Raw genomic sequence first — 288,358 nt, 5'->3', positions numbered from 1 at the left:
GTTGTTTATTGTATCATTGCCTAAAACTAACTTTCCTTTTTTTTGTATGAAATAAGCATGATAAAAATGAAAATAAAAAATGGATTAAAAAAAAAAGGTGGATAAGTCTGGCAGCAGCATTCATGATAGACTGAAGAGGGGATAGCCCATGGAGAGGCAGGCCAATGAGAAGGGAGTTGCAATAGTCAAGGCGACAGATATCAAGGGAGTGAACGAGTGGCTTGGTGGTTTCATTTGTTAAAAAAGGGCAAATTTTAGAGATGTTACGGAGGTGAAGTCTACAAACTTTTGACAATTGGACTTGGGGCTGAAATGACAAGTCAGAGTGTACGATTACACCTAGTACCCTGCAGGGCCGCTGATAAGCCAGTACAATTGGCCCTGTTGTACCGGGCCCAGCCAGCAGGGGGGGCCCGGGCAATCTGAGCAGAGAATGATAGAAAAAAATATATATATATTTCTCCAGCCAGCAGGAGATGGGTCTGACCACCGGAGAGGTGAGGAGCGGCAGGCACCACTCAGAGGCTGGAGAGGAGGAGGAGAACACTTTCCAGACAGTAAGTAAACTGAAAGCAGGGGTTGCCTTCAGTTTAACAGCACCGACGGCAGGTAGCCTGCATGTGTGACTTGCTCACATTCCACTCACATCTCTGCTCATGTCCCTTGTGTCAGTGAGGAGAACAGCACCATGGAAGCCTCTCCTACACTGCTATCTACAGATTTCTGCCTCCCAGCAGGATGTCAAACCAATTGGTCTGCTGCTCTGTCATTCAGAGCTGCACCGCCTCCTCCTGACCTCCAGACTGTGCAGGAAATACAATGTGCAGCCTGGAGATTTAAATGTCTGCTGAAGCAAGAGTGGTAAGAGCCAGTGGCCTCACTTGTTACAGCTGTACACTCAAACCTGTTTACCATCAATGGTGTACTGTGATGGAACATGTGGGCAGAGGGGTGCACTGAGGGAACACATGTGTAGCGATGACACATATGTACATGAGGGGAAAGCAATGGAACATGTGTACAGTGATAGAACATGTGTGCAGAGGTGTACAGTGATAGAACATGTGTGAAGAGGTGTACAGTGATAGAACATGTGTGCAGAGGTGTACAGTGATAGAACATGTGTGCAGAGGTGTACAGTGATAGAACATGTGTGAAGAGGTGTACAGTGACAAAACATGTGTGAAGAGGTGTACAGTGATAGAACATGTGTGCAGAGGTGTACAGTGATAGAACATGTATGAAGAGGTGTACAGTGATAGAACATGTGTGAAGAGGTGTACAGTGATAGAACATGTGTGCAGAGGTGTACAGTGATAGAACATGTGTGAAGAGGTGTACAGTGATAGAACATGTGTGAAGAGGTGTACAGTGATAGAACATGTGTGCAGAGGTGTACAGTGATAGAACATGTGTGCAGAGGTGTACAGTGATAGAACATGTGTGCAGAGGTGTACAGTGACAGAACATGTGTGAAGAGGTGTACAGTGATAGAACATGTGTGCAGAGGTGTACAGTGATAGAACATGTGTGAAGAGGTGTACAGTGATAGAACATGTGTGAAGAGGTGTACAGTGATAGAACATGTGTGCAGAGGTGTACAGTGATAGAACATGTGTGAAGAGGTGTACAGTGACAGAACATGTGTGAAGAGGTGTACAGTGATAGAACATGTGTGCAGAGGTGTACAGTGATAGAACATGTGTGCAGAGGTGTACAGTGATAGAACATGTGTGCAGAGGTGTACAGTGACAGCACATGTGTGAAGAGGTGTACAGTGACAGCACATGTATGAAGAGGTGTACAGTGACAGCACATGTATGAAGAGGTGTACAGTGACAGCACATGTGTGAAGAGGTGTACAGTGATAGAACATGTGTGCAGAGGTGTACAGTGACAGCACATGTGTGCAGAGGTGTACAGTGATAGAACATGTGTGAAGAGGTGTACAGTGATAGAACATGTGTGAAGAGGTGTACAGTGACAGCACATGTGTGAAGAGGTGTACAGTGACAGCACATGTGTGAAGAGGTGTACAGTGACAGCACATGTGTGAAGAGGTGTACAGTGACAGCACATGTGTGAAGAGGTGTACAGTGACAGCACATGTATGAAGAGGTGTACAGTGACAGCACATGTATGAAGAGGTGTACAGTGACAGCACATGTGTGAAGAGGTGTACTGTACTTCATATAATGGGGGCCCCCTGTGTGTCCTGAGAACAGTGTACTCATAATGGGCGACCCCCTGTCATGTCATGTGGATGGGGGAGATTTAAAGCGGGAGTCCGCCGGGACTCCGCATTTTTGTTTTTTTTTAAAAGCCAGCAGCTACAAATACTGCAGCTGCTGACTTTTAAAATAGTGACACTTACCTGTCCAGCGCGCCCGCGATGTCGGCAACCGAAGCCGATCTCTCGATCGTCTCTCGGGTGCTGCCGCCGCCATCTTGGGTATGGGAATCAGGAAGTGGAGCCTTTCGGCTTCACTTCCCGGTTCCCTATTGCGCATGCGCGAGTCGCTCTGCGCAATGAAGATGGACCCGCTGCCTCTGGGGTCTGTGTGTTTCCCAGCAGGCAACGGGGGACTTTCGGAAAGGGGCGTAATCTACGCCCCTTTCCGCAGAGAGCTATCCCGGAAGTGGGTGCAGATACCTGTACTGTACAGGTACCTGCACCCCCCTCCCCCCTGAAAGGTGCCAATTGTGGCGCCGGAGGGGGGGAGGGTTCCAATGAGCGGAAGGTCCACTTTAGGGTGGACCTCCGCTTTAACTCTTTATATTGAGAGACCCCTGTGTGTCTTAACTCACTGGGAAGCAGCCAGGGTTGGGGCTGAAGGAGGGACCAGGGGCAGGACCAGGGGTGGGGCTGAAGGAGGGACCAGGGGTGGGGCTGAAGGAGGGACCAGTGATGGGGCTGAAGGGGGCCCCGTCAGGTGGGCTGTAGGGGGCCCAATGATTTCTATCAGCGGCCCTGGTACCCTGGCACGAGGGGAGGGACTGATAGTTGCATTGTTGATTTTAAAGGAAAAGTCATAGAGGGGGTCACAGATGGGGGGGGGGGGGGAATATTAATAGCTCCGCTTTAGAGAGTTTTAGTTTAAGGAAGTGGTGCAACATCCATGCTGATATGTCAATTAGTAAGTTAGTAATGCGATATCATGACCTGAATAAATGAAAACTTCACAGACACTTTTACTTTGGTTTTTTATTGCTGAAATTCCTTCATGCCTCTCCATTAATGAAATGAAAATGAGTGCCTTGTGTGGGTCAAGGGACAGATTTGGAGTAGACATGTTTTCTGACCCCCATGGCTACAGGCTGGACCAACAATGCACATAAATGCTGAAGCACATCACTAGGAAGGGGGTTACTAACAAAGCGGACTCTGGGAGCAGAGTGGCAGTCAATGGGATTTTGTTAATTTATTTTTTGTACTACAATTTAAGTCTTCATGGAAAAGAAGGTCTTTCTGCAACTTTTAGCCAATGTTCTGATTACCGATATTGTTGTAAGATGATGGTCAGAGACCTTAGAATATCTAACAGGCATTAATGAAATCAAATATGGTTCCAAAAACAATTTGGGCCCTTCAGAAACCCACATGACCCTGGGACAAAAACCTTTTCATCATGCCTGGGTAACAATGGTCCTTCCCAGATTGTCTGAGCTTGTTAAATCAATCATTGTGGCTTCTAGTAGAGTACAACTGATGCGAACCAAGACCAACGATTTTTGTTTTTAAGATATAATCTGGGGAAATAATAAAGAGTGTTATAAACACCCTTTATATTTAAGCCAGAGTGAAATGTAGTGCCCTGCTCCTGATGAGCAGATGCTATTGTGTTTTTTCAATTTAATTGTCTGAGACTGTAGTTTGTCTCAGAATAATTTCTCTAAAAGTTCTGGTTTCTGTACCAGTCCAGTTGGGTTGCACTTATTCTCACCTGACCGTAGGTGTGGCTGTCACAGTCAGTAGTCAGTGGGTGTGGAACAGCAGAAGGCTGGATGCATTGAATACTGCCTCTTGCTCGGAAATGGTTTAGTGGGTGTGGTTTCCCTACTGTGTATTCTGGGAGAGGGTATTTAAGGTACTGACGCCATTTTTCTGGGTTCGTTTTTGCCTTCTGGGGTCCGTGATCCCAACCCCAGGGCCCTCCTGGCCTGGGGTCTGTGACACATGGTCCTGTACCTCGGGGCCTGCTGGCCCGAGGCTCTGTAACTGAGAGTGTAGGCCCAGAAATGTCTTGGGGGCCTACTGATCCAGGGGTGGTCATGCACTGTCTCGCCTGTGGGGAGAAGCAGAGGAGAGCTGAAGGATCCAGGGGACTCTGGACCGAATGCCTCAGCTAACCTATGCTGCATAGCCTCCCTGATCCTGCAAAGCCTGCTAAAGGATCCTCGTATTCAGCGGATCAAGGAGAGGGATCATTTTTGGCTGGCAACTCTCCTTGATCCATGGTACAAGGGTAAGGTTGCGGACCTTATCTTGCCATCGCAGAGGGAGCAGAGGATGAGACATCTCTGGGAAGCCTTGCAGAAATGTCTGTGCAACGTGTTCCCAGAGACTGGGAGGTTAAAAACTCCTGATGCTGGTCAAGCGTGTTGCTGAGGCTTTGGTCAGTCACAGAAGGAGCGGTGGAGAAGGTGGCTGTCTGACCGATGCGTTCAGACAAGTTTTTAGTCTGTAGCCCCAAGGTGTGATCAGTTCCAGCAACCATCATCAGCGTCTGATTTACATGGTGCAGGAATACCTAGGGGCAAGGTCAGACTTGGACACCTTTCCCATTGAAAATCCTCTGGCTTACTGGGTCTTGAGGATGGATCACTGGCCAGAGCTTACACAGTATGCAATTGAGCTACTGGCCTGTCCTGCATCCATCGTTTTTTCAGAACGCACATGCAGTGCTGCTGGAGGCTTTTTAACCAATCACAGGGTGCACCTGTCCACTGAGTCGGTTGATCGACTGACCTTCATAAAGATAAATTAGTCTTGGATCACCACCAGCTACCAAGCACCTGAAGCTGATGTAAGGGAATAATTTTTTTTTAAATGTCACATCCCTTCAAGACTGCCTATGCTGATGCTGAGTGACTATTCTGTTATGTTGACTGACTATCCTCTTCCTCCTTACAATTTTTGATGCAATATTTTGCAGGATGGTTCGTTCCTGCGCTCCAACTACAGTTTCTGTGAGGTGTTGCAGTGTTGTGGCACCAGTGCCTAAGGCCCAATTTTTCAGCCCCTGTTTAACAGGTGCATGTAATTACAATTCTTGATATAATATTTCACAGCAGGGCCTGTTCCAGCGCCCACCGTGAGTAACTTTGAGGTCTTACAGTGTTGTGGCACCAGCACCACCACCACCATCACCAAAGGCCCATTTTTTCTACCACTGTTCAACAATGGCATGTAATTACAATTCTTGATATAATAGTTCACAGCAGGGCGTTCCAGCGCCCACCAAGAGTCACTTTGAGGGCTTTCAGTTTTGTGGCAACACCAAAACCTTATGCCCAAATTTCTGCAGAGCATATAGGGCAGGCCCCTACTTTCAAACATCCAACTTACAAACAGAAGGAGACAACAGGAAGGGGGACGAAAAAAGTCGGATGGCAAAAAAAGAAAATTATACAGGGATGATAACCCTTCCCTATATTTTCCAAAAAGCTTAAAAATAGATTTAAGAGCAGTGCTCCCGAAAAACTAACGTTTTTTAAAGGTTTTTTTTTTGCATTGATACATGTCCCCTGGGGCAGGAGAAGGTTCCCCAAACCCTTTTTTTGGACAATAACTTGCATATTAGCCTTTAAAATTAGCACTTTTGATTTTAAACGATTGAGTCCCATAGACTTTAATGGGGTTCAAAAGTTCGTACGAATTTTTGGTCCGTTCGAAGGTTCTGGTGCGAACCGAACTGGGGGTGTTCGGCTCATCCCTACTACAGAGGCTTCTATCTTCACTTGGCATTCCTACTGGGTTCGCGGGCTGTGGACGCTTGAATGGATGAGCCTTGAGGCTGTCACTCCTCCGCATGCGAGCAGGCATCACAGCCATGGTACTAAGCTCTGATGGAGTGACAAGGGTATGATGCTCCTTTAGAGCACATGAGCCGGTGATGTTAGCCTCTGCCAAACAAGCGAAAATCTCCCTGATGGTGCACATTTAAGCAATATTCATTTTACCTACATGTAAGCTGTAGCTTTAGGTAAAAATCGCAAAGCGGATCTTACCATCTGCTTGGACTGTTTGTTAATGAAAAATACAAACAACACCAGGGGCAGTAAGTTGTAGCCCAAGTGGGAGCATAGCCCTTACTGAGTGGATAGACAATCTTTTCCAAAAACTCCAATGATGTGGTCTCTGAGGGGCCCTGCCTTGTGAAGAGGTGACTTCAACATAATCTACTGAAGTCCTATATATTACATGGTGACTTCTCAACCAAACCAGTGGGTGACCATGAGGTGCTCGACCCTGTGGATCTTCCACCTATGCAAGAGGCCCCCATTGAGTGGTTCCTTCCTCCTCCCTTGTTCGAGCTCCCAGCCTTCATTAATTCGTAGACAGGGAACTCCGGTATCGGGCTATGGAAGGTCAAGCAGAGCCTTCAAGCTCAACAGACTGTTCTGATGTATCCAAAGACACAGTCCTGTGTCTAGGTGAAGGGGGTATGGAGATCGCAGTCAACCTATGGCTCCAGAGTTACAGCTAGAAGATGTGCCATTGGTAGGATGGGGGGCATGGTCTGCCTTTGAGGAAGATGGCTGCTTAAATCTTGAGATCCGTCAGACAACAGCCAACACTCAGCTTTAATGGTGAACACTGCTACGGAACAACCACTCAATATGGGGACTTCATCCTGTGGAAATTCAGCGACCAGATCCTGCTCTCCACAAGACATTAGAGAGTGCATAAGCCAGAACATCCTGGAGATATTTCGGACACAGACAGCCAACATGGCAGCGTCATCTCCAGCCTCAGCTCCCACACTGAACCACAACATGATCAGCCTATAACCCCCTGGGCCGCCTCCCTCCTCTGATGAGAGAAATGTGCCATCGCTCCAACAGCCGAGTCTGAACGATCTCCACACTATAGCGGCTGACATCAAGGACAAGCTGTTTGCGGCCATTACTGACCTCCGCCATAAAATACAGTCAATAGCGGGCAGAGTACATGAGGTGGAGCGCACCATTGCACACCAACACACAGCAATACGGCGGATTCACCACACTGTAGACACGCACACCCTGCAGCTCCGAGACCTCCAATAGCATGTCGAGGTCTTGAATAACTGAGGGAGGCTCATAATTTGAGGGTCAGAGGCCTCCCTGAGACAGTTGAGCCTGAACAAATACTACCCACAGTAACAGGCCTATTCAACCACCTCCTTGATAGGCCCCCACAGACACCCATCAACATTGAGCGCACACTCAAGGTCCTCAGACCTCGAGGCAGAGACACAGACCCACCGTGTGACATCATATGCTGCCTAACCAACTTCAAACTCAAAGATGTGTCCTGTTGTGAGCCTTCCTGAGGATTTCAACTGTCCCATGAGGGGCACGATGTACATATCTACCAAGATCTCTCGACCATCACTCTCAAGCACCACAAAGGCCTGCGTCCCCACCTGGATGTCCTGCAAACCAGAGGAATCCACTACCGGTGAAAGTTACCTTTCTGCCTGTCAGCTACCCACCAGGGCCGAATGGCTATAATGAGGGTCCCGGAAGAATTAGACTCCTTCTGCGAAACACTCGACCTCCCAACTGTCAAAGTTCCAAATTGGTATGCTGATTTCTACACCCCCGGCTTGAAACACCACCCGGCCAGAGAAGAACCGATAAAAGCGCAGGATGCACGATACCGGAGACACCATTCACCATCTGACACAGGACCCATCCCAGCTATGATGGCTCAGCACTAGGGATGAGCCGAACACCCCCCGGTTCGGTTCGCACCAGAACTTGCGAACGACCCCGGCATTCGAAACGAACGTTAGAACCCCATTGAAGTCTATGGGACTCGAACGTTCGAAATGGAAAGTGCTAATTTTAACGGCTAATATGCAAGATACTGTCCTAAAAAAGGGTTTGGGGACCTGCCTCCTGCCTCAGGGGACATGGGTCACTGCAAAAAAAAGTTTTAAAAACTGCCGTTTTGGCGGGAGCACTGATTTTAATGACGATTAAAGTGAAAAAAAAAGGTGAAATATTCCTTTAAATATGGTGCCTGGGGGGTGTCTGTAGTATGCCTGTGAAGTGCCACGTGTTTCCCGTGTTTGGAACAGTCCCTGCACAAAATGACATTAAACGGAAATAACACCATTTAAAACTGCTTGCGGTTTTAATGTTATATCTGGTTCCTGCAATATGGTTGAAAATCATTCAGAAAAATGGCATGGGTAGCCCTCCCTGCCCATTACCAGCCTATTTGGGTCTTGTACGCATATTAAGGGGAACCCCGTACCCATATTAAAAAAAGGAAATACGTGTGGCCCCCAGGCCCTATATACTCAGAACAGCAGTATACAGGCGGTGCAAACAAGACAGGGACTGTGTAGGTTTGTTGTGTTAAGTTGAATCTGTTTGTAATTTTCAACCGGTACATTTTTAAAGTGTAGCTCCAGTCAAACAAACTATTTTTAAGCTTTTTGGAAAACATAGGGAAGGGTTATCACCCCTGTATAATTTGTTTTGTCGTCCATCTTTTTTCATCTCACTTGCTGCTGTCTCCTTGCGTTTGCAAGTAGGAGATGTTTGTAAGTTGGATGTTTGAAAGTAGGGGCCTGCCCTATATTATAGCGGTATGTACTGGGTACAGAGCACGCAGACAGCACGCACTATCTCCTAACACTACTGACTGCAAGCTCTATTATTAACCACTTGACCACTGGGCCCTTAAACACCCTTAATAACCAGACCAATTTTCAGCTTTCGGTGCCCTCACATTTTGAATGACAATTACTCAGTCATGCAACACTGGACCTATAGGAAATGTTTGTCCTTTTTTTCACACAAATAGAGCTTTCTTTTGGTGGTATTTAATCACCTCTCAGTTTTTTATTTTTTGTGCTATAAAAGAAAAAAGACCGAAAATTCTGCGAAAAAATGAATTTTTCTTCGTTTCTGTTATAAAATTTAGCAGATTAGTAATTTTTTCTTCATAAATTTTGGCCAAAATTCATACTACTACATATCTTTGGTAAAAATAAGTACAAATTGGTGGATATTATTTGGTCTTTGTGAAAGTTATAGAGTCCACAAGCTATGGTGCCAATATCTGAAAATTGATCACAGCTGAAGTACTGACGGCCTATTTCCTTTTTTTTTTTTTTTCCCCCACAAAATTGTCATATTATCAGGTTATTTCACACACACAGCATATGCATACCAAAAGACCCTGGAGAATACAATGGTGGTCGTTGCAAATTTTTATCTCACACGGTATTTGCACAGCAATTTTTCAAACGCGTTTTTTGGGGGGGAAAAAACTGTTTTGTGCTTAAAAAACAAACAAAAAAAACAGTAAAGTTAGCCCAATGTTTGCATAAAGTGAAAGATGAAGTTATGCTGAGTAAATAGATATCAAACATGTCACTCTTCAAAATTGCACATGCCCGTGGAATGGCGCCAAACGTTGCTACTTAAAAAATCCCCATAGGCGACGCTTAAATTTTTTTTTACTGGTTACATGTTTTGAGTTGCAGAGGAGGTCTAGGACTAGAATTATTGCTCTCGCTCTAACGTTCTCGGCGATACCTCACATGTGTGGTTTGAACACCGTTTTCATATGTGGGCGGGGCTTACGCATGCGTTCGCTTCTGCATGCGAGCACATGGGGACATGGGCGCTTTAAAAAAAAAAAAAAAATAAATTTTATTGTTCATTTTACTTTATTTATTTTAGTTTTTTTCCCCAAAAATATATTTTTGATCACTTTTATTCCTATTACAAGGAATGTAAACATCCCTTGTAATAGGAATATGGGGTGACAGGTCCTCTTTACAGTGAAATCTGGGGGTCAATATGACCCCACATCTCACCTCTAGGCTGGGAAGCCTGAAATAAAAAATAAAAAAAAGATTCTGGCTTTGATCGTACTGGCGAGTTGGTAGAAGCACCGGAGGGCGGTGAGGGGTGGGGGGCGTCTATGGCTGGGTATTTCAGGGTATCACCGAGTATGGCTGGGTATCTCCGAGTATGGCTGGGTATGGCAATTTATGGCAGGGTATTGCAGAGTATTGGCGGGGTATTGGCGGGGTACTACAGAGTAATAGCAGGGTACTGCAGAGTATTGGGGGGTACTCCAGGGTAATGGCAGGGTACTGCAGAGTAATGGGGGTTACTGCAGAGTAATGGGGGGTACTGCAGAGTAATGGCAGGGTACTCCAGAGTAATGGCAGGGTACTGCACTGCAGAGTAATGGCGGGGTACTGCAGAGTATTGGGGGGTACTGCAGAGTATTGGGGGGTACTGCAGAGTAATGGGGGGTACTGCAGAGTAATGGCAGGGTACTGCAGAGTAATGGCAGGGTACTGCACTGCAGAGTAATGGCGGGGTACTGCAGAGTAATGGCGGGGTACTGCAGAGTAATGGCAGGGTACTGCAGAGTATGCACTGGTATTGCAGAGTATTGGCAGGGAATTGAGGGGTTAAATTCGGTGAGCAGCGATGTGGGCCCTGCAGATGCAGCCCACATCGCTGCTGACACCGATCTCTTTCCCCTCCGCTGTACCGATCGGTACAGAGAGGGGAGGGAGGAACCGGCGTCATAACATGACGCCGGTTTGTTTACAAGTGACCACTCCGTCATTTGACGGAGCGATCACGTGGTAAACGGCCGCGACGAGCGGGCGTTTACCGTGATGGTCACGGATGCTCTCGAGTGCGCGCCCCAGGGGGCGCGCGAGAGCAGAATTCTGGGAGGCCGTTAATTAACGGCCTCTCAGAGTTAAACAACCGCCCTGAAGCCGTTAATCGGCAATGGGCAGTTGTTAAGTGGTTAAAGCTAGATCACTAGCTATATAGGTGAGGTGAATATAGTGGTGTATACTGCAGTCAGGGCACAGACAACAACCACTACACAGCAGCAAGATAGGAAATCAGCCAAAAACGATCGGTGTGTACTGTGTTGAAGGTACACAGAACACCCACTGCTTCAGATGCTAACACACTACACGAGGCCGCCTCAAAGGCGGCCTTATATAGTGTGGGGCGTGCACTACACAGCCTGAGCTATGATTGGCCACAGGCAGGATGCCTGTGGCCAATCATGGCTCTCCTCGCTGCTGGCGCTACGATTGGCCAAGCATGCGGGGTCACAGTGCATGCTTGGCCAATCATGAGCCAGCAATGCACTGCGCCACCGCAGTGCATTGTGGTCCGCGCGCGCCACTCGAATTTTGACGCGAACGGCCCAAACGTTCGGAATTCGCCGAACGGCCGAACAGCCAATGTTCGAGTCGAACGTACGTTCGACTCGAACACGAAGCTCATCCCTACTCAGCACCAGCACCTGAGCCCCATGAAAGTTCGCCACAGATAAGTACACAAACTTTTTCTTTTTTCCCTTTCCCTTGTTTGCTACCCTGAAGAGACTAAACGCTGCAAAGCTTATCACTGCAGTCTCACCAGCTTTGCTGTGACTGAATTCTAACCACAATCTCCCATAATGTGGCGCGTTGAACAGAGCTCTACCTGCAGCTAGCTGGTATCCATTCCCAACATGGCCCCCACTCTGTTCCCTCTGGCCCCATAATCACTATACCCTGGAGAGACCAGCTATTCCCTTCCCCAGCAGCTACTCACTAATGTGCATTCACAGGAGGACAGCACATGAACACCTGAACCAGGCTCCCTTCTACCTATTAGAATCTATATGCCTCAACCTGAAGGATATTAGACTCTTCATGAATCATAATACCACTTCTGCCAGCCCTGACATCCTGCCAGGACTGTTCGTGTCTAACATTGTTAGGACTTGCAGTATCCCCTGGATAGAACACCACTAAAATTCCCCACCTGAGCATACCACCGGCTTCACCTTCCAGGAATATGCCAATCACAGGGAAAGTAGCTTATAGGTTGGTGACTAGTACATTGGTCCGCAGATCTCTACTACCCGAGGCCCAGGTAACTTAAAGTTGACAGCGGACTTACTCCTTCCCGTGGGAGGATGAGCCCCCTAGTCCTATGCATTACCATCCATACTTCCTATTATGCATTACTCACTATGTTCTACAGTGGGGCTAAGGAATGTAACAGCCATTTTAAGATATGCCTCCCCCATATGACCTACTACTGTAGCCCTGTGAACCAGTCTGACAGACGTCACTGAATCTATTATATGTAAGGATGATTCCTATAACCTAACATATGCCATTTATATACCCGCTATAGGTGGGTGCTGTGGTTGTAAACATCCTTTATCTCTAAATGCATTCTGCTTTTACCATATATTGCTGGTAACTAGATATATTGCACTGCATTTTTGTTACCACAGTATATGAATTGCTTCCCATGTTACAATGGTTTGGATGTTTGAATGTTAGCTCAAACGTTGTCCTAGGGTGCCACCTACTGCCACTCTGTTTTTCACCAAAACTCTCTCTAGAAGATGCAATATTTGTTAACAACATCGTGAATGCCAACCAAATTTGAGCAATATACACTTGATTTACTATGCATTGCATTCTACACATGACATGCATCTCAAAGATGTAACTCTTAACTACACGAACTGTAGAGGCTCTTAGAATGTGAAATTGCACTTCTAAATATTGATGAATATACGATGACTAGATATTATCATCAGTAAATACTGACAACTTAACAAATGAAACAAAGACTCCTAGCCCTCCGCCTAGCTAACCTGGCATGTCTACAGACATTTCGTAAGTATCTTGCTATATGGCATTGCATAATCAGAACAACAGCCAGTTTCTACCTCCCTTCAGGGGTTTCAGTACGACAGGGCGAACTGCTATATGGGCTTACCAACAACACTATATATAGGTGCTCATGCCCTACTTCTAACAAATTACACTGCCTAATGTCATTAGAAGACCCAGTTGTGGTAGTCTACCCGTTAAACATTCCTTCCCGAAAATGATGGAACCTACTCTCTACCTTTTTCCCCATAATTACTACTATCTCACGATCATATACCAACCTGCTAGAAGCCAGAGTCATAAATTTTGAATTCTCACTCAGCTACGTTCTGACAATGCAAAACATAAAAGCAATAGGCCTCACCTTTTACTCTCCACCTTTTACATGTTATCCTGTTATGTTGCCCACAGGGTTTTTGTTTTAATTACTGTCTTATATTACTGGGTCACACAAAGATATTAGTTAACATGTGCATCTGTTTAACCTCCTGAGATCCGTGCTATAGCTGAATGATGGCTACAGCGTGGATCTTCATTGCCGGGACTACGTCTATTGACATCGTCCCCTTTCCTGTATCCCTGCGCGCATCGGGGAAAATCTGTGTTGGCCGTGTCCCCTGGACACAGCCAATCACAGATCGCTGTAAAGGCCAATCACAGCGGCCGTTTACAGCACGATCGCCGCCTCCAACGAGAGATGAGACAGCATGTGAGGAGACAGAATCTGTGAGTTAAAGTTGCTGCTGCTAAACACAAAGTGTGACCAAACAGTGCCCAATTAGTGCCCACAGTGACCCATCTAGTGCCATCTGTGCCCACCTGTGTGCATCAGTGCCCACTTGTGCCATCAGTGCACCATCTGTGTCCATCAGTGCATAGTCTGTGCCCATCAGTGTCCACCAGTGCCTGTCTGTGCAATCAGTGCCCATCGGTGCCAATCAGTGCTTATCTGTACCAATCCGTGCCCATCTGTACCAATCAGTGCCCATCTGTGCCCATCTGCCACCTCATCAGTGCACATTTGTGCAATCAGTCAGTGCACATCTGTGCCACCTCATCAGTGCCCACCTGTGCCGCCTCAACAGTGCCCATCTGTGCTGCCTCAACAGTGCCCATCTGTGCCGCCTCAACAGTGCACAACTGTGCAATCTGTGCACATCTGTGCCGACCCATCGCTGTCCATTTGTGCCGCCTCAACAGTGCCCATTTTTGCCACCTCAACAGTGCCCATTTGTGCCACCTCAACAGCGCCCATTTGTGCCACCTCAACAGTGCCCATCTGTGCCACCTCAACAGTGCACATCTGTACAGTCAGTACACATCTGTGCAATAAATCAGTGCACATCTGTTCCGCCTCATTAGTGCAATCAATCAGTGCACATGAGTGCAGGCTTAGCACACACCTGTGCAGTCTCATCACCACCAGCAACCAACCATGTCTAAAAGATGCTTTTCCGCCGAGGAGGCGTACCAAATTCTTTCCACGGCCGACGAGAGCAAAGGGAAGCTCTCTTTTTCAGATTCCCTTTCCCTCATCCACCAGCACCGCAGTGCCATCCACCAGCACTGAAGTGCCATCCACCAGCACCAAAGTGCCATCCACCAGTACCGCAGTGCCTCGGCAAGAAAGGCCAAGTACCAGTGAGGTGTCACCTCAGCCCCAAAGGGTTAGGACCCATGCCAGTCTTCCCTATGCCCTTCAGAACCCCTTGTGGCTTCCTCCTAATTCAGGAGAGGCCAACGTTCCTCCTTTCACTGCCCAGTCAGGACTTCAGGTGGACATGGAGAATTGTACCCCAATACATTTTTTTCATTTAATTTTTACAGAGCACATGTTGGCTTCAATTGTGGCCCAGTGCAACCTGTATACACAACAATTTATTTTGCAAAACCCAACATCCTAGTTCAAGGTTTTTTTAGGCCTCACATTTAATATGGGACTCAACAAAAAAAATCAATTGCGTACCTATTGGTCAACCCACCCCCTCCACCACACGCCGCTCTTCTCCGCGGTAATGCCCAGAACCAGGTATCTGATGATCATGAGGTTCCTACATTTCAGTGACAATACCCAGTGCCCTCCCCGAAATGACCCAAATTACGACAGGCTTTACAAAATTCATCCAATACTTAATTATTTTTCAGAAACATTTGCCAAATTGTTTACCCCGGACCAACACATATGTGTGGTTGAGTCCCTTATTAAATTTAGCGGCAGCCTTAAAATTAGGCAATTTATCCCCAGCTAAAGGGCCCGCTATGGGGTGAAGGTGTACAAATTATGTGACCAAGCCACAGGGTACACATATTCCTTCATAGTGTACAAAGGGAAAGACACCCAGCTGCAGCCCCCTAATTGTTCGGACTACTTGGGATCCAGCGGGAAAGTTGTTTGGGACCTCATATACCCCCTACTGGATAAAGGCTACCACCTGTATGTAGACAACTTCTACACATCTCTGCCCCTGTTCCACAACCTTCACCGGAAGAAGACGCCAGCATGTGTAAGGGCTTTCCTCAAAGTCTTGTCAATAAGAAGTTGAGAAAAGGAGAAACGGCAAGTCTGCGAAACCAGGAGAATCTGGCATTGAAGTGGAGGGACAGAATGGATGTATACATGCTGTCTTCTATCCACAATGATATGTTCGTGGAAATCCCCAGAAGGAATGGCCTCATAAAAAAAACAAAATGCATTTATGAATATAATTTGTTCGTGGGGGGAGTCGACTTCAATGACCAAATGATGGAACCATACCTTGCCACAAGACGGACATACCATTGGTATAAAAAAGTAGCAATTTATTTTTTTCAATTGGCCATATACAATTCATATGTCATTTACCGCAACTCCACCCAAAACCCCAAACGCTTCTTTGGCTACCAGGAGGAAGTTTTCACTGCCCTTGTTTTCCCGAACGGCCCACCAGAAATTATCTGATCAGATGCTATTAGTCGACTCTACGAGCGCCACTTTCCTGATAAAATTCCTCCAAAACCAACAGGTCAAAGACGTCAAAAAAGATGTAAGGTGTGTACCAGAGCAGGAGTCAGAATAGACACATATTATTGTGCACAATGTCCTTCCCAACCAGGCCTCTGCATAGGTGACTGTTTTTGCCGTTACCATACTTCAATAACTGTGATAGCACTGTGATATAGAGCACTGACACCAGCACTGTGATATAGAGCACTGACACCAGCACAGAGATAGAGAGCACTGACAGCAGCACTGATAACAGCAACTCGCTGCTAGGCCCCAAAAATATGACACCGCTCAACCTCTTCAAACAGGAGGGTATGGGCATATAGTACGGTGTGCTTTTTTTGTACAAGGAAGTGAGCCAAATGTAGAAAAAAGGTCTGTGTGCTTGATTAAATAAATCATTTATAGAGATATACATGGTCTACTGGTCACATGTGTTGTAGTCAACACTGTCGTGAGCTAGGCGAGTGCGCTTATCGGTCACGATCCCCCCTGCTGCACTGAACGTCCTTTCGGACAGAACACTGGACGAGGGGCAAGCCAACAGTTCTATTGCAAATTGAGCAAGCTCTGGCCAGAGGTCAAGCCTGCCCACCCAGTAGTCCAGGAGTTCATCACTCCTCAGAGCGTCCACATCGGCTGTTAACCCGATGTAGTCGGACACCCGTCGGTCTAGGCGTTCCCTGATGCTGGATCCGGATGACACCTGTAGATGGGTCGGCTAAAAGAATGACCCTATATCAGAAGTCACCAACACATCTTCAAACCGCCCACTTCTTGCAGGCGCTGTTGGATTGGTACCCGCAACTCTTTCTCTGGGAGTGGGAATTGCTCCTCTGCCAGCGCACGCAAAAGCAGAATGCAGCATTTCTCGAAGCAAGGCCTGGAAGTGCTCCATTCTGACAGCCCTTTGTGACGGTGGTAACATTTCTGCCATTTTGTGTTTGTACTGGGGGTCTAAGTACGTTGCCACCCAGTACTGGTCCTTGACCCTTATGCTTTTTATCATCCTCCTCTGACTCCTCTTCAGACTCCTGTTGTTGACTTGTCTCAGATAGAGTAGCCCCCCCCCTGTGAATTCATCCAGCATTGCAACTTCCTCATCTTCCCGCTCCTGCTCCTCCACGGCTTGAACAATGACACAACGCAATGCACGCTCCATAAAGAAGGCATAAGGTACCATGTCACTGATGGCGCCATGGCTGCGACTGACCAGTTTGGTGATCTCATCAAATGGCCGCAGAAGTCTGCATGCACCACGCATGAGCAGCCACTGGCGTGGTGAAAAAAAACCTAGCTCCCCAGAATCTGTTCTGCTGCAGAGTTCATACAGGTAGACGTTAACTGCACGTTTCTGCTGGAGTAGCCTATCAAGCATATAGAAGGTTGAGTTCCATCGCGTCGGGCAATCGCAAATAAGACGTCTGACTGGCAGATTGTGTCACCGCTGAATGTCAGCAAGGCGAGCCATGGCCGTGTAAGATCTTCTGAAATGGGCTGAGATTTTCCTTGCCTGCCGCAAGATGTCCTGGACCCCAGGGTATTTGACAACAAATCGCTGCATGACCAAGTTTAAGACGTGTGCCATGCATGGCACGTGCGTAATTTTGCCCTGTTTCAATGCGCTAAGCAGATTGGCACCGTTGTCACACACCACTTTACCAACTGTCAAATTGAGCGGTGTTAGCCACTGATCTACCTGTGAACGTAAAGCTGAAAGGAGTGCCGGGCCAGTGTGGCTCTTGGCTTCCAGGCACAACAGACGCAGCACAGCATGGCAAAGTCTCACCTGGCATGTCGAATAGGTTCTGGGGAGCTTGGGCGGTGCAGTGGAAGAGACGCTAGCAGCAGAAAAGAAGGAGTCAGCCGAGGAGGAGAGGAAGGAGGATGGAGTAGGAGGAGAAAAAGAGCCAGGCCTGCATGCAATCCGTGGCGGTAAAACCAAATCTACACAGGTGCCACGGGTTACATGCTTGACGGCCGTCAGAAGGTTCACCCAGTGGGCAGTAAAAGTGATATACCTTCCCTGCCCATGTTTGCTAGACCACGTGTCTGTGGTCAGATGTATCTTGGCACCGACACTGTGTGCCAGAGATACATTCATTTGCAGCTGAACATGGCCATATAGCTCCGGGATGCCCTTCTGTGAGAAATACTTCCTTCCTGGGACCTTCCATTGTGGTGTTCCAATGGCCACAAATTTTCAAAAAAGGCCTCCGAGTCCACCAGTTTATATGCCAGTAGTTGGTGGGCTATCAGTTCTGACAAGCCAGCCGTCAACCGTTGGGCAAGAGGGTTATCCGGCGTCATCATTTTTTTACGCTCGAACATTTGGCCCACGGAAGCCTGCCTTTTTGCTGAAAAACGTGAGCTTGGCATGATGGAAGGTGGAGTGGAGGACAATTGTGAGGAGAGAGGAGAAGTAGAAGACGAGGCTGGACGGTGAGAGCCTGGAGTGTGGCTTTGTGTATTCCGTTGCTCCCACTGGGCTCTGTGATGGCAGCTCATGTGCCTTCTTAAGGTGGTCGTCCCTAGGTGAGTGTTGGGCTTACTGTGACTTATGCGTTGACTGCAAAGATTGCAGATGGCAACACTATTGTCATTAGCGGACACGTTAAAAAAAGCCCACACTGCGGAGCCATGTGCTGGCATCCTGGGAGCACCAGATTTGACCTACATGGTTGATGCCTTGCTCCTGATACATTCGTATTCTGCTTTGTCCCTCCTGCGCAATCTAAGTTCTTCCTGCTTTTCCTCCCTATCTGCTGGTCTATATCTCCCTCTGAACTCCCCTCCTCTTCCTCTCTTGTGGGCACCCACGTGGCATCACTAGACACGTCATCATCGACGTCACCTTCCCCACCGCTATAATTTGAGATCTCAGAGTATGCAGCAACAGCGGGGACAAACCTCCTCCTTGGGCTAATCTGGGTACTGTCATCAGACTGCTGAGCGGCGGTTATTGCTACCTCCTCTTCCTGATCCAATGCCAAGAGTGGCTGCGCATCGGAAATGTCTTGATATGGATCAGAAAATAATTCCTGTGACTCAAGCGGAAGGTATATGGTGGTGGTGGAGGATGAGGAGGGTGCAGAAGAGTAAGGCTGAGTGAGCCACTCAACCAAGTCTGGTGCGTCCTTTGACGTAATCGCACGCACCTTTTGCAATTTGCCACTTTGGCTCAAGTCCGTTGCTCCTGCCCTACCCCTACCACCCCTGTGGAAGGGCCTGCCTCTTCCTCTGCCTGTCATTTTTTAAATGACCCTGTGACAAAAGTCTCTAGAGAAGTGCAGTATGTATGTGGAAGAAGGTATATAACACCCCGCTTCAATCTGTTGTTTTTGGGGGCCACTGGTCTATCACACCAGTTATAATACTTTTTTTTATTGTTTATCACTCTTTGTAGCATCACTGCAGAACCGCTCAGCAGTCACAATGCTGCACAGTGGAAATGCATCATACTATGCTTTCTATATGTGCAAGTATTTTATAAGTGTATTGCACACCTATACACTGCACACCAAATAGTACACCTATACCAGTCCTTACAAGGACTTTTGTGGACCTAGTAGCTAGTGATTTGCAGACTGTACCTCAGTCCCTACACTGATAAAGGACTGCTGCAGAATAGGGCAGTAATCTACAGCAGTGCACCAGCACCCTATATATTCTACACCTATACCAGTCCTTACAAGGACCTTTGTGGACCTAGTAGCTAGTGATTTGCAGACTGTACCTCAGTCCCTACACTGATAAAAGACTGCTGCAGAATAGGGCAGTAATCTGCAGCAGTGCACCACAACCCTATATATTGTACACCTATACCAGTCCTTACAAGGACCTTTGTGGACCTAGTAGCTAGTGATTTGCAGACTGTACCTCAGTCCCTACACTGATAAAGGACTGCTGCAGAATAGGGCAGTAATCTACAGCAGTGCACCAGCACCCTATATATTGTACACCTATACCAGTCCTTACAAGGACCTTTGTGGACCTAGTAGCTAGTGATTTGCAGACTGTACCTCAGTCTCTACACTGATAAAAGACTGCTGCAGAATAGGGCAGTAATCTGCAGCAGTGCACCACAACCCTATATATTGTACACCTATACCAGTCCTTACAACGGCCTTTGTGGACCTAGTAGCTAGTGATTAGCAGACTGTACCTCAGTCCCTACACTGATAAATGACTGCTGCAGAATAGGGCAGTAATCTGCAGCAGTGCACCACAAACCTATATATTCTACACCTATACCAGTCCTTACAATGACCTTTGTGGACCTAGTAGCTAGTGATTTGCAGACTGTACCTCAGTCCCTACACTGATAAAGGACTGCTGCAGAATAGGGCAGTAATCTACAGCAGTGCACCAGCACCCTATATATTGTACACCTATACCAGTCCTTACAAGGACCTTTGTGGACCTAGTAGCTAGTGATTTGCAGACTGTACCTCAGTCCCTACACTGATAAAGGACTTCTGCAGAATAGGACAGTAATCTGCAGCACAGCCCTGCACCAGCACCCTATATATTGTAACCTATACCAGTCCTTACAAGGGCCTTTGTGGACCTAGTAGCTAGTGATTAGCAGACTGTACCTCAGTCCCTACACTGATAAATGACTGCTGCAGAATAGGGCAGTAATCTGCAGCAGTGCACCACAAACCTATATATTCTACACCTATACCAGTCCTTACAAGGACATTTGTGGACCTAGTAGCTAGTGATTTGCAGACTGTACCTCAGTCCCTACACTGATAAAGGACTGCTGCAGAATAAGGCAGTAATCTACAGCAGTGCACCAGCACCCTATATATTGTACACCTATACCAGTCCTTACAAGGACCTTTGTGGACCTAGTAGCTAGTGATTTGCAGACTGTACCTCAGTCCCTACACTGATAAAGGACTGCTGCAGAATAGGGCAGTAATCTACAGCAGTGCACCACAACCCTATATATTGTACACCTATACCAGTCCTTACAAGGACCTTTGTGGACCTAGTAGCTAGTGATTTGCAGACTGTACCTCAGTCCCTACACTGATAAAGGACTGCTGCAGAATAAGGCAGTAATCTACAGCAGTGCACCAGCACCCTATATATTGTACACCTATACCAGTCCTTACAAGGACCTTTGTGGACCTATTAGCTAGTGATTTGCAGACTGTACCTCAGTCCCTACACTGATAAAGGACTGCTGCAGAATAGGGCAGTAATCTGCAGCAGTGCACCACAACCCTATATATTGTACACCTATATCAGTCCTTACAAGGACCTTTGTGTGACCTAGTAGCTAGTGATTTGCAGACTGTACCTCAGGCCCTACACTGATAAAGGATTGCTGCAGAATAGGGCAGCAGTCAAGTATAATATTCTTTCTATATTTGGAAGAAAGTATATTATAAGTGTACAACCCTATATACTGTACACCTATACCAGTCCTTAAAAGGACCTTTGTGGACCTAATAGTAATAGCTAGTGATTAAACTGACTGTCCCTGCTGCACAGAGCGTCCTGTCCCTCCCTGCACTGACAAAAGATAGGCTGCTGCAATCACCAGCACAGCAGTGCACTGAACCCTATATACTGTACTACACCTATACCATACCAGTCCTTAAAGGGACCTTTGTGGACCTAATAGCTAGCGATTTGTGTCACTACAGCCTCTCCCTGCTCCAAACAGCAACCTCTCCCTATAATGACATAAGACAGAATGTAAAATGGCCGCCAGATCAGGTCTATTTATAAGTTAGGGGGAATGTCCAATTGTCCATGTGCTGAAATGTCTCAATTGGCTGTCCTATACCCCATGATGGATGTGTCATCATGGGTCAAAGTTCTTTCACACTGTAAACACACATGTCCGCTGGGCGAACAGCGCCAATAGTCCGCCGATCGGGCGAATCGCAAACACGCAAAATTCGCCGCAAAATGACCGCCGGGCGAACAATTCGGCCATCCCTACTCCCCAGTACCACCATCTGTAGCAGACTGGCTTAGACGTGTAGAAAACTGCAGAAATGGGGGAAATAGTACATCAAGCAAAAGACACACCCTCTAAATTTAGCAAACTATGGTCTTGCTGGTTACACTTCGTCACAACGGATGAATACAAACAAGCTATAATCTGAAATGGCCTTGGGAGTTGTGGTAGGGAAATGAGGTAGGTGACTCTCTGGATTTCCCCCTCACCCCTTAGTCACCCACCTTGACAAAGCACCCCCCCCCGGGTATACCCCCACTCTTATCTCTCTATCCCCACATGAGAGTCTAGCCACAAGATCCATTATAAACACTAATATATTTAATACCACCTGTTCTCTGAAAGAACAAAAAATTCTTGATTCTTAATTGACCATTTGCCTATTGACAAGTGTTATAAGTTATGTTATGTCATATGTATTTTACCTTGAATGGATATATTTGGATATATTGTTCCATCCGTATGTTTATTACAGTGGCTGCTTCCACGATTCTGCGGACCATTGCAGTTTTACTCTAACAAAGACAATATAGTTCGCTGCCCTTTGCGGTACAACTGGGGCAGCTTCCTGTAAAAGTATTCTGGCTATGTTGTGTTGTTTTAACTTGTTTTTCCTGTTTTTCTTGCCTTAGCCATGTTTATTGTAGTTGTCATGTATTACTGTATTGTGATGCAGAGGACAGCATCTGTCAAAGTTGTGGGGGGGGGGGGGGGGTTGTGTAGGCAGGTGCAGTCTCCTTTCTCCACTGCAGGTTTTGCTGAAACTATAACAATGTTGCAGTAGGAGAGGACGTCAGGAGGAACTTACTCCTGTATGGTTTCCTGGGTCACTAGTAAGTGATCTGCTCAGATATCACTGTCCTATGTGGCTTTGGTGGCCATCTTGGGTCAGGTAGCATCTATTTAGGACCCTGGCTCCCACACATTTTGTGAGTGCTTAGTGTAAGGACAGGTTACTCGTCTGTCTGAGAAAGTGAATTGTGGTAGGGAAAGATTTTAGATGAGTAGGCATAGGACAGGGACACATTATTCTCTGAGGAATCCAGAGTCATACTATAAATGCATAAGCAAGAATAAATGCATATAAAAAGGACAATCTTTATTTTATTACCCATCAACAATTAATGACCATATAAGAACATAATTAGAAACAATTACTTGAAACAATAATTGCGACATGATGCAGTATACAAATAAAATTAGACATTGATAAATGTTGTAAAAGAGTCAATCGGATTGCAGGATGGAGGTGCTCTACGTGTTTTGTGACACAATCACTTCATCAGAAATAGGGATGAGCCAAACACCCCCCGGTTCAGTTCACACCAGAACATGCAAACAGGCAAAAATTTGTACGAAGAAGCGAACACCATTAAAGTCTATGGGACCTGAACATGAAAAATCTAAAATTCTTAATTTATAGGCTTATATGAAAGTTATTTGAAAAAAAGGGGGGAAAACACTGCGCTAAAGCAGAAGTGAGGAATACAAAATACAGCAGCTAACACTCAAGCTCAATATTGACCCAGTCTTTGTGCAACGCATGACAATGCCAGTCTACAATTCTTGAAAGTTGGGCTGCATAATAATATTTCTTAAAGTCGGGTAAACCAATCCTACCTGTTTGTTTGGGTTTTTGTAGATATTTGAGTTGGATACGTGGTTTCTTATTTACCCAAAGAAAATTCAGTTGAATTCGTGTTAAATGTGTAAAGAATGAATCAGGAATGTCTATAGGGAGAGTATGGAATAGATACAGCAGTCTTGGCAAAACCGCCATCTTCAAGATGGCAGCTCTGCCAAACCAGGAGAATCTCCCCTGCATCCATCTTTTGAGGTCTTTTTCAATATTTTTCAACAACGGAAGAAGATTAAGTGAAAATAAAGAATTGTTATTCTGAGAAAGGCGGATTCCTAAATAAGTCAGGGAATGTTGTTCCCATTTAAATGGGCAGTTGGATCTTGTCTGTTTTTCTGAGTTGTCATCCAAGTTCAATCCTAAGGCTTCACATTTTTTTTGATTTATTTTAAAATTAGAAAGGTGGTGGAAATATTGGAAGGCTTTTAGCAGTTTAGGAATTGAGATATGGGGTTGCGTGATATAAAATAGTAAGTCGTCTGCATAGGCAGCTATCTTAAATTCTCTTCCTTTGATGTCAAATCCGTGAATTGCTGTTTGATTATTAATTGTTCTGATCAGGGGTTCGATAGACAGGATAAATAAGAGTGGTGATAACGGGCACCCCTGTCGCGTACCGTTATTGATGGATACCTTTTTGGATAATGTCCCATTAATTTTGATATTAGCGCAGGGGTTAGCATAAATTGATCGTATCCATTTCATGAGATTACCTCCAAAACCGACATGTTCACAGACCCTGAACATATAATCCCACGCGACTCGGTCGAAGGCCTTCTCCGCATCGGTTGACAAGAGAAGGCCTCCGACCCCGTCTTGTACCATCTGGTGAATTAAATTTATAGATTTGGTGGTGTTGTCTTTTGCTTCCCGATTTGGCATGAAGCCGACTTGTTCGGGACCTATAAGTTTTTCTAATAGCGGTCTTAGCCTATTTGCAATGATTTTGGTTAGAATTTTTAGATCTAAATTGAGAAGAGATATAGGTCTGTAATTAGTACATTCTGTTGGGTCTTTGTTCGGCTTGGGTATTACAGTGATATGAGCTGAGAGGAATTCTTCTGAGGCTTTGTGACCTTGTGTGATAGCGTTAAGTGCTTTGGTAAGGGGTTCTGCTAGTAGGGAGTCAAAGGATTTGTAATATTGTGAGGTCAGGCCATCAGGACCAGGGCTTTTCCCATTAGGCATGTCTTGGATGGCATTAGAAATTTCTGCCTTGGAGATTGGGCATTCTAGAAGGTCAGTATCTTCTTTTGGTAGCGAGGGCATAGAACAATTGGCTAAATAGGATATTATTGCTTGGTCACGAGTACTTGTATCTTTTTGTTTTCTGGTTTGTGGGGGGATATTGAATATAATTCATGGAATACGTCCGCAATTTTTGAAGAGTCATGTGTCATACCACCGGTTTTAGTGCATATCCCTTGTATATTGTTTGAGACTAGTAAATCTCTAAGGGCTCTGGCCAGAATCCTACCTCCTTTGTCTCCATGCTCATAAAAGATAGATTTTCTGAAGAACAAAAGCCTCTTGGTTCTGTTATCCAATAAATCTCGGAACTCCTTTCTTACCTTTGTAAGTTTTGCAAGATTGGTTTGAGTAAGAGATCTTTTATGTGTCAATTCTAATTTTTCAATTTTTAATGATAGCTCAGTGAGGCGTTTTTCTTTCTCTCTCTTTAATCTGGCTCCCCATCTGATCAGCTCACCGCTGATGACACTTTTGTGTGCTTCCCATACCGTCAGTGGTGAGATATCTGAGGTGTCATTTTCAGTGAAGTAATCTGAAATAGTTTTATGAATATGGGTTCGAACAGAAGAGTCAGCCAGCAGAGAGGGATTGAGTCTCCAGCAAAAGGGACGTTTTTTTTTAGAGTTGCATTGAAGGTGAAGTGCAGTGGGTGCATGATCAGAAATCGTTATATTACCGATTTCAGCTTTAACTACATCTTGTATGTCCCTTTGGGAAATATATAAATGGTCTATTCTCGCATATCTATCGTGTATTGGAGAGAAAAAGGTGAAATCTCTATCCGTTGGGTGTAAAGTTCTCCAAGTGTCTATAAGCGTGAGGGATTTTAGTAATGTTTTGATTTTTTTTAGAATGCTATAAGCGATGCTGGATTTGCCTGTGGAGGTATCTAAGTGGGGTTCAAGAGGGACATTGAAATCACCACCAAGTATAATGCACCCTTCCGCAAAACTTTTGAGTTTGTCAACAATTAACTGGCAGAAAGAAACGTGAGCGTTGTTTGGGAAGTAAACGTTTGCTAGTGTGGTCGGTTTGCCCAATATGGAACCTTTTAAAAATAGATATCTCCCCTCGGGGTCTAACAATTGGTGTCTCACTTCAAAGTTTGAGTTTTTATTGAGTAGAATGGAAACTCCTTTTGTTTTAGCGTAAGGATTTGATGCGTGAAAGACTTGTGTGAAAATATTGTTCGTTAGCTTGGGGATTTGTGTACTTTTAAAGTGCGTTTCTTGTAAAAAAAACTATCTGTGCATCACTTTTCTTAAGTTCATTAAGTAGAATGTGTCATTTAGCTGGTATATTTAGACCGTTCACATTGTGAGAAATTAACGTAGGTGATCTGTCTAAGTTAGTGTAGGCCATGGCTTACTTTTCGTTTGTTGGGGTTGGGGGGGGGGACAACAAAAAAAAAAAAAAAAAAAAAGGAAGGGATGGGGAAGGAAGGGGTCGAAAAATTTGTAATATAAGGGGAAGATAAACAATGTAATAATTAACGCAGCGGATTGTGTGTTGTCCACTGTGTTAATCTTGTAGTTAGAGGAATAAATTGTGAGGAAGTAATTTTTTGTAAAATTTTTAAATGTGCTTAGTATATTCTGGGTGGGTGTGTAGCGTGGCTTTAGGGAGCGGTTTCACACAATAAGTTGTGGGGTAATCAGTATATAAAATGACACAATATAAAATGTAAAACCACTGGAATATCATAGAAGGAGGTAGCGGAAATTCTCCTAAAAACATGAACTCTTTTAACATAGTAACTTAGAAGCGAGCGGTTGTTGTCGTAAAGCTCGTGAAACTGTTTGTCATATGCGTCCATACAAAGTTTGGGGGACATATACTCCTGTCTGAACTGCAACCTCATATAGGCAAGTGATCTCTGTTGATTGGCTATATCAGGTAAGTTTACTTCTACTGTGTACATGTAAATCTCAGGCATCAGCTTTTGTCTTAACACTATCTGGTAAGGTCTTTAACTAGGTCTGTAGATGAGAATCTCTAGTTGTTGGGGGTAAGGTAAGCAAGGGAAGATAACTTTCATTAGGCTAAATCAAATATTTTAAGCCCTTATAATATATCGGAAGTGGTCTGTTATTCTCTTCTGCTGATGTGGAGGGATCTCTGTAACCTCATAATCATTTACATTCCTATGATTTAAACGTAAGAACAAAAGGGTAGGAGTAAAGGAATGTCGAAAAAAACAACCACATTTCTCATGTATAAAAGTTGTTAGTCTCTATGAGCGGCAAGAAGGAACTGTGTAACATAAGTCCATTGGCAAATGTAGAGCAAGTTGTAGTGGTTACAATATAAATGTCCGTGATATCCCCTTCTGCTTAGGTTAAACCATCCTTTATATTTAGAGAATGTAGTATAATCAGTGTTACCTTTTAGTCCATGTGTTGTGCCTAGAACTATAAAGGTGTCCATGTTTTCGGTTACCAGTTGTCTGCCCATCCATCTGTAGGTTGATAGAAGCTCCTCAGGGATATGGATTAGTAGGTATGAAGATAAAGCATAAGAAGGGTAATTATGCAAGACAGGAGAGGAAAAAAAAAAAAAAAAAGGAAAAAACAAGGCTGTATGTGATGTCCTTGATAATTATCTAGCATGGGGATTAAATGTAACAGAGGTGATCATTCCTTATCCTTTGTTGCTATCTAGTGGCATAAAAAAGGTAATGCTCTGAGATATATATATATAAAAAAAAAGATAAAGAAAAAACACAGTATACTTGTGGATATCCCATGTATAATATCTCTACAGAGATGTTGTAGTAGGAAGCATGTTAAGACTCACAGTTATGTAGACAGTCATGCGAAATTGTATTAACGACTATCCTTCATTCTGCTTGCTTTGTGTGGAGGAGTGGAGGGGTTGTAGTTATCATACAAATTTCTGCTTTTTCCCTGCCAGCCCTTTGACAAATGGCGATTTACATGGCGATATGCGTGGTGATGTGGAAGTTGCAGCAATCGGCGATGGGAGACGAAACTCCTGGTACCAATCGGGCAGCTCAACTTGATCAATTTGTATGCTATTGCAGAAATTAGGCAGTTCATCTGGTGTGCGTAGCAGGTATTGTTTCCCATTATAAGATGCCTGAACTGCAAAGGGGAACTTCCATCTATAAGAGATGCCTTTTTCTCTCATGATGTCTAGTAGAGGTTTAAGGGCTCTCCTATTTTTCAAAGTGATGGGTGAGAGGTCCTGGAATAGCTGGATAGCTGTCTCATTAAAGATGATTTGATCATTTAGTCTTGCCTTCTGAAGGATTTCTTCCTTCAATGTGAAGCTGGTAAGGCAGCATATGATGTCTCGTGGGGGGGCAGGTTCAGGGGCTCTGGGTCTAAGAGCTCTGTGGGCTCTATCAAACTCAATGGGTGATTCTTGTGGTCTTTCCAGGAGTTTGTTGAACACCGAGCATAACACAGGCCTAATCTGATCCGCAGTGATTGATTCTGGGATTCCTCTGACTCTGATGTTACATCTCCTGCCCCGATTGTCCAAATCCTCCAAATGTCTGTTGACTTGGATTAGATGCTGAGAGTGCTGGTAGGAGACCTCGTCTAATCTATTGATAGCTTTGTCTCTCTGTCTGCCCGCTCTCTCCCCCGCCGCCATTTGCTCGGTTAGCATTAAGATGTCCGCCTTAAGGTCAGTTATTGCTGTGGACAGGGAGGATTTAATATCTGCCGCTATATCCATCATTGCGGCGTGTGTGAGGGGCTGGTCGGGTGGTAGGGAATTCCTTACCAGATCCTTTGAAGTCGTCAGGGACTCTGAATCGAAATCCTACACCTCCTCTCTCGTGCTGGAGTGCGCCATGCTGTCCTCCGCTGGGCCTCTCTTCCCCTGTCCCTGTGACAGGAAGATCTCGGGTATCGCCTTATGTTTTGAGGCTCCCGGGGTCCTGGGATGGTTGTGATGTGAACCCCCTTTCGAGAGTCTGCCCATGATTTGGAAGAATGCTTGTTTTTGCTGGGAGAATCACCGCTCAGCCCCGGAGCTCTTTCTTTAGGCGTCCATTCCTCCTGCGCGCCAGGCCACGCCCCCCACATTTCTTATGGTATCGCCAGACCGGCTGCAAGATACTCATACCTTAAGAAAAGTTCCTACCTCTATTCTTCCGTTTGCAACTAAGTTTTTCAACCAAGTCTGAGAGAGAGACTTTGTAAAGTTGAAAAGGCTTGTTGACTGCTAGATCCAGGGTCAAGGATTTATCCAACACTTAGAGAATCCAGTTGCGGATCCTGGATTAGGTACAGAGAGACTTTCATTGAAGTCAGCAGTTCCAAGTTCCCGAGCTATACTTCGCCTTATACCCTCTATTCCCAACTGAGAGACTGAGACTGAGTTTTGTTCAACTGTTTTATGCAAATAAAAACCTTTAAAAAGGAGTTCAGGTGTCGGTCTCTGCAGTTACTGGGCCATCAACCCTGGGAACCCCTAGACAAGAACAACGAGGTACGAGCTGAAGGAGGTAATCCCAGAAAAAATCAGCCGCTCCTTCGGGGGTCAGTGCTACAGATGCCAACTGTGTAACAATAAACTTACACTTTGTTTTGAAGTCAGTCTGACTATCAATGCTATTCACCCAGAAATGCCCTTGAAATACAAGAATATTAGATATTAATATTATTCTTTAACTAGACAGTATATGAATATTAACTACACTGCCTGCACTACACTGAATATATAGTCTACACTAAATGCAGAATATATATATATATATATATATATATATATATATATATATTACACTGCCTGCCGTCCACTAACTAACCTGCCTGCCTAATCTAGCTAAATCGATCTCTGTCCACACATTATACAAGTCACACTGTATTTATGTTATTAATATCTAAATTATCCTTTGCAGTGGAGCTGCGCTCACAAGGGTTAACTGCGTGTTTAGTCCAGGGGAGAATAAATGCATTTTATTTTACTTGAACCTCCGGTTCCACAGTAGACAGTGCCAGTGCTGCGATGGACTGTCCTTTGGCATGTTCATGCCCTGTGCAAGGTTATGGACTCTGCATCTGTCTTGATGACATCAAAAATTTAGACTCCACTGGGCAGGAGCCAGGGACTTAACTAGTGCATAGGACATAGAACAGAAGACTTTGGATCGGCTGCACACCCACACAAAAGTGATGATAAGATTCCTTTATTGAGAATTCATAAAACCAATGGATGCATAGGACACCTGTTGTGCCTAGTATAAGGGGTTCCTACCATCTGTGTGCATAGCATCTGGATCTGCACACTTGCTGTGCCCATTATGAGGAGTTCCCACCATCTATGTGCAGAGTTCCTAGGTCTGCACACCTGCTGTGCTCATTATGAGGGGATCTCATCATGCCTGGACTAAGTTCCAGGGTCTATACACCTGTTGTGTCCATTATTAAGGTTTCCACCATCCCTGTGCTTAGTTTATGACTCTGCCCCTAGAGGAGGGCTGGAAAGGAGTCAAGGACTAGAGAGCTCACAACTGGGCTCCCCAATGACTATGAAGCCATCAGTGATTAAAAAATTTTTTAAATATCGTGCAAAAGTTAATTTATTTCACTAATGCAACTTAAAAGGTGAAACGAATCGTTCAAGGCGTGATTTGTCATATTTGTGATGATTATGGCTTACAGTCATGAAAACCCCAAATCCACAATCTCAGAAAATTAGAATATTGTGAAAAGGTGCAATATTCTAGATTCAAAGTGTCCCATTCTAATCAGCTAATTAAGCCATAACGCCTGCAAAAGGGGTCCTAATCCTTTAAATGGCCTCTCAGTCTGGTTCAGTAGGAATCACAATCATGGGAAAGGCTGTTGACCTGACAGTTGTGCAGAAAACCATCATTGACACCCTCCATAAGGAGGGAAAGCCTCAAAAGGTAATGGCAAAAGAAGTTGGATGTTCCCAAAGTACTGTATCAAAGCACATTAATAGAAAGTTATGTGGAAGGAAAACGTGTGGAAGAAAAAGGTGCACAAGCAGCAGGGATGACAGCAGCCTGGAGAGGATTTTTAGGAAAAAGTTATTCAAAAGTGTTGGGGACTTTCACAAGGAGTCGGCTGAGGCTGGAGTCAGTGCATCAAGAGCCACCATAAACAGATGGATCCTGGACATGGGCTTCAAATGTTGTATTCCTCTTGTCAAGCCATTCCTGAACAAATAATATCAGAAGAGTCTTACGTGGACTAAAGAAAAACAGACCTGGTCTGTTGCTCAGTGGTCCAAAGTCCTCTTTTCTGATGAGAGCAAATTTTGCCTCTCATTTGGAAACCAAGGACCCAGAGTATGCAGGAAGAATGGAGAGGCACACACTGCAAGATGATTGAAGTCCAGTGTGAAGTTTCCACAGTCTGTGTTGATTTGGGGAGCCATGTCATCTGCTGGTGTTGGTGCACTGTGTTTCAATAAGTCCAGGGTCAACGCAGCCGTCTACCAGGAGATTGTGGAGCACTTCATGCTTCCTTCTGCAGACAAGCTCTATGGGGATGCTGACTTAATTTTCCAGCAGGACTTGGCAACTGCTCACACTGCCATAAGCACCAAAATCTGGTTCAATGACTATGGGATTACTGTGCTTTATTGACCAGCAAACTCGCCTGACCTGAACCCCATAGAGAATCTATGGGGCATTGCCAAGAGAAAGATGAGACATGAGACCGAACAATGTAGAAGAGCTGAAGGCCGCTATTGAAGCATCCAGGTCTTCCATAACACCTCAGCAGTGCCACAAGCTGATAACTTCCATGCCATTTCACACTGAGGCAGAAATTGCTGCAAAAGGGTCCCAAACCAAGTACTGAGCAAATATGCATGCTTATACTTTTCAGAGGTCCGATATTGTTCTATGTACATTCCTTGTTTTATTGATTGCATGTAATATTCAAATTTTCTGAGATTGTGGAATTGGGGTTTTCATGAGCTGTAAACCATAATCATCACAATTATGACAAATCACGGCTTGAACTATCTTGCTTTGCATGTAATGAGTCCATCTCCTATATTAGTTTCACCTTTTAAGTTGCATTAGTGAATTAAATGAACTTTTGTACGATATTTACACTTTTCGAGTATCATCTGAATATTTTATTGTTATTTGAGATTTTTTTTTTCTCTCCGCAAAAGAAAAAAGAGTAAAATAAAAAATTTAATGCAACATGACACAAATAATATAATATTATTTTTTGTATGTGGAGGGTGTCCAACTTTATACTTAAAGTTATTTTATTATGGGTTATGGGTCTATAAATTTAACCTATTTGACTTAAATTACATCTTATATATTTTCCAGTGTTGGATCTATTTTTATAAAGTGTTTTGGTTGTATTAGTGTTTCCAACATCATGTTCCATTTTAATGAACAAGCATTTTTATTGCACGGGAACAGGCCCAGGATAGAAGAAAGGAGCTTCCATAACCATCAGGAGTCCAGTCTCTTCCAATCCCTTGACTGGCTTCCACTCAGTGTCCTCCAACCTCTCTGCCAATCATTCCACTGGGTTCCACTCAGTGTCCTCCAACCTCTCTGCCAATCATTCCACTGGCTTCCACTCAGTGTCCTTCAACCTCTCTGCCAATCATTCCACTGGCTTCCACTCAGTGTCCTCCAACCTCTCTGCCAATCAATTCCACTGGGTTCCACTCAGTGTCCTCCAACCTCTCTGCCAATCATTCCACTGGCTTTCACTCAGTGTCCTCCAACCTCTCTGCCAATCATTCCACTGGCTTCCACTCAGTGTCCTTCAACCTCTCTGCCAATCAATTCCACTGGGTTCCACTCAGTGCCCTCCACCCTTTCTGACAGTTCCCCCACTGGGTTCTGCTCAGTGTCTTCTATCCCTCTCTAACAATCCTTCCACTGGCTTCAGATAGTCTGACAAATAATATTAAAAAAAATAACAAGAACATACAAAGCCATAGAAAGGACACATGAACATGAATGATATAGATGCTGCCACCCCAAAAAGGGTTACAATATGGAAAAGTCTCCCTCAGTGGGGTTTTTCTGCAGCAAAATTATTTGTCAGTAGTTACACATTACATCCCTAACATTCTGGTTTATACAGAGGGTGTAACACATTTTTGGCACATTATTCATTTTTTGCTTCGATTTATTTTTGATTTCATCTTCACCTTTCAATTTATCTGAATTGCATCAGGCAGAACACCTAGTATTTCAAACACCCATTTTTCTACTGTAAACTTCACTACAGGCAGAGGGTATAACACAGCAGCATTTAAATTAGCACTTTACTTCTGTCACTTTAATCAGGAAGCGGGGAAAGGATTCTGCTGCAGGTGCAGGTCCTCATCACTCGGTCTCTATTCATTTAATACTTATTTTACCACATGGTCCTCATTTATTCATTATTAATTATATCAAACTAGAGGAGTAGCGCCACATCTACACCCTTCTATTCACTTTCTTGCTCCACCTCGGTGGTAGAAATACATAGAGGCAGCAATTCCTACTTTGACCATCAAATATATATATATATTATATTTTTACTTTTTCTGCATCATATATTCCGTGGCACAGTATCACACCATTTCTCTCAGACTTTTTAGAGGAACTCTGGTTAGGCGATTGTCAATTTACACCCTTCATTGGTAACCATACCTCATAAATTCTACTTCTATTTGTGAATACAAGGAATTTTATGCAAATACTGTATATTTTGTGTGTTAACAATGCATATATATTTTTTGACAGCAAATTAATCCCCTGAGGAAGACTTTGGCCACGCATGTCGAAACGCGTTGGTAATTTGCATACGGGATGTTTGACTAAATATCATGTATTGTTGTATGGATATATATTAGAAAAAACTCAAGATACACTATAAATGGCCTCCCCTCTAGTATATCATCACAGCGCTCAAATACCCCCCTCTCTCACTAGCTGCCACTTAAATAATTCAATATATCTCTCAGAAGGTGAAGAAACAAAGAAAAATGATCAAAATACTACAAAAATCACCTTGTGGCGCTATAAACACAACACTGCTAGATATCAGTGTACTACAATGTCCAAAACTGGACTCCGTGAGAATTATAAACACAAGTGCATAAATATAATAAACATTAAAGTAAATTGTGATAAAATAACAATCAAAAATCGCATGTAAGTGATAGCAATCAAAGAATCGCATAAACATAAAATAAATAAGTGACAAAACATAAATAGAGCAAATAAATAAAACAAACAAAATATTATCTGCTATAAATAGTGCTCTAATAGCGATGTCCTTCAATATGTGTGTTCTCCTTCCTCCGCCTTCTCTCTAACCTTTTACTGTGTATGCTGGTCGCCGTATAGCCACGCCCCCGACATGTTTCGTCCAATGGACTTCCTCATGGGGAGTGTTCTAAACGAGGGGGGCACGAACACCTAGGGTGCGGTGGAGGCTTTGCGTTTTATGGACACTTTGTTATAGAACTTTCACTGGAGAAGGAGTTTTTGAACTACTGCTATCATCATTTCATTATTAGACATTAAGTGTGTCTGAGTAAATATTGGATTTTTGAGACCAAATTTCTTTGGGACTGCACATCGCTATTAGAGCACTATTTATAGCAGATAATATTTTGTTTTGTTTTATTTATTTGCTCTATTTATGTTTTGTCACTTATTTATTTTATGTTTATGCGATTCTTTGATTGCTATCACTTACATGCGATTTTTGATTGTTATTTTATCACAATTTACTTTAATGTTTATTATATTTATGCACTTGTGTTTATAATTCTCACGGAGTCCAGTTTTGGACATTGTAGTACACTGATATCTAGCAGTGTTGTGTTTATAGCGCCACAAGGTGATTTTTGTAGTATTTTGATCATTTTTCTTTGTTTCTTCACCTTCTGAGAGATATATGGATATATATTATTGTAGAATTTTTAATGGTGTTATACATCTCCGACCAGAGCTCATATTTTAAATGTTTGTGTGTTTATGCTGTGTTGTTACTTTTTCAATAAAAAACAATTGTTTAACCATTTCTCAAATTAATGCAATTTTGCTGAGGAAAAAACCCCACTGGGGGAGACTTATTAGAACATAGAAAGCCATTTACAACTCTGCCCCAAGCTACATTATCAATACTTTCTCAAAATGTCACCCAAATCCTCCTCTCCTCTGCTCTCCTCTGGTCTCCTGCTCTCTAGATCTGTCATCGCCTCCTCCCATGGTCACCTCCATGGCTCTTCTAGAGACTCTCCCATCCTCTGGAACTCTCTCCACCAATCTGTCCGACTGTCTCCTACTCTGTCCACCTTTGGTAGATCCCTGAAAATTCATCTCTTTAGGGAAGCCTATCCCACCTCAACCTAACAACTGAACTTTTACTTTCTCCTATTTTTATAAGTTTATCCTTCACACAGTTATTATGTTTTTGTATCACATTCCTCTGTTCATTAGAATGTAATCTGTTATGTGTAGGGCCCTCCTAAACTTCTTGTCTTGTATTGCATTGTAACTGTACTGTCTCCTCTTATATTGTAAAGTGCTTAACAAACTACTGGCTTTATATGAATCCTGAATAATAATAACAATACATTTGACATTGTTGGTACCTGGCACAGGTTGAATGCATTTGTATCCACACATGTCACAGCACTTTTTAGCCATTACACAATCCTTGTCAATATTACATTCTTTCGAATAGGTATTGGAGGACATTCTGACTTTGTATTTGGGCAGCTTCCAGGTTTATCTGTGAAGAACAAAAATATTACATCTGTATGTAGCGCTGGTATCCTTGTCTTCTGATGTGTATTAGCATTATAATGAAAGTCTATGGACAGTTCTATAGCATAGTGTTTGGCGCTATCTAGCGGGCAAATACTGAAAGTGAACTTAAATGATATTTGATTTTCAAGCATTGAACTATTGACAGGAAGTGACTGGTATTTACATTGGAGAGTTGACCCCTTTACCCAGGATGCTGAGTGACCTGCCCATGGACACCCTCTCTTGCAGTGCATGCTGGGTAGGAGATAGAAGGACCCTGAGTGGCCATTTTAGGTCTCTTGGGAACGCATGGCCTGACTGTGAGGACTTGTGCCGAGGCCTCCCAGAGGAAGTGACCTATTGACTGTGCGGAGCGCAACCCTGCTCGATTGTGTGAGTGACCTGAAGTGCCAGCGACCCAGAGATTGGATTGAGAGGATTCAGAGGCACTCATTTGAGCATCGGAAGGCCAGGTCCACCTGTCAGAATGGGACAGAGTGATGAAGCCAGCTGACGCAGAAGCAAGCTGCAACTACCAGACCAAATTTACCATACCAAGGTTCTGATCCAGTTGGTGAGCGGGTTGCTAGCCACTGTTTTCTAAACAGGAGAAGGAGTTTAGCAACTGAAGCTAGGCAAGCATAAGGCCTACTTACTATCACACTTCAAGCACTGTATTATATTTGTGGAAGCAATACTAGGACCATCCTTAATTTAATTTTAACTGCTTTAACCTTGGACTACAAATTTATATGGAGTTACCTTTGCTAGTGAAGATCTGAAGATAAAGACTGAGTACTTTTTTTTTTTTTTTTTTTTTTTAAAGAGTATTTATTGAGAAATAAACAAAGAGAACAATACAAATGCAACAGAAAATACGTGCGAGAAATCGGAACCATCATCGCAGATGAGGTGCATAAGAAAATTGGAGCAGAATGCCACTTTATCGTAATAAACTAAGACCATAAACATAAATATATAAAACCAAGAGGATGGTAGTGAATTTAGTGTGATAGAGCGGCGTACTAACAGCGACTGGATGGATCTTGTATAAAGACAGTTGCAAAAGTAATATGTATGTAGAACAGCAGGAATACCATTTCCCAAGAATAACAATATAACAGATCGTAGGAACGGGAGTAATAGGTCGGAAGTATCAAAAGAAAAGAAAAGAACAGAAAGAGAAATAAAAAACAGAGAGAGGAGAGGGAGGTGAAGAGGGGAATGCAGGCAGATACATGAAGGAGAAATAATCAGGTAAAGAGAGGGGGGGAAGAGGAATACGGGGTTCACAGGTAGAGTCCCTAGGGTAGGAGGGTTTCAGAGAGATGGTCCAGGGGTTAGTAGGCTGCTGGGCGAGGCACAGGTGGTAGATTGGGGGGAAACCAACCCCGGGATTGGAAGATTAGTGCCAAAATAGGAGAAGGTGAAGTTGTCCAAGTTGAGGATGTCCACCGGAGGGAGAGTGTCAGATATGAAGGGAAGCCATCTCGCATAAAAACGAGATTTCGCTTTTTCGTCCCTGTAGTTTGTATTGTAGCGATCTTTGTAGAGGAGTGAAAGGAGTTCCTTCTGCGTCTGGGCGACGGAGGGTGGGAGAGAAGAAGTCCAGCTCTTTAGAATGGATTTCCTGGCAAGGAGAAGGCACAGCAGAGACCAGTCCACATGGGGGGGTTTGGAGGGCGCGCCGCTTAGGGGCACACGGTTGGTGATGGAAGACCATGGAAGCAGGAGAGGGTCCCAGTATCCAAAGATGAGAAGAAGGGGGTCCTTTGGCAATTTCAGCAGGGTGACTTTAAAGATGTAGGAGAGGATCTGATCCCAGAAGGAAGAGAGGAAGGAGCAGGACCAGAAGCGGTGGGCCAGCGAGGGCCTGTTCTGAAGACATAGGGGGCACCTGGTGCTGTCCTGGTCGGATTTGGAAGGCAGGAAGGGGAGGTAGGCCCTGTGGGCAATTTTTAGTTGCATTTCTCTCCAGAGCTCGTTCGGGGTTAGGCGGTAAACTTTGTTGAGTCCATGTAGGATTTTATCCACTATATCTGGGTCAGGGAAGTCTTTCTCCCAGTTGGCGACTGATGAAGATGTCAATTGAGGAGCGACCTGCTGGAGTAGCGGTGTGTAGATGTCAGAAATTTTATAAGTATCGTCCTTGAGCAGGCGGTCCAGGAAGGTTAGGGGGAAACGCTTACGTTCATCGTTGCAGATATCCTTTAAATAGCTGACACATTGCCTGTGGTGGAAGGCGTGAGCTGGTGGGAGGGAGAACCTTTCAGCTAGAAGGGAAAAGGGCAGAGGGTGCCCAGATTCAAGATCGCAGATTGTAGCAAAATTGATGATGCCCTTCTCTTTCCAGATGTGGAACGGTTTGTGGAGTAGGCCAGGGGAAAAAGTAGGGTTCCCCTGAATCGGAAGGTGTCTGGAGATGAAAGGGGGGAGCTTAAGGCATTTTCTGGTTTCCCTCCAGGCTATGGCAGTGTCCCTGAGTAGGAGGTTGTGTTGAAGCAGAGACGGCATTGACTTCCACCTGCAGTGGAGGAGTGCTGACAATGAGAGTGGAGAGACCATAGCAGCTTCCAAGGAGTAGTTGGAGTATCTGGAGGATTGAGAGATCCAGTCCAGACTAGTTCGTAGCAAGCATGACAGGTTATACAGTCTTACATTAGGTAGGCTGATACCCCCCTCGCGTCTGGGAAGATGCAATTTTTTTAGGGCTATGCGTGGGCGTTTTCCCTTCCATAAAAAGGAAGAAAAAGACGATTCTAGAATTTTTATGTCCTTGTGGAGAAGGAGCAAAGGAATAGTTTGAAGTGGGTACAATAGCCTGGCAAAGCTAACCATTTTTAGCAGGTGGCATCTTCCCAGAAGCGAGAGAGGCAGATCCATCCAGTTCACCATTTCTTGAGAGATTTTCGTGATCGGGGGGGGTAATTGAGATGGTAAAGGGAGGAAGGTAATTTTCCAATTTTAATGCCTAGATAGGTGATATGTGAGTTGGCGATTGAAAAGATAGAATGTTGTGTCCAGGGGGGTTTGCGAGAGGACCCTATCGGGAGGATTTCACTTTTACTATAATTTATACATAGCCCTGAGCATGATCTAAAAACGTCAAAGACCTCTTTAATAACGGGCATGTCAGAAGCGGGGTCTGATGAGAAGATGAGCACATCATCGGCAAAAAGAGAGGTGCGCAGGTCGTGTTGACCAATACGAATCCCGTGGAGAGGAGCCGATTGGGACAGGTATCTGGATAAAGGTTCTAAGGCGATGTTAAATAGGAGAGGGGAGAGTGGGCAGCCCTGACGAGTGCCTTTATGCAGGAGGAATTCATCGGAGAGAACTCCAGCCGCGACTAATTTAGCTGCTGGGGACGAGTACTAGGCTTTGATGAGATGGCAGAAATGCCCCGAGAAGCCCATTTCAGATAAAGTCATAGAGAGCCATTCAAAACTGACATTGTCGAAGGCTTTTTCCGCGTCTAAAGTTATAATAGCAAAATCCCCATCCGGATTGTTCTTAGTATGTTCCAGAGCAAGCATAACCTTACGTATATTCAAGGTGGCAGTTCTGCCTCTCACAAAGCCAGATTGGGCAGGATGTATGAGGGAGGGTACAATGGCAGCCAATCTCGTGGCTATGATTTTGGATAGGATTTTTACATCCAGATTGAGAAGGGAGATCGGCCTGTAAGAGCCTGGGTCAAGCGGGTCTTTCCCTTTTTTGGATAAGAGTTTGATAACGGCCTGGTTTCCAGAAGGGAGATATGGGCCACCAGACCAGATGCCATTGTACACCTTTAGGAGAGTGGGTTCTGTAATGGAGGAGAGGGTTTTATAAAATTCACTGGTAAACCCGTCGGGGCCTGGAGCTTTGGACGGGGTTAGTTTACGAATAGTGGAGGAAACTTCGACAAGGGAGATGGGGGCATTGAGCGCTTCTAGTTGTTCAGGGGTAACTTTAGATAACAATACATTATCGAGGAAAGAACGAGCCGCAGTACTATCTATGGGGTCTGGGGCGTAGAGGGACGTATAGTAGTTTAACATCGCCTTGTTGATTGCTTGTGGGGTAGATTGTACAACACCCTTAGCGTCTCTGAGGGAAGTGATGTGCGTCGGGTGGAATGGGCCCTTACACAGCCTCGCCAGTAGCTTGCCCGCCTTGTTACCAAACTTGTGGAGCGTCGCGTCTAGTTGGGATCTTTTAGTTTGTTCAAGTGTGTTTGCCCAAGTGTCGAAACTATTCTTGGCCGCCTGCCATTCGGTTCTATTAACAAGGGAGTCGTTAGTAGAGAGGGACCTTTGGGCTAAATGTAGTCGCGCACTGGCCCGTTTGTAATGGGATAGTGCGTTCCTTTTAAAGTAGGAGGCATAGGAGATGATCTGACCTCTGAGGAACGCCTTGCCGGCATCCCAGAAGAGGTTGGGGGAGTCCGCATGGGGGGAGTTTGCTTCCGAGTATTCGCGCCAGGAGTTTGCCATGAAATGTTGAAAGTCTGGGTTGTCATGGAGATACGAGGGGAAGCGCCACAGTCTTGGGTGAGGTGGGAGATCTAGGTTAGCAAGACTAACAGAGATTGGGGCATGGTCAGAGATAGCAATATCGAGCACTTCAGTTTCAGACAAATTTGGTATGAGATCGTCAGAGCCAAAGAAATAATCGATTCTCGAGAACATGTTATGGGGGTGTGAGTAAAAGGTAAATTCTCTGTCCGCTGGGTGAGATAGACGCCATAGGTCACGAAGACGGAGAGATTCCATGGTGGATGCAAAGTGGGAGGGAGTAGACGAAGCACTAGTCGCCCTGCGACGTGGGGGGGAGGACCTGTCGTCTGTATGGTGCAAGATGTCGTTAAAGTCACCGCCGACTAAATGGGGGGTCTGGGAGGTCTGGAGTAACCAAGAGGTCAGGTCACTATAAAAAGCCTTAGTAGGGTTATTGGGAGCATAAACGTTCGTGATCACTAGTTCCTTAGTCCCCAAGCGGGCGTGGAGCGAGAGGAGCCTGCCCTGGGAATCTGAGTGCGTGGACAGCACCTCGCACGGGAGGTTCTTGTGGATCAATAGGAGAACACCCGCTTTGCGACTAACGGCGTCGGAGCCTAGGACCTTGCCGACCCAGAGCTTCCGAATGCGATGAAAATCTGGGGCGGACAAGTAGGTTTCCTGTAATAGGGCGATATCTGTTTTCAACCTTTTTAGGTGTCGGAGTACTTTCATTCTCTTATTAGGTGATCTGAGGCCTTTCACGTTCCATGAGACTATCCTTATGTCAGGGGCGTCGAGAAGAAGAAATGGGCAGGCTTTAGAAAATTGTCGCCAGCCGGTGGGCAAGGCAGAAGAAATTGTTGCTGGGAGAAAATGGACCTGGAAGTAATGTGGGACAAGGGAAATAGGATGTTCAGGAAGGAGACACTGGCATTGAGGGAAGGTGGGGGAAGGGGGCAGTAAAGGAGTGGAGCAAACTGAAATATAAACAAAAACATAAACATATACACTGGAGAGAACTTCACTTTTTTCCGCATGGAGTCACTGTGTAGGCCAGACCCCAGTGCACGGCCCAGAGGTATAGGACGTGAGCGACCGGGCAGTGGGCCCAAAAATCGAACAAGGGTGCGGATACGCCCCAAGAGCCAAAAAGGGCGCGTGCCATGTTGCGGCAGTAGACATACGCAGTGATTCCAGGAGGATTGAGGCACAGTTCAATAAACATACGTATTAAAGCAACAAACCCACATTAGTGTAAAACAGTACATATATGAGGACCCAAGGGTGGAGAAAAAAAACTGAATAAAAAAAAAAGGCAGAGTACACTATCATAAAAAAGGAAAAAAAAAAAAAAATATGGTATTATATAGAAAAAAAAAGATAAGGCAGGTGGCCGCAAGATAAAAAAGAAAAAGAGCAACGAGATCAGGAGCGGCGGGAACTCCTGGTATACTTAGGCCAGGGCGTCAAATAGAACATAGGTAGCCATTGGATGGGGGCAGCGCTGAAGGCCGAGGTAGTCAAGTATCAACAGGCTGGACCGTGAGCTAGCTTGGACGATAACAGAAAAAGGAAAAATAACAACATAGTAACTCACAAAAATAAGTCAGGTTGACGGACCAGGCGAGAGGGTCACCTAAAAGGTGAGGAGAGAGGGATCCAGGAGGGCCGAAATGTCATCAACGAGGGACGTCCCGATGGCGGGTATCAGGGGCAGCAGACCTGAAGCGTTTGGGTGAGTCCTTCCGGGGGCTCCTCTGGTCCAGTGCGCGGTTGAGCGGTGAGGCTTTGGAAGGGGTGTGAGGGTGCGCACCCTGGTGTAGGGAGCGGAGAAAAGCTTCGGCTTCAGAGGGGTCCTGGAAAGATAGTTGGTCACCGTTTGGGGCCTTTAGGCGGAGAATAGCCGGAAAGGCTAGGGAGAATTGAAGTTGCATATTAAAGAGTTCCGAGCATACCTGTTGGAATGCCTTTCTTTTCTTGGAGACCTCGATGGAATAGTCGGCAAAGATTAGGACCTTGATTCCGTCAACTTGTAGAGAGCGTGTTTGCCTGAACTTCTGCAGGATCAGGGCCTTGTCTGAGTAGTTTAGGTACTTTGCGATGATAGGTCTAGGTGACTTGCGTTCTGGTGCAGGTTGACCCATACGATGTGCGCGTTCGACCGTACAAGGGCCGGGAAGGCCAAGGGCTTCTGGGATGCGCACCGCGCAGAAGTTAGACAGCTCCGAGGACTGTAGCGACTCGGGGATCCCTACGAATCGCAGATTGCTCCGTCTGGCCCTGTTTTCCAGGTCATCGAGCTTCTGTAGAACATATTGATTTGTTCTGTCCTGGGAGCGTTACGTGGCTTGGGCCTGGTAAAGTTCTTCCTCTATGTCCGACAAACGGTGTTCCAAATCATTTAATCTGGTGTGGTGTTCGCCTATTTGGGCCTTGAGCTGCTGCATGCCAGCATTTACAGCTTTTTCCACCGATGCCGTTATCATGGGGGATAATAGAGCGGCCACGGCCTGGGCAATGCGCTCTGTGGTGGAGTCCCCTGCAGGCTGCGTGGAGAGGCTACTCTGTGTTGGAGGGGCTGGAGAAGCTGGTAGTGCTTGTGGAGAGGGGGGAGGCACAGTATCAGAGCTCACCTCCATGTCTGCTGCGCGTTGTGGAGAGAAGGGGGCCGAGTAGGCCGAAGCCGGGGCCTCGATTTGCGGCTGCGCCGCGGTCGCGGACGGCGCCGCGTGTGCTCGCGTTCCGGTTTTCTCCAGGAACCGATCCATGGTCGTGTGGGATGCCTCCGGGGGGTGTTCCGTCGGGTGCCTCTCAGCGGGATTTAATAGCCGATTTGGGGGCCGTGATGCGGGAGCCGAGGAGGAGAGCAGTCACTCCATGCCGCGCCGGAACCGGAAGTGACTGAGTACTTTAAGTGAGATCTCACGCATAGCTACAAAAGTAGGGGGAGCTCATATATATATATATATATATATATATATATATATATATATATATATATATATATATATATATATAATGTTTGTAACGGTTTTAAAAACATTTAGATTCCTGTCAATCTATGTTGTATGACAGTACAATTGTTGTAATCACCTATTTACAAATATATATCTATATATAGTAAAATATACTTTGGTTAAGTATCTCCTTGTGTGGAGTATTGTTTTCTCTCAGAAGGTGGAGCCAGTGGATCATGAGAGGACAATACAGGCACATTGTGATATATTACATTGTACTGTATTGTATTGCAACACAGCTGTGTCAAGGGGACTGAGGCAAGTTAGTGGGGTTTTGTTACTAGAGTGCAGGCCCAAATCAAATGAACCGCTCCTTCGGGAGTCAGTGCTACATGTAATTGTGGAAAGGGGTGCCAATGCTGCCACCCTGCTCATACCCACCTATCCTTTAAATTAAGAGTTGGAAGCCCATATAACATCCAAAAACAGGACAAGGTTGTAGGAAGCAGGAAAACATTGAATTAAAGCAGTTTGCAGAGCCCACCTTAAGTAGAAAATACACAACCTTTCCATCATTTTTGATTAACTGGGAATCAAATATATGATCAGAAGAGCTTGTTTTAAACCAAGCACACTACCACCCATGTGTTTGTTCCATCAATATGAACAGCTTCAACATAATTTATAGAAACTTCCATTAAAAAAACAAAAAAATGATTCTTGCAGCAGGTTCAATTGTGGTAGCATCAATCTCTTGTGGGTATGCTCATCTCCTTCCAGGCCTTTCACGCTGCATGCCAAGGGTCTGATATATATATATATATATATATATATATATATATATATATATATATATATATATATATATATATATATATATATATATATTGGTGGCACCCATGCGTTTGTTAAAAAAAATGGATCCTGCTCCTTTAAAGCATGTTATATGTCACAGTGCTTGTCCTGGGTCACTTGGCCCCTTGTAACACCTAAAAAAACATGTCTGATCCTGCCAGTTTCTCCCCTCTGTAAACTGACCACGGTGTATCATGGCTGCTGAGACCAGACACCGTGGTCAGTTTATGTGCCTCTTTCATTGGCAGCCTGTTATCTGCTCTCCTTTCTGCTCCTGTGTCCTCCTTCCCCCTCCGCTCTGCCTGTGTCTAAACTGCCCCTCCCCCTCCTGCTGCTCTCATAATACTAACCTGTATACATCATCAGCACCTCCTCCTGTTGCAGTGTCCCCCTCTGTGAATGATTTAGAAATATAAATGCCCAAAGATAGGATCTGGTGTATGAATGATAAACATTTAACTAATCAATCATTTTGCTTTGACATCCAATTATCCCTAACAGACTACTTGCAACATAACGACACCCCAGAAATTTCTCCTATTCTCCTCTGGGAGGCGCATAAGCCTGTGATCAGAGGTAAGTGTATTTCCATAGCCACACATTTCAAAAAGGACTGATTGAATTTTTTTTTCAATGTAAAAACGAGTAACAAACTCGTGTCTCTATGCAGCAGCAGAGGGCGTCCTTCCGTCTGGGACAGGAAGGACGCCCTCTGCTGCTGCATAGAGACACGAGTTTGTTATTCGTTTTTACATTGAATTTTTATGAATGAAAAATTGTGAGTACCCTGTGTAAAGTTCTTTAATAAATTGGTTATATTTTAAAAAAAATTACTACACTATGGTACCCCTCTTGTATTGATTTATTGTGGCCCCCTGGGGTTCCAAAGACACTGGAAAGGAGAAGTGTTTACCTGGTGGGAAGAACCTTAAAGAGACCTCCAGTTTAAGGCATTTTTTTGCCTTACCATTAGGTAAGGGGCCACTGCCCACCTGAGTGTATGGTCACGAAAGAGAAATCCACTGGGAAGCGGTGTTTCTTCAATCGGATTGCACGTTTATAACAAAAGCACGAGCACTTTAAGGAACTATACATATATTTGTTGAAGTGCCCTCACTTGTTCCCTTTCACCGCCTGTGTTCTTGGACGGACTTGCCCAAGTGGATACGGCATTCCATTCATCCACTTGTAGTCTATTGCACATATGAACGTGGCTCTGTAGTGCGTTTACTAAATTTGTTTGTATGCACTTTTGTTTTCACATATGCTGCTCTAAGGGTTTTTGTTTTAGCGTACTGGTATCTAAGTTATATTGCACTTAGCACTTTTTGAATTGTGTGATTTTTTTAATGAGCTAAACCTTACATACCTGATTAATAGGCTCTGTAGGGTATTTACTTTCTTTTTTTACTTACTAATATTTTTTATAATTATACTCTTTCTCAAATCATAATTGTTTGTTCTACCTTACGAAATTCACGTCTATTCATTTTATTTCGGTCACTTGGTTTCACATTTATTTTAAATTCATTTTATACATTGCACTAATAGATATTTTGCTGCTATTTATACACTTCATTCTTATAAGCACATAGCACTTTTGTTTGCTTGGACTGTTGCAGGTGACGGTGCTAAGCCTGTGTTTTCATGGTTATACTGCAGGACACAGTTGGCTCTGCAGTGTGTTTACTTTTTTGATTTCTTTGACCACATTGATCTTATTTGTGTATCACGATTACACTAAGTTTACTTTTGGTTTAACAGGCACTATTATTCTTTGTGTGGTGTCCAGGTGAAGACACCACTGTAGTGTGGTTATTCATTTTTGATTTTCTGGGTTTATTCTATTGTGTGGTTGGCAATTTATATAATTATAACTATTATACGTATTCTAAGCTATAGGGGAAGAGTTCTATATTGTGTTAGTGGATAATATATCCCAAATACCTCTCATACTTTTCTTTAGATCTTTCTAACTCTACATGACCCCCCCCCCCCCCTTCTCTTTTGAGTGAGAAACATAGGGAACCATCCCTTTCCGATTAATACCCCAAACTAGAACAGCGCGACACCAATTTACCCTCATGTTACAATTAAGTGATTTTAATAATGATTAAAGTGAAACAATAAAAGTGTAATATTCCTTTAAATTTCGTACCTGGGGGGTATCTATAGTATGCCTGTGAAGGGGCGCATGTTTCCCGTGCTTAGAACTGTCCCTGCACAAAGTGTCATTTCGCAAGGAAAAAAAGTCTTTTAAAATCACTTTCAATTGTCGGCTCCCGTAATACAGAGAACAGTCAATGAGTATTCAATGTATTACAGAGCGGACAATTCGTTCATTGATAAAAAAAAAAGCGTGGGGTTCCCCTAAATTCAATTACCAGGCCCTTCAGGTCTGGTTTGGATATTAAGGGGAACCCCGTGTAAAATAAAAAAAAGAAATTTACGTGGGGCCCCCCCTAAAAATCCATACCAGACCCTTTATCCGAGCACGCAACCTGGCAGGCCGTAGGAAAAGAGGGGGGGACGAGAGAGCGCCCCCCCTCCTGAACCGTACCAGGCCACATGCCCTCAACATTGGGAGGATGCTTTGGGGGTCTGTGACCCCTCAAAGCACCATGTCCCCATGTTGATGGAGACAAGGACCTCATCCCCACAACCCTGGCCGGTGGTTTTGGGAGTCTGCGGGCAGGGGGCTCACAGAATCTGGAAGACCCCTTTAACAAGGGGACCCCCAGATCCCACCCCCCCTGTTTGAAATGGTAATGGGGTACAAAAGTACCCCTACCATTTCACAAAGAAAGTGTAAAAAATGGTTAAATAAGACAAACACACTTTTAAAAAAATCCTTTATTAAAAATAAAAAAAATATAAAAAAGATTCCAGCGGTGCTAATCCACTCTTGCTATCCAGCGACGGATGATCATCTCTCCGGGGTCCAGCGATGGCTGATCTGATTCAGCGACGGGTGATTTTCAGTCCAGCACAGTCCATGTATGCATCCGTCTTCTGTCTCCACTGCTGAGACACTGTGGGGATCCCAGCGCTGACGTTTCTTATATTAGGAGGACGGGGGCACCTGTCACCTGACCCCGCCCTCTCTGACACTGGTGAGGGAAGCCAGGGGTTCCCCCCAGTGATGTATAGGTGACCCCGCCCCCCTCAGATGTAACGGAAACCTGCACACACACACACACACCTGTCTGTGTGTATATATATATATATATATATATATATATATATATATATATATATACAGTATATATACATATTAACCACTTCGAGTAGTCAGCCAGGCTAGAGTTCAATAACCAGATTGGGTAATCAGCCAGACCAGAAGTCAGGGATCCAAGTAGAGCAACAGCAAGCAGGATAAGGAGCCAGAAGGGATGTCAGCAAGCCAGTCTTTAAACAGAACCGCAGGAGATGGTTTCTTGTGATGTGACCAAGGCAAAGGCAGAGGTGAAGTGAGCTGGAAGGCTTTAAGTAGGCAGGTCAGGCAAGCATGATCAGGAACAGCTGGTAACTGGAGAGAGATGAGAGCTGGCAATTAGCCGACAGCTGAGCAACCAGCCCAGAAAAGGAACGGCTAAGCCATCCCTGACAATCATCCCCTCCCTCTTCATCACTGGAGCCAACTTGGCAGTATGTTGTAGCTGGGGGAACATGACTGCCAGTTTCTTGACCTTCTCTGGCACCCCCTCTCTGACGTTACTCCCTTCCTCAACCTGGGTACCATCAATGGAGCCTTCAAATCGCTGCGCATCCTCCTGCAGAATGTACCTGACACTGTGGTCAAATAGTTCGAGGGACTTTTCCATGCATGATGGTGGGGCTAGGGAAGGAGTAACTGTTGACATGGAGCTGATGGAATAGGCCACTTTGGCAGCTGCATTGGCAGGCAAACTACTCTGAGCCTGGATGACAGAGGATGAGGAGGATATGGACGGCTTTGTTATCCATTACACCAACTCTTCTGCATGTTGTGGCTCAATAACATGGCCAGCTGCCGGAAAAAAGGACAAGCGTGCCCCACGGCCACGTGCTGAGGATGCACCATGTCCGTCACCAGCACTGTCAACTATAAACACAGAGCCTGCTTGCCCTCTTTTAGTGGCCTGTGAGCGTCTGCCTCTCCTTGGTGGCCTTTCCGGACATGCTGTAAATTTTGTTTAGTAAAAAAGACTACACTGTATTGTGTACACCGCCAGGAAAGTAGTAGCAACTGTACTAGTGGTGCACGGTACTATGTACACCAACAGAAGTGTAATAACAACTATGGGTGCCCTGTATGTATTGTGTACTGTGTACACCACCAGAAAAGTAGTAGCACTAGCAACTGCCCTAGGGGTGCACGGTTCTGTGTACACCAACCAAAATTTAACAACAACTATGGGTGCGCTGTATCTATTTTGTACACCACCAGGAAAGTAGTAGCAACTGCACTAGGGGTGCACGGTACTGTGTACACCAACAGAATTTTAATAACAACTATGGGTGCCCTGTATGCATTTTGTACTGCATACACCACCAGAAAAGTAGTACACCAACAGAAGTATAATAACAACTATGGGTGTACTGTATTAAACACCAGAAAAGTATGAGCAACTGCACTATGGGTGCACAACACTGTATACTGTGTACAGCGCCTCAAGTATATTAGAAACAGTACACCAGGAATGGCCTGCAGTCAGATATAGCTAATTTAGATACAGTGGAGAATATATATATATATATATATATATATATATATATATATACACACCTGTCTGTCTATAGTAACCACTTGACCATATATATATATATATATATATATATATATATATATATATATATATATATATATATATATATATATATATATACAGACACACACACACCTGACTGTATAGCATAGCATACTAGCTCATTATGAATAACTTACCTGAGAATGAAGCCCCTTGAAGTGATCCTCCTCCTTTATCTCCACCGCTGCCATGTATCCCAGACTGACTTCCGGGTCTCGCTGCTCCAGCATGGTGATTCGCAGGAGCCGCGATGACGTCACTCCCGCCCATGCGCACTAGTAAAAAAAAAAAATTATTAATAAAAATGCCATAAAACTCTCCCTTATTTTGTAACGCTATAACTTTTGCGCAAACCAATCAATAATCGCTTATTGTGTTTTTTTTTTTTACCAAAAATATGTAGAAGAATACGTATCGGCCTAAACTGAGGGAAAAAAATGTTGAGGGATATTTATTATAACAAAAAGTAAAAAATGATGTGTTTTTTTCAAAATCGTCGCTCTATTTTTGTTTTTAGCGCAAAAAATAAAAGCCGCAGAGGTGTTCAAATACCACCAAAAGAAAGCTCTATTTGTGGGGAAAAAAAGGACATCAATTTTGTTTGGGAGCCACGTCGCACGACCACGCAGTTGTCAGTTAATCATTGGCCTGCAAAATGGTCCGGTCTGAAAGTGGTTAACCTAATTTCACTATCTATTTAAATGACCGATTACTTCTATTACTCATTTATTGTTCAAATATTTATTTTTACGGATCAATTTTTATTATTTTATTATTTATTGTTTCATAATCTAATTCCATTATTTTTCCTTGTTCATCAATCTAAATCCAAACCAACTATTATTTGTTTATCACTGCAATTGCCACAGTGGTACACCATTTATTCTTTGTTTTCTCTACTAATTGACTGTGTCACTTTAAACAGGAAGCAGGGAAAGGATTCTGCTGCAGGTGCAGGTACTCATCACTCTGTCTTTATTCATTTAATACTTATTTTACCACATGGTCCTCATTCATTCATTGTTAATTATATCAAACTTGAGGAGTAGCTCCACATCTACACCCTTCTATTCACTTCCTTGCTCCACCTCGGTGGTAATAATATTTAGAGGCAGCAATTCCTACTTTGACCATCAAATATATATATATATTATATTTTTACTTTTTCTGCATCATATACTCCATGGCACAGTATCACACCATTTCTCTCAGACTTTTTAGAGGAACTCTGGTTAGGCGATTGTCCATTTACACCCTTCATTGGTAACCATACCTCATAAATTCTACTTCTACTTGTGAATACAAGGAACTGTATGCAAATACTGTATATTTTGTGTGTTAACAATGCATATATATTTTTTGACAGCAAATTAATCCCCTGAGGAAGACTTTGGCCACACACGTCGAAACGCGTTGGTAATTTGCATACGGGATGTTTGACTAAATATCATGTATTGTTGTATGGATATATATTATTGTAGAATTTTGAATGGTGTTATACATCTCCGACCAGAGCTCATATTTTAAACTTTTGTGTGTTTATGCTGTGTTGTTACTTTTTCAATTAAAAAAATTGTTGAACCTTTTCTCAAATAATGCAATTTTGCTGCGGAAAAACCACACTGGGGTCATTTACAACTCTGCCCCAAGCTACATTATCAATGCTTTCTCAAAATGTCACCCAAATCGTCCTCTCCTCTGCTCTCCTCTGGTCTCCTGCTCTCTAGATCTGTCATCGCCTCCTCCCATGGTCACCTCCATGGCTCTTCTAGAGACTCTCCCATCCTCTGGAACTCTCTCCACCAATCTGTCCGACTGTCTCCTACTCTGTCCACCTTTGGTAGATCCCTGAAAATGAATCTCTTTAGGGAAGCCTATCCCACCTCAACCTAACAACTGAACTTTTACTTTCTCCTTTTTCTCCTCATTTTTATAAGTTTATCCTTCACATAGTTATTATGTTTTTGTATCACATTCCTCTGTTCATTAGAATGTAATCTGTTATGTGTAGGGCCCTCCTAAACTTCTTGTCTTGTATTGCATTGTAACTGTACTGTCCCCTCTTATATTGTAAAGTGCTTAACAAACTACTGGCTTTATATGAATCCTGAATAATAATAAAAATACATTTGACATTGTTGGTACCTGGCACAGGTTGAATGCATTTGTATCCACACATGTCACAGCACTTTTTAGCCATATCACAATCCTGGTCAATATTACATTCATTTGGAATAGTTATTGGAGGACATTCTGACTTTGTATTTGGGCAGCTCCCAGGTTTATCTGTGAAGAAGACAGAGACTGGCAGTCAGTAACATTCTCCAGATGCACACATTACGATCCAAATGCAATAGGAATTGTATGAGAAAAATATTACATCTGTATGTAGCTCTGGTATCCTTGTCTTCTGATGTGTATTAGCATTATAACGAAAGTCTATGGATGGTTCTATAGCTTAGTGTTTGGCGCCATCTAGTGGCCAAATCTTGAGAGTGAACTTAAATGATATTTTATTTTCAAGCATAGACTATTTACAGGAAGTGACTGGTATTTACATTGGTGTCAGGAACCATGAAACAGACAGAGACAGAAGTACAATCTAATTACACTTGTTTATTAATAAAAATAAAAAGGTAAATAAGAAAAAGCGTAGTCAAGCAAGCCAGAGTCCAGTAGCCAGATCGGGTAGTCAGCCAGTCCAAAGTTCATAAACCAGATCGGGTAATCAGCCAGTCCAGACGTCAGGGATCCACGGAGAGCAACTGCCAGCAGGATGGAAGCCAGGAGGGATGTTAGCAAGCCAGTCTTGAAACAACAGCAGGAGATGGTTCCTAGTGATGTGACCAAACCTGAAGGCAAAGGAGAAATGAGCTGGAAGACTTATATATAGGCAGGTCAGACGAGCATCATCGGAAACAGCTGGTAACTGAAGAGAGAGAAGAGAGCTGGCAATTAGCCAACAGCTGAGCGGCCAGCCCAAAGGAGGAAGGGCTAAGCCAGCCCTGACAGTACCCCCCCCCCCCCTCAATGACCCCTCTCCCTCGGAGGGCCACCGGGCTTGAGGGGAAACCGTCTATGGAACTCGCGGAGGAGGACAGGGGCATGTACATCAGAGGAAGAAACCCAGGAGCGTTCCTCCGGACCGTACCCTTTCCAATGCACCAGGTACTGTATGCGCCCACGGAACCTACGGGAGTCAACAATGGATTGTATCTCATACTCCTCATGGTTTTCAAACTGAATAGGGTGAGGACGTGGCACCGAGGTGATAAATCGGTTACAGACCAACGGTTACAATAAGGAGACATGAAACACATTTGAGATGCGCATACTAGGAGGAAGTTCCAAAGTGTAAGCTACTGGGTTAATCCTGCGAAGGATACAGAAAGGTCTAATAAACCGAGGTGCAAACTTCAGTGAGGGAACATGGAGCCGGAGGTTGCAAGATGACAGCCAGACCCTGTCCCCAACCTGGTAGGAAGGCACTGGCAAGCGTCTGCGGTCAGCATGGAGTCTGTACCTATCATTAGCATGACGCAAAGCCTCCTGGACTTGTACCCAAGTGTAACGAAGACCACAGAGATGCTCCTCTAATGCAGGAATACTCTGCGGAACAAACGAGTCAGGCAACATGGAAGGTTGGAAACCATATTTCGCCATAAATGGAGACAATCGGGAGGCAGAATTCAAGGCACTGTTGTGAGCAAACTCTGCCCAAGGTAATAGGTCAGTCCAGTTGTTATGATGGTCAGAAATATAGCAACGTAGGAATTGCACCAAGGACTGATTGGCTCGTTCTGCGGCCCCATTAGACTGCAGGTGATACGCAGAAGAGAACGCAAGCTGGATTCCCAACTGTGCACAAAAGGCTCACCAGAACCGGGAGACAAACTGACTGCCCCTGTCTGAGACAATCACCTTGGGTAGCCCATGTAAGCAAAAGATCTCCCGAGCAAAAATGGAAGCCAGTTCCTTAGAGGTGGGCAACTTCTTAAGTGGAATACAATGATACATCTTTGAGAACCGGTCCACCACCATAAGGATAACAGTGTTGCCTTGGGAGTTGGGCAATTCCACAATGAAATCCATAGACAGGTGAGTTCAGGGCCTCTCTCCATTGGGTATGGGTTGTAGGAGGCCCACTGGAAGGTGTCGTGGAGTCTTACTCTGAGCACACACGGGACAGGCAGCTACGAAAGCAGCAACATCAGCCCGTAGACTAGACCAACAGAATTGTTGGGAGATGGCCCAAATGAGTTGATTCTTCCCAGGATGGCCAGCTGCCTTGAGAGAATGCTAAGTCTGGAGCACTGCAGTACGGAGACTCTCTGGGACAAAGCAGCGGTCACAAGGTTTATCAGGAGGAGCATGGACCTGAGCAGCAAGAATTTTGTCACCCAAAGGAGAAGTAAGACTGGTGCGAACCGTAGCTAAGATACGATCAGGAGGAATCATAGGAACCGGAACCGACTCCGACTTGGAAGTGGAGGAAAATTGTCGTGACAAGGCATCCGCCCTTACATTCTTAGTACCCGGTAAGAATGAAACAATGTAATTAAAGCTTGACAAGAAAAGAGCCCATCGCGCCCTTCTGGGTGACAATTTCTTGGAAAAGTAGCCACACGAATGCATAGCGCTCTCGGAGTTAGGACGTTGAGACAGAAGGGCGCCAACTCTAGTCTCAGAAGCATCAACTTCTAGGATAAAAGGCAAGGTAGGATCAGGATGTGCCAACACAGGAGCAGAAACAAAGGCAGCCTTGAGAGTCTCAAAGGCCTTAATGGACTCCGGAGACCAACTCTGTGGGTTACCATTCTTTCTGGTCATATCAGTTAGAGGCTTCACCAGAGACGAGAAGTTACGAATAAACTTCCGATAGTAATTGGCAAAGCCCAGGAAACGCTGCAGAGGACGTAAGCCCACGGGTCGAGGCAACTGTAGGACTGCCAAAAGTTTCTCTGGGGCCATCGAAAAACCAGTAGTGGAAATGACATAGCCCAGGAATGTCATCTGTTCATGATGGAACTCGCACTTCTCCAGTTTACAATAGAGATTGTTCACTCTTAGTTTCTGAAATACACGACAGAAATCTGTGTGGTGGCTCTCCAGGGACTTGGAAAATATGAGGATATCATCAAGATACACCACCACACACAACTGCAACAAATCTCGGAGGACATCGTTAATAAATTCCTAAAAAAACTGCCAGGTCATTACAAAGGCCAAAAGGTATTACCAGGTATTCATAATGGCCTGTTCTGGTATTAAATGCAGTCTTCCACTCGTCGCCCTCCTTAATGCGTACGAGATTGTATGCCCCTCTCAGGTCAAGCTTTGTGAAAGCTGTTGCTCCCTTGAGGCGGTCAAATAACTCAGTAATCAATGGAATCGGGTAGGCATTCTTAATCGTGACACGATTGAGACCCCTATAATCTATACAAGGTCTCAGTTCACCGCTCTTCTTTTTCACAAAGAAGAAACCAGCACCAGCAGGAGATGAGGATTTGCGGATGAAACCTTGAGAAAGCAACATACTCCATCATAGCTTTATCCTCCAAGACCGACAAAGGGTAAACCTGGCCATGAGGAGGTATGACACCAGATTGAAGGTCAATTGCGCAATCGTAAGGGCGTTGTGGAGGCAAACTACAGGCTTGACCTTTATCAAAGACATCGCCAAAATCACGGTACTCCTCCGGCAGGGAGGAGAGTGAAGCGGTGCACAGGACCTTGGATACCTTCAGGAAGCATGTCTCACTGCATTGTGGTGACCAGGAGAGAACCTCAGCACGAAGCTAATCAAAAGAGGGGTTGTGCCTCTGTAACCAAGGATAACCAATAACCAGCGGAAATCTGGGTGAGGAAATAACTTGGAATTGGATTATCTCATGGTGAAGAGCCCCTACGGCCATGGACAATGGAACCGTCTCATGAGTCACATGGGCAGGCTGTAAAGGTCTTCCGTCAAGAGCCTCAATGGCAAGTGGAGTGTCACGCAGTTACAGCAGAATCGAGTGCTGCGAAACAAATGCAGCATCAATGAACAGGCCTGCAGCCTCAGAGTCAATTAGAGCCTGTATCTCGATGGACGACTCAGCCCAAGAAAGAGTGACCAAAACCGGGGGCTTATCCTTCTGGATAACTGGGGACGATACAACGCCACCTAAGGTCTGTCCATGACAGGACCTCAAGGTTCGGGCATTCCCTGAACGGGTAGGACAAGACTTCAAAAAGTGACCTGCCTGGCCACAATAAAGGCACAATCTCTCCCTCCTCCTAATGGCTCTCTCATCCGCAGAGAGACGTGTAAAGTCCAGGTGCATGGGTTCATCTTCACTGATCAACTCGGTACCAGGAGGCATTGGAGGTGAGGGAGGCATGGGTGGGACTACAAAGCTTGGAGGCAAACGTACAGGAGGCTTCCGCAAGCGCTCCTTAAGAGAGAGTCTTTCTCTGAGTCTGGAGTCAATGAGGATGGCAAACGAGATCAAGCTCTCCAGCTCAGTGGATATATCTCGGGCTGCTATCTCATCCTTGATGGAATCCGAGGGACCATGAGAAATAGCAGCCACAAGGGCCTCATTGTTCCAAGCAACCTCTGCTGCCAGAGTACGGAATTCAATGGCGTAGTCGGCAACAGTTCTCGTACTCTGTTTGATGGACATGAGGCACTTGGCAGCAGAAGCGGAGCGTGCGGGAACGTCAAAAAAACCTTTTAAAGGATGCCACAAACTGAGGATAACTCAAGACAACAGGTTTTTGCGTCTCCCATAGAGGGTTAGCCCAGGCCAAGGCTCTTTCAGAAAGCAAAGATATCACGAAATCTACTTTGCTTCTGTCCGTGGGAAACGCCTGGGGCAGCATTTCAAAGTATATCTCAACCTGATTGAGAAACCCTCTGCATTGAACTGGATCGCCCCCAAATCACGGGGGAAGCGGAGTAGAACCAGACATACCTCTTATAGAGGTAATACTCGAGGCCGGTGCCTGCACAGAGACTGGCGCAGCAGTAGGGACGGCCTGCGACTCAGGTTGTACCGGAGCAGCCACCGTGGGGGATTACAGGTGAGCCGTGCAATTCAGGAGCATTTGTAACGCCAAGGCAAACTGATCCATGCAGTGATCTTGCTCATCCAATCTGGAAAAAATATTACCAAAAAGGCTATTGACTGTATCTTCTGAATTCATGGCCTTCACGTACTGTCAGAAACCATGAAACAGACTGACACAGAAGTACAATCTAATCACACTTGTTTATTAATAAAAATAAAAAGATAAATAGGAAAAAGCGTAGTCAAACATAACCAGAGTCCAGTAACCAGATCGGGTAGTCAGCCAGTCCAAAGTTCATAAACCAGATCGGGTAATCAGCCAGTCCAGATGTCAGGGATCCACGGAGAGCAACTGCCAGCAGGATGGAAGCCATTTTCTTTTCTTTCTTTTTATTAGGCTGCTTCTCTCACAATATCAGTATGCCTCAATATTAATAACATCTATGCTATTATGGACACGGACATGATGAGTTGGTCCGTCGGTCTATATGTCATGCTTTCGAATATATGCATACATGAAAAAAATTTCTTAGATGGTCACAGGATATTTAGTACATATACATGCTTTAATGGCATCTAGAATGTACAGCCTAGTAACATTGTATTCGATTCAGAATTGTTTTAATGATTAATGATCTTATTCATATTGTGTGTTTTTATAAATCATCATGGAGTGTTTATTTTAAGGAGTCGCATTTCCTCATTAATTTGTCTGTTTTTCATCATCATGCATTTATAATTATGATACGATAAAAAATGTTGTTCATTATTCATAATAACTCAAGACCGATCAAGATTGATCTATGTATGAGGATGATCCCCTGATGAAGTCACGTGGTGTGATGTCACGCGTAGGGATGGGAAGGAAGCTGACTGTGGATGCACTTTCTGCTGATTACTAGAAAAAGGCTTTTTTACATCTATTAATGTGTGAGTACCCTGTGTATGAAAATTTTTAATAAATGCTATTTGTGAAATACTACACTATGGTATTCCCTCTCTATTAATCTATTGGGTCCTATGGAGCAATAAGAATAAAATTTAAAGGAGAAGGTGACCGAATTTACCAGGAGAGAAGACATATAAAGAAATCTATATACCTCTATGCGAATCCCTCCTTGCTATAGGTAAGGGGCCACTGCCCACTAAAGTGTGATCACAGCGGGATTAAGCACTGGGAGATCCACACAATTTGCACAAGTTTGCACAAAGCACTTGCATTTAACCACTTAACAACCGCCCATTGCCGATTACCGGCTTCAGGGCGGTTGTTTAACTCTGAGAGGCCGTTAATTAACGGCCTCCCAGAATTCTGCTCACGCGCGCCCCTTGGGGTGCACACACGAGATCATCCGTGACCGCCGTGTCTCGTCGCGGCCGTTTACCACGTGATCGCTCCGTCAAATGACGGAGTGATCACTTGTAAACAAACTGGTGTCATGTTATGACACCGGTTCCTCCCTCCCCCTCTTTGTACAGATCGGTACAGCGGAGGGGGAAGAGATCGGTGTCAGCAGCAATGTGGGCTGCATCTGCAGTGCCCACATTGCTGCTCACCGAATTTAACCCCTCAATTCCCTGCCATTACTCTGCAATATCCTGCCATTACTCTGCAGTACCCTGCCATTACTCTGCAGTACCCCCCATTACTCTGCAATAACCTTCCATTACTCTGCAGTACCCCCCATTACTCTGCAGTACCCTGCCATTACTCTGCAGTACCCCCCAATACTCTGCAATACCCCCCAATACTCGGCAATACCCGGCAATACTCCCCAATACTCTGCAATACCCCCAATACCCGACAATACCCCCAATACTCTGCAATACCTCAATACTCTGCAATACCCCCCAATACTCTTCAATACCCCGCCAATACCCACCAATACCTGCCAATACCCCGCCAATACTCTGCAATACCCTGCCATAAATTGCCATACCCAGCCATACTTGGAGATACTCTGCAATACCCAGCCATACTCGGAGATACCCAGCCATACTCGGTGATACCCTGCAATACCCAGCCAAAGACGCCCCCCTACCCCTCACCGCCCTCTGGTGCTTCTACCAACTCGCCAATACGATCAAAGCCAGAATCTTTTTTTTTTATTTTTTTTATATCAGGCTTCCCAGCCTAGAGGTGAGATGTGGGCTCATATTGACCCCCAGATTTCACTGTAAAGAGGACCTGTCATGCCATATTCCTATTACAAGGGATGTTTACATTCCTTGTAATAGGAATAAAAGTGATCAAAAATGTAGTTTTGGGGAAAAAAATGTCAAACCAAAATAAATAAAGTAAAATGAACAATAAAAAAAAAAAAAAATTTAAAGCGCCCCTGTCCCCATGTGCTCGCATGCAGAAGCGAATGCATACGTAAGCCACGCCCACATATGAAAACGGTCTTCAAACCACACATGTGAGGTATCGCCGTGAACGTTAGAGCGAGAGCAATAATTCTCGCCCTAGATCTCCTCTGTAACTCAAAACATGTAACCAGTAAAAAAAATTTAAAGCTTCGCCTATGGGGATTTTTAAGTAGTGACGCTTGCCGCCATTCCACGGGCATGTGCAATTTTGAAGAGTGACATGTTTGATATCTATTTACTCAGCATAACTTCATCTTTCACTTTATGCAAAAAATTGAGCTAACTTTACTGTTTTTTTTTTTAAGCACAAAACTGTTTTTTCCCCTTAAAAAATGCGTTAGAAAAATTGCTGCGCAAATACCATGTGAGATAAAAATTTGCAACGACCACCATTGTATTCTCCAGGGTCTTTGCTAAAAAAAAAAAATATAATGTTTTGGGGTTCTATGTAATTTTCTAGCAAATAAATCATGATTTTTACATGTAGGAGAGAATGTCAGAATTGTCCTGGGTGCTCCAGAACGCCTGATGGTGCTCCCTGCATGTTGGGCCTCTGTATGTGGCCACGCTGTGTAAAAGTCTCACACATGTGGTATCGCCATACTCGGGAGTAACAGCAGAATGTGTTTTGGGGTGTAATTTGTGGTATGCATATGCTGTGTGTGAGAAATAACCTGACAATATGACAATTTTGTGGAAAAAAAAAGTAAAAAAAATCTTGATTTTGCAAAGAATTGTGGGAAAAAATGACAACTTCAAAAAACACATCATGCCTCTTACTAAATACCTTGGAATGTCTTCTTTCCAAAAAGGGGTCATTTGGGGGGTATTTGTACTTTTCTGGCATGTTAGGGTCTCAAGAATTGAAATAGGCCGTCAGTACTTCAGGTGTGATCAATTTTCAGATATTGGCACCATAGCTTGTGGACTCTATAACTTTCACAAAGACCAAATAATATACACCAATTTGTACTTATTTTTACCAAAGATATGTACTAGTATACATTTTGGCCAAAATTTATGAAGAAAAAATTACTAATCTGCAAAATTTTATAAGAGAAACTAAGAAAAATTCATTTTTTCACAGAATTTTCGGTCTTTTTTCTTTTATAGCACAAAAAATAAAAAACTGAGAGGTGATTAAATACCACCAAAAGAAAGCTCTATTTATGTGAAAAAAAGGACAAAAATTTCATATAGGTCCAGTGTTGCATGACTGAGTAATTGTCATTCAAAATGTGAGAGCCCGAAAGCTGAAAATTGGTCTGATTATTAAGGGTGTTTAAGTGCCCAGTGGACAAGTGGTTAAAGGAGACCATTGTTTATTTATGGACTTGAATATTTATATCTTTTTATTTTTTATTTTTGATGGATTTCAATATGAATATTTATTCTATAGAGACTCATTCTGATATAACGTATGTTACAGCCGGCTCTGTAGTGCGTTTACTACTATATATATATTTTTTGTTTAATTCTAAAGTTTATTCCCATGTGATCAGGAGAGGGCATCTTCTTTTTGGTCTAGGTATACTCTTTCTTATTTTCTTGTATATCATTTGTTTATTATTAGGGTGGTTCACTTATATCACCTCTGGAGAGTGTTTATTTATTTGCACATTTATAAGACGCACTTGGCACTTTATGATTAATTCACTGTTTTTTGGCTTTGCACTCAATTGAAGCAGTTGTGTTTCCGTGGAGGTTTTCAATTGACTCTGTAGTGCGTTTACTTTTTTTCCTGCATTTTCTCTGCACTTTATCAAAATAGTAATTTTTTAAGAAGACAGTTTTTAGTTGCTTACCTTTGTTCACTTGATTTTCATTTATTTGGATTCGATCCCCCCTGTGGTGTGTTTATTTTATTTAATGTAGCACTTTGCACTTTTTTGATATTATTTAGTAGACATTTATATATATATATATTTTTATATTACACTATTGATTTGTGTAACTAGGCATTATACTTATCACCCTCAGAGAGATATTTAATATAGGGGCAGCGCAATACCAACATATCTTTAGTTATTGTTATTGATTACTGCTGGCCTCCCATTGGGTAAGCTAGACATCTCTTTGTACAGCGCACCACTATTCCTTTATCTCTACGTTTTTGATATTGCACTTGATATAATTTATAATTTATGGAAGAGCCCTGGGGCCATCAAAAAAAAAAAATCTGAATTCTGAGTTTGAAAGTCAGAATTCTGACTTTGAATCTCAGAATTCTGACTTTAAAACTCAGAATTCTGACTTTGAATCTCAGAATTCTGAGATTCAAAGTCAGAATTCTGAGTTTGAAAGTCAGAATTCTGAGATTCAAAGTCAGAATTCTGAGTTTCAAAGTCAGAATTCTGAGATTCAAAGACAGAATTCTGAGTTTATAAATATAGTAGTCTCTATTAAGAAGATTTTAGGACCAATGAGCAATAATGTAGTAACACCCACAGACCATCATTCTGCAGACATACATGTCTGCTCTGTACATGGATATGTAAACCTATCTTAGTTATAGCACACAGTATAGGGAAGCAGGCAGTGCTGGGTTCTCTGGTTCCTCTACTGTATTAATAGTTCCTCGGTTTGCTGTCTTATCATTCCTCTCTGTCATCTGCTCCAACAAGAAGAGCCATGCTGAAAACGTGTGTATTATGTGTGTGTGTGGGGGGGGGGGACACAACTTCCATACATAACAGAAAACAATGGCCAGCACAGCTCTGCACCCCAACCTGTAGGAAACATTGCTCTATTGTTCCTAAATTGAGGGAATTGTGAATGGCTAGAAGGCAGCAGGACAATGTGTTTTATGGCCCTAACGGATTGATCATGGCAATTACTTATCTGAACTAACAGTTGTTTCACAAACAATTAACCTCCTATTAAACAAAAAAGACATCAAAAATAAGTAATGAGAGTTAGTATAGTGTTAGAGCAGCAGGCTAAAGCAGGCGACGTCAAGGGCCCTAATACAGGTGACAATGTATTTTTTATATCTATATATATATATATATATATATATATATATATAGTTACATAGTTACATAGTTAGTCAGGTTGAAAAAAGACACAAGTCCATCCAGTTCAACCAAAAAAAAAAAAAAAAAAAAAAAAAATAATAAAAAAAAATGAAAATAAAATAAAATATACTATACATACATATACACATATACATATATACATATATATATATATATATACACACATACATACACATACATACATATACCAGCCCATATACCCAATTCTATACCCACAGTTGATCCAGAGGAAGGCAAAAAACCCCAGCAGAGCATGATCCAATTTGCTAAAGCAGGGGAAAAAATTCCTTCCTGATCCCCCGAGAGGCAATCGGATTTTCCCCGGATCAACTTTACCTATAAATTTTAGTACCCAGTTATATTACGTACACTTAGGAAATAATCCAGGCCTTTCTTAAAGCAATCCACTGAGCTGGCCATAACCACCTCTGCAGGGAGTCTATTCCACATTTTCACAGCTCTTACTGTGAAGAAACCTTTCCGTATTTGGAGATGAAATCTCTTCTCCTCTAGACGTAAAGAGTGCCCCCTTGTCCTCTTTGTTGACTTTAAAGTGAATAACTCGACACCAAGTTCCCTATATGGACCCCTTATATATTTGTACATGTTGATCAAATCCCCCCTTAATCTCCTCTTATCAAGAGTGAATAAATTCAGTTCCTCTAATCTTTCCTCATAGCTGAGTTGCTCCATGCCTCTTATCAGTTTGGTTGCCCTTCTCTGCACTTTCTCCAGTTCCCCGATATCCTTTTTGAGAACTGGTGCCCAAAACTGAACGGCATATTCCAGATGAGGTCTTACTAATGATTTGAACAGGGGCAAAATGATATCTCTCTCTCTGGAGTACATAGCTCTCTTAATACAGGAAAGGACTTTGCTCGCTTTGGAAACCGCAGCTTGGCATTGCATGCTATTATTGAGCTTATGATCTACCAAAACCCCCAGATCCTTCTCCACTATGGATTCCCCCAGTTGTACTCCCCCTAGCGTGTATGATGCATGCATATTCTTAGCCCCCAAGTGCATAACCTTACATTTCTCAACATTAAACCTCATCTGCCACATAGTCGCCCAATTAGACAGAGCATTGAGGTCTGCTTGTAAATTGGTGACATCCTGTAAGGACGTTATTGCACCACATAGCTTGGTGTCATCTGCAAAGACGGAAATGTTACTCTTGATCCCAGACCCAATATCATTTATAAAGATATTAAAAAGTAAGGGTCCCAGCACTGAACCTTGGGGTACACCACTCATAACCTTAGACCATTCAGAGTAAGAATCATTAACCACGACTCTCTGAATTCTGTCTTTTAGCCAGTTTTCTATCCATCTACAAACTGATGTTTCCAAACCTGTAGACTTTACCTTACACATGAGCCGTGTGTGCGGAACAGTATCGAATGCTTTTGCAAAATCCAAATATATCACGTCCACCGCCACCCCTCTGTCCAAGGTTTTACTTACCACCTCATAAAAAGAAATCAGGTTTGTCTGACAACTTCTGTCTTTCATGAATCCATGCTGTCTGTTGCTCAAAATATTTTTTTCCTGCAAGAACTCATCTATGTGGTCTTTTATTAATCCCTCCAGTATCTTCCCAACTATAGAAGTTAAACTAACGGGTCTATAATTACTTGGTAAAGACTTTGTTCCCTTTTTAAATATAGGCACCACATTGGCCCTGCGCCAATCCAGTGGTACTATTCCTGTCATTAATGAGTCCCTAAAAATTAGATACAATGGCTTTGAAATTACAGAGCTCAATTCTTTTAGGATCTGTGGGTGGATGCCATCAGGTCCAGGTGCTTTCTCCACCTTTATTCTGTCCAAATATTTCTGGACCATATCACTTATGAGCCATTGTGGATTAGGGGCTGCGTCAGTACCACCCCCATTGTGGACATGAGCTCCCCCATGCTCCTTTGTATACACAGAGCTGAAGAAAGTATTTAATAAGTTAGCCTTCTCTTTGTCCCCAGTCACCCACTCCAGATTATTTTGCAAAGGGCCTACATGCTCAGACTTAACCTTTTTACTATTAATATATTTGAAGAATTTTTTGGGGTTTGCCCTACTGTCTTTTGCAATTTGTCTTTCATTTTGAATTTTTGCATCCTTGATTTCCTTTTTACATATTCTGTTAAATTCCTTGTAACATTTAAATGACACTAGTGTTCCTTCATTTTTATATTTTTTGAAAGCTCTTTTTTTATAGTTTATAGCTTTTTTAACTTTGGCCGTGAGCCACATCGGCTTTATTTTTAACCTTTTAAACTTATTGCCCACGGGAATATACTTTGCAGTGAGGTCCCAAACAGTCTTTTTGAAGAATTCCCATTTCTGTTCTGTGCCCATTGGTGCCAATATTCTCTCCCAGTCTAAGTCCTGGAGAGCAGCCCTCATCCTTGGAAAATTTGCTCTCTTGAAATTAAGTGTTTTTATCTTTCCCGTATGTGATTTTTGCTTACAGCTAACATCAAATGAAATCATGTTATGGTCACTGCTACCCAGATGTTCCTTTATCTGAACATTAGTAATACGTTCTGCATGGTTTGAGATTACCAGGTCCAACAGAGCATCATTCCTAGTTGGGGCCTCAATAAACTGTACCATAAAATTGTCCTGTAATAGGTTTACAAATTTTTGCCCTTTAACTGTCCCAGCAGTGCCATTACCCCAGTCTATTTCTGGGTAGTTAAAATCCCCCATTATTATCACTGTCCCAGCCCTTGCAGCCCTTTCTATCTGTGCAAGGAGCTGAGTCTCCACCTCCTCATTAACATTGGGTGGTCTATAACAAACTCCAATGATTAACTTTGAACTACGCGCATCTGTATGCAGTTCTACCCATAATGCCTCAGACTCATCACACTCTCCGCCCACCAGGTCCTCTTTCTCACTTGCTTTGAGATTATTTCTCACATACAGACAGACCCCTCCACCTTTCCTTTTTACTCTGTCTTTCCGAAAGAGTGCATAGCCAGGAATATTAATAGCCCAGTCATGTGAGGAATGAAGCCAAGTTTCAGCAATACCGATTACATCATAGCTCTCCTGATGCACCAGAGCTTCCAACTCGCCTATTTTGCTTGGCAGACTTCTGGCATTGGCAAACAAACATTTTAATGTATTAATATATTTTGACCGGTCACACACTATCCTCTTGGGTGTTCCAAGATTACATATATATTTTTTTTTTAAATATGAGATAGTGAGGGCTTAAATTGTATTTTATCAATATATCCAAATTGATTTCAAGGTATATTAACAAAGACACACTGATGTATTGAGCACACAAAGTTGTAGTATATGCTGGCTACTATAAATTAGAGAGTAGAGATTTACAAGAAAGAAATATGTATATATTCAGGTGATCAGATGGGAGCATTAAGGTGTCATCTTCAGTTTCCCCGGGGCGGTTCACAATTGCAGGAGACTGGTCATAACAGATCGATCATAGCAATTACTTGTCTGGACTAGTACAGTGATTTCACTGAGAATTAATCTCATATTAAACTTAAAAAGTTCTAATTAAAAGTCTTTAAGTGATAGTGAAATGGTTAGAGTGACAGGCTTATATTGTTGAAGTTGTTGGTTCTAGTCCAGTTCAGAACTTGTTTTATATATATTTTCAATATATTGATTTTATATTAAACTTATTTTAAAGTATGAGTTAGTGAGGGCTTAAATTGTATTTTATTGATATATCTAAATTGATTTCAAGGTATATTAATAACAAAGACATATTGATAAAATTGTTCTATATGCTGACTACTATAAGACCCCTTTCACACTGGGGGCGCTTTGCAGGCGATACAGCGCTAAAAATAGTGCCTGCAAAGCGCCCTGAAAGAGCCGCTGCTGTGTCTCCAATGTGAAAGCCCTCGGGGCTTTCACATTGGAGACACTGGAGTGGTGCGCTGGCAGGACACTACAAAAAGTCCTGCTAGCAGCATCTTTGGAACGGTGAAGGAGCGGTGAAGCTTTGTGGTGGTTTTAACCCTTTCTCAGCCTCTAGTGGGGGCAAAAGCTCCACGCTAGTGACCGAATAGCGCCACAAAATTGGCAGTAAAGCACCGCTAAAAATAGCGGTGTTTTACCGCCAACACACTCACCGCGCCAGTGTGAAGGGGGCTTAAATTAGAGAGTAGGGATTTTTTTTTTTACAAATCTGTGTATATATTAGGATGATTTTGGTAACATGGGGCCAGTTCTCGATTTCAGAAGACTGTCCCTGGAAGCTTCATGATAACCACCATGTCTCACGACTCAGCCCCGGGCTCTGCACTATAAGGTAATCTGTGTGTGTGTACTACAATGTACATGCACCCGCCGATATCTCCCCTTCACTGATTGGCTGTAGTTTATCCCCACTGACACTGAGGCAGCGCCATTTTCCTCTTAGCTACACCGTTGACACTGGGAATTTTTTTCCCAGCTAATGACACCACCGATGCAGGGTAATTTTTTCCATCCAGTGACACCACCGATGCAGGGTTATTTTTTCCATCCAGTGACACCACCGATGCAGGGTCATTTTTTCCATCCAGTGACACCACCAATGCAGGGTTATTTTTCTTCTTTACTACTGTTAGCCCCTTATGTGTGCGCCAGTTTTAAACTCTAAGGCCGCGGCCTTACATATTGCAAATATACAGTATATGCATATACAGGTACAGTATTTTGCTATGTATGCTAGTGATGGATGAACTTCCGATGGGACGTTTCGCGAACGCGGACCGCGAACGCGGTCGATCGTTCGCGAAACCGAACGTACGCGGCGGGCCCCATTGACTTCAATGGGAGGCGAACCCTTGCAAACCTTTAGGTCAAATTTGCAGCCACAAAATAATTATTAGCTGGGCAAACATAGTCCCACCACATGGCCAATGACATAACACATGTATGAGGTGAATTTGGGATCGATAACTACAAGCATTCTTTTTTATATGGGAAATTGTTCTGACAATTCAGGACTGTGGAGCGCATGAAGGCAATGGAGGAGACGGAAGGTCAGGGACCAGGGTAGGCAAAGAAGAGGGTGCAGGAGATGATCACCAGCAGCGTGACATACAGCAATGACACCTGCACCGTGATAGAGTCATCTGACGACAGCACCGTGATAGAGAGCACTGACATCAGCAGCGTGACATAAAGCATTAACACCAGCACCGTGACATACAGCATTGACAGAAACACCATGATAGAGAGCACTGACATCAGCAGCGTGACATAAATCACTCACACCAGCACCATGATATACAGCACTGACAGCAGCACCATGATAGAGAGCACTGACATCAGAAGCGTGACATACAGCACTGACATCAGCACCGTGATAGAGAGCACTGACATCAGAAGCGTGACATACAGCACTGACATCAGCACCGTGATATACAGCACTGACAGCAGCACCGTGATAGAGAGCACTGACATCAGAAGCGTGACATACAGTACTGACATCAGCACCGTGATATACAGCACTGACAGCAGCACCGTGATAGAGAGCACTGACATCAGAAGCGTGACATACAGCACTGCCATCAGCACCGTGATATACAGCACTGACAGCAGCACCGTGACAGAGAGCACTGACATCAGCAGCGTGACATTAAGCACTCACACCAGCACCGTGATATACAGCACTGACAGCAGCACCGTAAGCAGCCCCAGGAGGAAGTCAGCACAGCACAGGGATGGTGTGATCCCCTCATAATAAGAACCCCCAGGAGGAAGTCAGCACAGCACAGGGATGGTGTGATCCCCTCATAATAAGCAGGCCCAGGAGAAACTCAGCACAGCACAGGGATGGTGTGATCCCCTCATAATAAGAACCCCAAGGAGGAAGTCAGCACAGCACAGGGATGGTGTGATCCTCCCATAATAAGAACCCCCAGGAGGAAGTCAGCACAGCACATGGATGGTGTGATCCCCTCATAATAAGAACCCCCAGGAGTAAGTCAGCACAGGGATGGTGTGATCCCCACATAATAAGAACCCCAAGGAGGAAGTCAGCACAGCACAGGGATGGTGTGATCCCCTCATAATAAGAACCCCCAGGAGGAAGTCAGCACAGCACATGGATGGTGTGATCCCCTCATAATAAGAACCCCCAGGAGTAAGTCAGCACAGGACAGGGATGGTGTGATCCCCTTATAATAAGAACCCCCAGGAGGAAGTCAGCACAGCACAGGGATGGTGTGATCCCCTCATAATAAGCAGGCCCAGGAGAAACTCAGCACAGCACAGGGATGGTGTGATCCCCTCATAATAAGAACCCCCAGGAGGAAGTCAGCACAGCACAGGGATGGTATGATCCCCTCATAATAAGAACCCCCAGGAGGAAGTCAGCACAGCACAGGGATGGTGTGATCCCCTCGTAATAAGCAGGCCCAGGAGAAACTCAGCACAGCACAGGGATGGTGTGATCCCCTCATAATAAGCAGGCCCAGGAGAAACTCAGCACAGCACAGGGATGGTGTGATCCCCTCATAATAAGAACCCCCAGGAGGAAGTCAGCACAGCACAGGGATGGTGTGATCCCCTCATAATAAGAACCCCCAGGAGTAAGTCAGCACAGCACAGGGATGGTGCGATCCCCTCATAAGCAGCCCCAGTAGAAATATGACACCGCTCAACCTCTTCAAAGAGGAGGGTACGGGCATATAGTACGGTGTGCTTTTTTGGGACAAGGAAGTGAGCAAAATGAAGAAAGAAGGTCTGTGTGCTTGATTAAAAAAATTGTTTATAGACATACATGGTCTACTGGTCACGTGTTGAATTCCTCCGAGATCCATGCCTCATTCATTTTTAGAAATGTGAGGTAGTTAACACTGTCGTGAGCTAGGTGAGTACGCTTATCGGTCACGATCCCCCCTGCTGCGCTGAACGTCCTTTCGGACAGGACACTGGATGAGGGGCAAGCCAACAGTTCAATTGCAAATTGGGCAAGCTCTGGCCAGAGGTCAAGCCTGCCCACCCAGTAGTCCAGGGGTTCATCACTCCTCAGAGCGTCCACATCGGCCGTTAACCCAATGTAGTCGGACACCTGATGGTCTAGGCGTTCCCTGATGCAGGATCCGGATGACACCTGTTGATGGGTCGGCTGAAAGAATGACCTCATATCCGAAGTCACCAACACATCTTCAAACCGGCCTCTTGTTGCAGGCGCTGTTGGATTGGTACCCGCAACTCCTTCTCTGGGAGTGGGAATTGCTCCTCTGCCAGCGCACGCAAAAGCAGAATGCAGCATTTCTCGAAGCAAGGCCTGGAAGTGCTGCATTCTGACAGCCCTCTGCGACGGCGGTAACATTTCCGCCATTTTGTGTTTGTACCGGGGGTCTAAGTACGTTGCCACCCAGTACTGGTCCTTGACCCTTATGCTTTTTATACGGGGGTCCCTATTAAAACACTGGAGCATGAAGGCCCCCATTTGCACTAAAGTGGAAGCGGTGTGGTGGCCTGGCTCCTACTCATCATCCAGGATAATGTCGTCCTCTTCATTCTCCTCTCCCCATCGACGCACAACAACAGGGATCCCAGAAAGGTTTAAAGCATGCTCTTCTTGCTCCTCCTCATCCGCCCCGGCACCATCCTCCTCTGACTCCTCTTCAGACTCCTGTTGTTGACTTGTCTCAGATAGAGTAGCCCCCCTGGGAATTCATCCAGCATTGCGACTTCCTCATCTTCCCGCTCCTGCTCCTCCACAGCCTGATCAATGACACGACGCAATGCACGCTCCATGAAGAAGGCATAAGGTACCATGTCACTGATGGCGCCAAGGCTGCGACTGACCAGTTTGGTGATCTCCTCAAATGGCCGCAGAAGTCTGCATGCGTCGCGCATGAGCAGCCACTGGCGCGGTGAAAAAAAACCCAGCTCCCCAGAACCGTTTCTGCCGCAGAGTTCATACAGGTAGACGTTAACTGCATGTTTCTGCTGGAGCAGCCTATCAAGCATATAGAAGGTTGAGTTCCATCGCGTCGGGCAATCGCAAATAAGACATCTGACCGGCAGATTGTGTCGCCGCTGAATGTCAGCAAGGCGAGCCATGGCCGTGTAAGAACTTCTGAAATGGGCCGAGATTTTCCTTGCCTGCCGTAAGATGTCCTGGACCCCAGGGTATTTGACAAGGAATCGCTGCACGACCAAGTTAAAGACTTGTGCCATGCATAGCACGTGCGTGATTTTGCCCTGTTTCAATGCGCTAAGCAGATTGGCACCGTTGTCACACACCACTTTACCAACTGTCAAGTTGAGCGGTGTTAGCCACTGATCTGCCTTTGAACGCAAAGCTGAAAGGAGTGCCGGGCCAGTGTGCCTCTTGGCTTCCAGGCACAACAGACGCAGAACGGCATGGCAACGTCTCACCTGGCATGTGGAATAGGTTCTGGGGAGCTTGGGCGGTGCAGCGGAAGAGACGCTAGCAGCAGAAAAGGAGGAGGCAGCTGAGGAGGAGAGGGAGGAGGATGGAGTAGGAGGAGGAGGAGAAGAAGAGTCAGGCCTGCATGCAATCCGTGGCGGTAAAACCAAATCTACACGGGTGCCACGGGTTACATGCTTGACGGCCGTCAGAAGGTTCACCCAGTGGGCAGTAAAAGTGATATACCTTCCCTGCCCGTGTTTGCTAGACCACGTGTCTGTGGTCAGATGTATCTTGGCACCGACACTGTCTAGTGATGTCACGTGGGTGCCCACAAGAGAGGAAGAGGAGGGGAGTTCAGAGGGAGATATGGACTAGCAGATAGGGAGGAGGAGCAGGAATAACTTACATTGCACAGGAGGGACAAAGCAGACTGCAAATGTATCAGGAGCGAGTCATCGACCATGTACGGTCACATCTGGCGCTCCCAGGACACCGGCACATGGCTCCGCAGTATGGGCTTTTTTTAACGTGTCCGCTGCTGACAATAGCGTTGCCATCTGCAATCTTTGCAGTCAACGCATTAGTCATGGTAAGCCCAACACTCACCTAGGGACGACCGTCCAGCCTCGTCTTCTACTTCTCCTTCTCCTCTCTCCTCACAATTGTCCTCCACTCCACCTTCCATCACGCCAAGCTCACATTTTTCTGCAAAAAGGCAGGCTTCCGTGGGCCTAATGTTCCAGCGTAAATAAATGATGACACCAGATAACCCTCTTGCCCAACGATTGACGGCTGGCTTGTCAGAACTCATAGCCCGCCAACTACTGCCATATAAACTGGTGGACTCAGGGGCCTTTCGCAAATTTGTGGCCATTGGAACACCACAATGGAAGGTCCCAGGAAGGAAGTATTTCAACCCTGCACATAGAGAACCCCTCAACCCTGCACTCTTCACATAGCGCACCCCTTAAACCTGCACTCTGTACTAAAGGAATCCTCAACCCTGCACTTTGCATATAGCGCACCCCTCAACTGTGCATATAGTGCACTGCTCAAATCTGCACTCTGTACGTAGCGCACTCCTCAACCCTGCAGTCTGTATATATTGCACTCCTAAAATCTTGGTATGTAACAATGCCTCACTGTTTAGTGCAGTTTAGCCACACCCACAAGTTGATGCAGAGATAATGATGTGCAGTAACCTCTAGCAAGCAATCAGTGAACAGCCATATGACAAGTATAACCATGCCAGAAGTCTTAGGAAGGCAGTCGGATCCTCCGTCGGCTATAGTAGCAGTGAGCGGTAGGAGACGCTGTATCTATCTGGTTCTCCTGACATATTGTGAACAACGCTATGACATTATCCTTTGTTTGTGAGTGTACACTGTGAAGTTATATAAATAGCATTAAAGATGTTTTAAATTAGATTACGCTATGTCCTCTGTTCTTCTCTTTCACTGAATTTTGAGGGGGATGAGTGCAGAGGTGGATAAGAAAACGAAGATTACTGCCACTTTTTGATTGTAAAAGTATACGCCAGATTGAACCTTTTTTATGGTAAGGGTTGTATCAAGGGGGGTCTCTTCCACACGCCCCCTGTTTCAACCTGTGCACGTGTGAAGGTGGTGTTTGTCGGCGTCAGCATTCTGCATTCATTCCGCTTTATGAATCTGCAATAGAATTTTTTATACAGCGTCTGATAGTGATTTCCATGATCTCATATATGGACTATATGTTTAGCTACACAGAGCATGGATTACAAAAAAGGGACTGATGTTAAAATAATTGCTTTATTGTGGCAGTTATTTGTAATTAGCGCTGCTTGAATCTGTTTTTTATAGATTTGTGTTAATTTAGTACTGATCTGCTGTAATCACTGGCAACCAATCTGTGAGCAATAATGATATGCAGTAACCTCTAGCAACCAATCACATGAGTGTTAAGGATGTGCAGTAACCTCTAGCAACCACTCAGCAAGCAGAAATGATGTGCAGTAACTTCTAGCAACCATTTAGTCAGTGGCAATGATGTGCTGCAACCTCTGGCAACCAATCACAATCGCTACCTGATCTGCTGCAGTAAACTGATTCTTGAGTCTAGCTGCTATCTGTTGTATTTCTTAGGTGGGGAGGGGGGGGCCCAAGAAAATGTTTGCCTAGAGTCCAATGAATAGTAGAGACAGCCCTGGTAGTGGCAGTGCAGAGCAGGCCATGAGCTGTATGTACTGGCAGTGTCAGGGCAGTCATTAAACACAATGTAGTGACACGGTAGTGAGCAGTGTGCAATAGCATTTCTGTTCAATCAGCATTATATGATGGCAATGCAGACATCCCAAGTCTCCCGCAATTGACGGCGGGCTGACGGACGCCCGCGAGCGTGGCATGATCTCCAGGCTGTCAACTGCAGCAGCCCGAGCCACCCCCTCCTCCAGGCCAGGGGTGCCAGCGGCATCGCTATGGGGATTGATTGTACGAAAGCAAGTGCAGCACGGTGATTTCCCATGTGTCCCAGACTGTTACTCTGCCCTCCTCTCGTAACCCCCCAGCTCCCTCAATGACGGAGCGCCCGCCCTCTGCCAGTCCAGCTCAGAGAAAGTTAGGAAGCCAGGGCAGCCAATGGAAGGTGAGCAGCAGCTGTCTGAAAATGACCCTGCATCGGTGGTGTCACTGGATAGAAAAAATAACCCTGCAACGTTGGTGTCACTGGATGGAAAAAATTACCCTGCATCAGTGGTGTCATTGTATGGAAAACAATTACCCTGCATCAGTGGTATCATTGGATGGAAAAAAATTACCCTGCATCAGTGGTGTCATTGGATGGAAAACAAAATTACCCTGCATCGGTGGTGTCACTGGATGGAAAAAAATACCCTGTATCGGTGGTGTCACTGGATGGAAAAAATTACCCTGCATTGGTGGTGTCACTGGATGGAAAAAATTGCCCTGTATCGGTGGTGTCATTAGCTGGGAAAAAATTTCCCTGTGTCAACGGTGTAGCTAAGAGGAAAATGGTTGCCTCAGTGTCAGTGGGGATAAACTACAGCCAATCAGTGAAGGGGAGATATCGGCGGGTGCATGTACATTGTAGTACACACACACAGATTACCTTATAGTACAGAGCCCAGGGCTGAGTCGTGACACATGGTGGTTATCATGAAGCTTCCAGGGACAGTCTTCTGAAATTGAGAACTGGCCCCATGTTACCAAAATCATCCTAATATATACACAGATTTGTAAAAAAATCCCTACTCTAATTTAAGCCCCCTTCACACTGGCGCAGTGGGTATGTTGGAGGTAAAACACCGCTATTTTTAGCGGTGCTTTACTGCCAATTTTGTGGCGCTATTCGGTCACTAGCGTGGAGCTTTTGCCCCCACTAGAGGCTGAGAAAGGGTTAAAACCACCACAAAGCTTCACCGCTCCTTCACCGTTCCAAAGATGCTGCTAGCAGGACTTTTTGTAGTGGCCTGCCAGCGCACCACTCCAGTGTGAAAGCCCTCGGGGCTTTCACATTGGAGACACAGCAGCGGCTCTTTCAGGGCGCTTTGCATACACTATTTTTAGCGCTGTATCGCCTGCAAAGCCCCCCAGTGTGAAAGGGGTCTTATAGTAGTCAGCATATAGAGCAATTTTATCAATATGTCTTTGTTAATATACATTGAAATCAATTTAGATATATCAATAAAATACAATTTAAGCCCTCACTAACTCATACTTTAAAATAAGTTTAATATAAAATCAATATATTGAAAATATATATATAACCAGTTCTGAACTGGACTGGAACCAACGTTTAATATGAGATTAATTCTCAGTGGAACTACTGCACTAGTCCAGACAAGTAATTGCTATAATCGATCTGTTATGACCAGTCTCCTGCAATTGTGAACCGCCCCGGGGAAACTGAAGATGACACCTTAATGCTCCCATCTGATCACCCGAATATATACACATTTTTTTCTTCTAAATCTCTACTCTCTAATTTATAGTAGCCAGCATATACTACAACTTTGTGTGCTCAATATATCAGTGTGTCTTTGTTAATATACCTTGAAATCAATTTGGATATATTGATAAAATACAATTTAAGCCCTCACTATGTCATATTTAAAAAATATATATATATATGAAAAACATATTGTCACCTGGATTAGAACCCTTGACTACACCCACTTAAGGCTACTGCTGCTCTAACCACTATACTAACTCTCATTACTTAATTACTTTTGTTGTCTTTTTTTGTTTAATAGGAGGTTAATTGTTTGTGAAAGAATTGTTAGTTCAGATAAGTAATTGCCATGATCAATCCGTAATCCATAAAACACATTGTCCTGCTGCCTTCTAGCCATTCACAATTCCCTCAATTTAGGGACAATAGAGCAATGTTTCCTACAAGTTGGGGTGCAGAGCTGTGCTGGCCATTGTTTTCTGTTATGTACGGAAGCTGTGTCCCCCCCCCCCCCCACACACACACAATACACACGTTTTCAGCATGGCTCTTCTTGTTGGAGCAGATGACAGAGAGGAATGATAAGACAGCAAACCGAGGAACTATTAATACAGTAGAGGAACCAGAGAACCCAGCACTGCCTGCTTCCCTATACTGTGTGCTATAACTAAGATAGGTTTACATATCCATGTACAGAGCAGACATGTATGTCTGCAGAATGATGGTCTGTGGGTGTTACTACATTATTGCTCATTGGTCCTAAAATCTTCTTAATAGAGACTACTATATTTATAAACTCAGAATTCTGACTTTGAATCTCAGAATTCTGAGATTAAAAGTCAGAATTCTGTCTTTGAATCTCAGAATTCTGACTTTGAATCTCAGAATTCTGTAAAAAAAAAATAAAAAAATTTAAATTTACAATTCTGAGTTTGAAAGTCAGAATTCTGAGATTCAAAGTCAGAATTCTGAGTTTTAAAGTCAGAATTCTGAGATTCAAAGTCAGAATTCTGACTTTCAAAGTCAGAATTCTGAATTTTTTTTTTGATGGCCCCAGGGCTCTTCCATAGAACGGGGCATAAGACTTTTGCTGTTTTAGATAAACATGCTAAGTTTGCTAAGGTCTTAAATCATAATTTATTATACATTTCTAATAATTAAACACACACTTATAAATAGAAGGAGAGAGGAATAAAAGAAGAGGCTTAGAAAAGGAATAGTAGTCATGGAACAGATTCACTTACCTGTGGTCACTACTTGGAGCAGGACTGTCCTCACGATAAGGGAGAGAGATGCCACCATCACCTTTGTCTGCTGGGAATACACCTTTGATTATCAGCTCTGGATCAGAGTGGATTTTATAACCAGATAATTAGGACAGGTCAGTATCTGAAACACAATTGTATTTTTTAATAAAGCTCTCGGTTTCTCAATAGGTTAGTAACCCAACAATGAGTGATCATTTAAATGGTCATTAGGTTATTGGTCTAGGAAAGTTGACAAACAAGTTAAAAAACGTTGCCAAATCCACCAAACTTAAAGTGATGTGGAATTCCTGGTTCATTCTTGTAGTAGAATTTCATATTAACCAATATATTTTATGTTATTCATATTAATTTTCATATGTTTTATTGATAATTTAATTATTATTCATAGTATTATTAATATTATTATTATATAGTAGTGATCTTATAAATATTATTATTCCATAGTAAAGCAATAGTTATTAATCTTTATTAATATATACTATGTTATTCCATTAATATAGAGAAAGTCTTCATTTTTAAATGTTGAACTTTTAAATGTTGAAAACGATGACCTCTGTTTCATGCTGGTGTTTTTACTGGGTGAAAGTGTATTAGGATAGTTCATAGTTTTTAAATTCACTAATTAGAAAATAAACACTTTGACAGTAGTTGAACTATAGTCTGATAAGATAACATTACTTAACCACTTCCCACCCGGCCAATGCATATATACGGCCGGGTGGGAGCCGTCTACTTCTGATAGGACATTCAGGGACGTCCTTCAGAAGGAGTGGGATCGCGCGCGCGTGCCCGCACAGCGGCGCGATCCCGATGTGCTCGTGTCACCTGGACACGGCACATCTCAGATCGGCAGGAGGGCTCTGTGATTGGCCCTCCTGATCACATGACAGCCGTGTCCAATCGATTGCTAGGCAATCGGCTCCTTCTCTCCTCACACAGAAGTCATCGCTGAGGAGAGGAGAGCAGATCGCTGCAGCCGGCTGATGATCAGTGAGTATGAGCTGTTTTTACAGCTTTTTACTCACTGATCATCAGTCTAATGTAAACACACAACACACCACACAGTGTAAACACAGTCCCCACATATGTCCCCATAACACACAAGTCCCCAAAACATACATGTCCCCAAATAATAAAAACACATGTCCCTAATAATAAAAACATGTCCCCCACATATGTCCCACTAAAATCACATGTCCCAATGATTATGTGCACACATATGTACGTGATCACCTGCACCCATATGTACATGATCATTTGCGTACATATGTCTGTGATCACACAAACCAATTATTATACACTTAACGGAATTTTTTTTACCAAAAACATGTAGCAGAATACATTTTGGCTTAAATTTATGACAAAATTAGATTTTATTGGATTTCTTTTAAAATAGAAACAAGAAAATACTGTTTTTTTTTCAAAATTTCCTCTTTTTTTGCGCTTATATCGCAAAAAATAAAAAACGGAGTCGTGAATAAATAACACCAAAATAAAGCTCTATTTGTGCGAACAAAATGATAAAAATTTCATTTGGGTACAGTGTAGCATGACCGCGCAATTGACACTGAAAGCGCTAGAGTAATGAAAGCTGAAAATTGGGCTGGGAAGGAAGGGGGTGAAAGTGCCCTGTATTGAAGTGGTTAAAGAGGAGTTTCCCTTAAAAAAAATGTTTTAAGTCAGCAGCTACAACTACTGCAGCTGCTGACTTTTAATAATCGGACACTTAACTGTCCCAGAGTCCAGCGATGCGGGGGTATGAAGCCCGGATCGTCCCCCCTCCTCTCGGCGGTGCCGGCATTGCAACTGTGGGAACTCAGCTGTGGCTTCACAGCCGGGCATCCACTGCGCATGTGCGAATGGCGTAGCACACTGTGATTGACCACGCAGTCATCTGGGATCTGTCACGTGTCCCAGATGACTAACAGGAGGGAGGGGGTGGAGCTGAGCCCTTCCTGTGCCGAGGGGAAGTGACGTCAGGAGCCCAGGCACTGAAGGAGGCAGACTACAAGGGAACTCCTAGCAACAGGTATTTAGAGGTAGAAAAAATAAATCCAAATTTATTTATTTTTTTTTAGGAATTTTAAGCATTTTTTTTGTGTGTGGAACACCACTAAAGGTAATAAATAAACATTGTCAAGTATAAGAACTTTTATGTGGACTATGGGAAATTTATGTACATTAATTTAGTTTGACAGGGTCAAAAGGGTCACATATTCAGTCCCAGAATTGCTACCTGTTTATTAAAATGATTTATACTCTATGGCTTTACCCATTAAAATACTTGTATAGAGATAATATGTCACCCAGTCATGTTAAATCAAACCCTCCTTGTCCTGATAAGACTTTATCAACTCAGTGATAACAGATTTATGACTTTGGGAAAATAAACTTGCAATAACCCCACCTTATGTGTTATATGTCTTGTTGTTTTTCACTACACAATCCTATGTGTATGTATTCATGTATTGGTTTCACAAAAAAGCACTGTATTATTTACAATATATATATATATATATATATATATATATGTATATGTGTGTGTGTGTGTGTGTGTATATATTGTAAATAATACAGTGCTTTTTGTGAAACCAATACATGAATACATACACATAGGATTGTATAGTGTATTGTATTTATTACTATATATAACAAACCCTATTATAACAATCCCTAATATAATAAAAGAACTTGATAGATTCAGGGAATTAATTAACTTCAAAGTAAATTACGATAAATTAGAAATGATGAATATTACTTTAGAAGAAGAAATACAACTACTTTTACAAAAAGATTTCCCATTTAAATGGCAGAAAGAGATGATTAAATATTTGGGCATTATGATCCCGAAGGACTTGAAGCAGATACAGGAATTCAATCATAATGTGACTATACGTAAAGTAATAAAACAATTGTAAAAATACGAAAAAATAACACACTTATGGTTAGGGAGAATAAATATAGTAAAAATTGAAGTATTGCCAAAGATTTTATATGTATTCCAAACGTTACCTATTGCTCCATCTAAGAGGATAATGATAGATCTAAGGAAGGCTATAAGTAGTTTTATATCGGCAAAAAAAAACTCCCAAACAAAAAGAGAAACACTAACCAGAACAAAAGAAAATGGAGGTTTGGCACTACCTGATTTTTTAAAATATATGCAAGCGGCATCATTGGTTAGAATTATAAATTGGCAACATGATAGTAAAAATAAACAATGGGTAATGCTGGAAGAGGATATTGCGGGTGCACAGCTAAAATTCTTGCCATGGATAAGACCTGAATTAAGGGGGAAAAAAAGGAACTACCAATCTTCGCGAGAGCTACTTTAAAAATATGGGATGCGGTGCTGAAAAAAGGAAAGCTATCCTCCAGGACTGGACCCTTGTCCCCATTGATGTCCAACCCAGAATTTAAGCCAGCAGTGGAAAGCGTTAGCTTTTTGAAATGGAACAAGATGGAGAATATAAGATTGGTCCAGATACTGGTGGATGGAAATATGCCTAGTTTAAGTGATCTTGGACTAGAAATAAAAAAACATTGGTTACAATATCATCAATTAGAAACATTTATTGAAACAAACAAAAGTTTAATAAATAGACCATTAACTAAATTTGAGCAGATAATATTAAAGGAGCAGAATCATAAGAATAAACTATCTAAAATATATGTATCGCTGTTACCCACAGGAGATATTAGAGACTTAACAGGAATAAGAAAGTGGGAAGAAGAACTAGGAGAGATAATTGCAGAAGAAGAATGGACATTTTTTTTAGGAATAATACACAAAACCTCAACGGCGTTAAAACATCAAGAACGAAACTATAAAGTAACAATGAGGTGGTACTGGAGTCCAGTGGCATTAAAAATAATTAAGGAAACACATATAAATGTTGGAGGTGTGGGATAGAAAAAGGGACAATGGAGCATATTTGGTTCAGTTGTAAGAAAGTAAAAAACTTTTGGTTAAGTGTTTTCGAGATATACCAAAAAGTGACTGGAAAAAAACTTGCTCTAGATGTGAAGGTAGCATTATTCTCTCTTACGTCAGATACAGTGGATAGTATGAAAAAGGGGATAATACAACATATGACAACAGCAGCTAGAACAATAATAGCACGTAAATGGAAAGAAATAGTGATCCCAACAATATGGGAATGGATATGTGAAATGAGCGAAATATGCTTCGTGGAAAAACAAATAAGAGAAGAAGGATATATAAATAATCAACTACCAATTGTATGGAAACAATGGGAAGAATTTAGGTTCTCTAATGGATTGAAGAAATATTTATAATTTAAAGGAGGGGGGAGGGAAGAAGAGAGAGAGGACTAGAGAGGTGTAATAGGGATATTAGGGGGGAGGGGAGATAGGTGAGGAAGGGGGAATGGTAAGAAAGATAATAAGAAGCGAGGGTTTTTTTTTTCTCTTCTCTGTGTGTATGGCGGTAGGTCAAATGTTAATAAATGTGGTATATATTGAGAGGGTTTTATGTATGATGATGTAAATGAACCAGTATGTATTATGGTTAATTTTTTAAAAATAATAAAAAGAAGATTTGAAAACAGAAATCCCTGTTGCTAGGCAGTCTTCCTAATCTGCCTTCTTCCTGCTCCTTGGTGATCTTCAGTCGTCTGGGTAATGGGGCGCATTGTGTTCTGGGAACTCTGTGTTCCCTAACACAACGCGTCCCATTCACAAAGCGCCGTGCGACTGCACAGTAGGAAACTGGCAGTGAAGCTGCAAGAAAAAAAAAAAATTACAGCTGAAACACCGCTTTAATACCACCAAAAGAAAGCACTATTTGGATGAAAAAAAATGATAAAAAGGTATTTTGGGTACAGTGTTGCATGACCGTGCAATTATCATTCAAAGTGTGACAACACTAAAAGCTGAAAATTGGCCTGGACAGGAAGGGGGTATAGGTGCCCAGTAGACAAGTAGGTAATATGATGTGCCTATAATCATACATTTACATGTGAGTGCAATTTTTTCTTTTAACCCTTTGTGCAATAACAATTCTGTATTCTTCTTTTACTACAGTTTTATTTCTGGAGGATTTACTCTGGCCATAAGTGAAACAGCAAGAAAGCTATTTAAGCCCTTGTACACACGGTCGGACATTCCGACAACCAAATCCGTCGGATTTTGTCGGTCGGATTTTGTCAGATGGATTTTGTCCAAAACTGTTGCATACACACGGTCGGACAAAGTTGTTGGAAACAGAACGTGATGACATTATTTTGTTATGACGGGACTACGTTTACGCTAGTAGCCAATAGCTTTGGTGTAGGAATTTGATGTGAGCATGCGTGGCACTTTGTTCGATCGGAATTGTCTACACATGATCGGAGTATGTCCGATCAGAGCATTTTGTCGGAAAATTTTACCAAGTTGGAAAACTTGGTCCGTCGGATACTCCGACGGAAACAGTCCGATGGAGACCACACACAGTCGGAATATCCGACAAAACGGTCCGATCAGACATATTCCGTCGGAATCTCCGACTGCGTGTACAAGAAACTGTGATTTAAATTGTAGGGGGCTATGCAAATGTTTATTCAGAAGACCTAGGGTTTGCACTATAAACCATTGCTTACTTATCAACAACATCAGCAAAGAAAGCTCACAAAAAAAGCAAAACGAAATATAAATAATAAATAAGAATCATGTTAATTATACTAAAACTTAAAAAAACTGAGGATTATGGTGCAGCTCAGTAATTAAAGAATATAACAAATATCTATAACGTTGGCAAATTTTGACCCTGTTTATGCCAATCTTACTATGGGCTACTGGGAGGAAGGACACTCAGTGCCAACAACTCCTTCGCTGAGCATATGGTCTTTTATTTTAGGTTTTATTTATCTTGATTTTTTTTAAATGAGAATTTTGCATTTTTATTGAATTTTTATTGATTTTATACTGTAACATTGTTATTGCCATGTCATATATAGTTTCTTTATATCACATGGTCAATTTTGTCTTTTCATAGACAGATATTTGTTATCTAAGTGGGGAATGAGGGGTTAAAAACAATCCCCATGCTCTAGATATCTGTCTATTTTCCTGCCACCACATTGGGTATGAATACTTCCTGTTGCCGTTCCTTCCGTGACTTTGACAAAGCACATACGCACAAAACATCTAGTCACGGCAACAAAACAAACCTGTGTTCCACGGTTGACCACAGACTTCCTCCTCCTTCTCTGTCTCCGGCTCTGCTTAGTGCTGAAGTCATCCAAGAGCGCCAATTTTTTTGGCTCTGCCTGGCTCCTCAGAGTCCATCTTGATGTCATCTTCCAGTGTGTTCCATCGGCTCAGCCTAGCTGTAAGCTTCACTGCACTCTTTCCAGTTTGGATAAGATTGGCTTCCCATCTCCCTGCCATCCACAGTACCATTCATCATGGATGCAGCCTTACTTCTGCCATCAGCCAGCAGCCTTTGAGGTCCCTCTTCCTGAACCAGATTTCCATCCTCCCCAGTATGGTCATTGGTGCCCTCCATCTTATACCAACCAGCCCTCTGGCCTCCCACCATTGTTTTATGCATCGGATTTTACTCTTGTTACAATTTGACCCATTTCAATTTGATCATTCATATGATCTGAACTGCCTGCTGCCACAACCATAGCCTGGATTTACCTTATTTTTTTCCTTTCTCTTTCATTCAAAGAATAAAGTGGCTTTAATTTGTGTTTATATGATAAATATTGTGTATAATTAACAGACACAATGGTATCAATTTACATATGTGAAAAGCACAGCAGGCCACTAAGAAGACTGTGCCTGTAGGTTATAAAGGAAAGCACTTGAATCCACTCAAAGATCTAATTCAATTTAAAGAATAATTCCGTCAATATGATGGGCTTCCTTCCCAGGAGCAAAAACGTATTATAGAAGCAAACAATGAAGGAGGATATGAGACCATAGCAGACTCACTAATGCTCACATTGGGACAATTAAGCTCAAAATATAATAAATGAAAAAATAGTAAACTTTATTAGAAAATTCACGCAAACGTCTTAAACAATAAAGAGAGACTCCACAGGTGAATCGCCCATCAAAACCTGAGGGGTCCTTTCTATGACAATACCAATAGCCTACACCCAATGTGCATGAGAATATTAAGGCCAAATTTCTCCCCTAGTGATTGCAATACGAAAAAGTTGCAACCGTCCCTTCCAGCAGGTTCGTCTAATGTCGCGTACACACGACCGGACTTTCCGGTAGACTAGGTCCAAGGTCTTCCTGACGGACTTTCGGGGAAGTTCCAATGGACTTTCCGAACGGACTAAGTCCGATTGAAAGTCCGTTCATTTTGAATGTGATGACGTAAGACAGGACTAAAAAAGGAAATTCAATAGCCAGTAGCCAATAGCTTCCCTTGCATCATATTTGGTCCGTCAGACCAGCATACAGATGAACAGTTTTTCCGATAGGAATTGAGTCTATCGGACAGATTTGAAACGTTCTATTTCTAGGTCTGTCTGATTTTTTTTTTAATGAAAAATGATCGGATTAGCCAACACAATGGGATTGTCAGACGGACTGAATCCGTTGGACCTAGTCTGTCAGAAAGTCCGGTCGTGTGTCTCAGAATCCTGCCAGGGCTTTCTAGAAAGTTCAGATATTGGCTATATCTACGGCTTACCATTACACACTTCAACATCACAAGGGAAACTCCTTGACTTGTCTATTCCTAGTATCTCCAGGCATTGTACAAGGGGCTGATGCTCCCTTATGCTAACATCCCACTAGCTAGCCGTAGTGTCTCACTATGGCCATGAGTGGTTGTCTACTTGAACTAGGGGTAGACCCAAGTGTTCACTCCATTAAATTCCTTGTAAAGATTTATTTTGACAGGCTAATAACATTTTCAGCAAGTACAGAAATGTCCTAGTAATCTTGTCAAGAAGGCAGTGCCCTTGCCAATACTAATCCCATTAACTCCCATGTAATGGAAATGAACAAAGGCTTTGTAGTCCCATCTAGGGACAGTTGTGGAATGAGCATACAGTGCCTTGAAAAAGTATTCATACTCGTTGACATTTTTCACATTTTGCCATGTTACAACCAAAAACGTAAATGTATTTTATTTTTTATTGGGATTTTATGTGATAGACCAACACAAAATGATAAATAATTGTGAAGTGGAAGGAAAATGATAATTTGTTTTCCAAATTTTTTACAAATAAATATGTGAAAAGTGTGGCATGCATTTGTAATCAGCCCCCCCCCCCCCCCCCCGAGTCAATACTTTGTAGACTGCAATTACAGCTGCAAGTCTTTTTGGGGATGTCTCTACCAGCTTAGCACATCTAGAGTGACACTTTTGCCCAATCCTCTTTGTTAAATATCTCAAGCTCTGTCAGATTGGATGGAGAGTGTCTGTGAACAGCAATTTCCAAGTCTTGCCACAGATTCTCAATTGGATTTAGGCCTGGACTTTGACTGGGCCATTCTAACACATGAATATGCTTTGACCTAAACCATTCCATTGTAGCTCTGGCTGTATATTCAGGGTCGTTCTCCTGCTGGAAGGTGAACTTCTGCCCCAGTCTCAAGTCTTTTGCAGACTCCAACAGGTTTTCTTCTGAAATTTATTAAAAGTAAACAATCAACGCACACAAATCTTAACAGAAAAAATGCAAGCTGAACACCAGATAGAGGCAAAATACAAACACCCCATAAAAGAAGCAAAAAAAAAAAAATATATATATATATATATATATATATATATATATATATATATATATATATATATATATATATATATATATATATATACAGTGGTGTGAAAAAGTGTTTGCCCCCTTCCTCATTTCCTGTTCCTTTGCATGTTTGTCACACTTAAGTGTTTTGGAACATCAAACCAATTTAAACAATAGTCAAGGACAACACAAGTAAACACAAAATGCAATTTGTAAATGAAGGTGTTTATTATTAAAGGTGAAAAAAAAATCCAAACCATCATGGCCCTGTGTGAAAAAGTGATTGCCCCCCTTGTTAAAACATACTATAACTGTGGTTGTCCACACCTGAGTTCAATTTCTCTAGCCACACCCAGGCCTGATTATTGCCACACCTGTTCACAATCAAGGCATCACTTAAATAGGAGCTGCTTGACACAGTAAGGTCCACCAGAAGATCCTTAAAAGCTACACATCATGCCAAGACCCAAAGAAATTCAGGAACAATTAAGAAAGAAAGTAATTGAGATCTATCAGTCTGGAAAGGGTTATAAAGCCATTTCCAAATCTTTGGGAATCCAGCGAACCACAGTGAGAGCCATTATCCACAAATGGCGAAGACATGGAACAGTGGTGAACCTTCCCAGGAGTGGCCGGCCGCCCAAAATTACCCCAAGAGCGCAGCGACGACTCATCCAAGAGGTCACAAAAGACCCCACAACAACGTCCAAGGAACTGCAGGCCTCACTTGCCTCAGTTAAGGTCAGCGTTCATGCCTCCACCATCAGGAAAAGACTGGGCAAAAATGGCCTGCATGGCAGAGTTCCAAGGAGAAAACCACTGCTGAGCAAAAAGAACATCAAAGCTCGTCTCAATTTCTCCACAACACATCTTGATGATCCCCAAGACTTTTGGGACAACATTCTGTGGACCGATGAGACAAAAGTGGAACTCTTTGGAAGGTGTGTGTCCAAGTATATCTGGCGTAGAAGGAACACTGCATTTCATAAAAAGAACATTATACCAACAGTAAAATATGGTGGTGCTAGTGTGATGGTCTGGGGCTGTTTTTCTGCTTCAGGACCTGGAAGACTTGCCGTGATAAAAGGAACTATGAATTCTGCTGTCTACCAAGAGATCCTGAAGGAGAATGTCTGACCATCTGTTCGTGTACTCAAGCTGAAACCAACTTGGGTTCTGCAGCAGGACAATGATCCTAAACACACCAGCAAGTCCACCACCGAATGGCTGAAGAAAAACAAAATGAAGACTTTGGAGTGGCCTAGCCAAAGTCCTGACCTGAATCCTATTGAGATGTTGTGGTATGACCTTAAAAAGGCTGTTCATGCTCGAAAACCCTCTAATGTAACTGAATTAGGACAATTCTGCAAAGATGAGTGGGCCAAAATTCCTCCAGGACGCTGTAAAAGCCTCATTGCACGTTATCGCAAACGCTTGGTTGCAGTTGTTGCTGCTAAGGGTGGCCCAACCAGTTATTAGGTTTAGGGGGCAATCACTTTTTCACACAGGGCCATGATGGTTTGGATTTTTTTTCACCTTTAATAATAAACACCTTCATTTACAAATTGCATTTTGTGTTTACTTGTGTTGTCCTTGACTATTGTTTAAATTGGTTTGATGTTCCGAAACACTTAAGTGTGACAAACATGCAAAGGAACAGGAAATGAGGAAGGGGGCAAACACTTTTTCACACCACTGTATATAAAACGGTGCAGTGCAATATAAATCAAATGAGATATAGTTCATGTAAAATGATGAATGACAGTATAGAATGAGGCCACCATGTGATGATGAGACGATCTTCAAAGTGGCAAATTCTTCACCAACATTATAATATACTCTTACCAGATCAAAAGATCAAATTCTCTTATATCCACCATAAGCAAGTGCAGACCATCAATCCAGCAGCAATGGCCCAAACGGCTCAGACATAAGCACCGTGGATGTATGAGACAATCCTGCCCACCATTCCCCAGATGAGAGTAAAATGTAGGTCCCAGATTGACAGTCCAATAGCACAGGTAAGACGTGTAAAACACGTGGATACCACCAGCAGCATAGGCAGAGTAGGTTCACATAAGCGATATATGCCAGAAGTAAAAGATAATAAAAACGATCTAAGTGTACTCTGAGAAGATTGTTTTATAGGTTAAAAAAGTAAACTGGTTACACAGCGAGGGTACATAAAGTAAAACTTAGATGACCCGACTGATAAAAGTAAATAGTACAATAAAAATTAAAAATCCAAGGAGGGAGAGGGGGAGGAGCTTATTTGCGGACGTCACCCGCCTTGCATCTGTGATTCTTATAAGTGATTTTTATTGTACTATTTATTTTTATCAGTCGGGTCATCTAAGTTTTACTTTATGTACCCTCGCTGTGTAACCAGTTTACTTTTTTAACCTATAAAACGATCTTCTCAAAGTACACTTAGATCGTTTTTATTATCTTTTACTTCTGGCATATATCGCTTATGTGAACATACTCTGCTTATGCTGCTGGAGGTATCTACGTGTATTACACATGTTACCTGTCTCACTTCTTATGGCTTTCTTTCAACAATGGCTTTCTTCTTGCCACTCTTCTATAAAGGCCAGATTTGGAGAGTGCATGGCTAATAGTTGTCCTGTGGCCCAGCCTGTCAGTTTAGTCATGTCTTGGTAGGCTTGTAGTTGTGCCATACTCTCCATTTTTGGATGATGGATTGAACAGTGTTCTGTGAGATGTAACAAGTTCTTTCCCAAAGCAGTGCAAAGGCAGCCATGTACACAGCTACAGTCCATTCACTCCAGCTCACAAGGGTTGTCTTTTAAGGTTTATTTGCTACCAGAAACTTGTTAGCCCTTGTACACATGGTCGGACATTCCAAAAACAAAATCCGTCTGATTTTTTCTGACGGATTTTGTCCGATTGGATTATGTTGTCGGAAAGTTTTATAGCCAAGCTCTCAAACTTAGTCAGTCGGATATTCTGACGGAAACAGTCTGATGGCGCCCACACATTGTTGGATTATCTGACAACACAGTTCGATCGGACATTTTCCATCGGAATGTCCAACCGTGTGTACAAGGGCTAACAGTAGAGGATTTGGGTAACTTTAACACAAGTAAAGGCATACTGGACCAGTCTACTATCAGGGCTGGGCTGGGCCCTTCCTTCTCAGAGCTCTGTGTTGAGCTGTCAGTTAATTTCCAAAGACTCTCTTTCTTCCACAGTGACTCCCCTGGTCTTTGCCTTGGTCAACATATCTGCACTCTCTCTGCTGTGTTTTCCTCTGAAAGACTTTTGCTTGGTTGACTTCCCTGCTGGTTCCTGATCCTGTTTGCCGAACCTGACTTTGCTGATCTCTGGACTCTTGTTTCTCTGGCTTGTTCTGACTACCCATCCTGGTTACCAAACTCTGGCTATGTTTTGCCGATGTTTGCTCTGTTTATACCATTTTATTAAATTGTGTGATTTTTACTGCACTTCTGTCTCAGTCTGATTCATTGATCCTGACATTCACAGGTTCACGATTGGGGACTATGAAGTAGGTTTAGCACAAGTAAAGGAAGACTGAGAGAGTCCACAGGTTCATAGCTGGGGGCCATGATGTAGGTTTAGGACAGGTAATAGTGATAACTTATAGAATCCTGGAACAGGATCAGTCTATAGGTGCAGCTTTTTGAAAAGTAATCCAGCATCCAGTCCAAAGGGGCAAGCAGCCTCCTCCTTCTCTCTGATCATAGATCCATGCCCTCAGAGGGGAAAAATGCAATCTCCCCAGGGCTTCAGACATTATCCCAGCCACCATCTGCCCTGCTCAATATTCCGGCTGGTCATTTTATTCCTCCCTGCCTGAGCTCGAAAAAACTTCTAGAGGTAGCGGTAAGAAATCAAAGTATCAGCCTGTGAAGCTCTGAGCAGACAAAACTAAACAATCACTGCCCCCCCTGATTACAGAAGGTGCCAAGAACTAAATTTACCTAGCAGCCTAACTAGGAGGGTGCTACACCTGACTGAACAAAATTGAATGGAGCCACCACATCTAAGGACTGGTAATCTGCAATAGATTATATATTTAAAATTTGGGTTGGAGGAATTTTTCAAAAGTGTGTTTGTCTTATTTAACCATTTTTACACTTTATTTGTGAAATGGTAGGGGTACTTTTGTACCCCCTTACCATTTCAAACAGGGGGTGGGCGGGATCTGGGGGTCCCCTTGCTAAAGGGGGCTTCCAGATTCTGATAAGCCCCCCCACCCGCAGACCCCCACAACCAACACTCAGGGTTGTGGGGATGAGGCCCTTCTCCACATCAACATGGGGACATGGTGTTTTGAGGGGTCACAGATCCCCAAAGCATCCTCCCAATGTTGAGGGCATGTGGCCTGGTATGGTTCAGGAGGGGGGGCGCTCTCTCGTCCCCCCCTCTTTTCCTGTGGCCTGCCAGGTTGCGTGCTCGGATAAAGGGTCTGGTATGGATTTTTAGGGGGACCCCCACGTCAAATTTTTTAAAAAATTTGATGCAGGGTTCCCCTTAAAATCCATACCAGACCTGAAGGGTCTGGTATGGATATTTAGGGGGACCCCCACGTCATTTTTTTTTTTTTTTTTTGACACGGGGTTCCCCTTAATATCCATACCAGACCTGAAGGGCCTGGTAATTGAATTTAGGGGAACCCCCACACTTTTTTTATTTTTATTTTTTTATTTTTTTTATCAATGAATGAATTGTCGGCTAATTCTCTGTATTACGGGAGCCGACAATATAGCCGCAAGTGATTTTAAAAAACTTTTTTTCCTGCACAAATGACACTTTGTGCAGGGACAGTTCTAAGCACGGGAAACATGCGCCCCTTCACAGGCATACTTTAGACACCCCCCCAGTTACGAAATTTAAAGGAATATTACACTTTTATTGTTTCACTTTAATCATTATTAAAATCACTGCTCCTGAAAAAACTGCCATTTTTAAAACTTTTTTTGCATTGATCCATGTCCCCTGGGGCAGGACCCAGGTCCCCAAACACTTTTTAGGACAGTAACTTGTATATTAGCCTTTAAAATTAGCACACAAAGTTTATGTCTGTTCGCAGGTTCTGGTGCGAACCGAACAGGGGGGTGTTTGGCTCATCCTTAATCACAACATATAGTCAGTGTACTTCACAGGTAATCATCCTTTGGTGGACCTAATGGGGAGGTGAACCTTGCTACCATCCACCATATCATCAATAGGCTTCTCAAAAAAAGAAGGTTGTTTACAGGCATCAGGTGTTTGGGTTTTTTCCCCCATTTGGGCCTGCAGCAGTGTCCTCAGAAATGTGCACAGGTTCAGGGAGACAGTCAGAGTCCAGGGGACAACTTTCAATGAGAGGCAAGTAGCATTCAACAGGAGCTTCTCGAATCAGAGGAATGGTACTTCTTTCCCCCCAGTCAGCAGTGGGTCTAGCAGGACAGTCTCAACCCAGGACACAAGCCCTCAAAAAGTTCCAGTGGAGGTGGTTCTGAATGTTTCCCTGACCCTCAGCCACAATATCATACACTGGAGAGGGAAGGAAAGGCTTCTTCACAACCAGATACAGACAAGCCTCCCAGCATTGTACCTTGCTGCCCCGTTAACACTTTTGGTTTTTGACCAGCACCCTGTCCCGCAGGCTGTAAGGATCCCCTCAATATAACCTCTAATCCCAATATAACCCTAAAATGTAAACCTTAACCTCAACACAGCCCCTAAATGTAAACCCCAACTTCAGGTCAATAGTGTAATAGTGGTCCTCCTCAACAAATTTCATTGCTCCTATACCCCAGCCTTTAGTGTGCAAGGAGGAACTGACTCCAGAGTTTCCAGCAACCAGTCCATGGGCAACCATCCACTATGCTCAATCATCAAGAAAAATCATGTGTGGACGGGCTTAAGGCACCCTAGCTGGGACACAGCGGATCTGCTCTTGCTAATAATGTTGCAAAAAAGGGGTCCACTACCCCCCCACCTATGACTGGCCATAACAGTAAGCAGCATTGGAAGGCAAATAGATATAAAAAAGGCCAAGGATAAATCCAAGGAAAAATTCCAAGCTTACTTGCCAACCAGCCCGCAGACAACCAAATCAACCTGGCTAGCAGTATGCGTTAAAAACAGAGGTTTAGTCTGCACACATTTGCAAATACATGCGTCAGATACAGGCCTTGCCAAGGCACCCTGGCATCTGTAGTTCCTATCATTGACTGATGAGTGATTCCACAGTGGAAGCACATGCATTGTGATGAGTAGGTGGAGGGCAGATGGACTGAAGGGAGCGCAACCCTTCTTAAAGGTACAAGTGCACACTGACTACCCAGCAAATCGCATAATGGCTGCGTAGGTGTCAGTGCGCAGCCTAAACAATATAACATTGTTGCAAAAAAGGGCTCCTTTCAGTCCACCTGCCTTCCACCTCCTCATCAGAATGCATGTGCTTCCACTGTGGAGTCACTCATCAGTCAGTGATAGGAGCTACAGATACCAGGGTGCCTTGATGTGGCCTGTAGCCTACTCAAGTAATGGAGATGTGTGCATAATGCAGATGTATGCGTTAAAAACCCGTTTTTAATGCATACGGTTAGACAGGTTGATCCGTGTTCTGGTTGGTAAGTAAGCTTGGAATTTTTCCTTGGATTTATCCTTGGCCTTTTTTACTGCCCTTGCTAATGCCTGAATCACAGGCAGGAGCCGCAGTCATGTGAAATCAACATTGAGGTGCTGCTCCAGACTTAGAAAAGGGCGGAGCACTTTGTAATCCTTGGCCAAACTTCTCACACTGTTGACATTAATGCCCTTCAGACACAGCTACTGTTAGAGAACACCTCCAGTTGTGCAACATTTATGATCCAGTACTGTGGGGTGTGTACCGGTCTCCACCAACTCAGCAGTCACATGACCTCACTCCCAGTGATAATGTCAGGATGCTGCTATTGGACATAGGAAATTCACTTCTCAATAATTCCATGCTTGTTCTTCTCCTACGGCCAAACCACATCACTCATGACTCTGAGACTTGTTCCCTAGATATTCTGTGCCATATGTTCGGTCTCAGTATGTGGGGAGCAAGGTGCTGGTAATGAAAAGACAGGTAAAACCAATCCAGCGGCATTAACCCTTCCTTCTCAGAAACCACCAGTATGTAGGTGTAGTGTAGCGCGTTCATGCAGAATAACACACTCAGTCCCAGGGCAGTAAAATAATTTGTATTGAAATAATGCAGAGACAGTTTACAAACAACCTGATGGGAAGGCAGGCCAATCGGGAACACTGGCATTTCCAACAGTGTGTAGAGAGTAGAATGCAGCTGAACTTTCAGTCCCTAAAGAGAGGAGAGGAACACATTTCTGGTTGCCCTAAGCCTTTCCTCCTCACCAGGAACCTCTCCCTGCAGCTAATTCTGTCCCTACCAGGTGGGGTACTTGTCCCTACTCTACCAGCTCACCAATGCACAACAAACCTGGAAGCCAGGGCCTTAAAGAAGCTCTGTCTGACCCAGAATGGCTGTCAGAGTCACATGAGGCTACAACACCCAATTGGATGATTCCCCAATAACCCCGTGAACAAAGGCAGACATATTTGTAGTCCCATCTAGGGACAGTTGAGGAGTGAGCATAGCCATCAAGACACAGGAATTTTTAGAATAACTAGAATTTTCAGGATAACCCAAAGGGGCCACTGTGGATTAACAGGTTATTCCCCAAATTAGTGCAGAGGCAGCCAGGTACACAGCAACAGTCCATTCACTCCAGTTTATTTAACAATCGAATGCCGCGTACACACAACCAGACTTTCTGGAAGACTAGGTCCGATGGAATTAGTCTGTCGGACAATACAATCATGTGTGGGCTAATTGAACATTTTTTGTTTAACAAATTAGATGGACCTAGAAATAGAACATGTTTCAAATCTGTCCGACGGACTCAATCCCTATCGGGAAAACCGTTCATCTGTATGCTGGTCCGACGGACCAAATAAGACGCAAGGGAAGCTATTGGCTACTGGCTATTACTTCCTTTTTTCTTACGTCATCACGTTCAAAACTAACGGACTTAGTCCGTTCTTGTGCGGCCAAATCTATTTGTTCAGAAAGTCTGTCGGAAGTCTGCTGAAAATCAGTCGGGAAGACCATTGGACCTAGTCTGCTGGAAAGTCCGGTCGTGTGTACGCGGCATTAGAGTTGTCTTTTAAGGTTTATTTGCTAGCAGAAACTTGTAACTTGTAACAGGAGAGGATTTGCTTTCAGGTTCATGTTTGGGGACTATGAAGTAGGCTTAGCACAAGTAAAGGCAGGCTGGAAGAGTCCACAGGTTCACAGCTGGGGTCCATGAAGTAGGTTTAGGACAGTTAATAGTGATAATTCACAGAATCCTGGAACAGGATAAGTCCATAGGAACAGCTTCTTGTAAAGTAGTCCAGCATCCAGTCCAAAGGACCAAGCAGCCTCCTCCTTCTCTCGGTTAATAAATGCATCCCCTCAGAGGGGAAAAATACAATCTCCTCAGGACTTCAGACATTATAACAGCCACCATCTGGGCACACCTCACCAGGAATTGACTGGGTGCTGCTTAATATTTAGGCTGGTCATTTGATTTCTCCCTCCCTGAGCTATAGAAACTTCTAGAGGCAGCGGGAAGCAATCTAAAGCCCTACACATGATAGGATTTTACAACAACAAAATCGTGGATTTTTTTTCCAAAGGATGTTGGCTCAAACTTGTCTTTCATACACACGGTCGCACAAATGTTGTCGGAAATTCTGAACTTCAAGAATGCGGTGATGTACAACACGTACAACGAGGCGAGAAAAATTAGACCAGTGCGGCTCTTCTGCTTGATTCCGAGCATGCGTGGACTTTTGTGCGTCGGAATTGTGTACACACGCTCGGAATTTCCCAAAACAAGTTTTGTATTGAGAATCTGCTCTCAAACATTTGTTGGCGGAAATTCTGACAACTAAAGTTCTATGGCGCATATACACAGTCGGACTTTCCGACAACAAGCTCACATCCAACATTTGCTGTCGGAAAATCCAATCTTGTTTAAATTTGGGTTGTAGATATGTTTTAAGGGTGAAGGGATCCTACACCTACATTTGCAGATTGTAGGCGTTTTAAGAGCTTGAAATCTGCAGTTGAAATTAATTACCATGAATAGCAGAACAGGATATAATGCAAGCCAAACTAAGCAGCTGGTATAGAGTAAACAAGGGCAGTTCTATTCCTCATAAATCACAAATAGCAGCAAGGCAAAGGCAACAGGAAAGGGTTACAAATGACAGCAAAAAACAGATCATATTAGAGTTATCTTGAAAATCTTAAGTTTTTATTTGTATTATAAAAAAGTTGGCACAATCTCAGGCCCAAATGTAGAAAAGGTACAGCTTTACCAAGGCTGGCCTATAAGAAGTCAATACGATGAAGTAATCACCACATAAAAAGACACCGACACAAGACACTTACAACAATTAAAAAGAACATGTCCGGACACCGTGTGACAACACACGAACAAGCTGTCAGATGAAAAATATCTTCATAAAGGTAATTCCTAAAGGAGGGAAACAAAGCCACAATGGCTGTAACATTGACTGACAGCCCAGTCGCGTGTGGCCCCAGGAAAGATCTCAATAGAGGGGAAAGGGCTAATGGGTATTACTATAGTATTTCAAGTTTAAACTGCTTAAACTGCTCAAATTATCATGATAGTTGGAGATTTTGATCCTGATTAGTCCATCTAGATTGTAGTCATGACCACCTTATAATGAGCTGAAAAAGAAAAAAGGAAGGAGTTCGTTTTTTCAAAAGGAAGTCCTGGTTGTATGAAAAAATTGGCTCAGATAAGTCCTGATATCGTTATCAGATTAATTATGGGTGGTTATCTGGAGTAGCTTTTTAAGTTGAAAACTGCTCTGGTAGTAAATGAGCTTGATCTACCTTTAGTCTTAAATTCACCTTACTGGCGCAGTTGTATTCATTACAGTACGGCAAGGTAACATACAGTTGCAAAAAAAAAAAGTATGTGAACCCTTTTGGAATGATATGGATTTCTGCACAAATTGGTCATAAAATGTGATCTGATCTTCATCTAAGTCACAACAATCGACAAACACAGTCTGCTTAAACTAATAACATTCAAAAAATTAAATGTTACCGTGTTTTTATTGAACACACCATGTAAACATTCACAGTGCAGGTGGAAAAGTATGTGAACCCACAGACTCATGAGATCTCCAAGAGATAATTGGAGTGAGGTGTCCGCCAACTGGAGTCCAATCAATGAGATGAGATTGGAGGTGTTGGTTACAGCTGCCCTCCCTTATAAAAACACACACCAGTTCTGGGTTTGCTTTTCACAAGAAGCATTGCCTGTTGTGAATGATGCCTCGCACAAAAGAGCTCTCAGAAGACCTATGATTAAGAATTGTTGACTTGCATAAAGCTAGAAAGGGTTATAAAACTATCTCCAAAAGCCTTGCTGTTCATCAGTCCACAGTAAGACAAATTGTCTATAAATGGAGAAAGGTCAGCACTGCTGCTACTCTCGCTAGGAGTGGGCATCCTGTAAAGATGACTGCCAGGGCACAGGGCAGACTGCTCAATGCTGTGAAGAAGAATCCTAAAGTGTCAGCTAAAGACTTAAAAAAGTCTCTGGCATATGCTAACATCCCTGTTAGCGAATGTACGATACGTAAAACACTAAACAAGAACAGATTTCATTGGAGGATACCACAGAGGAAGCCACTGCTGTCCAAAAAAAACATTGCTGCACGTTTACAGTTTGCACGAGAGCATCTGGATCTTCCACAGCATACTGGAAAAATGTTCTGTGGACAGATCAAACCAAATTTGAGTTGTTTGGAAGAAACACTCAACACTATGTGTGGAGAAAAAGAGGCACAGCACACCAACATCAAAACCTCATCCCAACCGTGAAGTATGGAGGTGGGGGCATCATGGTTTGGGGTTGCTTTGCTGCATCAGGGCCTGGACGGATTGCTATCATTGAAGGAAAAATGAATTCCCAAGTTTATCAAGACATTTTACAGGAGAACTTAAGGCCATCTGTTCATCAGCTGAAGCTCAACAGAAGATTGGTGTTGCAACAGGACAACGACCCAAAGCATAGAAGTAAATCAACAACAGAATAGCTTAAACAGAAGAAAATACGCCTTTTGGAGTGGCCCAGTTAGAGTCCTGACCTCAACCCAATTGAGATGCTGTGACACGACCTCAAGAAAGCGATTCACACCAGACATCCCAAGAATATTGCTGAACTGAGGGAGTGTGTCCGGACGAGGAAGAAGACAGATGCACTTTGGATGAGCTCCAGTGGCCCGGACAGAATCTATAGCCATCCAGCACCATCGATCTTGTTTTTTTACCACTAACCCTCCACACTGACTCCTGGGCTCCCCCTAAGCCGAACCTTCACCAGTTTGGCTGTCCGCCCACTTCGTAATCCGGCCTGCAGCCAGCTCCATCCCCCGGTCTCCGGCCGCCATCTTGCGGCCTATGAGGTCTCCACATCCACCAGGATCAATTGCCGAGATCGGCCAGGCCAGTGGCATCCTCTTCTGCATTCACCGGCAGTGACGCCCACAGCCCACAGCCTAACATCAGACTCTAAGTTTTGGGTCCCACGGCCGTCTGCTGGCCCTGCAATCCAACCTGCGGCCGTCTCCATCTTGCGGCCTACTCCTAGTTCTACTCCACCAGGCTCGATTGCCGCGTTCTGCGGGACTAGCAGTGACCCCTTCTGCACTCTCCGGTGCCCGCGGACCAGTGGATCATCATCTGTGTGACCCAGGGGCAGCTGGAGATACCCTGCTCTGATAGATGCACCGGAGATAGAGGTTAGAGGCGGCCATCTTGGTACACCCAAAGCCCTCCTGCAGCTTCTCTGTCCCCCCATACCCAGACCCTTACCCCACCACATCATAGTCACACCCCGCCCGTTGGGGGCTTACCCAGGCCGTGGCTCCAGGAGATTTACCCTCTGAATCAACCCTGTCACCGTAACCAGGTGCAGTCACCATCTTACTACACCCATACAGGCCTGATTTGCTCTCAGAGGGGTTTCTAAAGCTGCTCAACTATCCTCTCTCCCCCCGGGGATCCTTATTTGAGTTTTCCCATTCTTGGGAGTACTGCACCTTGCGGTCAGAGACCGCAATCCTCCTATACCTCAGGGACTGTTTCACTACAAATCTTGGTTGTTGGTTCTATACTATGCCTCATCAGGCAACATGTAGCCACACAACGGTCTTGAAACAGGCTATAACCCTGGGACAAGGGTGATAGGATGAACTAAACTTATAATCAAAACTAATTGGGGGCGCATGCGAAACGCAATGCAGTTCACCATCTGTAACTAAGAACTCTTTCGATTCGGCGAGGATTTAGCACAAACTGTAAGGAACCATTACCTTAAATAGCCATGTTTTCTATAAACATCCCTACAGTTCATACTAGTACATGCCGTCGGGTAAGAAGGTTTACAATCGCCATGCGCAACAGCACTCTTTAATCACATACCCACTACGTAATAAGGAGCAGAAGAATATGGCTACAAAAGGCGCCAGTTCATCGCCGGTACATTCTCCCACAGCCGTCAGTGGCCCTCCGTTTAAGTCTTCTTCAACACAAAATAACAGTGATCTCCCCTCTCAGATCACAAAAGCAGACTTGGATTACAGCTTAACCAAGATCTATGAAAAACTTGTAGACAAAATACAGTGTAAACTCCAAAAAACAACAAACACACTCACTCAAGAAATAGCAACCTTGGGAGGACGCACAGATATTCTAGAAACCAAACACAATGAGCTATCACTTGCACACAACATTCTTAAAAGGGACTTTGAGCTTTTAGCTGAAAACCACTCATACTTACAATCACAAGTGGAAGATTTGGACAATCAAAATCGTAGGAACAACCTGTGGATTTGTGGTATTCTAGAGTCTGTTACGGAACTGATGCTAGCAGTATCCAAACTGTTCCACAATTTTCTCCTGGGTTTACTTCCTCTTTGTCTCCCTGCAAAGATAAAGCATAATGGACTACTATGCATCACATAGTAACCCATTATGTGTCACTTACCTGACACAGGAGCCAGCGAAGTCACCGCTGTCCCCTGTAGTTCCGAGCGTCCATCTTCTTGGTGGGTCTCGCTGCTCTGCCGCTGTGATTCGCTGTCTTCAGGTAAATATCTCCTAAACCGTATAGGTTTAGGAGATATTTCTTGGACCTACAGGTAAGCCTTAATCTAGCCTTACCTGTAGGTCAAAGTGGTTTGTAAGGGTTTACAACCACTTTAAGTGCTTTTAAGTTCCACTTGACTGCCTGTAGGTTACGCTCCCTAGGCCCTAGCATGCTGCAGCATGACCAGGCCATAGCGTGCTGCAGCTTTAACTGACAATTGCACGCTCCTGCGATGTACTACCCAAATTAAATGTATGCCCTTTTCCTGCCACATATAGAGCTTTTATTGGTGGCATTAGATCACCGCTGGGTTTTACATTTTTTGTTATTGAAAAAAAGAGTTAAATATTAAAAAAATAAAATAAATTGTTATTACGGTGGCTGGACATAACCAGCTTGCGAACCCGCCACCATATGTGGAGGGGTCCAAAACCACAAGTGGTTAATGCTTTGCAAAAGAAACAAGAAAGGACATTTACACCATACACAGTTCACACAAGCGCCTAATTAAAAAGGTGGACTGGACATCTATATTATTCACTTGGCACAATCCCAATCCTGTCTTTTATATTTTATTATGCACCAAAAAAACATAAATTTTTCTTAAAATAAATTAGGTTAATAAAAAAATGTGCAAAATCTTGTGCTACATGAAAAAAAATGTGCCCAATCCAAAAATTCCATTTGCATTGTTTCATTCTACGGGTTCATTCTACAATTGTTTCATGTGTTTATGTCATTTTCAGATTACAATTGTAGTTTAATTATAGAACCTGTTTCTCTTCTCTTTTTGTTTTGCAGTTCTATAGCGCGCAAACGCAGGCAGGTGGGGCGCAGAGGGAAGCAGGTGCCTCTCCTCCCCCATGAAGCGGAGCTGTTAGAGGGCGTAGGGGAGGAGGAGATCACCCAGCTCCTGTCTCATCAAGGTTTGTGTCAGCATTGTATTGTGCAGGACATTTTTTTTTGTCAAACATCCGGCATTTACCATGTTGTGTTTGATTTTATTTAACCACTACAATACAGGGCACTTTTGCCCCCTTCCTTCCCAGCCCAATTTTCAGCTTTCAGCACTCTCGCACTTTCAATGACAATTGCACGGTCATGCTACACTGTACCCAAATTAAATTTTTATCAGTTTGTTCGCACAAATAGAGATTTAGTTTGGTGGTATTTATTCATAACTCAATTTTTCATTTTTTGCTATATGAGCGCAAAAAGAGTGAAAATTTGAAAAAAAAAACAATATTTTCTCCTTTCTATTTTCAAAGAAATCCAATAAAATCTAATTTTGTCGTAAAATTTAAGCCAAAATGTATTCTGCTACATGTTTTTGGTAAAAAAAAATTCTGTGTGATCACAGACATATGTACGCAAATGATCATGTAAAGATGTGTGCAGGTGATCACGTACATATGTGTGCAGATAATCATTGGGACATGTGATTTTAGTGGGACATATGTGGGGGACATGTGTTTTTATTATTTGGGAACATGTCTTTTTATTATTTGGGGACATGTGTGTTTTGGGGACATGTGTGGGGACATGTGTGTTTTGGGGACATGTGTGGGGACATGTGTGTTTTATACTAGACTGGTGATCAGTGAGTAAAAAGCTGTAAAAACAGCTCATACTCACTGATCATCAGCCGGCTGCAGCGATCCGCTCTCCTCTTCTCAGCGACAACTTCCGCGTGAGCAGAGCAGAGCCGATTGCCTAGCAACCGGCTGTTTGTTTACATCACATGATGGCTGTGATTGGACATGGCCGTCATGTGATCAGGAGGGCCAATCACAGAGCCCTCTTGCCGATCCGAGATGCACCGTGTTCGGGTGACACAAGCGCATCTGGATCGTGCCGCTGAACGGGCACGCGCGTGCTCAATCCCCCTCCTTCTGAAGGATGTTCCTGAACGTCCAGTCAGAAGGAGGAGGCTCCTACCCGGCTGTTTATATAAATTGGCCGGGTGGGAAGTAGTTAAAGATTGTATCCAGGACCAGTGCCAGAAGCGGAGGGCGGAGGAGCAGGAGTCCTCCACGTCATCAATGTGCAGTAAGTACTGTAGTAGTGACACTAATACAGTGGGTTCTTTTCCATTTGTCCAGCCTGCCATTGTTGATTCCAGTGTCATTGCTTTTCGCTCAAGCAGTGACAAGTAGAGCCTCTGCGACGTTCTGTCAGGTAACGCAAGCGCTTGCGTAACTTAATCTGACAGAGCGTCGCTGCTCTAAACTGAGGCGCCTGATCGATCAGTGGCGGTGCACCTAGCACTTGCCGCTGGAACCAGGACAGGTAAGTTCCTCTTTTTTTTATTTATTTTTTACATATTTTTTTAATTTTATTTTTAGATTGCCATGCTAATGAATAATTCATTTTATCTATACATCTATATGCAGTATTTATTTGTAGCAATACTTTCTTTGAAGCTTAAACATTGTAACGTTCATCATTTCTCCTTTATTATTAAATAGGTCGCATCATCCAGTCAGAGGTGATCATACATGTTTCAATGTTTTTGTACTAATGTGTGTGAGATTGTTGTACACTGCAGATTGTAATCGTCTTTTCTATATTAAATTGATCAACAGCTGCTGAGGCTGAGCAGGAGGTGGAGGAGACCTGCCCTGGAGAGGCTGATGCAGGGAGCAAGTACAACTTTTTTAGTATTTTCCAGGCAAATAGTATTTTAAATATGAAATGCTGGTGGCATACCTTGTCTAGAAATGGTTATGCTTTATTCTGCAAGGTTTCGGTTTAGCTGGAGTTATTAATTATTTTAGTCCTCCTTTGCAGCTGATTCCAGTTGTCCTGTTAGCGTGATCTGTGAGTGTTACTTCCTCATTGTCACTTCCCTGATCACGCCACCTTCTTGCTGCAGTTCAGATTCCCAGTCTGAGCCAATCACTGTTAATCAATCATAATCATCGCAAATAACACAGCAGGCTGGAGGGAGTGTGTCAGACAAGAATCTTCAGCTATTGTCCCTGGACATGTTCAATCTCTGGCATGCCCCTAATGCATGCTTTAACACTTTCCTCATGATGTCTGGTGCCTCCTCTTTGGAATCATCTAAAGCAAAATATTGTAAATGACCTTGTGACCTCGTAGATCTTTGTGCAGGCAAATGTCTATAAAAATTGAGTCTTTAGGCTATAGTTCAGACTCCAGAGTGTATTGTGTTGCACATTGGCAACAGGCTGTTTGTTTTGTTTACCAGTATATTTCACATGTACCCTGGAGTTTTTCTTTAACTGCTTATTTTTGTCTAGTGTTTTTTGTTTTAGAAGTTTTAGACATATGTTGCGTACACACGTAGCAGACTATACGGCGGACTTAGTCTGGCGGACTGTCCGCCGGACTGTCTGCCTGATTTTCCGAACGAGCTACCTGCCCACACACGGTACTTTTGCGGCGGACTAAGTACGGCATACTTTTGAAATGAACGGACACGCCCACACACACGGAGGAAAGTCTGCTCATTTTGAGCGTTGCTCCAGGTAGCCAGGGCCAGCGAAGGAGGCGTTGCAGGCCCCATCACCTGGTATGGACTTAAAGGGAAACCCCTACACTGAAAAATCGGCGTGGGGGTCCCCCCTAGGTCCATATCAGGCCCTTATCTGAGTACGCTACCCAGCCGGCCAGGAAAGGAGGTGGGGACGAGCGAGTGCTCCCCTCCTGAGCCATACCAAGCCACGTGCCCTCAACATGGGGGTGCCTTGGGGAAGAGGGGCTGCGTGGCCCCCCCACCCCAAAGCACCTTGCCCCCATGTTGATGAGGACAAGGGCCTCTTCCCGACAACCCTGGCTGTTGGTTGTTGTGATCTGTGGGCAGGGGGCTTATCGGAATCCGTGAGCCCCCTTTAATAAGGGGGCCCCCGGATACCGGCCCCCCACCCTATGTGTATGAGTATGGGATACAATGTATCCCTACCCATTCACCTGTGAAAAAAAGTAAAAAAAAAAACACAACACACAAGGGTTAAAATAGTTTATTGCACAGCTCCGGGGGTCTTCTTCCATCTTCGGGGATCTTCTCGCCAAACTCCTCCACTATCTTCTGCTCTTTTGCTAGCTCTTTCACTAGCGGAGGAGCCCAGCTTTCTTCTTCGCCGCCGCCCTCTTCTTCCGACTTCGGGGGTCTTGTCCCCCTCTTCGGTTTTTCTTGCTGGGCCACTGCGCCTTCTTCTAGCTCTTTTGCAAGCGGTGGCCCGCTTTTCTGTCGTGGCTGTCGCTGTCGCCGTCTTCTGTTGTTCTCTTCTGGGGATGTTGCCTCGTCACTGTCTCCGGTCACTATGACAGGACACGTGGCGTGCGACGACTTATATAGGGACATCACTGGATGATGTCCCCGCCCATTATGATGTCACAGTCCCAGAGACTTTCTTAGTCCGCCGGACTTTTGGGTAAAAAAAGTCCGCCGGAGCCTACACACGGCCGGATTGATTTTTCCACCGGATTGTTTGTTCGTGTGTACGCGGCATTACTGATCCTTAAATCCCCAGTGGTCTGACACATTTCCATGCAGCCTCAGTTATTAAGACCTGCATAGGTCTTGAAGGCTCAGGGAGAGACCAGACCAATGCAGTAGCAGATGGGAGTAGATGAAGCACCGGCTGCTGGGATATCGAAGGTTCGGTAATTGGAAATTCTCTGTTATACATCCTAGCCTAGACCAGGAGTAATAATTTACCTAGCCTAGAACAGAAGTGGGGCTTATTCAATCAGTGGTCACACAAATTTATAACCTTTAAAAAGTAGCCTGCTATATTTTAATAAACAACTTTTTTATTAGGTCATCCTTAATGCAATGGCTTCTCTTTGAGTGTAATGTAACTTAATATTAATAGCTGGAATAGCTGATATGTTTTTCTGCAAGTGCAACTGATCTTCCATATTTGCGACAGTCAGTCAGTCAGTCTGGATGAGGTAGATTAGTTACGTGGTAGTCACTGGTCAGCACTTAGGCCTCCATTACACTTTAAGATTTTTTCCAGCCGGCCGTGCAACCAAGTGGATAAAATTTTTGGGAGATTCCCCTTTACAGTTACACTGCTTGGTGTATAGAGGGAAATCCCTTTGTACTATGGCTGGGGAGGACACACAACTCCACCCTGGTCAGAGTACAGTAAAGTACTACATCTTCCTGCACAGCTCTGCAAATTTGGGATGACGCAGCAAATTGACACAGACACCACTCTTCTACACACAAATTGATTAGGTGCAGGGCCGGGACAAGGGGTGGGCAGAAGGGACGGCTGCCCTGGGCACTGTGGTATCATGTGAGGAGAGTGGGGGCACCACAAGGAGATTGGGGGAGGGGATTTTTGTTGGAAGGGGGAACTTGGAGGGTGGCAGAGGGTAAGTATTGTCCTAGGAGGGGAAATTTGTGTGGGTATGTTAGAAGTATTAATTTAGGGGGCTTTGTTGTGTTGGGAGGGGGAATGAGAGAAGAAGATTTGTGCTTAGAGGGAGGATTGGGGGGGGGGGGATTTGTGCTGGGGGGGGGGGGTTTCCAGTGGGGGGGAAGATGTGTACTGGGAGGAAAAATTGTGAATTTTTAGGGGTAGAGAATTTGTGCTAGGAGGGGTGATTTTTTTGTTGGGGGGGGCATTTGTGCTGGGGGGTTTGGCAGATGGGGGGGGTAAAGATTTGGGCTGGGAGGGGAGATTTCAGCAGGGGGAATGATTTGTACTGGGAGGAGAGAAAATTATGCTTAGGGGGAGTGAAAAGTATTAGTGCTCAGTTTTTTTTGTTGAGGAGGCTTTTTGTTGCCACATAATACTCATAAAGCTTGTGGGGGGGAGGGGGGGGGGGCGCAGTTTGGCATGTTCATCCTGGGCTCTAGAAGACCTTGTCCCATCATTGATTAGGTGCATCTCACTGAAGTGAATATCAAAAATGGAAAACTGGTATGTAGAAGTGAAAACATCTGAAGATGTTACATTATTGTCTACAAGGGCTGGGAGATAATTGGCTTTGTATAAGGTTAGGGTGAAGAAGCCATGTGTATTGTATTATCTATCTAATGTATTTTCGTTTCTTCACAGGTGAAGTCTTCGTTCTTCACCTCCACCCAGTGGACGAAGCTTTAGAAGAGTGCCACACCTACCTAAACAAAACTATTGTAGCCGCCACATCTAAGGAATTGTAGACTGCAATAGATTCAATTTTTTTTAAATTTGGGTTGTAGATATGTTTTAACAGTGAAGGGATTTTACACCTACATTTGCAGATTGTAGGCATTTTAAGAGCTTGAAATCTGCAGTTGAAATTATATTACCATGAATAGCAGAACAGAATACAATGCAAGCCAAACTAAGCAGCTGGTATAGAGTAAACAAGGACAGTTCTATTCCTCATTAGGGATGAGCTTCGAGTTCAAGTCAAACTCATGCTCGACTCGAATATTGCCTGTTCGCCAGTTCGCCGAACAGCAAACAATTTGGGGTGTTCGCGGCAAATTTGAAAAGCCATGGAACACCCTGTAAAAGTCTATGGGAGAAATCTAAAGTGCTAATTTTAAAGGCTTATATGCAAGTTATTGTCATAAAAAGTGTTTGGGGACCTGGGTCCTGCCCCAGGGGACATGTATCAATGCAAAAAAAGTTTTAAAAACGTCAATTTTTTCGGGAGCAGTGATTTTAATAATGCTTAAAGTGAAAAATAAAATTTGGCATGGAGTTCCCCTTAAAATCCATACCAGACCTGAAGGACCTGGTAATTGAATTTTGGGGAAACCCCACGCATTTTTTTATTTTTATCAATGACTTTCAATGACAATGACTGTTCTCTGTATTACGGGGAGCCGACAATTCATCATAGCTGCGAGTGCTTTTAAATGATTTTTTTGCCTGCAGAAATGACACTTTGTGCAGGGACAGTTCTAAGCACAGGAAACATGCGCCCCTTTACAGGCATACTATATACACCCCCCAGGTACGAAATTTAAAGGAATATTACACTTTTATATAAGGTAGGTAAGTATATCTCAGGTCATTCGTGGGATAAAAATTAGTAAGTATTGATCAATCCACCTGGATTTTCAAGCAGTGTCAGCACCTCAGAACAAAGTCTGGCGAGATTAAATCTCCAATAGGGATGAGCCAGACACCCCCCCCCCCCCATTTGGTTTGCACCTGAACATGCGAATAGGCAAAAAATTTGTTCAGACACGCCAACACCATTAAAGTCTATGGGACATGAACATGAATAATCAAAAGTGCTAATTTTAAAGGCCTATATGCATGGTATTGTCATTAAAAGTGTTGGGGACCCAACTCCTGCCCCAAGGGACATGTATCAATGCAAAAAAAACTTTTAAAAACTGATATTTTTTCAGGAGCAGTGATTTTAATAATGCTTAACGTGAAGCAATAAAAGTGTAATATTCCTTTAAATTTCGTAACTGGGGGGTGACTTTAGTATGCCTGTAAAGGGGTGCATGTTTCCCGTGTTTAGAACAGTCTGACAGAAAAATGAAGTAGAAGATGGAGAAGAACAACACCAAAGAAAGACCAGAAGACAGAAGAAAGAAGAAGCGCAAAGAAGAAGAATTAAATAAACGACTTGTCAAAAACTGTCTTTTGTCCTTTTTAACCTTTTTGACACTTTTTTTTCGAAATGGTAGGGGCACATTTGTACCCCATTACCAATTCACACAGGGGGGCCGGGATCTGGGGTTCTCCTTGTTAAAGGGGGCTTCCAGATTCCGATAAGCCCCCTGCCTGCAGACCCCCACAACCACCGGACAAGAGTTGTGGGGATGGGGCCCTTCTCCCAATGTTGAGGGCATGTGGCCTGGTATGGTTCAGGAGGGGGGGCGCTCTCTCCTCCCCTCCTCTTTTCCTGTAGCCTGGCAGGTTGCATGCTTGGATAAAGGTCTGGTGTGGATGTTTGGGGGAACCCCATGCCATTTTTAAGAAAAAAATTGGTGCGGGGTTCCCCTTAAAATCCATACCAGACCTAAAGGGTCTGATATGGATTGTGAGATGGACCCCCATGGCATTTTTATTCTTTAACCACTTGAGACCCGCGCTATAGCCGAATGACGGCTACAGCGCGGATCTCCTTTGCCGGGACTACGTCTATTGACGTCGTCCGGTGCATGAGCGGCCTGCGCGCCCCCTGAGGGGCGCGCGCAGCGCGCTCTGTGATCGGCGAGTCTATGAGACTCGCCTTATCACTGATCCGAGCAAGGGGTCGATCCCGACCCCTTATCACGTGATCAGCTGTCAGCCAATGACAGCTGATCATGTGATACAACGGAGTCGGTAATCGGCTATTATTCCTCCTCGCGCTGACAACGCGAGGAGAAAAAAAAGAGCCGATCACCGGCGGCCGTGATCGGGACATCAGTCCCGATCACGGCCAGCCCTGCCAGTGCCCATCTGCCCCCTGCCAGTGCCCACCTGCCCCCTGCCAGTGCCACATCAATAAAAAAATGTGTCCCCCCGTCAGTGCCACCCAGCAGTGCCCACAGTGCCACCCAGCAGTGCCCACAGTGCCACCCAGCAGTGTCACCCAGCAGTGCCCACAGTGCCACCCAGCAGTGCCCACAATCTGCCTCAACAAAGGTGCTGCACCCCAGTGCCACATATCTGTGCCCATCAGTGTCATCTACCAGTGCCCATCAGTGTCCATCAGTGCCGCCCATCAGTGCCCAACAGTGCCACCTATCAGAGCCACCTATCAGTGCCACCTATCAGTGCCCATCAGTCCCATCTATCAGTGGTACCTATTAGTGCCCCTTAGTGCCACCCATCCGTGCCACCCATCTGTGCCACCCATCCGTGCCATCTTATCTGTGCCCATATTTGCCCATCGGTGCCGCCTTATCTGTGCCTATTAGTGCCGCCTTAACTATGCCTATCAGTGCCCACCAGTGCAGCCTATCAGTGCCCACCAATGCAGCCTATCAGTGCCCACAAGTGCAGCCTATCAGTGCCGCCTCATCAGCGCACTTCAATGAAGGAGAAAAATGACCTGTTTGCAAAATTTTATAACAAACTATTAAACATGATTTTTTTTTTTTTTGCATCTTTTTTTGTTTGTTTAGCAAAAAATAAAACTCCCAGCTGTAATTAAATACCACCAAAAGAAAGCTCTATTTGTGGGAAAAAAATGATAAAAATTTCATTTGGGTACAGTGTTGTATGGCCGCGCAATTGTCATTCAAAGTGCATCAGCGCTGAAAGCTTAAAATTGGTCTGAGCATGAGGGGGGTTTAAGTGCCCAGTAAGCAAGTGGTTAATTTTGGCACAGGGTTCCCCTTAATATCCATACCAGACCCGAAGGGCCTGGTATGGAATTTAGGGGGACCCCCACGCATTTTATTTTAAATTTTGGTTCAGGGTTCCCCTGTGTGGAAATCCCCATGCTGTTTTTATCAATTAACTTTAATGTGTATTGCAGATCGACAATTCATTGTAGCCGTGAGTAGTTTTAAATTACTTTTTTTTTTCCTTTAGAAATGTCTTTTTTTTTTTTGTTTACACACGTTTTTATTGAGCAAGTAAAAAAGGTACAAAAGGTAGTTGTATAAACAGTCATCATACAGTATTCATCACAATTTTGATATTAAATACACATTAAAAACAGTCAAGGTTCAGCTTGTTTCTGGAGCACACAAAGTTCCTATTATGTAGAGAATACATTTAAAGCTTACATGTACAGGCATGGTCTGTTCAACATATTGACATTTCAACATTAAGTAGCATTCAGTCTTATTAACCTAAGGCGTTTCTATGGGTCTTCCAGGGGTCCCACCTACGCTCATATAAATGCAGTTTATCCTGTAGCGTATACAAGATTCTCTCCATTATTATAATCATGTCTACCCTATCTCGGATGGAAGACAAGGGCACCACGGGGGTTTTCCAGTAAAGAGCTATAGCCCACAAGGTTGATATACATATTGTATGTATAAGACATTCCTCTCTACGGGGGGGTCCCTGGAATCGTTGCCCCAAGCAAACAAATAGAGATTGTAAGCTGCAAAGGAGTGCCGACAATAGCAAAGGCCACAGTTGTCACCCCCTTCCACACTGGGGATAGCCGTCCACAGTCCCAAAAGATGTGTCTAAAAGTGCCTTGGAGTTGACATCCCCTAAAGCAGAGTCCAGAGGTGTCTGGGAACATTACTCGGAGCCTAGAGGGGGTGTAGTACCATCTGGTTAACACCTTATATGCAGTTTCTCTAACCGCTAGAGACTTGGTGGCTCCACGCGGATTTTGAATCATGGTATCCCAAATCTCTGGGGTGAAGTGTTCATCACAATCTGTTTCCCATTTACTCTGATAGGGGAGCACATCTGAGAAATATGCGGCCAGAGTGATTTTATAAATTGTCGATGTTAGGTGCTCGTCTTCCGTGTATATACCCTGGTAGCCTAGGCTAGGACGGAGGAGCGGAGGTCCCGGTCACCGGTGGACAATCACCACACATACACACAATTGTACGTGAACAATGATTGTAAGTTTATTGGAGCATACACAGTAGTTTTTTTTTTTTTTTTTTTTCCATAAAACAGTAGTTTTATGCAGTTTGAGCTAAAGCGCAGCCCTGTGGTTGAGCCAATCAGGGATCGCCACATAAAATATACAAGATTGTATATTTTACTACGTCATCATGGCTCTTTGCACAAGCAATATCTCTGCCTAGCAGCAAAAGTTAAATATATATATATATATATATATATATATATATATATATATATATATATATATATATATATATAGTTTAGAATGTTCTAGGCGTGATGCAAGATAGGCCTGTGGTCTAACGCCATAAAGTTACTTCTGCTCTTGGAAAGGGAAGTAGCTTAACCGCATCCATCTGTTCTGTACAAACAACTGACCTTGTGATCATTCTAATATCTTGTACAAGCAAAAACACATATGACCTTAAGCAATAGGTTTCCACGGGGTCACGCTATCAGTAATTTTCCATTACCCAAAATGGATGTCTCTAACAAAATGGTTCCTTTATTACCTTATAATCCTCCCTTTGATCATCCTGTTGAAAACAGGAAGATCACATATCATCTATCCCATTTGTCACGCATTCTTCCTGGTACCATACCTTAGGATCATGGGAAAATGCGTCTAATTTAATAGTTTCAGGTATGTGATGCTTTAACAATTATACACATTATAAACCTATAACAGGCATATAGGAACAAAATAAAAAGGAGTATCATTATTATAGTCATGGCGGTGTTTTTTAACCATGCAAGTATTCCCCGGCCAAAGCTTAGGCTGGCAAAGGGGTCCCATGTTTTGGCAACGTTTCTAGCCTCATCCTGTAGTTTACTTACTTCTTCCCGGTGCTGTGCAATTATGTCATAGTAATCGGGTACCTCAATACTTGTATTATGAAACCAGGTACAACACTCATAATCTTCTGTAATTTCACATAGCCCGGTTAAGGCTGCACTCATACTTTCTATGGCCAACTCATGCAGCTCCAGTTGTTTCCTGATTGCCCTAGTTTCTAGATTTAATTTAGTGATGTCATCAGAATTCTTTTCTAATATTTCGTCAATGATCCCAGTGTAATTGTTTAGTCTTTTCATTAAATCTATTCCCCATCCGGTCCATGAGGGGAACCAGGCCCATGCCATATCTCTTTCAAGAAATAACTCCCTTTTATTACGGTGTCTGAGGGGGTATCTGGGATGTACACTAGCCTCAAGAAGGTGACTTCCCTTGCTATCCCCCAACACACCCATGATGGGAGCTAGGGCTGCAAGGTAACACCACCCCTGGGGTCTAGTGGGGATCCAAGGGTGGCAGAGTTTGCCACAGCAGATATAAGTAGTATTTCCTAGAGCTAAAGGCCGTTGGTTGAATACTCTCCTCATGTTATCAGAAAGACCAGAGAGGGCTAGACTTGATAATAATTGTCCTACTGTGGAACTGGAACTGGAGCTAAGAAAGTTTAAAAGAGTGGTGTTTAGGGCGGGATCTGAAGTGTGAAAGAAAGAAGGATTGGCAATCGATGTCATTGAGATGTTGAGTTTTGCTTGTTGGCAAACTTCAGCTCCGTCTGTGGAGTTTCCCAGCCTAAAACACCAGTCTGGGAAGTGACTTCTACCGATAATTTGGAAAGTAAGGGTTTTATTTGAAAGTGCTCTTGTGACATTTGTTAGGACGATAGGAGGGGTGCCATTGAGGAGAGGGGTGAAGTTTAAGGGTATGGCCATTAAGGGGATCCTAGCAGTGCTGGGGTGAAGTTTACTACATATCCAACACTTTTCAAATCCAGATTTCTGGGCATAGCTATATTTAAATTGCAATAACAACATTTTAGCGGAAAAGGTTTTTGGAGCCTTGCTCCTTTTATGTCTAACATGTGTATTATTTGGTTGTGGGATATCGGGGGTCCCACAAATACCCTGTATGGGTCCCAAATCTTCAGGGTGATAGATACAGTTAGATATCAACCAGGTGGGTAAGAACACAATTAAAGCTGTACAAGATAAGAGGCACAAGGCCTTCATGGGCATTGACAGGGGAATCATTGTGTCCGGCTATCTAAGGTCTTGTCCTTCTTCGTCGTTTCCTGTCGGGGTGTCCAGCTCCGTTTTGTCTTTTTGAAAGGGATCAGAGTCTGTCAGAGATATTTGTTCTATCCCTTTTTGGGCTTCTCGCAACTTCTGTTCCAAGGTAAGTTGGAGCTGTTCTTGGGTTTGAGGGAGTAAGGATGCACTTTCTTCGAACAAGCTGTCTTCCTCCCGGGCTGATGAGATAGGGACAAGGCGGTTGGATGTTGACGTCTCGGTTGGAGGGTCCGGAGTCGAGGGGGGCTGCGGGCACCTTTTAAGACGACTGGCATGGATCCAGGTGTTCCCCATATCCGTCAGTACTGCTGTTCTCGATACCTTTTCCACCTTCCATGGTCCTGAGAAAGCCGGTCCGATACTCTTTGTTTGTGCTAATTGTTTGATCAGCACTTCATCCCCAGGGATGAAGGGATGCGTTGGTTCTGTGGGAAGAGGAGAAAAGGTGACAGAAACTTGTTCGTTTATTTCGTGGAGCATACTTACCAGATTTTTCACGTACATTTCCTGTTGGGAATAAATGTTAATGTCAGAGTTAGGGTCTAATGGGGGTAATTCTATATTTGCGGGGATACCCATTAGGATTTCGAAGGGTGAAAGTTTTGTCCGGGCATGAGGCGTAGTCCTGATTTGGAAAAGGACTGAAGGGAGATGTTCGAGCCATCCCTTCAAAGTCCCTCCTGTGGCTTTCTTTAGCTTGTCTTTAATGTTCCTATTCATTCTTTCCACTACTCCAGCACTTTGTGGGTGATATGGGATATGCAATTTCCATTGCATTCCCAGGAACTTGGCCACGGCTTGAGTTACTGAGGAACTGAATGCTGGTCCTCTGTCCGACCAGATAGTCGTGGGGATTCCAAACCTACAAATCCAATGATTCAACAGGCATTTTGCTGCTATGTTAGCAGTTTCACCTACGCAGGGGATCGCCTCGACCCATCCTGACCATTTATCTACTATAACACAGAGACACTTCAAGTTGCCCTTTTGTTTGGGCATGTGGGTGAAGTCTATTTGTAAGTCTGTTAAGGGTCCTAAGGGTGGAGGTAGGTGACCGTGTAGGCCGTGTCTTTTTCCTTGGACATTGTTCTGTGCACAGGTCAGGCAGCTTTTAGTCAGAAGTTGGATTTGTTTATTCAAATTGTTTGTACAAAAAGATTTGTTATACAGGTTGGTTAAAGGGGCAGCTCCTATGTGTCCTGGGCCATGGAGGTATGAGAGTATGAGAATGCAACTTGCTTCAGGTATTCCCAGTACCTTCCCCTCTTTTGTCCAAAGACCCTCGGGGTCTTTGGTCAATCCTGCAGCGGCCCAGCAATGAACGTCCTGGTCTGTGGCCATTGTTTGTATTTGTGCTACAATTGTTTTGAAGTTGGATGAAGTGAAATGTTCTTTAAAGAAAACTGTTGTGGGGGCAGGGGGGTTAGGGGAGGAGGCGGCAGCTTGCTTTGCAGTTCTATCGGCTAGGGCGTTACCCTTGGATATTTTGCTGTCGTCCGAGGAATGGGCTTTTACCTTGATAATAGCCACTTCCTTTGGAAGGAGGATGGCCTGGAGAAGAGTCATAATATGTGTGGAATTGGCAATTAGTCTATTGTCTGCGGTTTTGAAACCTCTATTAGCCCATATCACACCAAAGTCATGCACCACTCCGAAAGCATATCTACTGTCGGTGTAAATGTTCACCTTTTTATCAGTGAATAGAATGCAGGCTCTAGTGAGAGCTTCCAATTCTGCTACTTGGGCCGAAGAGGGAGGCAGCGGCTTGGCTTCTAGCACCTTGTCTGGTAATTGGACTATCGCGTAACCTGTTAGGAAAGTGGAATCAGAGGGGCGGGAGCAACTACCGTCAACGAAAACATCTTCCGCATCTGTAATAGGTGTATCCGTGAGATCAGGTCTAGGGGATGTGATGGATTCCACTTTTTCCACACAGTCATGAAGCTGGTCTGGGTCTTGTGGTAGATGCAGCATGGAGTGCAGGAGGCGGACAGCAGGGTTGCTAGCGGGAACATATTTAAGAGATAGATTGTCAGTGTTCATAAGGGTAATCTCATAACCGCTGAGCCTTTGTGAGGTCATGTGTTGGGTGTTCATGTTCTGTATGAGGTGGGTGACAGAATGGGTGGTGAAAAGTGTCATTGGGTGGCCCAAGACCATTTTGTTAGCGTCCTGTACTGCCATAGCACAGGCTGCTAAATTCTGGAGACATGACGGCATGCCTTGAACCTGGACAGGGAGTTTCTTGGATAGGTAAGAAACCGGGCGGTATCCTGTTCCATGTTGTTGTGTGAGAACCGCGGCAAAAGAGTTCCCTGAAACTACACAGTACAGCTGAAAAGCTTTACCATAGTCTACCAATCCCAGGGCGGGTGCACATGACAGACTGTTTAATAGAGCTTGAAAAGCTTGTAGTCTGTCTTCAGTAATTTAGGGGCTGTCGAGCCAGTAGCCTCTCTTAGGATACTATCATAATGAGAACAGTCAGGAATCCATTGGCGGCAATATACCATTGCACCCAAGAACGAGAGTAGGGCAGCTTTGTCTTTTGGGGGACTGAGAGCTCGAAGGGCTGTGGCACGTTTGGGGGACACTAGCCTTGTCCCTTCCTTTAGAATGCACCCTAGGTATTCTACCTGTGGCTGGCACCATTGTATTTTCTTCCTTGATGCTAGATGCCCGGCGTGAGCTAGGTGTTGTAACAGTGATGTTGAATCGACCGCACAATCTTCAGCAGTTCGACTGCACAGGAGCAAGTCATCCACATACTGTATTAGTACCGACCCACGCTCAGAAGTCCAAGACTTGACAGTCTCGTTGAGTACCATAGAGAAGGCGGCTGGACTGTCTACATACCCTTGCGGTAGGCGTGTCCAGGTTAGTTGGCCCCCGGCCCAGGAGAAAGCAAACATAGGTTGGGCTTCCTCTGCAATGGGAGTGCTAAAGAAAGCATTCGCTAAATCAATTACTGTGTAGCATAGAGAGTCTGCCGGTATGCATGAGAAAATAAAAGTGATGTCTGAGACTAGGGGTGGGAGGGGAATCACTTGTTTATTTACTGCTCTGAGGTCTTGGATGAGTCTCCACTCGCCACTGGCCTTCTTTACAGGGTAAATGGGTGTGTTCCAGGGGCTAATGATTGGTTTTAGGATACCTTTAGATATGTAGTCATTGATCTGGGGGGCAATGCCTTGGGTCTTTTCGGGGGGCAGGGGGTATTGTTTGTGATATTGTGCTTCTGCGTCAGGGCGCATCTGAGGCGAGTAAGGCGTACAGTTAATGAAACCTACGCTACCTTTGTTTTCCGCCCAGATAGCATGTGTTTCGAGAGAGGCGGGGAGTAGCATAAAGAAGCCTCTGTGTGCATGTCGCTTAGGGCCATGTAAGTCACATAATGGTGAACTAGCTGTAAGGGAACCTTCTCTATTAAACTTAATGGTAATACACAGTTGTGCCAAGAGGTCCCGTCCCATAAGGGGCACAGGGCATGAGGACAAGACGGCAAAAGTTTGGGTACATAATTTCTGTCCTTCTGGAGTGGCTACAGTCAGTGGTGGAGTGATGGGATGGGTGACAGGTGTCCCATTAATACCAATAGAGTTTCCCTCGGTGCATTGTGGTGTGTTAAAAATCTCATCGTTCACTGAACTAGAGGTGGCGCCAGTGTCTATCAAAAAGCAGACACGTTGTCCATCTACATGTAATACAACTTGGGGAAGACTTCTCCCTGAGGGATTGTAACACACTAGGCTGAGGGAAGGGACATACTCTAGGCATCCCTATTGGGGTGGTGGCTGCCGATTGGATGGCCACTGCATAGGAATTCTGGGTGGTGGTCTATTGGGGGCCTGAGGGTGCATTATTTGTGGCTGTGTAGGATATTGGGGTTGTGGTTGACGACGGTTCTGGTATGGCGGATAACGGGGATACTGTGGGCGGGTCTGGGGGTTAAATCCCCTGCCTCTGCCTCTTGCTCTAATCTGTCCAGTCCTATAAGGGCACTGGGATTTCCAGTGTCCTTGCTGTCCACAATTGAAACAACCTTGGTCCGGGGGATAAACAACAGCTGGACCAGGATATGTTTGCATGGCCATTAGAGGAACGGACGTTTCTGCCGATACTAAAGTAAGGGAGGGAAATATTCCTCCTTTCTGCTCAAAGACTCCAGAGCTTTCCCTGGACCTTGCGTCTTTCATAAAATCATCAGGTGCTTGATCTGTCCATTTGGGGGTGGTAAATTTGAGAAGTTGAGTGACTTTGGGATCGCCACCTGACATAATGGTGGTTGTGAATAACTGTGGGGCTGCCTTATCTACGGCTTTCCAAAGACTGTAGACCCTGGTGCAAAAATCAAAGAATTTCTCCTTGGGTCCTTGTTTGGCTAAAATTAACTCTTGTAAGGCAGAGGACCCTTTATATACAGTGGACCAGTGGTTACCTATGCCTTTCCAAAATGTCACCCAATCATGCATGCCTAGGATATGGTTGGTCCATAGAGTGTCTATAGGGACATCTTCTGGGCTGTCAGGATCCACTATACTTAATATTCCTTTTACGTCCTCCTTATCTAAGCTTGCCCCGACGCTATATTTAGCTAGAAAGGCACCTGCCTCCCTGGGGCTCTTCCTTGGACTTGGGCAAAGTTCTTTTATTTTAGAAAGTGTCCCTAGGGGTAAGGGAATGTGGACCCGGGTATTGCCTATGTGCATTAAACAAGCTTTAAACGAGGCGGTGTCTTTTTCCCCGTTCTCGCTCTCCTCATCTTCAGAGGAGGCCCCCGGACTTGCCACATTGCTATTAGCCTGGGCGTTGTTATCTGAGTCTTCCTCCTTAGGGGGGGGGGTGTGTAATGGCTTTTGTTTTGCTACGAGTGGCAGTGGGGGGTTGTGTAATTATGGATGACTCGATGTCTTTCAACTCTGCTACTCTCTTGTCCAAGGCCCTTCGGTATTTATCCAATTCTTTTCTACGTATTTCTAGTTGTTCTTCTACCTCACCTTTTTTAATCTCAAAATCCTTCCTTTCTTTTTCGTACTGCTGTTTTGCAGGGATTAACCTACTTAATCTTTCTCGTTCTCTGACTTGTTCCTCCTCATCCTTTTCCTTTTCTATTCTAGTCCTATTCACTTGTTCCCACTCACTTATCTGGTCTTCACTTGCTGTACCATATATCATACTGGCAAGAACACTCGGGTCTAATGACGGGTATAAATGGAGTCGGGGACCTGGTGGTCCAGTCTCGGTCTTTACAGTGACATAGGACGGGGGTGGCTCAAACGCAGATGTTGGAGCACTAGGAGGTGAGATTTTTTTTCTTGGTCACTGGGATGTTTTTGGCATATTTCTTCCTATATTTTCCAAGGCATTTGTTCCATGCACAGAAACAATCCTTCATGTATTGTGGGTCAGCCCCTTTGCAGGGAGGATAAGAATGCTTATGTACCTGACAAATTTTACTGACTTCTTGCCAGTCTTCCTCTGAACAAGGACCTTGGGGTCCTGGGTCATGGATTCCCAATTGGTGACACCTTTCCCGGACTTGTGCCCAGAAAGGTTCCACCTTGGGACCCGGCAAGTTATGTTGAACATACTCATACGGGGTGGGAGTTCCCGGACTCTGGGGCTGGGTGCCTGCAGAATTCCCCATCTAGTAATTTGGGTAAAGTATGCCTGGTATGTGTGCGGATGTGACAACAGCCTGTTTGGTCAATAATTTGTTCCCTAATGCGGGGGTAAGTTCCCTGATCTTCCAGGTCAGATGGACTAATAAAACTGTGAAGATTTACCCTTAATATACGATGAAGGATACCTTTCCTGGTGGCGGGATATACCCCTCTTACACCAAGTCTGCAAGAGAAGCCTGTAGGTCTAGTGGTCAAAAGAATCCACCTTTCGTCAATGCTAAGAAAAAGTAAACCTAGCGTGCAGCGTGAACAGGCGGGTGCTACCTCACTACAATCCGGTTCTTCATACTCTGTATTCATTTAACAACAGTTGGGTTTATTCAAACAGATATCCACTCTATATAATTATATCTTATACAACGTTAATACTCTATATACTTACGCTTGCACCTAAAGAGAAACAGACATATTTTTATGGTTTAGGATTTCAGCTTTAAAACTTTACATGTACATTATCAAGTAATCACATCATGATGCATTTCATTATTTATAGTGCACTTTAAAAGTTCTCAAGTGGGCGTCCGCTCGACCGATCCCTTTGTCACGGGCGTATTCTTTTACTTCCCGTGTTAATAAAACTATCACCAATAGTTTATAGTCAGACCCACCTAGTCGGACTTTTTCCTAAACCTATAAATTCCTTGCGAGCCCTTTTAACCTTCCGAGGGACCAGCCTAGTCCGCCGCGAAGGCACAGTAGCTTTTTAAACTAATCTATTTGTATGGTGGTCATCTGGACAGAGTAAGCATCTACACCATTCACCATTAAGGTAAGAAGGAGCAAAATGACTTACCTATCACAAGATGACCCCACTTCTGGTACCAGCTCTGTTAGGTGCTCGTCTTCCATGCATATACCCTGGTAGCCTAGGCTAGGACGGAGGAGCGGAGGTCCCGGTCACCGGTGGAAATTCACCACACATACACACAATTGTACGTGAACAATGATTGTAAGTTTATTGGAGCATACACAGTAGTTTTATGCAGTTTGAGCTAAAGCGCAGCCCTGTGGTTGAGCCAATCAGGGATCGCCACATAAAATATACAAGATTGTATATTTTACTACGTCATCATGGCTCTTTGCACAAGCAATATCTCTGCCTAGCAGCAAAAGTTAAATATATATATATATATATATATATATATAGTTTAGAATGTTCTAGGCGTGATGCAAGATAGGCCTGTGGTCTAACGCCATAAAGTTACTTCTGCTCTTGGAAAGGGAAGTAGCTTAACCGCATCCATCTGTTCTGTACAAACAACTGACCTTGTGATCATTCTAATATCTTGTACAAGCAAAAACACATATGACCTTAAGCAATAGGTTTCCACGGGGTCACGCTATCAGTAATTTTCCATTACCCAAAATGGATGTCTCTAACAAAATGGTTCCTTTATTACCTTATAGTCGAAATGATGACCTTCCCCCTGGGAGAGTCCCGACAAATCAGTTCATAGGTGGGGGGGGTGTAAGGCTATGGTGAGTAATATAAAAGTGTCTTATCTGTATAAAATGGTAATGTTCTCCTAGTGGGATTTGGTGTTGCGTGCGAAAGAGTTCAAATGTAGCAAATGTATCCCACATTTGAAGGGCCGCTAAAGTAACCAGCGACCTGGATTTCCACCAGGCAAAACTGTTAAGGTGATTAAATGCAGAGGTGAATATTGGTTCTCCCAAGAAGGACGATCCTGGGGATGAAGGAGAAATCAGTCTGAGTTTGCTCTTATACCTGTGCCAGAGAGTGAGTGACTGAGAAACTATCAAATTGAGGGGTATAAGGTTGTATGTAATGTTGGAGGGGGACCATAGTATATATGAAAGGCAGTATGGGCTAACTGAAGTAGCTTCAAGTTGGACCCAAGACACTCTTGAATCGGCAATTTTCCATTGCGCTATTTGGGAAAACCTGGCCGCCAAAAACTAAAATCACAGGTTAGGTAAACCCAGGCCGCCAGAGGACTGAGGTTTATAGAAGACATGCTTGGAGAACCTGGGGTGTCGATTTATTGATATCCTGCTGTAGCTTATTGATAAAAGGTTTTGGAATCGTGATGGGGAGGGATCTGAAAAAAGGTATAAGAGTTTTGGCAAAAGGGTCATCTTGACTGCCATGACTCTCCCTAGGAATGATATACGGTTTGTACTCCAATATTTAAGTAGTTTATGGAGGCGAGAGACACAGGCCGCAAAAATGGATGAAAATTGCGGGGTGATATAGATGCCAAGGTACGGGATTTTATCTGTTGACCATTGAAATGGGAAGGATCTCCGGAGTGCCTCACACTGGGCATAGGGCAGATTGATAGGAAGGGCCGTTGATTTTGTTATATTTACCATAAGTCCAGAGATGGATGCAAATTTGGTTAACACCGTGAATAGGTTGGGAGGTGATATTTGAGGTTGGGTCAAAAAAAGCATGATGTCATCTACATACATACAGAGCTTAATATTGGAGGGTTCTAGGGGATATCCAGAAATATTTGGGTGTTGTCTAATGACGATTGAAAGGGGTTCTAATGCTAGGGCAAATAATAGGGGAGACAGAGGGCAACCTTGGCGGGTGCCCCTGCCTAGTTTAAAAAAATCTGAATTACATCCGGGCAGTTTAATTCTTGTTTTAGGGGAATTGTATAAGGCCTGAACTCCCTGTAAAAAATTGTTTCTAAAGCCCATCTGTTTGAGGACCGAAAACAGATAAGGCCATAGCACACTATCAAAGGCTTTATTGATGTCAAGGCTCAGAAAGAGGGCCTTATTCTGGTGTAACGTAGCATCCCGAAGCACGTTTAGGGTTAAGCGAATATTATCTGTAATGAGTCTATGGGGAATAAATCCTGATTGGTCAGGAGAGGTTAAGGTCTCTATAATATTGGCTAGTCTATCCACTAAAATGCGGTTAAAAATTTTAAGGTAATTGTTAATGACCGATATCGGTCTATAGTTTTGTGGAAGTGTGTGGTCCTTAAGGGGTTTGGGTAACAGGGACATGTTAGCTAGAGTCAGTTCATTAGGAAATTTGTTTCCCTTAAGTATGTAACTGAACATCTTGGACAGACTCTGGGCCAGGGCTGGGGCAAAGTGTTTGTAATAACCGGCGGTGAGCCCATCTGCGCCTGGGGAGACTGAGCGTTTCAAGGCTTTAATTACAGTAAGTATTTCATCGTCAGTAATGGGTGCATTCAAGGAATCTATCTGGGAAGATGTCAACAAAGGTAAAGGAAGGGAGGAAAGCCAGTCATGTGGGGCTTGGGATGGATAGGGGGGGGCGGGTGGGAGAGTAAATTGGAATAGAAGTTTTCAAAAATCCTCAGGACTTCTTTCGGGTGCGAGACCACCTGACCAGAGGCATTACGTAGCTTATACAGATGAGTGGGGTGTATGGTCTGATTCAGTTTGCGTGTGAACATAGAGGACGCTGAGCTACTATGGAGAAGGAATTTGGCTTTGGACCAACGGAGGGCTTTTTTCCATTTTTGTAGATAAGAGGGTTTCTAGCTCAAATCTCTTCTGATCTACCAATTGGGCATTGGCTAGTGTCGGATTCCTTTTTGCGCTTTCTGTAACTCGCCTAATTCTACAGTCAGAGTATATATTTGTTGCCAGCGCTCCTTATTTTTCCTTGAGGCAATTCTAATGAAACGGCCTCTTAAGACCGCCTTATGGGCAGCCCGTAGAGTGCTAGGGGATGTTTCTGGCATGGAATTTAAGGTGAAGAATTCCTGAATGGCAGATAAAATTTCTTGTTGTGTGATCCCTGCAAGCAGGGAGTCATTGAAACGCCATGTGTAGTGAGTGTCTGACAGCCCAATGAGGGTAATAGTTAGAGTTACTATATTATGGTCCGACCATGGGCATACATGGATAACCGAGGTGGGGGAATTGGAAGAAAATTATAGGGGTACAGAAAATGTAGTCTTAAGCCCCGTACACACTATCAGATTGTCTGCTGAGTTTTTCCTTCAGATTTACCAAAACCATATAATATGAGGTCAAACCTTAGGAGTTTCAATGTGTATGCAATCAGGTAGGCCCTTTTACTACATGGTTTTGGTAAATCTGAAGGAAAAACTCAGCAGACAATCTGATAGTGTGTACGGGGCTTTTCCGAGCAAAAGAATTATGGGGTTGGGAGTAAAAGGTGTAATCTTTTGCTCTGGTGTTATGCGAGCGACATGCATCTGCCAATTGGAAGGCTTGTAATGATTTAGATAGAGTTTTAGGAAAGGCAGAAGAGGAGAGGGAGGAAGTGCTCCTATCAAGTTGGGGATGTGCTACAAGGTTAAAGTCGCCTCCAACATACATATGTGTAGAAGAATATCGATCTAAAATGTTAAAGAAGGAGGCGAAAAAAGAGGCCGGTGCTACATTAGATGCATACACATTTGCGATGGTTATCTCCCGCCCTGCTAGTGACCCCTTGATTATAAGGAATCTACTATCCGAGTCTTTGTAAATGTGTTGGACATCTAAGGGGAACGTGTTGTGTAGGAATATGGCCCTCTACACTTAGAATTATATTTGGTAAAAAAAAATCTTGTCTGAAGGATCTATGAAAAAAGGTGGGATGGTTATTTTCAGCAAAGTGTGTTCCTTGTACCAGGACAATCTAGGCTCCTAATTTCTTATAGGAGGTAAAGGCTTTTTTCTGTTCATGGAGAGAATTAAAGCCCTACACATTATGTGTTATACATGTAATCAACGTTTGTGAGATAAGGTACAAGCAGGCTCACCTGACAGGGATAGAGGTGATATCAATGTAACGCTCAAATTCTCCCTCTCCGGGGAAGCACCAGAGGAGGAATACCTAAACAGGAACATCCTAAACCGACCATTACCATATATGCCACAATTACTATGCCTAGCTGACTGTGAGTACAAAAAACACATTTGTGAGAAAACCAACAAAATTACAACTAAAATAAGAACCAGTGTAATGATTTTGAACTGGTAAAAACTAGGGTCAGGTTGCAAGTAGCAAAATCCTGAAACTGAAACATTAACAAAGTAAGGGGCAAAAAAGCCCCTAACTCCACAAGTCGCATCCGGATCTCTAGGAGAGGTCCAGATGTGAGAGGAGTGGGGAAGCATGGCATCGGTGTCCGCCGAACTAGCATACAGCCTATGAATAAAAGGTATATAGCATGCATGTCACCTTTTCCAAACCTAGGAACAGAGAACAGAACATTGTAAACTGAGTCCATGTTAGAGGCCCAAAGGCCCATTACCAGAGTGGATACGACGGAAGTCTCTGGATATCCACCAGCACAATTTCAATCTGAGGGTATATCCACCTAAAGGAGAAAAAAAAAAGGGGGGGAAGCTATCAAGTGATCGGACCGAATATGTCCAAAACCTGTGGGGCAATCCAGGGGAACATGTAGGCAGCACGGGTGTAGTCAAATTCACCTAAATTCTTTCCACGCGCACCCCATCTGGTATTGGAAATGCCTGAGTAGTCATCAGTTACGGGTAAGGTATATGGTAGGTGCAGTGAAAAGGATGGTGTGGATAGATCACCAAAGACCTTCAGTAGGTGGAGTTCTAGGCCAAAAGGTCAACAGACCATGATCCACAAGGACAACAAAAAATTTACAATAAAGTTGATATGAGTGTAATCCAGCATAATCAGCGAGAGTTATTGCCAGGGTCTTGTCTGGGTTGCCTGCGATCTCGTCTTGGAGAGGGTGTACGCCAGATGGGTGTTGTTCTAGGAGTAGAGGGCTGTCGAGGGAGGGATTCTGCATCCATCAGTCCCAACTTCACCAAAATTTCCTGCCCTTCCAAGAGTGAGGTTGCAGTGTATGTAGTACCATTATGGGGAACCAAGAGTTTAAAGGAGAAGCCCCATTTGTAACGGATATGTGCTTTAGCAAGCACCGTCGTTACCTCCTTCATCTTACAGCGTCTATCCAAAGTGGCCGGGGAAAGATCAGTATAGATTTGCACAGGGGAACCGTCCAACATAATAGATTGGGAGTTACGAGCCGCCCTAAGGATCTCCTCTTTGATAAGGAAGTATTTTAGGCAGAGAACAATATCTCTAGGAGTCTTATCCGGGGGTGGTTTTGGGCACAAAGCACGGTGAATTCTGTCACGAGTAAAAGACCCTGGTTCATGGTCCAGCAGTAGGGATTGGAATAGCTTATTTATGGCAGGGATCAGGTCTGTGTTAATTTCAGGGATTCCTCTGATCCTAAGATTATTTCTGCGATTTCGGTTGTCGAGATCTTCGATCTGCGACTGTAGTTGTGTAACTGTCGCAGTTTCAGACTGCAGCTCAGTCTGAAATTTAGCCGCTATTTTACTGTATATGGATTCCAAGCTTTTATCTAAGTCCTCCTTTGTGAGGGGAGCAGAGTACTCACTGTCCTGGAGTGGAGCTGAGGCATCTTGTGTGAGCTATAGAGGAGAGGCAGGGCTGCCGGCACCATCTTGTGACATGCTGTATCGCTCTTGTGATTGCAGCAAGTACAATGTTAAAGACCTCTGCGCCATCCTCCGCTTCTTCGGTTTCTTCGGCGGCATGCACAACACTATCCTGGGGGTGTTAGGCAGGTTCGCTGTGGATATTAGCTGGGAATGGCCCCAGGAAGCAGGCTAGTCGGAGTGAGTAGAACGGAGCTACTCAGACATGCGGCTGGTTCCGCGGAAGTCGTGCATGCGCCCCGAGGCTAGAAATGTCATTTTACTGTCAGACTGTTCTAAACACGGGAAACATGCTCCACTTTATAGGTATACTATAGACACCCCCCAGGTACAAAATTTAAAGGAATATTACACTTTTATTAAAGTTTTACATTTGAAAACTTTTTTTTGCATTGATACATTTCCCCTGGGGCAGGACCCAGGTCCCCAAACACTTTTTATGACAATACCATGCATATAAGCCTTTAAAATTAGCACTTTTGATTTCTCCCATAGACTTTTAAAGGGTGTTTCGTGGCTTTCGAATTTGCCGCGAACACCCAAAATTGTTCGCTGTTCGGTGAACTGGCGAACAGCCAATGTTCGAGTCGAACATGAGTTTGATTAGAACATAGAGCTTATCCCTGCTCTCCAAGAACACCTGCAGATTTAGTTCTGTGTTGAGGCCCACCGGCATAAGAGACTTTAGCCTATATATCCACCATTTTTCTTTTTGAAGGAGTATACGGTCAAAGTCTCCTCCTCTGGCGGGTAGCTTAAGGACATAAATACCCTTTACCTTCATACCCATGGGGCACCCTCCGTGGAAAAATCGCTAAAGGTTTCTCTGGATTTTTTCCCCTAATTTCTCTTAAATGCTCAACTATCCTCACTTTTAGTGTCCTCTTTGTTTTTTCAACATACATTTTTTGGACATGGACAGGTGATCATATAGATCAACTTTTCTGTTGAGCAGTTAATTAGGTCCCTGATCTCATACTTCTCATGTTCTAAGGCATCCATGAAGGTCTGTGTTAGATCTATAAAGGGACAAATCTGACACTTATTTCATAGAAACGTCCTCTTTGTCCTGGGATAAGTTGATAGCGAAGTGGGGTTTGGTTCCTTAATGAACTCAGACTGCATTAGCATGTTGCCAAGATTTTTGGCACAGCGTGCTACCATCTTGGGTGATATACCGACTACAGTTTGTCAGTATCCCCCAGTGTCTTTCCAGAATGTTACATATCGAGTTCCATTGGGCTCCAAAGACCATTATGATTGTAACTGGGCCACTACTTTTCAGGGGGCCTTTCTCATCACTACTAGTATCAATGTGTTGGCTTTTCCTGCTTCTGCTTCTTTCCTGCTTCTCCCAGCTACTTTCTTTTTGCCTTTCCTAATTTGTCCTTGAGAATATCCACATTCTCCGAATCTTTTATACATCTCAGTACCCTCTTGGATGTAATCATTTGTTTTTGTACAATTTCTTTTAATCCTTAGGAATTGCCCTGCTGGAATTCCTTTTTTCAGCCAGTGTGGATGGTGTCGGCACGTAAGAGTGTATTCGTAGATGTTTCCTTACGGAAGGTACGGGTGTATAGCTGTCCATCCTCAGCTGTTATCCAAATGTCCAGAAAGGAGTCCGGTCATAGGTATATGGGAAATGTATATTGCGCTCATTTCAGTTAAGTTGGTCAATGAACACATATAGATCTTCTAGGGTACCTTTCCACACATCGTCTATCTACCTTAACCTTAACCTAAACCTTAACCAGTAACTCTATCAAGAACTCTGTGGGCCATACTGGGGGCTAATGGAGGTCAAGGAAATGTTTGACTGCCTGGATACCACATGAGTGGGGGATCAAGGTGTAAAGTAATTCCACATCAATGCCTACCAGCAACACCTCCTCCCCCACCTATAGCTCCGTGATTTTGGCTAACACATGGCGGGTATCCTGGACAAAAGATTTCAGATCTCTCACCATGTCCTTTTTGTTTTTTTCTTTCTCTATTCCTCATAAGGTTGAGCATTGCACCATAATAAATATTGCATATAACAAATAGAACTGTTCCAGATACATATAAGTAGAGAGTGTATTAATGCCGATGTTCCCTGCCCCAGGGCATTGACTTATTTTTGATTTCATGCAATATCCTGAATACACAATGAAGGGAGTTTAAACAGCTAAGTAAACTGACACTTGGCCATAGAGATGTGATGATTGTCAGTAACAATAAGTACTAACTTCTCTTCTTAAAGGCAAACCACAGGACACATTAACTTATCATATGTAAAATTGACAGAAAAATCATTGTTTATTCAATTATCTCATTGTCACAAACTTGAAATTTTGATATAATAATTGTAGTTTTAATATGCTGATCTTTAACCACTTCAATACAGGGCACTTTCGCCCCCTTCCTTCCCAGCCCAATTTTCAGCTTTCATCGCTCTAGAGCTTTCAGTGACAATTGCGCGGTCATGCTACACTGTACCCAAATGACATTTTTATCATTTTGTTCGCACAAATAGAGCTTTATTTTGGTGGTATTTATTCACGACTCCGTTTTTTATTTTTTGCGATCTAAGCGCAAAAAAAGCGGAAATTTGGAAAAAAAACAATATTTTCTTTTTTCTATTTTAAAAGAAATCCAATAAAATCGAATTTTGTCATAAATTTAAGCCAAAATGTATTCTGCTACATGTTTTTGGTAAAAAAAAATCTGTTAATTTTATAATAATTGGTTTGTGTGATCACGGACATATGTACGCAAATGATCATGTACATATGTGTGCAGGTGATCACGTACATATGTGTGCAGATAATCATTGGGACATGTGATTTTAGTGGGAGATATGTAGGGGACATGTTTTTATTATTAGGGACATGTGTTTTTATTATTTGGGGACATGTATGTTTTGGGGACATGTGTGTTGTGGGGACATATGTGGGGACATTGTGTTTATACTGTGTGGTGTGTTGTGTGTTTACACTATGCTGGTGATCAGTGAGTAAAAAGCTGTAAAAAACAGCTCATACTCACTGATCATCATCCGGCTGCAGCGATCTGCTCTCGTCTCCTCAGCAATGACTTCTGTGTGAGGAGAGGAGGAGCCGATTGCCTAGCAATCGGCTGTTTGTTTACATCACATGACGGCCGTGATTGGACACGGCCGTCATGTGATCAGGAGGGCCAATCACAGAGCCCTCCTGCCGATCTGAGATGCGCCTTGTCCGGGTGACACGAGCACATCGGGATCGCGCCACTGCGCAGGCACGCGCACGCGTGATCCCGCTCCTTCTGAAGGACGTTCCTGAACGTTCTATCAGAAGTAGACGGCTCCCACCCGGCTGTATATGTGCATTGGCTGGGTGGGAAGTGGTTAAGGGGTGTCAGTATAAAAAAATTTGCATAGCTGTTTATCCATCGAAACTGCATCTAAATGTTGTTCTGCACAAATGGAGCCAAATCAAATGTTCTCAGGCTATATTCTCTGTCTTTTAAATGTGTGAATGTGAAAAATACCTCCTTATGACCGCTAAATTGTGGGTGAGGCCAGAAGCTATGGTACCGAGTAGAATAAGCACACTCACGCAAAGATGGTAGAAGTTCTTCTATTTGGGAAAGTAGCAAGGCAAAAGATACAGAAGTGTTTTGTAGAAAATATCAATATTGTCTCAATATTGTGGCAACAAATCACATATCATTAACACAGACATACAGGTAAACAGTACAGTGGAGAGCTCACAGCAAGTCACTCTTTGCCAGCGCCTATTTTTCCCAGGTCGGCAACTGCTGTAGGGGTAGTTGACTGGTGAATTAATTGAAAGACTCAGCTAGCAGGTCTCAGAGATTTATTCAGGAGGTTGCGTTGGCAGCTCTGGTGACTCTGGTTTACGTAAATCGGTGTCCCGCCCCCCTCTGATGCCCACGGAAAGCCATGAGGAAGTCATGCATCAGGGGAGGGAGGGGTCACCCAGGTACGTCACTGTGTGGCCCGCCCTTAGTTATAAAAGAACTGTCACATGTGAGGACACTTCATACGGTGGTTGCCTCCCATGGAGGTGGATTGTGGTGGCCTGTGGGGGTTTTTTGAGGGGTTTTTTCGGTCCGCCGGTGGAGCGAGAGAAGAAGATGAATACACTTTGTGGGAGATCTTTAATTTTTTATTTTTTAATAAAGGACTTGTCCCAAGTTGTGTCTTGTCTTTTGTACCATTTTGACACTTTTTTTGTGAAATGGCAGGGGTACATTTGTACCCCGCTACCATTTCACATGGGGGGAGACAAGGATCTGGGGGTCCCCTTGTTAAAGGGGGCTTCCAGATTCTGATAAGCCCCCTCCCTGCAGATCCCCACAACCACCGGGCAAGGGTTGTGGGGATGAGGCCCTTGTCCCCATCAACATGGCCCTTGTCCCCATCAACCCTCCCTATGTTGAGGGCATGTGGCCTGGTTCAGGAGGGGGGCACCCTCTAGTCCCCCCTCTTTTCCTGTGGCCAGGTTGCGTGCTCAGATAAGGGTCTAGTATGGATTTTTGGGGGGACCCCATGCCATTTTTTTATTTTGGCACGGGGTTCCCCTTAATATCCATATCAGAACTGAAGGGACTGGAATAAAATTTGGGGGGACCCCCACACATTTGTTTTCAAATTTTGGTTTGGGGTTCCCCTTAATATTCATAACAGACTCAAAGGGCCTGGTAATGGACTGTGGGGGATCCCATGCCGTTTTTTTCAATTACTTTTATCTGTATTTCCGGGACCCGACAATTCATTATAGCCATTAGTACTTTTAAATTACTTTTTTTCCTTTAGAAATGTCATTTTGTGCAGGGACTGTTCTAAACACAGGAAACATGCGCCAATTTACAGGCATATTATAGACACACCCAGGTAAAAATGTAAAGCAATATTTCACTTTTATTGTTTCTCATTAAGTATTAAAATCACTGCTCCTGAAAAAACTTTTTTTTACATTGATACCCCCCCCCCCCAGGTCCCAAAACACTTTTTATGACAATAACTTGCACATAAGCCTTTAAAATGAGCACTTTTGATTATCGACTTTCGGGGGTTATTCTGTTTTTTAGAGCGGGCGATCGGCTATCCGTTGGCTAAAAGTCACTTGATTGTTAACTTGGAGGAGCTGGAGGGGACATCCCCCCTCCCGCCGCCTTCCTCCGCTCTGACTGGGCCTCCTGTCCCACCGGGAGACCCGATCCTCGATCCGCCACTTCTGGTGGCTAGAGACAGACTGGCATGAAGCCGTAAATGGCTTAGTTCCAGTCTTCTGAATGTAAATACGGAAGCGACGTCACAGCGTCACTTCCTCTTTACTTGGCTGCCAATGGCGCCGGATTTAAAAAAAAATATACAGTATTCAGAATCACCGTTTTTGGCAATTTGAATACACTGAAGTGCAAAGGAGGGATTAGAGGTCTTTTAGACCCCCGATGCCTCCATAAAGAGTACCCGTCACCACCTATTACTGTCAACAAGTGATGTTTACATTCCTTGTGACAGCAATAAAAGTGATCACAATATAAAAATAAATAAGGGAAAAAAAAATAATTTTTACATTTTTACCTGGGGGTGTCTATAGTATGCCTGTAAAGTGGCGCATGTTTCCTGTGTTTAGAACAGTCCCTGCACAAAATGACATTTCTAAAGGAAAAAAAGTAATTTAAAAGTACTAATGACTAGGGATGAGCTTCGTGTTCGAGTCGAACGTACGTTCGACTCGAACATTGGCTGTTCGGGCGTTCGGCGAATTCCGTACGTTTTGGCCGTTCGCGTCAAAATTCGAGTGGCGCGCGCGCGGACCACAATGCACTGCGGTGGCGCAGTGCATTGCTGCCTCATGATTGGCCAAGCATACACTGTGACCCCGCATGCTTGGCCAATCACAGCGCCAGCAGCGAGGAGAGCCATGATTGGCCACAGGCATCCTGCCTGTGGCCAATCATAGCTCAGGCTGTGTAGTGCACGCCCCACACTATATAAGGCCGCCTTTGAGGCGGCCTCGTGTAGTGTGTTAGTTAGCATCTGAAGCAGTGGGTGTTCTGTGTACCTTCAACACAGTTACACACCAATCGTTTTTGGCTGATTTCCTATCTTGCTGCTGTGTAGTGGTTGTTGTCTGTGCCCTGACCGCAGTATACACCACTATATTCACCTCACCTATATAGCTAGTGATCTAGCTTTAACCACTTAACAACTGCCCATTGCCGATTAACGGCTTCAGGGTGGTTGTTTAACTCTGATAGGCCGTTAATTAACGGCCTCCCAGAATTCTGCTCTCGCGCGCCCCCTGGGGCGCGCACTCGAGAGCATCTGTGATCATCGAGAGCATCACGGATCACGGTAAACGGCTGCTCATAGCGGCCGTTTACCACGTGATGGCTCCGTCAAATGACGGAGTGATCACTTGTAAACAAACCGGCGTCATGTTATGACGCCGGTTCCTCCCTCCCCTCTCTGTAACGATCGGTACAGCGGAGGGGAAAGAGATCGGTGTCAGCAGCGATGTGGGCTGCATCTGCAGTGCCCACATCGCTGCTCACCGAATTTAACCCCTCAATTCCCTGCCAATACTCTGCAATACCAGTGCATACTCTGCAGTACCCTGCCATTACTCTGCAGTACCCCGCCATTACTCTGCAGTACCCCGCCATTACTCTGCAGTGCAGTACCCTGCCATTACTCTGCAGTACCCGCCATTACTCTGCAGTACCCCCCATTACTCTGCAGTACCCTGCCATTACTCTGCAGTACCCGCCATTACTCTGCAGTACCTCCCATTACTCTGCAGTACCCCGCCATTACTCTGCAGTGCAGTACCCTGCCATTACTCTGCAGTACCCTGCCATTACTCTGCAGTACCCCCCATTACTCTGCAGTAACCCCCATTACTCTGCAGTACCCTGCCATTACTCTGGAGTACCCCCCCAATACTCTGCAGTACCCTGCTATTACTCTGTAGTACCCCGCCAATACCCCGCCAATACTCTGCAATACCCTGCCATAAATTGCCATACCCAGCCATACTCGGAGATACCCAGCCATACTTGGTGATACCCTGAAATACCCAGCCATAGACGCCCCCCACCCCTCACCGCCCTCCGGTGCTTCTACCAACTCGCCAGTACGATCAAAGCCAGAATCTTTTTTTTATTTTTTATTTCAGGCTTCCCAGCCTAGAGGTGAGATGTGGGGTCATATTGACCCCCAGATTTCACTGTAAAGAGGACCTGTCACCCCATATTCCTATTACAAGGGATGTTTACATTCCTTGTAATAGGAATAAAAGTGCTCAAAAATATATTTTTGGGGAAAAAAATGTCAAACTAAAATAAATAAAGTAAAATGAACAATAAAAAAAAAAAAAAAAAAAATGTAAAGCGCCCATGTCCCCATGTGCTCGCATGCAGAAGCTAACGCATGCGTAAGCCCCGCCCACATATGAAAACGGTGTTCAAACCACACATGTGAGGTATCGCCGAGAACGTTAGAGCGAGAGCAATAATTCTAGTCCTAGACCTCCTCTGCAACTCAAAACATGTAACCAGTAAAAAAAAAATTAAAGCGTCGCCTATGGGGATTTTTTAAGTAGCGACGTTTGGCGCCATTCCACGGGCATGTGCAATTTTGAAGAGTGACATGTTTGATATCTATTTACTCAGCATAACTTCATCTTTCACTTTATGCAAACATTGGGCTAACTTTACTGTTTTTTTTGTTTGTTTTTTAAGCACAAAACTGTTTTTTCCCCCAAAAAAACACGTTTGAAAAATTGCTGTGCAAATACCGTGTGAGATAAAAATTTGCAACGACCACCATTGTATTCTCCAGGGTCTTTGCTAAAAAAAAAAAAAATACATATAATGTTTTGGGGTTCTCTGTAATTTTCTAGCAAATAAATGATGATTTATACATGTAGGAGAGAAATGTCAGAATTGGCCTGGGTGCTCCAGAACGCCTGATGGCGCTCCCTGCATGTTGGGCCTCTGTATGTGGCCACACTGTGTAAAAGTCTCACACATGTGGTATCGCCGTACTCGGGAGTAATAGCAGAATGTGTTTTGGGGTGTAATTTGTGGTATGCATATGCTGTGTGTGTGAAATAACCTGATAATATGACAATTTTGTGGAAAAAATAAAAAAAAGGAAATAGGCCGTCAGTACTTCAGGTGTGATCAATTTTCAGATATTGGCACCATAGCTTGTGGACTCTGATATGTATCAGGAATATAATGTTCCAACTCAAAACAGATTTCAAGGTATGAATAATCAAGATACATACTTTCAAAATAGGACCGATTTGCAAGGGGAATATAGGGGACCGAGAGGTGGGGGCAGAGAGAGAAACCCTTGGTACCAACCCCCATACCCTCAAAGAAGAGAGTCAGAGTGGGGACCTCCTCAATATCCCCGATGGGAGGAACGCCCATCGGAACAGTGGGGTTTTCCCAGGGAGGGACAGAATGTAGAAAGACCTATAGAACCCAGAGAGGAAAGAGAGGTGGACGGAGATCAAAAAGCAAAACGAAAAAGGGAATAAATGGAGAGGGAATTTTCAATCTCAGTAGTGTCACTCTTACTGAGGCTGAGATTTCCGTCTTGGATAAGGGGCTAAAATATGCCCCCCCTAAGGCTCTCAATAAGTTTGAAACGTATATGGACATACAAAAATACACCAGGAGATTGAACATTAAAAGGTATATGCTGTCTAATGCAAAAGAAAGGAATGTGATTAACCAGACCAGTATTAAACATTCTGGCTTGAGCAACGCATCCCTCTTTAACCCCCCAGGCGGTCTATCTGCATCCATAAAGGTCTTTAGAGACGTTGTCCTCAGAGACCTCGAATGTCTGAAAATCAAAGAGATAAAAAGAGCAAGGGAATTACAAATGGGCCTCAACCAGCTTTGTAACCGGAACAACCTAGTTATTAGACCCGCGGATAAGGGAGGGGGGATTGTGGTATTAAATAAAGAGGACTATTTAGGTGAACTTAATAGAATCGTCGGAGATACTGACACGTATATTCCACTTCCTGGAGATCCAAGATTCAAATATAAAAGGGAATTGGAAGATATTGTTAAGCGAGGCTTTGAGACGGGTATTTTAAATAAAAAAGAGAAGTCTTTTTTAGTCCCTGTCTCTTCTAGGATACCCGTCATGTATTATCTGCCGAAAATACATAAAGACCCGATCCGCCCACCGGGAAGACCCATTATTAGCGGCATCGACTCATTAACGTCAAGGGCCGGGAAATACATAGACGGGTTTCTACAACCTCTGGTTAAACTTTTGCCTGCTTATATTAAAGACACACGTCATGCTATTAACATTCTAAAGAACTGTCAATACCAAGAGGGTATTTGGATGGTCACAGCGGACGTGACGTCCTTATACACAGTGATTCCACACGATTGGGGTCTTTGGTCAGTAAAGTATTTTTTAGATAAAAATTCAGGTTTGTTGGACAAACAGAAGGATTTCATCATGGAACTCCTAGAATATGCCACTTTGCATAATTTTTTCTGGCATGCAGGAGATTTCTTTCTCCAAAAAAGAGGAGTAGCCATGGGGGCTAAATTTGCCCCCAGTTTGGCGAATCTCTTCATGGGGAAATGGGAGGAGGACGTCATCTATTCGGATAAAAGACCTGAACTGGCCCTTTGGGCTAGATATATAGATGACGTCCTCCTCCTATGGAATGGCTCTTTGGAGTCACTTGAGGGGTTCATGACGGAACTTAATAGGAATAATAGAGGGATAGAATTTAAATATGAAGCAAGCCAACATACCATTAATTTTCTGGACTTAAAAATCTGGAATGAAGGAAATGATTTACTGACAGCTACGTTCTTTAAGGACACCGACCGTAACGCATTCATCCCACGTGACAGTTGCCACCACAAAGCGTGGCTACAGTCCGTTCCGAAAAGTCAATTCATTAGAATGAGGCGTAATTGTTCCCGAGAGGAAGATTTCGATATGCAGGCTGGAGTCCTTGTAGAGAGATTATTATACCAAAGGGTATGAGGAACAGGTTCTAAAAGAGAAACTGAGGGAGGTACGAGAGATGGACCGTAGCCTTCTGCTTAGGGAAAGAACGGAGGCGGAGGGGATTAGTACTAACAGTAATTTCCAGTGCCCATTTGTCACTGGATTCTCTCAGCAACATTTTTCAGTCAAGAAAATTATACGTAAGCACTGGCACATCGTCAAAAATGACCAAATTTTGGGTCCATCACTCCCTGATAAACCACAGGTGGTCTTTAAGGGTGTGCCATCGATTAGACATAGAATCGCACCTAATGTATGCGACCCCCCGACAATCAAGCCCATGTTCTTTCAGAACCTGACAGGATTTTTCAAATGCAACAAATGCTGTGTGTGTTCTATTAATAAGATAAAAGTAAAGAAAACAACAGAATTTTGTTCAGAAAATAATAAACAAATCTTCCCTATTAAAACATTTATAACATGCTCCACAGAGGGTGTGGTATACCTTCTAACTTGTTCCTGTGGACTTCACTATGTGGGTCGCACACTACGCCCCCTCCAGGTGAGATTGGGGGAACATTTGGGTAACATTCGAAGGGGTTTTAAAGGACACCCGGTCTCTAAACATTATTTGGAGGTACATGATCGTGACCCTAGAGGGACATCCCTCTTGGGGATCGATAAATTACAGCTACCTTGGAGAGGGGGCCCTAAAAAGCGGGCGATCTCGAAGCTCGAAATGAGCTGGATATACAAAATTAAGAGCCTCAAGCCCTTTGGGTTAAATGTAGACATAGAAATTAATGCTTTTATAGATAACGCATGAGGGATACGCACTACAATAGATATATAACATGGATAGGTTGTACCCTATAGGCACCTCTGTTCATCTTATATTTATATTTTATTTTGCTTTTTCATTATTCTATATTATTACTTACTTATATATTTTTTGGGTCTTCTTTATGTTTTTGGGAGGATGAATTATGGTACATCTTCTTTCCTCCCTCTTTATCATGCATTTTTTACTTTTGTTTTCATTTAACATAATTTTATATGTATGAACTGTACATTGTGGGATATCTAACAGAAGTGGTTACATATTCTTTTCATATGAACTCTGCAATTGGAGGTGTGCTGAGTATGCACAGATTTCATTACAAGAAGGTGGGACTGGTATTCATTGATCGTTTGAGATCTGGATCGCGTTCGGTCTTCACAAAAATGAGGACCGGGCGAGACCAACGATTCGATCAATGAAACAGACGGTACATTTTTTATATTTATATATTTTTTTCTTTGAGGAACAATCGGTCGTTCGGGGGCGTTGCCGGTTCAGCCGGAATGCTGACCTCCACCTCCCTCGAATAAGATTAAGGTTCTATTTTTTATTTCATTTTTATTTTATTTTCAACACTTGGCTCACGACTTAGATTGTAGTTGTGGTCTCCATGAAAATGGCGACCCGAGCGAGATCAATGAGGTGTTGAGTTCTGTATGGTCTCTCAGAAAATGGTTACCGTCCGAAAGTGAGGCTTGGTTCGACCAGAAGGTTGACCCTCCTCCCTTCGAACGAAACGGAGGCTTGGTTTAATTGTAATGCTATTTAGACGTGATGGATCAGCATATCACCTGTGCCCCAGGAGGATGTAAGTTTTTACGAAACATGTCGGGCTGTTTGTGCTGATACCACCACGCTTTGAATATTCCCTAGCACGGGTGTATACTTGTTTTTATTTTATATTTTCTAACCGGTTTTTTACATATGTATTTTTTCATGTAGTATAGTTAGACCGATTCGATCGTGTCTCACGGTCTATTGTATACTACCTAGTTTTTATTAGTATTGGACCTGTTCGGTCACTGGTCTGCTGTATGTTTAAACAAACTTTTTAATAAATGGTCATTTGCCAAATGGTACTTTCACGATTGGAGTCCTCCCTTGTTTTTTCCTCCCCTCTGCTCGTGGCCATGAGGCCCGAGTAGTTTTCTGTTTTGCCACAGGTTTTGCTCGTTATAAAACCCTGATATTGGAAGACCTACCGGGGAGCTACAAACAAACTCCAGACGTATAGGGTGATCGGATTGCCATTACCTACGATATTCGTGAGAGGAAAAATGTACGCATTGGTTATAATCCACATCGATCACCTTCATAAGATCTGCATTTATCCATACGCCTGACATCGTAACGGAACGGATCGCATGCTAAAGAACCCCGCAGAGGGCTGTCTGCTCGCATTAACGACTCCATTGACTGGGAGTCCACCCATTGTGGTAAGGGTCAAACTTTTCTTAAATACTGGAAGTTTGAGAAGAATTCAGTGAATCCATGAGAAGGATTGGTCTCTCCATTTTCTGGCCCTTTACGAAAACAAAGAGTCCATTATCATTATAAAGGGATTGCCTTTTTTCTATATTTGAACTTTATCTGAATTTTATGTGAGATTGTTTAATTAATCACATTTTTTTTGGACTTTCAATTATTTTTTATTTTTAATTATTTGCACTGGACTCTTTATTTTCTTCATGTAATCCTAGCGCAACTTTATATATAATTTGTGGACTCTATAACTTTCACAAAGACCAAATAATATCCACCAATTTGTACTTATTTTTACCAAAGATATGTAGTAGTATGAATTTTGGCCAAAATTTATGAAGAAAAAATTACTAATCTGCTAAATTTTATAACAGAAACGAAGAAAAATTCATTTTTTTGCAGAATTTTCGGTCTTTTTTCTTTTATAGCACAAAAAATAAAAAACTGAGAGGTGATTAAATACCACCAAAAGAAAGCTCTATTTGTGTGAAAAAAAGGACAAACATTTCCTATAGGTCCAGTGTTGCATGACTGAGTAATTGTCATTCAAAATGTGAGGGCACCGAAAGCTGAAAATTGGTCTGGTTATTAAGGGTGTTTAAGGGCCCAGTGGTCAAGTGGTTAATAATAGAGCTTGCAGTCAGTAGTGTTAGGAGATAGTGCGTGCTGTCTGCGTGCTCTGTACCCAGTACATACCGCTATAATATAGGGCAGGCCCCTACTTTCAAACATCCAACTTACAAACATCTCCTACTTGCAAACGCAAGGAGACAGCAGCAAGTGAGATGAAAAAAGATGGACGACAAAACAAATTATACAGGGGTGATAACCCTTCCCTATGTTTTCCAAAAAGCTTAAAAATAGTTTTTTTGACTAGAACTACACTTTAAAAATGTACCAGTTGAAAATGACAAACAGATTCAACTTAACACAACAAACCTACACAGTCCCTGTCTTGTTTGCACCGCCTGTATACTGCTGTTCTGAGTATATAGGGCCTGGGGGCCACACGCATTTCCTTTTTTTAATATGGGTACGGGGTTCCCCTTAATATGCGTACAAGACCTAAAGGGACTGGTAATGGGCAGGGAGGGCTACCCATGCCATGTTTCTCAATGATTTTCAACCATATTGCAGGAACCAGATATAACATTAAAACCGCAAGCAGTTTTAAATGGTGTTATTTCCGTTTAATGTCATTTTGTGCAGGGACTGTTCTAAACACGGGAAACACGTGGCACTTCACAGGCATACTACAGACACCTCCCAGGCACCATATTTAAAGGAATAGTTCACTTTTTTTTCACTTTAATCGTCATTAAAATCAGTGCTCCCGCCAAAACGGCAGTTTTTAAAACTTTTTTTTGCAGTGACCCATGTCCCCTGAGGCAGGAGCCAGGTCCCCAAACCCTTTTTAGGACACTATCTTGCATATTAGCCGTTAAAATTAGCACTTTCCATTTCGAACGTTCGAGTCCCATGGACTTCAATGGGGTTCTAACGTTCGTACCGAACGCGGGGTTCGTTCGCAAGTTCTGGTGCGAACCGAACCGGGGGGTGTTCGGCTCATCCCTACTAATGACTATAATGAATTGTCGGGTCCCAGCAATACAGATAAAAGTAATTGAAAAAAACGGCATGGGATCCCCCGCAGTCCATTACCAGGCCCTTTGAGTCTGTTATAAATATTAAGGGGAACCCCAAACCAAAATTTGAAAAAAAATGCGTGGGGGTCCCCCGTCCCCGCGAGCAACGAAAACGCATACAGAAGTCGCGCCCACACATGTAAACGGTTTTCAAATCACACATGTGAGATATCGCCGCAATTGCCAGTGTGAGAGCAATAATTCTAGCACTAGATCTCCTCTGTAACTCTAACTTGGTAACCATAAACATTTTTTTAAAGCGTTGCCTATGCAGATATTTAGGTACTGTAGTTTGTCGCCATTCCACAAGTGCATGCAATTAGAAAGCGTGACATGTTAGGTATCTATTTACTGGGCGTAACATCATATTTCACATTATACAAAAAAATTGGGCAAGAAGGAAGAAGGAAGAAGGAAGGAAGGGAGGCACCAGGAACAGGGTTGAGCCAGCCACCACTAGGAATGGGCTGAACACTCCCCAGTTCTGTTCGCATCAGAACATACCGAACAGGCAAAAAAATTGTAGAACATACGAACATACGAACACCGTTAACTTTACTGTTTACTTTTTTTAAAATTCATGAAAGTGTCCATTTTCCTATAAAGTCGTGTTTAAAACACTGCTGCACAAATACCGTATGGCATAAAATATTGCAACGGTTGCCATTTTATTCTCTAGATTCCCTGCTAATATATATATATATATATATATATATATATATATATATATATATAGATATATATATATATATATATATATATATAATGTTTGGGGGTTCTAAGTAATTTTCTAGCAAAAAATATGGATTTTAACTAGTAAACACCAAATGTCAGAAATAGGTTTAGGCGTGAAAGGGTTATTCATGTTTGTGTCCCATAGACTTTAACGGTGTTCGTATGTTCTACAAATTTTTTGCCTGTTCGGTATGTTCTGATGCGAACAGAACTGGGGAGTGTTCAGCCCATTCCTAGTGGTGTCTGGCTCAACCCTATTCCTGGTGCCTCCCTTCCTTCTTCCTCATATGATCTATATAAAAGCCTCATCATCGATATGACTTCTCAGAAAGATTTGTACGAACTCAACATGTCTGCAGAGACCGGATCCCTCCTGCTACTCCTCCTGTTCTGTGCGGGAGCCACTGTTGTCAATCTAACTACTGCAGACCCCATCAAGGACAAAGAAGATTCAGGTAAGAATTCAAAATGATATCAAATACAGGTAATAACCAGGGCCGTCTTTAATATTGATTGGACCCTGGGAAAAAAAAATTCTTGGGGGCCCCCCGCCATGTAATTTCACTCTCCATCTGCTCTGAGACATACAATAAATAGCGACTGGACTCAAAATCAGTTTACTGTATCAGATCAGGGAGCAATTGCGATTGGTTGCCAGAGGTTACAGTATATCATTGCCGCTTACTGACTGGTTGCTAGAGGTTACAGCACACATATAGCTCACTGATTAGTTGCTAGAGGTTACAACACATGATTTCTGCTTGTTGATTGGTTGCTAGAGATTACTGTACAGTAATACTGCTCACTGATTGGTTGCTAGAGGTTACAACACATGATTTCTGCTTGTTGATTGGTTGCTAGAGATTACTGTACAGTAATACTGCTCACTGATTGGTTGCTAGAGGTTACAGCACACCATCTCCTCACTACCGGTGTAGTGTCACATTATGCTGCCTATCACAGGATGCTGCGGAAGTGACGTTTCCGCCAGAAATTGCGTACTGCGCATGCGCCGTGCGTTCCAAACGCTAGCGCCGTGCGTTCCAACATATGTTCGGCAATACAGTTAAGCAAAAGCATCACAGAATGTTACGGAAGTGACGTTTAACTTTTGAACCAGCGAAACCATCACATAATGTTACGGAAGTGACTGTGCAGACAACACAAACACTGGGCGTTACAACACCAATACTTCCCTTGTTACCTCGTATCAGTTTTTAAATAACCATGCTGAGCTACGTGTGCTGTTAGGTTATGGAGTGCTGGGACTTGTAGTGCCTATGCTAAGCTACGTGCGGTCTTCGGTTATGGAGTGCTGGGACTTGTAGTGCCTATGCTGAGCTACGTGCGGTCTTCGGTTATGGAGTGCTGGGACTTGTAGTGCCTATGCTGAGCTACATGTGGTGTTAGGTTCTGGATTGCTGGGACTTGTAGTGCCTATGCTGAGCTACGTGCAGTTTTAGGTTCTGGATTGCTGGGACTTGTAGTGCCTATGCTGAGCTACTTGCGGTCTTAGGTTATGGAGTGCTGGGACTTGTAGTGCCTATGCTGAGCTACGTGTGGTGTTAGGTTCTGGATTGCTGGGACTTGTAGTGCCTATGCTGAGCTACGTGTGCTGTTAGGTTCTGGATTGCTGGGACTTGTAGTGCCTATGCTGAGCTACGTGCCGTCTTAGGTTATGGAGTGCTGGGACTTGTAGTGCCTATGCTGAGCTACGTGCAGTTTTAGGTTCTGGATTGCTGGGACTTGTAGTGCCTATGCTGAGCTACTTGCGGTCTTAGGTTATGGAGTGCTGGGACTTGTAGTGCCTATGCTGAGCTACGTGCGGTGTAGTGTCACATTTTGCTGCCTATCACAGGATGCTGCGGAAGTGACGTTGCCGCCAGAAATTGCGTACTGCGCATGCGCGATGCGTTCCAAACACTCGCGCCGTGCGTTCCATCATAGTTTCGGCAATACAGTTCAGCGGAACCATCACATAATGTTACGGAAGTGATGTTACACACAACACAAACACTGGGCCGTTCGTTACAACACTAATACTTCCCTTGTTACCTAGTAGGTTTTGCATTGCTGGGACTTGTAGTGCCTATCCTGAGCTACATGCTTCAATGTTCAGTGTCCTCATCCCTATCCCCGAGCTTCAATGTTCAGTGTCCTCATCCTTATCCCCGAGCTTCAATGTTCAGTGTCCTCATCCCTATCCCCGAGCTTCAATGTTCAGTGTCCTCATCCCTATCCGCGAGCTTCAATGTTCAGTGTCCTCATCCTTATCCCTGAGCTTCAATGTTCAGTGTCCTCATCCCTATCCCCCTGCTTCAATGTTCAGTGTCCTCATCCTTATCCCCGAGCTTCAATGTTCAGTGTCCTCATCCTTATCCCTGTGCTTCAATGTTCAGTGTCCTCATCCCTATCCCATGCTTCAATGTTCAGTGTCCTCATCCTTATCCCCGAGCTTCAATGTTCAGTGTCCTCATCCTTATCCCCGAGCTTCAATGTTCAGTGTCCTCATCCCTATCCCCCTGCTTCAATGTTCAGTGTCCTCATCCTTATCCCCCTGCTTCGATGAGGACACTGAACATTGAAGCATGGGGATAAGGATGAGGACACTGAACATTGAAGCAGGGGGATAGGGATGAGGACACTGAACATTGAAGCTCGGGGATAGGGATGAGGACACTGAACATTAAAGCTCGGGGATAGGGATGAGGACACTGAACATTGAAGCTCGGGGATAAGGATGAGGACACTGAACATTGAAGCTGGTGGATAAGGATGAGGACACTGAACATTGAAGCTCGGGGATAGGGATGAGGACACTGAACATTGAAGCTCGGGGATAAGGATGAGGACACTGAACATTGAAGCTCGGGGATAAGGATGAGGTCACTGAACATTGAAGCTCGGGGATAGGGATGAGGACACTGAACATTGAAGCTCAGGGATAGGGATGAGGACACTGAACATTGAAGCATGGGGATAAGAATGAGGACACTGAACATTGAAGCAGGGGGATAGGGATGAGGACACTGAACATTGAAGCTTGCGGATAGGGATGAGGACACTGAACATTGAAGCTCGGGGATAAGGATGAGGACACTGAAAATTGAAGCATGGGGATAGGGATGAGGACACTGAACATTGAAGCTGGGGGATAGGGATGAGGACACTGAACATTGAAGCTTGCAGATAGGGATGAGGACACTGAAAATTGAAGCTCGGGGATAAGGATGAGGACACTGAACATTGAAGCTCGGGGATAGGGATGAGGACACTGAACATTGAAGCTCAGGGATAAGGATGAGGACACTGAACATTGAAGCTCGGGGATAGGGATGAGGACACTGAACATTGAAGCTCGGGGATAGGGATGAGGACACTGAACATTGAAGCATGTAGCTCAGGATAGGCACTACAAGTCCCAGCAATGCAAAACCTACTAGGTAACAAGGGAAGTATTAGTGTTGTAACGAACGGCCCAGTGTTTGTGTTGTGTGTAACATCACTTCCGTAACATTATGTGATGGTTCCGCTGAACTGTATTGCCGAAACTATGTTGGAACGCACGGCGCGAGTGTTTGGAACGCATCGCGCATGCGCAGTACGCAATTTCTGGCGGCAACGTCACTTCCGCAGCATCCTGTGATAGGCAGCAAAATGTGACACTACACCGCACGTAGCTCAGCATAGGCACTACAAGTCCCAGCACTCCATAACCTAAGACCGCACGTAGCTCAGGATAGGCACTACAAGTCCCAGCAATGCAGAACCTAAGACTGCACGTAGCTCAGCATAGGCACTACAAGTCCCAGCAATCCATAACCTAAGACGGCACGTAGCTCAGCATAGGCACTACAAGTCCCAGCAATCCAGAACCTAACAGCACACGTAGCTCAGGATAGGCACTACAAGTCCCAGCACTTTATAACCGAAGACCGCACGTAGCTCAGCATAGGCACTACAAGTCCCAGCAATCCAGAACCTAACACCACACGTAGCTCAGGATAGGCACTACAAGTCCCAACACTCCATAACCGAAGACCGCACGTAGCTCAGCATAGGCACTACAAGTCCCAGCAATGCAGAACCTAACAGCACACGTAGCTCAGGATAGGCACTACAAGTCCCAGCACTTTATAACCGAAGACCGCACGTAGCTCAGCATAGGCACTACAAGTCCCAGCAATCCAGAACCTAACACCACACGTAGCTCAGGATAGGCACTACAAGTCCCAGCACTCCATAACCGAAGACCGCACGTAGCTCAGCATAGGCACTACAAGTCCCAGCACTCCATAACCTAAGACCGCACGTAGCTCAGGATAGGCACTACAAGTCCCAGCACTCCATAACCTAAGACTGCACGTAGCTCAGGATAGGCACTACAAGTCCCAGCAATGCAGAACCTAACAGCACACGTAGCTAAGGATAGGCACTACAAGTCCCAGCACTTTATAACCGAAGACCGCACGTAGCTCAGCATAGGCACTACAAGTCCCAGCAATCCAGAACCTAACACCACACGTAGCTCAGGATAGGCACTACAAGTCCCAACACTCCATAACCGAAGACCGCACGTAGCTCAGCATAGGCACTACAAGTCCCAGCAATGCAGAACCTAACAGCACACGTAGCTCAGGATAGGCACTACAAGTCCCAGCACTTTATAACCGAAGACCGCACGTAGCTCAGCATAGGCACTACAAGTCCCAGCAATCCAGAACCTAACACCACACGTAGCTCAGGATAGGCACTACAAGTCCCAGCACTCCATAACCGAAGACCGCACGTAGCTCAGCATAGGCACTACAAGTCCCAGCACTCCATAACCTAAGACCGCACGTAGCTCAGGATAGGCACTACAAGTCCCAGCACTCCATAACCTAAGACTGCACGTAGCTCAGGATAGGCACTACAAGTCCCAGCAATGCAGAACCTAACAGCACACGTAGCTAAGGATAGGCACTACAAGTCCCAGCACTTTATAACCGAAGACCGCACGTAGCTCAGCATAGGCACTACAAGTCCCAGCAATCCAGAACCTAACAGCACACGTAGCTCAGGATAGGCACTACAAGTCCCAGCACTCCATAACCTAACACCACACGTAGCTCAGGATAGGCACTACAAGTCCCAGCACTCCATAACCTAACACCACACGTAGCTCAGGATAGGCACTACAAGTCCCAGCACTCCATAACTGAAGATCGCACGTAGCTCAGGATAGGCACTACAAGTCCCAGCACTCCATAACCGAAGACCGCACGTAGCTCAGCATAGGCACTACAAGTCCCAGCACTCCATAACCTAACACCACACGTAGCTCAGGATAGGCACTACAAGTCCCAGCACTCCATAACTGAAGATCGCACGTAGCTCAGCATAGGCACTACAAGTCCCAGCACTCCATAACCTAAGACCGCACGTAGCTCAGGATAGGCACTACAAGTCCCAGCACTCCATAACCGAAGACCGCACGTAGCTCAGCATAGGCACTACAAGTCCCAGCACTCCATAACCTAACAGCACACGTAGCTCAGCATGGTTATTTAAAAACTGATACGAGGTAACAAGGGAAGTATTGACCAATGGCAATGCTGATTTTTTATTTTTTACTGACTACCAATATAAAGAGGAGTTTCAACACTGGCCACCAATGTAATAGGGGCGTACACTGACCATTAATGTAATAGAAGCATTCACAGTAGTCACCAATGTAAGGAGGGATTTACACTGACCACTAATGTAAGGGGAGCATTTCCACTGGCCAAGAGTGTGAATGAAAGGATTCTACACCAAACCCCAATGTAATGAGAAGATTTAGCCTATGTTCACATGTGTGTGTGGGGAACACATGCAAAATCGCTTTCCTGATACCACAGAGATGTGCTGCCCTTTAGCAGATACATAGCAGTGCCTCTGCACCCCCAAACCTCCCCCATCCTCTCCACTCCAACCCCCCCCCCCTTTACCTCTACCTGCCTCCCTTTCTCATCTTTTCACCCACCTTCCTTACCTCCATAAATCCCCTCCTTGCTTCCCAGTGCACCCCAAGCTGTAATTCCTTCTCTGCCTACCTCTGCACACCCCACACTACCTCCCCCCCAACACCAATTTGCTTACATTTGCAGAACAGGCTGATGGTAGGGTTAATGACCACAGTTGCAGGCAGGACTTTCAAGCATGCCCCTCCCCAGTGGGCAGCATTCAGTATAGGTGATGGTGGATATGACCTCAGGGGAGCATGATATGCATAAGAATGCCACCTTTATTTACATATAAATACTGCAGGACGCTGCTATTTACATGTACATTTTGGTTATTTACATGTAAACACACTGCAGTCATCCATACACAACAATAGGGCAGAGTTGGGCAGCATTAGTAGCAGCACTTTGCACTGAGATATCAGGACACAGCACAGGACTAAAGCTTCAAGAGAGAAGGGAATTTAAACCAGGATAGTTGGCAAGTATGAGGAAACTGCTTTGGGCCCCCCAACAATGCAGGGCCCAGGGCAGCTGCCCCTTTTGCCCTGCCTTAAAGACGGCCCTGGTAATAACTCAACCAACTTATAAATGTCTATGTTTTGGATATATTAACCACTTGCCACCCAGGCCAATTCCCGACATTTATCTCCTACATGTAGAAATCATCATTTGATTTGCTAGAAACTTACATAGAACCCCCAAACATTATATATATTTTTTTAGCAAAGACCCTAGAGAATACAATGGCGGTTGTTGCAACTTTTTAACTCGGACGGTATTTGCTCAGCAATTTTTGGAATGTGTTCTTTTGGGGAAAAAAATAGTTTTGTGCTTTAAAAAAAAAAAGAAAAGAAAAACATTGTGAAAGATGAAGTTATGCAGAGTAAATAGATACCTAACATGTCACGCTTTAAAATTGCACACGCTCGTGGAAGGGCACCAAAGTTCGCTACTTAAAAATCCCCATAGGGATTTTTTTACTGGTTACATGTTTTGAGTTACAGAGGAGGTCTAGGGACAAAATTATTGCTCTCTCTCCAATGTTCACGTCAATACCTCACATGTATGGTTTGAACACCGTGTTCATATGTGGGCGGGACTTACATATGTGCTCGCTTCAGCGTGCGAGCACAAGGGGACAGGGGCGCTTTTAAAAAAAAAAAATATTTTTTTTATTATTAATTATACTTTCTTTTTTTTTGTTTGACACTTTAACCACTTGCAGACCGGACCATTTTGCTGGTCAAAGACCAGACCACTTTTTGCGATTCGGCACTGCGTTGATTTAACTGACAATTGCGCGGTCGTGCGACGTGTCTCCCAAACTAAATTGATGTCCTTTTTTTCCCACAAATAGAGCTCTCTTTTGGTGGTATTTGATCACCTCTGCGGTTTTTATTTTTTGCGCTATAAACAAAAATAGAGCGACAATTTTGAAAAAAACGCATTATTATAAAAAAAAATATTATACTTTTTGTTATAATAAATATCCCCCAAAAATATATAAAAAAAACATTTTTTTCCCTCAGTTTAGGCCGATACGTATTCTTCTACATATTTTTTGTAAAAAAAATCGCAATAAGCGATTATTGATTGGTTTGCGCAAAAGTTATAGCGTTTACAAAATAGGGATAGTTTTATAGCATTTTTATTAATAATTTTTTATTATTATTTTTTTTACTAGTAATGGCGGCGATCAGCGATTTTTATTGTGACTGCGACATTGTGGGGGACCCATCGGACATTTTTGACACATTTTTGGGACCATTGTCATTTATACAGTAATCACTACTATATAAATGCAGTGATTCCTGTGTAAATGACACTGGCAGTGAAGGGGTTAACCAGTGGAAAGGAATATGACATGACAGATCCTCTTTCCAGTGAGATATGTGATCATTAGGACCCCACATCTCACCACTAGCCTGGGAAGCCTTAAATAAAAAATGAAAAAATAAACCGATCATGGCTTCCCAGCTGAGGCGGCACCATTTTTTAGAATGCAGAAGCCGGGCGTGACGTCATAACATAGTGCCTGGCCTCCGGCGATCATAGAGTCTACGGCAACCATTTGGTCCACCAGAAATCTCTATGATCAACATCCGGGGCCGGGGGATCCTGTATATTGTATTGTGAGTCCGTAGAAGCACCGGAGGGAGGCAGGAGGGCGGGGCATCCACTTTGCCTCCCATAAGACCCATCAAGTGGCGGAACAGCCACTATGATATTCTTATGGTGTAGGGAATCGCCGGCTGAAAACGGCAATATCTTAATGATGTCTGTAGTTACAGGCATCGTTCAGATATCCCCGCTCAAAGTCCATCACATCATATGACGGTGGGCGGGTGGCAACAGGTTATATATGCAAATGGCTTATGTGTTTGACCTAGCAAAAATTGGGGAAGAAACTGCGCTACGGTATGCAAATATACTAAACACACATATGCAAGTGTATAAAATTGGTCTATATGAGGACCTCTTGGAAGCGCAGCTTAGCTGTATCACAATTACAGAAAAGAACAAGGGAAAAATATATAAGCTACGCTAAACCAATATCACACAAAATAAATAAATAAGTGTTATAAACTCGCCTGTGTACTAAGTCGCACCGGCCACATCAAATTGGCCAGAGCAACTCAAATACACAAAGGAGCACTCTGTGATAGACTAGGTATATATGTTAGACAATAAATCTAAACTTAAATACACACAATAAATGAAATATACAGTGATATCTTGTGAATAATAAATTACAAATGAACACAAAAATGCATGCAAAAATGAAAAGTGATGGCATTTAAAATAAAGTCCAAATGCAGATGATTTTAAATATATGGCCTACACCCGTGCACAACTAACAATAGATAAAATAAACATAAAAGTCCATCCATAAAAAAACAGCAAATTCTTCAAATTGTGATCCGTGTACGATCCACCACCAATATATGAAGATTCACTTCTTACCAGAAGTCTATGACCCCCCATTACAGAAGTTCACAGAGACGATGTGTTAATAGTGTGTTTCCTGGGACCGATACCTACCCTAGATGTGGCAGGTCAGGGGAGACCTTATCCATATGTTTTGGAGATGTCCAAAACTTTATCGATATTGGAGGGAAGTGGTCGATTTTATTGCCCAGGTGAAGTGTACATTAATATGGAGCCTACTTTTTGTGTCCTGGGATGGATAGAGGGAGAAGGTAGACCGAATAATGTCCAATTAGCAATCCTGAGATGCCTCTTTCAGGCAAGGAAACTTATTGCCCAGAGGTGGCAGTCCCCTACCCCTCCTTCTAGTAAGGTTTGGGTACACTTTTATTGTTTCACTTTAAGCATTATTAAAATCCCTGCTCCCAAAAAAACTGCCATTTTTAAAACTTTGTTTTTGCATTGACCCATGTCCCCTGGGACAGGACACAGGTCCCCAGACACTTTTTAGGACAATAACTTGCATATTAGCTTTTAAAATTAGCACATTAGATTTCTCCCATAGACTTGTACAGGGTGTTCCGTGGCTTTTTAAATTTGCCGCGAACACCCCAAATTGTTCGCTGTTTGGCGAACAGGCATTGTTCGAGTCAAACATGAGTTTGACTCAAACTCGAAGCTCATCCCTAGTTGCGACTATGAAAGGTGACAAGTGCAGGCAGGGAGGATGAAAGGTAATAAGTTGGGACTATGGTTGGGACTATGAAAGGTGATGAGTGCGGGCTGGGACTATAAAAGGGTGATGAGTGCAGGCTGGGACTATGAAGGGTAATGAATGCAAGCCAGGACTATGAAAGGTTTAGGTTTAGGTTGGGACTATGAGGGGTGAGGATCGCTGACCGGGACCATAAGAGGTCGATGAGTGAAGGCCAGGCACTATATTTATGTTTATCTATTTAAACTGATGTTCTATATCTGTGTGAACTACATTTACATAGTTACATAGTTAGTAAGGTTGAATAAAGACATCAGTCCATCCAGTTCAACCTGAGTGAGTGTGGATGCATGTCTACAATTGTCCCTATCCCTGTAGATTGGGTCTCATTAAGATGATCATCTATTATATTATAATTTTTTTTAAGGTACCCGTATAGTGCTGTCACATTACACAGAGCTCCACACATACATCACACACCCACAGGGGCGGACTGACCATTGGGCCACTCGGGCACTGCCCGAGGGCCCCATGCCACTAGGGGGCCCCATCAGGGTTGCCAGCCTCAGTAAACCCAGAGACAGTATGTAAAAATGTGTGTTTTTTTTACATCTGTCCCTGAAATGTCCCTTACAGACATCCTTTTGGTCTAAAAATCCTGAGATTATAGCTGCCCCACCTCTCCAGTACCTTCTCAGCCAATAGAAACATGTCTGTGTATACTGTGTGATTGTATACTGTGTGTGTGTTTGTGTCTACTGTGTGGCCCCATAATCTCTGATTGCCAGGGGGCCCCATAATCTCCTATTGCTCCTATCTGCCCCTGCACACCCACATCAGTCCCTACCCCCAAGGATCTCACGATCCAAGGTCCCCAACTCATATACTAGGGCCAATTCTGGACAGAAGCCAATTAAGCTACCAGCATGTCTTTGGAGTAACCAGGAGGAAACCCACGCAGGCACAGGGGAGAACATGCAAGCTCCAGGCAGGTAGTGTTGTGGTTGAGATTTGAACCAGCGACCCTTTTTACTGCTAGGTGAAAGTGCCACCCACTACACCACTGTGCTGCCCCCTATAATTTATTAATCAATTTTTTTATGTCTTTTTATTAATTTTCTTAACAAACAAACAACACAAATTACAACAAAACAGCATACACATTGAACCAGGAATATGGATAAAAACTATTTCAAAATCCAATATAGCAATAATTAATCTATAGGAGAAAGAAAAAGGGGGGAGGGGAGAGAAAAAAAAGGCAAGCATTAGTTCCTTCTCTCCCCAATGGCTCCAAACCTATACTCATATAGAAATGCTCTTATTATGGATAATGGCGCCTGTGGAAGTTCGATGCTGCAAAACAGTTTATCCAGCCAGTTAGCCCATACTTTATCATACTTACTAGGGCAACCCCTGTTCATGTAAGTATCTCTATATAATGGAAGATTATTGTTTACCAATTGTTTCCAATATGAGAGCGTAGGAGGCCGAGGTTTCTTCCAATGCAACGCAATAGCGTTTCTTGCATAAATTAATGTTACAGTATATTAGCGAACACTTGCTCAGACACTGTAGGAACTAGGAAGTGTCTCTACCAAACCCAATAAACAAACAGACATTAAGATCGGTAAATGATCAGAGGTAATAGAATTCAATAACTCCACCACTTTCATCCAAAAAATAACTACAGTACCTGACCGTGAGAATGTGTTTCCAGCGCGATCCCATCGCACTGGTTCTCGGCGACAGGGTGCTGTACATCTCATGCTGACTTCAATAGGAAAATGTCACATTTTCCTATTGCAGTGAACGTGACAAAGAAGTAACAATGTCGCCTCTCTAATAATAAAACCGGCATGGGTTCCCCTCCAGGGGCTTACCAGTTCCTTATGTTATAAAAACAGCCTGGGGGTCCCCCCAAAATCCATACCAGACCCTTATCCGAGCATGCAGCCCAGCCGGTCAGGAAAGGGGGTGGGGATGAGCCAGCGCCCCCCCCCCCCTCCTGAACCGTACCAGGCCACATTCCCTCAACATGGGGGGGTGCTTTGGGGAAGGATGACACCCTGTGGCCCCCCCACCCCAAAGCACCTTGGCCCCATGTTGATGAGGACAAGGGCCTCTTCCCAACAACCCTGGCCATTGGTTGTCGTGGTCTGCGGGCGGGGGGCTTATTGGAATCTGGGAGCCCCCTTTAATAAGGGGGTCCCCAGATCCCGGCCCCCCACCCTATGTGAATGAGTATGGGGTACATCATACCCCTACCCATTCACCTGGGGAAAAAAGTGTCAACAAAAAAACACACTAGACAGGTTTTCAAAGTAATTTATTAGGCAGCTCTGGGGGTCTTCTTCCAATGATTTTTCCTTTCCCCATAAGCAAGCCACATACAATGGGACTATAAAGAGGCCAGTAGCCAATAGCTTTTGTCTCGTAATTTATTCTAAGCATGCCTGGCACTTTATGCATCGGAATTGTCTACACACAATCGGAATTTAAACAATCGGATTTTGTTGTCGGAAAATTTTAGATCCAGATATTAAACTTTGTATGTCGGAAATTCCGACAGAAAAAGTTTGATCGAGCCCACACACAGTCCGATCGCACATTTTCCGTCGGAAAGTCCGACCGTGTGTACAGGGCATTACAGTAAAGAACCCTCTACGTAGTTTAAGGTTAAACCTGTTTTCTTCTCATTTTAATGAGTGGCCATGAGTCTTGTTAAACTCCCTTTTGCGAAAAAGTTTCATCCCTATTGTGGGGTCACCAGTATGGTATTTGTATATTGAAATCATATCCCCTCTCAAGCGTCTCTTCTACAGAGAGAATAAGTTCAGTGCTCGCAACCTTTATTCATAACTAATATAGTCCAGACCCTTTATTAGCTTTGTTGCCCTACTTTGTACTCGCTCCATTTCCAGAACATCCTTCCTGAGGACTGGTGTCCAGAACTGGACAGCATACTCCAGGTGCGGCCGAACCAGAGTCTTGTAGAGCGGGAGAATTATCGCTTTATCTCTGGAGTTGATCCCCTTTTTAATGCATGCCAATATTCTGTTTGCTTTGTTAGCAGAAGCTTGGCATTGCATGGCATTGGTGAGCCTATCATCTACTAGGACCCACAGGTCCTTTTCCATCCTAGATTCCCCCAGAGGTTCTCCCCCCAGTGTATAGATTGCATTCATATTTTTGCCACCCAAATGCATTATTTTACATTTTTCTACATTGAACCTCATTTGCCATGTAGTTGCCCACCCTATTAATTTATTCTGATCTTTTTTCAAGTTATTGCCCTGCTTAGCTTAGTATTGTCTGCAAATACAGAGATTGAACTGTTTACCCCATCCTCCAGGTCACTTATGAAAAAATTAAGTAGGATTGGTCCCAGCACAGAACCCTGGGGGACCCCACTACCCACCCCTGACCATTCCGAGTACTCCCCATTTATCACCACCCTCTGAACTTGCCCTTGTAGGCAGTTTTCAATCCATGTACTCACCCTATGGTCCATGCCAATGGATCTTATTTTGTACAGTAAACATTTATGGGGAACTGTGTCAAATGCTTTTGCAAAATCCAGACACACCATGTCTACGGGACTTCCTTTATCTAGCTGGCAACTCACCTCCCCATAGAAGCTTAGTAGATTGGTTTGGCAAGAACCATTCTTCATGAATTTGTGCTGATTACTGCTAATGATACCGTTCTCATTACTAAAATCTTGTATATAGTCCCTTATCATCCCCTCCAAGAGTTTACATACTATTGATGTTACGCTAACTGGTCTGTAATTCCCAGGGATGTATGTTGGGCCCTTTTTAAATATTGGTGCTACATTGGCTTTCTCCAATCAGCGGGTACCATTCTAGTCAGTAGATTGTCATTAAAAATTAGTAACAATGGTCTGGCAATTACTTGACTGAGTTCCCTAAGAACCCTCGGGTGCAAGCCATCTGGTCCCGGTGATTTATTAATGTTAAGTTTCCCAAGTCTAATTTTAATTCTGTTCTCTGTTAAACCATGGAGGTGCGTCCTGTGATGTGTGATGAGGATAAACACTGCAGTTTTGGTTACTGAATCCCCCCGATTCGCTTGTGAAGACTGAGGAGAAGAATAAATTCAACACCTTTGCCATCTTCCCATCCTTTGTAACCAGCTGTCCTTCTTCATTCTTTATGGGGCCAATATGGTCTGTCCTCCCTTTTTTAATGTTTACATACTTAAAAAAAATGTGGGATTTTTTTTTGCTCTCCTCCGCTATGTGTCATGTTCTATCTTAGCCATCCTTATTGCACCCTTACATTTCTTGTTGCATTCTTTATAAAGCCTGAATGCTGATGATGATCCCTCAACCTTGTATTTTTTGAAGACTTTCTCCTTTGCTTTTATATGCATTTTTACATTGTAGTTGACCCATTCAGGACTTTTGTTAGCTCTTTTAAATGTATTACCCAATGGGATGCATTGGCTAATGCCCTTATTTAATATGCTTTTAAAGCAAACTAATTTCTCCTCCGCCTTATTTGTTCCTAAGATTTTATCCCAATTTATGCCTTCTAGTAAGGTTCGTAGTTTAGGGAAGTTGGCTCTTTTGAAATTCAGTTTCTTTGTATTCCTCTTATGTTTTCTATTTGTGTTATTTATACGGAAGCCAATTGACCTGTGATCACTGTTCCCTAAATTGCCCCGTATTTCCACATCCGTGATCAGATCTGTATTGTTGGTAATCAGTAGATCCACAATATTCTCTCTATGACAAATGCAAAGTGCTGATATAAAAAATCATCCAATAGCTTTTATCATTAGCGGCGCTCCTGTCAAATTAAAATGACCGAACTAAAGGATATTTTTCAAATTATAAAACAACCAAAATAATCATCCCTTAATAACGACATCAGATGGTATTTTTAAGAGAGAAAGGAGAGTCCAGACACAAATTGGGATATCAATAATTGTCTGTCGAATGTGCACCCTTCCACCAGATTACTCCACCCATGGATCACACACCCCTCTGGGGTTCAAACTCACCACAATTCCAGATTAAATGAGCCTTGAGTAATCCCACCAGTGCTTTACTCCTTTATGCCTCCTCTGCTTCCTCGACCATTACATCCAGATTCTCCTCAGCACTGGGCGGGCAGTGTTGCTCTGGTGTCCCCGCTGGCCAGGAGGTCAGCTAACAGAATCAGTAGATCCAGTAACGCTTTATTTTTAGTTGGTGCATCTACCATCTGACCCATGAAATTGTCCTGCAAGACATTTAGGAACTGGTGAGCCGTAGATGAACATGCGGTTCCCTCCGCCCAGTCTATGTCTGGCTAGTTAAAATCCCCCATTATGATAGCACTTCCCATCCTTGCTGCTAATCTAAATTGTGATAGGAGATCTCTCCCCTTCCTCCTTCAGGTTAAGGGGCCTATAGCATACTCCCAGTATTATTTTACACTTAGCTTAATCCCTTTGGAGCTCTACCCATAAGGATTCCACCTCGCCCCTAGCTCCCTTAGTGATGTCAGCTCTCACATTCATTTGTACATTCATTTGTACATTATTCTTGATATACAGTGGTGTGAAAAAGTGTTTGCCCCCTTCCTCATTTCCTGTTCCTTTGCATGTTTGTCACACTTAAGTGTTTCGGAACATCAAACCAATTTAAACAATAGTCAATGACAACACAAGTAAACACAAAATGCAATTTGTAAATGAAGGTGTTTATTATTAAAGGTGAAAAAAAATCCAAACCATCATGGCCCTGTGTGAAAAAGTGATTGCCCCCTAAACCTAATAACTGGTTGGGCCACCCTTAGCAGCAACAACTGCAACCAAGCGTTTGCGATAACGTGCAATGAGGCTTTTACAGTGTCCTGGAGGAATTTTGGCCCACTCATCTTTGCAGAATTGTCCTAATTCAGTTACATTAGAGGGTTTTCGAGCATGAACGGCCTTTTTAAGGTCATACCACAACATCTCAATAGGATTCAGGTCAGGACTTTGGCTAGGCCACTCCAAAGTCTTCATTTTGTTTTTCTTCAGCCATTCGGTGGTGGACTTGCTGGTGTGTTTAGGATCATTGTCCTGCTGCAGAACCCAAGTTTGTTTCAGCTTGAGTACACGAACAGATGGTCGGACATTCTCCTTCAGGATCTCTTGGTAGACAGCAGAATTCATAGTTCCTTTTATCACGGCAAGTCTTCCAGGTCCTGAAGCAGCAAAACAGCCCCAGACCATCACACTACCACCACCATATTTTACTGTTGGTATAATGTTCTTTTTCTGAAATGCAGTGTTCCTTCTACGCCAGATATACTTGGACACACACCTTCCAAAGAGTTCCACTTTTATCTCATCGGTCCACAGAATGTTGTCCCAAAAGTCTTGGGGATCATCAAGATGTGTTGTGGAGAAATTGAGACGAGCTTTGATGTTCTTTTTGCTCAGCAGTGGTTTTCTCCTTGGAACTCTGCCATGCAGGCCATTTTTGCCCAGTCTTTTCCTGATGGTGGAGGCATGAACGCTGACCTTAACTGAGGCAAGTGAGGCCTGCAGTTCCTTGGACGTTGTTGTGGGGTCTTTTGTGACCTCTTGGATGAGTCGTCGCTGCGCTCTTGGGGTAATTTTGGGCGGCCAGCCACTCCTGGGAAGGTTCACCACTGTTCCATGTCTTCACCATTTGTGGATAATGGCTCTCACTGTGGTTCGCTGGATTCCCAAAGCTTTGGAAATGGCTTTATAACCCTTTCCAGACTGATAGATCTCAATTACTTTCTTTCTCAATTGTTCCTGAATTTCTTTGGGTCTCGGCATGATGTGTAGCTTTTAAGGATCTCCTGGTGGACCTTACTGTGTCAAGCAGCTCCTGTTTAAGTGATGCCTTGATTGTGAACAGGTGTGGCAATAATCAGGCCTGGGTGTGGCTAGAGAAATTGAACTCAGGTGTGGACAATCACAGTTATAGTATGTTTTAACAAGGGGGGCAATCATTTTTTCACACAGGGCCATGATGGTTTGGATTTTTTTTCACCTTTAATAATAAACACCTTCATTTACAAATTGCATTTTGTGTTTACTTGTGTTGTCCTTGACTATTGTTTAAATTGGTTTGATGTTCCGAAACACTTAAGTGTGACAAACATGCAAAGGAACAGAAAATGAGGAAGGGGGCAAACACTTTTTCACACCACTGTATAGGCATACCCCTCTTTTTTACCCTCTCTATCCTTGTTATAAAATGTATACCCTTGAATGTTTGTCAGCCAGTCATGAGAGCTGTTGTTGAACCAGGTCTCTGAAATTCCCACAAAATCCAAATCCTCCTCGTACAATAGTACCTCTAGCTCACCCATCTTGTCTGCCAGGCTCCTGGCATTGGTGAACATGCCACGTAGTTGAGTGACATAAACAGAGAAAACAAATAAAAAAGTCCATAGAGAGAGCACCATCAAGTGTCCATACAAGATGATCCTATCAGTAGCAGGCAAGGTGAATGTTCAAACAGGTGCTAGCCTCCACCGGTTGTAAATACTAGCAGCTCACCTCATTGAATGGACCCCTGAGAAATCAGCTGGGTCAAACAAGCAACCCCTTTAAATAGGTACATGTGCTGGTCCGCTCGGTGTCTGCATCACTGGAGAAAGGTATGCTCGGTAACAACGTAGGTCTCATGCATCCAAATAATAGACTCCAAAATGATCCATCATGAAATAATAATAATGGTACAAATAGTGCATGTTTATTAAAAAGTATTGCACTTACAGAAGTATGCACTGTCCCTCAGTGCTAAGGATAAGCAGCGTAGTAACAGTAACCACGAGGATGAATGAATGAATGAAGGACGCGGGTGACGTCACGTAGGTCACGTGGTTCCGTACATGTTATGTCCCAGGGGGTGGGACGAAGTTATTGGGTGCACTAGCATCTCCCTCTCATTATCTGTTAACCATACCAATGCAACTGAATCCAGCCAAATCGCCAATTCGGTTGGCTGAAAATCAGGACACAACTGAGATGCATACAGTGTCTGATAAAATTGACGAAAAGTCTCCAGAATCTTGGGCTGTGTAGAGACCATATCCTCAGAAGCGGTGCGTATTTCTGATATCTGAATACTAGGTTGTTCATGTTTGGCCATCGTGGCCATAAAACTACCGTATATACTCGAGTATAGGCCGACCCGAATATAAGCCGAGGCCCCCAATTTACCCCCAAAAAACTGGAAAACTTATTGACTCGTGTATAAGCCGAGGGTGAGACATGGCTGTCCATCCCTGTGTGTCCGTCCATCCCTGTGTGTGTGTCCGTCCATCCATCCCTGTGTGTGTGTCCATCCATCCATCCATCCATCCCTGTGTGTGTGTCCGTCCATCCATCCCTGTGTGTGTATCCATCCATCCATCCATCCCTGTGTGTGTGTGTGTGTGTGTGTGTATTCATCCATCCATCCATCCCTGTGTGTGTGTGTGTGTGTGTGTGTATCCATCCATCCATCCCTGTGTGTGTGTGTGTGTGTGTGTGTGTGTGTGTATCCATCCATCCATCCATCCATCCGTGTGTGTGTGTGTGTGTGTGTGTGTGTGTGTGTGTGTGTGTGTGTGTGTGTGTGTGTGTCCGTGCAGCCTTGTGTGTGTGTCCAGCCTACCTGTGTCCCAAGCCTCCGTCCCGAGCCGCCGTCGTCCCGAGCCTCCTCCGTCCCGTGCCTCCTCCGTCCCGTGCCTCCTCCGTCCCGTACCTCCTCCGTCCCGTGTCGTGCCGATGGATCGCCGCTCCAGGATCGCCGCTCTTCTCGGCGGCCATTCTACAATTCAAAAGCCGCGCCTCCGCCTCCGCCTGTGATAGGCAGAACACTCAATTTCCCAGCAGCCTGTGTTCCGCCTATCACGGACATCCTCTCATACTCGTCCGTAGTATGAGAATGAGCGGATGTCCGTGATAGGCGGAACACTGACTGCTGGGAAATTCAGTGTTCCGCCTATCACAGGCGGAGGCGGAGAAGGAGGCGCGGCTTTTGAATTTTAATGTCCGCCGTCTGTCTGCTCGATACGCTGATCGAGCAGTCAGACAGCGGTGACTCGAGTATAAGCCGAGGGGGCACTTTCAGCCTCAAAAAAGAGGCTGAAAATCTCGGCTTATACTCGAGTATATACGGTACCATTACGATCTCCCTGTTCAAAAAATGTCTGTTTATTTTGGTATTAATCCATCCTTGTAACCTCCACCATATGCAAATGTATTACATTTAATTTAATACATTACAAACGATTCCCAGAAAGAGACAACAGAGTATTAGTTGTCTCCTTTCTCCTCCCTACCATGGAGGAGGAGGAGTCTTTGCTCTGACTCTCTTATATGTGTACATTTCAGCTTCAGCTACCTATCTCTGTAAACAGCATTTTAACAACTGGAAGCATTGAGAAATTTGAAATACATCTGAAGATTAGCCTAAATCTCTCTCTCTGTTTATGTTTCGGACACAAAGCAGGACAAAGCAGAACAGGTCATGTTTTTATGATCTCATCGTATTCTCAGACAGATTGTAAAAAGATACCGTCAAAAGGCAGCAGACATCGTCTTTTACCCCCCGAGAAGCAGCACTTATTCATCCCTTTGCAGTCCTAGATCCCTTCTCCAACATGGAGCCATCAACTGGGAAATTCACATCTGTAGGACACGTACCAGGTTTCTCCTGTGGGAAGAGTATACCTGAGGGGGTTATTAGGTGAACCACAAATAAACCACAGATATATGCTTAGATATGCACACACATACTGTGCACGGGAGCGGAGAAATGACCCCCCCCCCCAAGAAGTTAGTGACCGGTGGATAAGCTGGCGGATCAGTTAGCGGGCTGGTAGGAGAGTGGCTGAACAGGCCAGTCAGCAGATGAGCGGGTGGGCAGGGGGAGCAGAGAGATGACATCATCTCTCACCACCCACATTGCATCACCGCTCTCCTGCCCTCACTGGTCAGCCGCGGGCAGCAGAGAGATTACATCTTGAAGCTGGGACACAGCAAGTGAGAATCTGCATCTGGTGGCAAGTGACACAGTAAGTGGCAATCGGAATCTGGTGGGAAGGTAACGTGGCAAGTGACACGGCAAGTGACAATCTGCAACTTATGGCAAGCGACAATCTGCACCTTGTAGCAGGCAAGTGACACAGCAAGTGACAATCCGCAGTGTGTAGCAGATGACGTGGCAAGTGACAATCCTCAACTTGTGGCAGGTGACTTGGCAAGTGACAATCTGCATCTGGTGGCAAGGTGACGTGGCAAGTGACACAGCAAGTGACAATCTGAATCTGGTGGCAAGGTGACGCGGCAAGTGACAATCTACAACGTATGGCAGGTGACGTGGCAAGTGACAATCCACACCTTGTAGCAGGCAAGTGACACAGCAAGTGACAATCTGCAATGTGTGGCAGGTGACATGGCAAGTGATAATTCGCAAAACATGTGGCAGGTGACATGGCAAGCAACAATCTTCAGCGTGTGGCAGGTGATGGGGCAAGTGACAATCCGCAACTTGTGGCAGGTGACATGGAAAGTGACAACTTGCATCTGGTGGCAAGGTGACAATGCGCAATGTGTAGCAGGTGACATGGCACGTGACAATCTGTATCTGGTGGCAAGGTGACAATTTGCAACGTGTGGCAGGTGACATGGCATATGACAATCAGCATCTGGTGGCAGATGACGGTGGCAAGTGACACACTCAGGGCTCCCACTGATTCTGCATTAGGGTGAGTTGAACTATTTTATTTTATATTCCAATGTAATAATAGAAATAGTGCACTTCAATCATTTTGACACCATATCAACCATGGTGCCATGATGATTGAAGCGCCAACCCCAGCCATTTCCACGATAAATTGCCTGCAAAAAAACATTTTGTGGCAGTGCTTCTCCCAAGACTAGACTCTGGATCCGCCCCTACTCTACATACACTAAGTTGTCCAAAGTATTGGGATGCCCACCTTTACACGTACATGAACTTTAATGACATCCCAGTCTTAGTCCGTAGGGTTCAATATTGAGTTGGCCCACCCTTTGCAGCTCAACTCTTCTGGGAAGGCTGTTCACAAGGTTTAGGAGTGTATCTATGGAATGTTTGACCATTCTTCCAGAAGCACATTTGTGAGGTCAAGCACTGATGTTGGATGAGAAGGCCTAGCTCTAATTCATCCCAAAGATGTTCTATCAGGTTGGGGTCAGGTCTCTGGGCAGGCCAGTCAGTTTCCTCCACTCATAACTCGATCATCCATGTCTTTATGGAATTTGCTTTGTGCACTGGTGCGCAGTCATGTTGGAACAGGAAGTGGCCATCCCCAAACTGTTCCCACAAAGTTGGGAGCATGAAATTGTCCAAAATATCTTGGTATGCTGACACCTTAAGAGTTCCTTTCACTGGAACTAAGAGGCCAAGCCCAAGCCCTGAAAAACAACCCCGCACCATAATCCTCCCTCCACCAAATGATTAGGACCAGTCCAAGGTATTTAGTTAGAGGCATGACAGGTTTTTTTGAAGATGTAATTTTTTGTCATAATTTTTTTAAAAAATTAAGAAATTACCCGAGTCATCAGCAGTGGCGGAGTCAATCCGGTCCTCTCACTTGCTGTGCATGGAGACGAGTGAGGGGAAGATGGCCCCCACCTGTCTCCATGACATTGCAGGGCGGAAGTGATGTCAAAGCGTCACTTCTGCCCAAAGCTCTTAAAGGGCCATTTTTTTTAAATGAAAATTTTTGACCCAGATCTCATATTTAAGAGGTCCTGTCATGCTTTTTTTTTTATATTACAAGAGATGTTGACATTCCTTGTAATAGGAATAAAAGTGACACATTTTTTTTTTTTTAACCAGGTAAAAATAAAAAATAAAAGGTAAAATAAATAAGAATTTTTTTTTTTAAATGCACCCCGTCCCACCGAGCTTGCGTGCAGAAGCGAACGCATATGTGAGTAGCGCCCGCATATGAAAACTGTGTTCAAACCACACATGTGAGGTATAGCCACGATCGGTAGAGCGAGAGCCCTAGACCTCCTCTGTAACTCAAAACATGCAACCTGTAAAAAATTTTAAACGTCACCTATGGAGATTTTTAAGGGTAAAAGTTTGTTGCCATTCCACTAGCGCAATTTTGAAGCGTGACATATTGGATATCAATTTACTTGGCATAACAGTATCTTTCACAATATAAAACTTTACTATTGTCTTATTTTTTAATTCAAAAAAGTATATTTTTTCCAAAAAAGTGAGCTTGTAAGACCTCTGTGCAAATACGGTGTAACAGAAAGTATTGCAATGACCGCCATTTTATTCTCTAGGGTGTTCGAAAAAAAAGTATAATGTTTGGAGGTTCTAAGTAATTTTCTAGCAAAAAAAAACTGTTTTTAACTGGTGAACAACACATATAAAAAAGAGGCCCACTTCTTAAGTGGTTAACCACTTACGGACCGCCCGCCCAGCTGTTTGAAGAGGAATACTGTTGTTATGGCAGCAGATAGCTGCTATAACCCCAGTATCCTCTTCTTTATTGGGTGGTCCACTTTACCAGGCTTGAGGGGAAAACATCTATGGAAATCACGGAGGAGGACAGCGGCATGTATGTCCGAGGATGTGACCCGAAAGTGTTCCTCCAGACCGTACCCTTTCCAATGGACCAGGTACTGTATGCATTCACGGTGCCTAAGGGAGTCAACAATGGACTGTACTTCATACTCCTCATGGTTCTCAACCTGTACAGGGTGAGGATGAGACACCAAGGTGGCTGCAGTCTAAAAGGTTTTAATAAGGAGACATGAGACTGTGAAGAATACAGAAAGGCCCAATAAACCAAGAGGCGAACTTAAGGGAACATGAAGTTGGAGGTTGCGAGATGACAGCCAGACCCTGTCCCCAACCTGGTAGGAAGACACAGGCAGGTATCTGCGGTCAGGATGAAATCTGTACCTATCACTAGCATGTCGCAAAGCTTCCTGGACTTGTACTCAAGTGGAACGAAGACCATGGAGATGCTCCTCTAACGAAGGAATACTCTGCGAAACAAACGAGTCAGGCAACATGGAAGGTTGGGAAAACATCGTTTTCCATAAACGGGGACAATTGGAAGCAGAATTTAAGGCACTATTGTGACCAAACTCTGCCCGCTGTAAGAGGACTGACCAGTTGTTATGATGGTTAGAAATATAGCAACATAGGAATTACTCCAAGGGGGGCGTGGCTTGCCGGCTTGTGCTGATGGCTGACTGATTCCTCTGCTCCGCAGGAACCCAGCCATAGCGACAGTCTAAACGAATATTGAGAGAGGGAAAAACACTCACGGACCATCCGAAGGCTCCTCACAGTAAGCGGACATGCTTAAACGACGAAAGAGATCCTCTCTGCCTAAAAAACTCACGGACTATTTCCCCTCACCTGAAGCGCTGAGCAGCCAAAATGGCGGCGGCGGTGGCGGCCGAGATTCCTCAGCGCGGTCCTCCTCCTCACAGACGCCTCAGAGCTCACTGCTGCCTTCGGGACCTCAGAGTCTCCACACCGCACAGGGTGAGTGTTCCCCACCTAACTCTCCCACAACCTCCAGCCCTGCTAAATCCAGGCTCAGGACGGAAGAGCCATTACAACCCCCCTCAGCTCCCAGCCTGTCCTCCCTCCCCTCACCGCAACAGGCCTCAGTGTTGGAGACTTTCCCTGCCTCAGATCAACCTCTGTCTGAAAGCACCATGAAGAACATGCTGCTATCTCTGAGGCAGACACTATACTCTGATATATCCTCAGCAGTCTCATCCCTCTCTATTGTAGTGCAGCAACATGACAATGCTATCACACATATAGAGAATAAATTGGGAGACATGCTTACTGCACATAATGATTTGGTTGACGGATTTGCAGACCATGAAGATGAACTACAAGCAATCAACCTTAAAATCGCAGATTTGGAAGATCGTTCCAGAAGGAACAATATTAAATTCCGCAATGTCCCAGAATCGATCCAACAATCCGAGCTCATACAATTTATACAATCTTTGATGCAGGCTCTTCTACCTGACCTGACTGCTCGTGATCTAGAAATTGACAGAGCGCACAGACTCCCCAAGCCATCACATCTTCCTGACTCCACTCCTAGGGATGTATTGGCGCGCATCCACTTTTTTTCTGTCAAAGACAGAATCCTAAACGCAGCCAAACGAGCAACGAATCTTCCTGACCCCTTCACTAACATTGCATTGTATGCGGATCTCTCTAAAGCAACGATGGATAATCGCAGACAGCTGGCGACCATCACAAAAGCACTTCGAAATCATAATATACCCTATAAATGGGGCTTCCCTACTAAGCTTCTTATCACGCACCAAAACAAAACCCATGCAGTGCGTACCCTCCCTATGGGGCTTTCTCTCCTGAAACAATGGCGTATCATCCCAGAAGACTCGCCGATCCCCTATGCCCAAATGCCGACTCTTATGGAAACCGGAGGAGACCCTTCTGATGGACATCCAGCGTAAATTTACCCTTCTCTACTAAACAATTATGGCTGGCTAACTGCAGCATTCCTATCCAGCACTTGCCTGCCTGTTCAGAGATCCCTGTCCCACGTTGTGGACGTAAGATCTCTCTACCCCACTTTCCTTTTTGCAGTAGTGTCTGCACATTGAGCTCAGACCCTTTTTTTGTTACTGGGCTCTCATTTTTTAACCCCTATCCCTCATTCATACCTAGCACCAGTTACCCTTCTTCCACTTCCCCTAACAAGTTACATCAGGCACCTAGCACTATAACATACAGCGTATTCCTCACATAGCCGGATTGGCAATAACAGCCCAACATATTTTACTACTCTACTGTTTCTACGGACATCCACACTTCTCTAAAATCCTAAGAATGGCTTTCAAACTAGTCTCTATCAACGCTAGGGGCTTAAACTCCCCACAAAAAAGATCTGCACTCATTAAAGAGGCTACCAACCAAAAGGCTGACATCCTCTTAGTACAAGAGACTCATTTTGCTGCTGCAAAATCGCCTACACTCAAGATGAAAAACTATGACCATATTATCTTAGCCTCAGGACCGAAGAAGAGAAATGGTGTCCTCACTGCTATACGAAACACTGTACAGTTTACGCTACATCAATCAATTGTCGATCCACAAGGCAGATTCCTAATTATCATCTGTGACATTAACCAAATTACCTACACCCTGGTAAATGTATACGGTCCAAATACACATCAACTACGATTCCATAACCGATTATATAAAAAAGTCACGCAAATTCGGAAGGGGAGGCTCCTCATAGGCGGAGACTTTAACATTATTGGGGATTCCTCTCTGGACACTACCTCCACGCCTAAAACCCAACGCTCCACCCTAAATCCCTTTCTTCATGCAAACGACCTTTATGATCCTTGGAGGTGCCAACACAGCAATGAACGGGACTTCTCCTACTTCTCCTCATCCCAACTTTCCTATTCCAGAATTGACTTCTTTGTTGTTGATAGACTCACTTTGCAAGATATAACGAAATCTGAGATTGGCAGTATCACGTGGTCGGACCACGCACCTGTCTCCCTCTTTGTGGGAAACTGCAGACTTAACACTGCTCGATTGTGGAGACTTGATTCTTCTCTCCTCTCGGATCCCAAGGTTATTCAACTTCTCACTACTGAACACCAACTGTATTTCCAAACCAATGATCAACCGCATACTGATAAGTTTGTACTGTGGTCAGCCTATAAAGCTTACATGCGTGGCATTCTAATTAAGCTACATAGTAATGTTAAATACCAGAGGTCAAAGCAAGTTGACGAGGTCCTCCGTCACATTGCTCTCCTAGAACATCAAAACAAACAGAAACCCTCCCAAAAATTGACTGATGAGCTCCTAGAACAGAGGCAGAAACTCCGATCTCTTTTACTTTCCAAATTTGAGCACAACCTCAAATTGACCAAAGCCAAATACTACGCCTTAGGCAATAAAGCTGGTGCTCTACTAGCCAGACAGGTCAAAGCCCAACGCCTTAAAAATAAGATAAGTTCCCTCAGGCACCCTTCCTCCGACACACTCTTGACAAATCCTCAGGATATAGCTAATGCCTTTAGCGACTATTACTCTTCGCTTTACAACTTGTCTGACGATGCAGATACCCCTCAACCAAATGACCAAATTATCCAAAATTTTCTATCCTCACTGGATCTTCCGACTATATATAGCCACCAACTAGAGGAGCTCTCCCGTCCATTCTCCTTAGATGAAACCCTAAAGGCCATCAACTCTCTTCCGCTTCACAAATCTCCGGGTGAAGACGGATACACTAATGAATTCTATAAATCATTTGCCTCCATTATTGCTCCCCATCTTACGGACCTCTTCAACTTTGCTGCCACCTCTGGTTCTCTACCGGTAGATATGCTGCGTTCCACCATCACCACTATCCCCAAACCGGAAAAAGACCACACCTCCACAAAAAATTACAGACCTATCTCTCTCCTCAACACCGATATAAAATTATTTGCTAAAATTATTGCTTCCAGACTTGTAGATTATCTTCCCGACCTTGTACACCCTGATCAAGTTGGCTTTATGCCAGACAGACAAGCCCCGGACGCCACTAGACGGGTCCTTAACCTGATTCACCAAGTCACCCAAACTCGAACACCTTCTCTGCTGTTGTCACTAGACGCAGAGAAGGCATTCGACAGGGTACATTGGGGCTTCCTCAGAGAAGTACTAGCCAAATTTGGCATCACAGGATGGTTCCAAGCGGCCATACTCTCATTATACTCAAACCCTTCAGCCAGAGTACTGACTAATGGTACTCTTTCTAATCCCTTTAAGATTTCTAATAGTACTCGCCAAGGATGCCCGCTCTCCCCTCTCATCTTTGCCCTAATAATGGAACCCCTTGCGGCAAAGATTAGAGCAGACAAACGCTTCTCAGGAATTATACATAACGACACTGAACATAAAATCAGCCTCTTTGCTGATGATGTCATTTTAATGGTCACGAACCCTACTATCTCCATGCCTGCAATCCAATACATCATTAGCCAATTTAGCTCGGCCTCCTTTTACAAACTTAATACTTCTAAATCCTTAATCCTTCCACTTAATCTCTCACATGGACAACAATCTCTTTTAGAGAGTAATCTCCCCTACTCCTGGACTAAAAGCTCCCTCCCATATCTCGGAATAAATTTAGCCCCTACTCTGTCCCAACTCTATGACCTTAATTATCGTGCCTTCCAAAAACGGCTACCCCAAATATTGAATCAACTGCGCACAACTGGTCTCTCCAAACTTGGTCGTATAGCATCCTTTAAAATGCTTATTCTTCCTAAACTACTTTATCTTTTTAGGACTGTAATATCACCAATACCCCAATCCTTCTTCACCTCCATTCAAAAACAAATCTCCAGATTTGTATGGGACAATAAACCACCTAGATGTGCCCAATATATCCTAACTAGACATCACAGAAAAGGAGGGACCAGCCTTCCTAATATTCAGAACTATTATTACGCCTCCATTTTAGACCAACTATACTATTGGTGGCATCCAAATCCTAATAAGGCTTGGTCTGTTTTAGAATCCTTGTCATTCCATCCTAATACTTTGCATGAATCTCTGATCGCTATTTCGGCAGGCTTCCCTCTTCCTTCAACTCATAAATCCCCAGCCATAATGGCCTCTTTAACAGTCTGGAAAAAAGTCACCCAGATGAAAATTTTAGATCAACCATTGTCACCTACTACAAATTCCACTTAGATCGATACTGTCACAAATACCTAACATAAATTTAAGCAACTGGTTGAAACGTAAAATATCTACTTTATCAGATCTATACCACACTAACCACAACTTGAAAACCTTCACTACTCTCCAAAATGAATTTGGCCTTCCCGACGATGAAACCTTCACATATATTAGGATCACACACCTCCTTCGCCAAGCCAACCTTTCTACAGTACTGACTTTCCCTGAGAAATTCCACAACTTTTACACCAATTCAACATACCCTAAACGCGGTATTTCATTGATGTACTCTACTTTGAATGATAATCGGCCTTACTCGCAAATACCGTCTCTATCCAGATGGATGGACGAACTAAATACTAAGGTCACACCTGACATGTGGACACGTGCCTTTAGATACACTTACACAGCCTCCCGCTGCTCTAATCATTGGGAATCATATCAAAAAACACTCCATAGATGGTATCTCACACCTTATCGTCTCTCTAAATTTTTCCCAGATCATCCTTCTACCTGTTGGAGATCATGTGGAAGTACCGGTACCATAGCGCACATTCTATGGTTCTGCAAATCTTTGAGCTACTTCTGGAAACAAATTTTTGCCTTGATATCCAACCTGTCACAAATCCCTACACTCCCCGACCCATCATTGGCTCTTCTACACCTCGGCGTTGACAAATTTCCAACACATACACGAGTTGTGATTATCCACCTACTCCTTGCAGCGAAATTGAACATAACTAAACTTTGGAAAGCCTCTTCTTCTCCTTCTCTCACACACACAATTGCAGACCTAAACTTTCAATGTGAGATGGAAAAGATAATAGCTCGAAAACAATTAAGTATGAAAAAGTTTTTCTCTGACTGGCGTATTTGGCTTTCACACCCGAAATGTACGGTAACTGCATAATTTTAGTTCTTACTTGCTATTCCTTATCAATATTATTGTCCGACTGATGTACTTTCCTTTGTAACCATTCCTCCCTGATGTATCCATTATATTTCCTAACTGGTGCTCTCCTACCTGTACTCTTTCCCCCTTTCCCCCCGACTGGAGATATTATATTTCTACTCTCTTGTTCTAATGTCTATACCCAATTCTATTTTAACTAGTTTGCATAATTGACTAGCTATGTGTTACTTTACTCTACTGTATATGATCTGTATTTGTTTTCTCTAGTCGGAACATCTGTTAAGCTGTTATAATTGTTTATCTTGTTTCAAATACTGAAAATCAATAAAGAAATATTGAAATAAAGGAATTACTCCAAGGACTGAATGACTCGTTCTGTAGCCCCATTAGACTGTGGGTGATACGCAGAGGAGAAAACAAGCTGAATTCCCAACTGTGGACAAAAGGCTTTGCCAGAACCAGGACACAAACTGACTACCCCTGTCCGAGACAATCACCTTGGGTAGCCCATGTAAGCAAAAAATGGAAGCCAGTTCCTTAGAAATGGGCAACTTCTTAAGTGCAATATAATGACATATCTTTGAGAAACAGTCAACCACCATAAGGATAACTGTGTTGCCCTGGGAGTTGGGTAACTCCACAATGAAATCCATAGACAGGTGAGTCCAGGGCCTCTCTCCATTGGGTATGGGTTGTAGGAGGCCCACTGGAAGGTGTCGTGGAGTCTTACTCTGAGCACACATGGAATAGGCAGCTACGAAGGTGGTTACATCAGCATGTAGACTAGGCTACCAGAATTGTTGGGAAATGGCTCAAAAGAGTTGATTCTTGGAAGCTGCCTTGGAAGAATGGTAAGTCTGGAGCATGGCAGTAGGGAGACTCTCTGGGACAAAGCAGTAGACATGTGCATTCATTTTCGTCCAAATGCATTTTCGTCCGAATTTCAGCTATTTTCGTTTTCGTTTTGACAAACGATAACGAAAGCACAGAATCCGAAAAATGAAAGATCCGACATAAATAAATGCTTTATTTTCGTTTTCATTGTTACAACAGTTCGATATAGAATAGGAGATTCGATGTGACTCTGACAATAACAATCTGTGTCTATAGAACTTGTGGTCGAATGTGTCTAACCTTACCTCTATTAGTCCAAGATTATATAGAGAAAATATTCGACAGAGAAAAAAGATTTGACAGAGAGAAACGATTCTGCAAGTTACTGTCCTAAAAAGTGTTTGGGGACCCGGGTTCTGCCCCAGGGGACATGTATCAATGCAAAAAAAAGTTTTAAAAACGGACGTTTTTTCGGGAGCAGGGATTTTAATAATGATTAAAGTGAAACAATAAAAGTGTAATATTCCTTTAAATTTCATAGGGGGCGGGGGTGTCTATAGTATGCCTGTGAAGGGGCTCATGTTTCTGGTGCTTAGAACTGTCCCTGCACAAAGTGTCATTTATGCAGGACAAAAAGTCCTTTAAAATCACTCGCAGCTATTATGAATTGTCGGCTCCGTAATACAGAGAACACTCATTGAAAGTCATTGATAAAAAAATAAAAAAATAAAAAGCGTGGGGGTCCCCCAAATTCAATTACCAGGCCCTTCAGGTCTGGTATGGATATTAAGGGGAACCTGCCTCAAATTTAAGAAAAAATTTGACGTGGGGTTCCCCTTAAATATCCATAACCAGACCCTTCAGGTCTGGTATGGATATTAAGGGGAACTTTTGTACCCCCTTACCATTTCAAACAGGGGGGGCCGGGATCTGGGGGTCCCCTTGTTAAAGGGGGCTTCCAGATTCTGATAAGCCCCCTGCCCGCAGACCCCCACAACCACCGGCCAGGGTTGTGGGGATGAGGCCCTTGTCCTCATCAACATGGGGACAAGGTGCTTTGAGGGGTCACAGACCCCCAAAGCATCCTCCCAATGTTGAGGGCATGTGGCCTGGTACGGTTTAGGAGGGAGGGGGGGCGCTCTCTCGTCCCCCCTCTTTTCCTGCGGCCTGCCAGGTTGCGTGCTCGGATAAAGGGTCTGGTATGGAATTTTAGGGGGACCCACACGTCAATTTTTTTTTTAATTTGATGCGGGGTTACCCTTAATATCCATACCAGACCTGAAGGGTGCACAGATTTAGCACACAGTTCATCGTCACCACTTCCAAAGCACAGTCTTCACCCATCAGACATATGCAGCCATTAAAACATCTAAGGCAACCCCTCTAAGCCCTTGTACACACGGTCAGACAATCCTTTGGAATGTGTCCTATCGGACCGTGTTGTCAGATAATCCGACTGTGTGTGGTATGCATTGGACTGATTCCATCGGAATATCCGTCAGATCCAATTTTCCAACTTGTAGGAAATATTTTCCGACAAACTGGTCCGATCGGACATACTCCGATCATGTGTAGAGAATTCCGATTGGACAAAGTGCCACACATGCTCAGATCAAATTCCTACACCAAAGCTATTGGCTACTAGCCTGAACGTAGTCCCGTTGTAACTAAATAACGTCATCAAGTTCTGAGTGATCGGATTTTCCGACAACTTGGTGCGACCGTGTGTATGCAACAGTTTCGGACACAATCCGTCGGACAAAATCCGTCGGACAAATAGAGAAAGGTTGCACAAAAGGGGGAGAGACAGGTGGAGAGAGGAAAGAAGGGAGGAGAGGAGAGAGAGAGAGGGAGGGAGGGGAGGGGGAGAGAGAGAGGAAAGAGAGAGAGGGGGTAGAGAAAAGGTGTGCAAAAAGGGAGAGAGAGGTGGAGAGAGAAGAGAAGAAGGAAAGAGAGAGGGGGGAGGGAGGGAAGGTAGAGAGGGAGGGGAGAAAGTAAGAGAGAGGGGGAGGGAGAGAGACAGAGGGAAGAGAGGGAGGGAGTGGTGGGCAGGGGTAAGAGAGAGGGGTGTGTGAGAGAGTGAGTGAAAGAGAGGGAGAGAGGGGGAGAGTAGGAGGAAGTGAGAGAGAGAGAGGGGAGAGGGGGTGAGAGAGGGGGAGGGAGAGAGAGAGAAAGAGAGAGGGGAGAGTGGGAGTGAGGGGGGAGAGAGAGGGGTGATAGAAAGAGAGGGGAGGTGAAAAAGAGGGGAATGAGGGAAAAGGGGCAAGAGAGATCTAGAGATCTGTCCCTATCTACAGTCCATCCTGTGCCCATGTCCCAGTCTGTAAAGGCACTGGGGGGCAAAGAGCAGGGAGGAGCTGGAGCATGCTGGGGGGTGGGGGCTGGAGAGTGCTGGGGGGGTGAGGACCGGAGAGTGCTGGGGGCCAGAGAGTGCTGGGGAGTGGGGGCGGTGAGTGCTGGGGCCAGAGAATGCTGGGGGGTGGGGGCGGAGAGTGATGGGGTGGGGGCTGGAGAGTGCTGGGGGCCATAGAGTGCTGAGGGTGGGGGCCGGAGAGTGCTGGGGAGTGGGGGCTAGAGAGTGCTGGGGGCCATAGAGTGCTGGAGGGTGGGGGCCAGAGAGTGCTGGCACCAGAGAGTGCTGGGGTGGAGCGTGGAGAGTGCTGGGGCGGGGGCTGGAGAATGCTGGGGGCCAGAGAGTGCTGGGGGACAGAGAGTGCTGAGAATGGAGAGCGCTGGGGGTGGGGGGTGGAGAGTGCTTAGGGTGGTGAGGGTTGGGCGGCGGTGAGTGCTGGGGCCAGAGAGTGCTGGGGGGTGGGGGTTGACAGTGCTGGGGGGGCTGGAGAGTGCTGGGGGCCATAGAGTTCTGAGGGTGCGGGCCGGAGAGTGCTGGGGGGTGGGGGCTAGAGAGTTATGGGGGCCATAGAGTGCGGGGGGGCAGAGAGTGCTGGTGCCAGAGAGTGCTGGGGGTGGAGGGTGGAGAGTGCTGGGGGGGTGGGGGCTGGAGAGTGTTGGTGGCCAGATAGTTCTGGGGGGCAGAGAGTGCTGAGAGTGGAGAGTGCTGGGGGCGGGGGGTGGAGAGTGCTTAGGGTGTGAGTGCTGGGGGGTGTGGGCTGGAGAGTGCTGGGGGCCAGAGATTGCTAAGGGTGGGGGGTGTAGAGTACTGGGGGGAGCTTGAGAGGGGAAGCAAAAAGAATTGGAGAGCAGGGGGTGCTGGCGAAATGGGGGCAGAGCCAGGGAGGACAAGGATGGGCTGGAGAGCAGGAGGGGCAGAGCCAGGGAGCAAAAGGAGGGGCTGAAGAGCAGGAGGGGCGGAGCAAGGGAGAACAAGGAGGTTCGGAGCCAGGGAGCACAAGGAGGGGCTGGAGAGCAGGAGGGGGAGCCAGTGAGCACACGGAGGGGCTGGAGAGCAGGAGGGGCAAGCCAGGGAGCGCACGGAGGGGCGGAGCCAAGGAGCACAAGGAGGGGCCAGAGAGCATGGGGATGCAGAAAAAGTTAGATAGGAGGAGCGGTGGGGAGACTGCACATAGTGGAATTGATTTTCCCATATTACTCCATGCACCCGCTGAATGATCACTTCCCCTCCTCTCCTCCCTGCAGACATTCAGTGGCTGAATGGAGTAATATGGAAAAATCAATTCCACTATGTACAGTCTCCCCACCGCTCCTCTTATTCAGGCACACAGGGAGGCTGCAGGACACGGGCACTCACCTCCTCTCCAGTAGGCCAGGCAGCATAAGAGTTCCTCCCTCTTCACACTCATGGAGCAGCTCAGCTGGATAGCTTCAGCGATGTCCCCACCGGCCCCGACTGCAGAACCAAATTGGAGGGAGGTGCAGAGGAGAGGTCTGGTGAGTGGCACAGGCTAAAGGAGAAGCTCAGCTGTGGGTCCAACATGGACATGCCGCCCTCATGCCTTGGAGCCAGGTCTGTCATGCAGCCACTGCCCACCTTGAGGCCTCTACTGTCCCGCTTCCCACACTTGCTGCCACCGTACTGGGATGAGACCTTGACAACAACTGTGATTGATCACAGGCAAATTAGTCGGTCGCGAGGCCCCTGTGACTGCGGGGCCTTAGGCAATCGCCTAATTTGCCTAATAAGAGAGCCGCCTCTGGAGATGAGGGAGGCAAGAGTGAGTGAAAACTGCAATGTTTGGAGACAAATGTACAGGAGGCTTCTGCAAGCGCTCCTTAAAAAGGAAGTCTTTCTCTGAGTCTGGCAAACTTGATCAACTTCTCCAGCACAGTGGGTATATCTCAGGCTGCTAAATAATCTACAAAATCCATGCTAAAGGAAGTGAACTGCAGCCTCCCTGAAAAAAACCTAACAAAGTGGAGCCAGTAAAAAATGAAGATCGACAAAGGGATGATGGCGCTGTTCTCTATACTATATACAAATGCATACGTGAAGTGCAATCAAATTACTTTAAAAAAAAAAACACCAATAAAAGATATCTATGTGCATCCAACTGTAAACAGCTTCTACAGAAAAGTTCAATGTGCAAAAAATCAGAAATATGAAAGTGAATAGTGAAATGTAAATTAAGAAATAAATCTACAAATATAATTATCCAAAAACAACAGCATCAATAAGAAAAATTGGTGTATCATATGACGTAATTAATTCAAAAAATAATTAAATAGTTCATCACATATCAGTTCTCCATGTGCAACCAAAAAATATCTCAATTAAAAATGAAAATGAAAATAAAAACTCTTTAAAATAAAAATTAATTCGTTTCCATATAGTGCAAGAAATCACTTCCGTGCAAAACAAGATGACTCTTCTCTCAAAAATATATAAGTGACTTCCTTCATCCAGTGGCCCCTTTATGTGAATGCACTCACCAGAGTGCCTCACCCCTGCTGGCGTATAATCTTCCTGTTAGGGTACCCTGGACTCCCGGTAGTTCCTGACCGTCAATATGGGATGGAGCTCATAGCTTAAATCTGTCAAAAAATGATTTTTATTAAAAGTAATATATATGTATTGTATATATATGTTTTATATATATATATATATATATATATATATATATATATATATATATATATATATATATATATATATATAAATATCTCAGGCTGCTATCTCATCCTTGATGGTACCTGAGAGACAATGAGAATGAGAAAAAGCAGCCACGAGGGCCTCATTGTTCCAAGCAACCTCTGCTGCCAGAATACGGAATTCAATGGCGCAACAGTTCTCATACTATGATGGACATAAGTCACTTGGCAACAGAAGCGGAGTATGCAGGAACGTCAAATACCCTTTTAAAAGAAGCCACAATCTTTGGGTAACTCAAGACAACAAGTTTTTGCATCTCCCATAGAGGGTTTGCCCAGGACAAGGCTCTTTCAGAAAGCAAAGATATCTCGAAACCTACTTTTCTTCTGTCTGTGGGAAACGCCTGGGGCAGCATCACAAAGTATATCTCAACCTGGTTGAGAAACCCTCTGCATTGGACTGGATCCCCCTCAAATCGATGGGGAAGCAGCACAGAACCAGACATACTTCTTATAGAGGTAATACTCAAGGCACAGAGACAGCAGCAGAGATGGCCTGCAACAGTGGTTGTACCAAAACAGCCACAGTGGGAGATTCCAGGTGAGCCGTGCGTCTCAGGAGCGTTTATAACACCATGGCAAACTGATCCATGCGATGATCCAGTTCATCCAATCTGGCAAAAATATTACCAACAAGTGAATTGACTCCATCTTCTGAATTCATGGCCTTCGCCTACTGTCAGAAACCAGAAACCAGAAACCAGTACAGTTAAATCACACTTTTTAATAATAATAATAAAAAGGTGAACAGAGTAAATATGGTCAAAACATAGCCAGAGTTCAGGAACCAGAATGGATAGTCAGACAAGCCAAAACGTCAGGGAGCCAGAGAGGAGCGTAGTAGAACAGCATGCAGGATCTTAAGCCAGAAGGAATGTCAGCCAAGCGAGTTTTTACCCGGAACACAGAAGCGCGTCTCTAGAGATGTGACCAGGGCAAAGGCAATGTCGGGGCAGGGCTCAGCCCTTCCATCTCTGAGTTATCAGCTAATTGCCAGCTCCTATCTATCCACAGTTACTCAGCTGTTGATGATATCCAGCTCATCATTCCTGTCTACTTAAGCCGTCCAGTCCAGAGGAGCTCTGCATTCGCCTTGGTCACATCACAAGAAACTATCGCCTGCATTCCTGTTTAAAGACTGGCTTTGCTGACATCCTTTCTGGCTCCCGATACTTATTGCTGTTCCACTACATTGATCCTTGACTTCTGGCTTAGCTGACTAGCCATTCTGGATGCTGAAATATGGCTATGTTTTGACTATGTTTGTTTATTTTATTTTTATTATTAAACAATTGTGATTTAACTGTATTTCTGTCTCGGCATTTCATGGTTTCTGACAGTAGGGGAAGGCCATGAATTCAGAAGATAAAGTCAATCCACTTGTTAGTAATACTTTTTCCAGACTGAATGAACTGGATCACTGCATGACTTGGGTTGCCATAGCGTTACAAACGCTCCTAAGTCGCACGGCTTACCTGGAATCCCCCACTGTGGCCGCCCCGGTACAACCTATGTTGCAGACCAACCCTGCTGCTGTCTCTGTGCAGGCACCCGCCTTGATTATTACCTCTATTAAAAGGTATGTCTGGTTCCGCTCTGCTTCCCCATCGATTTGGAGGCGAACCAGTCCAATGCAGAGGGTTTCTCAACCACTTTGAGATGCTGCCCTAGGCATTTCCCAAAAGCAAAGTAGGTTTCTTGATATCTTTGCTTTCTGAGAGAACCTTGGCCTGGGTAAACCCTCTATGGGAGACAAAAAAATACGTTGTCTTGAGCTTCCCTGAGTTTGTGGCTTTGTTTAAAAGGGTATTTGAGGTTAATGCATGCTCTGCCAAGTGCCTCACATCCACCAGAGTACAAGAACTGTTGCCGACTATGCCATTGAATTCCGTACTCTGGCAGCAGAGGTTGCATGGAACAATGAGGCCCTCGTGGCTGCCTTTTCTGATGGTCTCTTGGATACCATCAAGGATGAGATAGCAGCACAAGATATACCCACTGAGCTGGAGATGTTGATCATGTTTACCATCCTCATTGACTGCAGACTCAGAGAAAGACTCTCTTTTAAGGAGCACTTGTGGAAGCCTTCTGTATGTTTGTCTCCGAGCTTTGCAGTCCCACCCGTGCCTCCTGGTACCGAGTCGGTCAGTGAAGGTGAACACTTGCATTTGGGTTTCACGTGTCTCTCTGTGGATGAGAGAGCCTTTAGGAGGAGGTAGAGGTTGTGCCTTTATTGTGGCCAGGCAGGTCACTTTTTGAAGTCTTTTCCTACCCACCCAGGGAACGCCTGAACCTTGAGGTCCTGTCATGGACAGACCTTAGGTGGCGTTGTTTCTTCCCCAGTTATCCAGAAGGATAAGCCCCTGATTTTGGTTACCCTTTCTTGGGCTGAGTCATCCGTTAAGATACAGGCTCTAAATGACTCTGGGGCTGCAGGCCTGTTCATTGATGCTGCTTTATATCAAAGTACTCGATTCCACTGCATCTGCTTGACACTCCACTTGCCATTGAGACTCTTGATGGGAGACCTCTACAGCCTGCCCATGAGACTCATGAGACAGTTCCATTGTCTATGGCCGTAGGGGCTCTTCACCATGAGATAATACAACTCCAAGTTATTTCATCACCTAGATTTCCACTGGTTATTGGTTATCCTTGGTTACAGAGGCACAACCCTTCTTTTGATTGGCTCCATGCTGAGGTTCTCTTCTGGTCACCACAATGCAGTGAGACATGCTTCCAGAAGGTAGCCAAGGTCCTGTGCACTTCTTCAGTCTCCTCCCTGCCGGAGGAGTACCATGATTTTAGCTATGTCTTTGACAAAGGTCAAACCGGTAGTTTGCCTCCACACCGGCCTTATGATTGTGCAATTAACCTTCAACCTGGTGTCATACTCCCTCGCGGCTGGGTTTACCCTTTGTCAGTCTTGGAGGATAAGGCCATGGAGGAGTATGTTGCAGACGCACTTTCTCGAGGTTTCATCCGCAAATCCTCATCTCCTGCTGGTGCTGGTTTCTTCTTTGTGAAGAAGAGTGGTGAACTGAGACCTTGTATTGATTATAGGGTGTAAAGGCTTACCTGGGTTGGAGTCCATAGTGCAGAGAAGGGTTGAGCCGAACACCCCCGGTTCAGTTCGCACCAGAACCTGTAAACAGACCGAAAATTTGCGCAAATTTCAGAACCCCATTAAAGTCTATGGGACTCGAACGTTTGACATCAAAAGTGCTAATTTTAAAGGTAAATATGCAAGTTATTGTCCTAAAAAGGGTTTGGGGACCCGGCTCCTGCCACAGGGGACATGTATCCATGCAAATTTTTTTTTTAAAACTGACGTTTTTTCGGGAACACTGATTTTAATGACTCATAAAGTGAAAAAAAAAGTGAAATATTCCTTTAACCACTTGAGACCCGCGCTATAGCCGAATGACGGCTACAGCGCGGATCTCCTTTTCCGGGACTACGTCTATTGACGTAGTCCCGTGCATGAGCGGCCTGCACACCCCCTGAGGGGCGCGCGCGGCGCGCTCTGTTATCGGCGAGTCTACGAGACTCGCCTGATCACCGATCCGTGCAAGGGGTCGATCCCGACCCCTTATCACGTGATCAGCTGTCAGCCAATGACAGCTGATCATGTGATATAACGGAGCCGGTAATCGGCTATTATTCCTCCTCGCGCTGTCAGCGTGAGGAGAAAAAAAAAAGCCGATCACCGGCGGCCGTGATCGGGACATCAGTCCCGATCACGGCCAGCACTGCTAGTGCCCACCTGCCCCCTGCCAGTGCCCACCTGCCCCCTGCCAGTGCCACATTAATAAAATGTAAGTGCCCCCCGTCAGTGCCACCCAGCAGTGCCCACAGTGCCACCCAGCAGTGCCCACAGTGCCACCCAGCAGTGCCCACAATCTGCCTTAACAAATGTGCTGCACCCCAGTGCCACATATCCGTGCCCATCAGTGTCATCTACCAGTGCCCAGCAGTGCCGCCCATCAGTGCCCAGCAGTGCCACCTATCAGAGCCACCTATCAGTGCCACCTATCAGTGCCCATCAGTCCCATCTATCAGTGGTACCTATCAGTGCCCATCCGTGCCACCCATCCGTGGCACCCATCTGTGCCACCCATCCGTGCCATCTTATCTGTGCCCATCTTTGCCCATCAGTGCCGCCTTATCTGTGCCCATCGGTGCCGCCTTATCTGTGCCTATTAGTGCCGCCTTAACTATGCCTATCAGTGCCCACCAGTGCAGCCTATCAGTGCCCACCAATGCAGCCTATCAGTGCCCACCAATGCAGCCCATCAGTGCCCACCAGTGCAGCCTATCAGTGCCGCCTCATCAGCGCACTTCAATGAAGGAGAAAAATGACCTGTTTGCAAAATTTTATAAAAAACTATTAAACATGTTGTTTTTTTTTGCATCTTTTTTTGTTTGTTAAGCAAAAAATAAAACTCCGAGCTGTAATTAAATACCACCAAAAGAAAGCTCTATTTGTGGGAAAAAAATGATAAAAATTTCATTTGGGTACAGTGTTGTATGCCCGCGCAATTGTCATTCAAAGTGCATCAGCGCTGAAAGCTGAAAATTGGTCTGGGACTGAGGGGGGTTTAAGTGCTCAGTAAGCAAGTGGTTAAATACCGTGCCTGAGGGGTGTCTATAGTATGCCTGTGAAGTGGCACGTGTTTCCTGTGTTTAGAACAGTACCTGCACAAAATTACATTTCTAACGGAAAAAAAGTCATTTAAAACTGCTTGCAGTTTTAATGTGTATAATGTCTGGTTCCGGCAATATGGATGAAAATCATTGAGAAAAATGGCATGGGTAGCCCCCCTGCCCATTACCAGCCCCTTTGGGTCTTGTATGGATATTAAGGGGAACCCTGTACCCAAATAAAAAAAAAGGAAAGGTGTGGGGCCTCCAGGCCCTATATACTCTGAACAGCAATATACAGGCAGTGCAAACAAGACAGGGACTGTGTAGGTTTGTTAAGTAGAATCTGTTTGTAATTTTGAACTGGTACATTTTTAAAGTGTAGCTCCAGTCAAAAAATCGATTTTAAAGCTTTTTTGAAAACATAGGGAAGGGTTATCACCCCGTAACATTTTTTTTTCCCATCTGTACACCTCTTCAGAAGATTTCACCTCGCTTTCTGTCCCAATGACCAATGTTTTTTTGAAAATTTGGTGTTTTTAGTAAAACAAGGATTAGGATAAAGCATCAGTGGAGATGAGACACGTTTTTTCCATGTCAACACTTACAGGAGAGAATTTCCCTTCCTAGGGGTAGATTTCATCTCACTTCCTGTTGTCTCCTTCTGTTTGCAAGTAGGAGACATTTGGAAGTTGGATGTTTGAAAGTAGGGGCCTGCTCTATATGCTCTGCAGAAATTTGGGCCTAAGGTGTTGGTGTTGCCACAAGTTAACACTGTAAGCCCTCAAATTGACTCTTGGTGGGCGCTGGAGCACCCTGCTGTGAACTATTATATCAAGAATTGTAATTACATGCCATTGTTGAACAGTGGTAGAATAATTGGGCCTTTAGTGGTGGTGGTGTTGGTGCTGGTGCCACATCACTGTAAGTCCTCACAGTTACTCTTGGTGGGCCCTGGAACGGGCCCTGCTGTGAAATATTATATCAAAAATTGTAATTACACGCCCCAGTTAAACAGGGGCTGAAAAATTGGCCCTTAGGCACTGGTGCCACAACACTGCAACACCTCACAGAAACTTTAGTTGGAGAGCAGGAATGAGTCCTGCTGCAAAGTATTGCATCACAAATTGTAATTAAACGCCCCTGTTAAACAGTGGCTGAAAAATTGGGTCTTAGGCACGGGTGATGGTGTCACAACACTGCAACCCCTCACAGATACTCTAGTTTGAGTGCAGGAATGAGCCCTGCTGCAAATTATTGCATCAAAAATTGAAATGACATGCCCCTGTTAAACAGGGGCTGAAAAATTGGGCCTTAGCCACTGGTGGAAGAGCCCAGTACCAAAAATGTTCTTCCAAGCTATCAGCGGGATCATTGAGGAAGAGAATAGTCAGTCAGCATAACAGGATAGTCATTCAGCATCAGCATAGGCAGTCCTGAAGGGATGTGACATTTCAAAAAAAATTATTCGGTTACATCAGCTTAAGGTGCTTGGTAGCTGGTGGTGATCCAAGACTGATTCATCTTTATGAAGGTCAGTCGATCAACCGAATTGGTGGACAGGCGCACCCTGTGATCAAAGCCTCCAGCAGCACTGAATGTGCATTCCAAAAGAACGCTAGATGCAGGACAGGCCAGTGTCTCAATTGCATACTGTGCAAGCTCTGGCCAGTGATCCATCCTCAAGACTCAGTAACCCATAGGATTTTGGTGGGAAAAGGTGTCCAAGTCTGATCTTGCCCCCAGGTATTCCCGCACCATGTAAATCAGACGCTGGCGATGGTTGCTGGAACCGATCATACCTTGGGGCTGCGGACTAAAAAATTGTCTGAAAGTATCGGTCAGACGGCTACCTTCTCCACCGCTCCTTCTGTGACTGACGAAGCCTCAGCAACATGTTGTCCAGGACCAGGAATTTGTAACCTCCCAGTCTCTGGGAACGCGTTGCACAGACCTTTCTGCAAGGCCTCCAGGAGATGTCTCATCCTCTGCTCCCTATGCAACAGCAAGATAAGGTCCGCAACATTACCCTTGTACCGTGGATCAAGAAGAGTTGCCAGCCACTAATGATCCCTCTCCTTGATCCACTGAATACGCGGATCTTCCCGCAGGCTTTGCAGGATCAGGGAGGTCATGCAGTGTAGGTTAGCTGAAGCATTCGGTCCGGAGTCCTCTGGGTCACTAAGGACGACATGATCCATAGCCACCTCCTCCTAGCCACGTACAAGTCCATTGGTTTCTTGGGACTGTAAATCATCCCTAAAAGACTGCTGCTGCTGATGCTGAGTGCCAGGCTCCACCTCCATGCTGACACAATCCTCCTCCTTCTTCTCGTCCTCTTCCTGTGTGATTGGTGGGACAACAGGAACACTGTCTGGATAAAGGGGGCCTTGAGAGGCAAGGAAGTCCTCCTCTTCCTGCCTCTGTTCTGCCTCAAGTGCCATTTCCATTATTCCATGCAGTGTGTGCTCCAACAGGTGGACAACAGGTACAGTGTCACTGATGCATGCACTGTCACTGCTCACCATCCTTGTGGCCTCCTCAAATGGTGACAGGACAGTGCATGCATCCCTGATCATGGCTCACTGGTGTGGGGAAAAAACAAGCTCCCCTGACCCTGTCCTGGTGCAGTAGTCACACAGGTACTCATTGATGGCCCCCTGCTGCATGTGCAGCTGCTGCAGCATGGCCAAGGTTGAGTTCCACCTGGTGTCACAGATAAGGCGGTTCTTGGGCAAGTTCAATTCCTTTTGGAGCTCTGTCAGCCGAGCACTGGCATGATATGATCGGCAGAAATGCACACAGACTTTCCTGGTCTGCCTCAGGACATCCTGTAAGACCGGGTACCTGCCCAAGAACTGCTGCACCACCAAGTTAAGGACGTGAGCCACACAGGGCACATGGGTCAGTTGTCCTGTCGGAGGGCTTAAGCTGGCATGGCGTCAACTACCTCTCAGCCTGCCCCTGCAGAGCTGACAGAATGTCTGCCCCAGTGTGGCTCCTGTCCCCCAAGCACACCAGCGCAAGCACGGCATGCCATATTTTTGCCTGAATACTTGCATAGCACCCTGAATGCCTACAGAGCACCACAGGTTCCGAGGACAAAGCACAGGAAGAGGCCATGGAAGAAAAAGAAGAGGAGGGGGTGGAGGAGAGAAGTATGTCACAACCAGTAGTAGCATTTTGGAGGCGTGGTGGCGGAACAACCTCCAACACTACTGCACCTTGTCCTGCATCCTTCCCAGCTGCCATAAGAGTCATGCTGTGAAAGATAGGTAATGTCCCTGTCCATGCTTGCTGGACCAAGAGTCAGTGGTAATATGCACCTTACTGCGGACTGCCCTATCCAGTGAAGCATAGACATTGCCTTCCACATGCCGGTAGAGAGCCGGAATCGCTTTCCGTGAGAAAAAGTGGCGTTTGGGAATCTGCCACTGAGGAACCGCATATTGCACAAACTCACAGAAGGGGGTCGAGTCTACCAACTGAAAAGGCAGCAGTTGAAGTGCTAGCAATTTAGCCAAGCTAGCATTCAACCGCTGGGCATGTGGATGGCTGGGAGTGAACTTCTTTCGATGGTCCAGCAGATGGGGCAGGGAAATTTCCCTGCTACAATCGGACGTCAGTGTACCACTAGCAGATTGCCCGCAAGTACTTGGCTGGGACACACTTAATTCTACAACTTCATTCCTCTCAGTGCAAGTTTCAGAGAGGACTGAAGGTATAGTGGGGTTGGAGATGCCAGCTGATGAGGAGCAAGGAGAGGTCCGCTTTGTTCTTTGGTGTTGGTCTTTAAGGTACGCTTGCCAACGAACTGCATGGCAGGTCAACGTATGTCTGGTCAAGCATGTAGTGCCCAAGTGGCTGATACGCTTGAGACATATATTGCAAATAGCAGTGGTGCGATCTGATGAAATCGTCTCAAAAAAGGCCCAATACAAAGAATTTTTGGAATAACTGGCGGAGCTCTGCGGTGTGATTGAGTCAGTGTGCTGCCCTTAAGCTGGCCCCTGGAGGGCATCCTGCCTTGTTGAAGATGTGTCTCCTCCTCCTCCTCCTCTCTCCTATCAGGCACCCACATGGAGTCAGTGACCTCATCATCCCCTCCCTCCTTATCACTGGAGCAAACCTGGCAGTATGCTGCAGCTTATGGAAAATGACTGCCAAATTGCTGTCCTTCTTGAGCATCCCCTCTCTCTGGGCTCACACTACTGCCTTCCTCTAGCTTGGTATCATCATCGGAGCCTTCAAAACGCTGGGCATCCTCCTGGAGCATGTACACAACACTGTGCTCAAACAGTTCGGGGGACTCCTCAGGAGGACATGGTGGGTCTAGGGAAGGAGTTACTGATGGCATTGAGACGAGGGAAGAGGCCGCATTGGCAACTGCTTTGCCAGTACCCTGAGCCTGGGTGAGAGAGGATGGGGAGCATGGGGAGGGCTTTGTCGCCCACTCTACCAAGTCTTTGGCATGTTGCGGCTCAACATGTTCAGCTGCTGAAATTAAGGACAAGCGTGTCCCATGGCCATGTGCTGATGACAATGCTCCGTGTCCATGACCAGCACTGTTTCCTCTAGAAACAGAGACTTCTTGCCCTCTTTTATTGGCCGGTGACTGTCTGCCTCTCCTTGTTGGCCTTCCAGACATACTAATGACCTGCAGGGAGATGAGAACACCAGCAATTGGGGTTGGTGTAGGTGCACACTGAGCAGATGACACAGTACATCGACTGTAATTATTGCAGCTACCTGCCTGTGGTATAGGATCTGAAGAACACAAGCAATTGGGGTAGCTTCAGGTGTACATTGTGCAGGTGGCACAATACACCGACTGTAACTGCTGCAGCTGCCTGTGGTATAGGACCAGAACAACACCAGCAATTTGTGTAGCTTCAGGTGTACACTGTGCAGGGGGCACAATACACCAACTGTAACTTCTACAGCTGCCTTTGGTATAGGATCAGAACAACACCAGCAATTGGGCTAGCTTCAGGTGTATACTATGTAGGTGACACAATACACTGACTGTAACTTCTACAACTGCCTCTGGTATAGGACCAGAACAACACAAGCAATTGGGGTAGCTTCAAGTGTACACTGTGTAGGTGGCACAATACACCGACTGTAACTGCTGCAGCTGCCTGCGGTAAAGGACAAGAACAACACAAGCAATTGGGATAGCTTCAGGTGTACACTGTGCAGGTGGCACAATACACTGACTGTAACTGCTGCAACTGCCTGTGGTATAGGACTAGAACAACAAAAGCAATTGGGGTAGCTTCAGGTGTACACTGTGCAGGTGGAACAATGCACTGACTATAACTGCTGCAGCTGCTTATGGTATAGGACCAGAACAACACCGGCAATTGGGGTAGCTTCAGGTGTACACTGTGCAGGTGGCACAATACACCGATTATAACAACTGCAGCTGCCTGTGGTATAGGACCAGAACAACACCAGCAATTGGGGGTAGCTTCAGGTGTACACTGTGCAGGTGGCACAATACACCGACTGTAACTGCTACAGCTGCCTGTGATATAGGACCATAACAACACCAGCAATTGGAGTAGCTTCAGATGTACACTGTGCAGGTGGCACATTACACTGACTGTAACTGCTGCAGCTGCCTGTGGTAAAGGACCAGAACAACACCAGCAATTGGGGTAGCTTCAGGTGTACACTGTGCAGGTGGCACAATACACCGACTCTAACTGCTGCAGCTGCCTGTGGTATAGGACTAGAACAACAAAAGCAATTGGGGTAGCTTCAGGTGTACACTGTGCAGGGGGCACAATACACCGACTCTAACTGCTGCAGCTGCCTGTGGTATAGGACCAGAACAACACCAGCAATTGGGGGTAGCTTCAGGTGTACACTGTGCAGGTGGCACAATACACTGACTGTAACTGCTACAGCTACCTGTGGTATAGGACCAGAACAACACCAGCAATTGGGGTAGCTTCAGATGTGGACTGTGCAGGTGACACAATCAACCGACTGTAACTGCTGAAGCTGCCGGTGGTTTAGGACCAGACAAAACACCAGCAATTGGGGTAGCTTCAGGTGTACACTGTGCAGGTGACAAAATACACTGACTGCAATTTCTACAGCTGCCTTTGGTATAGGACCAGAACAACACCAGCAATTGGGGGTAGCTTTAGGTGTACACTGTGCACGTGGCACAATAAACCGACTGTAACTGCTACAGCTGCCTCTGGTATAGGACTAGAACAACACCAGAAATTGGGGTAGCTTCAGGTGTACACCGTGCAGGGGGCACAATACAATGACTGTAACTGCTGCAGCTGCCTGTGGTATAGGACCAGAACAACACCAGCAATTGGGGGTAGCTTCAGGTGTACATTGTGCAGGTGGCACAATACACCGACTGTAACTGCTGCAGCTGCCTGTGGTATAGGACCAGAACAACACCAGCAATTTGTGTAGCTTCAGGTGTACACTGTGCAGGGGGCACAATACACCAACTGTAACTTCTACAGCTGCCTTTGGTATAGGATCAGAACAACACCAGCAATTGGGCTAGCTTCAGGTGTATACTATGTAGGTGACACAATACACTGACTGTAACTTCTACAACTGCCTCTGGTATAGGACCAGAACAACACAAGCAATTGGGGTAGCTTCAAGTGTACACTGTGTAGGTGGCACAATACACCGACTGTAACTGCTGCAGCTGCCTGCGGTAAAGGACAAGAACAACACAAGCAATTGGGATAGCTTCAGGTGTACACTGTGCAGGTGGCACAATACACTGACTGTAACTGCTGCAACTGCCTGTGGTATAGGACTAGAACAACAAAAGCAATTGGGGTAGCTTCAGGTGTACACTGTGCAGGTGGAACAATGCACTGACTATAACTGCTGCAGCTGCTTATGGTATAGGACCAGAACAACACCGGCAATTGGGGTAGCTTCAGGTGTACACTGTGCAGGTGGCACAATACACCGATTATAACAACTGCAGCTGCCTGTGGTATAGGACCAGAACAACACCAGCAATTGGGGGTAGCTTCAGGTGTACACTGTGCAGGTGGCACAATACACCGACTGTAACTGCTACAGCTGCCTGTGATATAGGACCATAACAACACCAGCAATTGGAGTAGCTTCAGATGTACACTGTGCAGGTGGCACATTACACTGACTGTAACTGCTGCAGCTGCCTGTGGTAAAGGACCAGAACAACACCAGCAATTGGGGTAGCTTCAGGTGTACACTGTGCAGGTGGCACAATACACCGACTCTAACTGCTGCAGCTGCCTGTGGTATAGGACTAGAACAACAAAAGCAATTGGGGTAGCTTCAGGTGTACACTGTGCAGGGGGCACAATACACCGACTCTAACTGCTGCAGCTGCCTGTGGTATAGGACCAGAACAACACCAGCAATTGGGGGTAGCTTCAGGTGTACACTGTGCAGGTGGCACAATACACTGACTGTAACTGCTACAGCTACCTGTGGTATAGGACCAGAACAACACCAGCAATTGGGGTAGCTTCAGATGTGGACTGTGCAGGTGACACAATCAACCGACTGTAACTGCTGAAGCTGCCGGTGGTTTAGGACCAGACAAAACACCAGCAATTGGGGTAGCTTCAGGTGTACACTGTGCAGGTGACAAAATACACTGACTGCAATTTCTACAGCTGCCTTTGGTATAGGACCAGAACAACACCAGCAATTGGGGGTAGCTTTAGGTGTACACTGTGCACGTGGCACAATAAACCGACTGTAACTGCTACAGCTGCCTCTGGTATAGGACTAGAACAACACCAGAAATTGGGGTAGCTTCAGGTGTACACCGTGCAGGGGGCACAATACAATGACTGTAACTGCTGCAGCTGCCTCTGGTATAGGACCAGGACAACACCAGCAATTGTGGTAGCTTTAGGTGTGCACTGTGCAGGTGGCACAATACACCGACTCTAACTGCTGCAGCTGCCTGTGGTAAAGGACCAGAACAACACCAGCAATTGGGGTAGCTTCAGGTGTACACTGTGCAGGTGGCACAATACACCGACTCTAACTGCTGCAGCTGCCTGAGGTATAGGACCAGAACAACACTAGCAATTGGGGGAAGCTTCAGGTGTACACTGAGCAGGTGGCACAATCAACCGACTGTAACTGCTACAGCTGCCTGTGGTATAGGACTAGAACAACTCAAGCAATTGGGGTAGCTTTGGGTATACACTGTTTAGGTGGCACAATACATTGACTGTAACTGCTACAGCTGCCTTTGGTATAGGATCCGAACAACACCAGCAATTGGGGTAGCTTCAGGTGTACACTGTGTAAGTGACACAATACACCGACTGTAACGTCTACAACTGCCTGTGGTATAGGACCAGAACAACACAAGCAATTGGGGTAGCTTCACGTGTACACTGTGCAGGTGGCACAATACACCGACTGTAACTGCTGCAGCTACCTGTGGTATAGAACCAGAACAACACCAGCAATTGGGGTAGCTTCAGGTGTACACTGTGCAGGTGGCACAATACACTGACTGTAACTGCTGCAGCTGCCTGTGGTATAGAACCAGAACAACACCAGCAATTGGGGTAGCTTCAGGTGTACACTGTGCAGGTGGCACAATACACCGACTCTAACTGCTACAGCTGCCTTTGGTATAGGATCAGAACAACACCAGCAATTGGGGTAGCTTCAGGTGTACACTGTGTAGGTGACACAATACACCGACTGTAACTTCTACAACTGCCTGTGGTATAGTACCAGAACAACACCAGCAATTGGGGTAGCTTCAGGTGTACACTGTGCAGGTGGCACAATACACCGACTCTAACTGCTGCAGCTGCCTTTGGTATAGGACCAGAACAACACCAGCAACTGGGGTAGCTTCAGGTGTACACCGTGCAGGTGGCACAATACACCGACTGTAACTGCTGCAGCTGCCTATGATATAGGACTAGAACAACACAAGCAATTGGGGTAGCTTCAGGTGTAAACTGTGCAGGTGGCACAATACATCGACTGTAACTGCTGCAGCTGCCTGTGGTATAGGACCAGAACAATACCAGCAATTGGGGGTAGCTTCGGGTGTACACTGTGCAGGTGGCACAATCAAGCAACTGTAACTTCTACAGCTGCCTGTGGTATAGGACCAGGACAACACCAGCAATTGGGAGTAGCTTCAGGTGTACACTGTGCAGGTGGCACAATCAAGCGACTGTAACTGCTACAGCTGCCTGTGGTATAGGACCAGAACAACATCAGCAATTGGGGTAGCTTCAGATGTACACTGTGCAGGTGGCACAAAACATCGACTGTAACTGCTGCAGCTGCCTGTGGTATAGGACCAGAATAACACCAGCAATTAGGGGTAGCTTCAGGTGTACACTGTGCAGGTGGCACAATCTAGCGACTGTAACTGCTACAGCTGCCTGTGGTATAGGACCAGAACAACACCAGCAATTGGGGTAGCTTCAGATGTACACTGTGCAGGTGGCACAATACACCGACTGTAACTGCTGCAGCTGCCTGTGGTATAGGACCAGGACAACACCATCAATTGGGGTAGCTTCAGGTGTACACTGTGTAGGGGGCACAATACACCGACTGTAATTGCACTTGGTTCTTAAGAAATGAAGACACTCTGTTTCTGCGTCTATCTGTCTCTATGAGCCACCCGCAACACACTACGCAAGGCTGCCACGTAGGCAGCCTTATATAGTTTGGGGCGTGTACTAAACCCCCTGAGCCATAATTGGCCACAGGCATCCTGCCTGCTGCCAATTATGGCTCTCCTCGCTGAAGGAGCTGTGATTGGACAAGCATGCAGGTCATAATGCATGCTTGGCCAATCATCAGCCAGCAATGCACTACGATGTCGTAGTGCATTATGGGCTGTGACTCGACACTCGAATTTGGCGCGAATGGCCCTTAAAGTTCTGGTTTTGCTGAACGGGCGAACAGCTGGTGTTCAAGTCGCACATGCATTCAACTTGAACACCCAGCTCATCCCTAGTGCAGAGATGTTTGCTCACTCTTCCAAATACGCGCAGCCCATGGTAACTAGATAAAAAGCTACCTGGGCTGTGAATCTGAGCAAGGGGCTTGACAGGGAATTTACCAAAGAATTATCGAGGTGAAGCTGTAGTCAGTGATTCCAGAAGTCAGAGTTAACGAGGAACAGAGCCAGGGTCAGAAGCCAGGGGCAGGCTTGGAACACTGAAACTTTAAAATATGAACACAGGCAACCAGGAACCTTTGGCAATACAAGAGACAATGAACTGACACAGCCCTCAGGGTGAAGCAATGTTTTATACCCAGCTGATTTGATAAACTGCCTCAGCTGAACTAGGAGTGACAGGTGCTAATTGCAAAACAAGATCCAGAGTATAGCGCTCGGTGCTGCATGCAGGACTGGAAACCAGGCTGAATAATGAGCTGCGGTATATCTCAGAGGCAATACAGCAGGAGCAGTACACAGAAAGTGGGCATTTCACATCCAGCCCCCAGCGCTGCTGCCATCTTTCCCCCTCTCCCCTCTCATCAATCGGTACAGAGAGGGGGGGAAGGAGGAACCCGCGTAATGACGTGACGCCGGTTTGTTTACAAATTATCACTCTGTCTTTTGACGGAGTGATCACGTGGTAAATGGCCGCTATCAGTGGCCGTTTACAGCGATCTGTGATGCGCTGAGTCCTCCAGACCCGGCGGTCATGGATGCTCCTGGCTGCGGGCCCTAGGTGGCGAGTGGGAGCAAGATTCTGGGAGGACGTCCCACAGACGTCCACCTAGAGTAAGCTGACCGCACTGTAGCTGTATTTCGGCTATGGCCCTGTCGGCAGGTGGTTAATACCAGAACAGGCCATTGTGGCAGTTTTCCAGGAATTTATTAACGATGTCCTCTGAGGTTGCAGTTATGTGTGGTGGTTTATCTCGATGATATCCTCATATTTTCCAAGTCCCTGGAGAGCCACCCCATAGATCTCTGTTGTGTGCTTCAGAAACTAAGAGAGAACAATCTCTATTGTAAACTAGAGAAGTATGAGTTCCATTGTGAACAAGTTAAATTCAAGCAATTCGGTGATAAGAGCAGAGTGGATCGGAAGGGGAAATGGGACAGTGGACTTCACAGACTGACATATACAGCTCTGACATGGAGAGTGAGGGAATTTTCTTTAAGCATTTATTTTATTAAAAACTTCCACACCAGCAGCTGCCTGTTGCCTCTCTCTCCCTTATGTTTTGATTGATCTGTAATTGCTCCACCCGCCGCTCCGATCCCCTTGCTGTCTGGGTCCCCCTGTGTGCTGGGGCTCGTAAAAAGGAGGCCACATGGTATCCCCTGTCAGCTGGAAATGGTGTCCGGTGTGAGGCAGAGGGAAACCCCGCACAGCCTCCTAAACCCGTACTGTCTGGGTCAAAACCGGACAGGTGACAACCCTAGCCCCGACCCATGGGTTTACATGCTCTGCAGTGTTTTCTGGGCTTTGCCAACTATTATCAGAAGTTTATTTGTAATGTCTCTTCTCTAGTCAAGCTCCTGACTGATATGACCAGAAAGGACAGTAACCCACAAAGTTGGTCTCCAGAGTCCATAAAGGCCTTTGAGAGTCTCAAGGCTGCCTTTGTTTCTGCTCCTGTGTTGGCACATCGTGATCCCACGTTACCTTTTATCCTTGAGCTTGATGTTTCTGAGACTGGAGTTGGCACCCTTTTTTCTCAACGTCCTACCTCTGAGAGCGCTATGCATCCGTGTGGCTACTTTTTCAAGAAATTGTCACCCGCGGAGTGCAATTATGAGATTGGTGACAGAGAGCTGTTGGCCATCATTTTAGCTCTGAAAGAATGGAGACATCTCCTCAAAGGTACCACTGTGCTGGTTCTCATTCTTAAGCCGCGTACACACGTAGCGGTATGTCCGACGTACTTAGTCTGGCGGACTTCCCGCCAGACTGTTCGTCGGACTTTCCGAACGGGCTACTTGCCCACACACGGCACTTTTTGAGCGGACTAATACGGCGTACTAAGTCCGCCGTACTATCCACCCTACTTTTGAAATGAACGGACTCGCCCACACACGCAGAGGAAAGTCCGCTCATTTCGAGCGCGTCTCCAGGTAGGCGGGGCCCGCGAAGGAGACGTCGCTGGCCCCGCCGCCTGGTATGGACTTAAAGGGGAACCCCAACACCGAAAAAAATCGGCGTGGGGGTCCCCCCAAGTCCACAACAGACCCTTGTCCGAGCACGCTACCCGGCCGGCCAGGAAAGGGGGACGAGCGAGCGCCCCCCCCCCCCCTCCTGAGCCGTACCAGGCCGCGTGCCCTCAACATGGAGGGTGCCTTGGGGAAGGGGGGGCCGCGCGGCCCCCCCACCCCAAAGCACCTTGTCCCCATGTTGATAAGGACAAGGGCCTCTTCCCGACAACCCTGGCCGTTGGTTGTCGGGGTCTGCGGGCGGGGGGCGGGGGGCAGCGCGTCCCTGGCATTGCGGCTGGAGAGATCGTCGAGTCAACATCTCCTGGAGAAGAAGAAGAAGAACGGAAGGCGACGGCGGCGACAGAAGACCGGGCCACCGCCTGTAAAAGAGCTATAAGAAGGCGCGGTGGCCCGGCAGAAGAACCGAAGATAGTGGAGGAGTCCGGCGAGAAGACCCCCAAAGACGGAAGACCCCCGGAGCTGTGCAATAAAGTATTTTATCTTGTGTGTTGTGTTTTTTTTGTACTTTTATTTTACAGGTGAATGGGTAGGGGTACATTGTACCCCATACTCATTCACATAGGGTGGGGGGCCGGTATCCGGGAGCCCCCTTATTAAAGGGGGCTCCCGGATTCCGATAAGCCCCCCGCCCGCAGACCCCGACAACCAACGGCCAGGGTTGTTGGGAAGAGGCCCTTGTCCTCATCAACATGGGGACAAGGTGCTTTGGGGTGGGGGGGCCGCGTGCCCCCCCCTTCCCCAAGGCACCCCCCTTGTTGAGGGCACGCGGCCTGGTACGGCTCAGGAGGGGGGGGCGCTCGCTCGCCCCCCTTTCCTGGCCGGCCGGGTAGCGTGCTCGGACAAGGGTCTGTTGTGGACTTGGGGGGACCCCTATGCCGATTTTTTCGGCGTTGGGGTTCCCCTTTAAGTCCATACCAGGCGGTGGGGCCAGCGACGTCTCCTTCGCGGGCCCCGCCTACCTGGAGACCCGCTCAAAATGAGCGGACTTTTCTCCGGGAGGGAAAAGTCCGCTCATTTCAAAAGTATGGTGGACCGGCATACACACGGCCGGATTGTCCGCCGAAATGCGAGTCCAAGATTGGAGTGCAACACGGCATTCTAAGTCCGCCGTACTTTCGGGTCAAAAAAGTATGCCGGAGGCTACACACGGGGGGATTGTTTGGCGGACTTGAGTTTGCCGGACTTTTCCACCGAATTGTTTGATCGTGTGTACGTGGCATAACTGACCATAAGAATCTCACATTCATGTCTGAGGAAGGGCGCGATGGGCTATTTTCTTGTCAAGTTTCAATTACATTGTCTCATTCTTACCTGGTACTAAGAATGTAAGTGCTGACGTCTTGTCACAACAATTTTCCTCCACTTCCAATTTGGAGTCGGTTCAGGCCCTTGTGATTTCTCCTGATCTTATTCTGGCTTTGGTTTGCACCAGTCTCACTTCTACTTTGGGTGACAAAATTCTTGCTGCTCAGGTCCATGCTCCTCCTGAGAAACCCTGTGACCGCTGCTTTGTCCCAGAGAATCTCTGTACTGCCGTGCTACAGACTTGCCATTCTCCCAATGCTGCTGGCCACCCTGGGAAGAATCAACTCTTGTGCACCATTTCCCAACAATTCTGATGGCCTAGTCTACATGCTGATGTAACTCCCTTAGTAGTTGCCTGTTCTGTGTGTGCTCAGAGTAAGACTCCATGACACCTTCCAGTGGAAGACCCTGAACCCATCTGTCTATGGATTTCACATGTGTGGTTTGCACACCGTTTTCATATGTGGGCGGGACTTACGTATGCGTTCGCTTCTGTGTACGAGCTCACGGGGACAGGGGCGCTTTAATTTTTTTTTTATTGTTAATTTTATTTAAATTTTTTTAGTTTGACACTTAAAAGAAAAAAAAAATTGATTACTTTTATTCCTATTATAAGGAATGTAAACATCCCTTGTAATAGGAATATGGCACAATCGGACCTATTTACAGTGAGATATGGGGTCAATAAGACCCCATATCTCACCTCTAGGCTGGGAAGCCTATAATAAAAAATAAAAAAATGATCACAGCTTCCCAGCCAAGGTGGCGCCGTTATTTTGAGTGCAGAAGCCGGGCATGACGTCATAACATCGCGCCGGGCCACCGAACGATCATAGAGACTCCAGGGACCATCTGGTCCGCCGGAAATCTCTATTGTATCATCTGAAGCCGGCGGATCCTGTGACCGACTCACCAATGGAAGCGGTGAGTCAGTAGAAGCACCGGAGGGTGGCGGGAGGGGACGATCAAGCGGCGGAACAGCCGCTATGATCCTTCTTATGGTGCATGGAAACGCCGGCTGAAAATGCCGATATCTGAATGATGTCTGTGGCCTCAGGCATCATTCAGATATACCCCCGGAAAGTCAAGGACGTCCCTGGACATACCTTGGGCGCCAAGTGGTTAACTTCTGTCTCGGCTTGATTTCATGGTTTCTGACAAGCAGAAATCATCTGGGCTGGACGGTTTAAGTAGACAGGACTGACAAGCAGGATATCATCAACAGGTGAGTCACTGTGGAGGGAAAGGAGCTGGCAATTAGCCAACAGTTGAAGAGCCAGATTTGAGGAGGAAGGGCTGAGCCCAGCCCTGACAACTTGTCACCTTTCTTCATCCCAACCTGCACTCATTACCCTGTATTGTTCAGGCCTGCACTCATAACCCTTTTATAGTCGCAGCCCACACTCAACACCTTTCATAGTCCCGGCCCGCACTCATCACGCCCACACTCATCACCCTTAATAGTCCCTGCCTGCAGTCATCACCCTTCATAGTCCCGGCCTGTACTCATCACTCTCCATAGTCCCGGCTTGCATTTATTACCCTTCATAGTCCCGATCTGCACTCATCACCCTTCATAGTCCCAGCTTGCACTCATCACCCTTCATAGTCCCAGCTTGCACTCATCACCTTTCATAGTCACAGCTTGCGCTCATCAGTCTCTGCTCTCAATCTCTAGTTCAGTCTCAGTTTCTCAGTCTCTACTTCCTTCCATCCTCATCACAGCTATTTTCTCTCTCTGCAGTCCAGAAAAAGGCCTGCCTGATCTTCTGTGGCTCAGTGTGTATAACTACGAAATTTGAACCCATGTGCCAGAATGTAGACATGTGCGATTAGTTTCATACGAATCACAAATACGTTCAGGAAGATCCGAAATATGAATTGCCATGCGTCTGTATTTTGTATGAAATACAAACTTTTGTTTACAAATTGTGGATAAGTCGTTGTCGTCGTCGACTCATTATGCCTATTATGAGGGGCTCCTATCATCCCTGTGCTATGCTAACTTCCTCCTAGGGCTGTACCTCTGCTTTGCTCATTATGAGGGGCTCCCATCATCTCTGTGCTGTGCTGACATACTGAGCATAGCAGGGGTACAGCCCCAGGAGGAAGTCTGCACAGCACAGGGATGGTGGGAGCCCCTCATAATAAGGAGCCCCAGGAGGAAGTCAGCACAGCACAGGGATGGTGGGAGCCCCTCATAATGAGCACACTGCTGCCATGCACAGTTGCTCCAGTTTTTGCCTGCTCCAGTTTTGATCCCCTGAACTGTACAGGGTCACCGGGGATGTGCGGGGTCACTGGAAATTGTTTGGTGTGACCATGCATGTGCTCTCCGCACATCCCCGGTGACCCCAAACAGTGTGGGGGATCTATTGAAACTGGAGCAGGTGAAAACTGGACCAGCGGTGCATGACAGACAATGCGCTTCTCTATTTCATTGTCAAATCTTAAGGGAACAAACTGAAGTGAAGCTGATTGTTTACCATGGGCAACTGCTCCAGATTCTGTTCGCTCCAATTTTGATCAATTTCCCTAAATGTCTTTTTATCTGTTCTAGAAGTCATATGTGTAAATAAGAAGAATGGTGGGAGCACATCAGGGCACATTGGAGTACACTAGGGCACATTGGAGCACATCAGGGCACATTGGGGCACATCAGGGTATATTGGAGCACATTGGGGCACATCAGGGCACATTGGGGCACATCAGGGCATATTGGAGCACATTGAGACACATTAGGGAACATCAGGGCACATTGGGGAACATCAGGGTACAGCGTTTATCAGCCATAATGCAGAGTAGCGCAGGAAGCGTGTGTAATAAGTTCTCTCTTCGCTGCTCCCTGGCAGCCCCTCCTCTCTTCTCATCCATCCCAGATGATGTCACAAGCAAATAGGGGTAGATGAGGCCACTCCTCGCTCTTTTCCTGCCAATAAAACATTGGATCTGTGGTGGGGTGCACTGGTGGGGCTGACAAATAGGACATGACAACCTCCTTTGCTGATATGGGTTTCTTGGGGTGCACTATGCTGAAGGTTCCCATTAGGGTGTCAAGTGCCTCAGCCAAGACAGAAGATGCTCCGCTGGCAGGAGCTCTGCTCACTTCACTAGATGATGCATGGGAGAGGGGGTGTTCAATATCTTCTTCCTCCTCTTCCTCCTCTCCCAGGCTTACCATCTGCCTTTCCCTTTGACACACCCTGTCGATTAGTCTGTCCCGCCATGTTGTCAGAGCACTACACTGCACAGCCATTTTGCCCTTGATGCGAGGGTCACACATGGCAGCCAGTATCAGTTCTGGTCAAGAGCCGGTCAACTCCTGCGTGCGCCTGCCCAACTCCATTAGAAATGTGTTTAGCAGAGCCAACACATCAGGTTGAGAGCCACCACCAGGCAAAGGTTCCTCAGCCGTCTTCAACCGCTTATATTTACTCTGAAGGTGGTTGAAGAGTGGGAGCACATGACCAATGCTGGCATTCTCACGGCTTAGGTGTTCTGTGACAGAGAGGAAAGGTTTGAGGACTGCCACAATCTGCCCAATTATGGCCCAGTCCTCCTTGCCTAAAGGTCTCTCTATGCCAATGTTATGATCACAGGCCATGGCATGGAGAGCCTTCTGCTGCTCAAGGATGCATTCCAGCATTGCTTGGGTTGAATTCCACCTAGTCCCCACACCCTGTTTTAGACAGTGTTCTGGAGGCCTGCCTTCCTCTGTTCCACCCTGAGGAGGTGGCTGTCCCTCACACTCTGATGGAAGTGGCCAGCCATCTTCCGACAAGAGTCCACCACTTTGGACAGCCTTCCATCGCTGCCAGAAATGGCCTCCACCAACCGAAAACTGTCAGTTACCACCTGGTGGAGAAGGTGGGCTGAGCAGTGCACACTCACAAAGCTGCCATTCCTTACAGCCTTGATCATGTTGCTGCCTCCATCAGTGACAACATAGCCAATCCAATAGTTGCTGTCTGCCTGTCCAAACCACTGAAACAACATTTTCTGCAGGGCAGGATGTTTTGCGCTGTGTGCTTTTCATCAAGCACCTCAGCGTGCAGGAGGAAGGAACGGTGCCCCTGTTTGTCAACTGCTGACGAGGATCCAGATGTTTGAACTACAACATGGGACACCTTGGCCTGCCACCAATATGCCGTCAGGGACAGGAAGGCGTGCTGGGCACTACACGCACTCCACAGGTCAGTGGTCAGGTGCACTGCCTTTCCACCTGCCCTTCCAATCTCCTCCTTGAGCACCCCTACACAAGATCTGTATAAGGCTGGCACCACAGTTTGGTTAAAGGTCTTACGTGATGGCACACGGTACTGTGGTGCAACAGCCTGCATCAATTGCTTCAAGGGATCACCTTCCAATATGTTGAAAGGTGCTCCTCCAACTGCAATAAGCTGGCTAATCAGGCGTGTTATTTTATGTACCTGCGCCCGAGACATACCCTTACTCTGAAAGCCCCCAAAATCTTCCAGGGTGGCCTGGCTGGTATGGATTGGATGCGGGATGGCAACAGCATTCTTTTATGCCTTATACTGGCTGGTGGTGCTGGCACTCATGGTGGCTGTGGCGGTGCCACTATTGGTTCCCCTTTTGGTGTTTTGAGGAGTGGCCATTATACTTTTCTCCCCTAACAGCACACGCTTGTGCTGGTTCATGCCACTATTACTGAGATGCCCTATGCCTCGGCCCCCGGCTGACCTCCCTGCCACAGTGATTGCATTTGGCCTTCTGACCGATACCAATTCTTTTAAAATGCTGCCAAATGCTGGAATGGCAGCCACCACTAATGACACTGCCTGATGGAATCCTTTCCACTGCAGTGGTCACACTCTCTTCCTGAGGTTCGGCAGGAGGAAGAGACCTGAACATCCCAGGTATTTTGGGTGCTGTGATGGATTGAGGTCTAATGGTTGCATTGGCCCATTCTGATGTTGGAGGCTTAGAAAGCACTGGGGCAGTGGTCTTTTCAGGAGAGAAAAGTAGTGGGGACTGAGGGGAGATACTTTCTGGGCTGTCGGTGGTGCCAACATGGGTAGAGGGCTGAAAATTTAATTTGTCTACAACAATGTCAGGAAAGCCTGCTTCCACCTCTTCCATGTTGCCAAGGGAACAGTGATCATTAGAAGCAGTAAACGCTGTCTCCTTGCTGATCACTGCCAAGCTCCCTGTAGTGCTGATGGTGATGGCACTGGCAGCAATTGTGGTGGTGACATCATCATGAGCCTCGGCCTCCTGACATGTTTCCTGCTGCATGGCCAGGATCTCCAGCATTGGGTGTACAAATGTATGTGCACTGGGAACCCCTTTGGCCTGCCCTCTTCCATAAAAGGTACCAATGGGTAGCATGCTACCAGCAGCAGTGGCAGAGGCGGTAGCGCCACTTTTTCTATGAACTGTGCTGCTGGTTCTAGGAGGTAAATCCTGGAAGAGCTGGCGACCTGCAAATGTCTTCTGTTCGCCAGGCTCTTTACTACCAGCAGTCTTCACTCCCATTCACCTCAGCTTTAGGGATGAGCCGAACACCCCCCGGTTCAGTTCGCACCAGAACTTTCGAACAGACCCCAAATTCGTACGAACTTTAGAACCCCATTGAAGTCTATGGGACTCGAACGTTCGAAATTAAAAGTGCTAATTTTAACGGCTAATATGCAAGATACTGTCCTAAAAAGGGTTTGGGGACCTGGCTCCTGCCCCAGGGTACATGGGTCAATGCAAAAAAAGTTTTAAAAACGGCCGTTTTGGTGGGAGCACTGATTTTAATGACGATTAAAGTGAAAAAAAAGTGAAATATTCCTTTAAATATGGTGCCTGGGGGGTGTCTGTAGTATGCCTGTGAAGTGCCACGTGTTTCCCGTGTTTAGAACAGTCCCTGCACAAAATGACATTAAACGGAAATAACACCATTTAAAACTGCTTGCGGTTTTAATGTTATATCTGGTTCCTGCAATATGGTTGAAAATCATTGAGAAAAATGGCATGGGTAGCCCTCCCTGCCCATTACCAGCCTATTTGGGTCTTGTACGGATATTAAGGGGAACCCCGTACCCATATTAAAAAAAGGAAATGCTTGTGGCCCCCAGGCCCTATATACTCAGTACAGCAGTATACAGGCGGAGCAAACAAGACAGGGACTGTGTAGGTTTGTTGTGTTAAGTTGAATCTGTTTGTAATTTTCAACTGGTACATTTTTAAAGTGTAGCTCCAGTCAAAAAAACTATTTTTAAGCTTTTTGGAAAACATAGGGAAGCGTTATCACCCCTGTATAATTTGTTTTGTCGTCCATCTTTTTTCATCTCACTTGCTGTTGTCTCCTTCCGTTTGCAAGTAGGAGATGTTTGTAAGTTTGATGTTTGAAAGTAGGGGCCTGCCCTATATGCTCTGCAGAAATGGCGGAACAAGGTGTTGGTTTTGCCACAACATTGTAAGCCCTGAAAGTGACTCTTGGTGGGCGCTGGAGCGCCCTGCTGTGAACGATTATATCAAGAATTGTAATTACATGCCATTGTTGAACAGTGGTAGAAAAATTGACCTTTGGTGGTTGTGGTGCTGGTGCCACAACACTATAAGTCCTCACCGTTACTCTGGGTGGGCACAGGAAAAGGCCCTCCTGTGAAATATTATATCAAGAATTGTAATTACATGTCCCTGTTAAACAGGGGCAGAAAAATTTGGCCTTAGGCACTGGTGCTGGTGCCACCACACTGCAACCTCTTCCATATACTCTAGTTTTATTGCAGGAATTAGCCCTGCTGCAAAGCATTGCATCAAAAATTGTACTTAAACGCCCCTGTTAAACAGGGGCAGAAAAATTGGGCCTTAGGCACTGGTGCTGGTGCCACCACACTGCAACCTCTTCCATATACTCTAGTTTTATTGCAGGAATTAGCCCTGCTGCAAAGCATTGCATCAAAAATTGTACTTAAACGCCCCTGTTAAACAGGGGCAGAAAAATTGGGCCTTATGCACTGGTGCTGGTGCCACCACACTGCAACCTCTCCCATATACTCTTGTTTGATTGCAGGAATTAGCCCTGCTGCAAAGCATTGCATCAAAAATTGTACTTAAACGCCCCTGTTAAACAGGGGCAGAAAAATTGGGCCTTAGGCATCACCCAGAACCAGAAATGTTCTTCCAACATATCAGCAGAGGAGGAAGAGGATAGACAATCAACATAACAGGACAGTCACTCAGCATCAGCATAGGCAGTCTTGAAGGGATGTGATATTTCAAAAAAAAATATTCTGTTACATCAGCTTCAGGTGCTTGGTAGCTGTGGGTGATCCAAGACTGATTCATCTTGATGAAGGTCAGTCGATCAACTGATTCGGTGGACAGGAGCACCCTGTGATCGGTAACAAAGCCACCAGCAGCACTGAAGGTGCGTTCCGAAAGAACGCTGGATGCAGGACAGGCCAGTAGCCCAATTGCATACTGTGCAAGCTCTGGCCAGTGATCCATCCTCAAGACCCAGTAAGCCAGAGGATTTTCGGTGGGAAAGGTGTCCAAGTCTGACCTTGCCCCTAGGTATTCCTGCACCATGTAAATCAGACGCTGGCAATGGGTGCTGGAACCGATCATACCATGGGGCTGCGGACTAAAAAATTGTCTGAAAGCATCAGTCAGACGGCCACCTTCTCCACCGCTCCTTCTGACCGATGCCTCAGCAACACGTTGTCCAGGACCAGGAGTTTGTAACCTCCCAGTCTCTGGGAACGCGTTGCACAGACCTTTCTGCAAGGCCTCCCGGAGATGTCTCATCCTCTGCTCCCTCTGCGATGGCAAGATAAGGTCGGCAACCTTACCCTTATACCGTGGATCAAGGAGAGTGGCCAGCCAGTAATGGTCCCTCTCCTTGATCCGAAGAATACGAGGATCCTTCTGCAGGCTTTGCAGGATCAGGGAGGCCATGCAGCATAGGTTAGCTGAGGCATTTGGTCCGGAGTCCTCTGAGTCACTAAGGACAACATGATCCGCAGCTACCTCCTCCCAGCCACGTACAAGTCCATGTGTTTCTTGGGACTGTAAATCATCCTTACAAGACTGCTGCTGCTGCTGCTGCTGCTGATGCTGAGTGCCAGCCTCCACCTCCATGCTGACACAATCATCCTCCTCCTCCTCTTCCTCCTCCTCATTCTCTTCCTGTGTAATGGGTGGCACAGCAGGAACACTGTCTGGATAAAGGGGGCCTTGAGAGGCAAGGAAGTCCTCCTCTTCCTGCCTCTGTTCTGCCTCAAGTGCCCTGTCAATTATTCCACGCAGCGTATGCTCCAAGAGGTGGATAAGAGGTACAGTGTCACTGATGCATGCACTGTCACTGCTCCCCATCCTTGTGGCCTCCTCAAACGGTGACAGGACAGTGCATGCATCCCTGATCATGCCCCACTGGTGTGGTGAGAAAAAACCGAGCTCCCCTGACCCTGTCCTGGTGCCGTAGTCGCACAGGTACTCATTGATGGCCCTCTGCTGCGTGTGCAGCCGCTGCAGCATGGCCAACGTTGAGTTCCACCTGGTGGGCATGTCACATATAAGGCGGTTCTTGGGCAGGTTCAACTCCTTTTGGAGCTCAGCCAGCCGAGCACAGGCATTAAATGATCGGCGGAAATGCACACAGACTTTCCTGGCCTGCTTCAGGACATCCTGTAAGCCGGCGTACCTGCCCAAGAACCGCTGCACCACCAGGTTAAGGACGTGAGCTACACAGGGCACATGGGTCAGTTGTCCCTGTCGGAGGGCGGAGAGGAGGTTGGTGCCATTGTCACAAACCACCATTCCTGGCTTAAGCTGGCGCGGCGTCAACCACCTCTCGGCCTGCCCCTGCAGAGCTGACAAAACATCCGCCCCAGTGTGGCTCCTGTCCCCCAAACAAACCAGCGCAAGCACGGCATGGCATCGTTTTGCCTGCGTACTTGCGTAGCCCCTGGAACGCCTACGAAGCACCACTGGTTCTGAGGACAGAGCACTGGAAGAGGCCATGGAGGAAGAAGAAGAGGAAGGGGTGGAGGAGAGAGGTGTGTCACAACCAATAGTAGCATTTTGGAGGCGTGGTGGCGGAACAACCTCCAACACTACTGCACCTTGTCCTGCATCCTTCCCAGCTGCCAGAAGAGTGACCCAATGGGCCGTGAAAGACAGGTAACGTCCCTGTCCATGCCTGCTGGACCATGAGTCAGCGGTAATATGCACCTTACCGCTGACCGCCCTGTCCAGCGAGGCAAGGACTTTGCCTTCCACATGCCGGTAGAGAGCCGGAATCGCCTTCCGTGAGAAAAAGTGGCATTTGGGGACCTGCCACTGAGGAACCGCACATTGTACAAACTCACGGAAGGGGGCCGAGTCTACCAACTGAAAAGGCAGCAGTTGAAGTTCTAGCAATTTAGCCAAGCTAGCATTCAACCGCTGGGCATGTGGATGGCTGGGAGTGAACTTCTTTCGCCGGTCCAGCAGCTGGGGCACGGACATTTGCCTGCTATAATCGGACGTGGGTGTACCGCTAGCAGAGTTCCCGGAAGCACTTGGCTGTGACACACCTAATTCTACACCTTCATTCCTCTCAGAGCAGGTTTCAGAGAGGACTGAAGGTCTAGTGGGGTTGGAGATGCCAGCTGATGAGGAGCAAGGAGAGGTCCGCTTTGTTCTTTGGTGTGGGTCTTTGAGGTACGCTTTGCAACGAGCTGCATGGCAGGTCAACATATGTCTGGTCAAGCATGTGGTGCCCAAGCAGCTGATGTTTTGGCCACACGAGATACACTTGAGACATATGTTGCAAATAGCAGCGATGCGATCTGATGCACTCATCTCAAAAAAGGCCCACACCAAAGAACTTTTAGAATAACGCACAGAGGCAGCGCCCTGCACAGGCGGAGCTCTGCGGTGTGATTCAGTCGGTGTGCTGCCCCTAAGCTGGCCCACGGAGGGCATCCTGCCTCGTTGGACATGTGCCTCCTCCTCCTCCTCCTCCTCCTCTCTCCTTCCAGGCACCCACGTGAAGTCAGTGCCCTCATCATCCCCTCCCTCTTCATCGCTGTAGCAAACCTGGCAGTATGCTGCAGCTTGTGGAACATGACTGCCAGATTGCTGTCCTTCTTGAGCATCCCCTCTCTCTGCAATCACGCTACTGCCTTCCTCTAGCTGAGTGTCATCATCAGAGCCCACAAAACACTGGGCATCCTCCTGGAGAATGTACCCAACACTGTGCTCAAAGAGTTCAGGAGACTCCTCAGGAGGACGTGGTGGGTCTAGGGAAGGAGTCACTGATGATGACATTGAGAGGAGGGAAGACGATGCATTGGCAGCTGCTTTGCTAGTACCCTGAGACTGGGTGAGAGAGGATGAGGAGGATGAAGAGGGCTTGGTCATCCACTCTACCAAGTCGTTGGCATGTTGCGGTTCAACATGTCCAGCTGCCGAAATTAAGGACAAGCGTGTCCCATGGCCACGTGCTGATGACAATGCACCGCGTCCACGACCAGCACTGTTGTCTCTAGACACAGAGCCTGCTTGCCCTCTTTTATCGGCTCGCACCTGTCTGCCTCTCCTTGCTGGCCTTCCAGACATGGTAATGGCCTGAAGGGAGTTGGGTAAAACAGCAGTGTAATGGAGTCACACAACACCCACTAAGCCCTGCAGATGGCTCTATTAGAGAACAGCAATAAACGGTAGATACAGGTGTATATTGTGCTGGAGTCACACAACACCCACTAACTCCTGCAGATGCCTTTATTATAGAACACCAGAGATAAAGGGGTATACTGTAATTGAGTCACACAACACCCACTAAGCCCTGCAGATGGCTCTATTGGAGAACAGCAATAAAGGGTAGATACAGGTGTATATTGTGCTGGAGGCACAAAAAACCCACTAACTCCTGCAGATGCCTTTTTTAAAGAACACCAGAGATACAGGGGTATATACAGATGTATACTGTGCTGTGCTGGAGGCACACACAACTTCCAATAACTCCTGCAGATGGCAAGTGGGCTCAAATAGAGAAGAGCTATGTAGGTGGATATAGCGGTGTGTACTGGGTACAGAGCACGCAGACAGCACGCACAAGCTCCTAACACTACTGACTGCAAGCTCTATTATAAAAGATAGATCACTAGCTATATAGGTGAGGTGAATATAGCGGTGTATACTGCGGTCAGGGCACACAGACAACAACCACTACACAACAGCTCGAAAATCGTCCGAAAACGATCGGTGTGTACTGTGTTGAAGGTACACAGAACACCCACTAACTGCTTCAGACGCCAATACACTACACTAGGCCGCCGCGCTGGCGGCCTTATATAGTGTGGGGCGTGTACTACACAGCCTGAGCTATGATTGGCCACAGGCATCCTGTCTGTGGCCAATCATGGCTCTCCTCGCTGCTGGCGCTGTGATTGGCCAAGCATGCGGGGTCACAGTGCATGCTTGGCCAATCATGAGCCAGCAATGCACTGCGATGACGCAGTGCATTGTGGGCCGTGAGCGCCACATGAATTTGGCGCGAACGACCCATAACGTTCGGAATTCGCCGAACGGGCGAACAGCCGATGTTCGAGTCGAACGTATGTTCAACTCGAACACGAAGCTCATCCCTACTCAGCTTTATAGGAGGTGAGCTGAGCTCAGAGAACGCAGAGACAGAACGTCCCACCTGCTGCTCATGTACATGACTCATAGCTCTCCCTCTCCCAGCAGCACTGTTACTGCTTTTTTGGGGCCTTGTTTGCTGCTCATTTTTCCATTAAAAGTTAGAAAAATGCAGCAAACTAACACCAAAATCACCAAATGTACAAAAAAAATATTATACCAACAGAAAATAACATAATATTAACTAAATGAAACAAGAAATTAAAAAAAAATGATCTTTCAAAACCAAAAAACTCATAAAAACAGAAATGAAACACTAACAGATGATACTCCCACAAACTATATCAGATATAAACTAAAATGAACAATGAAAAACTAAGGATTGCAAAGATATGCGCTCAGATGCAAAGACAAATAATCGTGTCATCTGCTCCACTACACTAACTAACCCACAAAGGGAAGTCACATGATCGGGCCTGCCCTGCAGGCCTCAGCAGCAGAAGAAAACCTCTGATTGGTCAACCAACAGTCACATGTTGTTTGCGTAGTAACGAAATTTGGACCGAAAAGTGAACGCATGTAACGAAAATTCATATTTCGGATCAGAAATTCTTCAAAGGAATTTCGTATAAAAAGCAAACTTCCATCAGCATCGACTGTCATATTGAGGTGTATATATATTTTTGCCTTTAAATTCATCGTAAAGAATGTTCGTAATTATTATGACAAGTAAACGAACCTAAAGACAATTCGTATTTCGTATCAAAATTGAATTTCGGACAGGAATTATGAAGTACGAATTAATTCTAATACGAACCGCAACGGAACGAAACAAACCAAATTTATTGACGGCGCCCATGTCTACCAGAATGACGACCAGTGCCAAGGCAACGAGTGATGCTGTTATTACAGGTGCAGTATCCAATGCCCTCCAATAATGACAGGTAATGGAATGCCCCTTGTGATTCGGAAATTGCTATATAACCAAAACTATTATTACTGCATTTTATAAAGGTATTGCAGCAGAGATATAACTAGAGCCTTTCAGAGCCATGGTGCAAGAAACCATAAAGGGCTGCCCTGACCCCCCATCTGGGGCCCCCCACAGTGGTGGAATCCCAGGGCCCGATCCCAAGTGCAACCTTTGCAGCCCTGGTAGTTCCACCACTAGTGTCAATAGTTTTTGTTTTTGTTATTGTATTTATTTATTTTACCATTTCCTTTTATTAATTTACAATTTTATTTTATATAATTTTTTATAATTGTTTTAGGAGCCCCATTTGGAGGATTAGGTGAGATATTAGGGGTCTAAACAGACAGAGAATGGACACTGCTCTCAATCTCTGTCTCTGCAGCCTCAGCTGCACTGTCAGAGAAGGAATCTGAACTCGTCTTGCCAGTGCCTTCGTTCTCCTGCACGCTTGCATGGCGGAACGAAGCTTCGGTGCACGGGCGTTCGTGGCAAAACATTGTTTCAGCGCACAGACGTTCATTGCCCCACTGAACGTCACACACGTGCGCACTAGTACATGCATTACGTGACCTCCTGCTGCCTATAAAAGCTGCCTCCTCACTCAGACAAATCGCTGGTTTGTCTTCAGCTTCCCGTGCACCTTTTCCTGCTTCCTGTTTTGCTGATTACTTGTTGTGACCCGGTTTGACTTCGACCTGCCTTCATATTCTCCTGGACCTGACTTTTGGCTTGTTTAACGGACTTTGCTTGCTTCTCTGGTGTTTGACCCTCAGCTTGTGACCCGGATTACCTTCATGCTGTGGTACACACGATTGGAATTCCGGACAGAAAAAGACAGATGAGAGCTCTTCATCGGAAAATGCGACCGTGTGTATGCTCCATCAGAATTTAGCTGTCTGAATTTCCACCAGCAAAAAATTAATAGCATGTTCTCAATTTTCCAGATGGAAAAACTTTCTATCAAAAATTCCGATCTTGTGTATGCAATTCCGACACGCCAAAAATCACGCATGTTCAGATTCAAATACGAGATGGAAGCTATTGACTACTGGCTATTGAACTTCCTTTTTCTAGTCCCATTCTAAACTATCAGAATTTGGTGTGACCGTGTGTAGGCAAGACAGCTTGAGTGGAATTCCATCGGAATTCCGTCGGGAAAACCATCAGAGCTTTTTCTGACGAAAATTCCGATTGTGTGTGCACACCATTAGGCTCCTGTGCCTTGACCCTCTGCTTGTGACCCGAATTGCCTTCTGTCTCCTGTGCCTTGACCCCCCTGCCTGTGACCCCAGATTTGTCTTGGCCTTCAGCCTGCTTATGGACTGTCTTCTGGTGTTTGACCTTCGGCCTGTTCTGACCTTACCTCTCTGCAAGCTTCAGTTACCTGTTCCTACACAGCTACCAAGTCTCACGCTGATCTTCACTCAAGTCCTACCCAGCCTACTGGTAGCTTTTGCCTCTTCAAGCCATTCATCCTCTGTACCATCTCCAGGGGGTGGAGGGCGCTTAGTCGCAAGAGTGAAGTGTTCTCTGCATTTCGTCCTCGGTGAGTACCCCACTTTCTGACATGCATAGAATGCATACATAGGAATAGCTCTGTACAGAGCTCCTTGTACATCCACACACTGAAGCATAGTAAACACAGCTTACTATGCCTCAGCTATGAATGATCGGTACGCATCACTGACTTTATTCATTAAGACAATGAAGGGGGCAGTAAATGACACATTTACCAGCCTCTACCCTGCTCTCCATCCTGACAGATCCCCACAGCAGCCAGCAGGACAGGGGAGGGGTAAACTGGCAGCGCTGTGAGGGTTGATGGGGAGGGTGTGGGGGGGTACTCAGGAGCCTGATCAGAGCAAGAAGTGGATAGGAGGGGAAGCGGGGGCAGCATGTAGAGGAACCAATCACTTCCATTTTCCTCTTGGAGCCTTTCAGTGGCTGCAGGAAGAAAATGGAGGGGATTGGTCGATCTATATGGCACCCCTCCTATCCAGGAGTACAGGGGGCTGCACAGGCTCCCTGGAGCATGGAGCAGGGTCGTAATTGAGACCCCTACAGCCCCTGTATTTCAGTATAATTGAGTATTTTATAGTGTTCCAATATATAAACCGTATTAATGTTTTAGCTTGTGATTATTCTGTACATGTACATGGACAGCTGTAGTTCCTCATACACATACATGCCGAGCTCCCAGCTCTGATATTCAGAGAAAGCGCTTTACTGCTTAATGCAAGTCTACAGTGTTCTCCCAGCAACAAGGCGCTCCTCAAGGCGATGTAGCCTGTAAATATATTTCTTGCAGTTGTTGTTCAGCAAGGATGCTTAGTGCTCTGTCTGGTACTAAGATACCCACTTTGGAACACCCTACAAAACTGTATAGGAATTAAAATCTAACACACATTTGTTATATGCAATAATCATATCAGAAGTTGCCTTGGGACTGATTTACAACTGAACTTTTAAATGAGTACCAACTGGGAATGCATGACAGTATCTTTATAAATATTGTCTGGCCCTACTACAGTACAGGGCCGATGAGTCTTTGGTCTCATCTGAGTGTGGTGCCCACTGTTGGACTTTATACTGTAAATTACATAATTTATTATGTGAGCTGAGATAAGTAGCATATGTAACGCGTCCTGGGGTGAGCAACCTTTTTTGGGCACAGACATAACCTGTCTGCTCCTGCAGAGTGATAACTGTGTGTCCAGGTGAGCCCGAAGGGCATGCAAGGGAGAGGTGCACCACCCGGAGTGGATCAGCAGATCAGAGGTCCTGAAAGGTATATGAAATAAGTCTGGGATATGTGTAAATCACCAAACAGGGGGTTGTTAACTCAAGTGTAGTGCTTCCCAGTGAGGTTAATCCATGCCAAAAAAATACTATTTAGGGCTTGTTGGCCAACTTCTTTTGAAAAGTAAGAAAAGGTTAAAAAACAATTGAATGCCCTCCAGGGGTTTCCACCATCATTTCAAAATATGAAAACAAATATCCTTTAGTACCTTACCCTCTCCTCTAAAACATGCGCAGATCACTCCCTTACTTAAAAACAGGACCCTAACAACCTGAACAACTTAAGACCCATCTCATTGCTCCCATTCACCTAGAAACTTCTAGAACGCTTCCACGGAAACTGCCTTACTAAAACTTACTAACGATTTATTAACTGCTAAAACCAACAGCCAGTACTCCATACTCCTAATACTTGACCTTTCTGCAGCCTCCTTTCCTACTGTTGAACACCCACTTCTTCTCAATAAACTACATTCTCTTAGCCTCCGAGATTCTACTCTATCCTGGTTCTCTGCCTATTTATCACAGTGCTCCTTCACTGTCACCTACAACTCTGTCTCCTCCTCTCCATTGCCCCTTTCTGTGAGGGTCCCCCAAGGCTCTGTTCTTGGACCCCTTCTCTTCTCTATCTACACCTCTTCCCTTGGTCAGTTGATAACTACCCATGGTTTCCAATACCACTTAAACGCTGATGACACCCAAGTCTATCTGCCTACTCCTCACCTCACTCCTTCAGTCTCCTCTCACATTACTAACTTACTAACTGACATATCAGCATGGATGTCACTCCACTTCCTTAAACGAAATCTCTCTAAAACTAAGCTATTAATATTCCCCCCGCTCGTGCCCTCCTCCATGATTTTTCCATCAAAATCAACAATGCAACCATCAGGCCCTCCCCTCACACCAGGGTACTAGGTGTAATCCTAGACTCTGACTAGGGATGAGCATCGTGTTCGAGTCGAACATACGTTCGACTCGAACATCGGCTGTTCGCCCGTTCGGCGAATTCCGAACGTTATGGGCCGTTCGCGCCAAATTCGTGTGGCGCTCATGGCCCACAATGCACTGCGTCATCGCAGCGCATTGCTGGCTCATGATTGGCCAAGCATGCACTGTGACCCCGCCTGCTTGGCCAATCACAGCGCCGGCAGCGAGGAGAGCCATGATTGGCCACAGGCAGGATGCCTGTGGCCAATCATAGCTCAGGCTGTGTAGTACATGCCCCACACTATATAAGGCCGCCAGCGCGGCGGCCTTGTGTAGTGTGTTGGCGTCTGAAGCAGTTAGTGGGTGTTCTGTGTACCTTCAACACAGTATACACTGATCGTTATCGGCCGATTTTCGATCTTGCTCTTCTGTAGTGGTTGTTGTCTGTGTGCCCTGACCTCAGTATACACCGCTATATTCACCTCACCTATATAGCTAGTGATCTATCTTTTATAATAGAGCTTGCAGTCAGTAGTGTTAGGAGCTTGTGCGTGCTGTCTGCATGCTCTGTACCCAGTACACACCGCTATATCCACCTACATAGCTCTTCTCTATTTGAGCCATCTGCCATCTGCAGGAGTTATTGGAAGTTGTGTGTGCCTCCAGCACAGCACAGTATACATCTGTATATACCCCTTTATCTCTGGTGTTCTATAATAAAGGCATCTGCAGGAGTTAGTGGGTGTTGTGTGCCTCCAGCACAATATAAACCTGTATCTACCCTTTATTGCTGTTCTCTAATAGAGCCATCTGCAGGGCTTAGTGGGTGTTGTGTGACTCCATCACAGTATACCCCTTTATCTCTGGTGTTCTATAATAAAGGTATCTGCAGGAGTTAGTGGGTGTTGTGTGCCTCCAGCACAATATACACTACCCAACTGCTGTTTTACCCAACTCCCTTCAGGCCATTACCATGTCTGGAATGCCAGCAAGGAGAGGCAGACAGGCACGAGCCGATAAAAGAGGGCAAGCAGGCTCTGTGTCTAGAGACAACAGTGCTGGTCGTGGACGCGGTGCATTGTCATCAGCACGTGGCCATGGGACACGCTTGTCCTTCTTTTCGGCAGCTGGACATGTTAAACCGCAACATGCCAACGACTTGGTAGAGTGGATGACCAAGCCCTCTTCATCCTCCTCATCCTCTCTCACCCAGTCTCAGGGTACTAGCAAAGCAGCTGCCAACGCATCGTCTTCCCTCCTCTCAATGTCATCATCAGTGACTCCTTCCCTAGACCCACCACGTCCTCCTGAGGAGTCTCCTGAACTCTTTGAGCACAGTGTTGGGTACATGCTCCAGGAGAATGCCCAGTGTTTTGTAGGCTCTGATGATGACACTCAGCTAGAGGAAGGCCGTAGCGTGAATGCAGAGAGAGGGGATGCTCAAGAAGGACAGCAATCTGGCAGTCATGTTCCACAAGCTGCAGCATATTGCCAGGTTTGCTACAGCGATGAAGAGGGAGGGGATGATGAGGGCACTGACTCCACGTGGGTGCCTGGTAGGAGAGAGGAGGAGGAGGAGGAGGAGGAGGAGGCACATGTTCAACGAGGCAGGATGCCCTCCGGGGGCCAGCTTAGGGGCAGCACACCGAATGAATCACACCGCAGAGCTCCGCCTGTGCAGGGCGCTGCCTCTGCGCGTTATTCTAAAAGTTTTTTGGTGTGGGCCTTTTTTGAGACGAGTGCATCAGATCACACCGCTGCTGTTTTCAACATATGTCTCAAGCGTATCTCGCGTGGCCAAAACATCAGCCGCTTGGGCGCCACATGCTTGACCAGACATATGTTGACCTGCCATGCAGCTCGTTGGCAAGCGTACCTCAAAGACCCACACCAAAGAACAAAGCGGACCTCTCCTTGCTCCTCATCAGCTGGCATCTCCAACCCCACTAGACCTTCAGTCCTCTATGAAACCTGCTCTGAGAGGAATGAAGGTGTAGAATTAGGTGTGTCACAGCCAAGTGCTTCCGGGCACTCTGCTAGCAGTACACCCACGTCCGATTATAGCAGGCAAATGTCCCTGCCCCAGCTGCTGGACCGGCGAAAGAAGTTCACTCCCAGCCATCCACATGCCCAGCGGTTGAATGCTAGCTTGGCTAAATTGCTAGCACTTCAACTGCTGCCTTTTCAGTTGGTAGACTCGGCGGCAGGTCCCCAAACGCCACTTTTTCTCACGGAAGGCGATTCCGGCTCTCTACCGGCATGTGGAAGGCAAAGTCCTTGCCTCGCTGGACAGGACAGTCAGTGGTAAGGTGCATATTACCGCTGACTCATGGTCCAGCAGGCATGGACAGGGATGTTACCTGTCTTTCACGGCCCATTGGGTCACTCTTCTGGCAGCTGGGAAGGATGCAGGACAAGGTGCAGTAGTGTTTGAGGTTGTTCCGCCACCACACCTCCAAAATGCTACTATTGGTTGTGACACACCTCTCTCCTCCACCCCCTCCTCTTCTTCTTCCTCAATGGCCTCTTCCAGTGCTCTGTCCTCAGAACCAGCGGTGCTCCGTAGGCGTTCCAGGGGCTACGCAAGTACGCAGGCAAAACGATGTCATGCCGTGCTTGCACTGGTTTGTTTGGGGGACAGGAGCCACACTGGGGCAGATGTTTTGTCAGCTCTGCAGGGGCAGGCCGAGAGGTGGTTGACGCCACGCCAGCTTAGACAAAGGGGGGTAATAGATATGGCGCTTATACCTATATGTGGGGACTAGTAGTGTGTTGGTGTATAAAAATGTATTGTATTGTATAGGTCAATTTTCACATGTGTGGCAATATATAATTCTTAAAGTGCTGACTAATTTTGGGCCAAAGTGTATATAATATATATTTTCCAGCGTGCTGGTTCAAAACCCAAAATTTTAAAATTAAATGAAAATTAAATAAAAATACAATAAACTCAAAGTGCACGCCAATGGCAACAGGTTACAATGTAGCAAACCATATAACTTATTAATCTAAATAGCAAAATGCAGTTATTAAAGTGTTAATCTAAATGGCAATATGCAGTTATTAAAGTGCGCGTGCAAATAAATTCTTACAGACCTATAGGTGAAGACTAATTGTGATAGCTGGTGGATTAGTCGTGAAAAAAAAATATTAAAGTATATTACGTATACTGTGGTGCCAAACTATAATAAATAAACATATATGAAATATCACGGTGGTAGCATAAACTGGTCTGATAGTGATGCTTTACATAAATTAGTATAAAATTAATAAAAATTAAAAATTAAAATACCATCTACATGAAGCATAAATGTGCTAAAATGATAAAACACAGAAAAATTAAATAAAATTAAAAAATCCAAAAAAAAAAAAACGTGCAAAATTAGTGCAAGAAAATGTGCAAACAATGCAGGCAAATTTTAAACATTGGACGTGATGGAGCAAGTCTCTATTGGGTGGCGGAAAAAACCGCAGGTGCAGAAAAGGAGGGGGGTGATGTTTTCCAACTGTGTTCTTCACATTCGGTGGCTTAAAAGGGTGTTAAAATTATTATGCTCTCACCAGAAGGAGGACCCCATCCGGGGTGGATCAACATTCACAATATTAGCTATTGTGCGGCTCTCTGGCTTCCTTCCACTTTAAAGATTAGGGATCCCTCGTTCCTCCGTGAGTAGCAATAAGCCCCGTTTATATGGAGTAGAGAAGAGGCACAACCATAGTGTGATACCGTTTTTAAAGAATTTTATTGCAGAAAATAGTTAAAAAATTACTCACAAACAACTGGTTTAAAAGTGCGGTGTGTACAGCTTTTAAAATTCCCGCTGTTGCAATCTCCGTCTGAGCTCGAGGTGTACGCTGCCTGGCCACGCCCTACGCGTTTCGTCACATGGACGTCATCTGGAGCGGCCATTTTCGTACACCTTTCCTGTTTTATAGGGTGTATTGTGCCTGTTGCGCATGCGCGATCAATCGGCGCCATTTTAAGTGAGGGAAATGCCCTGGGGCTACGCAAGTACGCAGGCAAAACGATGCCATGCCGTGCTTGCGCTGGTTTGTTTGGGGGACAGGAGCCACACTGGGGCGGATGTTTTGTCAGCTCTGCAGGGGCAGGCCGAGAGGTGGTTGACGCCACGCCAGCTTAAGCCAGGAATGGTGGTTTGCGACAATGGCACCAACCTCCTCTCCGCCCTCCGACAGGGACAACTGACCCATGTGCCCTGTGTAGCTCACGTCCTTAACCTGGTGGTGCAGCGGTTCTTGGGCAGGTACCCGGCTTACAGGATGTCCTGAAGCAGGCCAGGAAAGTCTGTGTGCATTTCCGCCGATCATTTAATGCCTGTGCTCGGCTGGCTGAGCTCCAAAAGGAGTTGAACCTGCCCAAGAACCGCCTTATATGTGACATGCCCACCAGGTGGAACTCAACGTTGGCCATGCTGCAGCGGCTGCACACGCAGCAGATGGCCATCAATGAGTACCTGTGCGACTACGGCACCAGAACAGGGTCAGGGGAGCTCGGTTTTTTCTCACCACACCAGTGGGGCATGATCAGGGATGCATGCACTGTCCTGTCACCGTTTGAGGAGGCCACAAGGATGGTGAGCAGTGACAGTGCATGCATCAGTGACACTGTACCTCTTGTCCACCTCTTGGAGCATACGCTGCGTGGAATAATGGACAGGGCACTTGAGGCAGAACAGAGGCAGGAAGAGGAAGACTTCCTTGCCTCTCAAGGCCCCCTTTATCCAGACAGTGTTCCTGCTGTGCCACCCATCACACAGGAAGAGGATGAGGAAGAGGAAGAGGAGGAGGAGGATGATTGTGTCAGCATGGAGGTGGAGGCTGGCACTCAGCATCAGCAGCAGCAGTCTTGTAGGGATGATTTACAGTCCCAAGAAACACGTAGACTTGTACGTGGCTGGGAGGAGGTAGCTGCGGATCATGTTGTCCTTAGTGACCCAGAGGACTCCGGACCGAATGCCTCAGCTAACCTACGCTGCATGGCCTCCCTGATCCTGCAAAGCCTGTGGAAGGATCCTCATATTCTTCGGATCAAGGAGAGGGACCATTACTGGCTGGCCACTCTCCTTGATCCACGGTACAAGGGTAAGGTTGCCGACCTTATCTTGCCATCGTAGAGGGAGCAGAGGATGAGACATCTCCGGGAGGCCTTGCAGAAAGGTCTGTGCAACACGTTCCCAGAGACTGGGAGGTTACAAACTCCTGGTCCTGGACAACGTGTTGCTGAGGCATCGGTCAGAAGGAGTGGTGGAGAAGGTGGCCGTCTGACTGATGCTTTCAGACAATTTTTTAGTCCGCAGCCCCAAGGTATGATCGGTTCCAGCAATCATCGCCAGCGTCTGATTTACATGGTGCAGGAATACCTAGGGGCAAGGTCAGACTTGGACACCTTTCCCACCGAAAATCCTCTGGCTTACTGGGTCTTGAGGATGGATCACTGGCCAGAGCTTGCACAGTATGCAATTGAGCTACTGGCCTGTTCTGCATCCAGCGTTCTTTCAGAACGCACCTTCAGTGCTGCTGGTGGCTTTGTTACCGATTACAGGGTGCTCTTGTCCACCGAATCAGTTGATCGACTGACCTTCATCAAGATGAATCAGTCTTGGATCACCCACAGCTACCAAGCACCTGAAGCTGATGTAACCGAATAATTTTTTTTGAAATATCGCATCCCTTCAAGACTGCCTATGCTGATGCTGAGTGACTGTACTGTTATATTGATTGTCTATCCTCTTCCTCCTCCGCTGATATGTTGGAAGAACATTTCTGGTTCTGGGTGATGCCATCAGCCCAATTTTTCTGCCCCTGTTTAACAGGGGCGTTTAATTACAATTTTTTATGCAATGCTTTGCAGCAGGGCTAATTCCTGAAATAAAAATAGAGTATATGGGAGAGGTTGCAGTGTGGTGGCACCAGCACCAGTGCCTAAGGCCCAATTTTTCTGCTCCTGTTTAACAGGGGCGTTTAAGTACAATTTTTGATGCAATGCTTTGCAGCAGGGCTAATTCCTGCAATAAAACTAGAGTATATGGCAGAGGTTGCAGTGTGATGGCACCAGCACCAGTGCCTAAGGCCCAATTTTTCTGCTCCTGTTTAACAGGGGCGTTTAAGTACAATTTTTGATGCAATGCTTTGCAGCAGGGCTAATTGCTGCAATAAAAATAGAGTATATGGGAGAGTTTGCAGTGTGGTGGCACCAGCACCAGTGCCTAAGGCCCAATTTTTCTGCCCCTGTTTAACAGGGGCGTTTAAGTACATTTTTTGATGCAATGCTTTGCAGCAGGGCTAATTCCTGCCATAAAACTAGAGTATATGGGAGAGGTTGCAGTGTGGTGGCACCAGCACCAGTGCCTAAGGCCCAATTTTTCTGCCCCTGTTTAACAGGGGCGTTTAATTACAATGTTTGGTGCAATGCTTTGCAGCAGGGCTAATTCCTGCAAAAAAACTAGAGTATATGGGAGAGGTTGCAGTGTCGTGGCACCAGCACCAGTGCCTAAGGCCCAATTTTTCTGCCCCTGTTTAACAGGGACATGTAATTACAATTCTTGATATAATATTTCACAGGAGGGCCCGTTCCTGTGCCCACCCAGAGTAACTGTGAGGACTTATAGTGTTGTGGCACCAGCACCACAACCACCAAAGGTCAATTTTTCTACCACTGTTCAACAATGGCATGTAATTACAATTCTTGATATAATCGTTCACAGCAGGGCGCTCCAGCGCCCACCAAGAGTCACTTTGAGGGCTTACAATGTTGTGGCAAAACCAACACCTTGTTCCGCCATTTCTGCAGAGCATATAGGGCAGGCCCCTACTTTCAAACATCCAACTTACAAACATCTCCTACTTGCAAACGGAAGGAGACAGCAGCAAGTGAGATGAAAAAAAGATGTACGACAAAACAAATTATACAGGGGTGATAACCCTTCCCTATGTCTTCCAAAAAGCTTAAAAATATTTTTTTTGACTGGAGCTACACTTTAAAAATGTACCAGTTGAAAATTACAAACAGATTCAACTTAACACAACAAACCTACACAGTCCCTGTCTTGTTTGCACCGCCTGTATACTGCTGTTCTGGGTATATAGGGCCTGGGGGCCACACGCATTTCCTTTTTTTAATATGGGTACTGGGTTCCCCTTAATATGCGTACAAGACCCAAAGGGGCTGGTAATGGGCAGGGAGGGCTACCCATGCCATTTTCTCAATGATTTTCAACCATATTGCAGGAACCAGATATAACATTAAAACCGCAAGCAGTTTTAAATGATGTTATTTCCGTTTAATGTCATTTTGTGCAGGGACTGTTCTAAACACGGGAAACACGTGGCACTTCACAGGCATACTACAGACACCCCCCAGGCACCATATTTAAAGGAATATTTCACTTTTTTTTTTCACTTTTATCGTCATTAAAATCAGTGCTCCCACCAAAACGGCCATTTTTAAAAACATTTTAGGCATTGACCCGTGTCCCCTGGGGCAGGAGCCAGGTCCCCAAACCCTTTTTAGGACAGTATCTTGCATATTATCCGTTAAAATTAGCACTTTTAATTTCGAACGTTCGAGTCCCATAGACTTCAATGGGGTTCTAATGTTCGTACGAATTTGGGGTCCGTTCGAAAGTTCTGGTGCGAACCGAACCGGGGGGTGTTCGGCTCATCCCTAACTCTGACTTGTCATTTCAGCCCCAAGTCCAACGTTGTCAAAAGTTTGTAGAATTCACCTCTGTAACAACTCTAAAATTTGCCCCTTTTTAACAAACGAAACCACCAAGCTCCTCATTCACTCCCTTGTTATCTCTTGTCTTGACTATTGCAACTCCCTTCCCATTGGCCTGCCTCTTCATAGGCTATCCCCTCTTCAGTCTATCATGAATTCTGCTGCCAGACTTATCCACCTTACCAACCGCTCAGCATCTGCCAACCCTCTCCTCCAATCCCTAAACTGGGTCCCAATCACCCAGCGAATTAAAATAAAAAATACTAACCACAACATACAAAGCCATTCACAACTCTGCCCTGAGCTACATCACCAATCTTGTCTCCAAATATCACCCAAATTGCCCTCTCCACTCTTCTCAAGACCTCCTACTCTCCTGCTCTCTTGTCTCCTCCTTTCAGGCTTGTCTCCAGGATTTCTCCAGACCCTCTCCCATCCTCTGGAACCAGTGGCGTAACTAGAACCTTCAGGGCCCCGATGCAAGAAACCATGAAGGGCCCCCCCTGAACCCCAGCCAGGGCCCTTCCCTCCGAGTCTGGTGGTGGAACTCCAGGGCGTGGTCACAGGTATGACCTTTGTGAGCCCTGTAGTTCCACCACTGGTATCGGTAGTTTTTTAATAACTTTTTTTACATTTTTAGGTGCCCCATTGGGGTACTGTCCCTAGGCAGGATGGGGTCCCCATTCCCAGAAGAGATGAGGTCCTTTTCTCCAGGGCAGATGAAGTTACTGCCCCCAGGTGAGAAGGGGTCCCTGTCCCAGGGGAGGTGGGGGTCCCTGTCCCCACATGAGAAGGGGTACCTGTCCCCACGTGAGAAGGGGTCCCTGTCCCCAGGGGGAGATGGAGGGGGTATGTAATGGTGTGTGGGGGATGGGGTCCTCTCACTCACCATGACCAAGCTGTAGGCCGCACACTCATCCATGTTGGCCTGGGCTCCATCCAGTGTGCTGGACGGGTGATCAGCATATCTCCCAGAAAGACCTTTTATCATCTGTGTACATGACGGGGGAGGAGGGGGGCTGGCAGACAAGTCTGCAGTGTCCTCCGGGGAGCCGGCTCTCATAGGGCTGAACTGCATCTGTGTGCTTAAAGTTTGTTTTCCCGGGAGAAGTATGCAGTGCAGTGTGGTCTGGACTCCGGGGGGGGGGGGGATGGTGGTGGGACTCTGGTTGGGGAGAACAGACATTGGACTGAGCGGCAATGCATGGAGCAGGAGAGGGGTACTCTGAGGAGCCAGCCGAGGACACAGGTCATGCGGGGAATGCACAACTAAAGAGCAGCCAGTGCGATAGTCGAGCATGGAGCTCTGCTAGTCACCCTCCACCTCCAGCCATCCGTGTGCATGGTGCACTGGTATCCCTAGCTGCCTATGCTGCTGCCGGCCATATGTAGAGGGGGCTGCATGGGCCCCCTGCATCACAGGGCCCGGTTGCGGTCGCGACTGCTGCACCCCCTATAGTTACACCCCTGTCTGGAACTCCCTACCTCCAGCTGTCTGGCTATTCCCTACTCTTGCTACCTTCAGGTGATCCCTGAAAACTCATGTGTTCAGGAAAGCCTATCATGTCTCTAACTAATCTTTTACCACTTCCATCAGCTCATTCCCCACAGTTACAACCTCTCTTATCACCTGCCCCACCCTATTAGATTGAAAGCTCTTCTGATGCAGGACCCTCTTAATCCTCTTGTATTTAATTGTATTTTTTTTTGTTCAAAGATTTTATTAAGACAATCAGGGTAACATACATATTCATATACAAGTCAATCTGATAACATAAACCAACGTCACGTTCGATGGTACAGAAATTTAACAAAACATCAAAACTGTTATGATTAGGTACAGTAAGGTTTCACATATACTAATAAAGGGGATTACCTAGGACGGTAAAGACCTAGTGTATGGATTGATATCAGTATGAAGTGGTCTCTTGGTATCTTGGTAGTAAACCAGAGATGAGTTGGAGATAAAGTCATGAGTGTGTCAGGGTGGGATATACCCATAACTTCCATAACGTGAACAGGGAAGAAGAAGGGAAAAAAGGAGAAGACCATGTCTGCTAATTAAGGTCTCCGTCAGTTAGAAACCCTTTGACACTTCGCCAATACAGGGCATTGATTATATTAGTAAAGAATATCCTTATTCAATTAAAATTACCATACCCTTATGCATAAATCAAAGAAGGTGGGGGGGGGGGGGGAGTGAAGGGTGAGGTGGGGAACTAGGGCTGGGGTTACAAAGAAGGGAAATGAGGGTAGGAAGAAAGAGGAAGGGAAGAGAAGGGAGGGGGACATGGGTATTTGCAAGTTTGGATCACTCAATCTTTTCTCCGTAGCTCTCCTAAATGAACCTTTTCTGTCTCTGTGGAGAACCAACAACAGGGGCACCTATCCCGATCAATTATCGATCAGATTCTAGTACTGCAATATTCAGAGGGGTTGAATCCTGTCAGTAGCATCAGGAAAGATCTGAGTAGGGGGTTGTACACGCAAGGGATGAATTTTTACCAAAGAGAAGCCTCAAGGGGCTTTCAGGTATGCCCTTGAAGGATAGCTCTACAGTCGGAAGTGGACTCGAAGTGTTTCCAACAGGCCCATTTTTGGCTGAATTTTTGTGGGGTGTCTTTGGAAATATTTATCAGTTCTTCCATTTCAGCTATCTTTTGGACTCTCAGAATCCATTCTTTAATGGAAGGACTGGTTCGGGATTTCCAAAACAGTGGAACACATTGTTTTGCTGCGTTGATAAGGTGAATAGTTAGTGATTTCCGATAAGATGTATTACGTACAGTGGTATGATGCAAAAGAAATTGGGCCAGAGTGAAAGGTAAATCGTAAGTAGTGATCGTCTGTATCAGTTCGTGAACATCTCTCCAATAGGGTTGAATGTTGGGACAGTCCCACCAGATGTGTAATAGAGTGCCCCTTGATAGCAAGCACCTCCAGCATGTATCTGGGATGTTTGGGTTCCATTTGTGTAAAAGCACTGGTGTTCTTTACCACCGTGATTGAAGTTTATACCCGTTCTCTTGGGTGGAGACGTTACGGGAACCCTTATGTATATGGAGAAAGACATTCTCCCACTCCTCAGGTGTCAGAGTTATCCCTAACTCTTTTTCTCAAACATCACAGGCTTTGGAAGTGTTGGGTCTGTGATTTTGGAATAAAAATTAGTGTGTTCGGGATATTAGATGAGTTTGGGGTGTCGTGGATGTACACAAAGATTCAAAAAGTGTTAGTGGCCTAGAGCAGTCTTGGAGTTTAGTAGTGGCTCTTATATAATGTGACAGTTGTTGGAAGGTCCACGCTGATATGGGGGGCTTTTGGTGTGTCATGGCTGGTTGAGTAGCAGTCAGTAATCTCGTGTTAGAGTAAAAGTGCTTCAGTAAAATCTGGTCTTGCGTCCAGTTTTTTTGGAGAAAGTTTTCTTGCATTTCTTGGGAAGTCTGGGTTAAATTTTAGCGATGTAAGCGGTCCTGGTATGGAGGAGATTGAGCTTTTCGTACATAATTTGCGGAAGCACTGCAATGTTGGTGCAATAAGAGGGTGTGGATCGGTGTCTTTGCTGTAATGTAAATATCTCAGTCACAGAAGCGATCTTAGAGGTAGTTTGGTAAAAGACATTTCCAAGTTTACCCAATCCTTCATCTGTGCGTGAATATTCCAGTCCACAATTCTGGTCAAGTGTGTGGCTGCATAGTAATTATGTAAGTCAGGTAATCCTATTCCCCCCAAGTGTTTAGGCAGAGTGAGCTGGGAATAATTAATTCTGGGTCTGTTCAGGCCCCACAAGAATTTGGTGCAAATTGATTTATACGCTTTAAAGAAAGCTGGGGGGAGGTGTATTGGTATTGTTTGTAATACATAGAGAAGGCGTGGTAAGACGTTTATTTTTATAATGGCAGCTCTACCAAACCAAGAGAAGGAAATTTTATTCCATTGTTTTAGATCAATATTTTTTTTTTTGAGGATGTCAGGATAGTTTTTTATATAAAGGTCAGCCAGGTTTCTCGGGATTTTAATGCCTAAGTAAATTATTTCTCCACCATTCCAATGAAAAGGGGAGTTGGCTTTACATAGAGCCACCGACTCCGGTGTAAGGGAGATGTTGAGTGCATATGACTTTTCAAAGTTAATTTTAAGGTTGGAAATCAAGGTGAACTTGCGAAATTCTTTTAAAAGGACTGGAAGAGTGGTATGTGGGTCAGAAAGAAACAGTAGGATATCGTCCGCGTAGGTGGCTAATTTGCTGACCTTGCTGCCTGTTTGTACGCCTGTAATGTCAGGGTTTTGTCTAATACTGTTGAGCAGGGGTTCAAGTGTCAATATAAACAGGACAGGGGACAGGGGACAACCCTGTCTAGTCCCATTTCTGATGGAGAAGGCATCCGACAGGGTATGGTTGACTCTGATTTTTGCTGAGGGGTTTTGATAGAGGGATTGGATAAAGTTAAGTAATTGTGGTCCAAAGCCAATGTGACGTAAGTCTGCGTGTATATAGTCCCATGCTACCCTGTCAAATGCCTTCTCCGCGTCGAGGGACAGAAAAAAGCTTTTTTGTTTGGTTGTTGTGATTAGGTGATGAATATTGATGGCTTTTATGGTATTGTCTCGGGCTTCCCTGCCCGGGACAAAACCTACTTGATCGGTTGTTATAATTGAGGGGAGAACTGTTTGAAGCCTATTAGCAAGGATTTTGGAGAATATCTTTACATCTACATTAAGTAGGGATATTGGTCTATAATTAGCAGTTTGTGTGGGGTCTTTTTCACCTTTGGGTATTACTACTATATGGGCCTCTAACATTTCAGGCAAGATACGGTTCTGTGTGTCTAGGGAATTAAACACTTTCACTAATGGGTCTCTCAAGGTGTCCGAGAAGGTCTTATAATACACCGTCGGGAGCCCGTCAGGTCCTGGACTTTTGCCTACTTTCGTTTGTTTAAGAGCCTCATCCCATTCTGGTCTGCTGATGGGACCGTCTAAAGCTTTAATAAGGTCAGCATTAGTAAGCTTTGGGCAGTGTTGTGTCAAAAATTGTTGTATCAATTGTAATCGTGATGGTTGTGACTTGGTCGAGTCAGAAGCTTCATGTAAGTTATATAATTGTGAGTAAAAGTTTTCAAATTCCTTTGCAATAGCCTTGTTACCAGTGATTTTGGAACCCGATGGAGAATGCAAACAATGGACATTAAATTTAGATTTGTAGGTTTGTAGGGCTCTGGCCAATAGACAGCCGCTCTTATTACCAAATTCATATAATTGTTTTTTGGAAAGTAGAAACTTTCTCTTTACCCGCTTATTCAATTCGGTTTGGATGGAGGTGCGGACCTCTTGTTGGTCTAAGAGAGTGTGGGAAGCTAAGGTTTGCTTATGCACATTTTCAAACTTTTTGAGTTTATCAAAAAGATCCGAAAGGTATGCTTTTTTGTCTTTTGCAATCCTAGCAGAAATGGAAATCAATTTACCCCTCATTACACACTTGTGGGCAGCCCATTGTGTTATGGGCGATGTGTCAGGAGTGTCGTTGTTTTTGAAGTTCTCTGTAAAGCATTGATGTAGTTCAGTAACATGAATTGAGTCAGTTAGGATATGTGGATTCAGTGTCCATACATGTGTGCGTTCCTGAACCTCGGGGAGTGTCAATGTGATTGATACCAGATGATGGTCGGATATAGTCATGGGTTCAATACCGGCTGTAGAGAGAAGGGGGAGGTCCGATTGGGTAAGAAATATGTAGTCGAGTCGAGAGTATCGGTTATGGGGGGGCTGAGAAAAACGTGAACTCTTTGTCCGTGGGATGTAGGATACACCAAGTGTCATGTAGCATGAGTGACTGTAAGGATAGTTTAATTTGACAGAGAGCTCTGTACGGTAAATGTGAGGTACCTGCTGAGGTGTCAATTAGTGGTTCTAAAGGTACATTGAAGTCGCCACCGAGTAGAATTAAACCAGACTGAAATGCGGTAAGTTGGGAAATGGTTTCCCGAAAAAAGGAAACTTGAGCTGAATTTGGGCTATAGATGTTAGCTAACGTTATAGGTCTACCTTGCCATGTACCTTTTAAGAAAATAAATCTACCCTGGCTATCTTTTAACGAGTCTGTGATCTGTATGGGTATATTTTGGGACAATAGTATAGAAACCCCTTCTGTTTTTGAGTTTGGCGTTGTCGCATGGTAGCTGATCGGGTAATGTCGATTAGAGAGTTTTGGTGTCGCCTGAGAACTGAAGTGTGTCTCCTGTAGGAAAACCACGTCTGCTCGCATACTCTTTAGACAAGTTAATATGCGTGTCCTTTTTTCAGGGAGGTTCAAACCTTTTGCGTTCAGAGATATTAGTTTCAAAGATGTAGGTGCTGACATGGTTTTCGAGGAGGCCATGGTAAGCAAAAGTTAAGTGTGTTAGGGAAGCTAGGAAGTGATCTGTACCGAGAGGTTGTCTGTTATATTTTTTTAAGATCGGTGGGGGAATAAGGGAGGGGTAGGTAAGAGGGGAAAGGGAAGGAGGAGGAAATAGAGGACAGGGAGGAGAGGAGTCGGATAGGCAGATACCCACCCGCCGGGTATCCAATCAGGTACGGAAAGGACACCCCCCGGGAGGAGAAATTACACTACTGGGTTCGGTAGCCGAAAATGGACTATGCCGACAAATAAACCCATTGAGGTTCAGGTGATTCCCTTAAGAGTCACCTGTGCATGGGAGTGTTTGGCGGACGAGGAGAAGATTTCTGTGAGTTTGGAGTCTAGAGTCCCGTGAGATCTATGATGCTATAGATCAAGACAGACCATCGGCCCGTTTGTTTGAATTAGTAAAGGGGAGGTGCTAAAGAGATGGCTTCAAATGGTTTTGCAGGGGGAAGGTTATTTACCTTCTGATTGAGAGGATAAGGAATAGGAGGCGGTGTGTATGACAACCTTGGGAGGAGTCTAACCCGTGATTTAATAATGAATGTAGATAATAACTATCCGAGTGTAAACGACAGTAACATTTCTTAACTTATAAATATCTTGAATGCTTGGAAGGGTGGATTATCCATGTCTTCCAATCATTTGTTAGAACCCAGTTAATAACTATAAAAAATAAACCGCAACAAAATGATGCAAACAAACCATCTGACCGTAGTATAACATGAATTCAGTTGTAATTTCAACCAGTGTAGGAGGAATTTAGACGGTTCGGCGGCATGTTTCACTTTAACCGAGTGAGATGCATCGCCGAAACTTCTCAGTAAGTGAGCTATACCTCTGAGAGTCTAGTGCAAAATAGTGATCAGTCGCGAGTGCTCGGCTCCACTTGAAGTGACCGATGTAGGCAACCGGTGCTTTCTAGAATTGGGGGTGTGAGCCCCTAGGATGTGTGAAGGTGTGACTTATATCATAATGGGTGCATATAATGGGTGTAAGTAATGCAGGATTGTGTGTGTCCTAAGGAAAAGGAGAAGTTTTGGAGCCGAGCATTGTGCAACCAACCACCCCAAGACATTAGCCATGAGTCAGGAATCAGCATTATCGAATTGTAGCATACTGTATGTCAATGCTTGGTCAAGGTAAAGCTGGCTGTGGTTCAAGGCCTCCTATATCAGTAGGAGAGTAAATACTCAGACTAATCCTATACTTCAATAGCTTGTCATGTCGCTAATTCTTTCGGATCTGAAACAAAAGCAGGGTTAGTTCTTAAGCTCAAATTGGACTAGTCAATCAGCCGTTCGGTCCCGTTAAGGCTTTCCATTTGTAGGGAGTCCAGGTGCAAATGTCAGCGGTGTCTCGTGGTCCACTGCGTAAGCGAATTGGTTGACAGTCATAGGCGTCAGGTGAGAAAAATGTTAGGAGAGAGGGATAGTGTGTGGCGGGAAGTCAGAGACATTCCTTGTGAAGTGACGGTCGAAAGGTCAGAAACACAAAGGGGTCACTTAGCTTTAGCGTAACTTGAAGTAATTGGGAATACACCCAGCTGTACTCTACACCCTCCTTTGCCTCCAATGGTCCGGTGACGCCGTGGGGCTCGTGTTCCTCAGCGGTCCTGCAGGGCGTTGTGGAGAAGGTGGGTGATGCTGTCTGCGGCGACGGCTCAGTCTGAAGTTTCCCGCTTCGGCGATTCCATCCAATGATTCTGCTCTGCGTAGTGGAGAGAGGCGGAAGTCGCTGTACCAATCTGGTACCTCTACAATTGGGATGTGAAGAGAATTGCAAAAGTGTTCCAGATCCTCTGGGACCTTCAGATTGAAGGAGTGACCATTTACAGAAGCTGATAGACAAAACGGGAATTTCCACCTATAGGGGATCACTCTGGCTCTCAGAACATCCAGTAGGGGTTTAAGCTCCCTTCTCCTCTGAAGCGTGATGTTAGATAGATCTTGAAAGATCCTAATTTCTGAGCCATGGTGTACCAGTCTCCCATTGTTTCTTGCTTTTCTCATTATTTCTTCTTTAAGAATAAAGTCATTGAGGCAACAGATAACATCCCTAGGTGGGTCAGTCTCCCTACCCCTGGGGCGTAGAGCTCTATGGATACGTTCCATTGGGATTGGTGTATCAGGGGGTCGGTCTAGCAGGCCATTAAAAACAGCTGTAATTTCTCTCACAAGCTGAGGGGATTTGATGGATTCGGGGAGTCCTCTTACCCTTAAATTGCGCCTTCTGCCGCGATTATCGAGGTCCTCCACATGTTGGTTCATATCTCGCAGATGAATAGCGTGCGATTCTGAAATATGTTGAACCTGACACAGGGCCGCATCATGGCGGGCCTGCGTCTCCTCTACCTCCTCCACTCTGATGGCCATACTATGGAAGTCCTCCCTCAGTTCTGAAATTGCTGCTGACATTGCTGATTTAATGTCAGCAGCTACGGCACGGAGGTCAGCCAGGCTCAGAGCATGATGTGTGTCTGAGGCAGCAGGGGGGTTTTGAGGGCTGCGGCTTCTGGAGCGAGGCGCTGCTCTGCTCTGTGAAGAGGCCTCGTGAGCCGCGGCCTGCACGTCCTGAGGGAGTCCCCGGGTCCGTGACCGGAATATCTCCGGAATGTGTGGGTGAGGCGGGGGATCTACACTCCGTGGTGATCCGGAGTGGATCGCTGCAGCGTGCAGCGGTGTACTCCCCATCTTACGCTGTGAGATGTCTGTCTGGCTTATGGATTCTTGATCTCTGTGACCGGGAGCTCTGATTCAGGGGGCCATCTCCTCTCGGCGACAAGCCACGCCCCCCTTAATTGTATTATAACTGTATTGTCTCCCTTTATATTATAAAGCGCTGTATAAACTGTTGGCGCTATATAAATCCTGTTGTAGCAGCCATAATCCTTTGTAGGGCGGCCTTAATTAACTGAGCTTACCAGTTGCCTCCGCTTGGCTTGTCCTTTCACGTCTAGGGGTTCCCAGTATTGATACCCAACAACTTGAACGCTGACAAAAATAAAGTCCTTTTGAAAGGTTTTACTTTGCAGTGATAACATCGAATAATACAGTCTCTCATGGGAACAGAGGGCACGGGTGAAGAACTCACCTCATTCCACCCAGAGAGTAGCCACTTGCAGCTGAGTACTTCAAGGCTGAACAGATCTCTAGCCAGAGATCATGGCAGTCAGCACGTTGACTCAAAACTTGAAACAATCCTATGAAGGTGTACAAGTTGTAACTAAGGATGAACAGGAACCTTTTTCTTCAGTACCTGGAACGTTCTCTGTCTCCTTAATAGTACTGGAAAAGGCGTGGATTTGTCAATGTCCTTCCCACCTCAGTAACCAGGCACTTCTCAGGATGCCATTTGTCGGCCCTCCTCCAAAGAGTCCTCCCCGGGTCACTTCCACGAGCTGTGGTGCCCCTCCAAGCCGAGAGCACACCCAGACACCTTGAATCCTCCCTCTGTTACTGCGCCATCATCTCGCCCTGCCCACAACAACTCCTCCAACAATTCCCCAAAAATATCCCCATTTTTCAGATCCAACAGTGTCTCTAATTCTGAATCTCTGTATTCCTCTGCCGGTAAATAATTAGACAAGGATATACTCACGGTCAGACTCTTTTCCGAAGCAACCCTCTTCCGCTGATTGGTTCTGCTGGAATGGCTTCCTTGAGGACTTTGTACACGTTTCCTCTACATCTCCCTCAGGAACATCAACAACGACAGGTGTCACCTTTGTGGAAGGCCTCACCAAAGGGGCGAAAACAGCCAGTTCATCTGTTATCATGCCCTTGGCCCAGTCCATGCGGTGGGCCCTTGATGACCCAATCGGCTGTTCCACCTTGAAAATGTACACTCCACACTTTCTGCATCTAGGGAATGGCCGAGGGTTGGCGGTCAGGCCATCACACCTCCCACACAACATACCCAGGCCATCGATGTCTCCAGTAGTGTAGACCATGAACCACCCCTGCGGCAGCAAGCGAATGCCTGTGTCTGTGAACACCGAACTGAGTGGCTGCATTCCTACGGACCCCTTCCCATGGGAATTCTGGGTCCTGGAACAAGTTGCACTCCCGGGACATGGTACATTCTGAGGAATTTTTTCTTCAACTCTGAGAAACCTGGACTCGCCTCTTCTTTCAGCACCACACACTCACGCGGTGCGGGGAAAAGATCGGCCTAGACTCCTCCCACTGGGCGCTGGCTCCTGTGCAGTTTCGCAAGCTTTTGGTAAAGGCTCCTCCCATGCTTATGCACCTCAGTGAAAGTCTCTCCAAAATGGCGCAGATCTTTGTGGAGCAGTTCAAAAACATTCTTCACCCTCTGTTCCAAGGCCCTGCGAGGTAACTGTAAATCCCGGACTGCGTGCCCCCACATGTAGCGGCCATAACCCTTTGTAGGGCAGCCTTAATTAACTGGGCTTACTAGTTACCTCTGCTTGGCTTGTCCTTTCACGTCTAGGGGTTCCCGGGGTTGATACCCAACAACTTGAACGCTGACACAAATAAAGTCCTTTTGAAAGGTTTTATTTTGCAGTGATACCACCCAATAACACAGTCTCTCATGGGAACAGAGGACATGGGTGAAGAACTCAGGCACCTTGAACTGCAGATCTAACAAAGTCTCTAGTTCCACCCAGAGAGTAGCCACTCGCAGCTGGGTACTTCAAGGCTGAACAGATCTCTAGCCAGAGATCATGGCAGTCAGCACGTTGACTCAAAACTTGAAACAATCCTATGAAGGTTTACAAGTTGTAACTAAGGGTGAACAGGAATCTTTTTCTTCAGTACCTGGAACGTTCTCTGTCTCCTTAATAGTACTGGAAAAAGCGTGAATTCAATATCCTTCCCAACTCAGTAACCAGGCACTTTTCAGGATGCCACTTGTCGACCCTCCTCTGAAGAGTCCTCCCCCGGTCACTTCCACGAGCTGGTTCCGAGAAGGCTGATACTCAGAACGTCCAAGCAGGCCTGGTTCTGGCCTGTCATGTGCACCTCCCTGTTCGCATGACCAGGCAGAACTTCTAACATAGCCCACCCAGACTGATGTCAAGGCCAACTTACATAATTAACCCTCAGAACCCCTACCGTTCTGAGGCAAAAACTAAATTTTCATCTGTATGACACTTTGTCCAAAATGTCATCCGCTACACTGTATAATAATAATAAAGTCTCCTGGCTTTGTTTTGCAGCAGCGCTGCTCAGGCCTTAAGCTTGTTGGTGGGTTGCCTCACGTGCAGCTTAAGCAAGTTGCCTGAGCTAACCCCCAAAGAACCACTGACCTTCTGGGCAATAGAGGACTCTCTACAATGTGTAGGTGGCAGGCAGAGACCAACCCCCCGATCCACCATCCTGGCTGTGTGCTTCATACACTTAACTACCATGATTACCAATCACTGGGCACCTTCTCCAAGCCAGGTGATACCAGTAGAACTCACTCTCTGTCAGCAGCGTTTTTACCAAATAAAGGCACCAAGAGGCTGGAGGTGGGTAATGTTCTTTACTGAAAACCTCATTGGATACATGACTTCAATTGATCAATACGGTTTCAATAATGAACAGACTCTTGCTCCCAGGCTCTGCCGGTGGCTGCTCATGCCCTACAGATGGATGGGCCTAATGTTCTCCTGGCTAATGATGGGAGGGATAGAGGAGTAAACTAATGTTCTCTCTTTGCTCTCCTGGGGCTAGGATGGGGAACTCCAGGGCACCATACTCTCCCCCAGGAGGGGGGAGAGCAGGAGCATAGCAGATAAATGTTGCTACTTCCTCTTCCTCTCTAGTCTGACCCATTTCCCTCCTAGGTTCTGGTCTCCCAGCTTTCTCCAAGGGGTAGGAGGCACCTTAAAGGAAAACCTTCTCTGCCGCCTGCCTAAAACTATAGGCCTTTGGTAAGTTTCCTCAGACCGATACACAGCACCACTGTGCTCTCCTGTCACCTGGTGATTCTCACAGATTTTTCTCTGCACTCTCACTAGGCACACATGCACACTCTTGGGTGCCCCTTGCAGCCTCACTAACTCCTGGGGAGGGTAGAGCTCCAAATTACTGTGAGGTTTCTTACCTCCTAAAGCTCTTCAAAGCGTCTGGACTGCAGACCCTAATTAGGATTATCCTGATTACAAAACCCGGAAAAAATAAGTAAAAAAGTTTGTCCATTCAGACCCAAAACTCTGGAGCTTCTCACTCTGTGGCCATGAGAACCTTGCGTTGTCTTCAATTCCATTCAACAGTGGTAGAGCTTAGCACTGTCACATTATACTGTATACTGTGTGGCACTGGCTGGAAGGATTGTATTCCCCATCCTGCATCCTTCCTATCCCCCATAAGTTTGACCCAGTACCTCCTGAGCCAGTGGCGGGTTGTCCATAGGGGGCACATGGGCGCCGCCACCCCTTCAGGCAGTCACAAAATTTTTTTTTAAATATTTATTTTTTTAAAACTGGCCCAAAAAAAAGTCCTTAAGTGCACTGTGTCTGAGTGCTGGACACAGTGCACTATGGGAAGTGCCACGTCTATGCAAGCATGAGATTGAAGACGAGGCGCTTCATTTGTGGGCATTTAACCCACCTTGCAGCGCAAACCATCTGCCCAGTGCCAGTAGTGTGTATCACTATGGCCGGGTGCTTAGATTGACATTGGCACCGCCCTAAGACATAGGAGGTGCTATCTGTTTGCACCTCCCCAAAAATATGGAGCACCAGCTGCTACTGCCCTGAGCATACATGTCTCTAGTAATGTGTACCTGACAAAGTAGTCCAGCAGCACAGTCACATTATGTTCCACATGCTGGTGAAGGGCAGAGGTGACCTTCAGAGTAAATAATGGTGGCTGGTGCCGGCCATTGTGGCGTGGCACAGGACATACATTCAGGAAAGGGGAAAGATTCAATGAGATGTAATGGGAGTAGCTGAAAAACCAGCAGTTTTGCTAAGCTGGCATTAAGACAATTGGCATAAGGGTGATTTGAGGACATTTTGTCAGCTGCAGAAGAGGTACTAACCTTGGAAAAGAAGCTGGTGGAGATGGCAGGGTTGGGTTAGGAGAATTCGGACAAGGTTAAAGGTTTTGCTTGACCCTCTTCAATGTGGCCTACATGACCCTCTTCTCTGTTTGATGGGGGATATTCATGTGAGACTTTCCTCCTTATCAATGGAGGCCACAGAAAATGCAGTAGGATAATATTTTGAAGAGGCAAAATGCAGGCATTCAGGATTCACCTTGAACTCATTGTAGAGGCAAGGGCTGGGACAAGGGGTGGGCAGGAGGGGCACTGTGGTATCATGTGAGGTGGGAGGACCACAAGGAAATTGTAGGGTAGGTGATTTGTGTACGAAGAGAATTTTGGGGGTGGCAGGGGGTAAATATTGTTTTAGGAGGGGAAATTGGGGGGGGGGGGGCTGGCTGCTAAGGGTGGTGATTTAGGGGGACTTGTGTTGGGAGGGGGGTATGGGGGGAAGAACATTTGTGCTAGGAGGAGGGATTTGGGGGGAATTTGTGCTGGGAAGGAGGATTTGAAGTGGGGGGAGGGGGATGAGTTCCAAGAGGGTGCATTTTAAGTGTAGCGGATTTGTTCTAGGAGGGGTAAAGGAGGGGTAATTTTTTTTTTGAGGGGGTGGCATTTGAGCTGGAGGGATTTATGGGATGGGGGGGGGCAAAGATTTCTGCTGGGAAGGAATTTCAGCAGGGGGGGCGGGTTTCTACTGGGAGAAGGGAGAATTTATGGTTTGGGGGTAGGCATGCAGATTAGTGCTGTGGTTTTTTTGTGGGGGGATTTTTGCTGACATGTAATGCTCATACATCCTGGAAAAGGGGGCGCAGTTTGGCATGTTTGCCCTGGGCTCTAGATGACTTGTCCCGGCACTGGTAGAGGCTAATTCAAATCTCACCCCTATTCAGAAGTCTGACTCTTGTGGTTTCCTGGAAGAGTCCTCCTGCATTAGAGACTGAATGTTACAGGTCTTCACACATATGAAAAACTCTCATTAGTAGATATAGCATAACCTGTATCTGATGTTACAATCCAACTTGTACAATTATAACATTCCATTTTCTACTCTGCTATGATGAGCTTCAAGTTATTAAAATTTGATATCATCCATCAGGCTAGGGGATCACCGGAGAGTTGCCTCGTTTCTTGAAATCTACCCCTACAAAGTTCTAATGATCAGTTTTCTTTCATTCAGCGAGGTACATATCAATATACATTTCACAGCACAAGAGTAAGATATTTTAGCTGGTATGTGAACTTCTGTGTTTTTCGACAAGGATCCCAGTGTCCTTTAATTATAGCCATGCACATTTGATTTAGTTTTATTCCCATTATAGTCCCCAAAATATTAGAGAAAATCATATTTTGTAGCACCCCTCTAGCTAGTGTAGGTTGCTGGGCAAATTTAGTTTGGCTTCTCTGTAACCAGTGTAGCAGGGGTTGACTGTTCTAGCCTGCTCTGTGTCTCACAGGCTGCTGGTCTGAATGCTGCCTCCTGTATTCTAGAAGATTCTAGAATTATAGCGAGAGGAAGAATAGAGGAGGCAGCTTGAATATGTATGGTGATCCAGCCAATCCCTGGAGAGGTGGACCCAATAGATGGCTGGAGAGCCTATTAATAGTTTGAGGCCTGAAGCAGAGGGGAAAGGTTGCTGGGCCTAGTCCTGCCAGAAGAGATTCCTGTGCTCTGCCCTAGGGGCAGGTTGCTGGAGGTGCCATTCTGGAGTCATCAAAATCCTAGTTGGAGCAACAGCTGAGCAGCTTATTTTCAAAATCTGGAGTTTCTGAGTCTGGAGAGCTCATTGAAGAATACCAGGTGGAAGTTGGGAGAAGAGTATCCAGCTGTCATGTAGTATTGTGAGTAGGGATGAGCCGAACACCCCCCGGTTCGGTTCGCACCAGAACTTTCGAACGGACCCCAAATTCGAATGAACTTTAGAACCCCATTGAAGTCTATGGGACTCGAACGTTCGAAATGAAAAGTGCTAATTTTAACGGCTAATATGCAAGATACTGTCCTAAAAAGGGTTTGGGGACCTGACTCCTGCCCCAGGGGACATGGGTCAATGCCTAAAATGTTTTTTAAAATGTCCGTTTTGGCGGGAGCACTGATTTTAATGACGATTAAAGTGAAAAAAAAGTGAAATATTCCTTTAAATATGGTGCCTGGGGCGTGTCTGTAGTATGCCTGTGAAGTGCCACGTGTTTCCCGTGTTTAGAACAGTCCCTGCACAAAATGACATTAAACGGAAATAACACCATTTAAAACTGCTTGCGGTTTTAATGTTATATCTGGTTCCTGCAATATGGTTGAAAATCATTGAGAAAAATGGCATGGGTAGCCCTCCCTGCCCATTACCAGCCTATTTGGGTCTTGTACGCATATTAAGGGGAACCCTGTACCCATATTAAAAAAAGGAAATGCGTGTGGCCCCCAGGCCCTATATACTCAGAACAGCAGTATACAGGCGGTGCAAACAAGACAGGGACTGTGTAGGTTTGTTGTGTTAAGTTGAATCTGTTTGTAATTTTCAACTGGTACATTTTTAAAGTGTAGCTCCAGTCAAAAAAACTATTTTTAAGCTTTTTGGAAAACAGGGAAGGGTTATCACCCCTGTATAATTTGTTTTGTCGTCCATCTTTTTTCATCTCACTTGCTGTTGTCTCCTTCCGTTTGCAAGTAGGAGATGTTTGTAAATTGGATGTTTGAAAGTAGGGGCCTGCCCTATATGCTCTGCAGAAATGGCGGAACAAGGTGTTGGTTTTGCCACAACATTGTAAGCCCTCAAAGTGACTCTTGGTGGGCGCTGGAGCGCTCTGCTGTGAACGATTATATCAAGAATTGTAATTACATGTCCCTGTTAAACAGGGGCCGAAAAATTTGGCCTTAGGCACTGCTGCTGGTGCCACCACACTGCAACCTCTCCCATATACTCTAGTTTTATGGCAGGAATTAGCCCTGCTGCAAAGCATTGCATCAAAAATTGTACTTAAACGCCCCTGTTAAACAGGGGCAGAAAAATTGGGCCTTAGGCACTGGTGCTGGTGCCACCACACTGCAACCTCTGCCATATACTCTAGTTTTATTGCAGGAATTAGCCCTGCTGCAAAGCATTGCATCAAAAATTGTAATTAAACGCCCCTGTTAAACAGGGGCAGAAAAATTGGGCCTTAGGCACTGGTGCTGGTGCCACCACACTGCAACCTCTGCCATATACTCTAGTTTTATTGCAGGAATTAGCCCTGCTGCAAAGCATTGCATCAAAAATTGTAATTAAACGCCCCTGTTAAACAGGGGCAGAAAAATTGGGCCTTAGGCACTGGTGCTGGTGCCACCACACTGCAACCTCTCCCATATACTCTTGTTTGATTGCAGGAATTAGCCCTGCTGCAAAGCATTGCATCAAAAATTGTACTTAAACGCCCCTGTTAAACAGGGGCAGAAAAATTGGGCTGATGGCATCAACCAGAACCAGAAATGTTCTTCCAACATATCAGCGGAGGAGGAAGAGGATAGATAATCAACATAACAGGACAGTCACTCAACATCAGCATAGGCAAGTCTTGAAGGGATGTGATATTTCAAAAAAAATTATTCGGTTACATCAGCTTCAGGTGCTTGGTAGCTGTGGGTGATCCAAGACTGATTCATCTTGATGAAGGTCAGTCGATCAACTGATTCGGTGGACAGGCGCACCCTGTGATCGGTAACAAAGCCACCAGCAGCACTGAAGGTGCGTTCCGAAAGAACGCTGGATGCAGGACAGGCCAGTAGCTCAATTGCATACTGTGCAAGCTCTGGCCAGTGATCCATCCTCAAGACCCAGTAAGCCAGAGGATTTTCGGTGGGAAAGGTGTCCAAGTCTGACCTTGCCCCTAGGTATTCCTGCACCATGTAAATCAGACGCTGGCGATGGGTGCTGGAACCGATCATACCTTGGGGCTGCGGACTAAAAAATTGTCTGAAAGCATCAGTCAGACGGCCACCTTCTCCACCGCTCCTTCTGACCGATGCCTCAGCAACATGTTGTCCAGGACCAGGAGTTTGTAACCTCCCAGTCTCTGGGAACACGTTGCACAGACCTTTCTGCAAGACCTCCTGGAGATGTCTCATCCTCTGCTCCCTCTGCAATGGCAAGATAAGGTCGGCAACCTTACCCTTGTACTGTGGATCAAGGAGAGTGGCCAGCCAGTAATGGTCCCTCTCCTTGATCCGAAGAATACGAGGATCCTTCCGCAGGCTTTGCAGGATCAGGGTGGCCATGCAGCGTAGGTTAGCTGAGGCATTCGGTCCAGAGTCCTCTGGGTCACTAAGGGCAACATGATCCGCAGCTACCTCCTCCCAGCCACGTACAAGTCCACGTGTTTCTTGGGACTGTAAATCATCCCTACAAGACTGCTGCTGCTGCTGCTGATGCTGATGCTGAGTGCCAGCCTCCACCTCCATGCTGACACAATCATCCTCCTCCTCCTCTTCCTCCTCCTCATCCTCTTCCTGTGTGATGGGTGGCACAGCAGGAACACTGTCTGGATAAAGGGGGCCTTGAGAGGCAAGGAAGTCCTCCTCTTCCTGCCTCTGTTCTGCCTCAAGTGCCCTCTCCATTATTCCACGCAGCGTATGCTCCAAGAGGTGGACAAGAGGTACAGTGTCACTGATGCATGCACTGTCACTGCTCACCATCCTTGTGGCCTCCTCAAACGGTGACAGGACAGTGCATGCATCCCTGATCATGCCCCACTGGCATGGTGAGAAAAAACCAAGCTCCCCTGACCCTGTCCTGGTGCCATAGTCGCACAGGTACTCATTGTTGAGTTCCATCTGGTGGGCATGTCACATATAAGGCGGTTCTTGGGCAAGTTCAACTCCTTTTGGAGCTCAGCCAGCCGAGCACAGGCATTAAATGATCGGCGGAAATGCACACAGACTTTCCTGGCCTGCACCACCAGGTTAAGGACGTGAGCCACACAGGGCACATGGGTCAGTTGTCCCTGTCGGAGGGCGGAGAGGAGGTTGGTGCCATTGTCGCAAACCACCATTCCTGGCTTAAGCTGGCGTGGCGTCAACCACCTCTCGGCCTGCCCCTGCAGAGCTGACAAAACATCCGCCCCAGTGTGGCTCCTGTCCCCCAAACAAACCTGCGCAAGCACAGCATGGCATCGTTTTGCCTGCGTACTTGCGTAGCCCCTGGAACGCCTACGGAGCACCGCTGGTTCTGAGGACAGAGCACTGGAAGAGGCCATGGAGGAAGAAGAAGAGGAGGGGGTGGAGGAGAGAGGTGTGTCACAACCAATAGTAGCATTTTGGAGGCGTGGTGGCGGAACAACCTCCAACACTACTGCACCTTGTCGTGCATCCTTCCCAGCTGCCAGAAGAGTGACCCAATGGGCCGTGAAAGACAGGTAACGTCCCTGTCCATGCCTGCTGGACCATGAGTCAGCGGTAAGGTAATATGCATCTTACCGCTGACCGCCCTGTCCAGCGAGGCAAGGACATTGCCTTCCACATGCCGGTAGAGAGCCGGAATCGCCTTCCATGAGAAAAAGTGGCGTTTGGGGACCTGCCACTGAGGAACCGCACATTGTACAAACTCACGGAAGGGGCCGAGTCTACCAACTGAAAAGGCAGCAGCTGAAGTGCTAGCAATTTAGCCAAGCTAGCATTCAACCACTGGGCATGTGGATGGCTGGGAGTGAACTTCTTTCACCGGTCCAGCAGCTGGGGCAGGGACATTTGCCTGCTATAATCGGACGTGGGTGTACCGCTAGCAGAGTTCCCGGAAGCACTTGGCTGTGACACACCTAATTCTACAACTTCATTCCTCTCAGAGCAGGTTTCAGAGAGGACTGAAGGTCTAGTGGGGTTGGAGATGCCAGCTGATGAGGAGCAAGGAGAGGTCCGCTTTGTTCTTTGGTGTGGGTCTTTGAGGTACGCTTGCCAACGAGCTGCATGACAAGTCAACATATGTCTGGTCAAGCATGTGGTGCCCAAGCGGCTGATGTTTTGGCCACGTGAGATACGCTTGAGACATATGTAGCAAATAGCAGCGGTGCGATCTGATGCACTCGTCTCAAAAAAGGCCCACACCAAAGAACTTTTAGAATAACGTGCAGAGGCAGCGCTCTGCACAGGCGGAGCTCTGCGGTGTGATTCAGTCGGTGTGCTGCCCCTAAGCTGGCCCCCGGAGGGCATCCTGCCTCGTTGGACATGTGCCTCCTCCTCCTCCTCCTCCTCCTCTCTCCTTCCAGGCACCCACGTGGAGTCAGTGCCCTCATCATCCCCTCCCTCTTCATCGCTGGAGCAAACCTGGCAGTATGCTGCAGCTTGTGGAACATGACTGCCAGATTGCTGTCCTTCTTGAGCATCCCCTCTCTCTGCGCTCACGCTACTGCCTTCCTCTAGCTGAGTGTCATCATCAGAGCCCACCAAACACTGGGCATCCTCCTGGAGCATGTACCCAACACTGTGCTCAAAGAGTTCAGGAGACTCCTCAGGAGGACGTGGTGGGTCTAGGGAAGGAGTCACTGATGATGACATTGAGAGGAGGGAAGACGATGCGTTGGCAGCTGCTTTGCTAGTACCCTGAGACTGGGTGAGAGAGGATGAGGAGGATGAAGAGGGCTTGGTCATCCACTCTACCAAGTCATTGGCATGTTGCGGTTCAACATGTCCAGCTGCTGAAAAAAAGGACAAGCGTGTCCCATGGCCACGTGCTGATGACAATGCACCGCGTCCACGACCAGCACTGTTGTCTCTAGACACATAGCCTGCTTGCCCTCTTTTATCGGCTCGCGCCTGTCTGCCTCTCCTTGCTGGCCTTCCAGACATGATAATGGCCTGAAGGGAGTTGGGTAAAAAAGCAGTTGGGTAGTGTATATTGTGCTAGAGGCACACAACACCCACTAACTCCTGCAGATGCCTTTATTATAGAACACCAGAGATAAAGGGGTATATACAGATGTATACTGTGCTGTGCTGGAGGCACACACAACTTCCAATAACTCCTGCAGATGGCAAGTGGGCTCAAATAGAGAAGAGATATGTAGGTGGATATAGCGGTATGTACTGGGTACAGAGCACGCAGACAGCACGCACTATCTCCTAACACTACTGACTGCAAGCTCTATTATAAAAGATAGATCACTAGCTATATAGGTGAGGTGAATATAGCGGTGTATAGTGCGGTCAGGGCACGCAGACAATAACCACTACACAACAGCAAGATCGAAAATCGGCCGAAAACGATCGGTGTGTACTGTGTTGAAGGCACACAGAACACCCACTGCTTCAGACGCCAACACACTACACAAGGCCGCCGCGCTGGCGGCCCTATATAGTGTGGGGCGTGCACTACACAGCCTGAGCTATGATTGGCCACAGGCATCCTGCCTGTGGCCAATCATGGCTCTCCTCGCTGCTGGCGCTGTGATTAACCAAGCATGCGGTGTCACAGTGCATGCTTGGCCAATCATGAGCCAGCAATGCACTGCACCATCGCAGTGCATTGTGGGCCGTGAGCGCCACACGAATTTGGCGCGAACGGACCAAAATGTTCGGACTTCGCCGAACGGAGGAACAGCCAATGTTCGAGTCGAACGTATGTTAGCTCATCACTAATTGTGAGTCTTTGTCTCCCTCACTGAAGAGTGCCCAGAGGATATCGAAAGGAGGCAACCGATTATCCTGCGGCAATGTGAGTAGATGCCCGAAGTGTTGGGTGTTAGTGGCTGTGTGCAGCAATCAATTCTTTGGAAGAAGTCATAGACACCTGTCAGCAGCGAGAGACTTTATGTGCAATTAAGGAAGAAAGAGAGGAGTCCTCAGAGAATTTAGTTCAGCAGTTCTGGGATATCCTATTTTCCGTTCACCCCATCCAAGTTTAACCTAATAATAAAACAATAAAAAGATATCCCTATACTATTTTCCTTGAGTCAGTGGAGATTGAGAAACTGCAGAGTGCCTGACTGTCTGTGCATTGATTGAGGCTCCTTTTCATTGTAAGCACATCACACCTTAGACAAGCTGATCTCAACCAGAGTTCCATGGAACCCTAGGGTTCATCCAGAGGTTGCCATGCATTCCTTGACCTGTGACTAATTGACCTCTCATCTAATGGTACTTGCATACTTCTGGAGCCAACACCACTTGGCACTACCAGCAACATGGCACCAATAATCAGCCATTCTCCATTAGAGTTCCAAAGAAACCTAGGGTTCCTTCAAAGGTTGCTAGGGGTTTCTTAGGCTGTGACTATTTGACCTCCCATCTGACGGTGCCTGCATACTTCCAGAGCAAACATCGCTTGGTAGAACTAGTGGCATGGCACCAATATATATTTTGATCAGCCATTCTCAAATAGAGTTCCAAGGAAACCTAAGGTTTCTTCAGGGGTTGCTAGAGGTCTCTTGAACTGTGGATGATGGCACCAAACGAATTATCTTTTTGAAAATCTATTCTTAATCAGGGTCCCTCCAGAGGTTCATAAAGGGTTCCTTGAGCTGTGATCAACTGACTTCCCATCTGATGGTGCCTGCGTAGTTCCAGGGCAAATTCCACTTTTCAGAACTAGTGGCATGGCACCGATAATCTTTTTAGTTGACGATAAGGGTGGCATTCTTCTCACTGCCTACCAATATAAGTGATATTTCTCTCATTGAACCCTGATGAACACATTTTAGCAGGGGTTCCCCAAGTCCTGGAAATTTTTTCAAGGATTCCTCTAGGGCAGGAATATGCAATTAGCGGACCACCAGCTATTGCAAAACTACAAGTCCCATCATGCCTCTGCCTCTGGGTATGATGGTTGTGGCTGTCAGAGTCTTGCTATGCCTCATGGGACTTGTAGTTCTGCAACAGCTGAAGGTCTGCTAATTGCATATCCCTGCTCTAGGGTTAGAAGGTTGAGAAATGCTGGCTTGGGTGATGCACATTCAGAAACTATAGAGTACATCTCATAGAAAACCATAGTAAATTCAGTGTATACACTGATCAGCCATAACTTTATGACTGCCCACTATAACCAGGGCCGTCTTTAGCGCAGGGCAAATGGGGCACCTGCCCTGGGCCCAATGTTTGTAGGGGGGCCCGCACTGCTACCCGCGAATTGGGGCCCCAATGAAGGTTTTGCAGAGTGCACAGAGGACACGGGAGGCTGTATTCCCGTGCTAGCCAGCTGAGAGGGGCGGGGCTGGGAGCTCCACTGACCTCCGTGCAGCCTGTATGCTCGGAACAGAGTGGCTGTAGTTAGAGCCAGTGATCGGAGTGGGAGCGTCAGTGGAGCTCCCGGCCCCGCCCCCGGACCTCTATTCTCCAGCCAGTATAGATGGGTGGGGCCGGGAGCTCCACTGACACTCCCACTCCGATCACTGGCTCTCACTACAGCCGCTCTGTTCCGAGCATACAGGCTGCATGGGGGCGGAGTCAGAGCGTCAGTGGAGCTCCCGGCCCCGCCCCCTCTCAGCTGGCTAGCGTGGGAATACAACCTCCCGTGTCCTCTGTGCACTCTGCAAAACCTTAATCGGGGCCCCAATTCACGGGCAACAGGGCCCCTCTACAAAGCATCAGTGGAGCTCCCGGCTGTTATAGTGAGATCAGAGAACAGAAGCCCTGCCCACATACCTCTAAATGTATGTAGTGAGTTTGGCTGCCCAGGTATGTCCTTGCACCCATAAAATGCCTGACTGCTTAAACCCTGAGCTGTGTTATTCACCTGTCAAGCTGTGCATTGCTGAAAGTTCTCTGACCACCACCTGTAGCATGTCCGCAGTCTCTGATTATCTCCTGCAGTATGTCCGCAGTCCCTGATTGTCTCCTGCAGTATGTCCGCAGTCTTTGATTGTCTCCTGCAGTATGTCCGCAGTCTCTGATTGTCTCCTGCAGTATGTCCGCAGTCTCTGATTGTCTTCTGCAGTATGTCCACAGTCTCTGATTGTCTCCTGCAGTATGTCCGCAGTCTTTGATTGTCTCCTGCAGTATGTCCGCAGTCTCTGATTGTCTCCTGCAGTATGTCCGCAGTCTCTGATTGTCTCCTGCAGTATGTCCGCAGTCTCTAATTGTCTCCTGCAGTATGTCCGCAGTCTTTGATTGTCTCCTGCAGTATGTCCGCAGTCTCTGATTGTCTCCTGCAGTATGTCCGCAGTCTCTGATTGTCTCCTGCAGTATGTCCGCAGTCTCTGTTTGTCTCCTGCAGTATGTCCGCAGTCTCTGATTGTCTCCTGCAGTATGTCCGCAGTCTTTGATTGTCTCCTGCAGTATGTCAGCAGTCTTTGATTGTATCCTGCAGTATGTCCGCAGTCTCTGATTGTCTCCTGCAGTATGTCCGCAGTCTCTGATTGTCTCCTGCAATATGTCCGCAGTCTGATTGTCTCCTGCAGTATGTCCCCAGTCTCTGATTGTCTCCTGCAGTATGTCCCCAGTCTCTGATTGTCTCCTGCAGTATGTCCCCAGTCTCTGATTGTCTCCTGCAGTATGTCCCCAGTCTCTGATTGTCTCCTGCAGTATGTCCCCAGTCTCTGAACCTCTCCTGTAGGGATGAGCTTCGTGTTTGAGTCGAACGTACGTTCGACTCGAACATTGGCCGTTCGGCCGTTCGGCGAATTCCGAACGTTTTGGCCGTTCGCGTCAAAATTCGAGTGACGCGCGCGCGGACCACAATGCACTGCGTTGGCGCAGTGCATTGCTGCCCGATGATTGGCCAAGCATGCACTGTGACCCCGCATGCTTGGCCAATCGCAGCGCCGGCAGCGAGGAGAGCCATGATTGGCCACAGGCATCCTGCCTGTGGCCAATCATAGCTCAGGCTGTGTAGTGCACGCCCCACACTATATAAGGCCGCCTTTAAGGCGGCCTCCTGTAGTGTGTTACTTTGCATCTGAAGCAGTGGGTGTTCTGTGTACCTTCAACACAGTACACACCAATCGTTTTTGGCTGATTTCCTATCTTGCTGCTGTGTAGTGGTTGTTGTCTGTGCCCTGACTGCAGTATACACCACTATATTCACCTCACCTATATAGCTAGTGATCTAGCTTTAACCACTTAACAACTGCCCATTGCCGATTAACGGCTTCAGGGCGGTTGTTTAACTCAGAGAGGCCGTTAATTAACGGCCTCCCAGAATTCTGCTCTTGCGTGCCCCGAGGTGTGCGCACTCGAGAGCATCCGTGACCGCCGGGTCCATAGGACCCGGCGCATCACGGTAAACGGCCGCTCATAGCGGGCGTTTACCACGTGATTGCTCCGTCAAATGACGGAGTGATCACTTGGAAACAAACCGGCGTCATGTTATGACGCCTGTTCCTCCCTCCCCTTTCTGTACCGATCGGTACAGCGGAGGGGAAAGAGATCGGTGTCAGCAGCGATGTGGGCTGCATCTGCAGTGCCCACATCGCTGCTCACCGAATTTAACCCCTCAATTCCCTGCCAATACTCTGCAATACCAGTGCATACTCTGCAGTACCCTGCCATTACTCTGCAGTACCCCGCCATTACTCTGCAGTACCCCGCCATTACTCTGCAGTGCAGTACCCCGCCATTACTCTGCAGTGCAGTACCCTGCCATTACTCTGCAGTGCAGTACCCTGCCATTACTCTGTAGTACCCCGCCATTACTCTGCAGTGCAGTACCCCGCCATTACTCTGCAGTGCAGTACCCCGCCATTACTCTGCAGTGCAGTACCCTGCCATTACTCTGCAGTGCAGTACCCCGCCATTACTCTGCAGTACCCCGCCATTACTCTGCAGTGCAGTACCCCGCCATTACTCTGCAGTGCAGTACCCCGCCATTACTCTGCAGTGCAGTACCCTGCCATTACTCTGCAGTGCAGTACCCTGCTATTACTCTGTAGTACCCCGCCAATACCCTGCCAATACTCTGTAATACCCTGCCATAAATTGCCATACCCAGCCATACTCAGAGATACCCAGCCATACTCGGTGATACCCTGAAATACCCAGCCATAGACGCCCCCCACCCCTCACCGCCCTCCGGTGCTTCTACCAACTCGCCAGTACGATCAAAGCCAGAATCTTTTTTTTATTTTTTATTTCAGGCTTCCCAGCCTAGAGGTGAGATGTGGGGTCATATTGACCCCCCAGATTTCACTGTAAAGAGGACCTGTCACCCCATATTCCTATTACAAGGGATGTTTACATTTCTTGTAATAGGAATAAAAGTGATCAAAAATATATTTTTGGGAAAAAAATGTCAAACTAAAATAAATAAAGTAAAATAAACAATAAAAAAATAAAATAAAAATTAAAGCGCCCATGTCCCCATGTGCTCGCATGTGCCACACATGTGAGGTATCGCCGAGAATGTTAGAGCGAGAGCAATAATTCTAGTCCTAGACCTCCTCTGCAACTCAAAACATGTAACCAGTAAAAAAATATTTAAAGCGTCGCCTATGGGGATTTTTTAAGTAGCGACTTTTGGCGCCATTCCACGGGCATGTGCAATTTTGAAGAGTGACATGTTTGATATCTATTTACTCAGCATAACTTCATCTTTCACTTTATGCAAACATTGGGCTAACAAGTGGTTAATAATAGAGCTTGCAGTCAGTAGTGTTAGGAGATAGTGCGTGCTGTCTGCGTGCTCTGTACCCAGTACATACCGCTATAATATAGGGCAGGCCCCTACTTTCAAACATCCAACTTACAAACATCTCCTACTTGCAAACGCAAGGAGACAGCAGCAAGTGAGATGAAAAAAGATGGACGACAAAACAAATTATACAGGGGTGATAACCCTTCCCTATGTTTTCCAAAAAGCTTAAAGATAGTTTTTTTGACTGGAGCTACACTTTAAAAATGTACCGGTTGAAAATGACAAACAGATTCAACTTAACACAACAAACCTACACAGTCCCTGTCTTGTTTGCACTGCCTGTATACTGCTGTTCTGAGTATATAGGGCCTGGGGGCCACACGCATTTCCTTTTTTTAATATGGGTACGGGGTTCCCCTTAATATGCGTACAAGACCCAAATAGGCTGGTAATGGGCAGGGAGGGCTACCCATGCCATGTTTCTCAATGATTTTCAACCATATTGCAGGAACCAGATATAACATTAAAACCGCAAGCAGTTTTAAATGGTGTTATTTCCGTTTAATGTCATTTTGTGCAGGGACTGTTCTAAACACGGGAAACACATGGCACTTCACAGGCATACTACAGACACCCCGCAGGCACCATATTTAAAGGAATATTTCACTTTTTTTTTTTCACTTTAATCGTCATTAAAATCAGTGCTCCCGCCAAAACTGTAGTTTTTAAAACTTTTTTTTGCAGTGACCCATGTCCCCTGAGGCAGGAGGCAGGTCGCCAAACCCTTTTTAGGACACTATTTTGCATATTAGCCGTTAAAATGAGCACTTTCCAATTCGAACGTTCGAGTCCCATAGACTTCAATGGGGTTCTAACGTTCGTACCGAACGCGGGGGTCGTTCGCAAGTTCTGGTGCGAACCGAACCGGGGGGTGTTCGGCTCATCCCTACTCTCCTGTAGTATGTCTGCACTCTCTGACACTCTCCTGTATTATGTGTATTAATGTACCCCTTTACTTGCTCAATTATTTAGGATTGCTCCACTGCTCAGTGAGAGGTAATGATGTGCATTAACCTGTAGCCACCAATCAGCGAACCGTAGTGATCTGCTTTAATCTCTAGCAGCCAATCAGTAAGTGGTAATGATGTGCATTAACCTCTAGCAACCAATCGGCAAGCAGAAATTATGTGTTGTAACCTCTAACAACCAGCCAGCGAGCAGTAAGGATAGGTTGTAACCTCTGGCAAACAATTGCAATCACTGCATGATCTGCTGCAGTAAACTGATTTCTTGATCATACATCACGGGACACAGGAGCTTCATTACATAGTGGGTTATATAGGCACCTCTGGTGATTGGACACTGGTTGACCCTAATTAAAGAGAATTCCTCCCCTATATAACCCCTCCCATCTGGGAGGCACCTCAGTTTTTTTTCGCCAGTGTCTGGTCGATGGTCAAGTAAAACTTAGCTCTATGCAGGTCCATTGTGAGTAGTTGTATGTCTTACCTGGTTTCCACCACTAGGGGGAGTAAGAGCAGCCTGATACATACTTACATGCCTTTCATTACAAACACGCTCAGTGAAAGCCTGGTTCTCCAGCTACTCACGTCTCCTTACAGTTCCTGCCACAGTTAAAGGTAAAAAGGGGTCCCACGCAGGTCAGGGGTCCCACGTTGCTCCCTTTGGGTTCTCCTTCCCCCCCGGATTCCGCGGTCCTCGTGCACGCGCGTGGGCACGTGCACGCGCGCCGGGCGCGCTCCCGGCCTAATGGAGGAGGGGGGGGGGTGGTTGCGAGCCGTGCACGTTAGGGTGCACGGCGCTGTACTGTGCAGGCGCCAGGCGCCAGTTTTAAAAAGCCCAGAGCGTCAGGGGACTGTAACTAGAGACACAGAAGCTGTGGGCTGTAAGCATCCATGGGGATTGGATCCAGGCAAACTTTAAGACACCTACTCAGCATCAGGTTGTGCAGTTTAAGCATATATTGATTTATTGTGAGACTTTAAGCGCAACAGTGATCGCATTTGTACTAGTACCTCTGCTTTGTAGCTTAGTACTATGTCTCCTCGTAAGAGGGTCTCAGGGGGAGGTAATTAGAGCACTGGCAAGTCACCGCCTAGGTTCAGGGGTTCCAAAAGTGCCTGTAAATTACCATCCCCCTCTGCAAGACTGGAGCCAGCCTCTCATAACGCGTCAGTGCACCTGTCAGGTTTTGCAGCCTCTCCTAATGTCGCAGCCCCGGTTTATATCACTGAGGACTCCCTTAGGGCTACATTGGAGGGTTTTGAAGGGAGGATCATGCTTCCCTAAAAGATAGCAGGAAAAGGGGTAGATCCCCTCCCTCTGCTGAAATCCCTCTCTCAGATAGTTGTTCTGAAAATGAGGAGGGATCCCTATCTTTGGATAGGGATCATGAGCAGTCGGATGAGTCAGAGGTAGAGGAGATAGTCCCCCTCCTCCCAGGCACTCAGAAAGCAGGTGCAGTATTATACTGAATTGGTGCGTACCACATTCAGAATGCCGGCTGCTGAAGTCGCTACATCCTCTGTCTCTTCCCTGGGAGTCAGGAAAGCCCCACAGACTGCTTGTTCCTTCCCAATTCATCCTTTAATGGATAAATTGATGTATGAGGATTGGGGACATCCCGATAAACTGTTTACTCCTCCCAAAAGGTTTTCTATGCATTATCCTGTGGAGGAAAGTTTCACCAAGGAATGGGGGGGTCCCATCTGTCGATGCGGTTGTTTCTTGTGTGAATAAAAACCTAACTTGTCCTTTGGATAATGCGCAGGTATTTAAGGATCCAGCTGACAAAAGGCTGGAAACCTTATTAAAAGCCTCCTTTTCCATGGCTGGCGCTGTGGTGCAACCTACAGTCGCAGCCGTGGGGTTGTGTCAGTTCCTCAAGGAACAGGTTAAACAGATGTTTGGACTCCTTCCCAGTGAGGAAGTAGAGAATTATGCAGAATTGCCTCACATCTTGTGTTTCATAATTGATGCGATTTTGGATTCTGTCCAACAAGCATCGCGTTTGTCCCTCATGTTGGTTCACATGCGAAGGACCCTATGGCTAAAGAATTGGGCTGCTGAGATGTCATGCAGAAAGCATTTGACTGGGTTCCCGTTTAAAGGGGAGCGTTTGTTTGGGGAAGAACTAGATAGATTCGTCCAAAATATTTCAGGAGGTAAGTCTACTCTCCTTCCAGTCAAAAAGAGCAAACGTCCTTCATTCAGGCGTGCTCTCTCTTCCGAAGCATCAAGCTCTAAACAGTGGCGACGGCCTTCCCAGCCCTCCTCTGCTAGAAAGCCTCAGGGCCGAGCCCAGGGACAGAAAAAGACTTGGGGGCGAAAGCCTGCCAAGCAGACCCCCAAGACCTCCTTGTGAAGGGGCGCCCCCGCTCGGCAGAGTAGGGGGAAGGCTCTTGCAGTTTGCAGGCGCCTGGCGGGAAGAGATTCAGGACAAGTGGGTGATCTCTTTGGTATCTCTGGGCTACAGGCTAGAGTTTCAGGAGATTCCACCTTCTCGTTTCCTAAGGTCAAGGATCCCCAAGGATCCAGTAAAGCAGAAACCGCTATTCCTGGCCTTAGATCAGTTACTATCCCAGGGTGTGATAGTAGAAGTGAGCCCGAAAGAGCAGGGTTCAGGTTTTTATTCAAATCTCTTCACCGTTCCAAAGCCAAACGGAAGTGTCAGACCTATCCGGGATCTGAGAGACCTAAACCGGTTTTTACAGATCCAGACCTTCCGGATGCAGTCAATGCGCACTGTGGTCTCCTCCCTGCAAGGGGGAGAATTCATGGCATCAATAGATATCAAAGACGCATATCTCCATGTGCCAATATTTCCCGCACACCAGAAGTTTCTAAGGTTCGCGGTAGAGCGGCGCCATTTTCAATTTGTGGCCTTGCCGTTCGGGCTGGCTACGGCCCCTCGAGTCTTCACGAAGATTCTGGACCCTCTCTTAGCAATCTTAAGAGTTCAGGGCATAGCCGTCAGGGCTTACCTAGACGACTTGCTTCTCGTAGAGAGAACTGCAGCGTGCCTAAGTCGCAGCGTCACCAAGACGCTAGAACATCTAGAGCGCCTAGGTTGGATTATAAACCTAGAAAAGTCATCCTTGCAACCAACCACCAGGTTGGATTACCTGGGTCTGATTATCGACACCGCTCAGGGCAGGGTGTTTCTTCCAAGGCCAAAGGCCTTGGCCATTGGAGATTTGGTGCGCCTGATTCTGGGCAGAAGATCTTCCTCCATTCGGTTATGTATGAGACTATTGGGAAAGTTGGTCGCCTCATTCGAGGCCGTCCCATTCGCCCAGTTCCACTCAAGGCCTCTGCAAAGATGCATCCTTGCGGTTTGGAACAGGAAGCCCCAATCCCTGGATCTTCCTATGCGTTTATCCCTCGGGACACGCAAAAGTCTTGTCTGGTGGTTACAAACCAGGAATTTGCTGAAAGGCAAAACTTTTCTTCCCCTCTCATGGAAGATTGTCACAACGGATGCCAGCCTGACAGGCTGGGGAGCCGTATTAGAGGGAACGTGCTCGCAGGGGAAATGGTCTGCGACCGAAAGTCTGCTGCCCATAAATATCTTGGAGATTCGGGCAGTTTACATGGCACTCATAGAGTGGTCCTACAGACTGCGAGGTTTCCCAGTTCGGATTCAGTCCGACAATGCCACCGCAGTGGCTTACATCAATCACCAGGGCGGTACCAGAAGTCTGGTGGCCCAAAAGGAGGTGAATCGCATACTTGTCTGGGCAGAAGAGCATGTTCCGTGTTTTTTCTGCAGTCTTCATCCCAGGAGTGGAGAATTGGCCGGCGGATTTTCTCAGCCGCCAGCAGTTATGCCCAGGAGAATGGGCTCTGCACCCCGACGTGTTTCAGAACATATGTCACAAGTGGGGCACTCCAGACGTGGATCTGTTTGCGTCCAGATTCAACAGGAAACTGGACAGGTTTGTGTCAAGGACAAGAGATGCGCTTGCCCAGGGGTCAGATGCTCTGATGGTTTCATGGGATCAGTACAATCTGATCTATGCCTTCCCCCCGAGCCCGCTGCTATCGCGGTTCCTGGGAAGGGTCAAGAGGGAGTCGAAGTCGGTCCTTTTGGTGGCCTCAGCTTGGCCCAGGCGACTATGGTTTGCAGAAATCATGAAGTTGGCAGTGGGCAGGCCATGGACCCTCCCTCTCCGGCCAGATCTGCTCTCACAGGGTCCAATCTACCATCCTGCTTTACGCAGTCTGAATTTGACGGTCTGGCTGCTGAGACCCACATTCTGAGAGACCGTGGCCTTTCGGGGCCAGTCCTTTCTACTCTGGTCAATGCCAGAAAGCCGGCCTCCAGGCGTATCTATTACAAGATCTGGAGTACATATGTTTCCCGGTGTGAACTCAGGAGATGGCATCCTAGAAAGTATGTCATTAACAGAATCTTGGCCTTTCTCCAGTCAGGCCTAGAAATGAATTTGGCCATAAGCACCATCAAGGTGCAGATTTCGGCCCTGTCGGTATTTTTTCAAAAACCTCTTGCATCACACTCCCTAGTACGGGCTTTTATCCAGGGGGCTATGCGGATAAAACCGCCAGTTAAACCTCCGATATGCCCATGGGATCTGAATTTGGTTCTCTCGGCCTTAGAGGGCCAACCATTTGAACCTTTGTATCTGGCTTCTTTAGCTCTCTTGACTAAAAAGCTGGTCTTCTTAGTAGCCATATCCACAGCTAGAAGAGTATCAGAATTGGCAGCTCTTTCCTGTAAAGAGCCCTATTTAATTATCCATAAGGACCGGGTGGTTATGCGTCCCAACGGGTCCTTTCTACCTAAGGTGGTTTCGGGTTTCCATCTGAATCAGGATATAATCCTACCATCCTTTTTTCCGAATCCTCAGTCCATAGAGGAAGAGTCTTTTCACACTTTAGATGTGGTTAGAGCAATCAGTCTTTTTCTTCAAGCAACTGCTCAGATAAGAAAAACTGACTGTTTATTTATTCTGCCAGAAGGCCCTAGAAGGGGTCAGGCAGCGTCAAAGTCCACTCTCTCAAGGTGGATCAGACAGGTTATTTCTCAGGCCTATAGCTTAAAGGGGGAAGATTCCTCCTTTTCAGGTGAAAGCGCACTCTACTAGGGCTGTCAGTGCTTCTTGGGCAGTGCATCACCAGGCCTCCCTGGCTCAGATCTGTAAGGCTGCGACTTGGTCATCAGTCCACACATTCACCAGATTCTATCAGGTGGATGTCAGAGGGCAAGAGGATATCGCCTTCGGGCGCAGTGTACTGCAGGCTGCAGTTTTAGGTCCTCAGGTCCCTGGCGGTCTATATTTATGATCTGTGTCTCCCTCCCCTCAACCTGAGCATTGCTATGGGACATCCCACTATGTAATGAAGCTCCTGTGTCCCATGATGTATGATCAAGAAAATGGGATTTTTATATACAGCTTACCTGTAAAATCCTTTTCTTGAGAGTACAACACGGGACACAGGGCTCCCGCCCCTCTTGGGTTTTACGTGGTTTCTTATTGCTTTGCTACAAAACTGAGGTGCCTCCCAGATGGGAGGGGTTATATAGGGGAGGAATTCTCTTTAATTAGGGTCAACCAGTGTCCAATCACCAGAGGTGCCTATATAACCCATTATGTAATGAAGCTCCTGTGTCCCGTGATGTACTCTCAAGAAAAGGATTTTACAGGTAAGCTGTATATAAAAATCCCATTTTTGAGTCTACCTGCTATTTTTTGTATGTCTCAGAATGGAGGGGGGGGGGGGGGGGGGTGGCCAAGAAAATGTTTGCCCAGGGCCCAATCAAAATTAAAGACGGCCCTGACTATAACCCATCAAGGCATGGACTCCACTAGACCTCTGAAGGTGTGCTGTGTTACCTGGCACCAAGCCATCAGTAGCAGATCCCTTAAAACCAGTAAGGTGCAAGGTAGGGTCTCCATGGATCAAATTTGTTTATCCAGCACATCCCACAGATGCTAAATTGGATTGAGATCTGGATATCTGAATTTGGAGGCCAAGTCACAACCTCAAACTTGTGTTCCTCAAAACATTCTTGAATTCATCAGACCAGATCACATTCTTTCATTGCTCTGTGGTCCAGTTCTGATGCTCACATACCCATTGTAGGCATCTTTGGCTGTGGAAACTGATCAGCATGGGTATTCTGATCAGTCTGGGGCTATGCAGACCCATACACAACAGACTGCAATGCTCTGTGTGTTCAGACACCTTTCTATCAAAACCACCATTAACTTTCTCAGCAATTTGAGCTACAGTAGCTCTTCTATTGGTTTGGACTACATGGGACAGCTTTGTCTGCCCATGACCTTGTTGCCAGTTCACTGGATTTTTTTCCATGGACCACTTTTGGTAGGTCCTGACCACTGCAGACCAGGAACATCCTATAGATAATTGTGAGTGATGGTGGAAACCTCCAAGGGCAATCCAAGTATTAATACACTCCAATCTTATTCAAACATATATACTGTGCAATCTTGATACACAACATACTATGCGAATAGTGGTGGAAACCTCCAATCCATTACAAGAGTGTTATGCTAATATCTAACATATCCAACTCAAAAGGACTTTATAAGTTGGATATTAGCACAACACATTTTGGAATGGATTGGAAGTTTCCAATGCTATTCATATAGTATTATGTTTATCAAGATAGTACGGTGTATATGTTTGAATACCAATGTGATATAATGAGGGGGGGGGTCTCTAAGGAGGGGCACTGATATAAAGGAACACTGATCCAATGGGGGAGAGACTCTAAGGGGGAGCACTGATATAAAGGGACAGTGATCTAATGGGGGTCTATATGGAGGGGGGCTGTGTTGTGAAGGGCGTGACATTTACCTCTATATTATGAAGGAGTTGGGGGGATGGGAGGGAATGGCCCCAATGGGGGGAGAGTCTTTATGGTTTCTTGCTCCAGGGCCCTGAAGGTTCTAGTTATGCCTCGGATCTGTATCCTGGTTCCATCACGTGGGGAGAAAAATACAGAGCATGCCACCACTGACTTCTTGCTGAAAATGATAGCTGCCTGCTTGACTCTGCCAATGATACTGTCTGAGCTATCAATAGACTGAAGGCAGACAGGCAGTGTTTTGTTTTTTACTAGAGCTATGGTAGTCTTCATATTCTTGCAGGTTCCTGTAGATCTGGAAATCCTGGGGTAAGGTATTATTTAATCTGGCTGTGTTTTGTATTGCAGTAAAACCTGGATCATGTCCGACTTCTGTTTCAAGATCTGTTTTTTCCCAATCGACACAGAGGTGTAGTCATGACAGTGAATGTTATGGAGAGAAGAAGTGCTGTACGGCAAAGTGTCCTAATCTTTGTATGGATCCCGTAGTATACGTGTTAATTGAGCCGCCACCCGTTTTCGTAATATTACCGGGATCAATACTAGAGGTGTGGGAGGTCTATCTATCTATCTATCTATCTATCTATCTATCTATCTATCTATCTATCTATCTATCTATTAGGGATGGGCCGAACACCCCCAGTTAAGTTCGCACCAGAACATACCGAACAGGCAAAAAATACACAAGAACACACAAATCCCCTTTAAAGTCTATGAGATGCTAAAATGAAAAATCAAAAGTGATCATTTTAAAGGCTTATGTGCAAGTTATTGTCATAAAAAAGTGTTTGGGGACCAGGGTCCTGACCCAGGGGACATGTATCAATTTTTTTTTTTTTTTTATGTTTTTTTCGGGAGCAGTGATTTTTTAATGCTTTTTTAATGCTTAAAGTGAAACAATAATAATGAAATATTCCTTTAAATATAATGCCTGGGGGGGGGGGGGGGTGTCTATAGTATGCCTGTAAAAGGGTGCATGTTTCCCGTGTTTAGAACAGTACCACAGCAAAATGACATTTCTAAAGGAAAAATTGTCATTCAAAACTGATCGGGGCTGTAATGAATTGTCCAGTCTCGGCAATAGAGATAAAAATCATTGAAAAAAAGAGCATGGGGTCCACCCAGTCCATTACCAGCCCCTTTGGGTCTGGTATGAATATTAAGGGGAACCCTGAACCAAAATAAAAAAAAAGAAAATGGAGTGGGGGTCCCCCTAAAATCCATACCAGGCCCTTTGGGTCTGATATAAAAATTAAGGGGAACCCTGCGTTAAATTTGAAAAAAATGGCGTAGGGATCCCCCTCAAAATCCTTACCAGACCCTTATCCAAGCACGCAACCTGGCAGGCCACAGAAAAAAGGGGGGGGCGAGAGAGCCCTACCATTTCACAAAAAAAGTGTCAAAATGGTAAAAAAGACAATAGCCGGTTTTTGACCATTCCTTTATTAATAATGTCTTCTTCTTTCCCCCGCTTCTTTCTCCATCTTATTCTGGTCTTCCTCTGGTCTTCTCCATCTTCCTCTTCTTCTTCCCCACTTCGTCCTCCGGACGATCCGCCTCAATGGGAGGCTCCTGAAATGTGATGCTTCTGTGCTTGTGACAGTTCTTATATAACTGAGGGCAGGGCCACCCAGTGACCCCACCCCCTCTGACGCCACAAGGACTTCCCTATGACTTTCCCGTGGCATCAGAGGGGGATGGGGTCACCCCTTTATGTAAATATGGGGACAAGGTGCTTTGGGGGGCTACCCCAAAGTACCCTCCATATGTTGAGGGCATGGGGCCTGGTACAGTTCAGGAGGGGGGGGCTCTCTCTCTCGTCCACCCCTCTTTTCCTGTGGCCTGCCAGGTTGCATGCTCGGATAAGGGTCTGGTATAGATTTTGAGGGGAACCCCTACGCCATTTTTAAAAAAAAATTGGCGCAGGGTTCCCCTTAATTTCCATATCAGACCCGAAGTGCCTGGTATGGATTTTAGGGGGAACCCCTCGCAATCAATTTTTTTTTTTAATTTTGGTTTGGGATTCCCCTTAATATTCATACTAGACCCAAAGGGCCTGGTAATGTACTAGGGGGGGTACCCCATGATTTTTATCTATATTGCCTAGACCCGACAATTCGTTACAGCCACGATCAGTTTTAAATGTCAATTTTTCCTTTATAAATGTCATTTTGTTGTGGTACTGTTCTAAACACAGGAAAAATGTGCCACTTTACATGCATACTATAGACACCCCCAGGCACGATATTTAAAGGAATATTTTTATTTTTATTGTTTCACTTTAAGCATTAAAAAAATCACTCCTCTCGAAAAAACGTCCATTAAAAAAAAAATGTTTTCATTGATACATGTCCCCTGGGGCAGGGCCCGGGTCCCCAAACATTTTCTATGACAATAACTTGCATATAAGCCTTTAACCACGTTGTGCCCGCGCTATAGCCAAAAGACGGCTACAACGCGGACGCTATCTGCCAGGAGGGCGTCCCTGGACGTCCTCCCTTCAACTTTCCCTCTGCGCGCCGCCGTGGGCACGCAGAGGGGAAAATCTGTGCTGCCCGTGTTCCCCGGACACAGCCAGTCACAGATCGCTGTAAACAGCCAATCACAGCGGCCGTTTACAGCGCGATCAGCGTGCCCAATGAGAGATGATCTCATATGTAAACATATGAGATCATCTCTCATCGCCGGCTCTCCCTCCTCACACAGACAGCGTGTGAGGAGGGAGAGATGAACCGCTGCAGGGATGCAGCGGTTAGTGTAAAAAATGTTTTTAAAAAAACAAAATAAAACGAAAATAAAGTGCCCATCTGTCCCCATTGCCACCTGTCCCCACTGCCCCCACTGCCACCTGTCAGTGCCATCTGCCCCCACTACCACCTGTCATCAGTGCCATCTGTCCCCAGTGCCATCTGTCATCAGTGCCATCTGTCCCCAGTGCCACCTGTCCTCAGTGCCATCTTTCCCTAGTGCCACGTATAAGTGCCATCTGTCATCAGTGTCACATCAGTACCACGTGTCATCAGTGCCACATAGTTCCATCTGTCATCAGTACCACATCAATGACACGTGTCATCAGTGCTACATAGTGCCATCTGTCATCAGTGCCATATCAGTGTCATGTGTCATCAGTGCCACATATTAGTGCCATCTGTCATCAATGCCATGTATCAGTACCATCTGTTATCAGTGCCACCTGTCAGTGTCATGTGCCATCTGTTATCAGTGTCACGTGTCAGCAATGCCAGGTATCAGTGCCATCTGTCATCAGTGTCATGTGTCATCAGTGCCACGTATTAGTGGCATGTGTCATCAGTACCACGTAAAAGTGCCATCTGTCATCAGTGCTACATATAAGTGCCATCTGTCAGGGTCACGTGTCATCAGTGCCACGTATTAGTGGCATCTGTCATTAGTGCCATGTATCAGTGCCACGTATCAGTGCCATCTGTCATCAGTGCCACGTCGGTGTCACGTGTCATTGTCCTGATGCTCCAGGGCCTTCAAAAGTGTAATAGGTAGTCAACAAGTTAGATGTGTAATTTATGCTCCTAGAACACGTGATGGCGCTCCCTGCATGTTGGGCCTCTCTAAGTGTCCAGGCTATGAAAAAGTCCCACACATGTGGTATTGTAATACTCAGGAGGAGTAGCAGAATTTAATTTGGGGTGTCATTTGTGGTATACACATGCCAAGTGAGAGAAATAACCTATTACAGTGACAATTTTGTGGGGAAAAAAATAAAAAACAAAAAAATCTTAATTTTGCAAAGAATTGTGGGAAAAAATTACGACACCAAAAACCTCCCTATGCCTCTTACTAAATACCTTGGAATGTCTACTTTCCAAAAAGAGGTAATTTGGGGGGTATTTGTACTTTCCTGGCTTGTTCGGGGTCGCAAGAAATGAGAGGCCACCAGTACATCAGATGTGATCAATTTTGTGCGATTCGCACCACAGCTTGTAGACTCTCTAACTTTCACAAAGACCAAATAATATCCACTAATTTGGGTTATTTTTACCAAAGATATGTAGCAGTATAAATTGTGGCCAAAATTTATGAATGAAAATGAATAATTTGCAAACTGTTATCACAGAAACAAAGAAAAATTTGTTTTTTTTTCTAAATTTGCGGTCTTTTTTTATTTATAACGCAAAAAATAAAAAACCCAGAGGTGATCAGATACCACCAAAAGAAAGCTCTATTTGTGGGAAAAAAAGTACAAAAAATTAATTGGGGTACAGTGTTGCATGACTGAGTAATTGTCATTCAAAGTGTGAGAGCACCGAAAAGCTGACAATTGGTCTGGGCAGGAGGGGTGTTTAAGTGCCCTGTAGGCAAGCGGTTAAAATGAGCACTTTTGATTTTTCATGTTAATGTCCCATACTCTTTACCGGTGCTCCGGTGGCTTTCGAATTTGCCCCGAACACTGCATATTGTTCAGTGTTCGCAGAACATACGAACAACCAAAGTTCAGCACAAACTTATGCTCGGGCCGACCCATTCGCCCATCCTACTATCTATCTATCTATCTATCTATCTATCTATCTATCTATCTATCTATCGATCTATTCTTTAAAGCAGGTGTGCATTTATTGTGTTGAGCATTAAGATGACATTACAGTTGTTTTGCAGGTTTATTACAGAGAGGTTTCTGAGATGTCAATAGGGATTTAGAAAAGAAAATGACACAAGCTTTTGCCATCTAGTGATCACAATGGGGCATTTTCCTGAAATACCTCAATCTGGAAAATACTGCATTGTGGCCACTAGATTGAGCTGACAATCATAGGGAAATAAAGGTATTGGACAAAATAGGTGACAGCTTGGCGAGTGCTCGTGATTTCCATTCCAGCATTTTTTATTTAATAAACACCTGAAGCCTCGAACACATGATTGGACCGTGGATTTTTGTTCTAAGGGTGTCGGCTCCAACTTGTATTGCGTACACACGGTCACAAAAATGTTGGCCAACAATTATGAATGTAGTGACATACAAGACGTATGGCGAGCCGATGTGATATCTCCATTACGAATGCTAGTTTTACAAGACCGAGCGCTTCTGGATCATACTTGATTCCGATCGGAAAATCCGACAACACACATTTGTTGGCGGAAAATTTGAGACCATGCTAACCAACATTTGTTGGTGGAAAGTCCGCCAACAAATGTCTGATGGACTTACCGCCAACAAGCTCACATCCAATATTTCCCAATGGAAAATCCAATGGGAAATGTCAGATGACATACATCTGATGTTTCAGCATTTTCACCTTTTTAATATGAGAATAGATTTAAAAGTGTAATGGTGAGCTTTCTAAACATAGCGAGCTAAGAGCACTGCATACTCATTAGACATGTGCAATTGGTTTATTATTATTAAGGTACTTATCATCAATTTATGCAGTGCTTTACATATACATTGTACATTCACATCAGTCCCTAACCTCAAGGAGTTTACAATCTAACATTCCTAACTCACATTCATATACTAGAGCCAATTTAGACAGAAGCCAATTAACCTACCCACAAGTCTTTGGAGTGTGGGAGGAAACCCACACAGGCAGAAGAAGAACATGCAAACTCCAGGCAGGTAGTGTTGTGGTTGGGATGTGAACCAGTGACGCTTTTTACTGCTAGGCAAGAGTGCTACCCACTACCTTACTGTGCTGCCCTCGAGTTTAGTTCCAACTTAGTTTTTTAACAAATTTAGACAAGAAATAGAAATAGCCGAATTTTCGAATTTCCGAATGTTCGAAATTTCGGAAATTCAAAATTTAGAAATTTGGAAATCCAAAAATAAGCATGAAAATCCATAAATTCCATAAATTCCATAAATTCAAAAGAACAAAAATCCAAAAATAAGAACCAAAATCCGAAAATTCAAAAACCCCAAACTAACGAATGCCGCATCTAAACAAATGGAACATAACAAATTAATAATAATAAATAACAATATTAATAAAACTTATCATTATTTAATATTATTTAATTCCGTTCCATTTGTTTAGTTTTTGTCATTCGTTATTTTGGATAATTCGTAAATTTGAATTTGTTATGTTCACTAACAGCCAAATTTGAAAGGAAATTACAATACCTACAGTATAATTTAATAGTTAGTTATTACTAGTTAGTTAGTTATTATTTCAAAATTTTTGGATTTTTGGATTATCAAATTTTCTGATTTTCATGTTTCCAAATTTTCCAGATTTTTGAATTTACAAATTGCGAATTTTCAAATCTTTTGAAAAAAACGAATAATGAATGAAATGGAAACGAAAATAAACAAATATTTCAGCATTGCACATGTTAACAATCATCAGCAACAAACGCTGCTGAGCAAACACCTCCTGTTATCTCAAGATCCTAGAGAGATTGGCGATCCCTATTCTGGTTAATTGCTGGAATCTTTCTATATGTTTTGAGGGCTAATAAAGTTATTGATAAAATTTATAGTTGTCCTAGTTTACCCCTTTGTTGTTTCTGTTATGCCATGTTGTGTGAATGAAGGTGGCAATTGCTTCTCTGAGCTGGTCCCTCAGTGTAAGAGAACTGTTGTCGCGCTTCGGGTGCACTCACGCACACATGTGCGCATAAGGGACTGCGAGAGAACTGTTGTCACGCTCCAGGTGCACTTGCGCACGTATGGCGCATAAGGGACTGTAAGAGAACTGTTGTCGTGCTCTGGCTGCACTAACGCACGCATGCGCGCATAAGGGACCTTACGGATCACAAGCGCGCCAATGCGCGTGTCCTTAAGGGAGCGTCTTAAGGGAGCGTCTGTAGGAGCGCGTTCGTGCTCCCCTTTGGCGCCAGACAGCCTACTTAAGGGGCTCACTGACTTGTAACAGATGCTGACCGATCTTCAGCTGTTCCCGTACCCTGTGACTCCTGCTTTTGCTTGATTGCTACCCGTTGTTGAACCCCTGGCTTCCCTTGACCTTGCTTCTGGATTCTCCCACATCTCTGATTTCTGGTTCCTGATTCCGGCTTCCTATTTCCGAACACGTCTATTCCTGTGACTTTGTTCCTATCTCCTATTTGGCTCCAAGCTGCCTGCCATGTTTCTGCAACTCCGCTCCTGCGACCTGCTGCGACTTCCTGCATTCCCAAAGTCGCATCATCTGTCTTAAGCTTCCAGGGATCCATCTGCAGGCACTCATGTTCCTTCTTTCCCTTGGGTCCTTCTGTCTCCATCCTCACCCGGGTTGGAGATACAAGAGAGGCTGACCTCATCACTTCAGACTCAGGCGCGTGTGTGATCCGTAAGGTCCCTTATGCACGCATGCGTGCGCGAGTGCGCCCGTAGCGTGACAACAGTTCTCTTACATCTCCTTATGCATGCACGAGTGCGCCTGGAGCACGACAAAAGTTCTCTTACACTCAGATAACTCCACTTGTAAATAACAGCTTTTGAAAAACTTTTTAGCATGGAGTTTTTGATTTCCTATGTTTTTATTTTATCTAATGGCATCAGTCTAAAACTCTAAACAATATTGCCTTCAACTATAGATTGGGAGAATCTAGTTGGATCCATCAGGTTAGCATGGTTTTCTCCATCCCCAATAAACAAATGTTTTCCTATCTAGTCAGGTCTCTACATGCTCCGTAATGTGATGCATCAGACAAATGGATGGACATAGCGGCCTTGTGAAACCAGTTCATTTATTCATGTAGGAAATAGTGCCCTGCCAGCGGGCTTCCATAATTGGGAATTTCCATCACTGGTTTAAGGTTAGGCCTTTCTATAACATTTAGGACAAGAGGAGAACTTTGTGGGTGAAAAAAATTAGGAGGGCATTAAAAGCCCGGTGGCCTTGATGTATAATTTGAAGTGGATCTACCTCCAAACTTTAGTTGCTGTATTGGTGCACATCCAACCTTGTTGAATGCAGAGCTTGGCATTTGTTGATTCCAACTTTAAAAAGATTTTGCCAAAAGAGTTGGCTGATACCATAGGGTCTATGTAGGAAGCCTCTGGTAGGATCTGGTAAACCCAAAACAATTCATGTTTTTCTGAGGGTTTCCCTAGTATCAGTGCCAGGCTTGGTTGTGATTGTGCTGTACGATTGAAGCAAGTAACAAAATTCAAATGTATGCATATTGTAAAAAGTGTGACCTAGGGATGCCATAGCTCTGCTGGAGCAAAGAGAATGGCAGCAATGAACCATATGGGTCCAAACTCTTTGGGGGTTAACTATATCCCTTTGATACCAAAGACTTAAAGCTGGAGACTGGAATCCTTGAGGAAAGACAAGAGAGGACGTTAAGGGCATTAACAGAAATAATGGAAGGGATTTTCAATATCTTTTCCCTCTCCTTCTAGGTCTCATAGGAGCATATTATGCTTAATGAGAGTAGGAAGAGCCTCAAGAGGTGTGTGTAAAAATCCCAAAATGGACCATAGCCCCACCATCTATGACTCAGGAACCATGTTGGTGTAGTTAGAATTGTTGTTAGTCCAATCTTCTTCATGCTGTGTTAGCCTGGCTAGGTTATATAGGTTGAGATTGGGTAAATTGGCCCCTAAGTATATTTTTTGGAAGGTTGTAATTTTTCCAGTGCAATTCTGGGCCTCCTGTCTTTCAATATGACTACTTGTAAACACCCTCTACTGACCAAAGGTCATTACCCCAACTAGGGTCCTTACCCAAAGTACTTAAATTTAATATAATACTCTGGCAAGCTGCAAAGCAGGTAACTTAATTGCATGTCAGGAGGGAAAATGTAGAGCTTGAGTCCTCCCACCAGCAATCAGTTACAAGCACAGGTTACATAATATACTTTACACTAGGGAAAGGACAGAAACCAAACTTTTACCATGAGTATTTGCAAGGTCTTGCTATGCTCATGTATACATGCTGTGCCATTAGATAGGGTGCTGGGCTGCAGTTGAGGACCAGTAACAGTATCCCAGCCACCCATCATAGATGCAGCTAGAACCACACAATTCCTCTCTCCATCAGGGCCCACCGCCATTAGGTCACCAGTGTTCTTGCCCTAAGCTGGCTGCATTGCCCCAGTCAAGCATCCATTATAGTACTATAAGCCATGCTGCAGCCAACAACCATTACTCTGGAGAACACAGAATGAGGAAAAAAAGTGCAGGCAATAATTTTACTTGAATTATGTTTTTATTTTATCTAATAGCATCAGTCTAAAACTCTAAACAATATTGTCTTCAACTCTAGATTGGGAGAATCTGGTTGGATCCATCAGGTTAGCATGGTTTTCTCCATCCCCAATAAACAAATTATTTCCGATCTAGTCAGGTCTCTACACGCTCCGTAATGTAATGCATCAGACAAATGGATGGACATAGCGGCCTTGTGAACCCAGTTCATTTATTCATGTAGGAAACAGTGCCCTGCCAGCGGGCTTCCATAATTTGGAATTTCCATCACTGTTTTAAAGAGGAAATCAACTCTCCCACTTCGATGCTTCTTTTCATTTAGTCCATTATAATAAGTAATTATCAAACTATAGCCACTGTAATCCAGCCCAAATTGCATATTACTTACTGTTTAAAGAAACTTAAAAAAAACTTGTTTCCAGGGGTTAGGCAGCGTCATCTTAAGTATTGTTTTCTGAGTCTACAGTGGAGTGTATTTCCGCCCTTATATTGAGCACTTCCTGTACTGTTAACCAAGCCTCCTTCTCAATCCAACATTTCAATTGCAACCCTGCTTCCCTGTTCATAGCTGACTTGTTTTATTTCATAGTATTTACTTGTCTGACTAATCACATTGCAATAACTTTTACATGTTTTTAAGAATGAATTCCTTAAAGAAGAAGAAGTCTGAAGATTGGAGAGATCCAGGTGGAGTCTATCATGCTTCTCATCAGAGACACTTCCTCTATGCCCATAATGAATTCCCTGCAAATGTCTGCAGTTTCCTTCATGTTAGCAATACACCTTCTGCTAATTAATAAAGATAATTAGAAGTGTCACATGTTTATGTAGTGTCATTAATTGTTCTAGGTGCAGAAAGCAACCTCTCAAATTTTTAACAGTTTGGGAGGTTGTTTTCTCCTTTTTCAGTTAATATGAAAATGAGGTCTTTAGCATGGTCACTGGCCATCTTCAGTTCTTTTTTGCTGTGCTGTTTCTGCCTGTCTGTGGAATAGAGGTTCTCCAGAAAGCCAGCCCCGTATAGGGGTTATGTTGATGGGCCTTGTGTTTCGGGGACACATCAAACTCAAATCAGCAGATCCCCCATTTACTTAGAATCGTAGAAACATAAAAAAGTGATGGCAGAAAAAAGACCAAGTAGTCCAACTAATTTTTGTTTTTGTTTTGTTAATAGTATAGATCTACAATATGTGTGATGTGGTTGGCATCACCTGTCTGACCTGATTTGTGTTTCTCTGGATGTAGTACAACCTACTGAGATTCCTTTGCATAGCAGACAAAGAACAGCAAACACATCCCCTCCCTAATCGTTACTGCAGCAAACCTGACAGTATGCTGCAGCTGGGGGAACATGACTGAAAGTTTATTTTCCTTCTTTGGTACCCCCTCTCTCTGGGCTCACATTACTGCCTTCCTCACCTGGGTAGCATCAACGGAGCCTTCAAAATGCTGCGCATCCTCCTGCAGCATGTACCCAACACTGTGGTCAAACAGTTCGGGGGACTCCTACATGCATGATGGTGGGGCTAGGGAAGGAAGCCGCTTTGGCAGCTGCATTGGCAGACAAACTACTCTGAGACTGGATGACAGAGGATGAGGAGGATGAAGATGGCTTAGTTATCCACTCTACCAACTCTTCTGCATGTTGTGGATCAACACAGCCAGCTGATGAAAAATAAAACAAGCGTGCCCCACGGCCACGTGCTGAGGATGCACCGTGTCCATGACCAGCACTGTTGGCTGTAGACACAGAGCATCTGCCTCTCCTTGGTGGCCATCCAGACATGCTATAAAATTGTATTAGCAAAACACCGCCTGAAGTTTACTAGAAAAAGTATACCAGGAATGGCCTGCAGTCAGATATAGACTTGGCTAGACTAGAATGCAGTGGATATATATATGTAGGAGACTGTATATATATTTAATGCACTGCAGATCACTGAATCATCTGCCTGCCTGCCTGAAAGTGTATTTGAAAATGAGCCCCAGGAATGGCCTGCAGTCAGATATAGGCTTGGCTAGACTAGAATACAGTGGATAAATATATATGGGAGACTGTACATATATTTAATGCACTGCAGATCACCGAATCACCTGCCTGCCTGCCTGAAAGTGTATTTGAAAACAAACATCAGGAATGGCCTGCAGTCAGATATAGGCTTGGCTAGACTAGAATGCAGTGAATATATATATGTAGGAGACTGTATATATATTTAATGCACTGCAGATCACTGAATCACCTGCCTGCCTGTCTGAAAGTATATTTAAAAACATACACCAACAATGGCCTGCAGTCAGATATAGGCTTGGCTAGACTTGAATGCAGTGGATATATATATATGTAGGAGACTGTATATATATTTTATGCACTGCAGATCACTGAATCACCTGCCTGCCTGCCTGCCTGTCTGAAAGTGTATTTGAAAACAAACACCAGAAATGGCCTGCTGTCAGATATAGGCTTGGCTAGACTAGAATGCAGTGGATATAAATATGTAGGAGACTGCATATATATATATTTAATGCACTGCAGATGACTGAAGCACCTGCCTGCCTGAAAGTATATTTGAAAATGTACACCAGCAATGGCCTGCAGTCAGATATAGGCTTGGCTGGACTAGAATGCAGCGGATATATATTTAGGAGACTGTTTATATATTGTATGCACTGCAGCTTACTGAATCACCTGCCTGCCTGAAAGTATATTAGTAATAGTATGCCAGGAATGGACTGCAGTCAGATCTAGCTAAACTGGATACAGTGTATATATATATATATCAGCCCTCAAAAATTCCACTCGCCTGCTCACAATTTGCGAGTGGAATTTAATGCAGAGTGAGTGAGGATTGGGGGTGGACCAGGCTGACCGTTTCCTGGCTGAAGCGATCAGCCGGGAAACTGTCAGTCGGAGGACACAGAGTGGCAGGACCGGACTGCCCTGGCGCCACTTTGAGCTGAGGTGAGGCTGCAGCGCTCCCCTCCTTCTCTCCCTCCTCCTCTTGTCTTGTGTATCACACACACAGCGGGAAAGTCTGTGTCTGTTCGGTGCATGGTGTAACACAGACTCAGCCAGCTCCGTGACACACAGCGGGACATCCTCACTGTATGTGTGATCCATCCAGGGGAGTCCAGGTGAGTCTGTATTGATGATGGGGCACAGTAAAGCTGCATTAATGGAGCACTGAAAAGCTACATTGATGGGGCACAAAAAAGCTGCATTAATGGGTCACAGCCAAGCTGCATTGATGGGGCACAGTGAGGCTGTGTTTACAGGCACAGTGAGGCTGCGAGCACAGTGAGGCTACGGGCACAGTGAAGCTACGGGCAAAGTGAGGCTGCGTTCACAGGCGCAGAGAGGCTGCAGGCACAGTGAGGCTGTGTTCACGGGCGAAGTGAGGCTGCATTCACGGACACAGTGAGGTTGCGTTCCCAGGCATAGAGAGGCTGTGGGCACAGAGAGGCTGCATTCACAGGCACAGTGAGGCTGCGTTCACGGGCACAGTGAGGCTGCGTTCACAGGCACAGAGAGGCTGCAGGCACAATGAGGCTGCGTTCATGGGCACAGTGAGGCTACGTTCACAGGCACAGTGAGGGTGCAATAATGGGCAGTGAGGCTGCATTAATGGGCATTGAGGCTGCATTCAAGGACACAGTGGGGCTGCAATGATAGGTACAGTGAGAGTGCATTGAAGGGCATAGTGAGGCTGCATTCATTGACACCGTAAAGCTGCATTTGATGGGCACAGGAAGGCTCCATTCAAGGGCATAGTGAGGCTGCATTTGATGGGCACCATAAAGCTGCATTGACGAGCACAGTGAGTGTGCATTCATGGGCACCGTAAAGCTGCATTTGATGGGCACAGTGAGGCTGCATTTGATGGGTACTGATATGCTTTATGTTAATATTTTTAAAGTTGTTGTTATTTATTTTTTAACTTAATTCTGCTTGAAACATTTAACAGTGTAATTTCATGAGATAATTTACAATGGTGTGTTTAGGGGTGGACTCTTATATATACAAGACCGATTGTGTGTATATATATATATATATATATATATATATATATATATATATATATATATATATATATATACAGTATATATATATATATATATATATATATATATATATATATATATATATATATATATATTTAAATACACAGCAGCTAAGTGAATCACCTGCCTGCCTAAAGTATATTAGAAAGAGTACATCGGGAACATACTGCAGTGAGATATAGGTAAAGTGGATACAGTGGATATATAAATATGTGACTATATATATATATATATATATATATATATATATATATATATATATATATATATATATATATATATATATATATATATATATACACACACCAGAAACAGACTGTGAGATAAAACTGGATACAGTTGATATACCGTATTTATTGGCGTATAACATGCACCGGTGTATAACACACGCTGATGTATAACACGCACCCCAAGTTTAGAAGGGAAGTTTAAGGAAAAAAATTAAATTTAAATGCCCATCAATGCAGCCTTATCAGTGTCCATCTGCAGCCTTGTCCAGTGTCATTGCAGCCTTTTTTGTGAAAAACGTGTAGCGCTTATTTGTTTTTACCACATTACAATGTGACCAATGTAATCAATACATGTGTTAGACTGTGCACAAAACACATAAAAAGAAATATATAAACATTTAAACACTCAATTGCTGTATATGTAAAGCTAGAATGTCCAAGTAAATATATATGAAAAAATATGTCCACAAAAGTGGAAAAACAGCATGAAAACAGATGAAGAGTTCTCCAGATTTTCCAAGGTTACTGTGTGTGACACGATGAAGTGAAAAACAGTCCTACACCTTCTCCAAAGAATAATCACACAATCACCGCGTGAACCCTCCACCACATAGAATGGGGGCTTACCAGATTTAATGGATCCTACTCAAAATTATATTTGGAGGATCATATGTGCTTGTAGGTATACATAGGCTATTTTTGGAGTGTTGTCTTTTTCTGGAAGGCTTTCAAGTGTAGCTATTTTCTCTGCGGTATGTCTCCATCCACATAGATCATCATAGGTAATGGGATAGATATAAAGGAAGAAAGCAGGGACCACAATAGTGTAACTCCGTTTTTCGTTTCAAACAATTTAATTAAAAATTATCAAACTCACGTGTACAAAGAACATAAGCGCTTTTTTCAGTAAAATCTCAGGCTGCAGTGAAGTCCCGACGCGTTTCGTCTTAAGCAGACATCATCTGGGGTCTCCCGTGTGAGTTTGATAATTGTTTGAAACGAAAAACGGAGTTACACTATTGTGGTCCCTGCTTTCTTCCTTTATATCTATCCCATTACCTATGATGATCTATGTGGATGGAGACATACCGCAGAGAAAATAGCTACACTTGAAAGCCTTCCAGAAAAAGACAACACTCCAAAAATAGCCTATGTATACCTACAAGCACATATGATCCTCCAAATATAATTTTGAGTAGGATCCATTAAATCTGGTAAGCCCCCATTCTATGTGGTGGAGGGTTCACGCGGTGATTGTGTGATTATTCTTTGGAGAAGGTGTAGGACTGTTTTTCACTTCATCGTGTCACACACAGTAACCTTGGAAAATCTGGAGAACTCTTCATCTGTTTTCATGCTGTTTTTCCACTTTTGTGGACATATTTTTTCATATATATTTACTTGGACATTCTAGCTTTACATATACAGCAATTGAGTGTTTAAATGTTTATATATTTCTTTTTATGTGTTTTGTGCACAGTCTAACACATGTATTGATTACATTGGTCACATTGTAATGTGGTAAAAACAAATAAGCGCTACACGTTTTTCACAAAAATTTACTATGTCACATTTGTACACCTAGATGTTGTGTTAGCTGCTGTTTGTATACTGGTTACACATTCGAATAGCGCAGTGTTTTTGGTTCTTTTTGTCATTGCAGCCTTGTCAGTGTCAGTGTAGCCTTGTCATTGCAGCCTTGTCAGTGTAGCCTTGTCACTGCAGCATTGTCATTGCAGCCTTGTCATTGCAGCCTTGCCCCAGTGTCAATTGCAGCCTTCTCAGTGTAGCCTTACTCCAGTGCCATTGTAGTTGTGTCATTGCAGCCTTGTCAGTGTAGCCTTGCCCCAGTTTCATTTGCAGACTTGTCAGTGTAGCCTTGCTCCAGTGTCATTGCCGCTTTCCAGTTTAAAAATAACGCCACTGAGGTACAGAACCGGATGAACCGGATGTCCTTGTGTGTGTATATATATATATATATATATATATATATATATATATATATATATATATATATATTGTAAGGGATCTTCCCGGGGTAGGGTGTGTTTGGACACAGTTCACAGCAGACTTGGAATTTATAAAGCAGATCCTGGCGTTTATTCGTGGTACAAACAGTCCAGCAAACAAAATATACAGCAACACCGTGCTTTCTAAGTACAACAAAAATAAAAGTCCTAGCCCGGCTGGGCGCTTACTAACAGGTTCTGCTCACCTATCTGACACTTACAAACACAGCGTCTTTCGCCTGGATATCGCAGGGTGAGTTTTAGCTCCAGCAGTGGCTGTGCTTGCAGCTTCCTTCAACACACAGATTGTTCGTTCCCTGGCTGAGAGCAACCACCTGCAGACCCTGCAGTGCCTTTAGCTTCCCAGGCTAATTAGGATCAAAGCTCACCTGATCCCAAACCCAGAACTGGATCGGGGGATGTGGAATGACAGGTCCCTCTACCAAACCTACCTGCCATTCCATATAAACCCAGGCCCGGCAAAATTAAATAACAACTCAGCAGCATATCGCTGCTGAGAAACTGATCCATCCTGGACTTACCATCTCACACTGTGTAGCAACCTAGGTGAGATGTACACCCCCTCAACCACTTCTCCAGTGACATGTCTACATATCCCCCCCCTCTTTTTCAGACCGGAGGGCTGAGCCTTTTGTCCCCACAGACAACTCACCCTTGACAATGCGTCAGCATTTGCCTGTAATTTCCCTGGCCTGTGTTCCACAGTGAAATTAAAGTTTTGTAGGGAGAGAAACCATCTAGTCACTCTTGCATTTCTCTCCTTGTTTAACTTCATCCATGTTAGGGGGGCATGGTCTGTCACCAACTTGAATTTCCTGCCTAGCAAGTAATACTTTAACGATTCTAGGGCCCACTTTATTGCCAAACATTCTCGCTCCACAATGGCATAATTTTTCTCGGCCGGGGTTAGTTTTCTACTCAAGTACGTCACTGGATGCTCCTCACCATTCACTACTTGTGAGAGTACTGCACCTAAGCCTGTGTTAGAGGCATCTGTCTGGACCAGAAATTCTCGCCTGAAATCGGGGGTAACTAACACAGGTGGTTGGCACAAGGCAGACTTAAGGCTTTGGAAAGCCTTCTCGGCCTCTGGGGTCCACGTGACCATTGCTGTCTTTCCGCCCTTTGTCAAGTCAGTTAGTGGAGCAGCAACTGAGGCAAAGTTCGGCACAAATCTACGGTAATACCCCGTAATACCCAGGAAAGCTCTAACCTGTTTCCTTGTCAGGGGTCTAGGCCAATTCTGTATTGCCTCAATTTTATTTAGCTGTGGCTTAATCAACCCTCTCCCAATAATGTAGCCCAGATATTTGGCCTCTTCTAGGGCTAGAGCACACTTCTCGGCATTTATGGTCAACCCCGCATCACTTATGGCATCCAACACGGCCTGTACCTTACAGAGGTGACTTTCCCAATCAGGGCTAAAAATGACCACATCATCGAGGTAGGCAGCTGAGTAATCACGATGTGGTCGCAGAATCAAGTCCATCAACCTCTGGAAAGTTGCAGGCGCTCCATGTAACCCGAATGGCATCACTACATACTGGAATAGCCCATCAGGGGTGGAGAATGCAGTTTTCTCTTTAGCCTCACCAGAAAGTGGAATCTGCCAGTAGCCCTTTGTGAGATCGAGAGTGGTTATGTACCTGGCGTTACCCAACTTCTCAATCAACTCATCTACCCTGGGCATAGGATACGCATCGAACTTGGAGATCTCATTCAACTTTCTGAAATCGTTACAGAACCTCCAAGTTCCATTGGGCTTTGGGATTAGCACAATTGGGCTGGACCATTCACTCTGTGACACCTCAATTACCCCCAGAGCAAGCATACGTTTTACCTCGGCAGATACGGCTTCCCTACGTGCCTCCGGTATCCTATAGGGCTTAAGGTTTACTCTGCTTCTAGGCTCAGTTTCAATGTGATGATGGATGAGGTGTGTACGCCCTGGGAGGTCAGAGAACTTGTTTTTGTTTTTCTGTAAAAATTCCTGAGCCTCCTGTTTCTGTGACACTGATAGAGTATCACCTACCTTGACTGGAGGGATTGGTTGTGACAAATCATTAACAGTATTTGTCGCCACCAAGGATTCCCTGTCTTTCCAGGGCTTGATCAAGTTTATGTGATAAACTTGGAAAGGCTTCCTTCTACCTGGTTGGTGCACCTTGTAGTTCACCTCACTGATCTTTTCAACAATTTCATAAGGACCTTGCCACTTCGCCAAGAATTTACTCTCAACAGTGGGGACTAGTATAAGGACCCTATCGCCTGGGTTGAATGTCCTGATTCTTGCGGACCGGTTGTAAATTCTACTTTGGGCCTCTTGAGCCCTCTGGAGGTGTTCCCTTACCAGGGGCATTACAGTGGCTATACGGTCCTGCATTTGTGCTACATGCTCAATAACACTCTTGTATGGGGTGGACTCATTCTCCCATGTCTCTTTTGCAATGTCCAGTAGACCCCTAGGGTGATGACCATAGACCAACTCGAATGGTGAGAACCCTGTGGACGCTTGGGGCACCTCCCTAATAGCAAACATGAGGTAGGGTAATAAATGATCCCAGTCACGACCATCTTTTGCCACCACTTTCTTCAACATATGTTTCAAAGTTTTATTAAATCTCTCCACCAATCCGTCCGTCTGGGGGTGGTACACAGAGGTACGGATGTGTGAGATTTTAAATAGTTTGCATAATTCCTTCATTACTTTCGACATAAATGGCGTACCTTGGTCAGTTAGGATTTCTTTGGGGATCCCAGTCCTAGAGAACATATAAAACAACTCACGTGCAATTGTTTTAGATGCAGTGTTTCTTAAGGGTACAGCCTCAGGATAGCGGGTCGCATAATCCAGGACTACCAAAATATACTGGTGTCCTCTAGCTGACTTTACAATGGGACCCACTAAATCCATGGCAATACGCTCAAAAGGCACCTCTATAATAGGGAGCGAAACCAAAGGACTGCGAAAATGTGACACTGGGGCACTAACCTGACATGTGGGGCACGACTCACAGTATTTTTTAATGTCATCATATATGGCCGGCCAAAAAAACCTCTGGAGAACCCTCTCTCGCGTTTTGTCAGTCCCCAAGTGTCCCCCAAGAACATGGTTATGTGCCATGTCAAGCACCTGACGCCGGTACGGCTTAGGTACCAGAAGCTGTTCCACAATCTCATCTTTAACCTTATTGACTCTATAGAAAAGATCATTAGTCACCGAAAAATGTGGAAATCTTTTTTCAGCATCTGGTTCCTGAGGTACCCCGTTCATAACAGCAACCTGCTCTCTCGCATTTTTGAGAGTGGGGTCCTGTAATTGTGCAGTCCCAAAATTATCGCTAGACACCTCTAAGTCTAGTATATTTTGCTCAGTGGGAGGAGCCTCCTCCTCCCCAGCCAGGACCTGCAAAGGAAAACAATCATTTTCATCCTGCACATTTTTATCATTCACAGTGGACAAGGCAACCCCCTTAGAGGTATCCTCACTCCTTTTGGGGATTTTTCTTTTTTCCCAAAGAGCCCAGAATAATGGAAAATCGCGCCCCAATATTACATTATGCATGAGGTTTTTAACCACACCCACTTCATATTGTACGGTGCCTTGTTCAGTCCCGACTTTAGCCAGCACTATAGGGTACACTTTTGTATCACCATGTATGCACACAACACTCATATGCTTTTTAGACTCTAAGTCCCCAGTCACCAGGCTAGCATGCACCAAGGTTACAAGGCTTCCTGAGTCCATTAACGCTTTAACAGGAAAGTCATTGATTGTGATGTTGCAGATTTGCGGTTCAGTCTCTAGTCCAGGAACTGCAGCACAAGATGGTTCCGCAAATAGCGACTGACGCCGGCTAGCGTCACATTCCATGGGTTCAGAGGTAAGAGGGCAATGGGCAGACACGTGTCCCGCCTCATGGCATCTCCAACACTGGATAGGGCCTGGTCTCTTTGGCAAGGAGTCCTTTTCAGAGCCCCTTAGCCACCCGGGACCATCACCAGTCTTTTGTCCCTGAGACACCACTTGAGCCCTTTTCCCCCCATCAGCACCCCTCCACACTCCCCCAATAGATGGAAGTCTCTTACCAGCTGACGGCACAGATCTGGCGCTCCGGGGAGGTGAAGATGCTGCAGGAACATCACGGAGGTAGTCCTCAGTCGCCTGGAACCTCTCCACAAGGTTGACAAGTTCGTTTGCGTTCCTAGGATCACCTTGTCCCACCCAGCGTTGCAGGTCAGTAGGAAGCGCTCGGAGGTAGCGATCCATCACGACCTTCTCTAGGATTTGTGCAGGAGTAGAAGTGTCTGGCTCCAACCACTTTCTTGCCAAATGGATTAGGTCATACATCTGGGACCTCGCTGATTTGTCCAGACTGTAGCTCCAGTTGCGTACCCTCCGGGCACGGACTGCAGTAGTAACTCCTAGTCGGGCAAGTATCTCCTCTTTTAGCCGAGTATAGTCCTTAACCTCTTGCTCACTGAGGTCATAGTAGGCCTTTTGAGGTTCACCTGTTAAATAGGGCGCAATTACCTCTGCCCACTCAGCGGCTGGTAACTTCTCTCGCTCAGCCACGCGCTCAAATACTGTTAGATAGGCCTCAACATCGTCCTCAGCAGTCATCTTTTGCAGCGCTTTCTGCACAGTCCTTCTCCCAAAAAAAATCTCTGGAGCGGCTCCCTCCATTGTGGGTGGATTAGCAACCACAGGCGCCTCTCGATTTACTATCAGGTGCTCGATAAGTTGTTGTTGGCTTTGGCGCAAAGCTTGCAACTCTTCCTTATGCATCCGCTGTTGTGCAGCCATCATCTGCTGTTGTGCAGCCATGGACTGTTCATGTCGTCTATTGGCCTCTGTCTGAGCCTGCTGTTGTTGCAAACTCACTTGCATAAACTGCTTCAGCATCTCCTCCATGTTGCTGGACTGTTTTTGGAGTGTAGTTGCAGCTTTCACCCAGGACATCAGCAGCTGTAGCCAAGTCTGTCCACACCGTTGCCCCTAGCAACCGCGTTGCCCGCTACCTCCACCAATTGTAAGGGATCTTCCCGGGGTAGGGTGTGTTTGGACACAGTTCACAGCAGACTTGGAATTTATAAAGCAGATCCTGGCGTTTATTCGTGGTACAAACAGTCCAGCAAACAAAATATACAGCAACACCGTGCTTTCTAAGTACAACAAAAATAAAAGTCCTAGCCCGGCTGGGCGCTTACTAACAGGTTCTGCTCACCTATCTGACACTTACAAACACAGCGTCTTTCGCCTGGATATCGCAGGGTGAGTTTTAGCTCCAGCAGTGGCTGTGCTTGCAGCTTCCTTCAACACACAGATTGTTCGTTCCCTGGCTGAGAGCAACCACCTGCAGACCCTGCAGTGCCTTTAGCTTCCCAGGCTAATTAGGATCAAAGCTCACCTGATCCCAAACCCAGAACTGGATCGGGGGATGTGGAATGACAGGTCCCTCTACCAAACCTACCTGCCATTCCATATAAACCCAGGCCCGGCAAAATTAAATAACAACTCAGCAGCATATCGCTGCTGAGAAACTGATCCATCCTGGACTTACCATCTCACACTGTGTAGCAACCTAGGTGAGATGTACACCCCCTCAACCACTTCTCCAGTGACATGTCTACATATCCCCCCCCTCTTTTTCAGACCGGAGGGCTGAGCCTTTTGTCCCCACAGACAACTTACCCTTGACAATGCGTCAGCATTTGCCTGTAATTTCCCTGGCCTGTGTTCCACAGTGAAATTAAAGTTTTGTAGGGAGAGAAACCATCTAGTCACTCTTGCATTTCTCTCCTTGTTTAACTTCATCCATGTTAGGGGGGCATGGTCTGTCACCAACTTGAATTTCCTGCCTAGCAAGTAATACTTTAACGATTCTAGGGCCCACTTTATTGCCAAACATTCTCGCTCCACAATGGCATAATTTTTCTCGGCCGGGGTTAGTTTTCTACTCAAGTACGTCACTGGATGCTCCTCACCATTCACTACTTGTGAGAGTACTGCACCTAAGCCTGTGTTAGAGGCATCTGTCTGGACCAGAAATTCTCGCCTGAAATCGGGGGTAACTAACACAGGTGGTTGGCACAAGGCAGACTTAAGGCTTTGGAAAGCCTTCTCGGCCTCTGGGGTCCACGTGACCATTGCTGTCTTTCCGCCCTTTGTCAAGTCAGTTAGTGGAGCAGCAACTGAGGCAAAGTTCGGCACAAATCTACGGTAATACCCCGTAATACCCAGGAAAGCTCTAACCTGTTTCCTTGTCAGGGGTCTAGGCCAATTCTGTATTGCCTCAATTTTATTTAGCTGTGGCTTAATCAACCCTCTCCCAATAATGTAGCCCAGATATTTGGCCTCTTCTAGGGCTAGAGCACACTTCTCGGCATTTATGGTCAACCCCGCATCACTTATGGCATCCAACACGGCCTGTACCTTACAGAGGTGACTTTCCCAATCAGGGCTAAAAATGACCACATCATCGAGGTAGGCAGCTGAGTAATCACGATGTGGTCGCAGAATCAAGTCCATCAACCTCTGGAAAGTTGCAGGCGCTCCATGTAACCCGAATGGCATCACTACATACTGGAATAGCCCATCAGGGGTGGAGAATGCAGTTTTCTCTTTAGCCTCACCAGAAAGTGGAATCTGCCAGTAGCCCTTTGTGAGATCGAGAGTGGTTATGTACCTGGCGTTACCCAACTTCTCAATCAACTCATCTACCCTGGGCATAGGATACGCATCGAACTTGGAGATCTCATTCAACTTTCTGAAATCGTTACAGAACCTCCAAGTTCCATTGGGCTTTGGGATTAGCACAATTGGGCTGGACCATTCACTCTGTGACACCTCAATTACCCCCAGAGCAAGCATACGTTTTACCTCGGCAGATACGGCTTCCCTACGTGCCTCCGGTATCCTATAGGGCTTAAGGTTTACTCTGCTTCTAGGCTCAGTTTCAATGTGATGATGGATGAGGTGTGTACGCCCTGGGAGGTCAGAGAACTTGTTTTTGTTTTTCTGTAAAAATTCCTGAGCCTCCTGTTTCTGTGACACTGATAGAGTATCACCTACCTTGACTGGAGGGATTGGTTGTGACAAATCATTAACAGTATTTGTCGCCACCAAGGATTCCCTGTCTTTCCAGGGCTTGATCAAGTTTATGTGATAAACTTGGAAAGGCTTCCTTCTACCTGGTTGGTGCACCTTGTAGTTCACCTCACTGATCTTTTCAACAATTTCATAAGGACCTTGCCACTTCGCCAAGAATTTACTCTCAACAGTGGGGACTAGTATAAGGACCCTATCGCCTGGGTTGAATGTCCTGATTCTTGCGGACCGGTTGTAAATTCTACTTTGGGCCTCTTGAGCCCTCTGGAGGTGTTCCCTTACCAGGGGCATTACAGTGGCTATACGGTCCTGCATTTGTGCTACATGCTCAATAACACTCTTGTATGGGGTGGACTCATTCTCCCATGTCTCTTTTGCAATGTCCAGTAGACCCCTAGGGTGATGACCATAGACCAACTCGAATGGTGAGAACCCTGTGGACGCTTGGGGCACCTCCCTAATAGCAAACATGAGGTAGGGTAATAAATGATCCCAGTCACGACCATCTTTTGCCACCACTTTCTTCAACATATGTTTCAAAGTTTTATTAAATCTCTCCACCAATCCGTCCGTCTGGGGGTGGTACACAGAGGTACGGATGTGTGAGATTTTAAATAGTTTGCATAATTCCTTCATTACTTTCGACATAAATGGCGTACCTTGGTCAGTTAGGATTTCTTTGGGGATCCCAGTCCTAGAGAACATATAAAACAACTCACGTGCAATTGTTTTAGATGCAGTGTTTCTTAAGGGTACAGCCTCAGGATAGCGGGTCGCATAATCCAGGACTACCAAAATATACTGGTGTCCTCTAGCTGACTTTACAATGGGACCCACTAAATCCATGGCAATACGCTCAAAAGGCACCTCTATAATAGGGAGCGAAACCAAAGGACTGCGAAAATGTGACACTGGGGCACTAACCTGACATGTGGGGCACGACTCACAGTATTTTTTAATGTCATCATATATGGCCGGCCAAAAAAACCTCTGGAGAACCCTCTCTCGCGTTTTGTCAGTCCCCAAGTGTCCCCCAAGAACATGGTTATGTGCCATGTCAAGCACCTGACGCCGGTACGGCTTAGGTACCAGAAGCTGTTCCACAATCTCATCTTTAACCTTATTGACTCTATAGAAAAGATCATTAGTCACCGAAAAATGTGGAAATCTTTTTTCAGCATCTGGTTCCTGAGGTACCCCGTTCATAACAGCAACCTGCTCTCTCGCATTTTTGAGAGTGGGGTCCTGTAATTGTGCAGTCCCAAAATTATCGCTAGACACCTCTAAGTCTAGTATATTTTGCTCAGTGGGAGGAGCCTCCTCCTCCCCAGCCAGGACCTGCAAAGGAAAACAATCATTTTCATCCTGCACATTTTTATCATTCACAGTGGACAAGGCAACCCCCTTAGAGGTATCCTCACTCCTTTTGGGGATTTTTCTTTTTTCCCAAAGAGCCCAGAATAATGGAAAATCGCGCCCCAATATTACATTATGCATGAGGTTTTTAACCACACCCACTTCATATTGTACGGTGCCTTGTTCAGTCCCGACTTTAGCCAGCACTATAGGGTACACTTTTGTATCACCATGTATGCACACAACACTCATATGCTTTTTAGACTCTAAGTCCCCAGTCACCAGGCTAGCATGCACCAAGGTTACAAGGCTTCCTGAGTCCATTAACGCTTTAACAGGAAAGTCATTGATTGTGATGTTGCAGATTTGCGGTTCAGTCTCTAGTCCAGGAACTGCAGCACAAGATGGTTCCGCAAATAGCGACTGACGCCGGCTAGCGTCACATTCCATGGGTTCAGAGGTAAGAGGGCAATGGGCAGACACGTGTCCCGCCTCATGGCATCTCCAACACTGGATAGGGCCTGGTCTCTTTGGCAAGGAGTCCTTTTCAGAGCCCCTTAGCCACCCGGGACCATCACCAGTCTTTTGTCCCTGAGACACCACTTGAGCCCTTTTCCCCCCATCAGCACCCCTCCACACTCCCCCAATAGATGGAAGTCTCTTACCAGCTGACGGCACAGATCTGGCGCTCCGGGGAGGTGAAGATGCTGCAGGAACATCACGGAGGTAGTCCTCAGTCGCCTGGAACCTCTCCACAAGGTTGACAAGTTCGTTTGCGTTCCTAGGATCACCTTGTCCCACCCAGCGTTGCAGGTCAGTAGGAAGCGCTCGGAGGTAGCGATCCATCACGACCTTCTCTAGGATTTGTGCAGGAGTAGAAGTGTCTGGCTCCAACCACTTTCTTGCCAAATGGATTAGGTCATACATCTGGGACCTCGCTGATTTGTCCAGACTGTAGCTCCAGTTGCGTACCCTCCGGGCACGGACTGCAGTAGTAACTCCTAGTCGGGCAAGTATCTCCTCTTTTAGCCGAGTATAGTCCTTAACCTCTTGCTCACTGAGGTCATAGTAGGCCTTTTGAGGTTCACCTGTTAAATAGGGCGCAATTACCTCTGCCCACTCAGCGGCTGGTAACTTCTCTCGCTCAGCCACGCGCTCAAATACTGTTAGATAGGCCTCAACATCGTCCTCAGCAGTCATCTTTTGCAGCGCTTTCTGCACAGTCCTTCTCCCAAAAAAAATCTCTGGAGCGGCTCCCTCCATTGTGGGTGGATTAGCAACCACAGGCGCCTCTCGATTTACTATCAGGTGCTCGATAAGTTGTTGTTGGCTTTGGCGCAAAGCTTGCAACTCTTCCTTATGCATCCGCTGTTGTGCAGCCATCATCTGCTGTTGTGCAGCCATGGACTGTTCATGTCGTCTATTGGCCTCTGTCTGAGCCTGCTGTTGTTGCAAACTCACTTGCATAAACTGCTTCAGCATCTCCTCCATGTTGCTGGACTGTTTTTGGAGTGTAGTTGCAGCTTTCACCCAGGACATCAGCAGCTGTAGCCAAGTCTGTCCACACCGTTGCCCCTAGCAACCGCGTTGCCCGCTACCTCCACCAATTGTAAGGGATCTTCCCGGGGTAGGGTGTGTTTGGACACAGTTCACAGCAGACTTGGAATTTATAAAGCAGATCCTGGCGTTTATTCGTGGTACAAACAGTCCAGCAAACAAAATATACAGCAACACCGTGCTTTCTAAGTACAACAAAAATAAAAGTCCTAGCCCGGCTGGGCGCTTACTAACAGGTTCTGCTCACCTATCTGACACTTACAAACACAGCGTCTTTCGCCTGGATATCGCAGGGTGAGTTTTAGCTCCAGCAGTGGCTGTGCTTGCAGCTTCCTTCAACACACAGATTGTTCGTTCCCTGGCTGAGAGCAACCACCTGCAGACCCTGCAGTGCCTTTAGCTTCCCAGGCTAATTAGGATCAAAGCTCACCTGATCCCAAACCCAGAACTGGATCGGGGGATGTGGAATGACAGGTCCCTCTACCAAACCTACCTGCCATTCCATATAAACCCAGGCCCGGCAAAATTAAATAACAACTCAGCAGCATATCGCTGCTGAGAAACTGATCCATCCTGGACTTACCATCTCACACTGTGTAGCAACCTAGGTGAGATGTACACCCCCTCAACCACTTCTCCAGTGACATGTCTACAATATATATATATATATATATATATATATATATATATATATATATATATATACACAAGGCTGACTATATATATATATATATATATATATATATATATATATACAGTCAGCCTTACAAGTGCAGTCAGCCTCTACAAGTGCAAGTCAGCCTCTACAAGTGCACCGTGAGGGACTTTTTTGGAGCATGGTCCCCCAAAGTCAAAAAAAGGAGGCGAGGAGGAAAGAAATGCTGAAGGCTCCGTGAATACCAGATCAATTGCTACCAGGACCCAGAACCGACAGAGGACTTGAATGTAAATATGGTACATATTATTTCCTCTTTTCCTATAAATGTTACAGAGATTCGAGTCTTAAATAAGGGCCTGAATTTCTGTCCTATGAAAAGGATGGATTAATTTAGATTAAAACAGGACTTGTATCGCTTTTACAGGAATATACGGTTAAAAGCTTATTATTCGTCTCGCCCTATGATGAACAGTAGCGGTTCTTCAGCCATTTCTATTTCTAATTTAGGTTTGAAAAATCTAAGTACATTTGTACCTCCTGCTTCATGTGCGGCCGCAGAACTGTTCATCAATAGGGTAGAGTCTGATATCAAATTGTTTTTGAATGATCACACTAAGAGGGACCATATACAATCCAATCTCAATAGAGAGGAGATTGATGCATTGACTATGCTTTTAAATAGGAAAGAGATTGTAATAAAACTGGCTGACAAAGGAGGATCAATAGTGGTGATGGATACTTCTCAGTATGAAAGGAATATTTTTAGACAACTTAATGATGTTAGAACTTATAGACGATTGGACAGTAATCCAACTTTACAGGTTTCTAATAAAATAAAAAAGGTAGTTAGACATGCAGTACAGACAGGTATCATAGATAATAATACGCAGACATTTCTCGTTTCAGAATTTCCTATGACTCCCATATTTTATGTACTGACTAAAATCCATAAGGATTTGAAAAATCCTCCTGGACGTCCCATCGTCTCTAGTATAAATTCTATTACCACACCATTAGCTAAATATGTAGACAAGTGTTTATCTCCTCTGGTCTCCAATACCCGCTCTTATATTCCTGATACTATGGATTTTTTAGAAAAGGTAGAGAAGTTTACCCCAGGGGCTGTATTAGTCACCTGGGATGTAGCCAATTTGTATACAGCTATTCCACATGAACTAGGAATAGAGGCAAGCAAACGCCTTCTAAAACAATCGGGACTTTATAGTTCTGCTCAAATAGAATTTATTTTAAAACTATTGTGGCTTGTATTGGAAGAGAATTTTTTTCTGTTCAAGGATACATACTATTAAAATTGACAGGCACGGTAATGGGTTCTAATGTCGCCCCCCATATGCCAATGCATTTATGGATATGCTGGAAAATGCATTTGTTTATCATTGTAAACTGTTTGAAGATAATTGTCTGGCATACTTTAGATTTATTGATGACGCCTTTGGCATATGGGTGGGCTACAGTGAATCGCTATGGTTATTTAATGAATATCTTAACTGTTTGGTTCCTGGTCTGAAATTTAACATGTCGGTTGCAAAAGAAAATGTTCCTTTTCTGGACACTTTATTATCTGTTCAGGAAAGGAGGATTGTTAGCGATAATTATCGCAAACCCACAGACTGCAATCAACTACTACACTATTCTAGTTTTCACCCTCCAGGTGTATTTAAATCCATTCCAAAAAGTCAGTTAAAAAGAGTTGCTAGGATCACTGATAAATCTAGCTTTAACCACTTGCTTACTGGGCACTTAAACCCCCCTCCTGCCCAGACCAATTTTCAGCTTTCAGCGCTGATGCACTTTGAATGACAATTGCACGGGCATACAACACTGTACCCAAATGAAATTTTTATCGTTTTTTTCCCCACAAATAGAGCTTTCTTTTGGTGGTATTTAATTACAGCTGGGAGTTTTATTTTTTGCTAAACAAACAGAAAAAATGCAAAAAAAAAAAAAAAATCATGTTTAATAGTTTGTTATAAAATTTTGCAAACAGGTCAATTTCCTCCTTCATTGAAATGCGCTGATGAGGAGGCACTGGTGGGCACTGATAGGCGGCACTGGTGGGCACTGATAGGCTGCACTGGTGGGCACTGATAGGCACAGTTAAGGCGACACTAATAGGCACAGATAAGGTGGCACCGATAGGCACAGATAAGGCAGTACTGATGGGAACAGATAAGGTGGCACTGATGGGCAAAGATGGGCACAGATAAGATGGCACTGATAGGTGGCACTGATGGGTGGCATGGATGGGTGGCACGGATGGGTGGCACTAAGGGGCACTGATAGGTACCATTGATAGATGGGACTGATGGGCACTGATAGGTGGCACTGATAGGTGGCTCTGATAGGTGGCACTGCTGGGCACTGATGGGCGGCACTGATGGGCACTGGTAGATGACACTGATGGGCACGGATATGTGGCACTGAGGTGCAGCACTGTTGTTGAGGCAGATTGTGGGCACTGATAGGTGGCACTGTGGGCACTGATATGTGGCACTGTGGGTACTCATGTATGGCACTGTGGGCACTGATGTATGGTGCTGTCAGGAGGAAAAATAGCCGATTACCAGCTCTATTTTGTCACATGATCAGCTGTCATTGGCTGACAGCTGATCACGTGGTAAGGGGTCGGGATCGACCCCTTGCTCGGATCCGTGATCGGGCGAGTTTCATAGACTCGCTGATTACAGAGCGCGCCACGCGCACCCCTCAGAGGGCGTGCAGGCCATTCGTGCATGGGACGACGTCAATAGACGTAGTCCCGGCAAAGCAAGTCCGCGCTGTAGCCATCATTTGGCTATAGCGCGGATCTCTAGTGGTTAAGGAGGACAGACTGAGTGAGATGGAGGCGAGACTACGACAGCGGGGTCATCCTGGTAATACAGTACATTTTGAACATACTAATTTAGAAACAAAAAAAGAAAAAAAATCCTGTCCTAGGCTCCCCTTCATCTCTCAGTTTCATCCCTTCTCTAATAAAGTTAATAATATTATTAAAAAACACTGGTCCATATTAAGCAAAAATTATCCTTCTGTCCCTGAGTTTTGTTTCTCCCCTTTACCTTCATACCGTAAGGGTAGGACCATATACAATCGGTAAGATCTAACCAGTATAGGGCACCCACTTCATGGGTTACTTTTTTGGGACCTCCTAATTATGGTTCATTTCCTTGTTTGTCATGTATTCAATGTTCTAGCATGATTAAGGGGAAGTCCTTTAATCATCCAACTCAAGGTTACAATATCCCTATAAAAAATCATTTCACATATCAATCTACATATGTCATATACATCATCAAATGTCCGTGTGGTTTGATCTATGTAGGTGAAACCACACAAAAAGTCAAAGACATAATAGCTAGACATAAATATTCTGTTAGGGATAAAAATTATAAATTACCTCTCTCTAGACATTTTTTAGAAATGAACCATTCGGTTTCTCAATTGAGATATATGGTAATCAATGGTATTCCAACGAATAGACGTGGGGGGAATAGAGAATTGGAATTGAGAAAAAGAGAAGTTTACTGGATAAATCGCTTAGACTCTTTATATCCTAAAGGGTTAAATACAGATTTTGATCTTTATTTATTTTTATGATGGTATAAGTCTCTATATGTGTTGACCGATCTGCCAGATATTGGCTGATACGGCCACACATTATGAGATTTCTTTGTTTGTCGTTTAGATTTTTTCATGGTATGTGAATATACAAATTAATTTTGACGATTCATTGATTATGTTTTCTTTGTATTTTTTTGGATGAACTACATGATTCAGCATACTATCCTCAAGGGAAGGCGTCCTTGTGTCCCGTTTTTTAGCCATTGTTCAGATATACCCATAGATATAAAAATGATGTATGAGAGATACAAGGGGTGGTTTGTGGAGATTGATTCCAGCTGAATGTAATTAACTGATTAATGATTGATGTGAGCTATAAGCCTTTAGGCCGGGTTCACACTGCTGCGGGGGGAGATCCGGATGTGATTCGCACCGCACTGCAGTGCAAATCACATCCGATCTCCGTAGCGATGCGAGTTCAGCCATACAGATAGTATGGCTGAATTCGCATCGCTCCCGCAGCAAACTCGCACGGGACCCTTTTTTTGGTCCGCAACAGAATCGGATCGCATGGGTGTTCACACCATGCGATCCGATTCCTGTGCGAGTCGGCAGATCGCACTGCGATATGCGGACAGATCTGGGGGTGTCATTAACATATCATTGACACTCCCAGCCGTTCGCATAGGGCAGTGTGAACTGCCGGCAGGAGTAATGCGATGCGGGAAAACGCCGCGGATTCGCGGCGTTCCCGCATCGCTGTGGTGTGAACCCAGCCTTATATGTGAAGTTGGTTACAATTTTTATTGCAGGTAGGAAGAGTGATATCATGCTTAGCCCGAAACCTCACCTGAATACCTGAATTATACCTGATGTGATGTAAATTTTATCAATAAATTTACTTTTGTTTGTGCAGCAAACCCTTTTCTGCTTTTTTATATTGAGTCTTTTATACATGAAATACACCGCAGCTGCCTGCCTGAAGTATATTAGAAAGAGTACACAAGGAACAGACTGCAGTGAGATATAGTTAAACAAAATACAGTGGATATATATATATATATATATATATATATATATGCAAGACTGACTGTATATCTGTGTATATATATATATATATATATATATATATATATATATATATATATATATATATATATATATATATATATATAAATTAAATACACTGCAGCAAACTGAATCACCTGCCTGCCTGAAGTATACAGGTCCTTCTCAAAAAATGAGCATATTGTGATAAAGTTCATTATTTTCTGTAATGTACTGATAAACATTAGACTTTCATATATTTTAGATTCATTACACACAACTGAAGTAGTTCAAGCCTTTTCTTGTTTTAATATTGATGATTTTGGCATACAGCTCCTGAAAACCCAAAAATCCTATCTCAAAAAATTTGCATATTTCATCCGACCAATAAAAGAAAAGTGTTTTTAATACAAAAAAAGTCAACCTTCAAATAATTATGTTCAGTTATGCACTCAATACTTGGTCGGGAATCCTTTTGCAGAAATGACTGCTTCAATGCGGCGTGGCATGGAGGCAACCAGCCTGTGGCACTGCTGAGGTGTTATGGAGGCCCAGGATGCTTCGATAGCTGCCTTAAGCTCATCCAGAGTGTTGGGTCTTGCGTCTCTCAACTTTCCCTTCCCAATATCCCACAGATTCTCTATGGGGTTCAGGTCAGGAGAGTTGGCAGGCCAATTGAGCACAGTAATACCATGGTCAGTAAACCATTTACCAGTGGTTTTGGCACTGTGAGCAGGTGCCAGGTCATGCTGAAAAATGAAATCTTCATCTCCATAAAGCTTTTCAGCAGATGGAAGCATGAAGTGCTCCAAAATCTCCTGATAGCTAGCTGCATTGACCCTGCCCTTGATAAAACACAGAGGACCAACACCAGCAGCTGACATGGCACCCCAGACCATCACTGAATGTGGGTACTTGACACTGGACCTCAGGCATTTTAGCATTTCCCTCTCCCCAGTCTTTCTCCAGACTCTGGCACCTTGATTTGCGAATGACATGCAAAATTTGCTTTCATCCGAAAAAAGTACTTTGGACCACTGAGCAACAGTCCAGTGCTGCTTCTCTGTAGCCCAGGTCAGGCGCTTCTGCTGCTGTTTCTGGTTCAAAAGTGGCTTGACCTGGGGAATGCGGCACCTGCAGCCCATTTCCTGCACACGCCTGTTCACGGTGGCTCTGGATGTTTCTACTCCAGACTCAGTCCACTGCTTCCGCAGGTCCTCCAAGGTCTGGAATCGGTCCTTCTCCACAATCTTCTTCAGGGTCCGGTCACCTCTTCTCGTTGTGCAGCGTTTTCTACCACACTTTTTCCTTCCCACAGACTTCCCACTGAGGTGCCTTGATACAGCACTCTGGGAACAGCCTATTCATTCAGAAATTTCTTTCTGTGTCTTACCCTCTTGCTTGAGGGTGTCAATGATGGCCTTCTGGACAGCAGTCAGGTCGGCAGTCTTACCCATGATTGCGGTTTTGAGTAATGAACCAGGCTGGGAGTTTTTAAAAGCCTCAGGAATCTTTTGCAGGTGTTTAGAGTTAATTAGTTGATTCAGATGATTAGGTTAATAGCTTGTTTAGAGAACCTTTTCATGATATGCTAATTTTTTGAGATAGGAATTTTGGGTTTTCAGGAGCTGTATGCCAAAATCATCAATATTAAAACAAGAAAAGGCTTGAACTACTTCAGTTGTGTGTAATGAATCTAAAATATATGAAAGTCTAATGTTTATCAGTACATTACAGAAAATAATGAACTTTATCACAATATGCAAATTTTTTGAGAAGGACCTGTATTAGAAAGAGTACACCAGGAAGGGACTGCAATCAGATCCAGCTAAACTGGATACAGTATATATATATATATATATATATATATATATATATATATACAAGCCTGGATATATATATAATAAACACATTTCAGCAAACTGAATCGCTTGTCTGCTCAATCTAAATGAAATGACACTCTCTCGATCAACACCCAAATTTGGCACGAACTGCCCATAATGTTCATTTTTTCGGCGAACGGGGTCGAACAGCCAACGTCGAGTCGAACTCATGTTCGACCCGAACAGAAAACTCATCCTAATTCCAGACAGTGAAAACTGCCAGCAATGCAGATATGATGAATAGTCCAATCAGAAGAAAGATCAATGTATCCAGAAACTCCTAGATTTCCTGTCTTATACTAATGACCTTATTTGAATGGTCTTTGCTTTGTCCTCCTCCATTTTTTTTGCGCTATGACTGGACTTATATTACTGGTTTTCATTTCACACCAAGTCGCTGCCATTGTAAAAGCCAACAACAGAAACCTGAGCTTCACCCTTCTGGTCTCCATCATGCTGAGCTTCCTGTGTGTTTTTCCTTGGACACCCTGCTGATACATCCTGCTTATTACGCCAAACATCATTTGGAATCCTCTCCGCGGTTGCCATCTCCTGTATCCTTGCCAAAACCATCATGGTATTTGCAGAATTTAAAGCCACCAAACCTGGCAGTCTGTGGCAACATTGGATCGGGACAAAACTTTCTAATTGAGCAGTAATTTTATGTTCATTTGATCAAGTCATAATCTAAAAAATTAGAGATTTCACGTGGTACAGTTGGCAACGCTTTAAGAAATCTGCTGAAAACCCCATGACAGACTAGTAATACTTGAACTAATATAAAATAAATCCCATCATACGCCTCCTCTGAAATTAACCACATGGGTCCATCCTCTGTCCCTACGGAATTCAAAGGACCACCACAGCAACCCATCCACAAACAAACACAATTCCCACAACTCAGCTTGATAAAACAACTTACAGCCTGAAGCAAACAGAAAAGATAGGGGGAAAATAGAACAACTAAGAATAAAATAAAATAGGGGATTTCGTGATCCCCCCTCTTTCAGTTCCCCCATCCCCATAATACCCCCCTCCAGGGCCAGGACAAGGGGTGGGCAGGAGGGGTGGCTGCCCTTGGTGCAATAGCCTATTGCAGGGGTAGGGGGCACCCTGACCCTAACCCTAAGGGAAAGGGGGGCGCAGTTTAGCATCTTTGCCCTGGGTGTTGGATGACCTTGTCCCGGCACTGCCCCCTCCCTTCATCTCCCCCCCCCCCCCACCCCATCCTTCCCTCAATCTCTCTTTTGACAATCCAGATGAAATAAGAATCCAACATCCCATGTCAATTCAGGAAATATCAATAACTATAATGAATTGCTAATATTCAAAACAACACACCATACACCTTTTACTCTGTCTTGGGATTCAAAATAACTGACCAGATAATTATACTTATTCACATGTGATTCCACCTAAAGAAAGTATAGCCTAGTAGATTGCTGTTTTTTTCTTATTGTATTTGTTTGTGCCTAATGTACTTTGAAGACCTATGTAAAAGTTGTACTTTGTAAGTTGTAAACTTCAAGTTCTTTAATAAAACTCTTATGGAATAAAAAAAAAGAGAGATTTGTCCAAATCAGAATTTTTCAGATTCCAGGAGATCTAGGTTGTTAATACAGTGATTTAGAGTGAAGGGGCCTTTAGCTGTAAAATAGTGTCCTATGTAGTACAGGCCTTTATCCAGTCCCCATCTGAAGGCTTTAATGTCCATGTCGGGAGGGAAGTTTGGGTTGTGGAATATGTGGGCAAGGGGTTGCCCAATGGAGACTAAGGCCAGAAGATTTTGGATAATATCCCAGAAAGTATATGAGTGGGAAAAGGAGGGGGCTCGGATTGACAGTTTCTGTTTTTGGGGGCAGTCAAGGGTATACTGGGGGCCTGCCTTTCAATCTGCACCCAGTCAGGTTTTTCAAATCTCGAGTATATTGTGGAGAATTGGGAAGTCTGGCTGCTAAGTAGTATTTGTAGAGATCTGACAATCCCAACCCTTCTCTCTTCCTATGGAGATATAGGGTGTGTTGGGAAAACCTCTATGCCGAGGTGCCCCAGATGAATTTCAGTATCTTGCTTTGTAAGGTTCTTAGCTGATCTTTTCAGATCGAAACAGGGAGGGAGCAAAAGAGATATAAAATTCTAGGTAGGAGGGTCATTTTAATAGAATTAATTCGGCCTAGCTCATACTTTGACCAGTTTTTCAAATCAGCTTCCAGTTTTATAAATAAGGGAGGGTAGTTGTTGGCGTATAGGGATTCTGCTCACGCTGTAAGGGTGACTCCTAGATATTTGATGGAGGCTGGGCTCCATTCAAATTGGAAGGATTGTTGAAGTTGGGATACAGTGGATAATGGGAGAGACACGTTTAAGGCCCGTGATTTGGAATAATTAACCCTTAGGCCGCATACACACGGGCGGACTGTTCGCCCAACTTTGTCCGCTGAACAGTGTTTCAGCGGACAGTCCGCTCGTGTGTGGGCTTCAGCGGACAGTTTCAGCGGACAGTCTGACGAACAAAGTTTTTCGGAATTCCCGTTAGACAGTCCGCTGAAACTTGGTTTGAGCGGACAGTCCGCTCGTGTGTAGGCTTGTTCGTCAAACTAAGTCTCGCGCATGCTCAGAAAGAATTTACATGGCGAAGGTTGCATTGCAGTGTATAGGACGTCGTTTTTCTAGTCCCGTCGTACGTGCCGTTCACGTCATCGCGCAAGTTTTCAGCGGACTGTTCGTTCGTCGTGTGTGGTCAAGTCCGTTCATGCTAATTTTGAACGGACTGTTTGTCAAACTGTTTGACGAACCTAGTTGGGCGAACAGTCCGCCCGTGTGTACGCAGCCTTAGTCTCGAAATTTTAGAAAATTTTGTAAGGGTTTTGTAAAGGCTGGGGAGGGAGGTAATGGGAGAGGTTAGAAATAAGAGCATGTCGTCTGCAAAGATACCACATTTGTGGGTCTGATCTCCACATTTAACCCCTTGTATATAAGGATTCCCGTCATATAGCAATGGCAAGGGTCTCTATTGCTATGGCAAAGATGATCTGGGACAGTGGACATCCTTGTCTGGTACCTCTGGTAATTTCTATTGGGGAGGAGTAGTGTCCCTGTAGGCGGATTTGGGCCATGGGATAGGAGTAGAGGGCATATATCACCCCCCTGAATCAAGAGTCGAAGCCCCATCGTTCCAGCAGGGGAAACAGCTATGACCATGACACAGAGTTGAAGGCCTTCTACAGAACAAGTGCGAGGAGAAAATCTTGTTGTTTAGGTCGCCCCTCCCAATTAGACTGCAGTATGGAAACAATGTCCACAGCTCTTCTCACTTGATCTGGGCCTTGTCTGCCAGGTATGAATCCCACTTGGTCCTTATGAATATATTTGCTGACAAAAGAAGAGAGGCGGGCCGCTAGTATCTTAGTTAATATGTTCAGGTCATCATTTGTGAGGGATATAGGATGGTAGTTGCCCACTTCTTCTGAGTTTTTATCCGGTTTCAGGATGACGGTAATGTATGCGGTATTAAGCTGAACTCCCAAAGGGCTGCCCTGCGTTTTGGAGTTGAAGAATTTTGTCATGTGTGGGATTAGGGTGTCTGCGAAGGCTTTATAGTAGGAGGCCGACAGGCCATCAGGGCCAGGAGCAGTTCCCTACAGCCACCTCTTCTTCTGAAAAGGGGGCCTCCAGGATGTCTCTATGGTCATCAGCCAAGAGTAGGATGGGTAGGTTATCCAGGAATTTGGATACCGAGTCCCCTGGGGGGTTGGGCCAGGGCACTATAGAGGTCAGAGTAAAATTTTAGGAATGCCTCCAAAATCTTGGCTGGGTTGGCTGTGGGTTCTTGGCCGCAACATGTATCTTGGGGAAGGTAAAAAAACATGTTTTGGGAGATAGTTTGGTCGCTAGCATTGGGCCTATCTTTCCATTTTGTGTGTAAAACTTGTTGCAACTCCAGCGGATCGATTTCTCCTCCTTCATTGTGAGGGCAAGATTGAGTTCCAGTCTCAGTTTGTCGACTTGGGCTAGTAAGGTTGGGGAGGGGTTCTGTTTGTGTTGTGCCTTCGCAGTCCTATATGACCTTTCCAGTCTCTCAATATCCACTCAGTGTTCCTTTTTAATTTGCATAGCTATCTGTATAATCTTGCCTCTGATAAAGGCCTTGTGAGCTGCCCATGGGGTTTCTTCAGAGGTGTCCCCTACGTTATTGAGAGTGAAATATTCTTTAAGTGCCTTATTAATGACTGTTGCTTTAGTGGGGTTGGAGAGGATGGACTCATTAAGACGCCAGTGTCCCCATTTTGATAAGTTATCACTAGAGCGGATAAAAATGATCACTAGGGAATGGTCAGATAGGCATGTGTCTCTTATTTGGGATTTGAGAACCACTGGGAGCGTGTTAGAAGGGATCAGAATATGGTCAATTTTGGCTTAGGTGTTGGGTGTGTGGAAGTAATGGGTAAAATCTCTCTTTGAGGGGTTGGATTCCCGCCAGACGTCTGTTAGATCCCTATCATGAAGGAGCTTGTCAATTTTAAGGCTTCCTCTAGTGGGTCTGGTGAGTTGGACCGCGGGGGGTGGGGGGGTTGGATTTGTCTAATCCCTAGTCAAAGGCCACATTTGAGTCCCCCTCCCATATGACTATGCCTTCTAGCAAAGGGGATAGGGTGTCTAAGATGAGATGGAAGAATTGTTCTTGCCCTTTGTTGGGGGCGTAATATGAGACCAGGGAGTACAGGTGCCCCCCAATGGTACCCTTGACCAGAAGAAACCTTCCCTCTGGATCCTTAAGATCTGTTAAGTATTCAAGGTCGCATGATTTAGAAAATTAAATTGCGACCCCCCCCCGGTTTTGTTTTCTGCATTTGCGAGGTGGAAGCGGGGGTATTGAGAGTGGATGAACTTTGGACTGCACCGCCTAGGGAAGTGGGTTTCCTGAATCATGAGGATGTCGAGTTTGAGAGATTTGTAGTGATCAAATATTTTCCTTCTTTTGATGGGAGAATTTAAGCCCTGTACATTGTGTGTGGCTATTTTGAGGGAGCTCTGTGGTGGGTCAGCCATGAGGGGTAGGGAAGGTTCTGTTTTGGATCTTCTCGTCACTCACCCTTCAACGTTTTCTGACCTCCCGGTGCCGCAAAATGATAGTGCACATCTTTTTCAGCTGGTAGTCAACACTGTGAGTGGTGGCTGTATGATCTAAAAAAGAAAAGGAAAAAAAATAGGAAGAAAAGTGTGGAAGAGGTCTCCTAACTCCCCCCAAGAATCTCTACGTGAGTAGAGCAGGAAACACCTGTAGCTGATAGGAGCAGGTAACCTGATCCCCAGATACCATCTGGAGTCTGAGGGTAAGGTGGAGGCACATGGGGACCACCCCAGCCAGGGCGCCCCTGTTAAACATATAGGTCTTCTAAATCACAGCAACCGGGAAGTCTAAACTCTGATTTAGTGCTAAATTTGTCAGTCCCTAGGAGTCCCCCGTCCCCCTCCAGGGAAGTCAAGGAGGGAGGGCCCCCATTGAACAGGTGGGGAGAGGCCCCCTAAGAGGGGAAGTCCCCTCATCTTTAAATCATATAAGTGCTAACATCAGATTAAACCTTTGGTACACATAGAAGTAATATTTAAGACACCAGGCCTAGACTTAGCCAGGGCCACCATACAAACAAAGTGCATGGGACAGTTCTTGTCATCCCAGGCTTGATCAGGGAGGGCCATTGTCCTTTGCCTTTTTGGTGTTCGATCTGTTCCACAGTGGGGATTGAGGACTCGTTGGGTAGATCTCTTGGATGCTCCGGGGATGTTGTGGGAAATGTCCATATCCGCTTCTTGGGAGATGAGCTTGAGTCGTAGTAGTAATCTTTCACCTTCGTGGAAATTGGAGAACGAATAATTCTTGCCATTGTCTGAGAATTTTACCACAAACGGGAAGGCCCACTTGTATCTGATATCCTTTTGTGTCAGGACTAGAAGTAGTGGCTTCAGCGACAGTTGGCGTTGCATTATAGAGGGAGAGTGGTCAGCATAGATTTGGATGGGGTGTCCTTGGCACATCACTTTGGACTCGGATCGTGCTTGTCTCATTACTTCTTCCTTAATGCAATAGTAGTGGGGTTTTACAATAATGTCTCTTGGTGGGCTGTCTTTTCTGGTGGGCCCTAATGCTCTGTGGGCTCTGTCCAGCTCCAGGTGATGTTGTGGTATATTTGGTATCAGGTCCTGGATCATATTTTGCACCGCTGCCGCGATGTTAGTAAAGGATTCAGGTAGTCCTCTGATCCTGATGTTGTATCTTCCTGTTTTCTAAATCATTGATCCTGGACAGGGCCACATCCAATTGTTCCTGCACTGTGTGAATATGGTCAGAGTTATGGTTGGAGGCCGCAATTGTTTGCTCCAACTTTTTTTCAAAAGTGTCTATTCTGGTGCCAAGATTGTAAAAATCTGCTTTTAAATCTCCTGTTATCTTGGCGGCAGTTTGGGAAAGTAAGTCTGACAGTTTCTGGTACAGATCAGCTAATGAAAAGGCTGCAGACATGGGTTCAGTAGGGAGAGTGTCAGCTTGAGCTGCATTAGGCCCTATGGGGGAGAGAGCATAGTCCTCCATGGAATGGTCTATCAGGAATTCAGTGGATGCAGGGGATGGGGAAAGGCCTTACTGGGTACTCACATGCACCAAGGGGGTGAATTGCAGAGTGGCAGGGGAAAGCACCTGCCTCCCATCCGGGGTGTCCTCCTTGCTAGAAGGGTATAGCCTCGTTGCGACCGCCATCTTGGATCAACCATCCGGATCTATTATTGTAAACTGTGGCCTGAGGTTTCGCCATACCGTAGCGCTGGGCATATGTGGGGATGCCCCCCGATGTCTGGGGGACCCGCAGGTGGTGGAAGCTCCGTTCCCAGAGCGCTGTGGGCTCTGCGTCAGGTGCCACTGGGCTGGGGTAGTGTGGAGCTCCTAGCTCAAGCGGCCATCTTCCAGGCTCCACGCATGCTTGTGCCCGGAAGTGCTTGTGCCCTCAACACTGCCATGAAGACCAAGGAACTCTCCAAACAAGTAAGGGACAATGTCGTTGAGAAGTACAAGTCAGGGTTAGGTTATAAAAAAATATACAAATCTTTGATGATCCCTAGGAGCACCATCAAATCTATCATAACCAAATGGAAAGATCATGGCACAACAGCAAACCTGCCAAGAGACGGCTGCACACCAAAACTCATGGACCAGGCAAGGAGGGCATTAATCAGAGAGGCAGCACAGAGACCTACGGTGACCCTGGAGGAGCTGCAGAGTTCCACAGCAGAGACTGGAGTATCTGTACATAGGATGTCAATAAACCATAAACTCCATAGAGTTGGCTTTATGGCAGAGTGGCCAGAAGAAAGCCATTACTTTCAGCAAAAAACAAACTGGCACGTTTTGAGTTTGTGAAAAAGCAAGTGGGAGACTCCCAAAATGTATGGTAGGAAGGTGCTCAAGTCTGATGAGACTAAAATTTTATTTTTTGGCCACCAAATAAAACACTATGTCTGGCGCAAACCCAGCAGTCAGGACTGGAAAACTGGTCAGAGTTGAGGGAAAGATGGATGGTGCTAAATACAGGGATATTCTTGTGCAAAACCTGTACCACTCTGTGTGTGATTTGAGGCTAGAACAGAGGTTCACCTTCCAGCAGGACAATGACCCCAAAAACACTTCTAAAGCCCAGTCAAAGTCCAGACAAGGCCCAGACCTCAATCCAATAGAAAATCTGTGGTCAGACTTTCAGACTCTGATGCTTTACAGATGTTCACCGATATGAATTTTTAAAGTGGTTCTGCACCTAAAAAAAAAGTATTAAAAGCCAGCAGCTACTAATATTGCAGCTGCTGACTTTTAATAAAATCACACTTACCTGTCCCAGGGTCCAGCGATGTCGGCGGCAGATGACGAGCGATTGCTCGTCTCGCTGCTGCCCCCGCCGCCATCCTCTGTCAGGGAAGTGAAGCATTGCGGCTTCACTGCCCGGTTCCCTACTGCGCATGCGCAAGTCGCGCTGCGCGTCTCTTCTGGTCCCCGCTGTGTCCTGGGAACTGTGTGTTTCCCAGAACACAACGGGGGGACGGGCCATCTGCAGGGGTCTGCGGCGGTCTGCCTGGAAGTGGGTGCAGATACCTGGATTATCCAGGTAACTGCACCCCCCTCCCCCCTGAAAGGTGCTGATTGTGGCACTGGAGGGGGGGAGGGATCAGATTAGCGGAACTTCCCCATTAGGGTGAAGAACCGCTTTAAAGGGTGTTTTGTTTTGCTTATGTAGTATTTGTGGCATGGACATTCAATGGCATTCAAAGGTACAGTTAATAAAGTTCTTTATCTGGTAGGTCTTCCATACATCCCAATCTGTGAACATATCAGTTTTGTCCACAAATTTGCATGTGCCATTTTCCACATGGGAACTTTCCTTTTAGTTTGGGAAGATCAGTTAGCCAGTTCTGTGGGATAATTTTGATGAATTATGATCTCGCAAGTTCATCAGCAAGATTTTTAGTCCTTTTGGTGACCAGATGGGGTCTAGGGCCCACTATATTTGCCAGCTGGGGTAGCAAATACTAGCTAGCAAATACTAGCTAGCAAATACCAATGCTTGGCTAGTATATGGCTAACTTCCTCCCATTGTATGCAGTACGGGGTTATGATCCTTACTGGATCAGAGGACCCTTGTGAGTAATCTCTGTTCTCTTGCATTTTTAATAGGTCTGATCTAGGTCTTTGTGATGCCCTTTTTCTAGATCTTCTTGGGGTTCTGTGCGAATATTTCCCTTCTATGAATCTCTGGTAGAGCTCTACAGCATCTGTCTTATAGTTGGAGTCCAGTGCACAGTTTCTATGTATTCTGAGAAATTCTCCGGTGGTGATCTCTCTTATAAGTGATTTAGGGTGATGACTGTCAGCTTCTAAGAGGGTATTTGCAGTAGTTTATTTTCTGTATGTCTTTGTGACAAGCCTCCCATTGTCTATCGAGATCAGAAGGTCCAGAAAGGAAATCTGATGGTGGTCATAGTAAGTCGAATGTTCCTGGGGTTGGCATTAAGTTGGTGAATGAATTCTTTGAAGGACTCTGGGGTGCCTCCCCAGAGGACCAGGAGGACCAGGACATTGTTTATGTACCTAAGCCATAGGAGAACATGACTGAGGTACATTTCAGAGCAATAAACCACCACTTCTTCCCACCAGCCTAAATGAAGGCATACATATGTTGGTGCCCATTGGGCACCCATAGATGTGCCTCGGGTCTGCCTATAGCTGGTGCCCAGAAATTGTAAGCAGTTGTGTGATAGAGAAAATTGTAGAAGCTCTAGTAGAAATTCATTTTGGGCTCTAATTGTGGGGAAGTTTTGGTCCAAAAAGTGTGCAATAACAGCTAGGCCCCACGTGTGGGGTATTGATGCATAGAGCTAACTGTTCATTTAGTTTGTTTCTTACTTTTTTTTTATATCTACACCCGTTGCACTACAATTATTTTATATAGAGTTTTTCATTACATCATGTGGTGGTTTTAGTGAACACACTGATAACGTATTAGCAGCAATTTATGGCTGGGTTATAAGGCACACTACTTTGAACACTGTTATAGTAAGGTTGAGTTGGTGGTTGCGCTGATTTTTATCATTAAT

This window comes from Lithobates pipiens, unplaced genomic scaffold, assembly GCF_037356315.1.
Source record: "Lithobates pipiens isolate NorthernLeopardFrog02 unplaced genomic scaffold, aLitPip1_a1.2 Scaffold_18, whole genome shotgun sequence".
NCBI lineage: Eukaryota > Metazoa > Chordata > Amphibia > Anura > Ranidae > Lithobates > Lithobates pipiens.
The sequence above is the reverse complement of the archived record's forward strand: the minus strand, read 5'-3'. Positions refer to the sequence as shown.